General features: G+C 38.1%; 8 protein-coding genes across 14 annotated transcripts; 5 read left to right on the top strand and 3 right to left on the bottom strand.

Moving 5' to 3' along the window:
• The first annotated feature begins 4,460 nt into the window (after positions 1-4,460).
• On the top strand, positions 4,461-13,714 carry rgs5a (regulator of G protein signaling 5a). The gene is made up of 5 exons (XM_056259799.1): positions 4,461-4,581; positions 6,171-6,284; positions 6,993-7,054; positions 8,706-8,872; positions 11,732-13,714. Exons 1-5 carry the CDS (start codon positions 4,538-4,540, stop codon positions 11,891-11,893), a joined length of 549 nt encoding a protein of 182 aa, XP_056115774.1. The 5' UTR covers positions 4,461-4,537; the 3' UTR covers positions 11,894-13,714.
• A 7,296-nt stretch (positions 13,715-21,010) lies between these two features.
• rgs4 (regulator of G protein signaling 4) lies at positions 21,011-23,183 on the bottom strand. Its single transcript, XM_056259791.1, has 5 exons — positions 23,060-23,183; positions 22,622-22,738; positions 22,439-22,500; positions 21,653-21,816; positions 21,011-21,561 (listed from the first exon to the last, which is right to left on the bottom strand). The coding sequence occupies exons 1-5, from the start codon at positions 23,101-23,103 to the stop codon at positions 21,313-21,315; spliced, it is 636 nt and encodes a 211-aa protein (XP_056115766.1). The 5' UTR covers positions 23,104-23,183; the 3' UTR covers positions 21,011-21,312.
• Positions 23,184-64,567: 41,384 nt separating this feature from the next.
• LOC130091839 (uncharacterized) lies at positions 64,568-65,926 on the bottom strand. The gene is made up of 4 exons (XM_056259963.1): positions 65,179-65,926; positions 64,964-65,083; positions 64,678-64,840; positions 64,568-64,587 (listed from the first exon to the last, which is right to left on the bottom strand). Exons 1-4 carry the CDS (start codon positions 65,503-65,505, stop codon positions 64,568-64,570), a joined length of 630 nt encoding a protein of 209 aa, XP_056115938.1. The 5' UTR covers positions 65,506-65,926.
• Positions 65,927-76,985: 11,059 nt separating this feature from the next.
• On the top strand, positions 76,986-189,349 carry nos1apa (nitric oxide synthase 1 (neuronal) adaptor protein a). 2 transcript variants are annotated; one of them, XM_056259780.1, is made up of 12 exons: positions 76,988-77,529; positions 77,760-77,831; positions 112,833-112,925; positions 114,498-114,556; positions 140,126-140,234; positions 148,257-148,398; positions 150,609-150,766; positions 162,286-162,447; positions 173,136-173,301; positions 176,102-176,251; positions 185,826-186,114; positions 188,578-189,349. In XM_056259780.1, exons 1-12 carry the CDS (start codon positions 77,425-77,427, stop codon positions 189,137-189,139), a joined length of 2,067 nt encoding a protein of 688 aa, XP_056115755.1. In that variant the 5' UTR covers positions 76,988-77,424; the 3' UTR covers positions 189,140-189,349. The 2 variants fall into 2 exon arrangements, with proteins under 2 accessions (XP_056115756.1, XP_056115755.1); XM_056259781.1 differs by lacking the exons at positions 185,826-186,114; positions 188,578-189,349 and having other exon boundaries at positions 76,986-77,529; positions 176,102-177,048.
• Positions 189,350-208,389: 19,040 nt separating this feature from the next.
• Positions 208,390-223,933, bottom strand: uhmk1 (U2AF homology motif (UHM) kinase 1). The gene is made up of 8 exons (XM_056259771.1): positions 223,290-223,933; positions 221,850-222,142; positions 220,509-220,700; positions 220,249-220,343; positions 220,092-220,168; positions 219,914-220,012; positions 219,734-219,822; positions 208,390-209,833 (listed from the first exon to the last, which is right to left on the bottom strand). The coding sequence occupies exons 1-8, from the start codon at positions 223,588-223,590 to the stop codon at positions 209,687-209,689; spliced, it is 1,293 nt and encodes a 430-aa protein (XP_056115746.1). The 5' UTR covers positions 223,591-223,933; the 3' UTR covers positions 208,390-209,686.
• A 608-nt stretch (positions 223,934-224,541) lies between these two features.
• uap1 (UDP-N-acetylglucosamine pyrophosphorylase 1) lies at positions 224,542-237,356 on the top strand. 2 transcript variants are annotated; one of them, XM_056259751.1, is made up of 11 exons: positions 224,542-224,698; positions 225,287-225,579; positions 226,649-226,853; positions 229,326-229,501; positions 229,850-230,022; positions 233,614-233,807; positions 234,275-234,415; positions 235,290-235,478; positions 235,788-235,829; positions 236,393-236,459; positions 236,605-237,356. In XM_056259751.1, exons 2-11 carry the CDS (start codon positions 225,303-225,305, stop codon positions 236,695-236,697), a joined length of 1,557 nt encoding a protein of 518 aa, XP_056115726.1. In that variant the 5' UTR covers positions 224,542-224,698; positions 225,287-225,302; the 3' UTR covers positions 236,698-237,356. The 2 variants fall into 2 exon arrangements, with proteins under 2 accessions (XP_056115726.1, XP_056115734.1); XM_056259759.1 differs by lacking the exon at positions 235,788-235,829.
• Positions 237,357-259,170: 21,814 nt separating this feature from the next.
• Positions 259,171-277,048, top strand: ddr2a (discoidin domain receptor tyrosine kinase 2a). 5 transcript variants are annotated; one of them, XM_056259738.1, is made up of 16 exons: positions 259,171-259,278; positions 264,867-264,969; positions 265,356-265,587; positions 266,929-267,076; positions 268,796-268,898; positions 270,327-270,510; positions 270,747-270,987; positions 271,086-271,151; positions 271,547-271,659; positions 272,574-272,742; positions 272,828-273,054; positions 273,561-273,688; positions 274,035-274,232; positions 274,470-274,704; positions 274,848-274,997; positions 276,582-277,048. In XM_056259738.1, the coding sequence occupies exons 1-16, from the start codon at positions 259,173-259,175 to the stop codon at positions 276,711-276,713; spliced, it is 2,535 nt and encodes an 844-aa protein (XP_056115713.1). In that variant the 5' UTR covers positions 259,171-259,172; the 3' UTR covers positions 276,714-277,048. The 5 variants fall into 5 exon arrangements, with proteins under 5 accessions (XP_056115713.1, XP_056115684.1, XP_056115695.1 ...); XM_056259709.1 differs by having other exon boundaries at positions 272,523-272,742; XM_056259720.1 differs by having other exon boundaries at positions 271,523-271,659.
• A 2,025-nt stretch (positions 277,049-279,073) lies between these two features.
• Positions 279,074-287,754, top strand: hsd17b7 (hydroxysteroid (17-beta) dehydrogenase 7). The gene is made up of 9 exons (XM_056259649.1): positions 279,074-279,229; positions 279,540-279,743; positions 281,404-281,496; positions 282,196-282,310; positions 285,197-285,391; positions 285,535-285,639; positions 285,743-285,799; positions 287,275-287,373; positions 287,618-287,754. The coding sequence occupies exons 1-9, from the start codon at positions 279,195-279,197 to the stop codon at positions 287,729-287,731; spliced, it is 1,017 nt and encodes a 338-aa protein (XP_056115624.1). The 5' UTR covers positions 279,074-279,194; the 3' UTR covers positions 287,732-287,754.
• Positions 287,755-288,358: the final 604 nt, after the last annotated feature.

Genomic DNA, 288,358 nt, shown 5'->3' with positions numbered 1-288,358 from the left:
CCAGGAGTAATTAGCTTTTGAAGTGAATTTACTTAATGTAAAGTTAACGAAAGTTATCATGAGGATTGTAATGTTTAAAGCAGATGTCTTAACAAATGTCAGTAGACCGGGAATATTTTAAAACGAGCTGTTCATTCATAAATAGGCAAGATCGCTGTGAAAATACAGACCTGAAGACAAAAGACAACGAGTGCAGCGCTGAAAAGGGGCGGGGCTACAGAACATACTTTTTTCAACGGTTGCGAAGTAAATTCAAATGTAGGACCTACTCATAAGCTATTTCGGACGCACGGCACCTCCTATCGTTTGATTTGTACACATGCCGATTGTTTTGTATAATGGAATAGGCTATTTAATCTTAGGAGAATAATAGCTACCCTTCAGGTAAGATTATGAAAATAATTTCATGCGCATATATTTATTTAGCCTACTTAATCAGACCACCATGTAAAGAGAGCAATAATGTATAGCTACTTTAAGCATACAGTTTATTTCATGCATTTATTTCACACTCCAAAGCAACTTAACTTACACTCCAAACTGGCATTTTTGTATATCTTGTCATGATGATCTTATTTGACTAAACAAGTGCACAGAAAGTACCCAGCAAACGCAGAACATTGGCACAACATACCCAACTTTCTAACAACGTTTTCACAACATGGCCAAAAGGTTTCTACTTTGTGTGGTGAAGGTTGTTACAGCATTGTCACAATGTTGACATTGAACCACCGTTCAGGGCCATTGCTTAAAGGGTTAGTTCACCCAAAAATGAAAATGATGTCATTAATGACTCACCCTCATGTCGTTCCAAGCCCGTAAGACCTCCGTTCATCTTCGGAACACAGTTTAATGCCTGGTTCAGATTACACGATTTTAGCCCGATTTTGGCACGATCCATTTGACGTAGGGTGTCGTGGGGATTCGTAAACGACAACGGGCGTCGGGACGCAAGATTCGATCGTATCATCTCGTATAGTGTGTCATAGTGGGCGACAAACTACGTCGCGTCTGCGATGCTTCACGACATCACGACAAAAAGACTAGCATGTTTAATTTTTTTAACGGTCGTCCACGACGGGTTCCATCACATGTATGAGGTTGACCAATAGGAGCACAGAAGCTTTTCCGTACACAACTTTCAAAAATGGCGAAACGAAAGAGAGACGATTGTGCTACTAGGTGAAGTTATGACATGGAGGAAAGGTTATTAAAAGGAAACAGAAAACAATATTTTACCTCAAGTTCTCTTTGGAGGATTGACAGCCCATACTGTCCTCTTCGAGCAATCCAGGAACGTGTCCATTGCCGGGTTTTCTTTCTTTTTTTTACGTTTTTCTGAACACAGGACAGCCAACACTCACCGCTTCATCCATTGTTTGCTTACGTTCGTTTCCGGAAGTCACTCGCTACTAGTTTCGCCTTCTCGATGACATCACGCGCGTCGTTAAAGACGACACACAATGACTGGTCAGGAAGCAACGTGTAGTCTGACATGTTTCTTGTCCACGACACGACAAGATTTTAGGAGTCAAAATCGCGTAATCTGACACAGTGACTATCATAACAGACAAAAAAAATTGTGTAATATGAACCAGGCATAAGATATTTTAGATTTAGTCCTAGAGTTTTCTGTCCCTCCATTGAAAATGTATGTACGGTATACTGTCCTTGTCCAGAAAGGAAATAAAGACATCATCAAAGTAGTCCATGTGACATCAGTGGGTTAGTTAGAATGTTTTGAAGCATCGAAAATACATTTTGGTCCAAAATTAACAAAAACTACGACTTTATTTAGCATTGTATTCTCTTCCGGTTCTGTTGTCAATCCGCGTTCAGTGATGCTGATGACGTAAGACGCTGCTGACGTGTATCTGGTGCGCCCGAGCTTCGTTTATAGTCTGAGGGAGACGCACGCTGTAAACAAAACAATCTTTGCAAACATGTCTAAGGATTTCGACACAGAGGAAGACTTGCATTTTTTTGCCCAGCCATATTTATTTGAACCCGAATACACGGACGCACCAGATACACGTCAGCAGCGTCTTACGTCATCAGCGTCACTGAACGCAGATTGACAACAGAACCGGAAGACAATACAATGCTGAATAAAGTCGTAGTTTTTTTTTGTTTTTTTATCCAAAATGGATTTTCGATGCTTCAAAACATTCTAACTAACCCACTGATGTCACATGGACTACTTTGATGATGTCTTTATTTCCTTTATGGACAAGGACAGTATACCATATACATTTTCAATTGGGGGACAGAAAGCTCTCGGACTAAATCTAAAATATCTTAAACTGTGTTCCGAAGATGAATGGAGGTCTTACAGGCTTGGAACGACATGAGGGTGAGTCATTAATGACATAAGTTTTGGGTGAACTAACCCTTTAAGGTTGTGCCGAGGGTGTCTGAACGACATATAGTTTGTCACTGCCCTGAAGCGCGAAAATCAGCCTTTTAAATTTCAGTCGACCGTTGGGCTCGTTGTGTTTCAATTTCTCATTCTTCATCGAGCAAGGATACAAGAGAATTGCATTTAATTTACCTCAGCTAAATAAGATATGTATTCAAACACAACCTACTTCCTTGTCTAATGTGACATTTATTTGTTTTGTCTAACTGAAGGGACAGAATAATGTTAGCTGATAATTCATGGAGATTGTGATTTTGTGTAAATTACAGTAGCTAAACCAGTGTATGTTGAATTAGCTAACCTTGTCATTTTTTTTTTTTCAAAGTGTACACTTCCAGGTGTTGATTATAATTAATTTACTGTTAGGCCCATAAATAATAATAAGGATAAACAATATTTAAAATGTATATAATTATGTATTATCTGACTAATTAAAAATTAACCGCAAAACATAACATGCTAAATGGGGGATATATCTAGCATGAAAATAAATTGTCAGAACGTTGTCTCTCAGTTGCTGAATGTCACGCAACAATGTTGCTACAGCCCTGTCGCGTCTTACAATTCTACGTTGTTACAATGTTGCTAGCACGTAGACAGCGACGTGCCATAGCAGAAATGCAACGTGCCACAGACGTTGCCACAACGAAAATGTGTTTGCTGGGTATTGACAATGCCTGTAATGATATAAGATGATCACAAGGTCTGCCCTGTTAAGCATACAAACCGATCGCCTACCAACTGCTCCATGTTTGTGCAATCCATGAAAATTGCCACCGGCCACGTTTGCATTATTCAGCATAACATACTTGAATAACGACATTTATTTCACACTAAATATATCTGGAGGCAAAGACAATCATTTTAAACATTGCTGTAGCGTGATGCTCCTATTCTCACACTTTGTTTATATTTTGTAAAAATAGATTGTGTGGGGATGTTACACCATATGCAGGACATATAGCATATTCTATTAATGGCCCATTTATTGTAGCATGAAAAATTGCTATCATTTTTAAGTTGACGGTGAGATCGGGTTGGCTATTCAAATGGCCTTCTGGTCAAACACAATTATGTAATTTGGTTAAACACTGACTTAAATCATGTTTGAAGCAGATGATTTATCTCCAGACAAGACAATACTATGTCTAAATTTTCCATTATCATTCCTCAGAAAGAACACCAACATTTTTGTACTTTATACTTGGAATTAAGGAATGTTTGAGGACACAAAAAGAATATGCCTTTCTATTCTTTCTATTGATTTATTAGATGTAGGCCTATTTGTAAGATTAATGCAAATATTGCATTTAAGGAACAAAACTTGAAAAAATTCTAGTGGAAAGCAAATTTTGATAAATAATTTTAAAATATAGTTTGCCAATATATTGTTTATGCACATATATATTTGCAGATTATTTGTATAAAAGTTGACTGTAAATTGGTCGACTTTTATGTTATTGTGCTTTGTCATTTTTTAATATAGTACATTTACCACTTTTATATTTCTACCTCCAGAAGTTACCATTCAGTCTGTAACAGGTCTTGAACTTTACAATTTCTGTATGTTTTGGTCATCTCAAAAAATGGAGTTATACTTCTGGTTAGTAGATACAGCTAGTAGTTAGTAGTACATAAGACAGTTTGACTCTCTTAGATGATTATACAGTACTGTATGTTTTAAAACTAAAACCTAAAAAAAAAACAATAAAATGTATTTGATACTACAGATGTCAAACGTAATCACAATAAAAGTGATTTAAAGTAAAAATGAACTAAGAAATGTGTTGTATGAATTCACTTTACAAAACAGATTTTTATATTTCTATAGTATTAACTAAATTTATGTTGCTAGGCATTGATAGATACAGTGTACTGATGTTTCAGTGATTTGGCAAGTTTAAAATGTCCTTTCTTGTGTTGATTATCTCCAGAGCTCTCTCAGCTCCCATTGTAATTGCAAGCCAAGACTTGATTGGCTCTCGAGTTGCTGGCTTTGGGCCAGCAGACTTTCTCCATATAATAGAGGGGAGCAGAACGACAACTTCTAAAAGAGAGAGAGGAGACATCAACTAATGGTGGTGGACTAACACTGCAAACAAGTGAAAAGCTCAGAAAATGTGTAAAGGATTAGCTGCCCTGCCCCAGACATGTCTGGAAAGGTAAGATTTGTAAAACATCTTTTGCATCATGGATTCATTTGAAATTCACTCCATTTTAGATACATAGGTCAATTACTTTTAAATTGCCAGCCTCCTTTGGGATTCAATGCTTGCGTATTTTGCAGATATTTTACCATATCTGTGTTTTCTGGAACAACTTGTAATGCTAAAAATGGTTTAGGTAGTGCGTATTGATTATTGCATATGGGAAGATTTACATTTTTTTTTTTTTTTCAAAGTTGTTTTCTGGTTAAAACTTGTATGCTTTTTTTAAGTTAAGTAGAAACTTGAAACTATTGAGCCCCTATTTTAAATTTTTAATATACTGTTTATAAGTATAAAATATACATCATTTTTCACTTAGATACCTTTATGTCATAGTATCAACAGTTGTTACTCTATTTCTTTTTTCTAGTTTTGTCCTTGAAAACATCAAGGTTCCCAAACGTTACCAAAGACCAGAACACACTCAACTTTGTTTAGTTCTCTGCTCATAACAAGATTTGGAGCAGAATTCCAAGTATAGCAATGAGGACATTTATTGTAACTGTTGAGCCATATTCTGATTTGTGCTATTGGCTCATTCATTGTCTAAACATTATCACTGTTCTTGGCTTTGGTCTTAAAGCTTGGCCTGAGGCCTGGAGTACTCCTGAGAAGTCTATTTGTACACCTGAAAGACAGTTTTAAGGTGGCAACATGTGGTGGTTTATAATGTTACATTATATAATTGGGCCACAAAATCATAATTTTGGTAACACTTTAGTTTAGGGTCCAATTCTCACTATTAAATAGTTGTTTATTAGCATGCATATTACTTAATGCATAGAATATTGGCTGTTTATTAGTAATTATAAAGCACTTATTAATCCCTAATTCTGCATGACCACATTCTACATCCCTTAATCCAATCCAATACCTAAACTTAATTACCATACTATTAATAAGCAGTGATTAGGAGTTCGAGGCAAAAGTTGTAGTTAATAGTTAGTTAATAGTGAGAATTGGACCCTAATCTAAAGTGACTAATCTATAAGAGGAGAAATGTGTGCATTGACGTCAGTATATTTTGAGCAATAAATCAGTCTGTGGCAAAAAGATTCAAGAAACCTCAACAAATCAGCAAGTTTGCTTGACATCACTGCATCCACAGTCGTCTGGGAGAAATATGTGTTTTTTCCCCCCAAAACCGTTCAAAAGGATATTACGTCTGTTCTTAACTCTACAGCGACTGTGAAATAGGTCTGAACTGACCGCCTTGAACATATGGTGTTTTATTGTGTGATCTGTCAAACTGATACTGATTACAGCTGTACAAGTCAGGGAATAATAAGCAGTGAAGAAAATGTTTTTGTGGCTGGCGTGCAATAGAATAAAGACTAAATGGACCCAATTATCATTCTCTGTGTACTTTGAGAGAAGAAAATAAATGAGTTACGCTGATATTATATAATCTGTTGACGGGTATTGCACATTTAGGAAATGTCCTCAGCATGTTTTGAAATGTACATTACATCATAGAATTGTTTATAAATGTATGTTAAAAGCTAATGGACATCCGTATGGGTTTGTGTTTGTGCTGTCTTCAGGGCTAAGGAGATCAAGACTAAATTGGGAACTCTGCTTCAGAAGCCAGAGAATTCCATCGACCTTATTATCCCCTACCAAGAAAAGCCTGAGAAGAAACCAGAGAAGCTTCAGAAGTGAGTTCCTCTTGGCTCCCTCTGCCTCTCCTAATTGTTTTCTCTTGCTCTCTCTCTTTCTCTTCCTTACTGATGAGGACTTCAGATCTGGATGTGTCTCTTCACATGCCGCACACACTCATATAGACCATACAGTCTATGTATACAAAGAGCCTCTTTAAACTGAAGTCACCATTCATTCGCATACATACTGTATATATAATTTTTTAAGTTTCAAAACAGTGCTGAACTGAGTGTTGGAAATGTTCTGTATAAACTTAAAGGTGAAAATAACCTCTGGATGATTGTTCGAAGTTTTCAAGCAATTATCCTGAGATTACTTTCCACCCTTAAGTGCATACAGAACATATTGAAAGCTCAATACAGCTCTATTTGAAGTATGGAGAAAAAGGGTTAATAGTAGAGAGCAAGTACCGATAAGTGCGTCAGACAGAGAGACAAAATCGGGAAAGGCAATGTTAGTAAATCCTGTAATGGAAAGCTGCAAAGAGTCTGTTTATAATGTAAATTGTGTCCAGACCTTGCAGACCACTTCAGTTCTCTTTTACTTACATAATGCCTTTTGCAAGTGTTGTTAATAGGGTTGAATTGTTATTGTTATTCAGGCAGAATAGATAACAGGATAATTCACGGTGTATAGAAAACAACTTGTTGGCCAAAAACAAAGGGGAGAAAAACAAAGTGACGAAATGTGCTTGTTTTGTTCAGACCCACACCTGAAGAAGCGTCCCAATGGCGTGAGTCCCTTGAGAAAGTCCTCTCCAACAGCTGTAAGTATGATGATTATCTTAATGGCCATTTGGTTGCATTTCTACTTCTTAAATGTTCTTTCAGGCATGACCAATCATTGGAAGGTTTAGTTTATCTGTTGAGTCTGTAAAATATATTTAAAACTTTGTTTGTATCTGTCGGTTGAGAACCAAAATCTATAAAGTTGCACTAAAGCACTTGATTCGGTATGTGTAAACAGCTTCTCCTCGAACGGCCACAGTAAGCTTTAAAAGCTACACATCTATGAGAATGTTCCGAAAAGTAGTTTAGAACCATAAAAAGAAGATTCTCTCTGAGTTACACATATATAAACACACATTTTCTAAATGAGAACATACCATAGACTTCTAGGCTTTGTTTGTATGAGTTAATTATAATTTCTAGACTAATCATAACACTATCCCTACCTTAAAAGACAACTTTTTGCATTGCTTTATTTATAAAATGTTTTTTTTTTTCCAGTTGAAGATGTTTCTTCTTCTTCAGATTTTGCTTTATTCTAGGGACATTTCTATAAAGGCACACAAACAAAAATTCCATAGATGAATCTGATGCAAGATTGCAAGAAGAAAGTCCTATAAGATGTATATCCAAAAGAATTGTAGTCTGAGCAAGTAAGCAGCATTTGTGCTTCAATAGAAGCCAGAACACTTTTAAGCACCATTTTTTCTGCTTCTGTTGTGCAGCTTTAAAGTGTATTCCTTATCAGCAGTAAATTATCAATCAAACTTCAATACACACATTTGACACCAACAACACTCTAAGGTTGCTGCCTTAAATTTTGAAGTTTTTTAAATGTGTACATTTTGAAGTTGACTTTTTTAACTACATTTTTAAGTACAATCAACTTGGTTGTTTAAGTCATTTCAACTTAAATTACATTAAACTGACTTTAAAAAAAAACGAATGAAAAAAATAAATCTTGTATAACTTTAAAATTGCTTAACTTATTTTGATGAGTTAAAGCAATGTAAAAACACATAATGTCATAACTTATAGATCATATCATTTTTTATAGTGAACTTTTCTCTTTTTCTAACAACTTTTTATTGTTCTTTACAAAAACACAAGCAACCCTAAAGAAACCAGTTGGCAAAAGATAATTTGTCTGCACAGAAGGACTGAATTATGTCATTATTCCATTCCAAATAGCTGGGAAAACAAATCTTTGTTATTCATTCAATGATATGTTTCAAAGCCAGTTTGTTATGTTTAATTGCAACAATTTGCCTTGGAAAAAAAGTTTATTTCATTTAAGAGAGAATTGTTTGCAGATTAGCCTAATTGTGCCATATTGGAATATGCTTCTATTCAAATATAAGAGCATATCTTTTTGTTGGAGCTAAAACATTCTCAAGCAATAGCAAGTCTAAAAATAAATATGCATTGAATAGTGAATAATTACATGGATTAATCTTCCGAGCTGAATCAGGTGGCACTTGAATGCCTCCTGCTGTTATACAACACGAACTGGAGAGAAATTGCATTAAGGGCTGTGTGCCTTAGGCGTGCAAAGCGGTAATGTTTGGATAAGGATGTTAAAAGCTGTTGGGACAGGGGTCTCCGGTGGCAGCGTGTCACCAACACATTAGTACAAAAAGAACACACAGAGCTCACTCTAATAGCTTTTCCACATTTTTTATTCCATAGACGGCCTGGCCACCTTCAAGAGCTTTCTTAGATCTGAGTTCAGCGAGGAGAATATTGAGTTCTGGGAGGCTTGTGAGGGCTTCAAGAAGATCAAGTCCCCCCTTAAAATGTCCACTAAAGCCAAGAAGATTTATGAGGACTTCATTCAGACCGGTGGGCCCAAAGAGGTTTGTTTGTTTCGTCACTGATTGTTAATGTGCTAATCACAGTTAAGATAAAAAGCACCGTGCTTCAAAGGTACAGAAGGAAGCAGTTCTCCATCAGACCCTTTAATCATCTCCTGTGAAAATATGTTTCATATCAGTGGTTTAGATCACTGTATAAACGCTGAGGCCCATGTTCTCTCCACTGAGCGTCCCCACGGAGAAAAAAAACTGTAAAGTATTTAAGTATCTGCAAGCTTTTTTTAAGGGAAATGACCTTTGATTAAAATAAATTTACCTTCATGACACTGAGAAAGGTTATTAGAACTCAATATTACCTAGGGCTGCAACTAACGATTATTTTGATAATCGAATAATCTGTCGATTGTTTCTTTGATTAATCGATTAATCAGTGGGAATATCCCAAATTTGGGCTAGTTTTGGCCGTGATTGGGCTGGTTTTGAATAGCAATTGCTGGTTTTGTTACGCAAACCTGCCAACCCTTGTTGACAATTTAATAATGTATAATGAAAATGATTTGAACATTTACAGCCAAGGTTTCCTATTCATTTACATTGTATGGGAAGAGCGGTAAGGTGCGTCGTTGTGTGAGATCCAAACAGCTATTTCATTGTTATTTCTTTTTACAAAGCATTTTCCAAATGCAAGCTTTATAAATGCTGCTGTGTTTTCTGTGGTTCGATTTTAAACATTTAACTTGGGTAGGTTTAATCTGTAGGGTTATGGAAAGGTTTGGGCTTAGATTTAGGAAAGGAATTATCAATCTTTATGTAGCCTATTTAAAATGGTCACGGAACGAGCCGACTGATATGCAGATGACACAGCTTTAGTGAGTCTGTTAAAGGACGGGGAGGTGGATCATGGGCCAGTTTTAGACTCCTTTTTAGAATGGTGTAATAATCTACATTTAATTTTAAATATTAATAAGACCAAAGAAATGTCCATAGATTTTAGAAAGTCACAGCAATCCACTGACACCTTTATCAATGGGGAGATTATTCAGGTTGTTTCAAACTATAAATACCTTGGCATTGTACTGGACAACAAGCTTAAATGGGACTCATGGACTGATTTTTTGCACACTAAGACACAGCAAAGAATGTATTTTTTAAAGAAACTGCTTGTTTTTAATGTTAATAACAAAATGCTTCAAATGTTTTATACCGCTTTTATTGAAAGTGTTTTAACTTGCTGCATTATCTGTTGGTTCGGAAATGCCACCGAATCCCAGAAAAAGATAATCAGAAAAACAGTTACTTCTGCCAGCAAGTTACTTGGGATAACTCTACCGAGCATTGAACACATTTACAAAGACAGGGTGGTGAAAAAGGCTAATTGCATTGTATGTGATCACACACACCCGTTAGCATCTCATTTTAAATTACTGCCATCTAGGTGTCGTTTCAGTCTACCACTTTTGACTAAGAATAGATCGAAATTTTCTTTTGTACCACAAGCCATAAAAGCTTTAAATCACCCAAAATAAGCTAGATGTCCGGCTGGTCTGGTCAGACCCAAGGGAGTATAGTGTATTGTTTTGTATTTTATTGTTGGTGTCATATGTCAATGTCTATGTCTATGTCTGATGTCATGTCATTAAGTGCCTTGCGACTGTGCCGCAAATCCAATTGCCCCACGGGGAAAATAAAATCTATTACTACTACTACTACTATATTTTAAATACATACAGATTGATCATTCTTTTTCCTTCTAATATTACCATTTTGTAAGTGCAGCTCCTTGTTTTAACTTCATGATTGTTGGTTGCTTATATTTGATAGGCCTATTTCAGCATCTCAAGCTGGATGTAAGCTAATGAAAATGGGGATTTCTACTAGAGTTATAGCCAGCCCTGTTGAAAAATCCAACATAAACAAGCATGAATTCCATGTTGGTCTAGGCTAGAGCTAGAATAGAGCTAGTCTATTTGGTGGACTAGCATGGTCGTGCTGTTTTCATGCAAAACTGAGTTGGTGTTGATGGTTCACCAGTACTTCTGCTTCCCATGCTGGGGATCAGCAAACCAGCATCCCATGCTGGTCCCAGCAAGTAAAACATGCCTTATGCATGGAGGTCATTACATTTTTCAAATAGTCAAAAGGTTGTAGGTTTTAACCCTGTGTCATATTTAAACCCATGCTATCCTTGTAGTAAGTATATGTACTATAAGTCTATTTAGTCTAAAGGTTGAAAAATCATTTAGCAAACAATGTTATTGAAAAAAGTTGGTATCAGGAAGTTTACACAGCCGTGTGCTTAGGTTTAAAGTATCTGTTATGTAATAGCCATTAGATAACATACAAATACAAACGTTGATAAATGTTACAATGGCCATTTGTTTCTTAGTTACCGTTTTAAAAGCAGTGAATTGCAAACAGTCTTATTGCCATTTTTACATAACTTTAGCTAATTCTGTCATTGTTTCCTCATCAATATTTTTGTTACAATTTCCAACACTTTGCTATTGCATTTTATAATAATACAAAACTATCCAATTGCATATAAAAATAAAACTATGAGTAGGGCATAGTCAAAACAAATGGAAAGAGTTTTTAAATAACACAAGTCAAAGACTTTTTAGCCATTTTTCTATACCAGATTATGCAAGGAAACTAATAAAATCGGTATAATGGTCAGGGGGAAATAGAGTGTGGAAACCACAGGGAATCAGTCCAATTGGCATTTTTGTTCTTCTTGCACTAGCTATTCTGGGAGGTTGACTGCTCCACAGCTCTCCTGGAGTTCTCAGTCACTGCCAATGTTGACGTATGTGTTTCTTACTCATTATGTTTGTCCAATTTGTAGAATCTTGTGACTGACTTTTATATACTTTTTCCTTATTATCAACATCGTGCTTTTAGGTGAACATCGACCACTTCACCAAAGATGTGACTTTGAGGAACCTGGTGGATCTTTCTCCAGCCACCTTCGAGCTGGCTCAGAGCCGGATCTACACCTTGATGGAGAAAGACTCCTTCGGTCGCTTTCTGCGGTCTGAGCAGTATCAGGAACTCCTCAAGTAAACTGACTTGCCCAGCTGCAGGGAGACTCTTTTTTTGGTCCCTTCACGGTCTTAGAAAACACTTTTAAAGTCTTTAATACCCACTTTTTGGCACATTTCTAAAGCTCATTCAACAATACCACAGTTGTTTATTTTGTGAAAGTGGAAAACACCGGGCACAGTTGCAATGTCTCCCTGCAGCTGACTGAAGCGGCCCATTGCTAGCAAGAATCTTAACATAAATGTGTGTAAAATTAATGTGATTCCTAGCTGCCCAGTGCTCTGAATGTCAAAGTCAAGAACTTCAATAAAAGTTAATGATCAGGGTTTAAGAGACAGTATACATTGCTCCTCATAAAAGTGTGATTTGTCATTAGCAGACATTTAATTTGTGCAAGCGCAAAATGCCAAAGGTTTGAAGCGCCTCTTCAAAACTTCTATATATGTCCTATTAATTGGAGTCACCATCTTTTCTGACCCTTGGAGACTAAATAAAGACTAAAACCGATCCCCACTTGTAATTTATGGCTTTTCGGGTAAGTGCAGAAGTGGTTCATGTACTTATGATGAGGACGTTCTGACCTGAGCATCTAAGCAGCAAGTTCGTCAAGGGGAAGAGGCTGGGAAATGGGAACGGGAGAGCGTAGGCCTTTTCTTGGAAATGTCTGTGTTAATATTAAAATGCCCAAATGGTAAACCACAGGAAAACATGGAGTAAAAAACCCACTTAGTACCGAAAGCTTCACTATAAGTCAATGCTTAGAAAAAAAGAGTGACATGTTAAGATGCACTCCAGTCTCTGGGAATTTGTTGTTTGGGTTACCGCTATTGAAAGTTGCTAAGATGGGAATATCAAGTAGGAGGGAATCTCTATAAAGCACTGGGCACAACATTTTTTATTCTAAAGGAAATGTTTATTCCCATCCCACTTTAAAAGCAGAACACGTTTTAGATTAAGTCATGGAAACCCAAAACATTCAAGCGATTTTTCCCCCGACTTTCCACAGCAAACATTTATCACGATAGCATAAATATACACACATTGTAAGACCTATACACTAGAATGATTACTGCAAAAAATGTTATTGAAGTTAACATCTATTATTTGCTCTTAGCATGTGCAGTGCAGCCAGTCATAATTTGTGAGAAGTATGCAATTTATTGCAGGCTGAACAGCATATCAAAAATATGTAACCCAAAAGTGTGATATCCAGTGTCTTTTTGCATGTTTTTTATTATTATTATTTAAAATGTGTCTCTCAGACACTTATACTCTTGCATGTTTCTTTATTATACTGTGTGTGTGTACCTGTGTCACTAAATCTAATAACATTCATTCATACATGAGCATGGTTGGTGCTTACAGAAGTCCTTACTGATGCCCCACAATGCTAATTTTTAGTTGACTGCAGGACAGGTTTAGTTTAATATGGCTATCATCACCTAAACATAAACTAAGAGAAATTAAATTAATTTGACAAGAATTTTAAGAGCAGGTTTAGCTCTTTGAGTAAAAAGTGTTTTTATAATTATTTAAAAAAATATGAATTTTGTGGTTAATAAATAATACAATTCTACCCTAATAAGATTGTCAAAATTGTCAGTAAGGACTACACGAGTACCTTGCTTATTCATGAAATCTGCATAAAACTATATGCATGTATGTTTGTTGATCATATAAAATCCATAATCACATTAAAGTTCTGAAGATTTATTTATTTTTTCAGATGTACATATCAGCAACAATTCATTTTAATTTATTTTCTCTAAGATTGATTGTCTGATTGTTTAATATTCAAGTTAAAAAGTACCAAGATAAGAGTGTGTCCTTTCTTTTATTTATTTATTTATACTTAAATATGATGCCTGAATTTGTCCTTTTCTTTACCATTACCATGTAATTCAGACACTTAAACGGTAAGCTTTGGATTTACTTTGTTTTCCTCCTCTTGTTCTGAATCATCATGGAATTGCTCAAAGTTTCTTAAAGGTATTCCATCGGCAATCATGTGAATTTCAGTAATATTTGTATTCCCAGGAGAACATTGTTAAAATGCCAAATTTGAATAATAATGCGGCTGCTTGGCTTCCTGCGTGGAAAGCTCTCTCAGCCTTTTCATTTAGCCTCTCGAACAGAGTGTTTCATTCACACAACAACCATGATAAGATGCAGTGGATCAGTGTGAAGAATAGAAAGATATAAGAAGAGAGAGAGAGGGAGAGGTGGAAAATTGAGATGAAGCAGATGGGCGATGGGAGGTTGCCAAAGTAAACAGTGTCAGACACAAACATGTTCACATTCATTACCACTCTCGTTCCTAGAAATAGACGTATGACTCGTGACTGGGGGTCAAACCCCTTGAGGATTGGCGGAAGTGAAAAGACATTCCTTCAACCATTACTGACTTGTATCACAAGCAATGCCAAAGAAAAGAGCATTTCCATTTAGCTTTGGATGTCAGGATCACCAAAACAGTTCTTATTAAATTGTTTTTGTTTGTACTGCTCTTTTCAAAGACATACAAGAACTCCTTTCATTTAAACAGCACACATCCATATATTATTTCCTTACAAATTAAATTACTTAAGTTAGGCCCAATTGAAAAGGGTTAAAGGGACTAAAAAAGGCATATAAGCATATTATATTAAGTACAAAACCACATACAGTGGCCCTAAATCGTATTCAGAAACTCTAGGATCCTTAAAAGTTAGTCACACTCAATAAATGTCAAAATGTATTTGTATTAGTAAATGTCACACCAATCTGAAACTGCAATATGCAAACAAATGATGCAAGAGCTCTTCCTAGAGCTAAACTGTAATGGATCCACTGAATGCAAGTTGTAGAGAAGTACCCAGGTGCAGTTTATTACAAACAAAAACCAAACATGAAACAAAAACGTGGCGTGGCATGGAAACTCAGAATATGAAAGACAGGAACATAAACCTACAACCAGAGATCTACAAGAAACAATACTTGACAAAGACACATGGCAAACATGAGGGCTTAAATACACAGACTAAAGACAAGACAAGGGACACCTATGAACAATGATCAGACAATAAACCAATGACAAGACACATGGCAGGATCACATGACAAACAGGAAATGACAGACATGGAACATGACATGAACAAACCAAAACGTGACATAAACTTACATTTCTTAGTGGATAAATATATTTTAATACATTTTAAAATATATTTATCCACTAAAAACACTGGTTATGATTTCCATTACACGAGAGTAGATGTTAAAACTTCATGCTGATTTGTAATCGGCTTTCGCCAAGATAAGCAACACTAAGACGTAGCTTTACAGTAAACTATGCTTCACCCATTTACGCTTCTTTCCATATGGTGGTGTGACTCCCCTTCTGTCCGGCGTTAACGGCTGCAGTGTACTTGGCGCGTCAGCACACACGACGGCTGCAACATACAGTGTGGTCTCCCTAGTGGACCAACACGACAACCGTCTGGATTGAGCCAAGTAGGGGACATCTCTAGGGTCTCAAGTGGGCACCTTCCATCCTCAGTGTTTCGTCGACTAGCCCACGACACCTCAAGAGGGCTCGACAGTGACTCTGGGGTCCCAGAGTCACCCCCCTCCGTCCCCCACTCAACTCAGCCCAGCTTACTGACCTCTACATCCCTCCTGCTGCTGAGGTTGCTCCTTCCTCGTAGTTCACATGTGTTAAACATAATAGCAAAACTGTTTTATTGTTTGCGATGACAAAGCTGAGTTTTCAACAGTCATCACTCTCATCAGTGTCACGTGATCCTTCAGAAATCCTTCCAATATGCTGAGTTGGTGCTCAAGAAACATCTTATTATTGTCAATGTTGAAAAGGTGTTGCTGCTTAATATTTTTGAGGAAACCGTGATTCTTTTTTTTTTTCAGGATTCTTGGAGTCTTGGACAGTCTTTACTGTCACTTTAGCATCCTTGCTGAATAAAAGTATAATTTATTTGTCTTAAAAAAATAAATAAATAAAGAACTTGACTCCAAACTTTTGAAGATCAGCCCTGACTTCCATCTGATATTTTGTTATATAATGCAAAGAAATTCATGCATTATATGTCCAAATGCTTGTTATGGCCACTATCTGTTCCATTAACAAATAATAGCCTGTCAGTTCACATGCCAAATTTCTTTTTATGGCAGTGCTCACACAGTCGTGGTGGCGTTACCTCAGTGTTGAAACTACAACAGGCATTTTTCAATCCATATCAAGGCCAAACAATATTAAATCTTATCCAGGAGTTAATGCCAATTTAAAGACAGCTCGAGCTGAAGCTATAACAAGGTATAAATGTGCGTGCGTGCGTGTGTGTGTGTGCGTGTGTGTGTGAGTGTGCTTGTTTTTCTATCCCATTGGGACTTCAACCTGAATGCACACAGACTCATGGGTACCTAAATTGAGGTCCCCATGAGAAAACAAGCTTATAAATCATACAGAATGAGTTTTTTTAAAACATGTAAAAATGCAGAAAGTTTTCTGTGATGGGTAGGTTTAGGGGTAGGGTTAGTGTGAGGGGATAGAATATACAGTTTGTACAATATAAAAACCATTGCGTCTATGGAGAGCCCCCACAAAGATAGCAAACCAGACGTGGGCCAGGATGCTAATCGTGCCCTTTTGGCACAATGATGTTGTGCCAGCTATTTGTGCATGCACACAAATGGAAACAAATGTGGCTAGTATACACAAAAACAAAACCAGGAACCAGATAATGACTGTGCAGGGCTCAGATGGAAGGCAAGATAATGCTCTGTAAATACTCACTGCATATAGTCATTTGCGTAGTAAAACCAGACCGCTCTCATTAAAGAGACAGCAGCTGTGAATGTGCAGTGTTTTTGATGGCTACCAAGATTTACATAGGAGGATATAAATTCTAGGAAATTTAAATATTGAACTGGTAAGTTTGGCTTGTAAAACAGTTGTTGTTGTTTTTTCCGTTTCTTTTAGCAAACACCTAAATATACCTAAATATAATTTGCACAATGTGGTAAGACTTTACAATAAAGGTTCCATTTGTTAACATTAGTTAACTACATAGTAAACATGAACTATGAATAAATATGGTCACTTTTTATTATAATTATAATTTTATTATAAAAAATAATCTGGTTACACTTTATTTTACGGTGTCTGTGTTTTAGTGTAATTTAAGTATTGATTAATAATTATTATTAATAATAATTAACTAAAGAGTTAGGTTTAGGATTAGGGGTTGGTTAGGGTTAGCTGCATGCAATTATACATAATTTATAGTAATTACTATAGTAACTATATATAAGATTGTAAAAAGGACACTATAAAAATAATATTAGGTACAGTGTACTTATTGTGTTGATGTTTCTGCAAAACACTTATATGGACTGGTTTTGTCGTATGGTTAGGCTTAATGGTGGGTTGAGGAGTAAGTCGCAGCTGTAATTATATACAGGTTTTTTTTTTAAATATAAGTAAAATGTATATGTATGTACACAATTGCATTGTATCAAATGATTCATTTAAATGTTAGTAGTAGTTTTTAATGGACCTGCAGCTGACATGAACTAACAATGAACAGTTGCATTTGTATTAACTAACATAAACAAATATCAATAAATTCTGTAACAAATGTAGTGCTCGACTGCTCGTCATAAGTTAATGCATTAACTAAAGTTAGCTAATGGGATCGTATTATGTGTTAAAATACCTATAATCTGATATGGTTTTATGCACCAGAAGTTTCTATGAAGTAGTTGTGCATCACAAAATGACAATGTTTGTGTCCGAAATCGGCCCCTTATTCCCCGTGTAGATGTCAACGCTTCTTATTATGGTGTATTTTGGGATTGAGAACCATTATATTCTTAGAAAGCCCAGAACCAGCACAAATAGCACCTTGTTAAACTGGACAGGGGGAGTTTTTGCACTGAAATGCAACTCTAAATAATTCAAAGCCCGCGAATTCATTCAGCCCGTACTGTTCCTTGTTAAACAGATTTTCAGATGCAGATTATAATATGGTCTATTCTTTTTTTGGTCCGAGCAAGTCCAATGCTGTTCCATGTGTATCTTTCTGCCATTTCAAAAGCTGCCCACTCCAATAACACAGATCAAACAGGCACTGCAGCACCTGAAGCGCCAGAGAAGAGTGTAATTACATCAAGCCCTGTGCTGAGCCATAATGAGCAGACTCTGTCCTGCAGCAAGATCCTGCCACCAAAGAGAACAGAGAACAGAGAAAAGGAGAAAAACAGCCTGTCCTCTGCTCAACCAGACGCTCGTTTGCTCCTCTGGAACTGCAGGCAAAGGCAAAACATGTCGTGTCAGTGTAGGTGAGGGGTGCAAAGAAGTCACACATTTCTTTTTGGGAATGTAAAACAGCTATAGTGATTCAATTGTTTTCGTAGTTTGTTTTTAACACGGTGTGTGAGCACATTATGGGACTCAAATAACTGAGAAATGCGATTGTGACGATATATGATTTGATCATCTCCTTTTTGCTGAATTTAATTGAACAGAAAACAGGGAGCAAAAAGGCTAAAGGCCCCTTGGGGTAAAAAGGAACTTTTGAAATTATTTTCTTTAAACTGCAAATAGAAACAAGCACCACCACAACACTTTCCTAAACAACAATTTGTTGCTATGCACTGCAAAATATTAAATTACATGTTATTAAATATTTAATTACAAAAGTAATTCACTATTAAATTACAAAAGGGTTGACTGAGGTGAGTTGATCAAAGATGTACTCATTAATTAGTATTGTTGTTATTATTATGAATATAAATGCTTTTTCATTTTTATAATAAACAATAATCAAAAAATGTAAACATTTATTTTTTAAAATTGAGAAACACATCTTAAGTTTTTTTTTTTTTTTTTTTTTTAAGGACTGAATCCATTTTTTAACATACAATTAATTAGTTTGAGGTTGGAGATGGATTACACACTGTTAAAAAAAGAAGAAAGGATCCAGTCTGATTAAAAGTTTCACTAGAAACACTGTATATTTGGCATGGGGATGAAGTTGGAAGATGCCTGTGTATAAATAAATTGTTTTCCTTGAGTGAGATTGAATAGACTGGTTTTGAAGCATGTGCAAATTGGGCTCATTAACTGCTACAGTACAATAACAATTTGAGTCATTTATGAAATATGCTTTCAATATTCTTGCTGCTGGATATACGTTGTTTAGTTACTAAACGCAACAAAGGTTGTATTGCTACAATAAAGAGTGTTTTGAAATAAGCTGAAAATGGTATATAATTTGCTGAAGTTATTTTCGATAAGTATTTGTATTTGTGGGGGGGGGGGGGGCAGTTGCTACATCAATTGTGTTTTCAATCATCATAAACGTTGGAAAAAACATTTCCTTTGTAGGCTACAGCTCTGTGTGAGATGTACAGCAGTATTTCATATTAATCATTTTCACTCATCACTTCATTTGTGTTTATGCTTTCCTTCGAATGTAACGCATCTTTGAAGAGGTCACATCGTTTGTTTACATCCCTCGATTTTCTCTGCTTTGCACTTCAAAAGAGATCAGAACTAAATGTTCCCATCCTGCAGTCGTCTCGAAAAGAACCCACTCCAGCTCAGCCTCTTTGAGCACTTTACAAAAAAAAAAAAATCTCTCTCTGCATTGTTTTAAAAACAACAAGAGATGAGACAGAGTGAATGGATTAAAGAAAAGATCATTGTTTGTTCTCTCACAACTTTTCATCAACATCTTAACAACGCTCATAATAACGCTCATAGTTTGCATGTGAGGTTACGTTGACTTTGTCATGGTAACCTTTTCTTTAAGAGTTTTCTGTAAAGCTGCTTTGAAACGATTGAGAAAAGCACTGGCTTTACAAATAAATGTGAATTGAATTGAAAAGTTGTACCTCTGTCTTTGAATCATTCTTTATCAGTGTACTTTAGGAAGGAGAAATATTGAAAAAATTGTTTCTGGCATATCTATGAATATAATACTTTTTGAACGTGTCGATAAAACTAGTTAATCAGTAATCTTAGTGAAATAGACAGTTTCAAGTCTTTTAGGAATATCTGATAAATGCCCATGAGAGAACTTAGTTTTTGAGATATCTGAACTTCCTGTACACTTTCACTCAATGTCCTAAACATCCACATCCACAAACGTACTGCAATCCTCCATTACGTCACACTCAAGTTACATGCAGGGTTATTATCATGTGTTTTGAGAGATAATGGTTATTGACATGACACTTTTAATATATTTGGTGGAGGAAATGTTTCAGTAATGAGAAACTTTTCAGTAATGAGATATAGATGGCAACCAAATTAAATACTAAATAGGCCTACTTAAAAAGTAAATACTAAAAACATTCTATAGAGTGACTAGCATTTTTTTAAGAAACTATTTTTAAGAAACAATATTTAAATAAAAAAATTTTTTTGAATATTGCTCTCTCAAAAAACGTCATTATATACTCCAAATTGTTGTTTAAAATCTCAAGACTAAATATTCAAATGCAATTTGTTCCGAAATGTAAAATGCAGCAGTTGTCTGTTTGATCTTTAAGTATTTCGGAGACCATTTGAATTTTATGATATTATTTTATTCATAAATATGAAAAAAATAAATATGGAACCAGTAAACAAATATGTAAACATCTCACATGTGACCATTTATTCTAACCGGAGCATTTGTGATATGATATGTAAAGTCTGCCTTACAGCCGAGACACAGTTTCACAACCGAATGCGTCATGAATCATTGGCAATGACAGGAAATACATTGCACATGCACATTTATCACATTCATTTGTCATTTTGTGGATTATGATGGATGCCCAATAGAAAGAAAAAAAATGCTGGAAAGGTCACATTTTAAGGAGAAAGAAATTACATCACCCAAGTTAAGAGAGCTTATACACTCACATATATACATACTCGTATTACATGACATTACAAGGTTAAAGAGAATACAATTGGTTATTGTTATTGATGTTGATGATGCTATTATCATCGTAGCTCAAATAAAATCCTAAGCACAAGACTTTTCCATCTGTAACAGTCACTTAGTTGTAAACTACAACACATGTATTGTTTTCCCAAAGCCAATTCAGGGAATTTTAAGGTTGAATACATGTGGGTTATTTTTGTTGTCAGTAAAAGCACTGCCTGCATAAAATCCGTTTACCGTGAGATTACCGTGTACTCTCAAGAAGTCACAACATCGCTGCAAAGCTAAAAGTGGGAAATAGCTTTTGCGTAACAAGTTCTGCCCCAAGGGTCTTGACTAAAAGGCAAATGTGTTACGATCACAATGGCTGAACCATCTAATGATGTCTATTAGCTCTGGCTTACAACCTTTTTTATTCATAAACATGAACAAGCGTTACAAAGCCAAAGTGAATGGAAATCACATTATGGCAAAGTTCGTTATACACTTTGTTCATCTAGGGTCAGATTAGGCATAACTAGGCAGGCACTGACTGTGGTCAGAAATGTGTTGCTTTCCTTTCTTCTCTAAACTGCAGGGTTTGTTGTGCGTCAGTGGTTGAGACAGTTCCATGAACAGTTTGGATTTCAGGAAGCGCCTGTACGAGTCCTTTTCCATGAGGGTGAAGATCTTACTCTGAGCCTCCTCAAAACACGATGCGTCACACCTTTCCAGATTCTTCCTAGCCTGCTCTCTGGTGGCCGAATCCAAATTCACCTAAAAAAAAAAAGAAGATGAATGGAGATTCATGAGGACATTTTATATGCGATAAGCGGATAGACCTTGTGCAGTCAAGCAGTGCTCTCACCTCACTGGGGGAATCGGCATCAACGTATCGCTCAAATATCATTTTAGCTTTCAGATTCATCTTGTCCACTGATGTCTGCTTGAAATCCTCACAGGCCACCCAAAATTCAATGTTCTCTTGACTGTACTCAGACCGTAAAAAGGAAGCGAAAGCCCTCCGACCATCTGAAAGGAAAGAATTTAAGTGAGACTCAATATACTGAATACAAAATATTAAATAATAATAGAAAATGATAGAATAGAATAGAATAGAATAGAATAGAATAGAATAGAATAGAATAGAATAGAATAGAACAGAATAGAATTCTGAAGACATTCAAATCTGCATCTAATCTCATTATTTAGAGGGAGCGGATGCTGCTGAGGTTTTTGGAATGAAGAGGTCAAGGCTTTGAGTCTGAGGGGGATTCTCTGAGGACTGCCCTAGTGGTTGATGACCCCTGAAGCCCACCAGAGCAGAACACTCCAGCTCTTCAGGGGCCACCAGTGAAGTCTGCGGACACGTAGCACGCGCGCTCTAGAGCGTGAGAAAAATATGGTCATGGCCTGTCAGAGCGATTATAAACATAGTCTCCTTTAACAGAGACATTAATGAGGCCAAGGGCTCCTTGACAGCAAATACAAGGCCGAATAAACAAGGGGCAGTGCAGAAGTCTCAGGCTTTCTCATTAAGCCATTTGTAAGCCACAGCCTGTTCATCGTTAACACATGCTGGTTTCTAAGATTTAATCAGGAGTGGATTTTTTTTATTATTATTATTACATTACCAAATAATCTGGAAACTTACCATCATTTTTGATCAGGTTGTTAAATGAAGTTTTCCATTTCTCAGTTTCAGCAGGAGGGATTCTACAATCAGATGAAGAATTAATAACCAAAATGTTCAATATAATATAATATAATATAATATAATATAATATAATATAATATAATATAATATAATATAATAGTCATGTTGCTCCAGCCTTACCTGTTCACCACTGTGACCTTCGCCTTCTCCTTCTCTTTCTCCTTCAAAGCCTTCTGCTCTTGAGGTGGATCTGGCTTTTGAAGCAGAAAGCCAATCTTATGCTTTATGTCTTTGGCGCTGTTGAAGAAAATATGTAATTAAATTAATCTTTTGGCTTTAAAGACTCTACTGTGAAAAACAAAATTATGGAAAGCAAAAGTAACTTAAAAGTAGCTTCTTTTCTCTTAAATATCTCTCAAATGACTGCTTCTAATTTACCAGCATAATAAAACACTTTTCCTTTTTCCATTACTTAAAACAACTATTGAAATATCAAAACAACATAAGTTCCTATTAGTCCACTTGAGAGTATACAGAGTATAAAAATATATAAAGTCTTGAAACATTGAACAAATAATAAAGAATATCACCTATAATTTGCAATGAGCATATTCATACCTTTTTAAGCATGTTGCGGGGAGGTCTGCAAGCCCTTTACACATGGTGCTGGTGCGTAATACAAATCCAAAGCTACAGAAAAAGAGTGTGTCACAAAGCAGATCCTCACAATCTCAATGCAGTCTCCTCCTACAACTCTTCTTTTATACAGCCCCAGCCTTCACAACAGAACAGCCAGCCAATCACAACAGAGGCAGAAACCAAGCAGATGCAAAACCAAGGTAATTTCCAAAGTTTTTGAAAGGAAAGGAGTTTGATGTGAACTTTGTTGAACCTAAATCAATTTATGATGTATAATAAACATGTGATGGGATTTTTTTGTGGTGTACTTTTACTTAATTTTTTGAATGCATTAACAAAACTATCAAATTAAATAAAAAATAATTAAATTAATTAAATATAAAATCAAATTAATAATGAATACTTAATATAATAATGAATAATTAAATAATAAATAAATTTTTTGCAAAAGAGTAGTAGAACTTACAGTGGTTAATATATGTCATTTTTAGAGCTATATACTAAGTTTCATATGGTTTCATTTTTTTCACCCAAGTATAGTTTAAAGTTCTCTACACTTATTAAAACCACTCATATTTTTAATGGAAATCTTATATTCTCCAAATGTCATGTTTGTGTCATAATATTGCCATTATTCACCAGAGCAGTCTGAACAAACAATCACAGCACAAAATGTATTTAAACACTTTGACTGACCTCCACGACACCATGCAGCCCTTAAGGTCAGAGAAGCCAAATACCTGTGGTCTCCATGCTCAGTTTAACTTGTTGTATCCCTCAATGACCTAAAGCAATGGATCTGTGATAAGAAATAAATATTACACATTAGGACCACTACAAATGAGAATAAAGCTGTGCACAAGGCAACTGAACATTTGTTCTGTCCAAGTCATAAATTTCAATAAATCCTTAAAGAAATATTTCCTTTATATCAAGACCCCATTATTATTTTGAACTGATCAAGTTATGACACAAATCTCTTCACTGGAAAAAAACTCATTTACTACAGAACAAAAGGGAAAGGCAAAAGGCCAAATTCTGTAATGATACGGAGACAGGAACAGACTGCTAATCACTGGCTATCATTACCCTGATTTACAGAGCTATCAGATCATGTCAGGTCAGTATAAGATCATCTATTACCCTCTCACAAAGGAAATGCACTTCATTTTAAAATTTATGGAAGCATTCAAATCCTGATAGCAAATAATTTATTGCAAGAAAGACATTCTAACTGCAATTTAGAAATATTAGAAACATTTCAAAACATGTCATCAACATTTGGAGTTAATTAGACATTGCACATTGTAAAAAATATATTTGTGAACGTAGAAAGTTCTCAATTATCTGAATGTACCAGTTCAGGAAGTAATTGAGAAACAATAGTTTGATTTGCAATGTGGGTTGAATCATTTCTAATACAACTGTGTGTGTGTGTGTGTGTGTGTGTGTGTGTGTGTGTGTGTGTGTGTGTGTGTGTGTGTGTGTGTGTGTGTGTGTGTGTGTGTGTGTGTGTGTGTGTGTGTGTGTGTGTGTGTGTGTGTACAGACTTTCAGTTGTTTGCAATGAACAAATCAAACAAAAGTCATTGAAATAGCTTAAACCAATAAATATTTCAAGTGGTTTCCCCGAATTTAACCAAAAATTAAACTTCTAAAGACTTCTGCAGTCTCAACATTTTTCAACCCCCTGAATAGAAACCCTCACAACAGCACAAATCTGCAAAACATGTGTTGTCTCAAGCACACCTGATGCAACTAATCAAGGGCTTCATTAGTTGCACCAGGTGTGTTTGAGCTAGAACACATGAAATATTTGAACTGGCTAGGGGTTTGTTGAGTGTCACGTTTGACTGCATGATATAAATATGGCTAAGTCAAAAGAATGGTCCAAAAAGTTCAAAGAAGATATCATCGCCCTTCACAAACAAGGAACAGGATACAAAACGATAGTGAAGACACTAAATGTCCCTAGAGACACCATTGGAAGCATAGTTCGCAAGTTCAAAGTTAAAGGAACAGTGAAGCTTGGGCGTCATTGGACCTTCCAACAGGACAATGATCCCAGGTATACCACAAATTCCACCAAGGCTTGGTTGCAGAAGCAGTCCTAGAAGGGTCTACAGTGGCCATCACAGTCACCTGACTTAAACCCCATAGAAAATCTCTGGTGGAATTGAAGGCGGCAGTTGCAGCACGCAAAACCAAGAATATTACTGAACTGGAGGCCATTGCTCATGAGGAATGGGCTAAGATTGCTCAAAAACGCTGCCAGAAGCTGGCGTCTCATTTACACCAGGTCATAACAGCAAAAGGGAGTACTTAAGATGCTTGCCATGAAGGGGTTCAATCAGTTTGAGGCTGCAGAAGTCATTAAAAGTTGCATTTTAAGTTGAATTTGGGGGAACCACTTGAAACATTGTTGTGTTGAGCTGTTTTAATTATTTTTGTTTGATCTGTTCATTGCAAAGTGAAAGCCTATAAATTTTGCCAATAATCCTGAATGGGGGTTGAATAATTTCGATTACACTATATATATATATATATATATATATATATATATATATATATATATATATATATATATATATTGATTCAGTCACATTTCATCTTCCTTCTCACATACAGACTTTGTCCACAAAACTTGCTTAAAAGCACGTCTCTTCTCACTCGGTCCCGTTCAAATTGTTGTTGACACATCCATGCAAAGTATTGAACCAATCCTATCAATAGCTCTGGTTAGTCAAATGCCTAAAGACAAACCTGTGACTTCAAAACCAGAAAAAACTATGCAGTAAGTCTATCAGTTCCAGTTCATTCAACAGCATCAGCTAGACCATATAAGGTGTGTATGAATGAACAATAGTTTAAACCAGGGCAGACTGAGAATGTGATAACTAAGGTCATATGAGATCATATTCAGGGGAAAAGTCACCTTCTCCTTCTATTAGCCTACACCTTTCTTCTTATCATAAGTTACTTGGTCCCAGATGTGGGGCTGTGACTCAAAGCATGTGGGCCGTTCAGCTCCATTAAGTTTTAGATATTGGATTTTCGCTGATTACGCATTCGATGCAGTCTCCTGTAGATAAATGATTTCTAGAATGCAAGATTAGTCTGTAAACAGAAACAGAAACTATTTTCATAGTCAACCACAAAAGAAGTATAAATACTAGTACTACTACAAACAGCAACAACAATAATAATAGTAATAATAATAATGAATGCATATATATATATATATATATATACACTCACCGGCCACTTTATTAGGTACCCCATGCTAGTAACGGGTTGGACTCCCTTTTGCCTTCAGAACTGCCTCAATTCTTCGTGGCATAGATTCAACAAGGTGCTGGAAGCATTCCTCAGGGAGTTTGGTCCATATTGACATGATGGCATCACACAGTTGCCGCAGATTTGTCGGCTGCACATCCATGATGCGAATCTCCCGTTCCACCACATCCCAAAGATGCTCTATTGGGTTGAGATCTGGTGACTGTGGAGGCCATTTTAGTATAGTGAACTCATTGTCATGTTCAAGAAACCAATTTGAAATGATTAGAGCTTTGTGACATGGTGGAAGTAGCCATCAGAGGATGGGTACATGGTGGCCATAAAGGGATGGACATGGTCAGAAACAATGCTCAGGTAGGCCGTGGCATTTAAACGATGCCCAATTGGCACTAAGGGGCCTAAAGTGTGCCAGGAAAACATCCCCCACACCATTACACCACCACCACCAGCCTGCACAGTGGTAACAAGGCATGATGGTTCCATGTTCTCATTCTGTTTACGCCAAATTCTGACTCTAACATCTGAATGTCTCAACAGAAATCGAGACTCATCAGACCAGGCAACATTTTTCCAGTCTTCAACTGTTCAATTTTGGTGAGCTCTTGCAAATTGTAGCCTCTTTTTCCTATTTGTAGTGGAGATGAGTGGTACCCGGTGGAGTCTTCTGCTGTTGTAGCCCATCCGCCTCAAGGTTGTGCGTGTTGTGGCTTCACAAATGCTTTGCTGCATACCTCGGTTGTAACGAGTGGTTATTTCAGTCACTGTTGCCCTTCTATCAGCTCGAACCAGTCTGGCCATTCTCCTCTGACCTCTGGCATCAACAAGGCATTTCCGCCCACAGAACTGCCGCTCACTGGATGTTTTTTCTTTTTCGGACCATTCTCTGTAAACCCTAGAGATGGTTGTGCGTGAAAATCCCAGTAGATTAGCAGTTTCTGAAATACTCAGACCAGCCCTTCTGGCACCAACAATCATGCCACGTTCAAAGTCACTCAAATCAACTTTCTTCCCCATACTGATGCTCGGTTTGAACTGCAGGAGATTGTCTTGACCATGTCTACATGCCTAAATGCACTGAGTTGCCGCCATGTGATTGGCTGCTTAGAAATTAAGTGTTAACGAGCAGTTGGACAGGTGTACCTAATAAAGTGGCCGGTGAGTGTATATGTATTCGTCATTTCTTCGTCATGCAGACACATGCCAAATTATAGGCCCATTATTTATTGTGCATAGAAATATGACCATTAGGTGGAGTTTTGACATATCCTTCTAACTACCTGCCAAAAAATCAGACTAAATTGCTGTGCTATTGATTAGCATGTTGGAAAATAGCAAATGTCACATAACCCCTCATGCAAGCTAAAGACACAGTCAGGTGTAAGTTGGATCTATGCCTAGTACATAATGTACAAGAGCAAAACTACAAAATAGGGCAATTCTGAAAATTGTCGTCTGATGGTACATTCACGCCTCAGAGTGCAATTATAGGCTGATAACATGCAAACATACTTTTCAGAGATTATAGCCCTAGACTTCTATTGATTGATGTGTCTATTGTTACCTTAATGGAATGTTAGGATCAAACAGCATTTATGGCAAACAGTAACAATTAAAAAATCTTTTAAAAAAAAGAATAAAAAGCATAAGAATAAGAATAAAAAGAAAATCAAAGTGAATGGTGAATGGGGGATGAAGTGAATTGGGCCAGTTTTTGGATGATTTTAAAGCAGAAATCTGAAATTTATCAAAGCACTTACATTAATTTGCATCTTATAACTATATATATTGTTTATTATAAAGCTGTTTAAATCATTGTCATTTTAGGGTTTATGGGTTTTACATGGCAGTGGCGTTGTAAGAAGAGTGCAAGAGTGGCGTTTGGGTAAACTATCCCTTTAAGTGTGGAACCACTGACTGAACACTTTGTGTATAGCTTCAAGTTTCAAGAACAGTTGTGCAGCTTCAAGTCATTGCAAGTTTGGCCGGGATTCAACCTGGTGCATTTCACATGGAGGAACAATACTCCTTCAAGCTCAATATGTTATGCATCACCTCACAAAACCCTCTAAGTTCATACTTCAGTTGATGCACAGCCATATTGATCAAAGAACCAGACTCCAGATGAGAAACAAGCTTGTGAGGTGAGATCACCGCTCTTGGCTCAATAGTGTTTAATCTCGCTCTATCTCTCAGTCTATCAAATCATGAGGAAACAAAACATGGTTCACCTCAGAGTAATGTCATATCAATCAGTTCCAGCTGCTACATTTACACAGGAAATAGAGTCTTGGTGGCCTTAGGTTGTCCAGGTCATTTTTCACCATAAAACATTGTGGTTAATCAGGTTAATCAGTAGATTTGTTCACCTGCTCCATTCCAAACCAGTGAGCTGCCTACAGAGGCAACATTTTTAAGGGATAGGGTAGTCATCTTATGATAGCCAATTTGAAACTAAATTCTAAGTCAGGATCACATCTGCAGTATCTGCTTGTTAAGTCTTACGTCATGCGTCACAGTTTCCGGGTCCAATCAGATGCCAAAAGCAAACAACCAACTGTGCAAATATAACAGTGTTCTGCAATATTATTGAAAAATCATGATCCTAACCTTTATATCCATATGTCAGATGGACATATATTGATTAATCTTTTATGAATTGCTAAAAAAATTGGTGCCCGGGATGCTGTGAGCCCGGAGACTGTAATGTACACTGTGAGTTTTTAAAAGCTTATAGCATAAATGTGTGATATGAAAAAATAGTGATCATAAACAGCTGTTGAGTATTCTCAGCTGAAGCAATAGAAGCTTAGACCAAGAAACAGTATTTATTACATCATGACTTTACAATGTGTAGAAGGCAATGCCAGAATGCATTGCGATATCAATGAAAAAATCAATTTAAGATGGTGATATTTTGTTAGACTGAAAAGTGCAGTATAAATAAAAATAGTTTAATATACCTCTGGTCTTTAGTGACCTGCAGGGACATCATTCACAACCCTCGTCCTGATTTTTTTTTTTAAGTTAGACATAACATAAACAATATCACAAGAAAAAATTAATAAAATTTTAAAAGCATGCCTGTTTTCCCATTCACTTTTTGTAAAAATTCTATAGGGTCGCTAACGACCTGAGGTGTGTAACAGTGTAAGTATATTTCCCTTTCGTAGTCACTTCGAGTTACGTCGAAGTGACGACGAAATGGGTGTTTCGCTTAGAAGCCTATCACCTTCGAGTGTTAAAAAACGAGCCAATGGCAAAAAAATGCCATGGGTCTGCGGAATTTGCATAGCGTAACTCCGCCCCACCTCGTGGGTATATAAGGAAGAACGCTGGCAGAATGCAGACATGTTTCTGCTTCGGAGCCAAGAGGTCCTCTTCACTCCTACAGCCTGAATTATCTCTGAGTGTCATCGAGTATCCTTTGAGACGAGCAGCTCTCCAGTCTGTGTTGGTGCAAAGGCGATTTCCAGCGAGTTTCACATTCCTGCCTGCTGATCTGTGCAGTGGTCTGCATCCAGCGTGTGTGTTTCTCCCTGGCCGCTTTAGCACAGGCTGCTGAGCGTCCTTTCACAAAAGATCTTGCACGGGCACGTCTTTTTCAAGATGTTTCGCCCGTTTATTTCTGGGTGCGGTCGTTCCGTCTCATTATCTGATCATTATCATCATTTCCTTTCTTCCCGGAAGTGCATGAGGAGGTCACAAGCTCCTGGAAGTCCCCGTTGTCTTCCCGTGATCGCTCGGCGACCTCCTCCACCTTCTCTGCCCTTGATGAGGCCGCGGTGAAAGGGTACACTGGGGTTCCCCCTGTCGAACGCTCTGTTGTGAAGCAACTGTGTCCGCAGAGTGCTTCGATGTGGCGTGGTGACCCAAAGCACCCCTCCAAAGCCTGTAGGTTTTCGTCTACCTTGGTGGCGAATTCCTACAGAGCTGTGGGGCAGGCCGCCACCTCACTGCATGCCATGGCCATCCTCCAGGTCTACCAGGCCAGGATGCTCAAGGACGAGGGCAGAGCTGACCAGGAGCTCTTTGATGAGCTGCGCCGCCACCGACCTTGCTCTCCGAGCGACGAAGGTGACCGCACGCTCCCATGGTCAGGTGATGTCCACAGCTGTGGTCCAGGAAAGACACCTCTTGCTTAAGCTGGCCGATATGCGGGATGCCGAGCGGACACGTCTTCGCCCAAAGGTTCTCGGCTGCCCAGAGACAGACTGAGGCTGTTAAGCACATACTGCCCCAGCGGCCAGCTGCTGCCTCAACCCAGCCGCCGGCTCAGTTCACTCAGTCTGTTCGCCGCCGAGGGCGCCCCCCTGCGACTTCCATCCCTCCCGCTCGGCCCCAGCAGCAGCCTTTACCGGGCTGCGCCGGGGAGGTGGTCGCAGGAAAGCGCCCCAGTCCGCTTCCTGATGCAGACAGCTCAGAGATGGCCTACAGTTCTGCCAAGGAGGTGGAGGGCTGAGGGAGAAACTCTCCTTGCCGCTGGCCGGCCGGTCAGCAGCACCCTTATGTGGCTAAGGACAGAACTAACACCCCCATCTCTGAGCCCCCAGAGTGCACGGATGACAGTGCGCGCCACTTACGAGCCTCGCCACTCACGTCCACCTCTATCGCCAGACCCCTGTCAGATGAGACCCCAGTGGAACGCACGTCCTTCCCTGGTCTCCTCTTTCAGGACGCGGTCTATGACTGTGCTTCCACACCGGGACGCTATGCCTCCCCAGTCCTCCCTAGTCATACCGCCTCGCTGTCTCACCGAGGGCACGTCTGTGGTCCCCATGACTCCGCTGGTACAGTTTTTGGGAACCTGGCTTCAGCTTCACAACCTGTCCCGCTGAGTCGCCAGGACCATCAGGCTCGGCTATGCGATTCAGTTCGCACAATCTCCTCCCCGCTTCCGGGGAGTCAGCTACACTATGGTCGGTGGCTATGCCCCTGTCATGTGTGCGGAAGTCGCAACCTTGTTGGCGAAAGATGCGGTCGAGATTGTCCCTCCAGCCGAAATGAAGTCCGGGTTCTACAGCCCCTACTTCATTGTACCGAAGAAATCCGGTGGGTTACGGCCAATCCTGGACCTGCGCATTTTGAACCGATCCCTTCACAGGCTTCCGTTCAAAATGCTCATGGCCAAACGCATTTTCAAATGTGTTCAGCCACAGGATTGGTTTACAGCGATCGACCTGAAGGACGTCTACTTTCATGTCTCCATTCTTCCTCAACACAGACCGTTTCTTCGGTTTGCTTTCGAGGGGAAGGCATATCAGTACGCGGTTCTCCCCTTCGGGCTAGCCCTGTCTCGCGTCTTTACGAAGGTCGTCGAGGCAGCCCTTGTTCCGCTTCGGCTACACGGGGTTTGCGTCCTGAACTATCTCGATGACTGGCTAATCCTAGCTCACTCTCGAGACCAGGATTGCGAACACAGGGACCTAGTGCTTCGGCACCTAGCTCATCTGGGCCTTCGAGTCAACTGGGAGAAGAGCAAACTTTGCCCCGTGCAGAGGATCTCTTTTCTCGGTATGGAAATCGACTCGGTCGCCGTGTCCGCGCAGCTTACGAGCGAGCGCGCGCAGTCACTGCTGACTTGCCTGCGTCAAATCCAGAGCAAGAGTGCGGTTCCACTGAAACTTTTTCAGAGGCTCCTGGGGCATATGGCATCCGTAGCGGCAGCCACACCGCTCGGGTTGCTTCATATGAGACCGCTTCAGCGCTGGCTTCGCGATCGAGTCCCGAGGTGGGCATGGCAACAGGGCACGCTCCAAGTACCAGTTACTCCGACCTGCCGTTGAACCTTCACCCCGTGGTCGAACCTCAGCTTCCTACGGGCCGGTGTGCCCCTAGATCGAGTTTCCAGGCATGTTGCTGTCTCAACAGATGCCTCCACCACTGGTTGGGGTGCCATGCAGTGGACATGCTGCCGCGGGCTCCTGGACAGGACCCCAGCGCCTTCTGCATGTAAATTGCCTCGAGTTGCTGGCAGTACAACTGGCTCTGCACCGCTTCCATGCGTTGCTCTAAGACCAGCACGTACTAGTCCGTCCAGACAATACCGCATCAGTAGCGTACATCAACCGTCAGGGTGGTCTACGCTCCCGCCGTATGTCGCAACTCGCTCGCCACCTCCTCTTATGGAGTCAGAAGCATCTGAGGTCGCTTTGTATCAGGGAGGACGAGGAGCAGGTCATTTTGGTTGCGCCCCATTGGCCCACCCGGACCTGGTTCTCCGAACTTGTACTCCTCGCGACAGCACCCCTATGGCACCCTCGACCCGATCTTTGGAACCTCCACGTGTGGCTCCTGGACGGGACGAGGTAGGTTTGAGTACCCTACCACCAGCGGTGGTGGTTACCATCACTTTCGCTAGAGCATCGTCCACGAGACATGCCTATGCATTGAAGTGGAACCTCTTCGTCAACTGGTGCTCTTCTCACCGAGAAGACCCCACGATATGCCCGATCAATGTTGTGCTTTCCTTCCTGCAAGAAGGGTTGGAGTGAAGGCTGTCTCCCTCCACCCTGAAAGTTTATGTTGCCGCTATCGCCGCACATCATGTTGCAGTTGAGGGTAAGTCCATTGGGAAGCACGACCTGGTCATCAGGTCCCTGAGAGGAGCGAGGAGACTGAATCCTCCCCGTCCTCCTCTCGTACCCTCTTGGGACCTCTCAGTGGTTTTAACTGCCCTGCGGAGTGCTCCCTTCGAGCCCTTGCAATAAGTGGAGCTTAAGTTCTTGTCGAAGAAGACAGCGCTCCTAGTTGCATTGGCCTCCATTAAGAGGGTAGGGGACCTTCAGGCATTTTCCGTTGACGAAGCGTGCCTGGAATTCGGGCCGGCTAACTCTCACGTGATCCTGATACCCCGGCCTGGATATGTGCCCAAGGTTCCTACCACTCCCTTTCGGGACCAGGTGGTGAACCTGCAAGCGCTGCCCTCGGAGGAGGCAGACCCAGCCTTGGCACTGCTCTGTCCAGTACGCGCTCTCCATGCTTAAGTAGACAGGACGCCGTGTTTCAGGACCTCTGACCAGCTCTTTGTCTGTCATGGTGGGAAGCTGAAGGGAAAGGCTCTCTCCAAGCAAAGGTTGTCTCACTGGATGGTGGACGCCATTGCTTTGGCATACCAGCAGCAAGGTCGACCGTGCTCCCTTGGTGTGAAAGCCCACTCCACCCGGAGTGTGGCTTCCTCTTGGGCTCTAGCGCATGGCGCCTCGCTAACAGACATCTGCAGAGCTGCAGGCTGGGCGACACCTAACACCTTCGCGAGATTTTATAATCTCCGAGTGGAGCCAGTGTCCTCTCGTGTACTCGCTTCAACTAGCCAGTAACAAGGATCCGCTCAGGTGTCTTCGCTTGCTCGCCATTCCACTCCACAGACTGGATACGTGCGATATTCTCCTCAGGTGAGTTTCCCAGAGAAGCCCTGAGTTCCTCCCACACTGTTGACGTCAATGCCAAGGTTATGCCCCCGGCAGCTTTCACAGTTGGCTAGTTGCTTGAGCATGTGTCTTTACCTCGGCAAGCGACCTTGCCACCCCTGGAGTTGAAAGATTCCACCCTACGGGCTGGACACTCCAGTATTCTTCCGTATGCTACCCTCTCTCTGGCCATACATGTATTCCTAAGACCTCCCTTTGGGCGGGCATGGTTTGCATATTTCCACTGAGATATGCTCCCCAGTGTACTTTGGTATTCCTGTGTTAAGTGGGAGTCCTTCGTCCGTGCCAGTCTCACGACAGGGAGCTCACACTTACGCAGGGCACTGGAAGACAGCCGAGAGGTGGCGTGATTAGACTGGTACCCCCATTTCGTCATCATTTCGACGTAACACGAAGTGACTACGAAAGGGAACGTCTCGGTTACGTATGTAACCCTCGTTCCCTGAGTAGGGAACGGAGGCGTTACGTCTTCCTGCCTCTTCCGCTGTTCCGCTGGAACGCCGAGCTCAGTCTTGGCTCCTCAAGATGTCTGCATTCTGCCAGCGTTCCTTATCCCACAAGGTGGGGCGGAGTTACGCTATGCAAATTCCGCAGACCCATGGCATTTATTTGCCATTGGCTCGTTTTTTAACACTCGAAGGTGATAGGCTACTAAGCGAAACACCCATTTCGTCGTCATTTCGACGTAACGTATCCGTTCCCTACTCAGGGAACGAGGGTTACATACGTAACCGAGACGTTTTTTCTGCACAACAATAATTGAATATTTGATGACTGAATAAATGGACCTATAAATTCACCTTTATTCCACAAGGTGGAAATGTTTAGTACACAATGATGAAGTGATGTTTCACTCATAGTTACTGCAGGCAGAAAACAAAAGAATAGGAAGTATCATCAGCAAAACGCAATCAAATATTAGTGCCACTGTCACTTGATGGTGGATCTGGTGAAGAAGCTGTCAGCGATCAAAATATTGATTTTGAAGATGTTGAAAATTATAGTTTTGAGAATATGTTTGAGATCGCGAATATAAGCCAGATGCTGAATGCACTGGGAAATGAGCTCTGACGGGGACAGTGATGATGGTATAAAACATCTGCTCAAACTGAACCCTCTCAAGCTCCAAATGTAACAAAATGTGCTTTATTTTATTCTTCTATAGTTGTTACTCTAATATCAGGACAGTTTTATATTATCGCGACAGGTAGAGATCCATCCGTGTTATATAGATCCGGGTAGCTAAAGACCAGAATATATCTAATAATGATTGGCGAAACATTCATGCATTTAGGGGTTAATGTATTGTGTTTATTGTGTTACAGATTTCCCCATGCAGACTCTGCACTGGCTCAAGTTGGTCATGCAGATACGCTGCACCGACCAACAGAAAGCTGCTTGATTTGAAAGTGAGTTTGTGTGTCACACACTACTGATAATAGACAATGGACCTTTTCTGCCTTCTAAATTTGGCTGAAATTCTGCTAATCTAACCGTACCTTGTGAATGCAATTCTCTAGTAGGCAGCTTATAGCTTTTTAAAAAGAAACATTTAGAACCAATAAAACATTTAGACAATAGATTATGTTCCCACCTTTACTTATATCACATCCTCCTTTGTTATGCTAGAGTTAGTCCATCAACGCCGCTTTTACGCACTGCCTTCAGTACACATTTCTGCTTGAATGAGAGACAGGTGCTATTCGGGGTTTAGTCTTATCGGCCTCCGATAAAGAGAGAGAAAAACACAGTGCTCAACACTCAATCACTCTGACTGAACTAGCTCAATGCTGCCATGGCCAGACAACCTAATAACAGTCTTTCGTTGTAAGTTCAGAAATTTCATTTAACAGAAAAGCTGCAGTCAGTCAGAAGTTAATAAGTACTGGCTTCACAGATTGTTCTGTATTTATGCAGTGTCCAAGCCACATTTTTGGTCATGTCTGTAGTAGATTGTACAGTTTTGTTCCAAAAGTAGTTTTAGAATAAGGTTGTAATTTAATAAGAAACTGTGAGGTTTTTCTTAAACTTATCAGATGTTAATACCATATTGTGTGATCACACAAATAGACAAAAATCAGCAAGGACGTGATTCTGTTTTTATGAGCTCATTTATTTGTAATGTAAAAGCACCCATGACTCTTTGCGTTTATGAAAACAGAAACTATTAATAGTATATGTTTGAAGGATATTATTATATCAGGATAGAAAAAAACTGTTCAAAACCAATATTCCTCATTGTTCAAAACCAATATGACAGACTTTCTTCCATGGAACACTAAAGTTTTTGTTTTTAAGAATATCTTGGCCAGTCTTTTAACATAATGAAAATAAATGAGGGTTGAAACTGTCAAGCTCTACAATAACATATAAACACCATAAAAATTAAATTCTTAAAAAGTGTGCAAGTCTTTCAAATTCATAGCTTTGTGGGAGGAAAATTCATATCATAGCTTTGTGAGAGGAACAGACAGCAATTTAAGAGATGTTCATGAGAGAAAACAATACACATGTTCTGAGTTAGATCTCTTGAATCAGTTCATTGAATCTGATTCTTTCCAGAATCTAATCCACTTCTCAAGTGATTCGCTAACCCAATGATCCTGCTACAAAAGTTAACAGTTTTTATATTACTTGTCTTTAACTCATCAAAATGAGTAGAGCAACTTTCAACTTTTTTTATAAGTTGTTGGTTGATTGTACTTAAAAAATGTATGTTCTCTTACGAGAGGTTCTCTCGTATTGCGTAAGCTAGCTTACGCTGCGGGAAAGATTCATCTTTGCTGAGATATTGAAGCCAAAAAATTATTTCATAATTTTGTATCCATACACAACGCAGTTCCTCTGCGGCAGACCTAGAGCGGGCTAGCTAGCAGCTCATTGGTTCGCTCAGAGAGAACTGCTTAAGCCTATGGGAGAGCGGGGCTGAACCCGCTTCCAATGAGAGGCGCCCGCGCGCTCATTGCGTCATGACCCGCCAGAATGGGCGTGGCCATGGTGTATATAAGGCGCTCTCCCAGGCTTATATGTTGATTCATTTCATCTTCAGCAAGCTGCACGCTTCTGCTGTTCCTGAGAAAAGCCATCGCCGTCGAAGAAGGCATCCTCTAGCGAGCTCAAGGACCCTGAAGAAGCCGGCCGTCTTCGCCACCTTCAGCCGCCCAGCAAGCTAGGCCATCCGACGATTGTATCCTTTCTCTATTTCTAAAAGAGCCGAGCGTCTTTTTAAAGATGTCTCGTTTTTCCTGCGGCTCTTGCCGCGCTCGTCTCGAGGACGGAGACCGCCATGTCATCTGCGCTCTCTGCTTGGGACTCGAGCATGCAGAACTCGCCCTCGCTGATGGAGGATGCGACCTCTGTGAAAGCCTGCCGTTATCGTCCCTGCGGGCACGACTTCTGGCAGTGAAAACCGCTCCCGCGCCGCCTATTCTCTCGCCGCGTAAAAAGAAACGCCGCTCTCAAAGGCCGCCGGAGCCCCCAGCGGAAACATGCGGGCCGCCGCCGCCGCCTCCCGCTTCCCGCTCTCCCTCCCCGCCCCTGCCGGACATTCAGTTGCCGCCGAGTGGCCGCTCTGTTGTTTCCGATGACGCCGCGGAGGAGAAGGACTCCTGTTCACTGCTCGCTTCTGACAGTGAAGACTGGTCATCTCTCGGATCCGCGAGAGAGTCGACGGGGACCCGCGCCGGGATAGAAGAGGAGCTGATGCGCCTCCTCTCACAGGCCGTCGAACGCCTCGGTCTCGAGTGGTCTCCTCCACCCGAGCAGGCCCCGAACCGAATGGACGGTAGCTTTTTTCATCGGCGCTCGACCCCCGCGTGCACCCGGGCCGCTCCATTCCTGCCTGAACTTCACGCAGAGCTGACAAAATCCTGGAATGCACCGCTCTCGGCTAGAAATCGCTCCGATGTATCCGCCTCGCTGCGCTCGGTGGACGGAGCCGCCGAGAAAGGCTATGCAGCCATGCCGCCCGTCGAGGACTTGGTCGCCACACACCTCTGCCCGCCCTCCGCTAGATGGCGTTCTTCACCCACGCTTCCTTCGAAGGCTTGCAGAGCGACCTCGAGCTTTCATGCTCGCGCTTACGCCGCCGCCGGTCAGGCCGCCGCTGCGCTTCACTCTATGTCTGTCCTCCAAGTGTTACAGAGCGATATTCTCCGTGAATGGGCCGAAGGCGGTAGAAAACCCCCCCCCGCCGTCACGGATTTGAGAAGTGCTACGGATCTCGCCCTTCGCGCCACTAAAGCCGCCGCACAAGCTCTGGGGAAATGCATGGCCAGCCTTTGTGTTGCTGAGAGACACTTATGGCTCACGCTCGCCGACATGGGAGATTCTGAGCGCGCCGCGTTTCTCAACGCGCCCCTCTCCCCGACGGGCCTGTTTGGATCTGCCGTCACGGGAATTGTCGATCGCTTTTCTGAAGTACAGAAAGCTTCTCAGGCGATGAACTTGTTTCTACCCCGCCGCGCTAGCTCTTCAGCGGGCCGCTCTCACGAGCCCTGCGCCAGAGCCCCATCACAGCGCCCCCCTCCGCAGACTCAAACAACTCAGCGCAGTCAGAGCGGCCGCCCTCGCCCTCGCTCTCGCTCTGACAGCCGCCGCAGACCGCCGCCCCCCCGTGGCCCGCGACCCAAGATCACGCTGAAGCCTGATCATCAGAAGTCTGCCTAACAATGTCAAGAAAACGACGGTGCTCTCCCGCCGCGGCCGGACCGCCGTCAAAGCTTCGCCCTCTGCCAGTCCCCGTTATTTCGCCGACTGCTGTAGTGTTGACCGCCACAAACAAGCCGGTGTCCCAGCCCGCTTGCGAGCGACAAAAAGCCGTTTTTACGGCTACCCAGAGAAATCTCAAAAAGAGAAATTTTGCCAGTTGTGTAGAAAATGTGCCCACAATCATGTGTTCACCCATACACACAAGCATAACATATCCCGTGTCTCTATCAGAGCCCCATCACATGAAACGGGCACAGCCCGCTCTAATATCAGAGAACATAAACACGCCCACGAGCTCGTGCACGTGTCCCCTCTCTGCTCGCTCTGTGTCACGGCCCATAGACTCCTCTCTGAGTGCAAATCCCGTTGCCACACACATTCAAAGCGCGCCCACACACTGTGTCCAGCCCGCTATGTGCAGCAATCAGGGCAATACAGCCATTCGGCCACTAGCCGCATGCTCCAAAGCGTGGGAAGCCATTCCAGGCATTTCCCCGTGGGTGTTAAGCATTACAAAGAACGGCTACCTGCTACAGTTTCGCCGCCGCCCGCCTCGTGCGCGCGCGCAGCTCGAATCTTCTGTCAGCCCGCTGGCCGCCGGCACGCTCCGCTCAGAAATTGCGACGCTGTTGCAAAAGGGCGCGATAGAGAGAGTCCCGCCATCTATGACCGAGTCGGGGTTTTACGGCCGTTATTTTCTGGTTCCCAAGAAAGACGGCGGCCTCAGACCGATCTTAGATCTCAGGTCTTTGAACAAAGCGCTCATGAAGAGACCGTTCAAGATGCTCACTACCAGGAAACTCCTCGCGCAGGTGCGCCAAGGGGACTGGTTCATATCTCTAGACCTGAAAGACGCCTATTTTCAGATCCAGATAAATCCCCGTCACAGGCCATTCTTACGTTTCGCCTTCGAGGGTCTTGTTTATCAATACGCCGTTCTCCCGTTCGGCTTATCTCTGGCGCCCCGTACATTCACGAAGTGCATGGATACGGCGCTCGCCCCCCTGCGAAGCCAGGGGCTGCGCATTCTGAATTATCTGGACGACTGGCTGATTTTGGCCCAATAACAGACGGAGCTTCTGTCGCACCGCGCAGTTCTCCTCGACCATTTGGAAACGCTGGGCCTCTCTGTCAACTGGACAAAGAGCTCCCTTCATCCCAGTCAATCGATTTCCTTCCTAGGAATAGATTTGGACTCGGTCACGATGACGGCTCGCCTGTCTACACAGCGCGCGCGCAGTGTTCAGCGTCTAGCCGCCTCGTTCCAGATGGGCACCCGCAGGCCTCTGAAAACTTTTCAGAGGATGCTGGGTTACATGGCCTCAGCCTCCGCTGTACTTCAGCTGGGCCTTCTGCACATGCGCCCGCTTCAGTTCTGGTTGAACAGCCGTGTACCCCACCGCGCGTGGAACACGGGTCGCCAGCTGATCAGGGTTACGCAAACGTGTCTCACGGCGCTGCAGCCATGGACAGTAGCAGAATGGTTTCGTCTAGGCGTCACGATGGGGACCTTTTCCTGCCGAAAAGTCATCTCGACAGATGCATCCAACACGGGTTGGGGTGCAGTCTGCGAGGGCTCACCGGCCTTCGGCCACTGGTCGATTCAGGAAAGCCCATTACATATAAACTGTCTGGAAATGCTGGCGGTCGAGAACGCGCTCTCGCACTTTCTCCCGCGCATCCAGGGACACCACGTCCTGATCCGTTCGGACAATATGGCCGTGGTCTCCTATCTCAACCGTCAGGGCGGTGTCAGATCCAGAAATCTCTGTCGACTGACGCACCGCATTCTAGTTTGGTCTCAGAGCCGCCTGCTCTCGCTCAGAGCGACGCACGTGCCGGGCCATCTGAACGACGGTCCAGACATACTGTCCAGGAACCTCATCTCCACAGGAGAATGGTCCCTGAACTCACAGACGGTCCAGTTACTGTGGCGACTATTCGGCAGAGCAGAAGTAGACCTCTTCGCGTCAGAAGAGAACGCTCACTGCCCAATATATTTCTCGAAGAGCGAGGACGCGCTAGCCCAGGAATGGCCTCGCCGCCCGCTCTATGCATTCCCTCCGATCGCTCTGTTACCACAGGTAATTCAGAGGATCAGGGACACACGCCACTCGGTGCTCCTCATAGCCCCGCGTTGGGAGAGTCAGAATTGGGTTCCGGAGCTCACGCAGCTGTCACAGACAGCCCCGTGGCCCATCCCAGTCAGAGCAGATCTCCTCTCTCAAGCTCGCGGCACGATCTGGCACCCCCATCCACAGCGCTGGGCGCTGCATGCATGGGTGATCAACGACTATTCGTTGATTTGCCAGAGGGAGTAAGAAACACTGTCATACAGGCTAGAGCACCTTCCACGAGAAGGCTCTATGCGTCTAAATGGTCTGTGTTCTCAAAATGGTGCACCGACAAACAGCTGGACCCACGGTCGTGCGAGGTGCCGTCTTTGCTTGTTTTCCTTCAAGAGATGCTGGACAAGGGCAGGTCCCCCTCCACTCTCAAGGTTTATGTGGCAGCCGTCGCGGCGTTCGCGGAACCCCGACGCGCTCAGTCATTGGGCAAAGACGAGTTAGTCATCCGCTTCCTCAGGGGAGCTAAGAGGATGAACCCTCCGCGGCCCCCGTCGGTTCCGGTTTTGGATCTTTCTATAGTCCTTGAAGCTATGAAAGCACCCCCGTTCGAACCGCTCGAGTCTGTGGATCTGAAATACCTCTCGCTCAAAACCGTTTTCCTGACGGCTCTGTCCTCAGTTAAACGCGTTGGGGATCTTCACGCGCTCTCATCCAGCGCCGCGTGTCTTGAGTTTGGACCGAATGATTCGATTGTCATTCTCAAACCTAGGCATGGCTATGTCCCGAAGGCGATTGGTACCCCGTTCAGGGCTCAGATTATCTCCCTATCGGCTCTGCCTTCATCCGATAGTGAGCGCGATGCCAATCTCCTTTGTCCGGTGCGGGCTCTGAGATTGTACACTACGCGCGCTGCCGCGTTCAGACGCGCTGAGCAGCTTTTCGTGTCGTTTGGGGGGCGCACCAAGGGTCTGGCCGCCTCAAAACATACACTGTCTAGATGGATAGTGGACGCTATCGCCTCTGCTTACGCATCTAAATGCCTGCCCTGCCCTCTGGGCATCAGGGCGCACTCCACTAGAGGCATGGCCTCATCGTGGGCATGGTCCTGTGGAATTTCCATTCATGACATTTGTGTGGCCGCGGGATGGGCCTCCCCGTCCACTTTTGTCAGGTTTTATAACTTGGAAGTTCCCGCCTTGCAGGCAAAATTACTAGCTGTCTGACGAACAGCTCTCTAAGAAGCTGCATTTCTGGAGGTCCCTCACAACCGGTTCGCCCCTTGTGCTCTCCTGTAATGCTTATACACTTCATGTGCCCGCTCTGCTGGCCCCATACATGCTTATGTGTACACTTCATGAGCCCGCTCTGCGGCCTCTTTGTACATTCACTCCACGTTAAGAAATTCCCCCGGTATATCCCTGGGTTTTTCATGAGTGGATTCGTAGCGCGCACGGCGTTGGCCAGGTGTTCCCGCAGCGTAAGCTAGCTTACGCAATACGAGAGAACCTCTCGTAAGAGAACGAATCGGTTACCTAACGTAACCTCGGTTCTCTCTAGAAGAGGGAACGAGTATTGCGTTCCCGGCCGTGCTTGCGCTACTAGCGTTTCGCTTCACGCTGAAATAAATCAACATATAAGCCTGGGAGAGCGCCTTATATACACCATGGCCACGCCCATTCTGGCGGGTCATGACGCAATGAGCGCGCGGGCGCCTCTCATTGGAAGCGGGTTCAGCCCCGCTCTCCCATAGGCTTAAGCAGTTCTCTCTGAGCGAACCAATGAGCTGCTAGCTAGCCCGCTCTAGGTCTGCCGCAGAGGAACTGCGTTGTGTATGGATACAAAATTATGAAATAATTTTTTGGCTTCAATATCTCAGCAAAGATGAATCTTTCCCGCAGCGTAAGCTAGCTTACGCAATACTCGTTCCCTCTTCTAGAGAGAACCGAGGTTACGTTAGGTAACCGATTCGTTTTTATTCATAAATATGTTCTCATTGGTGTAAAATTACCTCTGCCAATGATTTGACTTATCCTAGGTGAATAATTTATTATCTTTAATTACATGGGACGGGTAAGTCTAGGCTTCCATGTCGTTCCGCCATCTTGAAAAACTATAATAGCAGAGAGGGACAAAAAGCACTAGCCTACCTAAATGCGTTTCCACAACGCGTTTTCATTCAGAGCCAGCGTCACGTGACTGAAACCAGCTGAAACGGACAAGGAGATCAGTGAGATCTTGTCACTGCCCCGGCAAATTTGAAAGGCTGCACTGCACGGTACTTCATAATGCAGGATCATACTTATGCCGAGCCACAGGAGAAGGAATCCTCGTCGCCAAAAAAGCAACAAAAAAAAAATTAAAAAGGAAACGTGACCGGCGAATTCAAAAACCGAGAGTAAATATCGGGATAGCTTTTCCCAGGTGGAAAGAGCTAATGAAGGAGAAAGACTTTGAAAGGGACCCTGAAGTTGCCTGCTTTCTTCTCGACAGGTAAGTCAATGTTACGGTCTAAATTACAAGCTTTTTTTCATTGCTTGGTTGTATAATTTATTATATAGGCAGCATAACAGTAGTACATGTATAGTTAAACTCGATGAAGTGCTATTGGAAGACATGTCGTAGCTTATTGGTACATAACGGCTACCGTTACCGTTTTTTTTAGTGTTTGGTTTTTGAGGTTTGTTAGATTCACTATTTTTGATTCACAGAAAAAGAACGAACAGCACATTATTAAAAATATCTTCCGTTTCATGCAAGAAAATTTGGCATGACATGAGGCTGAGTAAATGACAAGTTTTTTTTTCAATGCACTATTCCTTTAAGACAGACACATCTTCAGCATACAACTGATAAAAAAAAAAAAAAAAAAACATCCCATCTGAGCGTTTCCGAGTCTAAAGTTCAGCTTCTGGTTATCTGTTGTATTTCAAAGACTGATGACGTAACTCAAGACAGATGATAAATGTATATTGTAAAACAGGTGCTATTAAGCTTTCTCTATATCGTTCCCAGGACTGGGACGTTTATGGTCATTTACAACCCTGTTTCTGAATGGAAAATGGAGCGGTAACAGGAATGGTGACAGGAAGGTGACCTCTATTTATTTTCATTTTCTTTAAAATATTGAGTTGATATTGATATAAAGATTTTTTCAGAGTGAAATTCTGAGTCAAACTGTTAACGTAAGTTGTTTAATACTGTTGACGTGAATGGATTGTGTACTGCTATACTTTTCCAGTAAGCATATCATCAGTTGATTCATGACACACTTAAATAATGGCAAACAAACAAACTCCTTTGTCCCCCAACTGTCTAAGAGAGTGAGAAAGTGTTTGACCCATGCGAGGGAGCATGTGTGAGGAATTAATGTGGCCGTGTCTGTTAGCGGGAACATAAATAAACGTGGAGCTACGTGCCAGGCAGCACAGAAAGAGGTGAATATTTGGCCAGATGGCGTTCAAGGGCCCATTGCTCCTTTCAGCAGAGACCTGGACTGTTTATGTGTGTGTGTTTGAAACCCATGCATGCTATCCGCTTTGTGTACTGAAAGACCAAAGAGATTGTTCCCTTAAATCAGAACATCTTCAGCACGCTTCAAAGCGCTGAGAAAGAATGAGGTTACGACAGGTTCAGTCTTCATCACTGCTTGATGCTGATTAGGCCCGTTGACAGAGTGAACTTCAACCTCAGCGTTACGAAATCATGTGACTTGAAAGTCCACAGTGTGTTTCTCCACACCACATTGTCTCATCAACACACTGCACTGTATGTGAGGGAGAGTAAAATTTGATTTAAATGTCCGTGATTAATGTTTTCCCTGAACGAACATCTGTTTTTCAGTAAAATCAAGACTGACAAGATAATGGAATTGTTTTTCAACAACGAGGCAGTCCATTTGATGAATCAGTCCATATCTACAGGTTACAGAGGTGTGGATTCATTTATTGGTTTGAAATGATCCAACATGACATCATGACTTTGCGTAAACATACACGCCACTTTCAATTCAAGTGGCGTGTTATCTATACGCATTTTGAAATATCCGCGTGTATGTCCACGCCGAAATCTTTTGCGTGTATGTCTACGCCATTAAATGTCCGAGTGATTCCGCGTGTATGTCTACGCCGTTAAATGTCCGAGCGAAACGAAGCAAAATCTATATCTACATCTGTGGAGCGATATTTCTTTTCCTAGGATGGTAGGAGAAGACTCATAAATGGTATTAACCCCAGTGACGGGTAGGTTTAGGGACGGGGTTGGGGTAGGTCATATATTTATATATACATAATACAGTAATATAACGTTAAGTCAAAGGCGTTGATAAACACGCTGAAAAGCGATTATGCGTGTTGATAGCACGCCAAAAATGGAAATACGAATTGGCGTGTCATACATACGCCATTTCATGAGATCAGTCTGAATGATCAGAGGCTCTCTGTTTTGCGGCATGTATTTTAGTGCATCATCTTTCTGGGCCCCCTGGCAGTCGTTCCCTCCATTTCATAGTAATGTGGTCATTTCAGGGCACATCTCGTCTGCGCTATTAGCAGAGTGAATTGAAATGGCAGCAAATGTATCAGATAGTGAATTATTCGAGACGGGAATGACCCCCTTTTATACTCGTCCTGAAATTTCTGTAGGAGATACATGAATGGTGTATTTAAATATGTAAATAAGTATTCATTCAAATAAGTATTTTAAAAAGTTACCGTTTTCAGGCACCCAGAAATGAACGGCCAAACGCATAAAAAGTTAACGTTTTTAGTTGAAAAACGGTGTCGTGTAAACAGCCCCTTAATGTAAACGGCCGTAAATTTCAATATCATAATTTACAGACTAAAGTATGTCACACAAAACATAGATGTAATCCAATCGTCTGCCACTTTATTCCAGCCTACGCCTGGTTGTAGGCTTCATTAAATATTTAGTTTAAACATAGTTGAAAGGTAACCCTATGTATAATGTAAACGCTCAAATATTTAGTAGTTGTAGTGTAAATAAGTGCTAAATTGTTACTGGTGAAAATAAATCAGAAATATGAAATGCTCATGCAAGCAAATTAGTATTGCATGTATTTCAATCTCTCATATACATCTTTTCCACATTAACACTCAATGTATTCTTTAAGCGTGTGGATGTCCTAATTTAATCCAGTTATATAAAAAGAGCATTGCAGCTACTGTACGTGTCACATATCCCACATGGAAAAGGACACATGGAGCACTGGATTCTTGACCCACAGTGGAGGTCTATGGGGGATCTGCAGTCCTATAATCAAGCTTTGGCTGTGGGAGAGGGGCTGGGAAAGCTCTCTGGGCGGAAAGAGGAACATCAGGCTGGAACATGCTCAATTACAACGTGAAACCCGTGGATGACGCCAGCAGCACTACTATCATCCTGTAAATGTCAAAAAGACATCCACATAGCCTCAGGTCATCGGCCAGAGTATTGTAAGTAATCAAGGTTACGGTAAAGATGTGTCATGGATCACGTAAAAAAGTGAGATTGGTGTGCATGAGTGCATCCTATCAAGACACCAGAGGAGGAAGTCTCATTACCTAAAAGACTGGCCAATTCAGGTGCTGGTGGCTAAGCTTTCTGGGACAAAACAGCGAAAGTGTGTACATGAACAAAGATTTGACATAGGGCAATAAACAAACAAACAAACACAGCTGGTAATTTAGGTTAACAGAGAGAGAACTTGTGAGTGAAATCCGAGTTACTAAACTTGTCATGACTTAAACAGCTAGAGTTTGTTTCTGCATCATTAACGTTCAAGTAAATAGAGGAGAACCACAAACATAGACAGTTTGACAACATTACACTCATTTAGCAATAAGGGCACCATCCCAAGAAATGTTGATATATTGTGGAAACTGATATTACATCACTGTAAAAAAGTGTTCGTCATTGTTTAGAGAGTTTAAACCCAATTTTCTTCATCAGTGACTCCATTTAAAGTGGTTTAAAAAGTGAAACGAACCACTTAATTGCTACTTAAAGGCCCACTGAAGTTCCTTGAAACACGCAGCGTTTTTCGATGTGGTGATGTAATTTCCACTAAAACAGGAAGACAGGGCAGGACATATCGAGCAGCCCCTCCCCTTTTAAAAAAAATGGCAGGGGCTATTATAATATATAGCGTTTCATATATTGCGTTTCAAATAGCGTTTCACTTATATCACAGCTCGGCCAGAGCCGCTGAGGTCGGCAAAGCCGCATTTGACAGCTTATGACAGCCACGGTCTAATTGGCTGATTCCCAATTATTATAAGATTCCCCTTTAAATTTAATACGAAACTATTACTAAAGCAAATCAGTGATGATAATCATGCTGAGGGGTTTGAAAAGTGAAGTTTGTGTAGATGTGTCGTTTTGAAATTTACTGTATGTTGGTGCATGCATGGCACTGGTGTTACTGTATTTCTTACACTTGTCACTGCTGTTTCTAACGTCAAGTCTGTTTAACCGTTTCTCCTACTAATCCCCCCCATATCGCTATAATATAGCATTCTGAGTAGAGTTCAAATGGGTCTAATATGTTTTGTGGCCTGCGCCGACGCGCATATGATCTGCTCTGTGCTATCGTGTTTTGGACCGGAGCAGATTGTGTGCAGGCAGTGGCGGTTCGCATGACATTAACGTGAAACCAGACTTCATTCGACCCAATGGAAAGCATTTTTCCACTGTCTGAATAGTTTCCTATCTATCCCCTATTGTGCGCTTTATTTGCCATTCACCATAGCCTATATAAAATAGTAAATGTGTGAACAAGTGACCAATTTAAGCCACATATTCAGCATCTATCTATAATGTAGGGGGTGGGACGCTTCCGATTCTAGAGAGCATTTGATTGAACAGAAAATCTGATGAGAAGCTGAAGTGCAGGGTGATGTCATCAAAATCGTTGATTCATATTGGCGGAAGTGAGACTGTAAGTTTTGAATGCTTGCTTATATCTTCTAAATGCGAATTCTGTCCTTGTTTTGGAGCAGCTTAGATTATAGATAACCTTGGGCTAATATATTCATATACTTAAAGCCAAAATCAATTCAATTTTGATTTTATGGGGACTTTAAGAGCTGCTACCTTTTTCACCCATGCACTTATAGGCTAGGCTACTGGTTATGTGCAACAAACTTCTGTATTCAGTAAAACCGATTGCATTGTATCTGGTTTAGTTCTTTTGTACATGTTATGTTAAATATGGAGCTGTTTTACTTAAGATGCCTTCAAAGGAGATAAGAACCGATATCCATCACATGTGCAGGTTGACAAATGTTTTTTCTTCTTCTCACTAACATTCGGATGTTAAAATCAAATAAAACGGCAACAATAAAAACATAATTAGTTAGGTGTGCTGATTACCTTAAAAGTCCATAGCTATCGCAGACAGTTCATTCATACTGCTGTTAACACTTTCTCAGACAAGCAGATTCGATGAAACCATTATGGTTCGGTTGAGCCTTCAAAAATGCTCTTTCGAGATGTGAAATAAATTTAACAGCAGAACAACAGTGACACTCTGTGGCCAAACATGCAAAATGCCTTTCCTTGCAGAAATTTGGTTTAGAATGCATAACCCAAATACACCATTAAATCATGAAGACTGTTTAGACATTTGGCCTTGGCAACAATTACTCATCTGGTTTATTAAGGCCAAGTTGATAAAGCATGTCATTGTCTTGGATACTTGTCGGCTCCAGTGAAACCAAGCAAGTGACCAAAAGCGATGACATTTTATATCATGGTTAACAACATGTCAAAATTTGATGGCTGAATATGGTTTATTACGGAGGGAAATTAGCCTTGATATGTTAAACCAGATTAATGATTGTTATTGTGGTGTTTGACAGCCCTGATATAAAAACACCTTTGCCTTGAGCTTGACCTAGCTAATTAACAGAGAAGCCTTCAGCACATTTTTTTTGACATAACCTTGGTGACTGATCTAATTGATTACAATCTGACATATTACTGTAATGTAGGTTAAGGGGAAAAAAGAACAGCTTTCACCATTGGCCTTTTTCATGTCCCCCAATATGAATAAATAAATAAATAATGATATTACCGGAACAGATAAATGTGTGTTCAGAGTTGATGGCAATACACTGTACTAAATAACTAGGTTAAATAACTAAACACCTCAAATTTGGTTTTCATATGCTGACAAGTGATAGTAATACTGTCTGACAAGTTAAAGTTAAACAATAGACTATATTTTTGTAATATTCCCAAGTTTTTTTTTTTTTTTTTTGCTCTGCTCTGCCCCTCTGTGGTTTATTATTGTATTTGGAGTAATGCTAGAAATGCTAGAAATTACTTAATATGTTGTTTTAAAGATCTCGAATTATAATTTATTTCAATATCAGTAGGGTTTTTTTTATACTTTCATTCATTTTCATATTTAAGCAGAATTAATGCTGGTTGGCACTGTTTTGGTGTTGTCAGAACCAGTACATATTACATCAGTGGCCTATATAAAAATGTTACTTTATCCTTGTAAAAACAACCTTCTGAAGAGCCAGCAGGCATGAACAAACAAACATGTCCTCGGCTGCTTTGCTCTTTGTACAAGAGTGTTTACAGACCTTGTGTTTGGGCTGTTTCTGCAGCGCCCATGACCCATATTCATAGGGAGCCTTTATTATGAATTCAGATTAAGCATTTAAACATCCAGGCATCAAGAGGCATCTTAACTGCTGACCTTTTAAACACCCACTGACTTGGCTACGCAGAGACTAAAATGTGATTTTCATTGATATCATAAAGTGGCAAAGTAACTTGCCCAGTTGTTTTGTGATTGTAGCGCATATTGTTGTCCCAATCATTACGTCATATATTTTCAGCCCCAATTAGGTTCAAGGAGTTCGTCCAGACTCAACCAAAGTCTTCATCAATTATTATTTGACATCCCTTTATGTAAGGATCTCAAAAGGTGCTCTGCTATTTGGGGGTCATCTTTAACACTTTCCTAACTCTTGAAAAGAAGGAGCCTCCAGCACAGACTGCAGCTAAAACGGAGCAAAGCAAAAAGACCAGAGAAAGATTATTCCTTAATCGGTCTTAAAAAGAAACAAAACTATTCAAAAATAGTTCTCTTTGTCTTTATCTTTTTCTCCCTCATCATCTTCTACAACATCCCATTTTCCCCATCTAACATAGACCACTCTCTCAATAATCACACTCATTCCTTCAACACACAATATCACACACCCTTATTTCACACAAAATCTCCTCCTTTCTCCTCTGGGGAAACACAAATTCGAAATCGCATACTCTCGATTAGGTACTTTGAACAAGTAGGCCTACTTTGCGAGTGCTAAAAAAGTATGTCCTATATAGTATGAATATGTGTTTTAGGCTATAAATGTAATCTGGACATGCTACATTCACCATGTTGTCCCTGTCATGGGTGACATACACGTTGCTTCCCTGCCATTCACAAATCCTCTCCCGTGGACTTATGGGAAAGTAAAGTGTCCATCGTATGCACACTTAAGAAATGTAGCCTATTACATCATCCGGGTTCTTTTTTGCCTGCTCTTTTATGAGTAGCCTATACTGTGGATTCACACCTCTTTTGTCACATTGTTTTTTTCGCCTACTACAGGGATGGGGCAGCGTCAGTCCTGGAGTCCCGCTGAGTCCGACAATTTAAAAATGCTGTCTTCTGAGGACGCATTCTGAGATACCTTCATCTGATAGATTTTTGAAAGCAGCATAGATGTATCCTTCGCTGCCTTTGATATCCCACAATCCTGTGCTTTCCATTCTGTAACAGTTGAGCTAGAAAAATAAAGATGGCATCTGAAAGTTGCGGTTGCTGGTCAGTTTGTGTGTACGTAAATTGAGGTTTTTACCAACATTTTCCACTTCTGATTGTATTTCCAGCGAGGAATTACTATTGTAGTAATTAAATATTTGCTTAGTTATCACCAAAGCTGGCTCTATTTTGCTGTAGATCAATAACAGTTACGTTACGTTAACTTACTCCGTTTATGGCACTTCATTTCTGCGTCCCAATTGACCTATGGCTAAGCCACGCCCCCTCCACTCACTCGGACAAACAGTCAACATTCAGTCACAGGCGCTGTCACAGACAGTAGGAGACATTTCACAGGAGGCAATTGATGATTTTTGGAGACAGAAAGATTATATATCATCTCGAAGTCACCAAAAGGGCCTTATTCATTGGAGGGTTATATTAATAATTTTATTGTTGAGAAGGTGGATGAAAAGCTTCAGCTCCAGGCAAAAATTTACAGGTCACAGTGTAAACGTGATAAACCGCATCTCGTTGCCATCACCATCTCAGACAACAAGATAGAGGATCAGCATTGTTCATGCACTGCAGTATTTACATGAATCTTTCAGCACAACATTGCTAACATTTGTTATCTCGGTTATTTAAAGATACGTTAATGAAGCAAAGTGACATGATGTACAACGCAGCTAGAAGCTAACGTCAACGTTTTCTAATGTTAGGCTAACGTTAGCCTAATGTTACGTTAGATGTTAAAGATAATGTTCAAATACGTTGTTGACTTAGAACAGATGTAGACATCCTTGTTTAATTTATCCACGTGGTGTTGTGGTCTAAGTTACCGCATAACTTTATCCAGAGCAGACACTTATCTCGGTTGAGATGTGGCTTAGGAAAGAGTAAAAAATACACACCGTCGCCCTGCCTCTCGGGATACCTAGTGTCGGAGTTGCATGTACCCCATGCACACCGTTTGACCATTTTAAACTTAAAATGACAAGAAAAAACAAAAACTAATAAAAAAGATACTGGTTACTAACGTAACCTCGGTTCTCTCTAGAAGAGGAAACGACTATTGCGTAAGTTTAGCCTACACTACGGGAAAGATTCATCTTCTCGAGATATTGAAGCCAAAAAATTATCCTTAATTTTGTATATGTTGTCAACGCAGTGCAGCAGCTAGCAGACCTAGAGCGGGCATCCTAGCGCGCTCATAGGCTGCCCTGCGGGAACTGCACAGCCTACCAGTGAGCCCGACGTGACGTCACGTTGCCGCGTCCTAGCCCGCCAGAATGGGCGTGGCTTAGCGTATAAGCGGGGCTCGGAGGCTGATACTCTGGTTTTCATCGACTGAAGCGAAATAGCGCTTGTGGCGTTTAGCACGGCAGGTTACGCAATACTCGTTCCCTCTTCTAGAGAGAACCGAGGTTACATTAGTAACCAGTATCGTTCTCTTACGAGAGGTTCTCTCGTATTGCGTAAGTTTAGCTTACGCTACGGGAACACATTGTCCACGCCGTGCGTGCCCGCATCCACCTCATGAGTCACAACACTTCTGTGAACCCAGAAAGTGGAAACAACACGCATGTACATAAGCGCGAGCATAAGCGCGAGTACTATGAGCGTATAAGCGCGTAAACAAGCACTGACAGGCAATACAGAGCGGCCGTGTGTGGCCGGTGTATAGGCAAATATATAACACATAACCTGAAACAGCGCAGCTCAACCAGAAGAGCTGAATTCACGTGAGGGTAGTCTGTGCATGATAGTATCTGGACAGGGCTAGCCTCTCAATTAGACAGCAGTTTCGCCTGCAGGGTGGGAACTTCTAGGTTATAAAACCTGACAAAGGTGGATGGGGAGGACCAGCCCGCCGCCACACATATGTCTTGAATGGAAATTCCGCTTGACCATGCCCACGACGAGGCCACGCCTCTAGTGGAATGAGCCCTGATGCCCAAGGGGCACTGCAGACCTTTTGCCGTGTAAGCGGCTGCGATTGCGTCTACTATCCACCTGGACAGGCTCTGTTTCGAGGAGGCGAGACCTTTAGTGCACCCACCGAACGAAACAAACAGCTGCTCAGAGTGCCTGAATGGGGCGGAGCGCGTAATGTACAATCTCAGAGCTCTGACTGGGCAGAGGAGATTAACATCACTTTCACTATCGGATGCTGGCAGAGCCGATAGAGAAATGACCTGTGCTCTGAATGGGGTGCCAACCACTTTGGGAACGTAACCATGTCTAGGCTTGAGGATGACTTTAGAGTCATTCGGGCCAAACTCAAGACACGACGCGCTTACAGACAGCGCGTGTAAATCCCCCACGCGTTTGACTGATGACAGTGCGATCGGAAAAACAGCTTTGAGCGACAGGTATTTCAGGTCCGCTGTGTCCAGGGGTTCAAAGGGGAATGCTTTCAGGGCCTCTAGGACCAGTGAAAGGTCCCACATAGGAACCGAGGGGGGGAGCGGGGGGTTCATCCTTCTGGCTCCTCTGAGGAAGCAGATGATAAGCTCGTTTCTGCCTATTGACTGGCCGTGCATTGATTCAGAGAATGCTGCAACAGCCGCCACATAGACTTTGAGCGTGGAGGGGGATCTGCCCCTATCCAGCAGCTCTTGAAGGAAACCGAGCAGCCGCGGGACCCCACATGTTCGCGGATCAAGGTTTTTGTTAGTGCACCACTTAGAGAACACAGACCATTTGGACGCGTAGAGCCTTCTGGTAGAAGGTGCTCTAGACTGCGAGATTTTGTTCATTACTGCGTCTGGCAGGGATACCCGTTGATCACCCACACGTGTAGCGACCAACGCTCTGGGTGGGGATGCCAGATCGAGCCGCGCGCTTGAGAGAGGAGGTCTGCTCTCAGCGGGACAGGTCATGGGGCTGTCTGTGACAGCCACATTAGCTCTGGGAACCAAGTCTGGTTCTCCCATCGCGGGTCTATGAGGAGCACTGAATGGCGCGTTTCCCTGATTCTCTTGATCACCTGTGGTAACAGAGATACCGGAGGAAATGCATATAGCGGACGGCTGGGCCACGTCCGGGCAAGCGCGTCCCTGTCCTTCGAAAAAGAACGTCAGGCAGTGAGCGTTGTCTTGTGACGCAAAAAGGTCGACTTCCGCTTTGCCGAAAAGGCGCCATAATAACGTCTCGGGTTATGACTATAACCCTTGTTCCCTGAGAAGGGAACGAGACATTGCGTCGAGAATCGACACTTTGGGGACGCTCCCTAAGCGTGCGCCTCTGAAGTATGAATGAAACTAATCCAATCCTGATTGGTGTTGCGTCGTGACGTAACATGTGACGGCATACCCGGAAGTATAAAAGTGACACTGTCACAACACACACTAGCCTCGCGATGAAGCAAGACGCTCTAAGGCCTCAAGGGGCGTGGCAGAACGACGCAGTGTCTCGTTCCCTTCTCAGGGAACAAGGGTTATAGTCATAACCCGAGACGTTCCCTTTCGAGGGAACTCTACACTGCGTCGAGAATCGACACTTTGGGGAACGAGTGCCCACTAGGCCACACACCGAATAGGCCTGTCCCGGAGTGAAACTGTTTAGGCACTCAGCAAGGACTGAGCACGTGTGTGCCAGGCGTACTAGGAAGGTGGAGACTGTGGAACCTAATAAGAGTATGTGGAGTAGCCCAACCGGCTGCCTCACAGATCTCCTGTAGAGGAACTCCCGAAAGAAGGGCCCTAGAAGAAGCCATGCTTCTAGTTGAGTGAGCCCTCACGGCTAAAGGTGAAGGCAAATCGCGCACCTTGTAAGCCTCAGTAATAGCCTGAACAATCCAAAAACTAATAGTTTGCTTGGATGCCGGGAGCCCCTTCTTAGGTGACCCTAAACATACTAATAATTGGTCCGACCTTCTCCAAGAAGAGGACCTCTCAAGGTACACGCTCAAAGCTCTGACGGGGCAGAACAAATTAAGCTTCTCTTCTTCTGCCGACACATGAGGTGGAGGATGGAATGCCTGAAGAACTGTAGACCGAGCCGTATTCGATACTTTAGGCACGTAGCCCGGACTCGGGTGCAAAAAAGCTTTACTCTGCCAGGGGCAAACTCCAAGCAAGCTGGTGTACCAGGGCTTGGAGATCTCCCACCCTCTTAAGTGAGGTAATAGTCAAGAGAAATACCACTTTTAGCGTTAAGTCCTTAGGCGAAGCCGACTGCAAAGGTTCGAAGGGGGCCAGGGATAACCCTTCAAGAACTATTGCCAGGTCCTAGGCAGGAACCCTGGACCTGGTTGCCGGTCTCATCATCCGAGTACCACGGAGAAAACGAATGACCAACTGGTGCCTCCCAAGAGGCCCATCACTCAAAGGCGCATGGAAAGCCGCAATGGCAGCCACGTACACCTTAAGTGTGGAAGGGGAGAGACCCGCAGAGAAACGATTTTGAAGAAACTCCAGAACTGAAGCCACTGGGCAGTTAACTGGATCTAACTCCTGTTCTCTACACCAAGTGGAAAAGACATTCCACTTGAGGCCATATAATCTCCTAGTAGACGGAGCCCTAGAGCTAAGTATGGTTTCAACCACTCCAGCTGATAGACCAGCATCTAGGTACTGAACCCCCTCAGAGGCCAGACCCACAGCTTCCACAGCTCTGGGTGAGGGTGGAAGACTGTGCCCTCCGCCTGAGACAACAGATCCCTCCTCAGAGGAATCTGCCATGGCGGAGCTATCAGGAGTGATATTATGTCTGAAAACCATACTCAGGTCGGCCACATTGGAGCAACCAGAAGTAGACTGATGCCCTCTTGACGGACCCTCTCCAGGACTCCCGGAAGCAGAGCGATCGGGGGACATGCGTACAGGCGAAGCCTCGGCCAGGCCTGTACCATGGCATCCAACCCCAGTGGGGCTGGATGTGAGAGGGAGAACCAAAGTGGACAGTGGGACGTCTCTCGAGACGCAAACAGATCCACTTCCAATGGTCCAAACCTCTCCCATACTGACTTCACCACATCTGGATGAAGTCTAAATTCCCCGGGCCTCAGCCCCTGCCTTGACAGGATGTCTGCTCCCTGATTCTGAACCCCCGGAATATACATTGCTCTGATAGAGAGTATTTTCCCCTGGGACCAAAGAATGATCTGATGCGCCAGTCTGCACAGAGGGCGCGATCTGAGTCCCCCTTGTTGGTTCAGATAAGCTACCACAGACGTATTGTCTGATCGTACTAAGACATGGTAACCATTAATGTCTGGGAGGAAGCTCCTCAAAGCCCTGAACACAGCCATCATCTCTAGACAGTTTATGTGCCAAGAATGATGATGGTCCTGCCACAGACCCCTGGCAAAGCGGCCGTCCATGACCGCGCCCCAACCAGTGAGGGAGGCGACTGTCAAAACGGTTTTCCGGCGACATGACGCTCCCAGCACTGGCCTGTGGGATAGGAACCAAGGTTTCTTCCAAATTACCAGAGAACGAAGGCATCTGCGCGTAACTCTGACTATTCGGAACAGATTCCCCTTGAGGGAAAAAACCCTTGGCTCTCAGCCACCACTGAAGGGGGCCTCATGTGTAGAAGGCCCAAATGTATAATGTTGGATGCCGCTATCATGAGGCCCAGCAGTTTTGAAACTGCTTTACAGTGATGGCCTGGCCTAGCTTTATCCCGGACACCATGGCCACGATGGATTCGATACGAGCGGGAGACATACGTGCCTGCATTGTAACCGAATTCCATTTCATGCCCAGAAGAGCAGTCTTCTGAGCTGGTTCCAACACCTAGTGTTGAGTCTCAACCCCCGATTCTAATCTTGACCAAGGACGAACTGCCATTCCTCGAGACTGGGCCAATAAGAGCCAGTCGTCGAAGTAATTCAGTGTACGGATGCCCTGAAGCCTCAGTGGAGCCAGAGTCGCATCCATAAACCTACACATGAACATGCGGGGAGAGAGTGCTAGGCCGAACGGAAGAACCCGATCTAAGGGAACCAGCCTCTCGAGACTGGCCTCTGGTGGTTTCCGAGCACCCTTCTCGACTGCCTGAAGCGGAAGACCGGCAGGCTGTAGTCGATACGGTTTTCGTAACCATAACCGATGCTCGTTTTTTTATTTTTCGAGGAAAAACGACGCATAGTGCGTTCGCTGGAAAATGATGCGGCCCGAAGCGTCATAGACGGCGGGCAATACACATCGTTTCCGGGCCCCGCTGCAAGAACCACATCCGATCCAGCCTCTCGAGACTGGTCTCTGGTGGTTTCCGAGCACCCTTCTCGACTGCCTGAAGCGGAAGACCGGCAGGCTGTAGTCGATACGGTTTTCGTAACCATAACCGATGCTCGTTTTTTTGGGGGTTTTTTTGAGGAAAAACGACGCATAGTGCGTTCGCTGGAAAATGATGCGGCCCGAAGCGTCATAGATGGCGGGCAATACACATCGTTTCCGAGCCCCGCTGCAAGAACCACATCCGATCCAGCCTCTCGAGACTGGTCTCTGGTGGTTTCCGAGCACCCTTCTCGACTGCCTGAAGCGGAAGACCGGCAGGCTGTAGTCGATACGGTTTTCGTGACCATAACTGATGCTCGTCTTTAATTTTTCGAGGACAGACGACGCAGAGTGCGTTCCCTGGAAAATGATGCGGCCCAAAGCGTCATAGACGGCGGGCAATACACATCGTTTCCGGGCCCCGCTGCAAGAACAACATCGGTTGCCCTGCAACTGAGTGGACAGCCCCAACATTTAGATCTACCATGCCAAACCAGTCCTCGGATCTGATTTGGTTTCCGATAATGGAAATTGTAAGCCTTTTGAACCTGGATCTCCTCAAAGAACAAGTCAATAGCCTAGATCTAAAATTGGCCTCAGTCCAACATCCTCCTTTGGAACTAAAAAGTACCAGCTGTAACACCTGGACTTTCTATCTGGTAGGGGAACACTCTCTATGGCCCCTTAACTCCAGTAGAGTCTGTACCTCTTGTTCCATAACCCGAGCCTGTTCTGGAACCCCTGCGGTCGGTACGACCCCAACAAAGCTGGGAGGTCGGTAACCGAACTGCAGTCCGTACCCATATTTAAAAATATTCAGGACCCATAGAGATAATTGGAAGGCGTTGCCATTCTACAAAATCTACTAAGGGAACCAGCCCCTTGGGACCGGCCTCGGGTGTTTCTCGAGCACTATTCTCGACTTCCTGAAGCAGATGACCGGCAGGAAAAAGTCTAGAAAAATGTTGTGACCATAGTCGGTGCCCGGTTGCAAGCTCTTGGGGTGAACGCCACGGTGTGCGTTCGCTGGAAAACGATGTAGTCCGAAACGTTCAAAAACGGCGGGACAACATATATAGTTTTATATATATATATATATATTTATTTTTATATATATATACACATTTATTTTATTTATTTATTCATAAACCTGTCGACGATAGAAGTTACAGCGTCGGAGAACAGGCCATAGAAGGTGATAGCGGAGCGTTCAGCAGAAAATATTTGTCTTCCCTTTTTTATACCAGACAAATTAAGCCACTGATGTCTCTCAACCATCATAACTGCTACAATAAGCTATGGTACGTTTAGTGCCATTATACGCCTGTAAAATCGTCTTAGAGTACAGGTGAAAAAGAGTGGTTTTTTTTTTTTTTTTTTTTTCAGGAGAGTTCTTATCTCTTTATTTGTAAGATTGGGGAAAAACAGTTAGCCCGGCGCTGAGGTTGTGACCTGTGCTGCAGGAAACGCTCATCAAGCTTGCTTTCACTTGCGTTCCTTGCTCATCATGTGGCCAGCTAATGTTAAGTCTGGCCACAGCACGAGTCACAACCTCTACCAGCTCCTCATAGCTTTGGCCGTGAACTGGCGCGCCCAAATCACGGTCATCCGCATCAATACTGAGCACATCCACTTCCTCGGAAGCAGAGAGCTCAAGCATTGGGACCTGATCGTGGGCAGGAGAAGCCGCGATGCGGGCTCCTGTACCACTCTCAGGGGCTACGGGATCCTCAGACGAAGAATGACAAAGTGCCGCAGCAGTCTCATCTGTAAGATCCCGCTGCGAACCCCGCAATCTCAATCGTCGCGCCGCCTCAACGGACGCGGGACCAGAACCGTGGGGAACTCGAGCCTGACCGTGCTCATCAAAGCACGCCAGCCGGGAGCGCAGCACTCTAATAGGAAGTGCTTCACAGTCTGCACAAACAGCTCCCTCAAGAGCTGCTTGTGCATGCTGTGCTCCCAAACAATTCACACACAAAGCATGTGTGTCCCCACCCGTAATAAAACGAGGGCAAGGATGCACACATCTTTTAAATTGTTCGCTGGCCATTCTGATCAACTGATTGACAAACAACACCAAATAAGACAGACAGTTTCAACACAGAGCGCTTGCTGAAGAGCGAAAGCTAGTGTGTGTTGTGACAGTGTCACTTTTATACTTCCGGGTATGCCGTCACATGTTACGTCACGACGCAACACCAATCAGGATTGGATTAGTTTCATTCATACTTCAGAGGCGCACGCTTAGGGAGCGTCCCCAAAGTGTCGATTCTCGACGCAGTGTAGAGTTCCCTCGAAAGGGAACTGGACTGTTTGGGGGTGCAGGGACCATTCTCCCGGGGGAACGTTGTCCCTGGACAGTCTGTCTGGGCCGTCGTTCAGGTGACCCGGCACATGTGCAGCTCTCAGTGAGCGCAGATGGTGCTGAGACCAAACAAGGAGACGTTCCGCCAGATTGCAGAGGTTCCTGGATCTGACGCCGCCCTGGCGATTTAAATAGGACACCACAGACATGTTGTGCGAGCGGACTAGAACATGGTGGTCCTGAATGAGCGGGAGGAAGCGTTTCAGCGCGTTCTCGACCGCTATCATTTCCAGACAGTTTATATGGAGGAGTTTTTCCCGGTTTGACCACAGGCCGAAAACTGGTCTGCCTTCGAGGGTGGCGCCCCAACCGGAGTTGGACGCGTCCATCGAGATGACCTTCCTGTATGAGACCGCCCCCATATTCACTCCCTTCTGGTACCAGTCGGCCGCTGACCAGGGCTGCAGAGCTGTGATACAGCTCTGAGTCACTATGATCCGCTCGCGACCCAACCTCCAAGCTTGGTGTGGCACACGCACGGCCAGCCAGTGCTGGACCGGGCGCATGCGTAGTAAACCTAGCTGGAGTACCGCCGAGGCTGAAGCCATCAAGCCTAGCATCCTCTGGAATTTTTTCAGAGGGGAAACGCTGCCCGCCGTGAATGACATGGCCAGTTGCTGGACACGCGCGCGCGCTGTGTAGACAGGCGAGCCGTCATGGTCACAGAGTCCAGTTCTATTCCTAAAAAGGAAATTGACTGACTGGGCAGTAATGAGCTGTTGATCCAGTTGACTGTGAGACCTAGGCATTTCAGATGGCTGAGAAGCGCAGTTCTGTGAGATAATAGCTCTGTCTCTGACTGTGCTAGAATCAACCAATCGTCCAGATAGTTCAAAATTCGCACGCCCTGAGTTCTCAAGGGGGCGAGAGCCGCGTCCATGCACTTCGTGAATGTACGGGTTGCTAGGGACAGGCCGAACGGCAGGACGGTGTATTGATAAACCCGATCGTCGAAGGCGAATCTCAAGAATGGCCTGTGACGGGGTATTATCTGAATCTGGAAATAGGCATCTTTCAGATCGAGAGATATAAACCAGTCCCCCTGGCGAATGTGCGCGAGGAGTTGTCTGGTTGTAAGCATTTTGAACGGTCTTTTCATAAGAGCTTTGTTCACATGCCTCAAATCCAGTATGGGTCTGAGTCCCCCGTCCTTCTTGGGCACGAGAAAATAACGGCTGTAAAAGCCTGACTCGCTCAGAGAAGGCGGTACCGGTTCTATGGCCCCTTTGCACAGCAGTTTTGTTATTTCTGAGCGAAGTAGGTGTGCTACTTCTGCTTTCACTGTCGTCGCGGTCCACGCTCGAAATCGAGGGGGACGGCGAGCGAACTGTAACGCATAACCCTGCTTTATAGTGCTTAGCACCCACTTCGATACCCCTGGGATGTTTTCCCATGCTTTTATATGTGCAGCTAAGGGTAGAATGGACTCCGGGCTCTGGTCGCCGCGATGTGCGGGCTCGAGAGACTGAACCGGAGGAGCGGCCGCAGTGCGCGCGCTCTGTGTGCTTATATGGGGCGGCTCGCTGAAAACAGTGACAGGCTGTTTTATATGCAGCTTCCCGATTACTGTGAATGGTGGAGCTTTGTGATCGCATTGTAATGCGCGAGCGGCGCCTTGAGAGGCGTGCAGGCTTGTAAGCGCGGGTGGACGCGTGACTTACAACCATAGATTGACCAGCATGAGCTTGCGCTTTGTGGCGTGTGTTTAACAGCACTGGTGAAGCGCGTGTCAGTAAGCGTGAGCGCTTGTGACCGGGCACGAGACTTACGTTTATATTGTGGCTCACGTGGGACTGCGCACTGTAGTGCGCGTGCGGCTTGGCCGTGTGACAGAGCGGGCAGATAGAAGATGTGTGCACGTGGGCACATCTGCTATGGGCAACACTCGAGCAGCATTTGCCTGCTTCATGAGAGTGGGCTCTATGTGGGACACAGGAAGTGTTGTGTTTACATGTAGGGGTGAACACTGGGTTGTGGGCACTTTTACTACACATAAAACACCTTCGGCATGAGCCGGATAACCAGATAACTTGCTCTTTATGAGATTTCTCTGGGTTGCCGTAAAAACGGCGTTTGTGTGCAGGCGAGCGGGTTGTGTAACCGACTCGTTGACTGCTAAATGATCCACTCCAGTAGCCTGAGATGAGGGGACTGACAGGGCTAGAAGTTTTGACGGTGGTCCGGCCGCGGCGAGACACAACCGTCTTTTTCCTCCTGATGGTGCTAGGAGGGCTTCGCGTGCTCAGGTTTCAACGCGATCTTCGGCCGAGGCCCTCGTGGGGGGTGCGGCCTGCTGCGGCTAGCTGAGCGCGATCTAGGGCGGCCGCCCTGTCGCTGCGAAGACTGGCTGTTCTGTCTGGGCTGAGCTGGCGCTGCGTGGCGGCTCGTGCAGGCGGCTGGTCACGTGAGCGACCTGCAGCGGAGATAGCGCGACGCGGCAGGAACAGGTTCATGGCTTGCGACGTTTTCTGTACCTCAGAAAAGCGGTCGACGATTCCATTCACTGCTGGGCCGAAGAGACCGGAGGGTGAGAGGGGGCGTCGAGGAAATTGGATCGCTCAGACTCTCTCATGTCAGCCAGCGTCAGCCAAAGGTGCATCTCCCAAGGGCCTGGGCCGCAGACTTAGTAGCGCGAAGGGAGAGATCCGTCGCGCTCCTCAGGTCCGTAACGGCAGCTGGGTCCCGGCCTTTCTCATCCCACTCACGGAGGAGATCGGCTTGGAGAATTTGCAGAACAGCCATTGAGTGCAGGGCGGAAGCTGCTTGTCCGGCGGCGTCGTAAGCGCGACCGACAAGGGCAGATGTGGTCCTGCAGGCTTTAGATGGTAGAGCAGACTTTGAGCGCCATCTCGCGGAGGGCGGGCAAAGGTGCGCTGCGACAGCTTCCTCGACCTTCGGAATAGAGCTGTATCCCTTCTCGGCGGCGCCGTCCACTTGGGAGAGCGACGCAGAGACAGAGGAATGAAGCCTCGCGGAGAAAGGGGCATTCCACGATTTAGCCAGTTCCGAGTGCAACTCAGGGAGGAAGGGCGCGGGCCTGGAAGCGGGCGCTTGACGGCGGCGACTCTGAAGAAAGCAGCCATCAAGCCTGTTGGGGGCGGGCTTCTGAGGCGGTGACCACTCGAGCCCGAGACGGTCGACGGCCTGCGAAAGGAGGCGCATCAGTTCGGCTTCCGCTCCAGCGCGTGTTCTCCCAGACTCCTGAATAGAAGAGGAGGCGGAGCGTTGAGAGCTCGACCACTCCTCGCTATCCGAAGCTAGGATGGAACAGCTATCTCCTGCGGCGGGTCAATCCGCGTCATCCTCAGACTCGACGGCAGGGCGGGCCGTAGCTGGCGGCTGCGCGTCGGTGAGAAGAGGCGGGGAGGGCGTCGGCGAAGCTCGAGGGAGCCGCTTATATAGCCTCAGCCTCGAGCCCCGCTTATATACGCTAAGCCACGCCCATTCTGGCGGGCTAGGACGCGGCGGACGTGACGTCACGTCGGGCTCACTGGTAGGCTGTGCAGTTCCCGCAGGGCAGCCTATGAGCGCGCTAGGATGCTCGCTCTAGGTCTGCTAGCTGCTGCACTGCGTTGACAACATATACAAAATTAAGGATAATTTTTTGGCTTCAATATCTCGAGAAGATGAATCTTTCCCGTAGCGTAAGCTAAACTTACGCAATACGAGAGAACCCTTTCGTAAGAGAACTGACTAACTGCAATGCAATTCAATGGACGTGGAAGCAGAGAATGTCCGAGTGTATTGGGTTGGCTATGCGCACTGTGATTGGCTCATCGCGTTTGGGGGCGTGGCTTAGCCATAGGTCAATTCAGAGACTGTCAATTCCTTCGAAGACCGCATTCAAAGGTCGATTGCGTCAACGCTACGCGACGAAGGCTGTACTAACTCGAAGGCTCCTTCAAATGCGGCCTCCAATTGCATCCTTCAAAGAATCCAACGGATCTTTCGCATTCTACCCCAGAATTCATTGCGCACCAGAGACGACAGGATTTTTTTGAGAAATTGCCAAATTACACTTTTAAACCTAAGTATTGGGTTTCAACTTACTCAAATATCTGATATAAATGTATAAAAAAAAACAAAAACAAAAATAAAAAAATAAAACTTTAAAGCAGTTCAAATGTTGATCTTACCAAGATGAGATTTTATATAGTTGCAGGGCTCCAGACTAAGTTTTTTCACTAGGAGCACAGTGGCCCCCAACTGAAAATTTTAGGGGCACAACCAGAAAATGTAGGGGCACACACCGTAAATCAACATGCTAACCAAAATATTCACATTTCTACTAATTTCCACTGTGTTATTAATAAATACTTTGATATTAGATGCAGAAATGACAATGTGCTGTTTCAAATTCACATTTTATTGTGCACTTTTATAGATGCAACAACAAGGTAAACCGACAGCACCATTGCTGTCATGGCAGTACAAATATATATATATATACCATAGATACATTCAGAAAAAGTGCCTAGTAACAAGTTACAAACGATACTTGACGTATGTAAACATTAGGGGCACTGGCCAATAACATTCCACTAGAACAAGTAGGCCAAAACAACGTGTGCCTGCCTTTACTCACTCCCCCTTAGAGAAGATCCTCCTGTGGTCCACTAGGAGGCTCAGAAGGCCAGCCCTTGTAATTTGGCCTCCTAGACCTTTTACCCTGACTGATCCTTGTTTGTACAGCTTCCTTGGCATCAAACTCTTGTAAACTAGGTCCCTCCATGCTAATTCGAATCAAGTCCTCCACAGTGTCTACATGCAGGGACCCCCTTACATCAGATTTAATCCTCTTCTGAGCAGAAAATCCCCTTTCACATACAGAAGAGGAGACTGGGAGGACCAGCATGATGTGCACAAGATATAGGATGTTCTACAAAGATTGGATCATTAGTGTAGGTTTTATTTAATCAAAAAGTAATAATTACCAATTAAATGAACAAGGATGTGATCAAAATGGGGTACCTTGTAATCAGAGCAGAATGGCAACTTTGTTACCATCATCTCCCATAAGGCATGGTAAGACTTGCCCATGTAGTTCCTAAAGATGAATGTCTTCATGGATTGATACTCCTCTCTAGCCAGATTGGAATCACAGCCATTTCTGAAAAGAGTGAAAGGAAAAACTGACCAAACAATCTAGGTTAAGGATCAAAGTAGATGTTTGAAATGTTGCTCTGTGTTATACTTTTTATAACTTTGATAATTTAAAAAGAGTCACTAACCTTGTTAAGACAGAGTTGAAGTGGTCTAGCAGGAAGTCCAGCTCCTCTGCACCATAGTCTGTCAGCTCTCGTTGCTCTGGCCAGGAATCATGACTGAATATCTTGAATGACTTCACTGCCTTTGTTGATGCTGATGTAGACTCTTCATCTATCAAGGAATAGAAAGACGCAGTTGAGAGAAAGAGAAAGTTGAATGTGTTATAATGATAGTTTATCTTATTTTCACATATTTTTCTTTTAAAATATATAATTCTGTGCTTTCACTTACAAAGCAGACTGCTGAATCTTTGCTTCAAATGAAGCAAAGTGCAGTCGATGGTTGCTCTCACTGCTTGTTGCAGCTTAGGTGTGCTTGCCACGGAGAGTCCTTCCTTTCCCAGCCCAGCAGCTTCACATTTGATGATGATCCCCTGAGTTCACACAACATTCAACATTTTAGACAAGAATAAAAGATGAATAAATATAAAATAAATCAACTTCAAACGTAATTAAAAAAATACTGCTCACCTGATACTTGTACAAAAGGTGTGTCTCCCCCTCAACCTCTTGTTGTCTTCTCTGGGCCTGAAGGTCTGCCAGTAATTCTGCCAGCCTACCACCCGGCTTGCATCTCACTGACATGGCCTCAATAGTTGCAAGGAGATTCTCAATTCCATTCACAGCCTGTAAAACATTTAAGTTGTAAAAACACATAAAAGGTAAACGCTACATATTCCTTGATAAAAAAATATTTTTTAACATTGTTTTAATAAGTTTAAACTATTCTTCTTAACATGTCAACATTACCTGAGGCAAAATAATATCATTTCTTTGGAGAAGAAGGCTGAATTTGCTTATGGCCTCAAACAAGTCAGCCAAGAAGTGACAGAAACCCACAAAGCTTCCATCTTCCATCATCTTCTTGACCTGCAAGACATAACCAATTAATAACCACTAACCACCTATATCAGTTATTTTGAATGCCTCCCAAATATGAAATCATTTTGAAATTAAATACAGACCTTCCTTGATCTTCCAGCAATATCAGCATTGGTGGATGATGCAGTCAAATGTTCCATGTGGTAATAAACTGCTGTGAACTGGCCATGGTTCTGCAGATGTCTATCCTTTCCTCCAGGTTTCAGCAAGGTTTGCAGGGCCCGGTTCACATGTGGAAGCCAGCGTGTCCCACTGACAGTACCTGGTACATTGACACGCACACCCAACTCCTCTCCAAGTGCTCGTAGTTCTCTCATAGATTTGCTGCTAAAGTGGTATGTCTTCCAAACCATGTTGAGGAAATTGTAGACATGATCCACCATTGGAATTTTCCTTTGCACAGATAGCATTGCCAGCTCCAGTCTACAATTACAAAGAATTCAACTTAAAATTAAACATGCATTATTTAGGCTACTACCTTATCTTTATTCTGAAGGTTCACATGTAACCTACCTATGTGGCATGCAATGAAATGGGACAATAAAACCCCCTGCCTCAGCTTGGAGGAGGGCTATTACCCCTCCTTTATGCCCGAGATTGACTGCTGCACCATCAGCTCCCATGGCAACTGTCTTTTCTAACCACACTGCTTCTGTTCCTAGATGCTGAAATGCCTCTTTAGTGGCGTCATATACACCTTAAAATGCAAGCACGTTATGACTATGGTGTACAATTATGTCTTGTATTCACTAAAGTTTTCCCCCCCTGTCATCATCACACATCACAGCTTAATCATTATGGCACCTTGAGTAATTATTTAAACTGATACATATTCACAGTAAAGACAGCTAAAGAATTTAGTAATGGGTCTAAACATAATTTAAATATATAATATATAAAACATACCTTGAGCATGTTTCACTTCGATGTGGCCAATCAAAATATTCCTTGGTTTCCCTTCGTTTAGGATCCTTGCGTATATGATTTCGCATTCCTTTGTTGAAACGTCGGTGTCCCCATCGATCATAATTGATATATACGGAGCATCTTTGATCATTGTGTAAGTCTTCCCCTTCAGAGTATCCGCAATTACTCCAACAAATTGTGCGCATACTGTATCGTTGTTGTATGTTTCGTTAATTTTTAAGCCATTCTTCCTTTGAAGGTCGAGCTGGCTTTTGAATTTGGTGAAGGGTAGTTCCTCCTTAGCAACGAAGTAGGCCGTGTTAAATTTCAACATCATCTCTGCCTCATCTGCGCTCTGATTTACAGCCTCTTGTCTTCTAAAAGCAACCGGCAGTGGCGTTGCTTTTTGATTTATGAACATATCACGGCATACTCTGTGCTTAAGGCTGAGACTATGTTTAACTAAAGCATTGCGTTTAAACTGCGAAGTGCCTGCACTGTCGACAAACTTCGTTTCTCCCGCATTTTGGGGGTAGCGACTGCAGTACTCGCAGTTCATGGAGTTCGTCTCCTTACAGTACCTCAGCCAGCTAAAATCTCGAACCCACTCTTCCCGAAAATGGTGGGTTCGGGACTTTTTCGCAACACAAACCTCGGACACATCATCAGACTGTGGCACTGACTCTGGCACACTAGCCGCAGGTCGGAAGAGTTGGTGCGAAGGTGCGCATAGAAGGTTGTGATATTTTGTCTGTCTCCCACAGATGTTTACGCGCGCCGCGCGGTCGATTATAGACCCTCCCCCTCCACGCATTAGCCAGTTACAGTGGCCATTCCCTATTCTTCTCACACTCATCACATTCCGGATTCATTAACGCGCAACTTCCACGTTTAACTTGTAAAAAAAAAAAAGCACAAATTTGCTGGTCGCACATGTGCGACTGGATGTAAAATTCAGTCGCACACACTCAAATTTTGGTCGCAAAATGCGACCATATGGTGGCAGTCTGGAGCCCTGAGTTGATATATTTATTATGTATCTAAATGGACCAAGGTGAACATATTTAGACAGTTTGTGAACCGTTTTGTTTTTATGCAGTTGAGGTCCAGTGCCTCGGCAGCTGTCACAGTTGCTAGGAGACAAGAACAGTCCTCCATAGGCTAGACCGTCCCATTTAACAGCCCTCAGTCCTTCAAAGGATGAAGCCTCTGAATCAGGACACAGCATATGGTAAACAGTGAATGACTCTAGCACAACTCTGAACAAAATTCAATGATGTCAAGGCTTTAATGTGATTGGTTGTCAAGGCACTTGTGCCCAATTAGTAGTTACGCTTTCTCCAATTTACATTCACAGCAGCGCCATCTTTAAAGGGAATGAAAGCGAGGCTGAGAGGGATAGACAGACATACATCTCTTCGGTGAAAAATAATTTTCAGAAAAATTCAGTTGACAAAAAAAAAATGAGCTGTGGAAAATTATAAGTGATCTATAGGAGCTTTATACTGCTTTTTACAGCGGATGCCATTGAAAATACAGTAAATTTAATAAATAGTAGGCCTATGTGATCTCGGATGCTGCCAGTGATTTTATTTTTTTAATCCTTGCAGTAATCTGTGCTCATTAATTAGCACAACCAGTGCTCGAACTGAGTCTTATGGGGGGTCCCCACCATAAAAAAAAAAAAAATCGCCATAAAACATTTTTGGGGGGCGGGGGGTTGTTTAGTTGGTTAGTCTCGCAAAATACAATTTATAAAAAATATAAAATATATTTGTCATAATATGCATAAACATATACTATTTATTAAAAACTGTTGATAAAGAATAATATATATATATATATATATATATATATACATATTTTCAGTCCAATGTTATAGAACAAAGAGAGATAAACTACTATTCTTCTTTTAAATTACTTAAAGGTCCCCTGACATGGGGTTATTTTATTATTTTATAATGTTTCCTGGGTTGCCCTTATAATGTTAGTATCAAAAATAGACATAATTTAGAAATAAAAGGTAATTTTCCTAGCCTGATTTTAGCCTCTGATTTGAACGCTCTGTTTGAAGGGGCGTGTCTGCTGTGGGATTCAGTGTAGCCAGCCACTGCTGTGATTGGCTGACATGCTTGCATATGAAATAGTTATGTATTACATGCGAAACTTTCTCGAATACTTTTACTACCGCTATTATACGTTTTTACTATTACAGCTATCGAGATTAACGAATCGTGAGAAGTTTTTTAAGTATTTAGATCTATTCCCATCACATAAAATGTTGCCGTGATGAGCATTGAGCAAACAGATGATAGTCTGTTGATCGCGAGAATGAAGATCTTATCATTGCAACTCAGTTTCTGCTCTCTCTCTAATGCTTTCCCCAATGCAAACACAATGATGTAAATACCTAATACAGTAAGAGCTTTGTTGAGCAGTGTAACGTGCGTCCTTGATTTCATAACGAGTTGTCCAGATAAACTCGCGCTGTGTGTGGAAAGATTGTTCTTTGATCACTTTCTGTATAATTTATTCAGAATTTAAATAAGATTATTTTCATCCTACTAAAAGAAACGATGTGAAGTATTTTAGTCACTGGCTTGACTTACTGATGCATAAACAGTATTGAACGATTTTGAGAGAAAGATTAACTTACCCGTCTGAACTTGAACAATTAGGCTACACATCTTGTTGCTTGGTAGCTCGATCGATTTATTTTCAGACGTTCATCGAGTTGAGGAAACAGTCGTCGGTGAAATGTTTGGACCATACACAACTTGTCGGCGCATTTCCAGAGAAAATCAAATTAACCCATTGTTTCTTCAGAGGCTCGGATGAAGAAACTAAAAAATACTTTTGTGTTCATTTGTACATCCTAACACTGATCAACTGCCATGCTTCGCTCGTTTGCAAGCCATGATATCTCTCGAGGAAAAACTCAAATCTCAAAGCTATTTCTTTAGGAAAAACTAAAATCGCGCAGGCGCGTTCGTACTTCCTGTTCCTAGCTCGTTTTCTCATGGGCGAGCCAAATTCTCTGGGCGGGCAAAGCAGAGAAGGGGAGGTAACCTTTCCCCTATATGACGTCATATAGTGGAGATTCAAGATCAGCTCGTCCGAGATCTCATTTTCTCACAGGCAGAGAAAGATAGCCAAAACTATCTGGAATAGACGAATACTGGAATTTCTAGACACGAGGGGACCAAGTACAGGCTAGTGGGACTAATATTAATGTTAAAAAAAAAACAGAAAGTGAAAATTTCATGTCAGGGGACCTTTAAACTAAAGAAATGTCTCAAAAACATGTAGAAAATAATCAGATGGCTTCCAGACTCACTGGATGGGTATCACTGTCAGATTCAACAGTGGCACAGGAATAATTATTTCATAATGTCTCAGAAAGCAGTGATAAAGGAGCAGTCAGTAACTTCAAAAGGATATCTATCTTCAAAACTTTTTTATTACTTAAACAGTAGCAAAAGGATGGAAAAATACGTTCAGGCTGTAATGACTGTAGAGATGAGATTATGGGAGCTTTACTCAAAGGGTGCCGGACAACTGGGCAAACAGGATACAGTCTTTGGAATAGTTCATAAGTTTAACATCGGCATGTCCAGGAGATTCTCAAAAGTTTTTCAGCATCATTACTCCAGTCTTCAGTGTCACATGATCCTTCAGAAATCATTCTAATATGATTTGATTATCAACAAACATTTATGATTATTATCAATGTTGGAAACAGTTCATATTTCAGTGGAAACCGTCATACATTTTTATTTTTCAGGATTGTTTGATGAATAGAAAATTCAAAAGAACAGCATTTATTTGAAATAGAATCTTTTGTTAAATTATAAATGTCTTTACTGTCACTTTTGATCAGTTTAATGCAACCTTACTGAATAAAAGTATTCATTTCTTTCCCAACATTTTTTTTATAAATTCTTCCTAACTAAGCTTTTGATAATGCTACAAAAAGTTTCTATTTCTATTTCAGATAAATTCAGTTCTTTCGAACTTTCTATTCCTCAAAGTCAAAACAAAATGTTTTCAACATTGATAATAATCATAAATGTTTGTTGAGCATCAAATCATCATATTAGAATGATTTCTGAAGGATCATGTGATGAAGACTGGAGCAATGATGGTGAAAATTCAGCTTTAATCACAGAAATAAATTACATTTTATTGTATTATTATTTTAAATTGTAATAATATTTCATAATTATACTGTTTTTAGTATATTTTGGATCAAATCAATGTAGGCTTGGTGAGCAGAAGATACTTTTGATCAGTAGTGTAGGCTACTTCCAACAGAATGATTCTAGCTTTATTTACAAATGTAGTATTTTCCCTAAAAACAACTGGATGATTGATGTGACGCTGTGATAATAATGTGTGTTCCAAAAGACTTGATTAAACACATGAAACTAGTTTTTAAACATATAAATTGTGACAAAACAGGCTGACAGTCTGTGTGTTGGTGGGGATTTTTCAACGATTTCAGTACATACGATTTTTACATAGTTGCGTCCAGTAGGTAGCGGCAGAGGACTGTTGTGAGTGAGTAAGTCAGTCAGCAGACTATTCAACCATTTCAGCGAAAAAGGCTGCTTTATTCAGGAACAAACAATGATATGGCGATCAATGTCAATCATTGCCATTTCCTAGCAGCATGAAAAACAAGTTTTATACAAATTCTGAATGGATACCAGAAAGCACACAACGAGCGCTCCCTTTATAATTACTAAAAAGCTGTTACTCATCTTCATCGAAATCTCTAGCACTCCCGTAGAGAGATGGTCCTCACTGCAGAACACGAAATCCAGGGGAGGATCCAACTCCTCCCACCTTACATATACCTAATAAACCTACCCATCTCTGCCCCCTGATCCCTAACCCCACCCCTAATCCTACCCATCTCCGGCCCCTAATCCCAACCCTAATCCTACCCATCTCCGCCCCCTGATCCCTAATCCCAACCCTAATCCTACCCATCTCCGCCCCCTGATCCCTAATCCCAACCCTAATCCTACCCATCTCCGCCCCCTGATCCCTAATCCCAACCCTAATCCTACCCATCTCCGCCCCTTGATCCCTAATCCCAACCCTAATCCTACCCATCTCCACCCCTTAGATCTGGATCCAACACCGCCCCCTGGATCTCGTGTACTGCAATGAGGTACTGTGCCCGTAGAACAAGGACTATTAATAATGGAAAAAATTGTAACTTAAGCTTAAAATGTTTCCAATTTAGGCTATGCAAGGAATACAAAAGCCCCGACATGGAGTGGATAGATATAGTAGAAAGATATATAGAGAAAATTACTCAAAAAAGTCAGTAAGAAGCTTTCTCAATTCTCTTCCCGACTGCGAGTGGATGTTTATTATTCACTATTATTATTCATTATTCATTATTATTCATTATTATTCATGTGGGGCGGGGTGTTCACATTTTAAAGAGACATGGCAACTAGCCAATATACAAACTTAATATAAATTATAGTAAATAATTAATTCACGTATTCGCGTAATATCACGTATTAATTTACCGTATCCATTGCATGCATTTAATCAGATTTTTCATTATTATTTTTTACTCAAATAAAGATATCTGAGGGACCCCCCAAAGTCTATTTTTAATTCTTATGGGGGGTCCCTAATACCTTATGGGGGGTCCCGGATCCCCCCAGCCCCACCAGAGGGTGAAATAGGAAATGTATTCTGTTCTAATCTATTCTATTTATTTTAATACAGTCTTGTATTTGCTAGCAACTTAATAACTTCCATCATGCACTACCTCACAAAAACAAATATTTGTATTTCCATGCAACTGGGGATACAGAAAAGGTGCCAGCCCGGAATGTCACTTCCTAGTGCTCCTCATTGTCAGTCTTTTATTAAATAAACAGAGATAAAAAATAATGCTGTACGGGAAATGAGTCAGTTTCTGTATGCACATCTCCCCAGCGGTTACTTTGTAATGCAACATGGTTTCCATCTTTCCCCCGTTGCCTTCAGCAATCAAATATTTTTTTTAAAAGGAAAGAAACCTATACTTTGAACTCTACAATAGATTTAAAGTTTGAGAGGTTTGAAATGTTACTGCAGCATTAGAAGCATTCTGTGGATTATGGTAATGTGCATAATAGCCTATGCATTTAGAAAAATAGAAAAAAATATTATTTTAAAATTTAAAATAACTAAAGCACTACAAAATGTTCCTTAGAGGTTTCTCCTCTCTGCTTTGGATAACTGCAATGCTTATATTGGCTGAGGATTCAGGAAAGCAAGTCGTGAACTAGAGTTGAGCAAATCACAATAATTACCAGATGAGAACCATCATATTAAGAAAGAATTATTATTATTATTATTATAAAAGAACATAAAATCATACTAATAAAATAACAGCATCAAAATGATCACCTTATGTAAGTGCATCAATGAACAACCCTGATACTACAACAATATTGATGTGTCGCTCTAATCATATTTGGTTAAATATCATTCAATATTGTGTTAATTCTATTGAAATAGCTTTTCTGACCTCCCTTGTGCTTATATAAGAACATAAATTTAAAACCAATTAGTAACTTGACTACATGCATTCTATTTTACCACAAACAATATGAGAAAATCAGTCCAATAACAATAAAAACTGATAAAAGCAGAACTGCAGTATTCTGAACAAAGAGGAGACTTTTCAACAGCAACCTTTCCAGACTCTTCAAGGTTAGTGGTTTGGGCTTCATAAAATTGATGGCTTTTGGACCCAAGTTGGAACATTAACATTATTTACAGTTTCTTTTGCCATGTCTGCCCATCTGTTTGCAGTTGTTCGGTGTTCAGAGGCAGTGTTGTGTGTAACGCGTTACAAAGTAACGCGTTACAGTAACGTAACTACTTTTTCGGGTAAAAAGTAGTGTAACGCGTTACTACTGAGAATTTGGTAACGAAACGTAGTTCCTTTTTCTATTCCGCACAACGTTACTTTTCCCATGGACAGAATTGACAGCAACAGTGTCTCCTCAGCTGCGCGCTTGCAATAGTAGTCACAAGCTCCACATGGTACGTGACAGAGGCTGGTAGCAGAGCAATCAATTCTGTGAATTACACTGCGCAAACCAAAAGTAATACTCCCACCGGATGAAGAAGGGTTGGCTCTCCACAGAACATAAAATATTAATTGTATTGAATTTTTCGTGTATGAGGAAAGAAACAATATGGACGTAACAGTTCTTCGGACTTGACCGCTCTGAAAGCGGCACTAAAATACTGCTTTAAATCTTTCACAGAGACCTCAAACAGGCATTTAAAACACCAAATATTAAGGATTGGCATATCAAGCAAAATAATATTCGATGATTGCTCGAAAATCGTACCTCTACCCCCACATGCTTACAGTAAGACGGCGTTCGCTCAAATCCCGCTCCGATATTAAATTTCTCTGTATAGACCTGCGTGTTGTAGCCTAGTCATTAAAGAAAACGATTTAGTTTCATATTTATGTTTAAATAAAATAATTTATTTTTTAATTTCATCAATGTTGATTATATGAAAAGTGAAAAGCATGAGTAAGAGCATAAGATGCGCAATCGGGAGACAAATGGAGTGGGCAGACATGATTTTGACCACTTCATTAAGTTTGTTTTTGTAGAAAGCCTTTCTTTAAAGTGAATTTCGTTTTGTATTAATTGTATCTTAATTTTAATCAATGTTTCATCAACCAATTGTCTTTAATAAATAAGCAGTAAATATAGCAGGCAATATAATCAGGATTTCTCAGGAGCTCCGTGCCGGCGCGTGGACTGAGCTCGTCTCATAAATGAACCGAAACTTAGCGCAAGCTACTTGCCTCAAAGATCTGAGAAATATATAGAAAGCTTGAAATGTGTACTTTAAAACAAAACTATTCAAAACGAGAGAAAACAGACTCTCTGCTTATGTAATCTATATGAAATGTGCATTTCTCTCTGGCGCGTTCACTACTGTGAAGATTGCGAGTCAGCATCGTCAACTTTATCTTTGCAGCCGACACTGACTGACAAAGAAAACACTTGTTTATTAATAAACAATTGAAATGTCTCCTTGCTATATTTGATATTCGATATTCATAATCATTCTTTTGCCGGTTCTTTGTGACATTTTTCATGAACGCGTCACCACCGCTCAATAGTTAATATTGTGCTTTGGTGTTCAGTTTATACAGGTTTTTCAAATGTTATTTAAATAAATATATATATTTTTTCTATCTCAAAATCTCTCTCTTTTTTTAGTTTTTTTTTTTTCTAGTTTTTCAATAAGTAGAGTTCATGGTAGAATTTTATGTAGGCCTACACATTTAGGAACAGATATTGGGTTCTGCCCAAAGTCAAGCAACATAAAAGTAACGTAAAAGTAACGAGTAACATAAAAAGTTACTTTCCAAAGGGGGTAACTAAGTAAAGTAACGGATTACTTTTTTTAAGAAGTAACGAGTAACGAGAAAACACTACTTTTTAAAAGTAACTTCCCCAACACTGTTCAGAGGTGACAGAGCCAATGTGGCACATAATGCATTGTTACCATCTGAAGGGCAACTTCTGCTACCAATCCACCTGAGACTTTGTATGGGAAGCATAAGACTCCGCTACTGCATGTTTTAATGGGCCAAATGAAATTGGAATGACTCAAAATCAAACTGCTAAGTATTTAAAATTCTACTTCAAACTAAATATATTTAAGGCTGTGGAGAATTCTGTGCTCTAATGTCTCTGTTCAATGATTCAAATGTTTTATTCAGTTTTCCCAATTATGCGTTCAAATGAACACAGGTGCTGGTAATGATTGCCATATCAGTTTGATTGGTTAAGACGAACTATAGGCTAATGAGGTTGATCAGAATTTCAGCCACTCAAATACTCACAATTTGCACACAGTTAATACACGAACTTGTAGTGGGAGAGTCAATGTAGGAATAAACAGAAAAGATACGTTTATTAATTTAAAAAAATAACATTTAAATAAATATTTGTAATAGGTATTAGGTACACAAAAGGGAGATGGATGTATTATATATAGGCCTATTGTGTTTAAGGCCTTCTGTGTGGTGAAAACAATGTAGCCATACTGATAATGATTTGTTGTTGTTGTTGTTGTTAAAGGGATAGTTCACCAAAAATGGAAATTCTGTCATTACTCACCCTCATGTCTTTCCATAAGCCTTTCGTTCATCTTCGGAACACAATGAAGATCTTTTTGATGACATCTGAGAGCTTTCTGTCCCTCCAGTGACAGCTTTGCAACTGACACTTTGACACTTCAAAAAGTTCATAAAGAGATCTTAAAACTAAACCGTATGAATTGAGCAGATTAGTCCAAAATGTTCTGAATATTCACATAAACATGCATCAACTCATACATCAGTTGTGGTAAACGGTGCGACAACAATGAGGTTCATTCAGGTGCATTTGATTTGGGTTGGAGCAAAACTCTGCAGGACTGTGGCTCTCCAGAACCGACGTTTGCCCACCTCTGGTTTAAAGCGTTCGAGTATCTTCAGAAAATCTGGACTAAACCACTCAATTTATAGTTTTACGATCTCTTTATGAACTATTTGAAGCATCAAAGTGGTAGCTGTCTATGGAGGGACAGAAATCTCTCGGATTTCATCAAAGATATCTTCATTTGTGTTTCGAAAATGAACGAAAGTCTTACATGTTTGGGACGACATGAGGGTGAGTAATTAATTACCGAATTTTCATTTTTGAGTGACCTAATCCTTAAATGGCCTTGGCTTAGGCTACTTGATCTGGCTAAGGATTTTATATGTATATCCTAAATGAAATATTTGCTGACTTTTTTGTGTGAAATTAAGTAAAAAAGTATAATATTAGGCTACCTTGATAATGATTCTACTTGGTTTTCTGCACATGTCATGCATCTAATTATCTTGACTCTTGTTTAAGTGGTAAACAAGTAGGCTATGTTTATACTAACTTTTGAAAACTTTATTGGGGTGAGATATTTTGTTGTAAAATGACTTCTAATTTTGTGGGACTGGTGTAATTAAAAAAAAAAATTGATGTTCATAAACATTTAAGTGTATTTCACTGTGTTTAGATCAGCATGGTTTTAAACATTGTATATTTTATAATGGATTTTCATTGTATTGGGGCATGCAAAGAAAATACATAAAAGTAATTAAAAAAGTATAGATAAAAATAAATGGGAAAAAGGTAAAAACTTTTTTAAGTGATTATCAATAACAAAAAAAAGAAATGTAGGAAAGTGTCGAAGTTGAAGAAATACTAAAGTTTGAACTCTTTAAAACGGGTTTAGCAGTTACGCCAAAAAAGTAATAGCGTAGGCTAGTGATATTGCTTAGTTGATATATCTTGGCCTGGTTTCACAGACAGGTCTTAGATTAAGCCAGGATTAGGGCTTAGTTCAACTATGACATTTAAATCGTTTTTATAAACAGGCCTTAGAAAAAAACATTATTATTTTTTTTTTTTTTTTTTGAAAAAAAAAAACATTAATGGTGCACTGCAAAAATTTCTAACCTCCCAACTCAAAATATTCTAGTAACTGGTCGGTCACATCTAAATTTTTATTTAATTGGCCCAAGTGAAATTCTGCAAAGTAATACAATTAAATTTGCAGAACTTCACTTTGGGCCAATTGAAAAATTTAGATGTGACCACCATGCAGTCACTAGAAAATTTTGAGTTGGGGAGGTTAGAATTTTTTTTACAGTGTGTGCATTTTGAGACAAATGGCAGTGACATTGGATATGCCAGTGCAAGTTGCGTTCAGTTAAAACATCTCAAACATGCATTTTAGTCTGAGACTAGGCTTAAACCTCGTCTGTGAAACCGGGGGTTTATGTATATTTTCAAGTTCTCAGCTATACCGAACTCTGCCACTAGGGGCCAGGCTCCTCTCTCCTTTGAACACTATTGTTGGGTGTTGAATGCTAAGCGAGGTGTTTTTCTCCTCCTCCAAACCTGAAGCCGTGTTCCAATGAAAGCAGGTGGAATTCCCCCTTTCAACCAATGGCGCTCTGCCCTCGCAACAATCTCTTCGAAAAGGATGTGTGGGCTCGGATATGGCTCTGGCGTGAAGTTGTTGGAAACGGACAAGCCCAGGAAGCAGGATTTTGGCATTACTACACCAGCTAAAGCTTAGGGCTGCCCGCTTGAATGGGAACAAGTGAGCGGATCATTCATATTTTTGGTCAAACGAACACACTGGGAAGCCACTTCGGCGACGTCGGATTGAAGAAGATTTCTACAAAAGTTGCTCTGTCAAAAGCGAGCACGCATGAGAAATAAGAGTGACCTCTGGATAAAAAAAAGGCATGGATCGCAAGAGTTAGACTAAGTTCTGACTCCCCTCGAGCTGTTTGTTTTTTCAACTCTGGAGAAGGACGTAAAACAGTCACCATGCCTGCCAAAACAAAATACAATTTAGTCGATGATGGACACGATTTGCGGATTCCTTTACATAACGAGGAAGCATTCCAACATGGGATTAATTTCGAAGCAAAGGTGAGTTTCTTTTGACACGGAGATGTTTTTCAGCAGAATGTTTTATTTACATCCTGTTGCAAATCCTGTTTCCAGTCCTAGGATACATTTAAAGTTATTTTGCCTTTGTTTACATTCCGCATTGTCAATTTAATTGAGCCCGTGAGTTCTGATACCACATCTAGTTTTACTAAGCCCAACTTGTCGACAGGAGATCTAAAATATTTAATCTCGTTGGCTTTGATTTCCAGTATATCGGTAGTCTGGATGTGGCTCGACCCAATAGCCGTGTGGAGATTGTTGCGGCCATGAGGCGGATAAGGGTGAGTTTTTATGGTTCCAGTTTACTTCTACTGCTTCCTAAAGTCGAGTTAGCTTACAAAGTTTACTAATGTCAGTCATTAGATTTAGATGTATATAACTGCCTTCTTGGTATTCCAATAAAGCGCCACGACGAAATGACTCATCCTCTGTTCCGCACGGGTGGTCTTCATGCCTCGAGCAACAATCAAAACACAAAAGCAGGACAGATCAATGAGCAAATTGCCTACAAAATGAGAGGATGGGATATTGATAGCCCTGTCAAAGTTGCTTTGATAAACATACACAAGTCCTGTAAAATACGTCGCCTTTGGCTACCACAGTGTTCTGGTATTTTCATGTGTGTAAACAGAGAAGGGCTCTTTGAAGTGGGGGTCTTCTGAGTAAAGCACTTAAAGGGCCAGTTTTGGCGCCCACCAATCACGGGCGATGAAAATGCAGTGGCTTCCTTTATTTGATTGTAATTGTGTTTAAACCCAATTTCCCAATTTAAAAGCTTCACATTTTCATGTAGTAACTAATGGGGTCTACAAGCTACGTTCTGAATCGCAGGGTCAGTGTTCACTGCTTCCTCAGTTAGGCCTAGGTGATATCTGTAAGTTCACTTTACTAGGTTCAATTCAAATCGAAATGGCCTGCAACGTCATCAACTATTAAGAAAATATATGATGAGGATGAATGTATTATAAATTGTTTGTAGCTCATCATATTTGAAACCCCAAACTTTTTATCTACTTTATTTGACTATATTTATTTATTAACTTAATGACAGTATGCTCTTAAGTATGAAAATCCATATTAAAAATGTTATATTCTCTTCAACCACCTACAAAAATAGAGGTAAAAATAGTATGGAATTAATAACTTTTTAATCCCTACCCCCAAGTATGATCTTCAAGGCAGCCTGTTGTTGTCAGTTAGCTGTATTAATGGCAGGTTCTCAAACATCCACTACTGTATTGCTGTCAGGGAGGTTTTACCTGAGCATACTTCCTTTTCCTGGTATACTTTGCATTCCATGGCCCTGCTTTCGCTATTACGGTGAAACTTATTTCAGGGAAGTGTGATAAGAGGTGGTTTGAATGTAACCATTGTAAGGCATTTTTTGTTTGTTTTTGCAACATCCTGGTTTCCAGCATGGCAGCAGACACCAGGTGCAAATGATCCTATTAACCTTTTCAGTGTGCTGGACCCCCTGCAATGGTCTACTGGCTAAGGGACAACCATGCTTTTACAGCAGCAAAATATTGTGTGAACACAAAAGTTGCACAAAACCAATCATCCTGTAGTGTTTAGTTTTAAGTTCAAGCAGTGACAGCATTGTTTGAGCTTGCAGTAGACTGCCCTATGACACTGCATACAGTAACCTATACAACACTGATTCTGAGAAATGTTCCTAATTGATTTCTTATAAATGTTAACACTCCTTTCTATAAATGTGAGCAGTTAAGACAATCCTTTCCTTCACAGGGTGGATTTTGCTAACTGTTGATTACTTAAAAATTTTAGTTACTGCATTTTGTTGTTGCACTGCAGAATATTGTATCAGACCATGCATAAATATTTTGCATACAAAACATTGCATTTTGAGGAGAAATTCTATGCAATAATGCTGACAAAAGAGATCCTACTTGTTTGATTGTAAGTCCCATTCACCATAATTTATTTGGCAAGCAGTTTGGCAAGCAGCTTCTCTGTTTTGTTACTGTCTATTGTTTATTGCTCACTGTTTGTTGCTATTGTGTACTTTAACAAAATGCACACCATGGCATATGATTTGTTCCAACATAGGACATTTCCATTAATCCAAGGAGTCATGTAACATCTAGAGAATGCATTATTGCAGTTTGCAACTTTAGATTGGTCATTTCAATGTGAAAGCTTAATGTAAAGAGAGTAGTGCATAAGTAGTTAAATGTTTCAGTGCTTTCTGTTCTCTGGTATTTCACTTTGTAGGATCGTATGATGCGGTGTCTATGAAGGAAAGGAGAACATTTCAATGGCTGTCGGAAATCATTTCCGTTTAATCTGCCTTTGATCTTAATTGCCATCACCCTAAGAAAGGAACTTAGGTTGAAGGGATCTGGTGAATATATTGATATCACTTAAATCAGATAATGTTGTAATATTGATGTGAGATCAGGTGCCTCAGACATTTTGGTCAATAGTTATGATAACAAAAAAATATTCAGACGCTCTTTGTGCAGGAAAAGGTTATTTAGAGTCCGTTGGGGAATTAAAAGCTTGAAGCCTATAATCATTGGTCATTTTCACCACACCCAGATTCAGTTTACCCAGTATAATGAGCTGGAGTCTGAAGTGTTTATAGGCTGTTGTCATGCTTTATTTGGTGCAAAAAATGTTTATGTTAAACACCAAATAATAGATATAAAAGTGTAAACAAATGTCTAGATCACCTTATAAAAGATCATCTTGTTCCCTTCGCTGTCTGAACAACAGTTAAGTATTGTAGTGGTTGATTGTGCTGTCAGTTTCTTAGCTTCACTTTATTTCCACATGATCTCTCCCAATTAGCCTGTTTTTTTAATTATTATTATTGAGCATCACAATATATGACAACAAATCCATTTAAGCCTCAAGCCTTCCTTGACTTCAAGCCTTTTTAGTGTTAAGCAGCAGTAGTGGTTTGTTTGACGCAAATGTGTGACACAAACCCTAATCCAATGTGTGACAAGTGGACTTAATTATAGGCCTACCTTAATGTTTACTCTAGCTTCACTGATTTATGAGATACCTAGGCTAGCAGACTGACACCTTGTATGCAAGAACCTGACTGTGACATTATTTTTGTGGAGATGGTTAGCATTGAGTAGATATACTGTCAGATTTGGAAAGGGGGAAATTTACAGTCTTGCAGTCCTCTTGTAAAGCATTTAGACTAATTTGCATAGCCCAGCACACTTTGCTCTTATTGCTGTCTCAAATTTATTGCATTATATATTGTTAGCTTTAAGATGGTCAAACCTCACTCTTTGGAAAAATTGATGATCTGCACTTTAAAACGGCACCTTAATTAACCGACTGATTAAGTCATGTCGGAATGAATTCCTTCATATCGAGGTCTCTCCTCTAACACTGTGGAAGTGGAAATGTTGACAACTAACTTATAGTTATTGAATATAATTTTTAGGAATGGTCTTCCTTTTTAGGAACGAATTCAAGCTAAAATTAGGTGATCTTTCCTGGTTGTGATTCACTGCTGTTCACTCCGTCTCAGCTGAACCCTGTCTGAAAAATGAATAGCCTTATGTTCATATGCTATTAAAGACATTCTCTGCTTCCGAATGTGAAGACCATAGCTCCCCTTTTCCCTTGATGTGATGAAAGTATGGTTCACAATGGATTTCTATTCTACAGGGGTTAGGAAGAGGGCTGGGGCAACATTTGGGACAGGGAACCTCTGAACCTTTAGCTATGTTGAATGAAAGCAGAAAGGTTATTAAGAGTGTTCTAATCCCCCTTATTGATTCTCCCTTTCTGTCCCTTCATCAAACCAATTTGGACGTAACACTTAGTTTAGTTTAACTGTTCCCATTGGTTCATGTTGGTTCAACTTTGTTGTTTGAGTTTAAAGTCGTGACGGAACAGAAGTAGCGACAGATCTTGTGTTCCGTATTGTGATATATATTGACTGTAACGGATTATCAGAAAGAGAAAAAAAAGTAGAGCGGGGAGTTGGTTCTATTAATCGGTTATTGATTGGATTTTGAGATGTGGGCTCAAAAAGTGGAGCCAGATAAACGTGCACTTCACAAGAGAAGTCTGTCCATTTCAAGGTCAAAAAGGTCACGGATGCATTGTTCACATTAATCTATAATATGCATTTAGAAAGTAGATGGGGTGAATTTTAAGTCTGGTACAGAGATCGGCCAAAAAAAAGCAAAAAATAAATAAATAAAGCTGTTTGCCGATTGTGTGTTTGGAGTAAAACCTTTCCAGTTTTGTTTTATTTTGGCTGATCTCTGTTCCGGACTTGCACACACACTGCATTGCAATAATTTCCCAAAATGTCATTTGTGTGGAAATATTACGAACTCTGTAAACAGGACACACTGTCTGAAGATGAACACAAGGAGGAGTGAAAATTCTGTAAGCACAGCAAGTTCACGGTTCAATGCCCTAAATATTGAATTGGGGTTTACATGTATTCTCTAAAGGGAACTGACTGCCTTCAGAAAAGTTTCAATGGCATTTTCTTTTCCTCTTACCTCCATGTAATGTCTAATAAAGTAGTGTTAAGCGCTACATTGTTTACAGCTGTGAATTTTCTTTTTTTTTTTTATTCAGCCCTTCTGCGTTTTTTGTTTTGCGCTGTGAATTTTCTTTTTTTTTTTTATTCAGCCCTTCTGCGTTTTTTGTTTTGCGCATGTATGTTTTATGTATGTAGTATAATTAATTTCACAAACCTAAAGTCAGACCATTCTGTAGTGTTTTTGCTTGAAATTCTTGAAATTATACAATCTAATATCAAAAACAACTGCTCTTCTTACATGTGTGTAGCATCTTTGTTTGATCATCATGATTAAAATGCAGTGGTTGCCTCTAATTTCAAATGGCTATACTGATACGTTTTGTTTAAGGTCAAAGGCAACCGGTATCGGAATTGGGCCATTTGCTTGTAAAATCAGCAATCACAATCGACCATGAAAAACATGATTGTTACATCCCTAGTTAATTTTCATTTCATTCTGACTTGAGGAAAAAAAAGGCTTTTTTTGTTACAACAGGCCAGTATTTGCCCATTTTCCTTTCTTTTAATCAAATGGGTAAAAATGGATATCCTCACTAATATTAACTTTTTTTCATCTGAATTAAACTGGATGACATTTGACAGTGTCAAACAAAATCCAGCCGTAAGAGAGACTTTTGGCAAGGATCCATTCTGTTGATGTGCCTCATTTTGTCTCCAAAGAGCCTCTTTAGATTTAGAAAAGCTCTCTATCCCCTTAAGAACTGAACATCCTCTGTGTAACATTGACTAGCGTCAGAACAACAAAGCCATAGGATACTCGAGCCCATCCCCTTCTTAACCATAGTAACGGAGAACAGTAAATTGACTCATAACTCTCCTCCTTTCTCCTTGGAGTGTCTTTGCCTTGCGGTCTGTTATACGGGCTGTTTTCACCCCCCATCAAGCACAGAGCAAAATTTCATCTTAAAAACATGTTTTGCGTGTGAGTGTGTTTTTTTTTCTTTTCTTTTAAAAATACCCCCTTTTCTGAGACCTTTCATTGAAACAAATGAATATTCTGGCCTAATTTGATCCTCCTTTTTAATTAACGTCTCCAGTGGCTCAGAGGTATAACTCATTCCTTGTGATTTTCTTCTTTTTTTCTTTCTGTGAGGGTAAAAAAAAAGTCATTAAGCATCTCTGAGAAAAATCCAGCAACCCGGTTCTGTTGCATATTGAATTTTTCTTTTTCTTTAAAGCCATGGCAAGCGTGATTAATAATGTCCTTGATGCTAAGAAAGAAATCACTTGATAAATTAAAAAGATTCAAGAAAACACCTCCATTTGATGCGGTTTATTCAAGTTTAATGGCCCCAGCGCATCACCCACTGTAATCCATCAATAAACACCACATCTATTGATCTGTGGCTCTTTTTTTTTTTTCATTTTAATACTAAAATGAGTTTATCCAAACTCAGTTTTTACATTTTGCATAAAATCGTTCAACATAAATTATGTCCCGCCCGCACAATGAAGACTCTTCTTTTGGAGAGGTTCAGTCACTGTGAATGTCTGTAGACTGTGATTTAGTGCTTCTCTCTCCCGTTCTCTTTACAGCTCTCATTCTAGTGTTGTTTAACCCACTTCATACCCTGGGGTGATTTACTGTCTTGTGTTTATTTGAGTCTTTATAGCTCGAGCATTCTTTGGGTTCTGATCGAAGACATGGGTTGCCTCATCAGGACGTTAGAGCTGCCATTTTAAGATTGATAGAAAAAATATCAGCAGTTATATTACCATAATTTTGAGATTTCAGTGTCAAAACATTTTTATGGCCTATTTAACCTCTTTTGATTTGAAGGCCCTCTGTTTTCCTACACAATATATAAAGCCCCTCACCACAACCCGTGGTTTAGTGCTTTTATAGCCTACCTTTAGCTTTTTACTTCTGGCGACTGGATTTAAGCTTCAAAAATGATAAAAGTTGTTAATCTGTGATAATTATCTTGATGGACAAAATGGGCAAGTATAAACGTTTGTTGATGACAGAGCTAGTTTTTTGCAATCCAAAAGCCTATGGGAAAATCCTATTGGGTTTTTGTCGAGGGAACCAGCTTGATGCTAACTGCCGGTTGGTCTACGAAGTAATGTCATACCTGCACCACTCTATTGTGCTGGGTTAGATCCTACTCTGAAGTAGGAGATAATATAGTTCCCCCAAAAGGTATTCCTAGAACTAAAATCGTTCCCAGATCCTGCGGTGCGAACATGCCAAAAAAGCGGGTTCTTCCGCCATTAGTTCTAGGAACTATGAAAAGGTTTGTCTGGTGCAAAAGCCCCTAATGTTGGCTAAACGCATACTGCATTAATATGCATTATTTGTTAAAGGCTAATTAATTGCCTTTCTTCACTTGGTGGATGTTAATTTATTAATCATCATTAAATAATTAATTATCAGAAATTTGCCAAATATGTAAATGGTTTTGCCAAGTGTTCATTGGTATTATCATTACACTTTTTTGCATTAAGTCCTGACAACCTGTTATTAAATCAGGTGAAAGCCTTCTTTATGCTGTCGAATGAATGAGCCTGTATGTGAACAATCATAACTGTGCACGTTGTCTTGTCTAAAGTCTTTCCAGACCTGTCATGTCAGACTCTGTGATGCAAATTATTTGCACTTGCTTTTAAAATACTCTATTGAAACATTAGTTGTCTGCATTGCAAAAAAAGTGTTCCAAAATACAGTGATTTTGCACTTTAAAACAAGTTAACATTCAGAATGTGTCTTGCCTTTTTTGCTGTCATGTGATCTTTCTTCCCTGGTTTATCATTGTGACGGCTCAAATCGTGGCATGTAGATGGAAATAGTCATGGAAAGAAAGAAACAAAGAACATGATTAGGGGAGTCTTTTAAGAATTTTTTTTTTTTGGATGAAATTAATTTAAACAAGTCAGTAAGTTTATGCATTTTTATAGAGATTTATACGGTGGCCGAGACAGCTCAACGCGCTGCAACTGAAGCAAACACATGCAAATGGAGAAAAACGCGTGCAAATAGAAAAAAACACATGCAAATAGAAAAAAACGCATGCAAATAGAAAAAAACACCAGCAAATAAAAAAAAAACATCTTCATCAGTTTCACAACACACGTGTGCTCCAAATAAGGAAACGCGCTGCAAAAGTTCACAACACAACCAAATACAGAAAACAGCTGCAAATAACACAGACCACAACGGAAATGTTTCCAGGGGAACCAAATAAGTGACGAACCCGGCTGAGACGTGCTTATTGCTCATGAGCTTCCCTATGCCATACTCCCTTCGAAGGGTAGATTGCAGAGCCCTTTTGGAGTGAGCAGGGCTCTAGTGTGCTGTTACTGTGCGTTCACACCGGACGCGAATAGCGCGTCAAATTCGCGTCTACCGCGTCTAGTTTGACGCTTGACCACTTTGTGTTAATTCGCGTGTCAATGGCGAAATTGACGCGCGTGACAACAAAAGTTTGAAGCGAAATTTACGCGCGTCAGAGGCGAAATCGGGAGGCGAAAGTTTCGAAACCCGTTGGCGGCCATCTTTTTAGATGTTTATCGAGCATTAGCATTAGCATTATTCGAGAGAGTCACCGCTCGTATATGCTCTGGAGAGCAGAAACAGCTGCGTAGGGGACATCGTCGCTGTACTCGGGTCCACCAGAACCTCCGGTGGGTTTCAGGAGTTTCACAATTTGCTCCAGGAGCTAGGTTTGGTGGACCTAATGGTGAGGATGCTGACGAGGACAGCGTAGGCCGTATAAGCCCTCGGCCTCGAGTGGTCTATGCCTGTCGAGCCCGCGCTCTACAGTCCGGCGCGAGGTTCACCCTCGCCCGCATCCACCTAATCTGTAATTTATTTTTGTTTTGATAATAAATGAAGCCAGCCTCCAAAAGTGATTAATCTGTCCTGTGATTTTTTTTCTCTCTCTCACACATCACTGTCCAGACACGAACTTATATGTTGGTTGTCTTTACATTATAATAATATTTCATATAATCTAGATATGGAATAAATAGCATTCAATACAAAATGAATATGTCTCATATATTGAAATCAAGTTTTATGTGATAAAATATTTGCTTTGTTGTGCATTAGAACCACAGTCATATATTACAAAATTATTTATTGAAGCATCCAGATACTTCACCACGTGACAGCAGCAAGCAGCTAGGCTCCTGATTGGTTAACGCGGCGCGAATTGACGCAGAAGTTCAGATTTTTTAACTCGGGCGGCAGACGCGAATTCGCGTCAAACGCGTGAATGCACAAATAGCACTAACTAAATCATTCGCGCGTAACGCGCTTAACGTGCCAGACGCTCAATTCGCGCCATTCGCGCGAACGAGGCGTATTCGCGTCTACCGCGCCGCGCTCTACGCCTCATTCGCGCCGCAGGAATTTTTTACGCGCGTAACGCGTCTTTGCATTGACTTAACATTGAAATCACTCGCGCCTGACGCGCTATTCGCGTCCGGTGTGAACGCACCATCAGGCAGCCGTGTGGAACGCACTTGATGAAGGGAGCAACTAAAGACAACGTGCGATGTTCCCATGACAACGCAGCACGGTGTCCATCAGCTGGTCTTACGACAGAAATATGATGCTGTTAACATAAAGGATGCAAATACATTTTTATTTTAGTTTACAAAAAAATTTTTTAAAAATATTTTATGCGTTAGATATATAACGCAAAATATATAACGCAAAATATGCGTTATATATCTGTGTCTCAACTTTAAAATTTTGGACCCTACATTACCTAACATTTCTTACGAAACTTTTCTTTATGAAAATGTAATAACATGAAACAATTTGTACAGTGTAACTGATGAAACTTATAGATAAATATCTTTCCTTCATGTTTTTCTTCTTTATTTATTTATTTTAGTTTCCAGCTCATTGTTCTTTTCTCATTTGTATTCTGATGACATTGAACATATTGTTAATACATTTTGTACATTGTATACAAGTTGTATGTCATAAAAAATGTAATCTCTGTATGTTTTGCACAAACAAATAAATAAATAAACAAATAAATAAAGTATAATTTTAAGCTGTAAGCACCAGCACGCATAGATTTATGGATATCTATGCCAGCACGTCCCAGCCGGGTTCGTCACTTATTTGGTTCCCCTGGAAACATTTCCGTTGTGCTCTGTGTTATTTGCAGCGCGTTTATGTATTTGGTGGTGTTGTGAGTATTTGGAGCACACGTGTGTTGTGAAACTGATGAAGATGTTTTCTTAATTTGCAGGTGTTTTTTTCTATTTGCACGCGTTGTTTTCTATTTGCATGTGTTTTCTTCTATTTGCATGCGTTTTCTTCAGTTGCAGCGCGTTGAGCTCTCTCGGCCACCGTAGATTTACCTTATAAATAGACAGATCTCTTGTTCGCCCTAGTGAACGACAAGATCCAAAGTAATTACAAAACTACTGTTCAAGTATGAAATTAATCAATTATAAATAACTGCAGCTCTAGCTACTTCTGCTTATTGCAACGGCTCAAACCGTGGAATGTAGATGGAGAGTCATTCAATTTCAGAGAAAGAAAAAGAAAACCTTTTCAGAGTGATTTTCCAGAATGAAATATTTATGCTCTTCACATTAACACAAGTTGATATGCAAAAGTCATGCAAAGGAAAAAAAAAACAGAGAAGATCATGTTCAGAAATAGTGATTTTGCACTTTAAAACCAGTTAATAAAGTTTTTGATTTATTCATATAGGCTACAAAAAATCATATTGGATTTACCTTTTGTTGCTGTCAGATGATCTATCTTACATTGTGTCAGCTCAAACCGTGGCATTTCGATGGAAAGAGTCATGCAAAGAAATGAATAAAAGGACATGTTCAGAGAGTTATTTCCAGAATAAAAGACTAATTTTGCACTTTAACACCAGTTAATGCTGCTTTTTGATGTATTCATATACAAAACATTCAGGTTTGTCTTGCCTTTTATTTCTGTCACATGGTGTTTCTTTCCAGGTTTACCATTGTGATGGCTTAAACCATGTAGATGGAAAGTCAAACAAGGAAAACAACTGAAGATGTTCAGAAAAACAATGTTTTTCCATGATAAAATGATTCATGCTTCAGTTTAAAACAAGTTAATGCATTTCTTTTCATGTCGTGCTCTTATCAAATTTACCATTGTGGCAGCTCAAGTCATGGCATGTAGATAGAAAAATGAATGCAAAGAAAGGAAAAGAGAAGAACATGTTCAGAAATGGAGTGATTTTGCATGTTAACATGTTATTACTGCATTTTTGATGTATTCAGATACCAAACTTTCAGATATGGCTTGCCTTTTTTGCTGTCGCATGATCTTTCTTACCAGGTTTATCATTGGGACGGCTCAAACCGTGGCGTGTAGATGGAAAGAGTCATGCAAAGAAAGAAAAAAACAAGATCATGTTCAGAATTTTTGTGATTTTGCACTATTTAAACAAATTAATACAGTTGTATTGTGTACTTATTCATATAAAACTTTCAGATTGGACTTGCCTTTTGTTGCTGTCAGATGATTTATTTTACCACATCATTGTGGCAGATCAAACCATGGCATGTAGATGGAAAGAGTCATACAAAGAAATAAATAGAAGAACATGTTCAAAGTTTTTATGGCATTTTCTTTTAGTCTTAACTTGCCTCCCATGTAATGCCTAAAGTTGTTTTGTTTCTAGCGCAGCGCTGCTTTGTGTACAGCCGTTACCAGGGAAACGGTTCTATTTCTGCTGTTCCTAAGCGCCACCTACTGTTATAGTGGATGTGAATGTCTATATACCATAGACATAATAAATACATAGACGCCCTTTGGAACGTTGCTGCGATACGTCAACGGGTCCGCCATTTTGCGGAGGGCAAGACTGCACTGTAATCAAATGTAAGTAAACGGGTGAGCTGCGTTTTTTCTGGATAAAAACAAACTGTTTTTATATTTATCAACCGATTTCAGTGGTTTGTATGTGGTGTACAAAAAGTTCCATCTCTAGTCATTTAAAATCTCGATAGTTAGACTTGTAAAATATTTTTTTTAATAAAGAATGGCCAAGGCTCAGGCTTGTCATGTAATTTGGCTTTTTATTCTTGGATAAGAATGGTGAAGAAGACCCCCATACTGAGATATAATTTAAGTTTCTTATTGTGGAAAAAGCATTTTTTATGATTGACCAGATTTTAGCAATAACAAAGATAACTGATGGATCCTTTATGTTAGTACATATGTTACGGTACAACTATAGTGAAATGCAAATAGTAAATATAACATAAAGTGAGAAGTAATAGTAAATAGTTTTAGTAGTCAATAAAATAAACAAATAGTATACAGCAAATAAAATAGTAATGAATAGTATAATTATATAATATCATAAGTACAATAATACAATCATAAAAATATTGATAATAGCATATAGTTTATTAATAATACTATAATAATAGCAATAGAATAAGAAATATCAATTACAGAATATATACAATAAAAAATAAGTTAAATAGTGACATTTTAATATTTAACTCTTTTTGTTAAATTTCAGTTTTATTGATCAGTAATAGCCATTATAACAGAAGTAGCTTCAGTCAAACATACAGCTGCAGGATACAACGTTAAAATAGCCTAAATATAAAGTTATGAAACTTCACTTTGCCCTCAGCCAAAACGATTTACTAGGGATCCATTTATAGATTGAGACCAAAGATCGCCCGTTAGATATACACAAGACGAATTATGTCTCATGTTTAACCACTAGACTACAGACATCGGAGTCAGCGGCAACACTTCAGAAGCACTGGCCGAGGTACGGCTGTTCCAGGCGGGGTAGTCGAGCGCTGAGCCCCGGTGATAGCTTCTTACAACTCCGAAAACGTCAGATCAAATTTTTAAATGGGCGCTATCTTTATAAACAAACCACAGATTTGAGCTTTAAACAACTACATTGTCGACTGAAAAACTATTAAAACTACATTTCGTGACACAATAACAGTATTTTTAAATGTAACCTCTGAACGTTACTATTACTAATTAAATCACGAGCAAATACAACCAAAAAACAAACGTTCAGTCTTGCTTGTGAAAGGTAATTCCTCGAAAGCTGTTTTCAATTGTGTGGCGATGTGTACAGCCCCAAACAGCGCACAAAACAGGCATTTTTCTCAATTCCTGGTATGAGAGGTATGGGAAAGTTGCCATCCCCAACATGGCGGCGCCGTTGACGTACGCTCCAGCGGCCAATAGGGCGTCTATGTATTTATTATGTCTATGGTCTATACATACAAGTTTAGTTTTGTATGTTTTCACAGGAACTTTCTTACCACATTTTCCATTGTGACGACTCAAACCGTGCCATGTAGATGGAAAGAGTCATGCAAAGAAAGAAACTAACAGTATGATTAGAAATACAATGATTTTTCCAGAATAAAAGATTCATGCTGCACTTCAACACAAGTTAATGGAGGTTTTTGATTAATTTACAAAACATTCAGATATGACTTGCCTTATATTTCTGTCACATAATTTCACACATGGTTGTGACGGCTCAAACGTGGCATGTAGATGGAAAGAGCCACACAAAGAAACAAACAAAGAAGAACATGTTCAGAATTTTCTGTGGTTTTGCACTTTGAAACAATTTATAGTTTTCTGATGTATTCATATTATTTTATTATTTATTTCTGTTTTTATTTGACAGGGACAGCGCACAATTTAAAACAATTGCACCAGAGTTAGCTAACAGCTAAACTTAACACATATAAAACATTCAGGCTGGACTTGCCTTTTGTTACTGTCTGATGATTTATTTTACCACATCATTGTGGCAGATCAAACCATGGCATGTAGATAGAAAAATTAATGCAAAGAAAGGAAAAGAGAAGAACATGTTCAGAAATGGAGTGATTTTGCATGTTAACATGTTATTACTGCATTTTTGATGTATTCAGATACCACACTTTCAGATATGACTTGCCTTTTTTGCTGTCGCATGATCTTTCTTACCAGGTTTATCATTGGGACGGCTCAAACCGTGGCGTGTAGATGGAAAGAGTCATGCAAAGAAAGATAAAAAAACAAGATCCTTTTCAGAATTTTTGTGATTTTGCACTATTTAAAAAAATTAATACAGTTTTATTGTGTACTTATTCATATAAAACTTTCAGATTGGACTTGCCTTTTGTTGCTGTCAGATGATTTATTTTACCACATCATTGTGGCAGATCAAACCATGGCATGTAGATGGAAAGAGTCATACAAAGAAATAAATAGAAGAACATGTTCAAAGTTTTGATGGCATTTTCTTTTAGTCTTAACTTGCCTCCCATGTAATGCCTAAAGTTGTTTTGTTTCTAGCGCAGCGCTGCTTTGTGTACAGCCGTTACCAGGGAAACGGTTCTATTTCTGCTGTTCCTAAGCGCCACCTACTGTTATAGTGGAAGAGAATGTCTATACATACAAGTTTAGTTTTGTATGTTTTCACAGGAACTTTCTTACCACATTTTCCATTGTGACGACTCAAACCGTGCCATGTAGATGGAAAGAGTCATGCAAAGAAAGAAACTAACAATATGATTAGAAATACAATGATTTTTCCAGAATAAAATATTCATGCTGCACTTCAACACAAGTTAATGGAGGTTTTTGATTAATTTACAAAACATTCAGATATGACTTGCCTATATTTCTGTCACATAATTTCACACATGGTTGTGACGGCTCAAACGTGGCATGTAGATGGAAAGAGTCACACAAAGAAACAAACAAAGAAGAACATGTTCAGAATTATCTGTGGTTTTGCACTTTGAAACAAATTAATAGTTTTCTGATGTATTCATATAAAACATTCAGGCTGGACTTGCCTTTGTTACTGTCTGATGATTTATTTTACCACATCATTGTGGCAGATCAAACCATGGCATGTAAGTTAGTTGGAATGAGTCATGCAAAGAAGAACATGTTCAGAAATGCAGTGATTTTCCAGAATAAAAGATTTGTGCTGGATTAATTTAAGAGTAACTGTCTTCAGAAAAGTTTTGATGGTGTTTTCTTTGTATCTTACCTCCATGTAATGTGTTAGTGCTGCTTTGTGTACAGCCGTTACCAGGGAAACGGTTCTATTTCTGCTGTTCTAATCGCCACCTACTGTTAGTGAGTGGAAGAGAATGTCTACATACAAGTTTAGTTTTGTATGTGTTCACAGGAACTTTCTTACCACATTGGCCATTGTGCCATGAAACCGTGGCATGTAGATGGAAGGAGTCATTCAGAAAAAGAAAAAGAGAAAAACATGTTTAGATAACATGAGCGCCACGTACTGTTAGAGAGTGGATTTATATTTTCAATCAGCCTGTCTGCCGTTTTTGTTCAGACCAATGCAACATTCTGTCTGATTTGTTTATGCACTGTTGTACATTTTAACCGGTTGATGAAAAATAAGCTAATGTGAGTTCTAAAAATAAACAGTTTGGCTAAGTTATCTAGAATTATTCACAGAGCACCTATAATCATTTTTAGTTTTGACCTTTTAAAAAAAAAAAAGTTTTAAAGGCTGAAATGGGAGGTTTATAATTTTATAAAACTTTTTTTTTTATCATAACTTAATTTGAACATGTAGTATGTTTATGTTAGTGTCAGGTTTTGTAGGGGAAGGATGAGGCGAGGACTCAAATGCAGAGTTTTAACGGGCTTCTTTATTAATAATAAAATAAAACGAAAACATGACCAACAGCTGGTCAGGGCAGGAATAGGCAACACACCATGGGAAGATTTGACAACGAACTGGGACAGGACTGAGAATAAATAGGAGAGGAAATGAGGAGGGTAACAACTGGAGAACAGGTGGGGAAAATAAACCAATAATCAGGTAACAAAAAGGGCGCCGCGGTGTTAGACATCGGAGCACATAAACAAACTAACCAGAGCCATGTGCTCAGTCACACAAAACATGACACAAACACACGCCAATGAGAGCGCTCACAGACTGCGTGTCCACACAAAACACGACAACACGAGCCAGTGCTATGGAAAGGAGGACTTTTCCTTTCATTTATTGCATTTCTCCCTATCTGTCATGGCAACCTGACATTTTTGATTCATGTCCTCATTGTCCTGGTTTTATATGAGTAGACTGAAGCTTTTAATGTGGAATGGTTAAACTGAAGCAATTGATTTGATGGTTGTTCATCAGCTGAATAACGATTCCCATTATGGTTAATGTGGAGTTTGAGTTATGCAGTGCTGCTGGGATTGACATGCAGCTTATGCTGAAGTGGAGATGAGCTTTGGGTTCGTTGTATTCAAGCCAGTTGGGGAAATTCTAAATGAGCTTTTTGCTTAATTTAACCTTGAAAGGGTTGACAAGCATCTGTTATAGTACCAAAACATAATCTCATATGACTGAACAAAAGGAAGCTGGAGCGCTGCTGGTATCCCTTGTATCCTCTGGTGCTTTAAAAAATACAATATAAGTATTGGCCCACTGGCCTTCATCAGGGTGTTGGTGAAGACCCAACACCCTGATGAAGGCCAGTGGGCCGATACGCGTTGGTGTTTTTTAATGGTTTAGCCCTCGATCAAATAATAATAAAGGCTTTTTTACTTTTGTAACCTATACTGAGTGCCTGGACTTGGATTTTTTCCCAATTTTTATGAACATAATCTCATATGTTTAAGACACCAGCAGGTTTGATACACCTATTTTGTTTTCCATATTTTACAACAATCGTAAAGTTGTCAAAAATAAGAATGATACACAAGTATATGTATAGATACTGTATTATGTAGTAACAAAAACAATCTATTATACATTTTATGTTATTCAAAGTACCACCTTGTACTATATAATAAAATATTTATTTATGATAAACATTTAAGATCACTCAAACAGTACTTTATCAAGACTGTAATAAGTTGTATTTATAACTTTTGATATTCATAAGTTCATATTCATGTGCCCTATTCTTGTTCCTGGAGTAGATAAATCCACATATGATTTCAGATATTAAATAAACTTGTCATAAGTACTTTTAAGTATTAATTATAGATAAATTGGTTTGAAATTATCTTCTGTTCTTCATTCAGTTTTTGTAGTTACCTGAACCTACATTACATTTAAAGGGATAGTTCACTCAAAAAATAACAATTCAGTTATTTTACTCATCAAAAGGTCATTCCAAACTGGTCTGACTTTCATCTGTGAAACACGAAAGTAGATTCTTTAAAAAATGTTGGTAACCAAACTGTCAACGTATGGCAAAAAAAAAAAAAATCTTTTGTTTTCCACAGAAGTTATACAGTTTTGGAACTTCATTAGGGTAAGCTAATTCATTTTATTTATTTATTTTTGGGTGTGAGCTGTCCCTTTTAAAAATGTCACATTGATACAACAACATATAGGCCTAACTTAAATTAGCCCTAAATAATAAACTTGGAAGCCCATTGAAGCCAGTTTAGTAGCATGAACACCCTTTGTGTCTGAGCAGGTAATGACATTGGCAGATGCTCTGCGATTTATCACATACTGGTGGCATGAAACGGTAACCACCCTCCATTCACACTGCCCAGCCCCCAAACCATATGCTCATACAGCGCTCGTGGAGAACTGGAGTGTGTGAGCCATGGCAGGAAAGCTGGACGGGAGAAAGGAAGTTAAAGAACAATGAGACCAAGCTCACTGAGATGAGGGATGGTGTGTGTACATGTACCTACAGCAGTGGCCTGGGATGATTATATCAGTGCTTTGGCCAAAACATCAGGCCTGTCAGGAAGGAAGGAAGGGGATCCACAGTTGGTCCACGCTTTGCTTGTGCATAGTTACACCAACAATAGCTACTTTAGTACCGTTTACTGTACTAAAGACCACACCTGTGTCAAATACCAGGCACAAGGAAGTGGTTTGGTTGATGTACAAAAGATTATAATGTTGATGGTTACCATTTGGAATTATTGAGCTATATCACTTCTATTTGAACCTCTTAATCCGTTTAATCTGTATCCATAACTTGCATTCCAGAAAAGTCTAAAGGCAGTGTCTTTCTTCCCAGTTATATACTGAGACTGTACCAAGTGCTCACCGAAGCTGAAACAATTTGCCCTCTCAGAGTAATTGGTTGAAATGAGGGATTACTGCCCTGCCAGAACTTATTGCATGTCATCTGGGCAGGTAGAGACAGCCTTGCTGACCCCTCAAGGCATGTGTCTGCATTTAAGCGTCTCAATAGGCAAGGAAATTACAGGCGCCTCTGCCAGTTCAGGAAATATTGCGACCTATACATTTTAATGATGAGAAGCTCCTCAGTTCTGTGACTCTCTGAGGGCCCGTGCGTGGTTAGCCAGTAATTGGTGTCATTTGCACAGCCTTAAATAAAAATCTGCCCAAAATGAAAATATTATCATCATTTACTCACCTTCATGCAATTTTATGCATTTTTTTATTTTATTTTATATATATTTGTATTATTATTAATTTATTCCTGTGTTGTCAAAGCTGGATATTCAGCAGCCATTACTCCAGTCTTCAGTGTAACACGATTCTTCAGAAATCATTCCAAGATGCTGATTTGCTGCTCAGGACACATTTCTTCTTCAGTGTTTACAACAGTTATGCTGCTTAATATTATTTTTGTGAAAATGCTGTCTTCAGGATTCTTTGATGAATGGAAAGTTCTATAGAACTTATTTGAAACATTTTTTGTAACAATGCAAATAAGTCTACTGTCACTTTTAATTTCATTGCTGAATGATTTAAAAGTATTAGTATTACAAGTATTAATTTCTTTTTAAAAAAATCGTATTGATTCTAAACTCATTTGTTTAAGTAAGGTTCCTGACAGAACAAAAAAACATGAAAACAGTTAATATACAACTTAAATTTGAGTCTATTCCTAACACAAAGATATGACTTTAGAATACTTTGAATATAGCACACAAGTTGCTTAGACTACTTGTTGAGGATTTAATGGTCTTTTTTTGTATTTATTAGAGTTTGGCATTAAAATCACCATCTTACTTGGACATGGACATTCTGCCTAATATCTCCATTTTTGTTAAAAAGAAGAAAATATGCAATTGGAATGAATGAGTAAATTAGTTTTTATTTTTGTGAGCATATAATCTGAAATAGTAATGTAATCATCCTCTGTTACACTTGAGGTAGTTTTTGCAAGAAGTGTAACTAAACGTACACAAGTCGCATATAGGCTCTTTTATGGCAATAGCAGATTCAATTTCTACATGCCTTCTGGTGTCCCTCAAATGCTAATTGATTAGATGCACCAATGAAAGTCTCTAAGCCACAATAACTTTCCAGTGTAATGTCCTGCTGTGGCCACAATTATTACAATGATATGGGCTTGGTGTTTACCATGTTAATTGGGGAAAATGGCAATGTGACCTATGGCTTTCAACCATCGCTATGATTAATGCCTTCATATTCTCCCACTGGCATATGCTTTCTGCACCAATAGTCCCATTTACTTGAAACTATTATACTTGTTTAATATACTTTTCAAATTGAAACAAGGGCTAAGGTCTCTATAACTAGATTTCAGAGCTATGCAATTAAAGTTGATTTTTTTGGGTGAAAATTAGGCCTATTCCTATTCTGGGAAGATGGAAATATTTCGTGGCTTGAAAGAAAAAAAAAGAAAAATTCCGCCATATGGTGGCGTAAATATTTCTTGGGAGACTCTTACGACTTCCACCAGAATGGTTGCGTTTCCCGGTGTTTGTACAGGCAGTGCGGCACTTCTGTTTTGCTGTTCACAGTACCGGGAAGGATTTTAGCGAACCGGCAGCTCGCAGTAAACTACCGCTACTCTTATCTGTCCTTTTCGGAGATAAATTGAAAATAAAACCGTTGAATTACTCGCTCTCTCATGCGCATAGTTTTATATATTTGTTTAAAGGGCATTATAGTGCAACGTCCTTAGATTGCTCAACGAGATGGCGGCAGCATTTGTTTCCGGCCCGGAACCATCTTTTCTGCAGTGGAAATGTGTGCAATGGTTCAGATACAGGCCAGAAACCTGCACTGGAACAGTGTCGGTGGAAAAGGGGTATCTGAGGCCAATGTTTGCTCTCTGGCTAACAGATAAGCTTAAATAAGCAGTGGCCTTTGCAAAAAAAAAAAAAAAAGCATGTGTGATCATATGAAATCTCTTGATTTCAGCTTCTGTAGGCTGTCTTTGAACTTTTTCCATCAATGCAGATTAAGCTGGATAGTTATTTTATTAAAACCTTCAAACACATCTTGACAATCTTAAACATTAATTGGGTAAATGACAAGCTACATAGTTCTGAGAGCCAAAAAATTTCTGAGTTTTGAATTACCTCTGCATTTTTGATGAGGCCATAGATGTAACAATTCTCAGCCATTGTTTTGGTTATCATTATCTCTCTCTTTTTGTTCGAAGTACTGTAACAGTGTATTTGAAAATAGCTTGAAAAGAGAAGCCTGTTTTTGAACTTGGCCATTTTTAACAGTTGATTTCTAACTCCTGATGGGCCTCTGTATAATTTGCAACCAAATGTTTGCAGTCTGAAGGATTTCAGTTGGATGGTCACTTAGGTCTTTGTGGAGTTCACAGCATAGACAGTACAGCATGTCAAGAGTAAACTAGCCAGGAACAGAATATTGAATGTTTAGAATTTGAATGAATCTGTCAAAATTATATATTTGTATTACTGTTATGGACGTTTTAGCTGACAACATTGACATTGCCTATAGTTAGTTTATAGTAATAGTTGATTTGTTGCTGACTCATACTGTTTGAATTTTAAATTCTGTATAGAGAAGGTTGTTTATGAAAAATAATGGCTTTGTGGTCCTTTTTTACTTGGTGGAAGAGCATCGCAGTAGTCCGTTATTTTCCGGTTAAACTAAACTATTTCAGTTTTTTTTTGTGTTGAAGCTTTTGAACTGGATTCATAAACTTTTTGCATTATAGTCATTGTTCTCTTGTAACTTTGCTGTGTTCACTTCTTGTGTTTTCCAGCGATGTACTGTTGTAGTGACCATTTATGAAGACCCACAAATGAGTTTTTATGAACCTTATACAAGTAGAAAATGTCCTCTTTATAAAGGTTTCTGTGTTTGATATTTTGTGAATACAAGGTTCAGGAGGTATACTGAAATCTAGATGATTATAATGGGAAATAGGTAGTAACCATGGAAACCTCACAAAAGTCTGTAGAATAACAGTAGGAGTTACAGAGAACAGTGTGGAACAGCTCAAGCCTCTTTTGAATTACTCAAGGCAGAGACACATCATAACGCTCGAGGAGAGCGTTTATTCAGTAAATCTGAATGGTTTCTTCTGAAAGGGCCTTTATTCAACCGCAAAGGAAATACTCTTACATTCCAGTCATGGTGAAGTCTCTTGATCTTGAATTACATTTTACAATGTATGCTTTCCGATTAAAGCTTCTCGCATATTACAGCCACACGTTTAGTATCGGTATTATTGAAACTTACCTTTTGCTCATTTAGTATAAAGGCTTTGCTCGGTTTTTCATAAATGACTGTTTCAGTGCCTTTTGAAGGAAATTGAGCTGAGCACTGAGCCTTACAGAAAATGTGCATATATTTAACATTCAGATAGCCTTGGCTCTTAACACAGGCTCAGTGTCAAGAGGGCTTCTTCATCCGTTTGCAGCAGGGTAAATCCTGCCTGCTGACTTCTTTGATACATTTACTCACTCACAGCATCGGGGGCATTGAAATGCACTCCAATTACATGCCTTCCATTCAAAGGCTTGCATATCTTCATGCTTCGTCTGTTGTGCAGTGTCAGGGCTCCGTTTAGGGAGAGGAAGACGAGGAGGACTGGATGACGGTATAACGCCACAGGGGAATGTCAACTCAAAGGAGTTGATGGCATCTGGTGGTTTTGCCAATAAAAGTTTGTTGTTCTATAGTCAATACAACAAGGTCCAGTTAAGTGAAATGATGTGAGCCAATCAGAGGCGTAACTTTGTTTGAAAAAGTATGTGTGGGAGGAGTTGCTAATACAATGTTATATCAGATATACAATAACAATTCCCACAAGAGAACGTTTGGCTACTGATAACATTGGCAACAAACACATGATTTCAAAATAACACATTCCAGCGCCAGATCGCCTTATTTAACACAAACAACCATCAACTACCGTTTCATTTGCTTTAGGTACATCTGTGAAGCAAGAGGTTTCAAAAAAGTGGTGGGGATAATATCGACCCTGTGAAAAAGTGGTGGGGACCTGTCCCACCCGCAAATTACGCATATGGAGCCAATAGTTTAATGTTATAGGGATTAGTCAGTTTCAAATGTAAATGTATTCAATTTAGGCAAAAATTTTGAAACCATTTTATTTATTGTCTGGTATAAGTGGAGTCTGTATATATAATATAATATAATATAATATAATATAAATCACCATACTAACACCATACTAATACTGTGTTTGACCCCCTTTCGCCTTCAGAACTGCCTTAATTCTACGTGGCATTGATTCAACAAGGTGCTGAAAGCATTCTTTAGCAATGTTGGCCCATATTGATAGGATAGCATCTTGCAGTTGATGGAGAGTTATGGCATGCACATCCAGGGCACGAAGCTCCTGTTCCACCACATCCCAAAGATGCTCTATTGGGTTGGGATCTGATGACTGTGGGGGCCATTTTAGTACAGTGAACTCATTGTCATGTTCAAGAAACCAATTTGAAATGATTCAAGCTTTGTGACATGGTGCATTATCCTGCTGGAAGTAGCCATCAGAGGATGGGTACATGGTGGCCATAAAGGGATGGACGTGGTCAGAAACAATGCTCAGGTAGGCATATAAACGATGCCCAATTGGCACTAAGGGGCCTAAAGTGTGCCAAGAAAACATCCCCCACACCATTACACCACCACCAGCAGCCTGCACAGTGGTAACAAGGCATGATGGATCCATGTTCTCATTCTGTTTACGCCAAATTCTGACTCTACCATCTGAATGTCTCAACAGAAATCGAGACTCATCAGACCAGGCAACATTTTTCCAGTCTTCAACTGTCCAATTTTGGTGAGCTCTTGCAAATTGTAGCCTCTTTTTCCTATTTGTAGTGGAGATGAGTGGTACCCGGTGGGGTCTTCTGCTGTTGTAGCCCATCCGCCTCAAGGTTGTGCGTGTTGTGGCTTCACAAATGCTTTGCTGCATACCTCGGTTGTAACGAGTGGTTATTTCAGTCAAAGTTGCTCTTCTATCAGCTTGAATCAGTCGGCCCATTCTCATCTGACCTCTAGCATCAACAAGGCATTTTCGCCCACAGGACTGCCGCATACTGGATGTTTTTCCCTTTTCACACCATTCTTTGTAAACCCTAGAAATGGTTGTGCGTGAAAATCCCAGTAACTGAGCAGATTGTGAAATACTCAGACCGGCCCGTCTGGCACTAACAACCATGCCACGCTCAAAATTGCTTAAATCACCTTTCTTTCCCATTCTGACATTCAGTTTGGAGTTCAGGAGATTGTCTTGACCAGGACCACACCCCTAAATGCATTGAAGCAACTGCCATGTGATTGGTTGATTAGATAATTGCATTAATGAGAAATTGAACAGGTGTTCCTAATAATCCTTTAGGTAAGTGTGTGTGTGTATATATATATATATATATATATATATATATATACACTACCGTTCAAAAGTTTGGGGTCAGTGAGAATTTTATTTTTATTTTTTGGAGGAAAGAAATCAATACTTTTATTTATCAAGGAATAATTAATTTGATCGAAAGTGACAGTAAAGACATTTATAATGTTACAAAAGTCTTTTGAACTTCCTATTCATCAAAGAATCCAAAAAAAAAAAAAAACTGTACAACTGACAGACCAACAACTGTTTCAACATTGATAATAATAATAAATGTTTCTTGAGCATCAAATCCTCATATTATACTGATTTGTGAAGGATCATTTGACACTGAAGACACTGACACTGGTGATGCTGAAAATTCAGCTTTGATCACAGGAATAAATTACACTTTACTATATATTCACACAGAAAATAGCTGATTTACACTGGAATAATATTTAATACTATAACTGATTTTTGTTGTATTTTTAATCAAATAAGCGCAGCCATGGTTAGCAGAAGAAAATTCTTTTAAAAGTATTTAAAATCGTACCGACCCCAAACTTTTGAACGGTAGTGTATATATTTATATATATATTTATATATATATTTGTAGAACTACTGCTGAGTGACCCTACAAGTCTTACTTTCTTCTTCTTTTTTCTTGTCTGAAATAAAATTATTTTACGTACAAATCATTTGAATACATTTATTAAAATATTGTTTTGTATATGATATAACATCCTCTTTCCATTGCATCACTTACTAGCTTGTGATGTTTCTGGTATAAACATCTAAGGGGATAGTTCACACAAAAATGGAAATTGTCATTTATGCACCCCTTGTGTTATTCCAAACACATAAGACTTACGTTCTGTGGATATTTTTTATTATTCACTTAACATTTTCCTTCATCCATTGAATATCCACATAGACACAACTTTTATGCATCAAAAAATACAAAAAAGTCTTCCGAAGAGACACCATCTGAAAGAAAAATGAGTGAAGTACCATTAAAAATATAATTTGTGTGTGCCAAAAATGAACAAAAGTCTTATTGGTTTGGACTGACATTACGATGAGTAAATGATGGCGGGAAAAAACTATCCCTTTAAATCGTCTCTTTTGTTTCTAATTATATGCAGTTGTAGTGGGTTTCTGTTAGAAAATGTTATATGGTTATTTTCCAATTTTCCTGTTGCTGAAGTCATTTGTGAATGAGGCTCATTTGTTACATCCTTATATTTCTCTTACATCTGTATCCGAGTGGAGCGATTGGAGGTTAGGCTCCTTCTCAATTACAAACTAATTATTTTGACTGTGTTTCTGATGAGGTTTTCAGTCTGCTATTATTGGCCTGCTATTAACCAAGATCTTAGATTGAAATGTGAAGATTGCGTGCACCAAGATTGTTTTGGGGATAAATATTCATTAGCTTCCCCCCCCTAATTATATTTTTTTTTTCCCAAGTAAAGAAAATTAAGCACCACCTGGTCACCACTACATTGCACCTTTTTTTTTTTTTTTTTTTTTCAGTGTTTTATAATTATTTTGGGCTGTAATTCGTAAGAATAGTATTTAGCATTCACAGCATTTCTCCCATTTGCACCACTGCTATCTATTTCCATTGTAAAAATAGCAAAATTTAATATTCAATTCATCACCTTAAAGTCATTTAAATTTCTGTGCGTTGCCAAGCCACATGATGATGGCACCTGAATGTTAGATACTCTTCATCTATTTATATTTCATATAGAAATTAAACCTCTTTACAGATGTCTGTTGCAGACTCTTAAATTATTTAACAAGGCACTTCATCAGAAATCATTCTCCATCCATTCTAAATGACACCATTTGATGTCAGCTCACATAGCCAGGAGTGCTGTGGAGGGGGGGGAAATCAAAGTGTCTTTAGATAAGAGTTCTGACCAAAAAACTTTTTAATACATCGGTGTCTGAAGAATATATAGGGGAAAGTTATTTGATTCGACTATGCCTTTTTTTCTTCTTCTTTTAGATATTTGGCTTCGTTCCATTTATTGATTTTGAAATGATGAATAATAACATTATTTTCAGCAGCAATTTACATAATCACATAGAGATTTACATAGTTGTTAACTCTACTAACAAAGACCGATAAACACAAACTGTAGCATTTCTTTGTGTAACAGCATATTGATTGTTTTCATTTTCTGTTTGATCCAGGTGTCATTTGGATTTTAGAAGCCAAAGCCTTAACATGAGAGAAATATTTCATCAAGGATTTTGTCCTGCCTTCATCGTGTTTCCTCTGAGACCCTTTTGCTATATCTCTCTTTAAGAGAGATAAGCTTGCGAATAAGGCCGGTCAGCTTCAATCATAAAAACGGCAGTTTCTCAGAGGGACGGGGAATGCTGTGGTCATCATTTTCATTCCCACAGTAGATCCCTGTGGGTTTCGTGGTTTTAAGTGTTGGATTTGATTTCACAGCAGAAATGTAGTGTTGAAGGGCCCTTGCTAACTTTATGAATTGCAGCAAGCAGTTTGCCAATAGCCATCCAGACTCCAAACTAATAATGGCTGTGGAGACACAACAGATTTATTTATCCTGCCTTTTACCACTCAGCGACCACACAGCCATTGGCGCAATACCAATATTTCAAATTAATAAACTAATTTTAAAATATGATATAACATTATTGTGGCATATAAACAGAAAGGCAAGAAATGTGTCGCTACATTATGGGGTGTATAAAGCTGAAAGTGGGCACTTTACAGAAGTGATGCCTTATTACATAGCAAGTTTTAAATGCATAACAATAGAACCTTATCGGTTCTGTCTCCCAAATAACACTTCATCTCTCTTACAGTGGAAATTGAAGACACTATATATTCATAGCAGCTCAAAATGAGAAACTCATTCAGCTGAGAGGGCCATCAGAAGGAAAGATGATGGCCATTCGGTTTATAGATAGCAGATGTGAGAGTAAGGTCAGAGGAAAATGGTAAGATTTCATAACTTTTAAGGGAGAAAGCATTTAAGAGATTAGGCATAGAGCAAGATTGTGTTTGTTCTGCGCAACCCTGGTCAAAAAAATATGGTGTGCATTACGACTCCCACACGGGGAGAAATCCCTCTGGTTCCCAAGCAGCTTTTAATTGGCTATGCAATGAAGGGCTGTTATCCTGATCTTAAAAAATAAAGGGTCCGGCTTTATTTATAAGAGGGATTTCATCCAGATGAGTCTTATGTAAAATCAGAAAAATGATTAGGACCGTTGTGAGAGTATGAGATGCAAAGAGAAGATGTGCAGTCTTTCATTGTGAAGTGAACAGAAATGTGCTGTTCTGCTTATCATTGGAATATTGTCATGTCATGCCTGTTTGGATTCTGTTGTCCTATAGTTGTTGTTGTGGTGTTGTTGGTAATATTTTGAACTGAATTTATTTATTTGGTTCTTTGTTTTTCTGCATTGCTTTCTGAAATTAAGGTTCTATTTGATGGACTTGTTTTGGGATGCACTGATATTTAAATTCTGTAGTAAGGTTAAAAATATTGATTTCTCGATTTTAATCTATTTTCATTTTGATCAATCGATATCGATTCTTAAATGCCAAGAATTGATCTTTTAGTCTGCTGTTTTCAGTTGATGAATGAACAAAACTTTGTAGCTTGCATCACTGCCTCTCATCCAATAAGCTTTGTGCTTTGTCACTTTTGATGTGAAACATAGTCTTAGCTTTCAAATTCTTCCAGTTTTCAAACAATAAATACCGCTTTGACGCTCTTTAATGTGGCGTGACTGATCACTGTAGTGCCTCAGTTCAAGCAAACGGCAGGGTTGTGGAGCGTAGGAACGGATCATCACTTCCGCTTTACTTGTTACAGCACAAAAAGTTATTATTATAAAAACGTCCTTATCTGTAATTTGAATGAATAATAGCCTATACAAATCAGTTAATTTTAGCTTTTAATATTAATGTACCAACTGGGGTTCTCTGTATAGTTTACAGCATTAGTTGAGAGATATTGTTTTTCCTTGAGAAAATTTGCCATGTACTGTACCTGATACATTACCCCTATTAATCGATATCAAAACTAATCGAATCCAAATCAGAATCGAATCGAAAGCTTAATCGAATCAAACTGTGCAATTTGTGTCAATACCCAGTCCTATAAAAAGCTGGAAATTATTTTCATGTTATTACCAATAACTGATAAACCATTATGAAAAGGTCAAGCAAGTATGTTTGAGCTCTTGTTTACCATATTTGATGTGCTGCATATATGTGTGTTGATTAATGTTCATATAAGTGTCAAAGTAATGGTGAAATGGACATTTAGTGGAAGGAGAGAAGTGACAGGTTTCATTTTGCAAAGATGAACAATGCATGAGAGAGTAAATTATGGCTGAATTTTCATTTTAGGGTGAACTATTCCTTTAAAATTCGATTACATTATTGGCTGATAAATAAATAAAAGGGCCAATAACTCTTATGGTACAGAGTATAATGTGCACAGTTTTGCTTTCCACCGTTCCACATTTATTGGCCTTGCTATTTGTTTCAAGACCCTCACTCTTGTGTCATTAATATTTTTTCATAAGAAGAATTAGTGGGGAACTTGACTCAGTCATACCTCATTATACAGTCATTTCAGTTTCCTGTGGTCTTGGGAGATTCATCTTGTTTTTCTCAGAGAAGTAGTGATTCACACCACTGCGGTTAAATATCATCTCTTCGTACCTGTCAGAGACTGTTTCTCAGATTTTCCTTTGAAAGGAAGGGGTGTGAGGGCTGTGGTTCTTCCTCTTGCTGTTTTTAAGCCACATCTATTCAACTTTTTCCCCAGGTTTCTTGAGAGGTTTGCCAGCCTTTTGTTTTCAGCGATGTCAGTTGTCTATAATTAAAAGACTGAAGGGTCAAGCTGTATAATTCACTCCTCATTTACAGCACACCACCCTTTGATTTATTTTTCCAGCACAAAATATTGCACAAAGTCCCTCCGAACAAGGTCCTTTTTAGTTTATTTGCACATGATGTTTCTATGCATTTTTGGCTTGTTTAGCTAAAGACAGAACCCTTATGATGCCAACATATTTGTGTGCATGGCATTTAGTGTTTGCTTTCAACCCATGCTCATTATGAGACTTGTTTACTCTCAATAATTACATCCCATCCATGCAAATACGCGCTCACTGTCTGTTCTTTATTTTTCTGTTTACCGCAGTTGACTCACTGCTATATTTAAAGAAATGGTAACGAATGCATCATTCAGAGGGTACGGAAAGCCATGTTTTGAAGAATGCTGACATTAAATGATCAGTGAGATCAAATGTTATCAGTGTTAAAGTGAACTAGAAAATATTTTACAAATATTATAATGCAATGTTATAATTGCTGATGCTCCCAAAGATTTGTTTTAAGTAATTGAACTTATGTTCATGATGGCATGTTCTTAGGAGATAAATAAAAAATCTTAGTAAAGTTCTTCGACAACAACAACTTTTATGTATTGATACTTTAGCACCCTTTTTTTGTCACAGTGAAGTGTTCACACTGCTTACATGTTGTGTGCACTAAATAGACACTGACATGGTCAAAACGAGTCATCAGAAAAGCGCTAATTAAACACATTATTCCGGCCATCCAAAATTTGTTTTGGCCGAAATTAATTTCATTATTTTCTTCTTCTTCTTTTTTTCTCTCTCCCTGTTTCAACCAAATATTAGGTTGTCAATTTCGGCTCTGTGGTGCATTCAAAACATTATAAATGTGGAGCAACACAGCGTTTCAACACAGCGACATTGGCTTGACCAATGGTGCGAGTTTGAGGCAGAACGATCTGTTTGCTTGACCAAGAGATGAGGGATGGTGTTGGAGAAAGCCGTTTGAATATTACTTGCACAATTTAATTTGGTAATGCGTGTTGAGAGAAATTTCTCACTTTCAGCTTTAAATTGAAGTCTAGCTTTGTGTTTATTCCAGAATGTGTCCATGAAGATCATTTTAATACTTAATAACCCTCTGGATTTTTACATTATTAGTGCAGTAACAAGTCCAAACTGATTTCTTTGATTACGTTTGGCGCTTAGCTCTCAGGCACCGTTTCATCGTAGTTGTTTGGGATTACTTCTTAAAAATTATTTGCTTAGAGTGATGAAATGTGCAAGATGAAATGAGAGAGGTATTTTCCACTCGGCAACGGTTTGAGAAATGGTCTTATGTTTGTAAGTCATCCTGCCATTGCTTCTGTAATGAAACAAGCCATTACCTGTAAGTTACAGCTGTCACAGGTTCTGTTGTGCCTCAGCATCATCTTCAGGGGTCTCTGACAGTGGTGAGAGAGAGAGAGAGAGAAAAAGAGAAGTATGAATGTGAAGAGGCTGTATTCCCCAGTGGGCTTTTTATACTGAGAGGTTCTTCACAGCCAGCCTAATTATAATGGTCAGAGTCATTGTGTCATTTTGCCCCCCATAGGGAAAAGCTGCCATCCTAATTTTCTTTTCTTTCTTTTTTTTAGAAGACTGTAGAATAGATCATGGTTTAAATAAATAAACGTAACACTCACACACATACATTTGTAAAATATATATATATATATATATATATATTTGTTTTGTTTTTTTACAAATGTAATGTGTGTGTGAGTGTTACGTTTATTTATTTTAATATTGGGACCTGAGTGTCATAGGCCCTGTTTACCCCTGGTATTAAGGTGTGTTTTGGTCAATCAGATCACAAGTAGACGATGCTAAATAAACCGGCTCTAAAACCTTTTGAGCTTGTCCACTTTCGACCACTTCCAGAGGTAGTTGAAAACGCATTCTACCGGTTTGCTTTTATAGTGTAAACGCTCATGTGGTCGAATTTGTTCGAACAAACACAAAAGACCACCTATACTCTCTGCCTGCTGACCTAAAGCGTAACATTATGGGACCTGCACTAGCCAGATGGGATTTTAAAGTGTCGGTTGAAGACACAAGTTTGGTGAGCTTATTTCGTCCATTAGATCAAAATATCTATATAAAAAAAAAAAAAAAAAAAGCCCATACCTGTACGTTTTCCCACCCATAGACCCTCTTCTCGAAGAAATCGGCACCGAATTGGTTGAAAGTGGACAAAAGAGACTGGTGTAAGAAACACCAGGTGTAAACGGAAATATCTCCCTCATCTACTTGTGATCCGATTGACCAAAACGCATCTTAAAACCAGGTGTAAACAGGGCCTGGTGGGCTCTTTTTAGTTGAGCTAGTAAACAGCCACCCTAGCAATCATTCACAATACCCAAGCAACCACAACCCATCCTTAAAATTGTGCAGATACTTTTTTTTTTTGTGGTACGGAAATGTAATAGAATTATTCAAAAGAGATTCAGTGTATCACTTTCTGCTTTTCATTTTGCGTAGACATTATTGTCTTTTCATTTCAGAGTATTATGAAATAAGGTCTTAAGCAATGACACTTGGTTTACTCCATACAGATGAAATAAACTGATTTTGTTTCCTGTATCTCACTGGAAGTTAATGCTAGACTAAAGGTCGGTTATTCTGGAATAATATTTCAAAACGATTTGCCAGTCATTTTATCAGAACTTATCAGTTCATCAATTTATTTTCAACAATTTGGTTGTCCTTGGGCGCCTTGAGGACATCTTTATAGGTTGCTATGGGAACGCCATTCTTGATAGTATCTTGTCGAGCCATGGACACTGAACGAATCTAAATGTTGTTTCACAGCGTGTCTGTGTCTTTTGGTATCATGGAAAAAAGACTTGTTGACAAAGTCAAAGTTTTTCCTCAGCTGTGCCAGAGTGAAATGTTGGTGTCATGTGTCGTCTGGATATAGATTTCAGATTTTCCTTTTTTTTCTGTTGTCTGCGTAAACTTGCAAGACAGATGTGCTTCTCCCCTGCAAGAACTGTCTGATCGGAGACCTTTTTCTCCGCTTGCACCTCTACTTTTTGATAAGCAGCAGAAATTGTCACCAAGATCCTCCATGTCTGATGATTAATGTTGACACATTGTCTGTCCCATTGTGCTGCTCGAGGACTGTAGATACGGACAGCTCTGTGACTCATTCGCTGTCTAGAATGCAAAACTCTATCAAAAGAGGTGTGGTAAAAGAGCCATGAAGACAGAATGTCGTGACTTCTTTTACCCTGGAAAGTACAGATCGCATTGATTTCTATCCTTTTCTTCCAAGAACTGTCAGAATGCACTTGGTGGAAATGTTATAATGTAGCCCACTGTCTGATTTAGCCTTTACCTCACACAATAGCTCGGTTTAGGCATATGTAACATCTTTGAAAATCTGTTGAAATGATTATATGTTAGATATCAAAGCTCTAAACACAAATTCTTCTCCTTGACATTCAACATGGCTGCAACTAACAAGTATAGTTGTATTTTCATTTGATAATTCACAAATGATTTACCTTATACACAGTCCTTGTGTTATTTATTCCTTTATATATATTTTTTAGCTTATTTATTTTTTTTACAAAAAAAGGCAGCAAGTTTCCTTGAACTTTTAGTACATTTAAACTCAAATGTGAATTCAGAAACTGTTCTGACAGTTTCAGTATAGGATTCATCAGACCACAAACACCTGAATTTGAGTCGTTTTGAACGATTCATTAAAAGAATCGACTTTTCGTGAATGGGATCAAACTGATCGTACTGTAAAATATTATTTATTTTGTCCTGCTGCTGTAGAATTTTGCTCTTTCATGTAACATATAAGCTGAATACATTTCTGTGTAAGTTTTCTAAACAAAAAACTAAACAAAATTGCTAGGGAAATTGCTTATTGATTTGTGCAACAATTGTTGTACGTATGGATTTATGAAAGCTTGCATATTTCCGTGTTGTCCGAATAACTTTCTTCAGATGGGTTGCATGTGCAGTCAGTGCAAACCCAACTAATAGATTATGTAATTCATTATTGAATTTTTCATGGTCAAATTGTATTGATTAGTTAATGCAAGCTTATTTTCATTCTTACCCACCTCCATGATCAGACTATCAAGTCTGCTGTGTAAGTAATGTTGTCTTGGGACAATACAAAATAAAGTGTCGCCTATGATGGAGGATGTCAACTCTGGGTGGTTCAATAATAATCTTACATGTTAAGATAGAATGAATGTTGGAAGTAGGAAGGCATTGCCCCAGCCTGTTTGGTGTGCATGTAGCTGTCACGAGTAACCCTGCAGGATTTGATTTGTAGATTGCTGGCATAGAACTATTTAACCCACTGAATCTCCTGCTCCCAGGAGGATTACTAAAATCCTAATCTAGCCTCAACAGCGCGTGAATGTCACTCTGTTGAAAGATGCCATTTCTCAAAGGTGACCGATATTGTGAAGGCTGTTGCAATGAGCAAAACGAGCTTGGCATTTTAAAGGTGTGCTGTAGATCAAATGAATGGCTTATGCTCTGTTACTTGTGCATTACTATAGCTGAGCAGTAGCGTCCTTGCCGTCTATGAAGTTTATAATAGATAATAGCAATTGTTATCCTCTAATTTTTGTAGCAGAATAAGCATGACTTTAGGGATTCAATGGGATTGATATGGTGCCTGCCATATTATTTGTAAAGAGTGTTCATAGTAGTCGCAAGCTGGACGATTTTATGCATTCCAGAGCTAAAGCTATAACATAATGAACATCAGCTTCTTGGGGCTTTTTTTATTTATTTATTTTTTGTCTAAAGAATAATATGATGTCGGGAAGAATAAAGTGATTACAGGATGTTGTTTTTGCAGCGGATTCCATGAGCTAGACGTAACCTGCAGTTCAGTGAGTATTCATTAAAGGAGATCTATTCATTCCCAGATCCAGACCAGTGTTTCAGATGTACACTAGTATGTGCGTGTGTGCGTGTGCGTGCTGTATACAAACACACATAAACATATGTATACACACACATATGTGTGTGTATACTATGTGTGTGTGTATATATATGCACACACACACACACACTATATATATATACTGTATAGCCTATATATATATATATATATATATATATATATATATTAAATGTATATGTAGACATGCACATATTATATAAAAAAAAAACTTTAGTAAAACGTGATTAATCGCGATTAATCGTAATATAAGAATTAACTTAATTTCATAAGCACCTTTGAACGATAGTGTATGTACATTATATCAATGTTCCCACAGTCATTGGAAGAGTTGTAAATAACAGGGAATTTTTTTTTTTTCAGGCCTGAAAGTCATTATAAATCTTCTAGTTTTACTCTAAAATGTTTTTAGAACAAACTTGTAGAATTGCTTACAAGCTGTAATGATGTCCAATTTGTAAGTGAATCTTTTTTATTTATTTTTTTTATGAAAAGAGGTTGGTGGATGATTCCTTTGTGGATGTTTAAAAAGTAATCACAATTGCTGTATCTGCAACTACATGGCATGTGAACAGATTGCTTAATTTTGATAAGTAATGATAACTTGCAGTTCAACAAGCGAGTCAGAACAAACATCTGACCAATTCAATGAGTTTGTTCAGTGATGGATTCATCAAACCGATAATTTGTGAGTTTGAACAATTTATTAAAATAACCGGTTCGTAAGTCATGGTCATAAATCGATAAATCGGACTAAACTGGTAGGGCTATGCTTGTTTTTGCATATTTCTATTGTTTCAGGATTTGTTTATAGTACATAGTCTTTTGGTCTCATCACATTCAACTCATCTTTGCTAAAGGTTTATCGGTAATTCAGTGCAGGAATAATGTTTTATCCCTTACGTGTGCTATAGAGTGTTTTCTCAGTTTGCCTTGTAAAATATTTAGGTTTGGCTCTGAAACCAAGCTGAAAGCACAGTTAGTTTTCTGGTCTGGTTGTTTGAACTTTGCTGTGACCTTGCAGATTCAGCAGAGAGGAATTCAAGATAAGCTCAATGCTCCTCATTGTTAGACTTGGAGTAAGCAGGTCTCAACTTCGCTCAGATTTTAACACTGGTGTAAAATTTTGCCGTAATGTGCATCTTAAGCAAATCCCACGATGCTGTGTCTATGTACACCTTTCATTACTATTTAGTACACACAAATAGTATGTACAGAATGTTGAATTGCAGAACTTGTATTAGGTAATGATGGTGAAATGGGTTTATATTGTGGTTAAATCTTTCGAATACATTTCTCACAGACAGCAGTGTCTGTATCTTTTTTTTTTTTTTTGACCCCAGTGTGTCAATACTTGATGAAATTCCACTCAGCACTTTCTGAGAGACATAAAATGGGGTCCAGGTGGCTGAAAGAAACGCAATTAAAATGAGACAAACAGGAAGGCATGACTGCAGAAAGGGGCTAGGTCCAAATTGTGGTTTGTCAAAACAGCCCAAAAATGAATCATAGAATCCACTTTTTCTTTCATATGCATATCTGAAAGCCGGAAGATGCATACGAAGCAAAGTTTCTCCTAATTTACTTCTCATTATCTAACATTAGCTAGTGAATAAACAAGATGCAGAGTAGCTAGAGGACTACTGTGCTATATGTCCTTGGCGGTGAATGTAGCTTTGAAGGATGTTAGGCTTGATGTTGACATTATGTAATTAAACTACAAATTAAACTTTCCTAATGGTCTTAACCAACTTAGTCTACTTTCTAACAATGTGTATATACTGCGCACATGAGTAGGAATGAAAAATGAGAACATGCTGCTCTTCATACGGTCCCTGCAGAGACTTGTTTACTTGTGTACTTGTGTAAGTGCTTGCTCACAGTTGTTTGTACCGACACCCACATCCATACATCTCTAAGCAGGCTAATGCCTTTGTGAATTTTGGAAGAGCGCTGCATACTGTACATCACAAAGTTAACTCTGAGCTGAGGAGCGATAGAGAAACCCATTTACTAGAGAACTCTATTCTACCCTGATGCACTTCAAAGGCTTTGCTGTTCTCTTTCTGGCTCATTTAAATGTTCCAATCTTGCATTTCAATTGTCAAAATGTTTATGGCATTTGAGCTTGTTCTCTACAAGTAGATATTCGCCAGTAAAAAAAGGTGAAGTTATTGATGTTTGCTGAGGACAGACCACACTATTTCTATTTAAATGGAGGCCAAGATTGAATTTAATTCCTCTAAGTATCCTTGGGTGTCCTGGAAGGGTGGAAAATTAATTACTCTGTATTGATATTTCTTCCCATAATGATCTCTATCTCTCCTCTACTCTTTACAGTATGAATTTAAAGTGAAGAATATCAAAAAGAAGAAAGTCAACATCATCGTGTCCGTGGACGGGGTGAAAGTAGCGCTGCGGAAAAAGAAAAAGGTAAGCCTCTGTTAATTAATTAGTTATAATATGCACAATTTGTTAGTTTAAAGGATTAGGCTTCATTCATTTATTCGTTTGTTGTTGTTGTTGTTTTTTATTATATGCATTTTCATTTATTTATTCATATGCATTTTTTTTTTCAGTTATTTTATTTATTTATGTGTTCATTTTAATTATTTAATTTTACAAAGTGGTATAGTGACACTTAAGACAAAGATGCTACAAATTATTTAAAAAAAAATGTATTATGGTTTTTCAAACATCAAAAACAGACAAAGAGACCTTTCATATAACAAACATCTGAGCAATATGTGAAATGAAACCAAAATAAAACAAAAGGGGAGGATGACGATATACAAGGCCAACCTCTCCTACAAAGTATAATCACAATAATTACAAAAAGTTAATGTTACAAATCTGAAATAAATAATAGATAAATCATTAGTCCTTGTGGCTGGACAAAAAAGTAAAAACTGGTTCCCACATTTTGTCGAATTTTATAGAATTTCCAGAAATGGTGCATCTAATTCTTTCCAGGTGTAACGTAGAAGTGAGTCCGGATAGCCAGTTAGAAAAGAAGAACGTAGTATTTTTCTTCCACAAAAGCAGGATAGCTTTCTTAGCTACAGTCATACCATATTGAACAGGTAATCGTACCTTTGGACTGAGAGACTCCAGCGAGTCTGACCAACCAAGAATTGCTATCATTGGATCAGGAAGTAAAACACAATTATAGACCTTGGAAAAAAAAAAAACTGGCAAATGTCTAGCCAAAAACTCTGAATTTGTGCACAGAACCAAAACAAGATGTGCCAGAGTACCCTCGGCAGCTTTACACGCATCACATATTGGGCAGACAGAAGGATAGAATTTGCTAAGCTTTATTTTAGAATAGTGAAGTCTATGTAGTAACTGTAGTAAATGCTACAAATTTAAATCTATAATTCAGTTATTACAGACAAATATTTTTGCTATGCGAAGTATATTGTTTGCAATACTTTTAACTGAATGTTAATGCAGGATGATGCACATGAAATGCACCAGGAACTCTGTATCAGTATTTCCGTGTGATGTTAGAGACTATAGAGAGTCTTTGCAATGATATATAATCAGCTTTTAAGAATGAAAATATTGTGCTATAAATTGTTTTTGGGCTGTATAGTACAAATGTTCATATTGGAAGTTAACACTTGCACTAAATACATTTTACATAACCTATCTAGAGGTAACTTGATTCAGTGTCAGGTTGTCATGGGTGGATTGCTTAGATTGTACCTCCTTTTTTAGTAACAATAACTGCATGTCATAATTTAGATGGGGATGATGGCTATAAGCTTTTTGAGATCAGTGGAGAATAACACGCATCACAGTTCTACTTTACTTTGTTCGCCCTTTGGCACGACACTTTGCTTTTAAGATGGTTTTTCAGGATGGTTTTTTCCTTTTGCAAAATGCTTAGCTCAAAGTTAATGGGTACAGTCAGCCATCTTAAGTTGTCTTGTGCTGTACATTTAAACCTAAAGTATTGATTTGCACAGGTACTGAAATGATCACTTTGATTTCCTGCAGAAAAAAGAATGGACCTGGGATGAAAGCAAGATGATGGTGATGCAAGACCCAATATACAGGTGCGGAGCTTCATAAAATCACTCTTTTATTTTAACTGCATCCAGCTCTTGTATGGAAGTAAAATAATGCCAAATGTTTTTGAAACAAAAAGCCTGTTGAATTGCACTACTTGGAAAAAATATATGCATTGCATTAACCCTGCTTGTATTTTAATGCATTGTATTTTTTAGGGCTTGCATTTTTATGGGCTGAAATTTAGCATGGTTGAATATTTAAGCTGTGAATATTTCAATTCAAAACATTTCAAACACACTTTCATTAGTAAAATTTCAATAATCCATATTCACCTTTCATATTTCACTTCCAAAATATTCAAACTGATTAAAAATACAACCTATAATATTCAGCAGGTGGTTTTCGGTCCATTTTATTTCGCTTTGCAAATTCACTTCCACAAATTCAGTGGTTCAAATTCGACAGTAAATTCAACGTTGACATCCAGGAAGTGCAGGAAAAGCAGTAGATTACCGAGCATAATCTCCATCTGCTGTTAGTGGACCTCACCAGCAGGAGGTGCAAGCGCGTGTTGTTGACGAAGACCAGAGCAACAGTTAGAGCAAGCCATTCATTCATAAAAACCAGTAAAAACTCATTTACAACAATTGAGCATGCATTAAGTTTTTTGTGACGATTATCTGGGTCAGTAGGCTATATATGCGAAAAAGATGATAAAGGCACAAAAGCTGTTTTTATGTTTCATTCATTGTTACTTTCCCTGCCTTACATGTTATCAGCTTTTTTTACCATGAACGGGATTATAATCGGTTTCCCTCAATACCTCATCATACTCAAAGATTCCCCTTTCCCCTTCCGTCAGGACAAAGCGCATAACGTAGCTTAATGGACTACAGTGATATAAAAGACCAAACTCGCACCTTATTGGGGAAGTATGTATTGTACATGTAGGCTACTGGGAAGTAGCACTTTCATATTATTGTCCTATATTGTTAGTTTAACTGTAAATCGCTTTGGATAAAAGTGTCTGCTAAAAGACTAAATGTAAAATTGGCTTGACATTCGCACATTTAGGGACCGTCTCTAAAGTAACATTGGTAGTCCTATAGGCCTAAACGTTTCTAACTTCAATAGCAAACTTCAATCTATTTTAATAAATTGAGCTTTATGCCTGACACCTACATGAACACTTTACATGTGGTTTTATGACTGTAAGTCATTCTCTTCAAATGCTATTGAAGTTAGAAACGTGTATACCAATGTCTTATGTAACTTTAGAGACGGTCCCTAAATGTGTGAATGTCCAATGTCAAGCCAACATTATGCCAGTATCACTGAGAAACTCTCAGCATTAAACTTTGCACGTTAAGTTCATATTCTGAGTCCTTCTGCTAGCCTGCGAGTTTGGTCTTTAAATTTATATCACTGTATTAGTCCATTAAGCTACGTTAAGCGTTTTATATGTCCAGCAGGGGAATCCTGACGTATTGAGGGAAACCCTAGTAGCTAGGGCCTACTGCATGCAGCACAATCGCCGCAATATAAGGTTAAGGCAACTAAACAACCAAGAGAAATATATGTCAAACTCAAATGTAACACTGGATCTGTACATCCGCATCGGGGGAATAACATTATAATATCGTTCACGGTAGAGAAAGATGCATGTAGGCTACACAGGAAAAGTAATCTTGAAGACACTGAATTTCACATAAAACAGACGTCATAATAATCACAAATACACTTACATTGTTGTAAATAAGTTTTTATGAATGAATGGCTTGCTCTAACTGTTGCTCTGGTCTTCGTCAACAACACGCGCTTGCACCTCCTGCTGGTGAGGTCCACTAACAGCAGATGGAGATTACGCTCGGTAATCTACTGCTTTTCCTGCACTTCCTGGATGTCAACGTTGAATTTACTGTCGAATTTGAACCACTGAATTTGTGGAAGCGAATTTGCAAAGCGAAATAAAATGGACCGAAACCCGCCTGTTGAATATTATAGGTTGTATTTTTAATCAGTTTGAATATTTTGGAAGTGAAATATGAAAGGTGAATATGGATTATTGAAATTTTACTAATGAAAAGGTTTGAAATGTTTTGAATTGAAATATTCACAGCTTAAATATTCAACCATGCTAAATTTCAGCCCATAAAAATGCAAGCCCTAAAAATACAATGCATTAAAATACAAGCAGGGTTAATGCAATGCATTTTTTTTTTAAGTAGTGCAATTCAACAGGCTTTTTGTTTCAAAAACATTTGGCATTATTTTACTTCCATACTCTTGACCAATGGATCTGTCAGTCTGAGCGTTAATCTGCGAGTAAGTGAGTCATACCTTGTGTCAGCTCTCAATTGGAGGCTTTCAGTGGGAAAGGTGAATAAAATGATGGTGTCATGCTTTCCCCTAAACCGTGCTCCTAAATATATCACCTTCACAATCACAGTGGCAGTGTTCGCACAGTCAGTGTTTAAGATTGACAACCGTTTTACGATCAAGTGTGACTCTGATTGTTTATACAACAGACTGTTATGATCAAATTATGTCTGTCTCCTTCTTTAACTTGAAGGCCCATATTAATAGTAGAGATGGGCATTTTTCGTTCTTTTTGCATTATTATTATTTTTTTAAATTGTTGATTTGAAGTACAGATCTGTGTCAGACGTTTCTCTTTTTTTTTGCTGCTGTGTGAATGTAGCCAATGCGATTTTGCTTTTACTAATGTTTTGTCCTCAGTCTAATTCTCCATATCATTCGACCTGTCCTTGATGCGTCAGATGCGTCCTCCTTAAAGTCTGTAGTTTGGTATTGCTCCCCATGAGGAGACTTGCTGTGACTGGCTCTCAAATGTCACACACTGTCAATGTGCTACATTTCAGATAATAATTATAAAAGAAGCCAAATAAAGACTCAAATGACACTCGTAGTCAGAGCGACTTGGAGAATGTGACTTTCTGCTTCGTAGGATTGTGAAAAAGGCTTCAGTTACTGACCAGAACAATTTAATAAATGAGTCTGAGAGATTTAATTGCACTCTATTTCATTTAAATAATTAGACAGTGGGAGGCTCAATTAACACCAGATTAGTCTTTCGAGTGTTTTGCAAGATTGGAAAAATCAATGTACTTTATCTCACTGTATTGCAGTGTATTGAATGCAGCCTTATAGTCATATATTTTGGAGTTTCTCAAGGAGAATCAAAGCGAATTTTGCGGAGCGGATCAGTTTGCCGACTGTGTCTGCCAAATCCTGGATCATGAGATGTTGTGGTTAAGAGTTCAAATCTCTGGATTAGTCGAAAGAAAGCAGCGAAACCCTTGTGGTGACTGTCATGTTGGGACTGCAAGGTCATTGTTACCTCACAGCCATTTCATACACAGCCCACTTACTGTGTTCCTCTAAGCTTTGCTGAGGAGGATGCAGGACCCAATTTACCAGTCGCTGACAGACTTAATGAAAAATGAGGGGACTACCGCACTATGTCATCAGTATTAATCTTTACTTGCACTTACGCCCTGATACTAAGCATCAGAATGATTTAGAGCTGGCAGGGAACAACTGCATTGTCACAAAAACATCTACCAGTGGTAACCACAGGACAGTCTTATAAGACTTAAAGTAGAAAGATGACGAGTTGATTCATTGCCCATGATCTGATGGCCGAGATGCAATCTTTTCCTTGTATCCACAATAGCAGCCACCTGGAGTACGAGTATTTTATCTAGGATTTAGTTGATCCGTGTGACTCGAGGGCATTCGGTGAAATGCGGTCGGGTTGGTTTGTCTGTAAAAGGCATAGAAGTACAGAGAATAAAGAAATCGTTTTGCACTGAGACTTTTATGAGTCTGCCTTTGGGTTGGGAGCAATTTGAGAAATTATTGATGATTTTAAGTGGCTATGGAAGTAGGGGCTATTAATGAAAGAAGCTTTTAATAGCCACAAAGAATACTGAGTTTTTGCATTTGTTTTGGGAATGAAGATTAAGCTCTTTGTATATGTAGGTCATGAATATTTCTTTTTAGACAATTTTGTCATTTAAAAATTCATGAAATGCTCACCTTTTAAAGATTCAATAAAAAAAGCATATTCAATATTCTTTGAATTTTGAGTAATTTTTTGTGTCTATATATTTGCATATGTATATATGTTTTGGGTCAATAAGACTTTTTTAATATACATTTAATCAGGACACATTACATTTATCAAAAGTACTTTTGATCAATTTAATTGATATTTCATAATGTTACAAAAGATTTCTATTGATATGTTAAGAATGTTTTCTAAAGTATTGTGACACTGAAGGCTGAAGAAAAAAATCAGCTTTGCCATCACAAGTATACACTACGTTTTGAAATATATTAAAAAGAAAGAAAACTTATTTTAAATTGTAATAATATTTCACAATTTTACAGCTTTTACTGTATTTTTTATCAAATATGCAGAGCATAATAAGAGACTACTTTCAAAAAGTAGTCCTTTACCCCAAACATTTTAACGGTAATCCTAATCTGGTCTATTGTATTTCACTTTAAAGTGAATTTCGCCTCTTCAGTTTTATTAGCTCAGTCAGAATTGAACGTTCACTTGTACGTATGGAACCATGGGGTATGAACCAACGTATGGGGTATGAAAACCAGTGGTCTTGGCACACTGTTACACTAAATGCAAATGTTAAATTGCAGCTCCCATAAAATGCAAGCACTGATATTGCAATATGTTTTTATTTTTTGATTGGTACATTTTATGTTTACATGCATTTGGCAAATGTTTTATCCTAACCAGCTTGCAGTCATTTTATCATTCTCATGTGTTCCACAGGAATCAAACTCATGACTTTGTGTTGTTAGCACAAGTCTATACTTACTTTTTAAGCTACAAGAATGCCTAACTTTTGTAATTTACTATATACTGTACATATGCAGCAATCTTAAGTGTATCCATTTCCTAATTCTGAACTTTTTCAGTGATAAAACTTAGTCAAACTGAGCTAAATTTTGTTTGCAGTCAGTTTCAAAATCATATACTTCTTGCTGCTGAATTCATATAGTTTATACACTTTAGTAAAAAAAAAAAAAAAAATCTGCTTAATACTGAGCAGATGTTAAAAATCTGTCTTAAATATTAAGGCATGCAATGATTTTTTTCATCAACTCTTCATCTTTCCTGGATCACAGTGTTGGGATCGGTCCAAAGCAGTAGCCAATATCTACATCAGCACTGCTGAAAAAGCCCCAGAATGCTTCATCTCCCAGGCAACATGTGAGCGCAGCGTCCCCATTAGAATATGAAAAGCTTTCTCGGTCGTCCTTGCTCAAGGGTATGTGTGTGAGCACGCGTGTGTTTGTTTGCGTGCTGAGGACACACAAACCATTAGTGTTTTTTTCTTTTTCTTTTTATGAATACACTTCCATTAGTGCTGGAGTATCCACCGCAAGCAGCCGATAATACATGACTCCATGATTAAAACTAACTCGATCATAATGGATACCATACTGGCATCTTCATGTTTATGTAAGTTTTCCAGAATTGGCAGGCATGTGACATTTCTCCCAAATGCATCTCTCTCGTACTGCAGATCACTCGTTCTCTCTCTTATTGTGTAAAAAATATGGTTTTGGGTGATGTTTGGCGGTGTAGATGTGATAATTCATCCATATCCTCACATTCCCTTCACCATGTATCATTGGTGAAATAGTTCGCTCAGTCTCAGCAAGAGGCGGAATACATTACAGTATATGTACTAGGCGAAAAGCACGTAATCTCAGGATGATGAATAATGAGTGGCTGGTTTTTGTACTTCCAGGCTCCGATCAATGAGTTTATGAGTCTACCGCATTGCAATGTACACCTAAACCATATAGTCTGTGTGGCTGATTGCCATCTGAAAGAATAGACCACCCATCTCAATTATAAATTTGACTTTTATCTGATCAGAACAAGACAGGGACTACATTCACTGTTTGTATAGCAAACCCTGCAAGGCTGCATGGACACTGACTGCCCAATGGCAGGTTTTGATATTTCCTGGTGCATTGAAGAGTTGAATTAAAATGTGACTTTCAGCTTACCTTACTGCAGAATCACAGGACTTTATGTGATGACTTTATGTCAAGATTTGAGTCCTGTATGCATTTCTTGGGAATGCTTGTCATCTGATGGAAATTTCATATTTTGCTCTATGTACAATCTATGTACAATTTAACTAAACCCCAATATAGTTCAGGTCTCAATTCACATCAAACTTAAAACCACTGTTTGCTTCTATATTGCCTGTCTAGTTGAAATGTTACTGTATTTTTTGGATGAAATGCTCCTTTAATATAAAAAGTCATAATTACATCAAGTCATTCTGACTAGAGTTATTTTCTTTTCTTTTTTCAGTTATTATATGCATTACCGTTCAAAAGGTTGTGGTCAGTAAGATTTTTAAAAATGTTTATAAAGTCGTATATGCTCTCCAAGGCTGCATTTATATGATCAAAAATCCATTAAAACAATATACATATTTTTACAGTTTTCTATTTCAATATGTTTTAACTTGATTTATTCAAGTTGGATGACAAAGCTGGTTCAGCATCATTACTCCAGTCCTCAGTATCACATGATCCTTCAGAAATCATTTTAATATGCTGATTTTGGAAACGTGTATTATTGTTATCAATGTTAAAAACAGTTGTTTTTCTCATTGTTGTAAAAACCACACTGTAAACCCGAATAAGTTGGCACAACTCAAAAAATGTAAGGCAATCAGTTGTAAGCAGAACTGACATATTTTTATTTAGTATTTGTACATTTGAATTGTTCTTAACTTGAAATGTTTGAGTACACTAATTCATACATTTAAAATGTAGATAGAAACAGTTCATACACATAGAAACAGTTCAGTTTACTTAAAATATATCCATTCTGTGAACTTGAAAGAAAAAGAAAGTGCTAAATACTCATAAAAGTTAATTTGACTGAACTAATTAGTTTAATTTAAGTTTTTCCTACTCAAACCAATTAAGTATTTTGAGCGTTAGGGTTTACAGTGCAAATTGTTTTTAAATTTAAGGATTCCCTGATGAATAGGAAGTTCAGAAAGCATTTTTTTTCTTAATTAGAAGTGTTTTGTACTATTATAAATGTCTACTGTCACTTTTAAACAATTTAATGAATCATTGCTGAATAAAAGTATTAATTTTATTTTTATATAATTGTTATTATTTTGAAAGTTAATGAGTATATTGAAGAGTGTTGACAGTATGCAAGTACATGTCCTTGGCGAATGATCAAACCATCTGTGTTGTGGAATTTGCTAGTTAAGTAATAAAATTTCCTTAACACTTACTTTGTCAAACAGCCCTATGAAACAACCCTCATGGTCCTCAAACACACACTCGACCACAAATCCTGCCTCTGTATTCACACCCCATTAAGGCCTGCATTGGGCTCATGCTTTAAGGGAGCGTTTCAGGATGTAGACCACCAAATTAGCTTATTCCTCATATTCTCTCCCGGTGTCGGCTAAAACAGACTGAAAATTTAAAATGGCTCTTCTAAATGCCATCTCATGCCTTAATACCTAATACCTATTTTATTAGCTTCTCATTTTCATGCTGTAGCCGTGGACTGTAATTGGGTGGGTGTTGGAGAAAACCTTGTGTAAGCCATACCTCTAATGCTTGACTGTGAATTTCAATTTTAATAGGCTCTGCTTTGTAACAAAGACATGAATGTTTCTTTAATGATGCAGTTTCACTTTATTGTTTGCTTAATTTAATGTCCCACAGACATTACCTGATTAAGCAATATTTCAATGTTTTTGTTCAGTTCCAAGTTCACCAGTTATTAACATCTGTTATGAGGGATCTGTCAGACAGACAGTCGATTACACCTGGTACCAACGCGCGTCTCAAATGGTGAGCAAGCGGTCAAGTCTGACATTTATCAGGACGGCTTTGCATTAATGCTGCAAATTCTGGGATATTTGATATGTGCGTTTCTTTTTACATGTATATTATGTGGTTTCAATTATTGGATCTGTTTGGACCCAGTTTACAGCTGTGCTTGTGATCTGATCACTGTGTAAACAAAGGAAATCTGACTGTATCATAAAGACTTTTTGCCCAATAGTTTGTGTGAGTCTCTAGGGAAAGGGTCTGAAGACCATGATTAGTGGCAGTTTGATTTTAATGTAAATGTATAGTAATTTGGTTCACGTTACACTCATTGGTGTGTGCAAGTGCATTTAATGTTATTTCCTTTTTAGTAACACGGTCTGCAAGAATATGGCATCACTGGTAAATGTTGTTCTGAGCACACCCTGATAACAGTTATATTACCCAAATTATTTCCTACACATACAACCATTGAAACCTTTGATCACACTAGTCAGTCAATGCAACTGTAACTTTAGTTCAAAGAGTTTTTCTCCTTTATTTGCATTTTCTACTTTGCTGAAGTAGCAGCTTTTGCATTTTTAGTTTGATGTTATTATGTAAAAGTGTTTTCCACTTGTCTATACTAGTAACTACCGTTCAAAAATTAGCAAGGACACATTCAATTGCTCAAAAGTGACAGTAAAGACGTTTATGCTACAAAAGATTTATCAAATAAATGCTGTTCTTTCAAAGAATCCTGAAAAAATGTATCGCAAAAATATTAAGCAACTCATAAGAGATGTTTCTTGAGCACTAAATTAGCACATTAGAATGATTTCTAAAGGATCATGTGACACTGAAGACTTGACAATTTAAAATCCAAAAAATGCAAATCGATGATTGTACATCCTTAATTGAATTCTGTATCAATGTGCCAAGTTGCCATACTTGGCAACCGTACACAGTTATTTAAGCTAATGAACTAAATTACTTGGCAGAATTTATTTATTTTGATTCTTCTTATTAAATGACTTATTCATTGAACATTGGTTCATTATGATCAATTAGCCAGTCAATGTCATGTTAGTGATTCTTCCATGCTGCGCCTTTAACCCTGGTGAAATAATCCACAGCCTCGAGTGGCTTTTTGCTTTTAATTCTCAGCTTAGAAAAATTGTTGGTTTATGTATTACCTGTCACAATCATGAATTTTGTGCTGATAATTAACAAATAATTGCGATTAAAGGGATAGTTCACTTTGAAATAAATTTTTGGTATGTTTTAGCTTACCTCAAGGGCATCCAAGATGTAGGTGTCTTTGTGTCCACAGTATTTTCAATTTTGATATTTTTAGGTCAAACCGTTCTTGTCTGTCAGTCATATAATGCAGGTCTATGGTCACCACCTCAAAGAGCATGCACAGAGAAGTCCAAATTAAACATGATTTAATGACTCGTAAATGTAAGTACACATTGATGGCCTAAGACACGAAACGAGCGGTTTGTGTGAGAAAACGAACAGTATTTATATCGTTTTTACCTCTTGTAACCACAGCCACGTCCAAGTGATCTGAGGGCGCGGGCGCTTCGGTCTGCGCAAGCGCCGGGAGTGATCTCTCGCGCGAGTACGTCACTCATTGTTTACACAGAGATTTCGGAAGTGTTACCTTTCACTGTGAAGATCTAAACATATTTAGATATACTGGAAATCGCAATGGAAGACGATTTCGATATAAAACAGACAACGTTGAATTTTTTTTCGCAACCGCGCGAGAGATCACTTCCGCCGCTTTCCGGCGCTTGCACAGACCGAAGCGCCCGCGCCCTCAGATCACTTGGACGTGGCTGTGACGGTTTGACCTAAAAATATCAAAATTGAAACTACTGCGGAAACAAAGACACCTACATCTTGGATGCCCTTGAGGTAAGCTAAAACATACCAAAAATTCAAGTGAACTATCCCTTTAACAACTTAATTCTGTCAGGTCACCTAGTGTAAGCCTTGTACATAATTTTATATAATATAAAATATCGTATATATTATTATAAAAAATTATAAAATAGGCCTATGTGATAAACTATAATGCTGTGTTAAAATAATATTTATTTATTCAATTATTTATAATATAATATAATGCAGTCTGAATAAACCCACAAACCTCATATTGTCTAATTGCGATTAGATTTAATAACTACGATCAGACGATTAATCAATAATTGTGACAGGCCTTTATGTATTTGATAGTTATGGCCAGATTTACTAAATAGGGCAAATTAGCGTGAGCACAATTCCAAAAAAGCACAGATGGTAGTGGAAAGTTAAGCGGATCATTTTTCATAATGTCCAACGCAATCTATAAGAGCAGTGCAAATTAGCGTCTGGTTAAGACATGGTTTTTGGGTGTTAAATAATGCCGCAAATACCAGTAAATTGACTTGGGCAAAACTTAGTGAATCACCTTGCATGATTCATTTAAATTCTCTCCTCATATACATTTTGCAACTGAAAGGGAAACTCCCTAAATCTGGCCCTTAGTCTGTTGTGTTGTCATTTTTAACATCTCTGTCTAGACTGACGTCCAATTTCCTGTTTTGGTACAGATGTACCAGATTTACAGATGTAAATGTGTACTCGCAGCAAGTGTACAACAAGTGCAACGTATCTGCAACCTGGCAGGAACTGTGGGTAGCTTTCTGTTTGAGTTCTGTACAGAGATGCATTACCCAGCATGAGCTGTTGAACAGTCAGAAATGTACATTTCCCAAAAGCTTTCTTTTATTTAGTTCACTTTCCCCAGATTTTTTTTTTCTTTTTCTAAATCCTGCTACCTTTTATCAGTTAAGTGTGCAAGAAAGATTGTAAGCCCTTCTGGGAAATCTTTTCCATACTGACACAAGGGTCTAGTTGTCTGTGTCTTTTTAAAGTTCTGACTTGTTTCCATCTAGAAGTTGATCATTTAATCATTTCCTTCAGTGATTCCTGCCTCTTCTCAAACTTTCTCTAACTAGAAAAGTGTAGACATTTCCCCCCAAGTAACCTTTTGGGTAACACTTAACTTGAAGGGGTGTACATAAGACTGACATGACACCTTCATAACCATGACATGACATATGTCATGAATATGAAGTAGGGTTTATGCATGTTTATGACAACTGTCATTGAGTCTCTTTCGCTCAATAATGACATTTTGAATGCAAATATGACATTGTTTAAGATGTCTTTGTTATGACACCTTGACATAAACCATAACATCATAACCTGTCAGTGTCTTTGTCATGACAACTTGACATTAAATTAAGTTAAACTGTCATGTGGTTGGTTTTGACATTGGCTGTCATAAGGCCATTATAACTGTGTCATGAATATTTTTCGTGACCTCAACTACAGTGGTACAAATTTAATTTGTCATTAAACAGTTATAATGGCTTCATGACAGCCAATGTCAATACCAACCACCTGACAGTTTAATGTAATGTTAACCAATAAAGCTAAGTGGTTTCTAAAGTTTGATAATTAATCTGCTATGTGATGTTTATGACAGGTTGTGTTGTTTTAGTAATGTCAAGTTGTCATGACAAAGACACTGACAGGTTATGATGTATTGGTTTATGTCAAGGTGTCATAACAAAGACATCTCAAACAATGTCATATTTGCATTAAAAATGTCATAATTGAGCGAATGACACAATGACAGTTGTCACAAACATGCATAAAACTTCCTTCATATTCATAACATGTGTCATGTCATGATTATGAAGGTGTCATGTTAGTCTTATGCACACCCCTTCAAGTAAAGTGTTACCACCTTTTGTAACTGGTTTTTCTTATACTTTAATTATTATTTCATATGTAGGAATGATTCATATTTGATTGCTGCAATGATGCGCATTCAGTTTTCTCAAAGATTTCAGTGAATTGCTATTTTGGTAGTTCAATAAAAGACTTGAATGTCAGAGTTTAGTTAGCTTTGGGTTAGCTTTTAGTTAACATGCGTACAGGTTCAGTAGGCCCGTAGCGTTTCTTTACGAAGTGACTACTGGCCTGGCATGCATAATACAGCGTTATTCTATCACAGAAGTACTGGGATAAACGTTTCTAGTTGTCCATGGAAGCGATCAAAATAGAGCAAATCACCTTTTGAAAGTAACTCGACTCTTCAAACGGCGATCAATTACATCGTTACTCCACCAGGTGGTGACAAATGACTGTTAAAATATGTATTTGTCATTGAATCATTCATTTCAGAGATTTATTCATAAATGCTGATTCATCCAGTAATGAAACAAGGTTTGTATGAGTGAGTCATTGAATCATTCTTTTTAAAAATATTTTTAAATAATTCATTTGGATTAATTAAACATTTTAAATAGACTGCAGCAATTAACATTTGGTCAGAACCTCTAGTAAATTACAGGGTATTTTGTTTAGTTGTCTTGTTTAGAATCGTGGGAGAATCACAATCTCTGTTTGAAGCAAAAATAAATAAATCGTGATTCTCTATTTGTCTAGATAATTTTTTTTACTGTTGAACAGATAGATTTAAAAGCATTATTTGGGTATACTTTTAAAGACTTACTAGATGGCAGCATTCATCAGTAAACCCGTTTTGATTGATTGAGTGTAAGAGTGTGAATATCTGCAAAAATACCGCAAGTATAATTGTGTGGCTAGTATGCTTTCTCACAAAAACGAAGTGAATAGCATTAATTGCAGATGTCTCTTGTGGGATGACCTTGGTGCTCTTTAAAAGTCTGAACTTATTCAGCAGACATTTTCATCAGCAGAGTAGACAAGGGAAGGCCAACAGGAAAACTGCTGACACACTGGCTGATTGGAATTGATACGGCATAGTTTTTGCCAGGCAATGCTTCTCTCACCATTGACGCAAGTGAGCTGGCTTTAGCACTGCAACATATTGAGGAATGCTATTGCTAATAAAAGTTCAGTTTGATTTAAAGATGTTGGCATATTTATTATTCATTACAAAGAAAGCTTGCTTTTTAGAAATGTCCTGCCGTGCTAATCATGAAAGAAAATGCCTGAATTGCTGTTGTTGTTGTGTTTTCCTTGTGGAAAGTCACAGATGAATGCTATCAATTTATGTGCCAGACGGATGCGTATTTTTTTAGCGCTGTACCCGTGCTGCCATTTGCGTAAACCTCATTGCACAGCACATTTAGCTTGTAGCACAGCACTGCATCCGATATTCCATGAATACATAAAAGGTCCACCTCATTGGTCTTCTAAATGAGCCACCGGAGGGCATGGGGGGTGTGAGGTGTGTGGCTGATGAAGTGTGCCGAGCACGTCATCTGTTTGAGGGTGATTACTGTCGGAATGCTCTGAATGGCTGTAGATAAAGCAGAAGCGGAGGCAGATATGCCCTCAGAAAGACTTATTGGATAGACAGAGGGTTGTATGTTTTCCTCTATTTGGTGTTAAACTCAATTACAGGAGGCTTGGAAAGTCATAAGCTATAACTTTTTAGTGGAGGAGGGCATACCTGAGAACCCAGCATGCACCTCCAGAACATGTGAAACTAGGCTGTTTTAAGACTAACCTAGAGGGATGCACATAAAGCTTCCCAATATCCAACACCGTTTGATCCTTAGCCAACCTTGAAGTAGTTTAACAGAGCTGCTTGTGCAGTATGCAGTTGCCTGCATCATCTTCACTTTGGGGAAATCAGGAAAGGGCACAGCACGTTGAACTTTGGAAAAGCACCTTAAAAGGATAGTTCACCCAAAAATTTTAATTGTCATAATTTACTCCGCCTCAAGTGGTTTCAAACCTGTATTCATTTCTTTCTTCTGCTGAACACAAAAGATGACATTTTGAAAAATGTGGGTAACCAGGCAGTTGATGGGCACCATTGACTTCCATAGTATGAAAGAAAAAAATACTAGGGAAGTCAATGAGGCCATCAACTGTTTGGTTACCCACATTCTTCAAAATAACTTTTGTGTTGAGCAGAAGAAAGAAATTAATGCAGGTTTGAAACAACTTGAGGGTGAGTAAATGATGACAGCATTTTCATGGTTTTTAACGATCCCTGTAAGCACAAAGAGGCTTGAGGCTGTAATTTTGTTTGCCTAGTAACTTTTATTAAGTATGTATTCAGTTAGTAAGTATGAACATTTTATGTATGTGTATAGAATCTATAGATGTATAAATAGGGGTGTGACGAGATTGCGATATTAAAATGTGGTGAGATTTCTCGTCATAGTGAAAAGCTGTCTCGCTATATCGCCATGACGGATCGTGAAGGTGAAATTAGCATATAAAATACCACTGCTACATTTACATTGTCGTTTTGCTTTTTTTATAGAAATAACAAACATTTAATTCAGTTGGATAGCGGTCGCTTCAATTGTAAACTATTGTACTTCCAGCACGAGCTGCAGAGTAGCACACAGTGCAGCAGGAATCACAGTTCTGTGACCACGTGACGAGAGTGAGGCGAGATGACTGACAAGAAAGACCATGGCGGATGATTCGTTGCGCAACAGTATTGCGTCTGATAAATGTCTTATCTCGTAGAATGCACGCTCAGCGCCACCGCTCCCTATACACAGAGTATGTGCGGGCACGATCGCGGAAGCGAAAGTAAAACGCAAGCTCCCTGATGCGCGCAAATTAGGCTAGGCCTACATACAATATCAATATGTCTCCTAATATCAAACCTATCTGGGCTGTGTTGTTGTAACCACCTCTTAGCTCTGGTCTCTTTTTGCACTTTGAATATTGAGATTTTTGAGATTGAGATACTTAGATTATGGTTGCACTTATTATTTGCAATTAATAAGACTAAGAAAAAAACGTTATATTTGTTAATTATACTGTTTTTATTTCTGTTTTTGAGATTGAGATACTTAGATTATGGTTGCACTTATTATTTGCAATTAATAAGACTAAGAAAAAAACGTTATATTTGTTAATTATACTGTTTTTATTTCTGTTTAATTTGTGGAAAAAAGTTCAATTAGGAGGTCACACACAGCCTCAATTAGAAGTTCTGGAAGCTCATAATTCATGTACAGTAAGGTCTGAAGAGACTCATGTCAAATCATACATGAGAGAACCCAGTCAGTTGAGTTTGTGGCTAAACCTTTTACAGTGCTTGCATATTGTTGTCTTTCAATGCATGTGATAATTCATACTCGGAAAGTAGAACTGAAATGACATTCATTAGTTTAAACATTTCTAAAGCACCTGCAGACTATTTTTCCAGTCATGAATTTTGACATTGAGGATTTCTTAAAAACACACACAAATCTTGTCTCGTCTCATTCTCGTGAACTCAATCCTCTCTCGTCTCGTGAGCTAAGTATCTCGTCACAGCCCTAGTATATAAGCAACTTCGTTTCATTATCATGTGAATTCCTTTATACAGTAAATCAGACGTTCTTGCCTACAATGAACCACAATACATTTGGAACATTCACAAATCATGCTCATCAGTTATTAAAAATGTAGAGTTCGCAGACGTGCTGTTCTCATTACAGCAAAAGAGGGACAAACCCAAGTTTATTTTTTTTGTTTGTTTTTTAAACTATGGTGATTTAATATTATTTATTTATTGATGTTATCCAAACTCAAGCTTGACCCAACCATTAGAGTCCCTCTTTTTACTTTAATGTGTGTATTGTTCTTTGTTTTTACTGAGATGCTTGAAGTGGGGTGACAACATTTGTCTTAGGAAGGAGACAGTTGTGTGTGCTTGCAGATTTCCAAGAGCGGAGAGACCAGAGAGGTCTCATTAGACATGTCAGTGGGAGCTCAGAGGAATAGATGGATGGATCTTAATTATTGACCCGCTTGGCAGCTTACGACACTGAGATTGAGATTCTTCTCGCCTTTCTCTCTTTACTGCCCCGTCACTGTGTTCCTGGACACATCCATTCAGAGTCTGTCAAAGCTGCTAAAGGAAACCGACATTATTACTGCACAAACTCACCTGTTACTCTTAAATAATAGACATTTAAGGGTGATTATATGTGTTTGTACTCTACAGTGAACAGACCTCTTGATTAAAATCGGGACAGTTCCATATTTTACATGCCATGTCCCGCTCCACAACATAGGTTCAGTCAGGTAGCCATTTATTGTAATAATTGGTCGGATTTAGTTTGATTGATATAGCTGTCATCATTCTGACAAAGATGGTTGTTGACAGGTTTGGTCAGTCGAAGGAATAAATGGCCTTATTTTATTATTTTATTTTAAAATAACAAAGATAATACTTATTGAAAATCAAAGTATTAGAAGTCAGAAATTCTGATGATTTAAAATATGATGAGAGAAAAGGAACACGGCAATATATTAACTTTGCACATCAGTTTGCAGCTTATTGCTATAGCAATTGTTTATTTCATTTTGAAATAATTATTGACTGATCTTTGTCTATTGCAATTTTCTAGTTTTTTATTAATATGTTGTTGTGACATGACTAAATTTAAAGCTTTTTTGTCAAAAGACAAGCTTAAAAGAATGAACAATTATGTAGTTAATTGCCTCATTAATATATATATATTTAAATACTGCATAAAGAAGTTGAAAATATCTGGTTGGTGTACTGTACCTGTACAGTGTGTACATGCTGATGTTTTGATGCCCGTCAGGTAAACTCTCTACTCTTTTGGAAATATAATAAACCATTTTTAGTGTTTTTGTTCTCCCACTGTGCTGGGGCTATCGTCCTGTCCTGATGTTCTATCGTGGCCATCTGCTCACTCTATTCTCTCCCAGCTTCACGTGTGTGCGAGCACATGTATGTGTGCCAATGGCACTTCAGTTTTGTTGGATGCAGAAGGGCTATAGCGGTGAATACCAGTCAATAGGCATTTTATTTATTATCTTTCAATGATCATAATTATAGCTGCATTAATGAGGGCAATAGTTTTAATAGGAAAAAACATGCGATAAAAGGGCTTTTTCTTTTCCCCATGTTCAAGTTATAGGGATAGCAGAGAGAGAACAGGAAATGTTGGCAAGAATAGAGGGGAGCGGGTTCAGGAAATGACGCAAGTCGGACCTGAACTCCCGTTGCTAGCATGGGGAATGTGTTGGAACTCGCACTAACTGCTAAGGCCCCAGCAAAAAAAAAAAAAAACATTAAGTCAGCTAGTGTTGTGTGCTGAAAAGGCTTTTTTCATTGTTATGCTTTCCTAATGAAAAGTTTAAATGGCTGTGTCAGCTTAAGACCTCTTTACCTCCTTCACTGTCAAGAACGTCTTTCTCCATTTCGTTGTTTTACTTTCTCCCATGTCTTTGTAGAACAGCCAAGTCAGAAAAGTCAGTCTAGGCTTAAATTCTCTCATTTGTTTGACAGCACTTGTAAATAGCACAGTTAGAAAATAAATGTGATGTTTGCCGGTAGTACATTTGTGAGCTATTGTTTAAAGAAACATGTATTTAAATATAGTGCTTGTTAGTTCTTAAGTTGATTGGATTTCAGGATAGATGGTGTATTCCTCATTTTTTCAAATGCCAACAATATGCTGAGATTTAACATAAGCCCATAACTTGCATACAGCTTCTTCCATATCTACATTTCTTGAGGTTTTTTCCTGTCACTACTATTTTATTTCCTCGTTCATATCTTTCATTTACAAATGTGTAACAGGATTACTAAATGATCCAAGCATGACGGGATCCCACAGTTCCAGATTCGGCTCAGGTTTGTGTTATTTGAGGGTGTCGTTGGGTTTGAGTTTGTAATTAAATAAAATTACATTTATTATTCTAAATACACCCCCGTTCAAAAGTTTGGGGCCAGTATGATCCTTTAAATGTTTTTAAAGGACTCTCTTAGACCCTGTTTACATCTGGTATTAAGATACTTTATGGTCAATCGGATCGCAAGTGGACGACGCTACATACAGGTGTAAACAAGGTCTAAAACATTTTGAGCTTGTCCGTTTTCAACCACTTCCAGAAGTAGTCTAAAACGCATTCGTCCAGATTGTTTTCATCGTGTAAACGCTCATGTAGTCGAATAGCCACAAAAGGTCGCATACTCTCCGCCAACCGACATAATGTGTAACATTATTGGAAGCGCGCCAGCCAGATGGGACTGGAGACCCAAGTTTGGTTTGAAGACGAAAAACGTACCCAGCAGTGTTCTCACCATTCCTGATTTCTAACACACACTCGCAGCGTTCCACATGGTCTTGTGGCTGTCAGAGCAGAAACGAAAGTTAAATTGTCCAAGCTTATTATGTCCATTAGATCAAAAGATCTGAAAAAACATTTGCATAGACCCTCGCCTCAAAGAAATCAGGATAGAAGTAGTTGAAAGTGGACAAAAGAGAGATTAAAACACCAGGGGCCTCATGTATCAACACTGCGTACGCACAAAAACACGGCGTACGTCAGCTTTCACGTTCACGGCTAGATGTACTAACAGTGAAATTAACTTAAGAATGTGCGTTCCTCCAAGTAAACTTCATGTCTGGCGTACGTATATTTGTCGTGATTTTTGTCCGTTGGCGACTCATAGAGGCAATAAAGTGAAGTGGCAAACATTACAATACGAATTGTTCTATCGCACCACCAGCTGTCAGATATTGCTTATAATTTGTAATTGATATATTATTTGACATATTATTGTCACACGAGTTTTATTAAAATATTATATTATGCAATTAAGTAAGAACATAGGCTATATAAAGCATGTCCAAATTGATACAACCCGTCTAGTAGGGGTGGGCGATATATTATCGTTTGCGATATATCGTTAAAATTTTTCCTCACGATAAGAATTAGTCTTCCCGCGATAATAACGATAAAGCCTATGACGGGACGCATTCGCAGCTCACGCGCATGGCGGAAGGCGGACGTGAAGCTGAGGTGAAGTTTATCGCTAAACGAGTAACTACCTCTACAATCTGGAACTGGTACACACAGATTTTCATCCGCCCATCTCGCCGAACACTGACTGAGCGCTTGAGAGTGTCGCTCTCCGTCAAGTGATCCGTAAAGCCCACTATATCAGTTCATCTCAATGAATACACAGTGTATTTGACGCGCAGTAAACACTGAGGCGCATGACGTGCTGTCACTGTTGAGCGCTCCGTGTTTCTCACGCACCCGATGAGAGAGAGAGAGTCTTACCACGCAGAATTGAAGTGTACATGACGTCTACATGTAAATTATATTATTTGTTGTATTTTCCTGTAAAAATAATGGAGTTCATTTGGAATTATTCAGCTTTGAGCAAGCAGAAACTAATGCGCAGACGTGATGATATTCATGAACCAAGCAGCTCATCAATCCTTAGTGTGGTTTGTATTGTTATTAGTATCAGAATTCGTAATAGTATTAGTATAACTATTCGTTGTTAGATTTTTTATATTTCAAACTTGTAAATGATTTGAATTATTACTGTGTGATGTTTTTCAGTATAGTTGCACTATTTAAACATTATCTGCACTTTTACAGAAGAAACGCAACTTTTCCATTTCTGCAAGGGATGGTGTTTACTGTTTTACTGTTTTTTTATTATCATTTTAAGTCTATTTGGTGAAGGGTACATTTTGCTTTGCATGCAGCTATCACTTGTAGCCAAAAACAGTGGTAAATATGGTATTGTATTTATATCGTCATTGATATCGTTATCGCAATAAATGCCAGAAAATATCGTGATATATTTTTAAGTCCATATCGCCCATCCCTACCGTCTAGCAATGGCAGCGTTGGCTTAACTAGGAATAAAAAATAAACTTCATTAATTCGGTCAGTAAAGATAAAAAAAGAAAGTGTAATTTTTATTCAGCAAGGACACATTGAATTTGTTTAAAAGTGAGAGTAAATGCATTTATAATGTTACAAAAGATTATAAGATTTCTATATCTGTTTGATTTAAGTTTTTATTCATTAAAGAATCCTGAAAATACTATATCACGGTTTCCACGAAAATATGAAGCAGAAGCACACCTGTTTTCAACACTGATAATACTCAAATGTTTCTTGATCATCAAATCATCATATTAGAATGATTTCTGAAGGATCATGTGACACTGAAGACTGGAGAAATGATGCTGAAAATTCAGCTTTGATCACAGGAATAAATTACACTTTATACTATATATTTACATAGAAGACATTTTCAGTGAAATTTCGTTTCTTGCTTGCTTTAGCCATGTTCTTGCAGGTTTCTTTTGCCAAATTGGACTAATTACCATATTTAAATTAATTTAATTGGGGGAGGAGACTGGGTGGGGCGTTGTGCTCGTGCATGTGCGCTCAATTTTACGTTAATTGGGATGTACAAAGAGAATATGCGTGGGATTCTTCGTACGCAGAGATTCATACAACTGCTTTTTTTTGTGCGTACGCACATTTACAGCTTTGTCCGTACGCAATGTTTTAGTATGAATTCAACGCAAGTCTTTGTACATGAGGCCCCAGGTGTAAACTGGTATGTGTCTGCTTCGTTTACTTCCGATCGACTTCTTACTTCCGTGATCCGATCGACCAAAACACATTTTAATACCAGGTGTAAACAGGCCCTTATACTCACCAAGGCTGCATTAATTTGATCAGAAAATACATTAAAATATTCTATTATGTACAGTAGAATTATTGTTATTGAATTTAAAGAACCTTTCTATTTTTTTTTCTAATTTAAGCTGAATTTTGAGCATCATTACGCAGTGATAAGTGATATTCAATGTGGGAAATTAGTTGTTAAAAAATAAGGGCCAGTAAGATTTTTTTTTTTACAAAAGAAAGTAATACTTTTAATCAGCAAGAATGCGTTCAATTGATGCGACAGTAAACAAGAGTGTCAGTATAGACCTTTATAATGTTACAAAAGACTGATATCTCAAATTAATGCTGTTATTTTTAACACTCTATTGATCAAAGAATGAATACAAAATTTAAGCTGCACAAGTGTTTTCAACATTGATGATAATAATAGTTACTTGAGCAGCAAATCAGCATATTAGAATGATTTCTGAAGGATCATGTGACACTGAAGAATCTCTTTTGCCCTGTGCTGTCATTTTACATCACAGGGTTTTGCTTAAATGTCAAGTTTGAGCTTCAACTTAATGTCTGTGTAGAGTATACCTTTGGCTATAAACAGTTTGTTAAATGTTGCAACAAAAAAAAGACTACATGATGTGGTACATTTTTGTGGTGTGGATTGGACAGGACTTTTTTAACCACATGAATATTCATGTTCAATATTTTCATACCACATAGTAGATAAAGGAATCATTCAAGCGATGCTGCATGTCGAGCTATTAGTTTTCTAATCTACTACAATCATGACAAAGTGAGCCATTTTAAATTCATGAGCTCCTTTTGTGCAATCATAGGAACTAGGCAGTAGACCCAACATGCACTTTGTATTTGCATGAACATGGTAACATTTCACTTAGAGATACTTTAATAGCGTAACTTCACATATTAACTGGAGAAAACCCTGAAGAAAGTCACAGTACAAATTGTGTTAGGTCAGTGTGTGGCAAAAGGACACACAGCTTCTGGTTGTGAAAATGAAATGATGCAAATGAAATGCAAATATTGTATGGAAATTAAAGCGGCAGCCAATAAGCTTCAGGAGAAGGTGTTTAGAAGTGTTTGTTCTTTGCAAAGCCTCTTAGCAATGCAGTTGTTTCTTATGCAACTGCTGCTGATGGTAACGGTATACATGTGCAGTTAAAAATCCTGTTTGTCCTCAGCAAATGCAAAACCCCATGAAAGCCTAATCAAAACACATTAATCATCTTCACTGAAATTTGCCGCTTGAACTTGACAACATGCCCATGAAATCCCCTGACTCAATGGATGAGGCAGCTGACATGTCAGGACAATATTTATTTTTATCTGGCAGACATGAAGCTGTAAACGATTGGGGTCCAGTGGCCCTCTTGAATCGAGGCATTTCGTTTTGAAACATTTTGAGCTAGTTGAGTGCAATGGATGGAAAAACAGTCGCATCCTAAATCATTTACATGAAGCGAACACTTGAGTTTGACTATATAATTTGAGTGTAGTTAAGTGATTACAATGATTTTGCAATCCAGAATCCTGCTAAACAAGGAGCAGCAACCCCAGGAGGCATTTGAAAGTGTGTGTGTGATTGCAAACTGAAGAGACTGAATCATGTGTGTATGGGACTCTCTTAGGATGATGGGCCGTGTCAGCTCTAAAGGTGTGCTGTTCCCCCCCCTTCTGAAGAGCAATGGTGACATTTGTGCGTCTTTATTGTCGCCCAGAGCACAAACCTGGCACCAGGAGCAGGGAGAACTGGCCTGCTGTTATTAACAGGAATATAATAAGAGACATCAATAATTCAGATCTCTCATTTGTTGTAAAGTGCAGAGAAAGTCATGGCTCATCCATACTGTCTTCATGACCGCACTTGCCTGTGTAAAAAACACATTAAAAAAAATCACCAGAGGGGCAGTGGAGTTTGGAAATTATGTTATAAAGCAAAGTATTTTGGTTTTGATTGAAATATGATTGGAATCACTTCAAAAAGGGAAATAATACAGTTAAATGCAACATGCAAGTCTGTTATATAGGCTACATAAAATTATAATGAGAACATCATTATAATTGTGTGCTTTGGACATGGATTTAATGATGAGACTATTGTTTTTGTAATGTCAAAAATTATATAAAAAATTGTATTTAGATTTATCGGCCAATATATCGGTTATCAGCCTTCAAATACTGTATAAGGAATTATCAGTATATTTAATAAGTTTAATATTTAATATAGTTAATAGTGATGCCCACCTTAGTGAACAAGACTAATGCGCAAGTAATGCGCAAACGTACAACGTCCTACATATGACTCATTGTAGCAACCTTGAAAAACACACTTTTTTTTAGCTAAGCCAGGTGTCCCCAAAAGTCATAGTACTTTGTCACTATTGATTTTTCATTGAATCAGGGTGAATGCTTTGAGAATTGAATGCTAATGGACCATCACTCTAGCCTTTTCTGCCTGTTAAATACTTGCCTCTAATATATAAATGACATTACTTAGTAATTGGCGTCTGAGAGATGAGCAAAGCAGCCCTTTACCTTCTAGTATAATATGCTCATTATATTCTTAAAATATGTCTTAAGCAGAACAACCAGTTAAATAAGTCTATAGGGTTGTGTAGTAAAATCACTCTCTTTCTATTTTGATGAGCGAAGTAGTGTGCGTTACTCTACTCATCAGATATTCCAGCTCCTCGTTTTGCTTTCAGATTTGATCAATTAAAGTGGCGGGGGTAAAAAAAGCTCTTAAACAGCATGTGTCATCTGTGCAAATCGCTGATGCAGCATGTTTCCCTGAAGTGTCAACAGCAAAGAGAATTCAATTAATGATCGGAGGTTCTCTTCTCCCATCTGTCTAGGACTGTGCGTCAGAAAATATCCCTGAGTGGATTGCTGGGTTAATATAGTTCAGATAATCGTTGTCTAGTACATCTCTCTTACAGGGTTTATTCGATCCCTTTAGAGTCACTGCATGTATCTGCAAGCTCTGACATGTAACATGCTGTCATTCTCAGTAGTGTGTGTGTTTTGGATCCATATCCATATCAAGTTTGCATTGGTCCAAATGAAGACTAAAGCGATAATAAATAAATATTTCCCAAGCTAATTCAACAACTATACAGGACATTTGTGAGCTTTAAAAACACTGTCAGGCTTTTATCCCAAAAGGTCAATCTGCGCTTGCTCTTCATTGGTGAGATCAAAATAGTATCTGCTTTCTAATGTCTCAAATAATTAGAGATGTGGGATGCATATCATGGCTGACATTTTCGCAGATAATTGGCAAATTTATATTAATATCAATAATAATGAAATCACAACCGATAGTTGTAATCAATTTTGATTGTATACCATATATTTTCTGTGTGTATAGGTTTCCTGCAGTATAGTGTTTTTTTTTTTTTTTGCCATGTTAGCATGCAATAATACTCTCTATTGTATTGTGTTTAGGGTCATTTTAATCGAGATGAGTAACTACATTTTCCATATTCTATTTATTTTTCATTAAGTAATAAGCAAAACGCTACAAACAAACATCTGTATATGTGTTTATTTGTGGGACTTAGGGACCCCTCTCACACATTCTTTGTCTGCAGAACTAATTAAGTGTCCAGTGGATGTTTTTTGTCACACATCTGTGTTTTTTATCATCTCGATGAGAACTGTTTTAAAGATGGTGTCGAGTTTAAAACTAAACACATACTCTTTAGCTAAAGGTAGTTTAGTAATTAAAGTAAAATACATAATTTATATAATCCATTTCAGATATTTAAAAATACCAGACAGGACAAGGTATTTATAATGTACACACAGAAGTGGACACTTTTTCTGCCCGGCTGCTTTACAGATATTGTACGATACGCTGCATGACCTTCACATCTGTGATGTTTGTGCAGGTTCCTTTGATTCCAATTTTTTAGTTTTTTCATCCCCAGCCCTAATTCTGTGGTCATTTTGACTAAGTTTTTTTTTTTTAAATTTTTTTTTTTAAGATAGTCCCCTGAGACTCCTCAATCTACTGTATCAACTTTCTTTCAAACCCATAGTGTGATGATTTGAGTGCCGTTTAGGCATATCTGCTTCCTGCTGCCATTTATTCACTCTGACAAACCCGCTGAAACAATCTGAGATTGTGCGTACGTGCGTGCACCTAACTTAATTTGGGGACAAATTTGAACCCAAAAGTGACCTAGACCTCCCTCATTTGTAAATCTGGTATAAAAATAAGTAATTAAAGGTTGTTGTTTTTTATGTCAAAATGCAGAACGTTACAGTTTGTACAGTATAAAACCCATTACGTGTCAGTGTTTCTCCCTTGTCTGTAGATGTTTATTCAATGAATTGCAAAATACAAGGTGCCGGCACAGACCAAACCAGCTTGCTTTTTCTTGGTGAATTTGTCATGTTGTCTAGCGATCTAGCTATTTGTCTATAATTTCTTTGGCTGTTTTACTTTTTGAGGTTCTCTGTGGATGTGCTTGAAAAAAGTTGCAATTGACATCAATGTGTTTTATTCATCTGCGACCAAAGCATTCAGAGTTTTCTGCTCAGGATTTTCCTCAATGCCTTGTGACAGCTGCATTTTCATTTTTATGAAGCTCTGAAGAAAAGTCCTCTGCTGTCTTGTGGAGGAAATTGATCCAGATTTGCATGCCGTCAATTATTTATCTTTTGGTTTATTTAGTATTTACACTCTGATCTGCATTGCTACTTGTTCATTGCTACAAGTCCTGTTTGCTTTAGGGTAAATGCACTCACACAATGCTACAATAGAATTGAATGTGCTTGTGATTCATGTTGTTGCTGCTTTGTTTGCTATACTAATAACATTCTTGTTTAGATGCCCTACCAAAATACACAGCCAAAGGTCATTCATAAAGGTCCTTTCCACACCACATTAATGGATTCTTGATAAAAGTGCTGAGCACTGCGGTGTCATTGAACCAAAATATAACAACAAAAATGAACCAAATGCAGGAATAAAAGCTTTTAACTGTCCCAGAAATGTTCCTGTTAATACTTTTCTCCTTTTATCTATTTTTGCTCCACTTGAATGTACTGTCCTTGTAATTTGGCCAAGTACCTCACAAGTTAGACTGTAAATAAGCGAAATGATTTTCCTTAAAATTTAGGTTTTCTTTTTTTATTATTAAATGTAATTGCCTCAGTTTTTGTTGATTTCTTACACAAGGTTTAATATGTTTCTGAATATCTTCCCTTTTTTTTTTTTTTAACAGGATATTCTACGTATCGCACGACTCTCAAGATTTGAAGATCTTCAGTTACATTGCAAGAGATGGACAGAGCAATGTGTTTCGATGTAACGTCTTTAAATCAAAGAAAAAGGTAGGCCTCTCTTGATCGCGTCTTCTAGTCAGGACATTGAGTGCTGATGGTTTCCATGGACGGTGGAAACCTGTCATTGAGGCTCCAAGTGAAGGAAAGCTACTGCCTGTTCCTTCTCTTTTCAGCACACGTATTTTACTTCAGGGCATATAGTTGAAGAAGAAAAAAACATCATACAAAAAAAAAAAAAGGAACAGCAGCCCTTGGCCATTAAACTGAAGTGCACTTTTCAGAATGGCTATATTTTTCTTCTCACTCGGTCTAGCATGCAGAGCAGAACAATGATTTAGCAGCGGAGCGTGTAGATGATATACTGACAGGCTTTGCTTTTAGTTCTTAAAGCTGTCGAATTCTGATCCCTTTCAAGCTTCTGCACTGGATTTGAATCAGTGGCAAATGTAAAAGCTAAATAACCGTTTAAAGACGCCCACCACTTCTGAGAAGGATTTGAATCTAAATCTGGTTTTCTCTGCTTGACTGGTTTAAATATTTATTTTTTAATTTTTGCAATTCATCTACAATGTCATGAGAAACAAAATAAGATTTTTTAGTGAGGGAAAATTAGTTGTTGTTTTTTCTCCAGTACTGGTGCCTACACAGTCTATAAATATAGAGAGGAATTCATGCTAGGAGCTAGTTGTCACAATATCACATCACATTATCACAGAAATTTGTATACACAAGGATCTCTGACTAATAAGGGCTTCGAGAGGAGTTTGCAAATACTTCAAGTATATGTAAGGCATATGCGTACTGAAACGGACAAATACATTATGACTGCATTAGGTCACCACATCTTTTGTTTTCTCATGCACTGTAAAAAATATGCTGTTAAATGTACAGTAAAAACATCTGAAGCTGTGGTTGCCAAATTCAACTTAAAAAAAATAATGACAATGTTTCTGGTATTACGGGATGGCATATTATTGGTGCCTGTAAATTGTACAACATAGAACTGTATTTTATCATGTAATATAATGTTAATATATCAATCTACATTTAGGTTGTTTTGTTAAATTTTCAAATGTTTTTTTTTTGCATTGTTTTAAAGGGGTCATATAATGGTACATGCACTTTTACAAGTTGATTGTACTGAAATGTGTGTTGGCAGTGCCTGTACACAACCATCATAAAATGATAAAAATCCATCCAGTGTTTTTTTCTAATCTCCTTATGTTTTCCCCTGCCTCAAATCAAGCCGTTCGACCGTGTGACGTCACACGGTCGGACGCCCCTCCCACTATTGTTGATTGACAGCAGCGTTTCAACACAGACCCGCCCTCGCTCGTGAGCGAGTTGTCAATCATAGTCCGTGCGGACCGGCGCGGTCATTGTTGATATGCTGGAGCACTGTCTATGAGCAGAATGCCGTCTAAGCGATTGTGGTGTTCTGTTCTTGGGTGTAATAACCAGGGCTTAGTTTGAGCCGGAACACCTCCGACGTTGGATCCGGAACCTTTTTTTATTCGATCCGGCACCTCCTGTGTCACTATGGAAAATTAATAATTACTGTTTGTGTAGTGTTCAATGTTGATATCTGTCGTGTTAGTCTTTATTCCCCAATTGAAGTTCCACAAAAATCTTGTGTTTGCAGTTTCGATGCGTTTTTGAGGTGAATTTTTGGCACACCGGACGAGAAGCGTCGCGCAGCATCGTGCAGTGCCTCATCTTTAAAATTCTAACACATTATTCTCTATGTAGACACACCGGCAGCGCCATTCGGTGTTGTTAATGTAAATACTGTCTGACTTCACCCTGTGCTGCATGCAATATACATTTAGTTTTACATTCATTTACAGAAATCAGTTGCTTGAATGAAAATTGCTGATGTTATCGGATTTTCAGGTGAGATTCTCAATTCATTCAGTTAACGGACGCTCTGAGGTGAAGTGTTCAGAGTCTGCAGACTAGCAACGATTGTACAGTACAATCATAACATAATACAGACATTATCTTAATTCCATAAACATAACAATATTGCTGGCCATAAACTGAGAAAGTGCGCGTCCGGTGTGCGATACCTTGAGTTGTCCCACGCGGCGCTTCTCGTCCGGTGTGCGACCCCCTTGCTGCTTGTGAAAACGTTTTTTTTTTTTTTTACATTTTGCACCCATGTAGTGCATGTTCTGAAATGAAAATAAACATTGCCCTGATACACACACAGCGTTTTTAAGGTTGTTTTTTTTAGTCAGAGAAGCTACGTAGCTTTTTTTTTTTTTGTACCGTTACCTCCAACCCCCGTTTTGAGTCGCCGGATCCACCCCCCCCCCTCTGCGCTCCGGGACCTCCCACTTTACAAATTAAGCACTGGTAATAACAAACACAGCAGTAATTTTAATGTTCCTAAATCCGAACCGCTGAAGACGCAGTGGCAGTGGCTGAGTTTGTTTTCGAGCAACGTTACTGCTTTCATGTTTGCGCCAATCATTTCACACCAGACTGCTTTATAAAGGAGGGTCAGTATAAAGCTGGTTTTGCTAAGAAGATGCTCCTGAAAAAAAGATTGGTACCAGCTATTCGTGTTCCTGCTGAACCTCCAGAAGAACTGAAGTGAGTGTAACGTTTTATTAACCTTTATATTAATATATTAATCTTATATTAATATATTAATTATGTAACAGTAGAATTACGTATATAAAATGTTCACCATATATGGATATTGTATTATATCAGTTACCAGGTTTTTACAGTAGCAATTTTTCTGTAGAATTAACAAACATTTTTTGTTGTACTTTGTACCTTATTTACACTTCAGTACAGTCAAGACCTACTGTATGCAAATGAGCATCACTTTTTTCCCACTGGAACTAGTCTGTGCATTGTTTGTTTTGTAAGTCTGACCAGATCTTTCACATAAAAGGCTGCGAGAGACATAACAGACACTAACTAATCTGAATACAATTTTCCAGTCATCTTCAAACTGACTTTGTTTGGTTTCATTCCTTATTATTCTTTGGATGTGAAATTGCAAATAGCATACAGAATGAGCACAGTGTAATAACATTGCCACAATACTAAAAACTAGGAAAACTGTAGAAGACTGTTATTATGAAAGCTTGACACATGGACTCAATATTGTTCCTTTCGTCATGAAAATGTGGGATTTCCACAATGGCTATTGATTATAGAGCAGAAGTTTGGCTTTGGAGAAAGGCGATCAAGAAAGAAGACTCTTTATTTAACCGATTCTTTAGAAAGAAGTCGCTCGATTGAGTTGAAAGCCCTGTCTGGTCCATTTCTCCCGGGCATCACTGTTCATTACAGACCAGGCCATTCAGAGCTTCTCTAATAATTGTACATCAACTGCTCAAGTGTGCTCAATGCTCTCAATAAAATGTGCTCTCATTTCTCCTTTTACTTTCTGCAGATTCAAACATTGTAGTCGGAATAATGTTGTCTTTCCATTTCTCACCATCATCCATCAAAATACCGTTAACCGATCTTCAGCATTTTGTGGAATAGGTGGTTTTTGTTCAATAGTCTCGTTGAGTCCGCAGACTGATCCAGTGTTTAAATGTACCTTGAATTATATTGTAACGCTTAATAGATTGTCACAACTAGCAAGATACATAAAGTGTGCACTCAGAATGGGGACTTAAGGCCTGTTCACACCAAGAACGATAATTATAAAGATAACTACAGCTATATTAATGTCAACAGTCATACCAAAGTGGGATATTGTTCTGTTTATTTGAAGCACGTGCTTCAAGTTATGTCGTCAGCCGCTTTACATGCTCGAGCTCTTTAAAGCAGGGTGAGTTCTGATTAGCTGTCAATGCTTTTATCATCCATCAGCTGGAAGAAGAAAAAAAACATTCTGAAAGTGATTCCAATAATTTTGTTTCTCTTTGCCATTTTTGTTATATTTGTGGTATGGACTCTGCTATTCTTTTTCATCTAGAACGATTTTTAGTTAAATTTTAGATATAGTGGTCAATATGAAGCTACTATCTGATAGAGATAGAGGTGCTGAAGATAATTTTATTATTTTACCAAATGTACAGGTATGTGCCTGTTGTTCACATTCTGCCATAGTTTATTGGTGACATTAAAGGAGAACTCCGGCGCAAAATGAACCTTTGGTCTAATTACACATTGTTACCTAGTCAACCGTTATCTGAGATTTGTTTTCATGATTATCGAATGTAAATAGTTTTATCTCTAAAAACAGTTTAGCCTATAAAGCTAGTATATTGGGCATAGATCAATGACAAATAAAAATCGCTTGTTAATACCACTAACAAGGCTCAAAATAGCCCCACACTAACACGGTAGCATAATGAGGGTCCCTACCTTCAAACCGAAGCATTGAGAACTTTGTCAGTGTCCAGACAGTTTAATAAGAAGATATTTAATACATACAGTCAACTTCGCGTATACAGGCAGGAGCCATCTTTGAAATACAGCCTTTACCAGTCGATCTACGAACGCCGATCCAAGTGCGCTGGTGAGATGTGAATGAGCTATAAGTTGTGATAAGGTGAACGCGAACAGTAGGCTTGGATCGGCGTTCGTAGATCGACTGGTAGAGACTGTATTTCAAAGATGGCTCCTGCCTGTATACCCGAAGTTGACTGTATGTATTAAATATCTTCTTATTAAACTGTCTGGACACTGACAAAGTTCTCAATGCTTCGGTTTGAAGGTAGGGACCCTCATTATGCTACCGTGTTAGTGTGGGGCTATTTTGAGCCTTGTTAGTGGTATTAACAAGCGATTTTTATTTGTCATTGATCTATGCCCAATATACTAGCGTTATACTAGCTTTATAGGCTAAACTGTTTTTAGAGATAAAACTATTTACATTCGATAATCATGAAAACAAATCTCAGATAACGGTTGACTAGGTACCAATGTGTAATTAGACCAAAGGTTCATTTTGCGCCGGAGTTCTCCTTTAAGTAAAACTGAAAATTAATTTGAAAAACCATCGGTTTAATTAAATTTCTTTCCATATCTTTCTTATTTGATGATTACCACATTGCTTTTGAACGCACTATGTAAAATTGTCAGATGCACAAACATTTAGAGCATTTCTATTTGAATTGTTAATAAACGTTTTGAATTCCTAGTCTTTTGATTGTCTGCTTGTATGATTGGCAGCATTCCTGTTTTCCACATTTGCTGGCTATATATATATATATATATATATATATATATATATATATATATATTAATATGCATACATACAGTATATAATGAATATCCTTGTATTATAAATTCTGTATGCATACACTCATCTAAAGGATTATTAGGTACACCATACTAATACTGTGTTTGACCCCCTTTCGCCTTCAGAACTGCCTTAATTCTACGTGGCATTGATTCAACAAGGTTCTTTAGAAATGTTGGCCCATATTGATAGGATAGCATCTTGCAGTTGATGGAGATTTGTGGGATGCACATCCAGGGCACGAAGCTCCTGTTCCACCACATCCCAAAGATGCTCTATTGGGTTGAGATCTGGTGACTGTGGGGGCCATTTTAGTACAGTGAACTCATTGTCATGTTCAAGAAACCAATTTGAAATTATTCGAGCTTTGTGACATGGTGCATTATCCTGCTGGAAGTAGCCATCAGAGGATGGGTACATGGTGGCCATAAAGGGATGGACATGGCCAGAAACAATGCTCAGGTAGGCCGTGGCATTTAAACGATGCCCAATTGGCACTAAGGGGCTTAAAGTGTGCCAAGAAAACATCCCCCACACCATTACAGCACCACCACCAGCCTGCACAGTGGTAACAAGGCATGATGGATCCATGTTCTCATTCGGTTTACGCCAAATTCTGACTCTACCATCTGAATGTCTCAACAGAAATCGAGACTCATCAGACCAGGCAACATTTTTCCAGTCTTCAACTGTCCAATTTTGGTGAGCTCTTGCAAATTGTAGCCTCTTTTTCCTATTTGTAGTGGAGATGAGTGGTACCCGGTGGGTTCTTCTGCTGTTGTAGCCCATCCGCCTCAAGTTTGTGCGTGTTGTGGCTTCACAAATGCTTTGCTGCATACCTCGGGTTAGTGTTGTCAAAAATATCGATATTTCGATAAATATCGATACTGAAATATCTGAACGGTACCAATACTAGTTTCCCGAAGTATCGATACTAGCCGAGCGGTCACTTTCACTTCTCTCAAAAGGCGCGTTGACAAACACCACACGTGACGCACTCGTCTCATTCGCTCTGGTTAAATAGCAAAAGTGAAGTGAATGGAAAGATGGCGAGGGCGGCGCCCCCGCGACCGGCTTTGGTTGATTGATAAAGAATACCGCGAGCGGGCATGTCGGAGAATAGCGCGGACACGCGTAAAAAACACACCGCGAGCTGGCATGTCGGAGAATAGCGCGGACACGAGCTACACACCGCGAGCGGGCATGTCGGAGAATAGCGCGGACACGAGCTACACACCGCGAGCGGGCATGTCGGAGAATAGCGCGGACACGAGCTACACACCGCGAGCGGGCATGTCGGAGAATAGCGCGGACATGCGAGCGGGCTGCGGGCACCCAGCAGATTGTTTGACTATCAATAATCCCTCACATGGGTGAAAACAGACTTAAGGAACAGGCTCCAGGGGTAGGCTACTATTTAGCAGCATATGCTCAGCATCAGGGGTGTTTGTTGTTTGGACAGACCTGCCCCCACTGCTAAAAAAAATCCTCAAGGAAACACTGTAACTCTTCTCATTTGAACTTTTCTGAAACATTAACCAAGATGGCCTAGTATTGTTGTTGATAAGAGTCTGTGTTGTCTCGTTTAAATTCTTAAAGTTAACATAATCTGACTGAGGAATCTTAGACAAGTAAATATTGTAACTGTGGTCAAATGTAAATTAACTGGTGCCTATTTAACTTTATTCAAAAAAATATTATTTAATTCTGCAATTTTCCTTCATTAGCGATTATCATCAATTTGATTACACAGATATAATTAAACTAAACAGCTAGACAATGGCATCTCTGAATTCAATAATGACATGCCTTTAACTTAAAATTGAATGTTTAATCTTATTATTATACATTACTGACTCTCTATCCTCCAATTTGATACTGTTAAGTGCTTTTTTGTTACAGTATATTTTAATCTTTGATAACAGTGCTGTGGAGCACCAGAACAATGCCACAGACTTGAACTTATAAAAATACATCATGTTAGCTCTGATCCAATTAAAAAATATAAACAAATAGAACTCAGGACATTTTTGTTCATGTAAAATATACCTCATTGTCATGTTCTAGACTTGTTATATTTAGATTTAAATAAATAAAAATACCCCCTTAATATTGTGGCAGTTTTTTCTCCGTGGTATCGAAAATGGTATCGAATATCGATATTTTTCAAGGTATCGTATCGAAGTTAGAAATTCTAGTATCGTGACAACACTACCTCGGGTGTAACGAGTGGTTATTTCAGTCAAAGTTGCTCTTCTATCAGCTTGAATCAGTCGGCCCATTCTCCTCTGACCTCTAGCATCAACAAGGCATTTTCGCCCACAGGACTGCCGCATACTGGATGTTTTTCCCTTTTCACACCATTCTTTGTAAACCCTAGAAATGGTTGTGCGTGAAAATCCCAGTAACTGAGCAGATTGTGAAATACTCAGACCGGCCCGTCTGGCACCAACAACCATGCCACGCTCAAAATTGCTTAAATCACCTTTCTTTCCCATTCTGACATTCAGTTTGGAGTTCAGGAGATTATCTTGACCAGGACCACACCCCTAAATGCATTGAAGCAACTGCCATGTGATTGGTTGATTAGATAATTGCATTAATGATAAATTGAAAAGGTGTTCCTAATAATCCTTTGGGTGAGTGTGTGTGTGTGTGTGTGTGTGTGTATATATATATATATATATATATATATGTATGTGCATACATACAGTATATAATGTATATCCTTGTATTATAAATTTCTGTATGATAACTAATTACCATTTTCGTTTTTTGACTTTTGGTTCATCCAAGAACTTTGATTTCAGTGCATTAATAATACTAAGCTCTCCCTGATTTCTCTGTAGAGCCAAGCCATGCGGATAGTGCGGACAGTGGGTCAGGCTTTTGAGGTCTGTCATAAACTTAGCCTTCAGCACACCCAGCAAAACGCAGATGGCCAGGAAGACGGTGACGCTGACAAGACTTGCACAGATTCTGGAGTTACAGGTACTGTAATGAATGGTATCCACTTTTCTTTTCATTTTCTTACTTGAAATCAGTGTAGTCCTCTTCCATGTCAGGTTTTTATTCTTCAGACTCCCTCTAACTGTCTGTTTGTGCCCCTTGAACTTGGTGTGAGAGGATTATGGATGAGTGATGTTTCTGCTGATCTGTGACACACTTTGCATTTAGCAATCCATGCAGTTGTTCGAGGTATTTTGGTGCAATCGACTGCAGTGTTTGAGGAAATCTTTGTATGTCAGGGCTTTGATAGGCAGGATGGAACAGCACCTCTGATTGCTTGTGTCTGTGGGGCAGATCTCACGGTGCATGGGCCATGGGTTCAGGCTGATCATCCTCCCACAGCTCCCTCTGGACAGGTTTTCCTTTCAAATGCAGATGAGCTCCCACTCACCCATGCACTGCTGCTAATCTACACAGAGTTCCCCAGCACCAACATGCTGCGGTGTCACATGGATGGGACTCACTGTGTTTAACAGCTCCAGTGTTAGGACAGGGAGACCTTAATAACACACACAGGAGAAAAAGAGAACAGGTCTCAGAACAGACAAGCCCGTAACTGTTTAAATTACTACCAAACCTGCCGACAAATAAGCATTGTGCATTACGTCTTATGAGTTTTAAAAACATTTTAAATTGTTTGAGCGTATTAATCCCAGAAAGAGAAGCTTTTAAGGCAGCTTTCTAAGATACAACAAATCATTTATAGCAAACATGTTTGTTTTTTTTTGTTTTTGTTTTTTATATTTTTTATTGAACAGTAGATGTTAGAGGGGAAAATAAAGTGGCTGGAGTTTACAATACTTTGAGTTTTGTACAATCTTAATGCCATCACGAGCTGCTTTTTGTGGCTTCAAATTAGGTTATTAGTTATATAAATATTTAATGAATATAATTCATAGCAATACACTCACAAAAAATCATATTAGTTAATATTTTATCTTAGACAGATAGGGAAAATATATTATCTTGTGCCGATGTGCAATATACTGTACATATGAATGAGATTTGTCAACGGAATGTGTGTCATTGTAAATAGCTTTGTTCATAATAAGAGTAATCTAGTTTTGTTTTGTGTCATGCATCAGATTTTTTTTCTGGTCCAGAATTACCTTTTTTTCCACGTCAGTGGAAATGCCAGTGAAGATCTGTAAGGGACTGTGTCTCATTACATGTAGTTCAGTGTGGGGTAAATGCCTCCGACCTCAGTTCTATTTCCTTTTTTAACTCTCGTGTTATGTTCAGTAATACAATACACAGTTTATGATCTGGGTCAAATTGTCACCCTAAAATAGCCATAATCCCTACAAATTGCACGTTAATTTAATGACAGTGAAGTTATGTAATGATTTCATAGTTATTTTTACCATGTTTAAATGCAAATATTTATTGGATCACCAATATGCATTTATTTAATTTGTTTGTGCAATTTACTAAAAATCAATTTTCTAAATTATAAATATTCAGTTTAAAATGCAATGCTTAAAATATAATTATACAAGAATGTTGTTCAAAATAGTTTTAGATGTAGTATAGCATGTCACACCACAGGACACGGCTGTCACTGCTTGACATGTCATGTCAACTACTCATTTCCAGAAATACAGATCTGCTGTACAGACCGAGTGAAGGTGTGGTCGGAACATGCATGGGGTCCCATATCAGTAACACAATCCCCCCCACAGGGGATCCACAGCTTACATGGGAAAACATCAGTGTTTAGTCAGAATATCTGTTTCCGTACATGCCTGTGTGTGGATATAGGCAAGTTGTGGGGAAAAAAAATCAAATATTCTCACTAATAGTCCCTTCAAACAAGTGTTATTTTAGTATAATTTTTATGAATATTTTGTCAGTTTTTATTTTTATATTCTCCGGTTTTATTTTACTTTTAGTTGGTGTGTTTTTGTCATTTTTAATAGTTGTTTTTTAAAATATATCTGTATAGTAAAAAAAAAAAAAAAGGTTTTTGTTTAAATTAAAATGAGAAATGTTGCCTTGGCTGTACGTGGCATAACCCTAACAGAAGTAAGGCTCATGCTTTAAGTTTGTAGTGGCATGCCATGAAGGTGAGTAAATAATGAGAGAATTTCGATTTATTTATTTTTTCAGTGAGCTTTTTCTTTAATCCCTGTATCATGCTTTCAAGCTTTGGAATGAATATTTAGCAAGATAAATTGTTTCTCTCTCTAAAGAGCGGGAGCTCACAGGGGCCGAGAAGCCAGCTCTAGATGAGACGGACATTGATGCAGAGGAGCTTCCCCTCCCCGACAGCACAATGGACGAGTTCAGTCGCGGCGTCACTGACCTGGATGCGCCCAAGAAAGAGGAAGATGTCACCAAGGACAAAAAGGTATCCAGCTGCAGCTCTCTTGCCCACTTAATTATTCAGTTCATATCAATAATTAACCACAATCTTCCATAATCTCAAGCTCTCAAACTTTGTCACATCAGCTTTTACGCACACATCCCTTGCACTGTATCTTCCAGTCAATTCTAGTAATCGAGGGAATGATGTTCAATGCACATTGTTTTGCAGATTAGGTTTGTTTAATGCTCCCGGCTGTGTTCAGCCTGGGGTCCAGATGCAGCTTTAAGCCTATTAGCATAATCTTTTAGTGTGAAAACAGCTGCACTGCAAAGGATTATGTAATGATACTGTGACCCTGACTAGCTGAGACATTCTTCAAGAGAATTATTATGGTAATGACAGTTTAGTGTTGATGAGAAAGAAAGTGGCAAACAAGGTACCGGAGGATTGGTTGACCTGGATTGTCGTCACTGCATTGAATTTATCTCCATTGATAAGTTTCACCATCTTGTTCATCTAAATGACAAGCATTCTAATAGAGTTGGACTGAGGATTTGAGTCAGCCTAAAAATAGCATTATGAGTATTCATTGTGTTGAATGCTGGTTTTCTGTTGTCCATATAACTTATTTGTTCTACCTCACTGAAGCCTGTTTATCTTTCCGCTCAGGCGTAATTTTGTGGGTTTGTTGCATCAGTGTCTGGGGCGATGAGGCTGGAATCATGTCTGAGACTGATAAGACATTCCTCTTCACAGGAAATTACAATGTCAGAAATATTTGGGTTGTCTCTGATGATTGTTCTATGATTTATAAGCCAGTCAGAAACGTTTACTCTGCACCAGAGAAATCTCACATGCAAGCCTCAGAGGTTCACTGTGTCCTTGTTTCGTTTGGATAAAAAAAAAAACAAAAAAAAAACATTTGACCAAAATGTAAATGTTGCAGTCCAATATGAATTCCAAACTCAAATGAGGTGTGGTGGTCGTCTCAGTGTGGTTAACAAAAGCAAGGCCCCTTTAAACAGTCCTTGAGCATGCCTCTTGGAATGAGCTCCTAGTCAAATACTAAAAGAAACTGTATTTTTACTGTATTCCAGATACTCATATCGTGTATGATTTTTCTTAGGTTTGGTCATCATACAAATTCATACTTGTCCTGATTCCATATAGTGACTATGGCTACATTCACACTAAAGAAGAATATGCTTGTCCTGTTTGTTCAATACATTTATTTAAGGGATGAACAATTTTTTGGGTAAATTTATTGAGTTTTTGTTATCTGTATCCGTTGATATTGTATATATTTCTGTTGATTTTGGATATTTAATTGTTCATGCTCCTTTCCTCTATTTTTATATTTCCAATACCTTTGCTATCATCATCTAATAACTTAATTTTTATATAAACAAATAATTTAATAATAACACTAAGTGCACTATTTAGCAAATCTGTACATATACTCAACATTTACAATGTTGTGATGCCTAAATCAAAAGCAATTGCTTGTAAATCGATTGATTTTATTTTTCAGTATTTAATTTTTCTTTTCTTATTTTAGACAAAAATAGTTATTATTATAATATGGATTTATAATATCAGCTATTTATCACTTAACGGTCATTCATTTGTAAAAAAAATTATCGTCAAAAATTGTAATGTTTTACAACCCAAGTGACTACTTTACAATCTTCTTGGGACTCTCAATAAATTGAATCACAAGTTTGGGTGATATGTGCTGTATGAGACCCATTGATATGCGATATTTACTATTGAAATCTGACATTATCGTGGTTACAGACATTATCCGATTCCGAGTCTTTGACTTTGGCTACTTGATCATACAGGCAGTTCTTGATCCATCTCTGTCTGCTATTGTGGTAAATACAGTAAATATACAGTTGTCAATCCCAAACATTGACACACAACTGAAGAGAGTCGTGGAAATGCCTGGTTGTTTGCCACTGCAGAATAATTCTTGTCTCTGGTTTTCAAAGAAATGTCATTTTTATAACACAATCGTACACATGTCTACACTTGGCGCTTGTAGAAAAACTATTTAAATTTAGCATTTCATCAAATGTCTTCAGAGAATGCTGTCATACTCCTACATAAGCAGATCATTTCAGATTCTTGTGCACTGCAGTACAGGGATACTCATGCCATCCTCAAGGACTTGTGGAGCGGAACTGGACTGGTTGTGAAGGAGTTCATGCTGTTTTTAGGGCTGGTACAAGTGTCAGAGTTGTTCAGTAAGCCTGCAGTCAGTTGTGCTAGTGCTTCTCCCTGTCAGTCTGTCGACTCAATGTGCCTTTTGTGTCTCTCGTTCATGAACGTGAGCTCAGAGTGGAGTAATTATGACATTTCCTGAGCCCAGCCAATTATTAGATGCATTTCTCACTCAGTAGATGAAGCAATATTTTCAAATCACAGTGCATGCTTTAAAAAGCACCTTTCCCTGATTCATGGTTGGAGACTTATTTGTAGAATTGATTAGCAAGTCCTGTATGAGGCAATGTTTGTAATAGCTTGTGCGGAAAAGCTTTCGGTCTATATTGAGGTCATTCACCCCAAGTCTGAATCAATGGATATTGGTTAGTGAGCAGAATAATGTATTTATTGGTCCCTTCTGAAATGAAATTCATACACATACAGATTTTTTGGGGGCTGGTGTTTTTACTGATGAATGTGACCTTATCATTTTAAATGCATTTTTAATCTACATTTTGACCTGGACCGTGTCACGTTATAATTGCCAGAATGGGAATAAGACGGGGAAATAAATGACACCCTGCCTAAATAGTCATATGTGCTACTCGGTTTAATTTAAATTGAATTAAAAATTCAACTTTTGATTTTTTTTAGACAAAGGGGTTAAGGTTTTTTCCCCCGTTTCATTATATTTGACTTTATTTTAGTTATTTTATTTTACAACCCTTTTTTGTTGCATCAACTAAATTAAAACTTTATATAGTATAGTCATTAAATATATGAAATGGCCGGCTTTACCTCAATTCAAAATAACATTTCCAAAAGTGTGTGTGCGCTTGCTTGCTTGCTTGCTTAAGCATTGTAGAACAAATTACCATCTTTATTGTTTCCTTTCCAGTTAATTAGAGCAGCAAATCTCTGTTTCACCCCACCATATTGTTTCTAGGAAATTGGCAGATGCTTTCTAGTAAGATGAGAAGTTTAGAGTTTCTATGGTGTTACTCTCTGAGCTTTGATAATGAATGGGCAAGGGACTCTTGGTGTGCACAAGTTGTTGCATCCCATTTTATAAGAGACCGCAGTGTGCTATAGAGGAATTCTCCACAAAACGGTCACTGAATATTTAATGAAAGCAATTAGTCCTCCTCAACCATTCTGAATCTTACTCAATACCAGACCTCAGTACCACAGTCTGGAAACACTGGGGCAGGCACTGTGGGAATTTCACATATTAAATCTAGAGAAATGAGACTACTGTGTAGCTGTGATCTTATCAGACTATCTGTGCCAGGCAAACAGCCAGGTTCCTGCCTGGAATTCGTTCCCTTTACTTACAGGGCACATCTCCTGGAGGCTGCTAGAATAACTCTAAAACCAGCCAGACCCCGAGGAGCTGGACTTCACAGACCGAAAGTTGTAAATTTAGCCCTGTTTCTTCATTTTGGAGAAGTAGTGTACATCCAGATCAGACTTTTTGTGTGAAAAGTGTCTGGAGATGGGATTTTGGGCAATGGTGGTACGGAGACGCTCTCTCTAGAGAACTCGGGTCTGAAATGCTAGATGGTGCCCAAAAGCCAGAATGTGTTTCAAAGCAATGTCAGTTTCTCTGGATAATTCATGAAGAACTGAGTTCAGCCCATGTATCTGTGTAAGAGGCAGCTTTATTTTTACCCTAATGCTCAATTTCAGAAAATCCTCCCCAGTGCATTGCTGTTTGCAAACTTCGCACCAGACTGGTGGTTAGACACTTAAATTAGGGCAACTAGACTAGGGATGGCCATCTTAAGGAATTTAAAGATGTCTGGTTCTGATTACAGGTCCCCCTTCACCATTCTAATCAAACCAATTATCCAGTTTTTGTTTCATTTTTTGTTTGTTTTTGTTGTGCTTTGTTGTGGGGGGTTTTTGTCGTGCTTTGTTGCGTTTTGTTTTTTGTCGTGCTTAGTTATGATTTGTTGTGTTTTGTTTTTTTGTTGTGCTTTGTTCTTTTGTGTTGTGTTATCTTTGGGGGGGTTGTAGGGAGGGTTGTTTTTACAAATAAATAACTCATTCATTGAGCAATTTGCTCACTGTGTTGTTTACCAGTTTGGCAACAGAAACCCAATGCCCTTGTTTGCACACAATAACACCGGTGCTTGCAATGCCAAGGTCATGGGTTCAATTCCCGGCAACTTGTATATTGGAAAAAATGTTTATTTTAAATGCACTCTGAGTTGTTGGTAATAGTGTCTGCCAAACATGTACATGACTAGACTTATATAGATTTTATATATTTATTTATAGTGTTTGTATTATTTCAGGGTGACAAGTCATCCTCTCTCATCACATTTATTTCAGACCGCAAGCTAAACATAATTTTTGTCGTGGCGCTGTAGTATACCGTGTTCAGTCAGCAGTAATTCATTCCAATAATGAACATCTTTTTGTTTGTTTTGCTTCTAAACACATTTCATTGCAGCTGAGAGGAGACGTAAAAGAACAGACTCTGAAGAGGAAAAGCTTTCTGCTTCATGAGCCTCTGCAGTCAGTTCAGTTTTATCAGCTTTATCTTTGCCTTGCTCTTGAGCGATTATCTCAAATCCAGCCTAGAAAAATTTGACACTTTTTACGCTGTTAAGTGTTGCATTTAACCCAAATCTTCTTGATCTAATAATATGCATTGTGCAGAAGAGTTGTGCTGTTTGTTTGTATAATGTTTATATTTCAACTTTGAAAAACATGTGTTCTGGCATCCCAATGTATTAGTGTCATGAATGAAACAGAAAAGCAGTAAGGTCCTTTTTCTCCAGCACCTTTACTAAAGAATGAAATTGAAAAGGCGAGATGGACAGATAGAAAGAAGAAAAACACTTTTCTACTGTTTTAGTATTCTGATATTGAATCGTCCCTGCTAGGTAACAATGCAAACTACGTATGACTACTACAAATAGCAAACTACATATGAATTTCAAAAGAGTCATTTCGACCGTGCTCAGATGCGTAAGCTAAATGCTGATAAAGCTTTGGCATTTCACTCTCAATGATCTTTCAGACATTATAACAAAGCCCTTTGGTCTTTGTAATTCATTCAGTCATAAATTTAGATCGCGTTTCAAAAGGATGCGCGATTATTCAATGCGTGATTAGTTAATTCACTTCTATCCGTATGCTAATGTGTTACAGTGACATTTAACATTAGTTTGAATGCATGGAAGACAATAAAAGCCAACAGCTTTATAGTGGCTGTTAATCATCTTTAGTGCTAGTTGGTTAACTATTTAGCAGCTTACACCTTTGGTGATTCTCCTTCAGACGGTGTCTGACAACCATCCCAGCACACGATATTTAATGCTAACCTATATTTTTCAAGGTTCTGAATGAACCACCACAGTGAAAAAGGATCCTTGCTTTCAAAAGAGGTTATTTGAGCTTGTTTGTAGTCATTGTACAATACTCTATAAACACTGACATGTCAATGGAGGAAGTCCATGTGGAATGTGTTTTAATAGACACACAAGTTTTGTCTGATCTTTTTAAGCTGTATTATTGTCTAGGGTGTGCCGGTACCCTCAGGCAACTTTTAGTGTCATAGCTATAACAATGCGCACTGTTTTCCCTTGCATCCTTTCAGACATTATTGTATAGAGTCTGTCATGTCAGTGAGAAAGGTAACAGTGCTCACTCACATCCTGAATGTATTTGAAGTTAAGATCTTTCAGCATTGTATTCCAATCCCCAATGTCATGTTCCTGTCCTCAGGGCTACTCGACTTTGGAAAGCTCAGGAGCCACAAAGCCTCAAGATCACTTTAGCTTGAAAGGCTGCGCTCTTGATTTGTCAGTAGGACCAAAATCACGGTTTGAGTAGTAGTTTATCAAAGCAACGGTATCATATCACGTGTGTGTGCACTTGTCTGTGAGACAGTCTGCTGTAGCTATAGTTTTTAGTTAGTAGATAACGTGAATTTGTTGTTCTTGTCAAGTAGCGCTGACTTAAGTTTAAGTGTTTATGCTTGCATTTCACTTAACTACCATTCATGTTTAATCCAACAAGAGCTGTCCAAACCATTCTACATGTTATTTGTTATTTTGTAACCATCAATCTTTTTGTCCTTCTGCTTATAGCTGGGTTTAAAGGTATTGTATAGTTTACCCAAAACTGAAAATGTTGTCATGATTTACTCACCCTCATGTTTTTACAAACCTTTTTATATTTTAAATAATGTTGGTAACCAGACAGTTGACGACACCCATTGACTTCCATGGGTTTTTTTTTTTTTTTAGTCAATGGCTAATGTCAACTGTCTGGTTACCAACATTCTTTAAAATATCTTATTTTGTGTTCAACAGAAGAAAAAAACTCATACAGGTTTGGAACTACTTGAGTGCAAGTAAGTAATGACCACATTTGCATTTGTGGGTGAACTATCCATTAAGAGGGGTTTAAAAAACATATAAAATGGGTTTAAAAATAATGTTCTTGTTGGTTGGGTTGATGTGAGTTTTTGGTGAACAATAGGAGGTCCAAGTGAATGGCAGAGAAAGGCATCAATGCAAGAGAAAGAATGAGCCACTTTTATCGAACAAAATTATGAATGAATGAATATTTTTTTATGTATTTATATAACTTTATTTATTGAACAGAATTATTATTGAATAAATTATTTGTAATTTTATGTATTTTGTTTATTAAAATAATTCAGCTAATTTATTATTTTTATTTTATTTTCAAAACTAGGCAGCATGTGCATCCCTGATTTATTTAAAACAATTTATTTGTAATGAAAATGTCTTTGCATTTACTTTGAGTAGTAGGTTTTGCAATCAAATGTTATCAAATATTATCACATTTCATAATGTGCTTCTCAATGCCATCACTAAAAGCTTCTATATATACTTCTCTAACACTGTCAAGGACTTTTCAGGAAAAAAAAGAAGAAGAAAAAAATAGTCAATAAACTGGAGGCAGCCTCTGCCTAGCGAAAAGCAATGAGGGCATTTGTGTGGCCGCTAGCAAATCTCACTCAGCCCAGCTGTGAGCTGAACATTTGCTCTTTTTTTTTTCGGTTACCCTCAAGGGCTCAGTGTTTTCCGCTAGGGTACAACTAACACTTCAAATTCAGAACGATCAACATATTGCGCACGTTCAGGAGAGGCAATGTGTCTAGTCCACAGACATGAGTTATAGCGGTTTGCTCCCAAGCTTGTTGTATTTCACGTTTCAGTGTGTCGTCTTGTGTCTGACTGGAATATCAAACAATGTTTAAAAAAAGCTCCTGCTTTACATTTAAGTTAGTTTCTTGTGTAATGAATACGCAGCACTGGATTGTTTCGCCAATTATCAAAAAGACCAGCACAGTAATCGTGTGCTTGAGAAAGGCTTACGTTGTAATATTCAGCATATTTTCTTTCTCATGCAAGATGTGCAGACGTTCTCAGGCAGCGGTGGATTAGTGTGTTGTTAAATCTAATCCACTTTTAAATGCTTTGCTTTCAAGTACAGAACATATCCATCCTAGACCATCAGAGATCTCAGCACATTTTCATCGCAGTTTTGCGTGCTAGATAAGAAGTTTATTTGATGTTTAGCTGGAATCAACATTTTTCCAAGAACTTGCTGCTCAGGATGACAGTCAGCTTATCTGCTTTGTGAAGTCGGTGTACACTTTTAGACAGTTTTCTGCAAACTTTCCACTGATGTCTTTTGACTAGTAGGTGTCTTAATAATCTCAGCCTCAGATGGACCGCTCACAGTATGTTCACTGGCCGTCTGATGCATATTGTACAAAGAAATAGCAAGAACTGGCTCAAAATCAACTGTTCCAATTTGATTGGCTCACTTCCTCAAATTAAAAGTGATTAAAAGTGACGGTAAATACTTTTTACATAGCTACAAAAGATTTGTTAAATAAATGCTAAATATTTAGCAGCACAACTGTTTTCTGCATTGATAATAATAAGAAATGCTTCTTGAGCACCAAAATCAGAATATTAGAATGATTTCTGAAGGATCGTTTGACGCTGAAGACATTTAAAAAAATATTGCTAACCCCAAACTTTTGAACAGTAGAGTAGTGTAGTTGTAAAAAAAGATCTGTACTTATTATATGTGGATGTGGATGGACTGACATGTCTAGGTTGGACATTTTTCGTGTGCGGTGGAAAAAAAGTGGAAATGACATTATGCTAGTTGTCAAAAGTCTGGCGATACAACACAAAGTTTGTATGACATGTAAATCTAAACCTGTGTGAGTCAAGAGTTTCTTACACTTAGTTCAATATACTAGCCCTCAATCAACCGTCTGTGCAAACTTTCCTTAACAACAGTTGAAAAACACTCAGCAGCCACAGTAATAATGGCTTAATATGGGCATAAATGAGAAAATTAGAGCAAAATATCTTATGATATTGTTATTCTCCATCTTGAGGTCTGAAGGATTGAATAGGCTGAACTGGAGACAGCTGTTGTAGAAAATCCAAGGCAGAAAATGTATAGATCTGTATGTAAGATTTAGCACCTTTATTATTATTATGATATATACTCAAGGTTATTTAATAACCGTCCACCACCAATTGCCTTATTCCACAGGCATTTTTTAATCCAATGAAATATGAGATAACTGTACTCTAATAGCAGTCTTGTCCGGGGTGGGTCTAAATAAGTCTTACTACTTCCCACTCCGTTTCGAGCAATTGACTGATTTATGTTGTCAAAAACAAATGTTTCTTATTGCCTATGTCACTATATTGCTCGAAATAAAATAAATTCATTCATTCAGTGTACGCCCTAAATTGCTGTATTTTGTTTTTACTCATTGCTAGATTCTGCTTCTTAGTTTCTAAATGTTTTGTTGTCCTCAGCAAACAGTGATGTCATTTTTTTCTAATTTTAAAGATGTAAGAAATTAGCTAAATTAGCACGATTGTTGTCATTGTATTGCTTTTAAAGTCATCTTAAGGAATCTTCTGGGCAACGTCCACCCCTAACTACAACACGGAAACCAAACACGAAAACAAGGGAACATGTGCAGCGATTTGCTGCTTCGCAGAGAATCCCATGTGAAACGGCCTTTAGGGAGTCGAGTTTGTGCAGCATGGCAGACATTTCCATATTCCTCCTCATTGCCCTTTTTCTGCCACTATAGGTCTGTATTTGACCCAGACCAAAACCTCATGTTTTCATGGATCCTGATGACACTTGAGTCGCTAAAGTAGCACTACAGACTTTGAATAGCTGATTACACCTCCATCACATAATCACAGATGAAGCCGTTAATTGAAAGCACTCAAATGAACAGTACTTCCCTTGATACCTTTTAACAGATGTGTTTTCTTCAACCTTTTACCAAAGTCTGTTCTGCATTATATTTTCTGTTACACACACAAATACAGATTTTAGAACAGATGATGTTAGTGTAATTATTCCCTGTGGTGTGATGGAAATATTCCAGTAACCCTCATAGATAAACTATATTTGCATATACAGAAGGAAATACTGGTGCTTGCTAAGCAGCAAAAGCTTAAGCCCTTTATAAATGAAATGTCAAATTAGAACAGTCATAAACTTTGTTGCTGTCATAATGACCTATGTCTTGTTTTCTGTCGGCAGTGCATGGTAATCAACACACAGCACAGTTTCTGTGCCACCTTTGCAATGTTAACAGCTTTAGATTGTTAAATATATGTAGAAGACAGATCTCAATTCAATGTGCAAATAAAACCGAGCTGTGAAGCTGATGTGTTGAGCTGTGAAGTAGGATTTTAAGTGTAAAATGTGTTCATCAATGAATCATTCATTAAAAATGTGCTGAGAAAATATTCATTAAGCCAATCCATACTACTTCCTGTGGTCACAGTTGTTTTTCTTGCAGTGTGCTCAGTCCAGACACTCTGTTCATGACAAATGATTTCATCCATGATTTATGCTCTGTGATATGATGACTTTAAACTTGCACAGCACAAAAGTAGCAAATATTTTATCAGCAGAGTCATGCTTATCTTCAATTTTTCAGTTTACATCAGAAGATGAGCAGTAATATCATTCACAGAACATTTTCCCCAGACGCACTATGCAGATTTTTCAAGCTATGAATTTAGTGGATGTCACCGGTCTCTTCGGCTGAGGTAGATTCACTCTGAGGCGTCTGTGAGCGCAGGTGTTGTTTACAACGTGCCATTCTGCAGCAATGCCCAAATAAACAGCCGTCAGTAGACACGCAGAAGGAAATCCTCATGCAGCCCACCTGAACAACATGTGAGAAATGAAAAATATGAGAAGCTGAGGTGAACATACAGTATTTTCCAATATACTGCACGCAATCTTGTTTGACATCAGATTAGTCTTAAGTAAAAATCCCTATACTGGATGTTTTTTTTTTTTTTTTTGACAATGTAAAGAAAAGGAGTCATGCCATTTGATCAAGAATTGTTTAGAACCGTCCACCATTGTTGGGACAAACAGATAGTCCTACCAAAAACTTTCAATTGTTTGTGTCGGACTATTCCAAAAGCAGTGTTGTGAAGCTTACAGAATCAGCTTATGGACTGCATTCTTGTCATTGTCCCTGCAAATCAAACTGGGATAGGAGAACATATTTAACTTTGAAGAAAAACATGACGCTTGAAATGCATGCTTTAGGCTGTCCCTAGCAGTTATACATCTAGTAGATGCTCAAGTTTGATTTTTCAAACAACTGAGCTCTGGTTTGGTGCGTCTAGCCCCTCGTTTAGTGATTCAGCACCAGGCAATGCCGGAATATTTCAAAGGGCTCTTCGCAGCACATCAATCTCAGCCAAAATCAGTCTTATATCTGGCCACTGCTGCTGAGGCTTTCATACTCAGTCCCTCATTCTGTATGTGGGAGGTCAATATCTGACAGCTGGCATTACCATATTTTCATCCCTGTCGGGGTGTAAATAAGTTGGGCGTGTAAGGTAAAACTAACAATTTGTCACAGTCGACTGCCTCCCATCCCTCGGAGCTCTGTTTGTTTGCACAGCTACACCGACTGCAAGAGCTACTGTAATTAATATCTGAGCCTCAGTAGAAGCATCTTTGACCACAGAGTTGGTCAGAGCAGAACATTGTTTCCTGATCGCAAACATGCAGTTGTTTTTTTAAGTTAACACTGGCATGAAGCGCAGGGGCTGAAATGGAGTTCGCCGTGCACTAATGACTTCGAAACTAGCTTGTTTTGTTATTTTGCTCTTTGTTAAAGGCCTTTGCCAATTATCTATTGTCTGTTTTTAATGCATTTTCTACTTTTTCTGCACATTTCATGCTGTTCCTTATTCTCAGACAAAGCTTCCTTATGGTGAACATGTAGATTAATTACCGATCTTGACAAAACAAGTGTTCTCTCTCTTTTTCTCCAGCCCTCTGAGGAGCCCAACATCCTGCTGGCTTCCCCTAAGTTGCTGCTTCCTTCAGGCAGTCAGGTCCCAGCCAGCACTCCCCTGTCTGTGCACCATCAGCTCCAGCTGCTCCAGCAACAGCTCACCCAGCAGCAGCAGCAGACACAGGTGGCCGTGGCCCAGGTGAGATGCTTTACATGGACAATTTATAGACTTGTAGATGTAGTGGGATTTAGTGTGCTGCAGTATTAGTGAGCTGTGAGCTATTGTGGTTATTCTTGTGTATGTTTTTCACATGGTATCAGATACGTTTACACATTATTGTGTAAATACACATGTTCAAAAGTTTGTTGCTTGTATGATTTGTAATTTTTTGGGGGGGAAATAGTCTGCATTTATTTGATCAAAATACAGTTAAAATATAATATTGTGAAATATTATTACAATTTAGAATAACTTGTTATTCTAATTAATTAATAAATAAAATAATGATATATATATAATATATTTATTTCTCCTGTCATGGCAAAGCTGAATGTTCAGCAGTCATTACTACAGTCTTCAGTGTCACATGATTCTTCAGAAATCATTCTAATATGCTGACCAAGAAACATTTATTATTATCAATATTGAAAACAGTTGTGCAGCTTAATATATTGGTTGTAACCATGATACTTTTTTTCAGGATTATTTGATAAATAGAAATTTCCAAAGAATTTATTTAAAAAGTAAAAAATCTTTTAGTAACAAATAGGGATGCAATTTCCGAAGTGAAAAATCTGGGCCAAAACCGAAAATGCTTTTTAAAAACTATTTATTTATTGTTTTAAAACAGCTTTTTTCTGTATAATTTTATTCATCTTAGACTTTTAAAATATTCAATAATTTTAATGATACTGAATTTAAAAAATACAAGCCAGTAAAATAAAATAAAATAACCACACTTTAATTGATACTAACACTAAAATTGGACAGAAAATAAGTTAATATTAAAGCTGCTGTAGGTAACTTTTGAAAAAATGTATTTGCTAAAACTGTCATTATGTCCTGACAGTAGAATATGAGACAGATAATCTGTGTAAAAATCAAGCTCTTCCGGCTCCTCCCAGTGGTCCTATTGCCATTTGCAAGAAATACACGCTCCCGGTCAGAAACAACCAATCAGAGCCAGGAGGAATGTCTTAGCAGTGTCAATCACGCTCGTGTACGCGCTGATCACACCCCTCTCTTGCACAGCGCGAGCCGTCGTTCAAACTCAAGATTGCCGGCGTGCTGCAGCTGTGCTTATGACAGAGAAACAACCTAAACTGCCAATTCTCCAGTGACACCTGCTCATAAAACAAAGAGGTAAAAGGAAAAAGACTGATGACGACAAACAAGCGAAAAAGAAAGAATTACACAGAGCCCATTGACTCGGTGTCAAAACTCTAGCCGCATAACATGTAGATAAAATGTCACGCACTCTGCTAAGCAACAATTGAAACCTGCTAATTCACTGGCTTGTCATGTTGCTGAAATAATGTACTAGCACACCTTATCTAGCATTATATATCGGTAGAATAATTACTTACATACTGTAACGTTAGTTACCGTTATATTAACGTTATCTTACTAGCTATTTATAACTTATAGAAAGAGTGCAACGTTATAAAGTTACATATAGGCTATTGCAAAATACATAATGATTTGAGGACCAAGTTTGTAGTCTAAGTATGGGCAGGCCATAGTCAATGTAAAGCATATTGTTGACGTTTAGTCCCTATTAGTGAATGTGCCATATAACTTTTTATCCGCCGTTATCGGTGGCCCTGTTTACTAGCCTGCGCGTTCACGACAGGCTCCACTGTGGAGGACGAGCTGTGGAGGGAGGGCTGTAGCGCAGCAGAGAGCAAGGGGGTAGGACCTGTAAGTTGTGCTTGTTCAAATTTTCAGGCTAAGTCAACATTTTCTCAAAACTCCCTACTGCAGCTTTAAAGGGGTCATGAACTTTTTTGTTTTATAATGTTTCCTGGGGTGCACTTATAATGTTAGTATTTTTACATCAAAAATTGTCATAATTTATAAATAAAAGGCATTTTTCCTACCCTGATCTGAACCCTTTGTTTTAAGGGGCTGTTACGACCGGGCTCAAAATCATAACGTAAAGAGGACACTTCACAAGATGGGTCTCAATAGAGAAAATATACGTTTATTTAAAGTTAAACAAATAATGTCTAGGGTCAAAATATAAGGCATTAATAGTCAGTGGTGGAGGAAGTACTGAATCTCAGTACTTAAGTAAAAGTACAAATAACCAGAGACATATTTACTTTAGTAAAAGTAGAAGTACCACAATGACAACCCTACTTAAGTAAAAAGTACCTGATTTTAAATGTACTTTAAGTATTAAAAGTAAAAGTACTTGCATAACAATTTATTCTCTTAATGTCTATATTCTAATGATTAATAAAACGGTTAATTCTAACTCATTCAACCTAATACTCATATAATGATGTATATTGAACATCAATGATGTTCAATATGATGGAAAAGCAGTTATATTTTAAGTTTTTGTCACCATTTCTGAACAAGCTTGCAATTAGGCAATATACACATCAAGCTTACTATATACCCTTACTATATACGGTATATATATATATATATATATATAAACACACATATTATGTTAAAACGACGTATATGACGGCGTTTGGCTGTAAACGCGATTCATTTATGGCGTAATTCTGAACCTCTTGGCTTGCCATACTAATTCTAACCAAACGTATAATACACACGCACCCCACATCACTACTAAACCAATGCGTGTCCTATGCATGTAAAAACTAATTTTCGCGTATAAATTGCACGATAAACACACTGCGTGCTATACCGGGTTGATATATCTATGGCAACCAGGCCAGCTGACAGTCTTGCCTGGGCCCGGGACAAGATAATCTTAGATGGGCGCCCCCCCCCCCCCCCCACGATTTTTTTTATTTTTATAAAACACCATATACTTTTACCCAAAATGAATAATAAAAACACGTTTAAATGGGTACCATTTTCTTTTCTGACATAGCCTACTGCAGTTCTTGTTAAAACACACTAGACATGCATAATCTGTTCATTTTGGGCACTTTTTGTGTGAAATCATATTTATTTCTTGACCACTATTTCAAGAACAATTAGGAAGAAAGCGAATAAAAAGCTTTTATGTAACTCAAATATTAGATATTTTTTCAACAAATATGCATTTTTTTTATTTTTTTTATTTTTACAATTATTCCATAATTTAATGAGGGCCCAGTTCTGGGCCCCCCTCCCTACCCTGGGCCCGGGACAACAGACCCGTTTGTCCCCCCCTGTCGGTGGGCCTGATGGCAACCAAACTTCACTGGTGAGACAGAAACGTGCGATGAACGGACGGTCAGGATGACGTTTTGACGGGAAAACTGATCAGAAAATTTAACGAAAATGTAACAGAACGTTGTAGAAATGTAGTGGAGTAGAAAGTATAATAATTGCTGCAAAATGTAACGAAGTAAAAGTAAAAAGTATGCACTATTGATTCTACTTAAGTAAAGTACTGATACGTGAAAAATGTACTTAAGTAAAGTAACGAAATATTTGTACTTCGTTACATTCCACCACTGTTAATAGTAAATATCAATACAACATCAAATCAATAAACTTTTGGAAATGAGGTTTGTAGAGTTGTGGAAATCATATGGGAACACAAACTAAAGAACCCACTCTTCGAATAAAGACAAAACAAAAATGAGAGAGAGAACTAGACAAAATCCAGAAGCTCCTTAAATAGGTTCCCACAGGTGCAGCTGGTCTTCATTAGGGTAATCCCGCCCAGCGAGGAGGAGTTGGTCCTAGAATTCTCACAAAAGATAAGTTAAGAAAAACAGGGGCAGGGCTGTAACACCTCCACCCACAAAACATTAAATAATCTGGATTATTTAATAAAAAATAAATAAACACAATCCCAAAATTAGGAGGGAAAAAACAAACAAAATAAATCTACAACATATCAATTTATATAAAAAGAAAAAAGATACCTACTCATAAATGGGAATTTACCACTCACAAAGGGCCACATTTATGAAAGAATCCCCAATTAGAAATTGACCAAAGGTCACAGGCAGGAACATAGCATGAGGTTACACACGAGACTGTGCGTCAGCTAAAACATTCTCTTTTCCTCTAATGTGATGAATTTGTAGAGAATATGACTGCAGAAACAAACTCCATCTCATCAAGAGCTGGTTGGTAGTACAACTCCGCTGTAAAAAGACTAAAAGATTGTGATCAGTCATCACTTGACAGAAAGGGAAAATGGTTTGCAGTAGTCTTTGGAGGTCATATCTTCTGCTGCAGGTTTCACTGAGCTCTCTCCCTGGGACACCTCCATCCCGTCTGCCGTCTCCACCATTTCGATAAACTCTAAATCGAACTCTTTTTCTCGTAACGCCATCTCTTTCAGCTTTACTTCACGGCCAACAATACCTGGCGCCTGTAATTTTTCACCAAAAACTTTTTTCTCCTCTAAAATACCCTTTAAACTTAAGGCTGACTCTAAGTTTTTTATCAGCACTATAGTGGTCTCTATATCATAATGAGCAGCAACCAGCAACAGCTGCTCTTTAGTGCACTTTTCAAGTGTTTCCTCAGAAGGTTCTTTCAAAAAATCTTCCACATTAGAAGCCATGGCTAAACTCTACACCTTCAAAACAGTAGCTAGCTTAGGAGTTCCCAAAAACACCACAGTATCCTTTCAAATATAGTTCACAGAAAAAAAGGATTTAAACTTATGAACAACTCCATTTCCACAAAGCTACTAAATGGTAATTTAATCTACACCAGTTAGCAAGTCAATCACTTACCCGAACACTAAAAAGGTTTTACAAAACCCTCTCAACAGGAAACATGCTAACAATGTAGTACTCCTACAAAAAGAGACCAACTCATAAGTCACAAAATCATGCCTAAATTGCTGACCGTATTCAACAACCTAGCATGCTACCTTAAAACTGCATGTTACCTAAAACATCAACATGCCTAACAACTTTGGTTACTGGTGCAAAAATGAATTACCAACTTGAAGAAAGTGGGGATGAGAAAAAAAAATCCTGCTCTCTCAAACAAAACAACATTTCACAAGTTCCCCAAAACTAATCATTGATGATAAAGACCACACCAATGAACATTGAATATCTTAGACAACATCTCCGGTACACTAAATAAATTTAAAAAAAACTATCTAATCTTCAAAGGCTTACCATCATGTCACCTGGCAAAAACCAGTATAGGTGTGTAACACTATATCATGTCACAATATATCGCAATACAAAAATGCATCAATATGTATCGTGGATAGTGACAATATATTGTGTATTAGTTCACCCTAAATAAAAATAACTGTGTAGGGGGATTGTTTTAGTGTCAGTACTACATTAAACTACTATATATAATGTATAATAATGCAATGGGGGAATATTTGTGGGTTCTGATAATGCCAAATGTCTTATGTTACCAGTAAAAAGTGGCCTACATTATTTGAAATGTATCTAGTCAGTGACAGTGCAAGCACATTATGATTCTGAAGCTGAAAATACAGAATTATTTTAAATATTTTTATTCTTACACCACTGTCCTGTGTATTGGGTTACCAGCACCAACTCCAAGCCTATTTATTTCCACCCACAATGTAATATTACATTTTGTATCTTAATCAACAAAAAAACATTTTTTGTTAACCTTTTATCATATGTTTTGGAGTATCATAATAATATCGTATCATGTTGAGTTCAGTATCGTGATGTGTATCGAATCGTGACATGAGGGTATCGTTACACCCCTATTTATTTATATATTTAATGGATTCATTTTTAGGAGTGTTTGTTGAGAGGTTAAAAAGCACAACTAACTCATCTCATTTGCCAATATAATTACATGTATTGTTCTGCAGTTACATTGTGCATTATGCAAATTCTGTTTTATTATGGGTCAGGTGAGTCTAAATGTTTTGTTTCCTCAACAGATAAACACAATACAAACAACAGCTGTTCTGCAGGAATCTAATCCAGCTCCCCAGTAATTTATGAGCAGGAAAATAGGCTAAAATGTTCCTACACTGATGAATTTTATATTTTTGACCTCGACTGGATCCTTTTTAGATAACTGAGCTGCTTTATCAGACTGTTTATTTGAGATATTCTTGAAGTTTTAAATTATTTAACGGCAGTCTTAATTGTGGCGTGAAATGTGTGCATTCACCCAACCTTTTCTATTTCTTGTCTAAGTAGCGCTTTTAAAAAAAATGGCTGTTACTTCTAATGTGAACCACAACATTAGAACTGATTGTGAATGGCTTGGAGTGCACAAAAAACCTGCAGTCTTGTGTTTATTAAGCGTTTTCATTCTCTCCGGCACTAGACTGGTTTATTTATTCAGCCTTTGAGAGCCTGCGGTTTGCTTGTTTAGCCACAGTTCTACACCAACTGTTTGGCAAGAAGAGAAGCGGTTGTTTTTCATACGCATATTGCTCAGCCAGAGGGTATGCTCTCTCTTAAAGTGTTTTTGTTTATTTTTTTTGCATGGAAGACACTTCACTCTTCACAGGTCTGAGAACGGGCTCACAGGGGGTGGAATTTGGTTCCACGCTCTCTTGACCCACGTCTTTGTTGAACGAGCATGGCTCTGTGTTGCTTTGAGGTGTAGGATAGCCCGTTCTGTCAGACCTCTGATAAGCAAAGCCAGCCACTGCAAAGCAGACCCTGATTTGCAACACAACACGCTCAAAGAGAAACCAGCTTTGGCTTTGCTCTGGCTACTGTGATGTCTTCAGTCACTGAAGAAGAAGAGACGCTTTGAAGCCCGCTATCAAAGCGACACACGCGAGTCAATCGTCGCTTATTAATTTATTTCTTCATTTGTTTTGCATTGGCCCTCATCCTTAGGGAAAATGATCTGTGGATGAAACGGTATTTGCTTTTCTGAAGTCAGGATTAGTGGTTGTGGCGGAGCGGGTTATTTGCGGAGGAAGGTTTTTGTGTTTGGTGTTTCTTTTAATCATATTCTGGTGGAATATTCTCCTTTTAGACAGTTCAGTACAGATAAAATGAGTCAAAAACATTTGGCTCCTGCCACTTTCAGAAAACGATGCCTACGTCAGATCTCCAGAACATCAGTTTTATATATCATGTCCACACATTTCAGATTCTTTATGATTGCAATTCAGGCAAAATCAGTGATTGAATCAGTGATTGAGTACTAGTTGTGCATCCAGAGTCAAATGTATTTTCTCTCAAATGGAAGCCTTATTATGGTTGCTGGAGTGTTTTTTTCTGTGTAGAAAAATAATTTAGATGTATACAAAGGGTTTATGTAGTTTACGCACATCCACGTCCAACAAAACAGCGAGAAAATGACCTCTGCATACTCTTCGTATTTCAGCACTGCCCTCTTGCAGCTTTCAATGGGGTGTGTGAGGAAAAATCAACACTGAAATATTTGATGTAATTACCTGGAGCAGTTTGAGGGCAGCAACAATGGAATAAACAGTCATATAAAACCTTGTAATGACTGCAGTGCAGTGGAAGAAGAAAAAAGATTGCCTTTGTGTTTTGAAATTACTATGGTCATGAAAGTCTCCACTGTGATTAAATGGATTGTTAGAACATGAATCACACAAATTACCTCTTTTTTTTTTAGAACTCTCTAGGTTGTGTCTGTGAAAGTGAATCATTTGGTGACATTCTAGTGTTATTAAATTTCTCTTGAGAAAGCATGAAAAAATGTTTAGAAAATAGTGGTGTATGTGAGTATAGCATGCAAACCGTTAACTCTCCTTACCCATGAACTTGGAAATAAACTTGGTTTTGGTTGTTTTGTTTTAGTTTTTAGTTGAGTTTGTTGTGGTTGAGTTGAGTTGAGTTGAGTTGGGTTGGGTTGGGTTGGGTTTGGTTTGGTTTGGTGTGATTTAACTGTAGTTTCCATTTAACTGTTAATTTATTTGATATAATTTTTTTTTACCAAAGGTACTTTTTTACAGGCCAATTTGGGGTTTAAAAAGGTAACTAAAACATCTAATTTAAGAACAATTAAGTTTGTTTCAACCTGTTTCGTAATGCAATACTTTACCGTGATAATACCGTAACATGATAAATGGCTTGAGGAGTTATCAGGATATGAACTGTTGATGCCAGCACATGGCTAATTGGACTTCACCTTAGACTTTGGACCTGACTGGACTCTATGCTTCCGTAATGTCACAGGCTGTTTGAAAAAGGAAACATTCCTGGTTAAATTGTTGAAATTCATGTTTGATGTTGAAAGAGGCTCGACTTGCTGCATTTACTCCACATAAACCTACCACAGCACTGTAGCTAATATTTCTCTCACTATACGCTAATGTCAACGACAGCAATTATTGTCGATCATTCCCATCATACAGTCAGAGATATTACTGTTCTCACTCTTTTCATTTTCCCGATGTAATTGCACACTGAACTTTTAATTGCTTAATTAGTAGACTTGAAAACGAAACGAAAAATAACTGATTGCAATGCCAATGCATTGACGTTAAACAATTCTTCACTGCTGCTTTTGTTGTTTACTTTAAGACAATAATAAAATACTGAAGAAATACAGCTTTTTTTATGCCATAAAGGAAAATAATGATCATCAGAACATTTGGGCTCCAACATTTACCCTGACTTGCCTTGGCTAAAGAATGTGCCCCACTCAGAGTGAGATATAAAACTATGACAGTATGAAATATGAGGCTTGTATACATTTACATCCTATACCCTTTTGAAAACAACATCTTTTGTCATGGTAGGCACTAGGCAGCTCTTTTCCCAAAGACAATCACTCTTTGTCAGACAAAACACACACACACACACATGCATACAAGCATGTACACTCAAGAACTGATGGCAAACGGCTCAACCTGAACTAAGCTTTCAGTCCACATTTACAGTATGGTAATTTTTTTTCCCTACATTTTTTGCGCTACTCCCTGTTGGCCTCATCTTGACGGCTCATTGGCTTTGTCTGGAGAATGTATTGTTCTTAAGGGCAGTCAGCACGAGCGGGCACGCGGTTTAAGCTGGGTCATAAATCACCCCGGACCCCTCGGAGGCCGGCCGCTGTGACTGTAGGAGCAAACAGACACTTAGACGGTGCTCAAGACAAGACACAGCGGAAATGGATTCGCCCTTCTAGCGCTGGGTAGAATCGTAGGACTTATGAAGGACTCTGAAGAGCATCATAATCACTTTGAATACCTATACAGCTGGCAACGTTTGTCATTAGCACATGGCTAATTGGACTTCACCTTAGACTTTGGACCTGACTGGACTCTATGCTTCCGTAATGTCACAGGCTGTTTGAAAAAGGAAACATTCCTGGTTAAATTGTTGAAATTCATGTTTGATGTTGAAAGAGGCTCGACTTGCTGCATTTACTCCTCATAAACCTACCACAGCACTGTAGCTAATATTTCTCTCACTATACGCTAATGTCAACGACAGCAATTATTGTCGATCATTCCCATCATACAGTCAGAGATATTACTGTTCTCACTCTTTTCATTTTCATTTTTAAGCTGGGTCATAAATCACCCCGGACCCCTCGGAGGCCAGCCGCTGTGACTTTAGGATCAAACAGACACTTAGACGGTGCTCAAGACAAGACACAGCGGAAATGGATTCGCCCTTCTAGCGCTGGGTAGAATCGTAGGACTTATGAAGGACTCTTAAAGAGCATCATAATCACTTTGAATACCTATACAGCTGGCAACGTTTGTCATTAGCAGTACGTACCCAGCAGTATTTCATTACAAAATGTATGGAGGGACAGTGACTGCCTTATGTGTCTGGTACTTAAAGGAATTGTCTGTAATAGTCCCATTCCCATATCTAGGTTGAAATAAGATGATAATTACTTGACCAAACAGCTGTGAAAAATTAATACTGGGGGTATTTAGTAAAACAAACAGCCATAATATTTTATTTATTTATGCAAAAACCTTTACCATTGTTTTTGTCACAGAAAAATGACAACTGGATAGATTAACTGGATAATTAATCTCATGAATTTAAATGTATTACTTTATTCCCAGTAAACATGGTATTCACAGCCTTAATCTGGACTGAAATATTGAAATACTCATAGTACTTTTATTATTGTATAGAGGACAAAGCGTGAAAACTTCCAGAGAATGAAGCTGGTATTAGATTCTAACATCCAGTATATGATGTCATCATTAAAGTGGATGTGAAAAGAGGCGTTTGTCCTTCTGCTGTTGCTCTTCAGGTGTATTTTAAGAGTAGTGTCAGGGACATAAAAACAGCTAAAAGGTCTTTCATGATGTGGTGTTAAAGAAGCTTTTTGAATGAAAGCGCTCTTTAATTTGCATGAATGGCAGCTACCCACACAGTAAATGAAATGACCTTCATAGTAACACTTCACAAAGATTATCATACATTTTTCATGTTCAATATAAATACATGCAAAATAGATTAAATAGAAAAGCACAACAACGTGCATGAAAGAATGCATTTACAGAGCTTTTAGAGATGTCCGCCCTCAAGTTTATGAATAATTTCAAGTAGGACTTTGAAATGCTCAGAGTAACAATGATAAAAATTAATTTTGTTTCCTTGAACTCTTCAGATTTGAATAATGCTTTTAAGTAGAAGTTTTACTGAAGTTGAAAAGTAAATGGCGTACGAGTCTTTTGTTCTTAGCAAGGAAGACTCTAGGATGTACATGGAATAAACTGCTGGGTGTCTCTGTGTTGTTGCTTTGCTGTTACGTTCTAGTTTCTCCTTGTCCATGTACTTAAGTGTGCACACTATCGTTTATGTGTTCCTCAGGTTCATCTACTGAAGGATCAGCTCTCCGCAGAAGCTGCCGCAAGGATTGAGGCCCAGGCTCGAGTTCACCAGCTCCTGTTGCAGAATAAGGACCTACTGCAGCATATTTCTCTCCTGGTCAAACAGGTTCAGGAGCTGGAGCTCAAGATGGCTGGAAATGGCTCTAGTGAGTATGATTTCTTGTGTTCAGCAGTGCTAGAGAGTAACTTCTAAAACCTGTGATTTGTGACATATTAATTGTGTCATAATAATGAAAGAATAAGCAGGAGTCCGTTTCATTAAAACATATTTTGTTGATCTCCGTTATCCATTAAAACATCTTTATTAGATAGTTTGTTATAGATTAAAAGAAAACAATTGCATTAAAATTGAACACATTTTGGTATGGAAATATTTATAGTCAGTTTTTTTTAGGTTAGATTATTAAGTAGAAAGAGGTCATCATGCAACAATTCACAAATAATTTGTAATCTCACAGCCTCAGGCTGTACAATACATCCATGCGTAGAATAGAGCAGTATTGTTTTTCTGTCTATCTTCACATTATCCCAACATGCAAAAAAGTATCAAAAATATAGACTGTTCACTTCTAACCTTCACTTCAGAGCAGTGTATGGTGTAATAATTAAAGAGGATGTGAGAGGAGATTTGAAGATTTGTCGTTTACAGCCGTCTCTTACAGGGTGACTTAAGTGTGACGCTTGGGACAGACAAGGATGGGAGCTCTTTATCATGCAAGCTAATGTTAAAGACAGCACATCTCAAGGTTATGCTGGTCTATGTGAGAATGTCCTCAAATGAACTGCTTTAAAATAACCCTGAAATTAACCCCTGTGGGGAATGTGCATGCAATGATAGGAAAGAAGTTAAAAAGCCAAGTGAAATTAAATGTGATTGAGAGAGGGGGGGAACAGTTGGGAGGGTCTGAGTGAAAAGACAGAGTGAAGGAGAGCTGCTGAAACGCATCAGATATATTTAGAGAGGGCAAGTGAGGATGCGTTGCTGGGGTAAGAGCACCGTTATTAACCTGATGGAGTAAATGGGGAAATAAAGTGGAGCAGAACTGACATTGAAGCGTTTTTTTTAAAATGAGGGAAGGCAGATGACATCCACAGAGAGGATAAAATGGAAAGACTGAACACCAGATTTAGGGAACATTCTTTGAAAAAGTAGTTTGAAAAGGTACTAGCAACTCTGAAGTAGTTCATTAAAAATTTGAACCCTAAGAATGCCATATTGATTAGTTATCTAGTTGGTCAGTCAGCAACTTACTGTCGACTACGTTTTAGCTCATTCTGTCGGGGTGTAAGAACGTGTCTCTGATGAAAACACTCTAAAACCAGCCTATTCATAAAGGGATTCTTTAAGAACTATAGAGTTCAGGCAGACCACTGACTAGTCAATTTTGAAAAGGTCAAAAGTTTGGGGTCGGTAAGATTTGTTGTAATGTTTTTAAAAATAATTTTCTTAAGCTCACCAAAGCTGAATTTATTTGATAAAAAAAAAACACATTAAAAGCAGTAATATATTAATATATTAATTAATATATTAATAAAAAAAAATATTAAAATAACTCTCTTAATATATTTTAAAATGTAATTAATTCCTGTGATTGTAAAGCTGAATTTTCAGCATCATTACTCCAGTCTTCAGTGTCACATGATCCTTCTGAAATTATTCTAATATGCTGATTTGCTGCTCAAGTAACATATAACATCTTAATAAATCTTAAAACATCTTAAAATATATTTTTTACGGTGCAAACCGTAATTCTTTTGGTGAGTAGAAAGTTCAAAAGACCAGCATTTATTTAGAATATATATGTTTTTGTAACAATATAAATGTTTTTCTGTCACTTTTGATCAATTTAATGTATACTTGCTGAATACTTACTGGCCCCAAACTTTTGCACAGTAGTATTTTACTTTATTTTAATTATTATGTATTTATTGTATTTTCCCATCTTTGTTCTTTTTACTTTTCAGTTTGCTTTAAAGTTGCTTTGGAGCTTTAGTTTAAAAGTCATGTGAAGCGCTCTCAGGCCCTTGAAACGAACCAAGGGCCCTATCTTGCACCCAGCGCAATTGACTTTGTACACCGACGCATGTATCATTTCTATTTTTCACCCGACGCACAGCAGACTTTTCCCTCCACAGACGCACGTCGGTAAATTAGGGAATGAACTTGTGCTCCCGGGGGCGGTTCAGCGAAAAGAGGCGGCGTGTTCCGACGCAAACGTTCCCTGGTGCTATTTTGCAGTTTCAGAAAACAATTCCGCCACAGACCAGGAAAAACCTAGTCTAAAGTCAGTGGCGCGTTATTCAGATGCATGCTTGGCCATAATGTAGCGTGTGCACAACGCGCATACACTTTGCTTCTCTCATCTAGGCTAGGCAGCAGTTCCCATTTTTGCAAACCATACATAATTACAAGGAAAAATATTACCACACGAGGGAAATCATTGTGGTGTCCATGAAGATGTGAAAAAATATCCATAAATCTAGCTTACACATTTACCCAAATTATTATACGCCTGTTTAACCAAAGCTAATTTGGGTGGGTTTCACCCATCCCAAAACAATGTCACTTCTCTGTCTTTTACGGCCCTGACGAGAACGTCGGTCTCCTCGGCTGTGAACCGCTCCTGGCGTGCGCCTGGCAAATCCGCCATTATAATAGCAATCCGCCATGGAACAAGCGCGCCTGCTTTTAAAGGGAACGTGAGATGACGCTCTGATTGGTTTATTGCCCAAACACACCTATGAGTAATGTAGCTACTTCAGACCAACCCATTTTAGATTTTAAAAAAGGTAAGGTAGTCATTTATCCCGCCAGTATAATAGCAACAGCGCCCAAGATCCGCCTACAAAGTTACTTGCGTTTCGTGTTTGATACTTGCGTTTCAGATCGTTAAAATAGGACCCCAAGTGTGAAAATGCCCTCAATCTCTCCCTCTCTCTCAACAGTGGGCTCTCAAGACAGTCTCCTTGAAATCACCTTCCGTGCTAACGTGCCCCCAGTCCTATGCGACCCCACCACCCCGAGACCAGAGGACGCCATCCTACCTCCTTTCAACGACGGGACGCCGCTCTCCCTGCCGCTGTGCAGTCCAATAGGTAGGGACCAGTGCTTGATCAAGTTTGAGTGTTTCCGCTTTCTCCCTGGACCACCCCAACAGGATGAGAGCCCCGACACGTCATCCCAAGGCGTCTCGCCCTCATCACGGGACGAGCTTCTGGGTAGCCTTGAGCTGCTAAAGTTCCGCGAGTCGGGAATTGCTTCCGAGTACGAGTCAAACACAGATGATAGTGATGAAAGCTGGGGACCGCAGGACGAGAGCAGCCTGCGTCTGCTCAATGTCCTGAACAAACATGCCCCCTCTGACTGCTTGGAGGACGAAATTGCTGTTTAATGTGATTTTGTGCACACAGCTTAGAAAAACACTGCTTGATGCTCTGCTTAAACGGTTCAAGTCTCAATCAATGTCGAAATTGTCAAACCACCTACTGCTGTTTGTACTGCTGATAATTCTGGGAGACCAAGGGTGACTTTTACCCATTTGGTGGCTGTTTTGTTTGTTACCTTTTATGTGATGTATTGAAGAGGAAACGGTCCCAAAGCATAGTAAATGCTGTTGTCTCCATTTTTAAGTTTAGGGACACACGTTAGATGTCAGATTCTTGTATCTCCTCTAATGGGACTTTCACACAATCAGCGATTCTAGTGGCAGTATTGGTCATAATGGCCGCCCCTACTTCCAAACACTTCAGTGATGTTGGTGGGCTCTGCAACTGACCATAACTTTTGATCACAAGTTAGATATATTGTTTGGGAATATAAGATTCACTCTAATTTGACAAAGAATCTGTTTTTTTGCTACTAAAAGTTGACATTCTATGTACAATTGCAGCAGTGCATAATGCATAATATGAATAAGATGGATCATTTTTGACATGTTAGTAACACTTCAATCAATTAACAATGAATAATTATTTATATATACATATATATACAGTGGGGAGAACAAGTATTTGATACACTGCCGATTTTGCAGGTTTTCCCACTTACAAAGCATGTAGAAGTCTGTAATTTTTATCATAGGTACTCTTCAAAATCGCATTGTATGATTTTAAGTAATATATAAATGTTTTATTCATAAATTAACAAATTTAACATTATTGTAAAGTCTTAAAATTTGATATCCCTTCATACACTGTAAAACAAAAAGTTGCCACCTTAAATTTTAAAATTGAAGTTCAAAATTGCTTACCTTATTGTGATGAGTTAAAGCAATGTAAAAACATATATGTTGTCATAACTTATTGATCATATAATTTTTTACAGTATATGGCAAGTGACAAATCTAGAAAAGACGAATCTAGAAAAGTTAAATCGCTCACAGAAGACGGATCTTGTCAAACATTTTCACTCCTATTGGTAGCTGCCACATCACATTGATACTCATTTGCATTAAGTTCTAAACTTTGTTGCATCCCTGGAAACCCTTGTCGTTGTGAATCGCTGTACGTGTTAACGCTCCTTTAGAGTCCACAAAGCAATTGCTGGATATTCACAAATAAGTCAATGTTTTTAACTACAAGAGACACAGTACATCTATATGAAATGAACTTTTGAACAAATTTGATACATTAGCCTGTGATATTGTATCTATAACATCAGTTGTACAGTTGCAGGTTTGTTTCTGGGCAGTATTAGGCATGTATGCACTGATATGCTCAGCCACTTAGACCACCTTTCATCAGAAGTGCTCAGAATGAAGACAATTACCCAGCTACATCTGTTTTAGCATGCAAGACAGAACAGACTCTTAATTGAATGACTGTGGACTGAGGACGCTACGCTAATTATACCCTAAGGGTAACGAGGCGTCTAAACCGGTCAGATCTTTACCAACAAGAACCCCAATTAGTGTGTCAGAATTTTCACAACCCACATACTTTATTCATTATTTTCGTATTTAGAAGAGCTTGTCGTGTCTGACTGCTTCACATATGTTTTGCTTTCTTGCATTCAGTTTCTTCTGTGCTTCTAAAAATTGATATTTCAATGTCTTACCTGTACCTCTCTGATAAACTACTCGCCTCTTTAACCTCTCTGTTTATATTTCCCCCCCCCCCCCCCCCCCCCCCCCCCTCTCTCTCTCTCTCTCTCTCTCTCTCTCTCTCTCTCTCTCTCTCTCTCTCTCTCTCTCTCTCTCTCTCTCTCTCTCTCTCTCTGTGTGTGTGTGCCCAGTGTCTTTTAGAGCCAGACAAGTGCACACGATTAGCTTGGTAATAATAGGGTGGTAAGCAAGTCTTCCCACACATACAGGATATTGAAAGCATTGTTGGTCTTAAATGTCTGTATTTTACTCCATTTATGCACAATCTTTTTTCTTTACACAAAACTAAAAATGATGTATTTACCATCTTTAAATCTCCCTTAGGCTTGTAACAAAATCTTCCTACAGATTCTTGGCTGCATCTCTGAGGGATTCATGACCAGTCGTGTTGTCTCGCAACAGGTCTAGAGGCCAAGACCCAGCTGTGAGCTGTGGTCTAAATCCTCCTCAGGGAAACGTGTTGTTGTCTGAACACAAGAAGACTGGTGTTTTTCTTTTTTCTGATTTATCCTCCTTCAAGGACACAGCACATTTGTATTAGTGGTGTTTGCTTAAGGCACAGGCATCACGGTTACTGTTATATGCAAGTTGGGGATTTGAGCAAGTCAAAATAAGTAGTATTAGTGCATAATTCATCCCACGTACATGTAGTTTTTCTTACAGGCATGATTGATAACTCAAATCATGCAGCTTTTTGATCAGAAGTGTGATTTTTCTTTTCTCGCCAATCATATGATTTTTTTGCAAGGTGAACGATAAAATAAGTGAATAAATCCCATAGAATTACATTGAAGTCATGTCTATAGTTCATATCAATTATTCACGTTTTTTGCATATCCCAACTTAAATTTTCATTTGTATGTAAATAATCAAATATTTAATCAAGTATTAAAGGGTTAGGTCACCCAAAAATGAAAATTCTGTCATTAATTACTCGCCCTCAAGTCGTTCCAAACCCGTAAGACCTTCGTTCATCTTCTGAACACAAATTAGGATATTTTTTGATTAAATAATAGACTGCAATGTCATTACCACTTTCAAACCCCAGAAAGGTAGTAAAGACATCGTTAAAATAGTCCGTGTAACTACAGTGGTTCAACCTTAATGTTATGAAGCGATGATTATACTTTTTGTGCGCAAAAAAAACTAAATAACTTTGTTCAAAAATCCCATCTCTTCTGTGTCAGAAAGCTCTCGGATTTCATCAAATATCTTAATTTGCGTTGCATTCAGAAGATGAACGAAGGTCTTACAGGTTTGGAACAACATGAGGGCGAGCAATTACTCACAGAATTTTCATTTTTGGGTGAACTAACCCAAAAAAACTTACCCAAATGCTCGTCGCCTGTCACTTGGAGTGGCCACACAGCGATAAAGCCGTCTGATTAATGTCTGGATGCTGGATGAAACTAATCTACAATACTTGTTAATTTTCTAGGTCTGTTAGTCCAACTTTGCAAAAACCGAACTGGTATGATTTTTCAGTAAGACTTAAGCTTATACATTACATTTTGTAAAAAAAACTCATTATTGCTTTATTATATTTTTTATTTATATAGAACAATTGTTTGTTACCACCCTACTTTTTTTCTTTTTTTTTTGATAGTCTGTCACAATATGAAAGAAAAGATCTGTTGCTACTTCTGTTTCATTGAGCGCGTTTACATGCACACCAATATGCTGATAATTCCCAAAAATCAGGTTCTTGAAATAACCCGTTGTCCCGGTTTACATGTAAATCGATAGCCCTGCAACGCAAGTAAACTGCATTTACAAGACTTTATTAATAAATCAGGTTATTTCCCAGTAGTACATCTAAACATAAAAAAGTATTCTAACATGTCAGCAGGAAATTTATGAACTCGTATATTATACTCTCATATTAGACTCCCATGCAGTCACAGATCCAGCATTTCCACTGAACTCGGCTACATGAGATGAAAGCACATTTTTATAATTTCGTATGTCAAGAAAGAGTCAAAGTTTGTGATATATATTTCCTCGAAAGGCTCGCTCTGTCTGGATGTGCTTAAATCCGCAGTAAGGGTGCTTTCCTGTCACATATCACACACGCGCACTTCAATAAGGCGGCAGAACGCAGCTTAATGTGTTTACTTGCCGGGAGAAATCAGGGTAAGGTGCAAAAAAACCTAGCTGTGTTGATCAGTTTATGCTTAAGCCGTTTATGGCTTTACTCCGATAAAGGAAAACAGGTTAACGTGTTTACAAGATAACATGCATTGTCGACTTAAGCATAATTGGGTTACGAGCGTGCATGTAAACGCACTCACTACGACTTTAAAGTTTGTGTAAGCGCATTTCTAGAACTCTATAGAAACTCTGTGAAAACCACTCAAAACATGAACATTTTTACACGAGCATACTCTACTAAAAAAATCTTTTAAATGATACTAAGTCCTGAGGAATCATTGCTAATTATTTAAAATCTGTCCTTGAATCCTAGCCACTGCTAGTTTTCGAGAGAAAAAAAAAACATTTATTCCACAGTCTGTGTGTCATGAATAATAAACCATCACTTGTCCCTCCTGTAGCTTACTGCAGGTTTTCAAAGTATATGACTCATTTCAAAGCCATTTACAATGAGTTCTGTCATTTTTAAGAGCTTTGCAGTGCCACTGCGTGACTGTCTAACTGTTCATTCAGTGTGAGAGTCATTGTCAGTGAATGTTCAGCGAAATGCATCAAGTTGAAACACTGGATCAAGGTGTTCTTTAGCTTTTAACGACGGCTACACAGATTGGCATCACTTTAACAGCCATCTCTAAGTGAACACTTTGTTACACGTCGGCCTATATCTATCGTGAATGTTACAGTTGATTGACTTTCCTAGTTAAGATGAGGTTCAACCCTTCAGCGAATCCAAGAATCGCTGGCACACAAATGGAACCACTTCAGATGCCATATGCAAGCACAGCTGCTTCAAGAAATAGAAAAAACCACTAAAACGTGTGCTCACAAAACCAGCAAGTGCAGAGAACACCCTCTGAATCGCTGTGTAATTTAACGGATGCTCTGGAGCATTGCTGTCTCATCTTTGCACGCTCGGGGAAACGCGCGGCTGTCGGATTGATCCTTCTCCCTGCGGCGTAATTGAAATTGCATAACAATATCACATCTCATTTTAGTACAGCTGCCGCTTCTGAGAGAAGCTGTTGGAAACTCGGGTGCTTCTGAATTAGAAGCTCAAGCCCGGGCCAACCTGCTCGCTCTGTAGTTGGCAAAGTACTTTAGTCTGAAGTGTTCAGCTCCATCTATTGCAGTGACTGTAAAATCTCATTCTAATTCCTTTCAGGATTACACAATTAGACATTAAGACCTACAGGGATACTCAAGGAGATGTGAATTGTGAAGTCCGGGGCACTGCCCTTTTGATTGTCACTGCACTCGACTGGAAAAAAATCCTTCATGTTATAAAGTGAACTCCAGTACAGTTCAGTTGATTTGAACTCCTTTATGCCCTAGAAGGGTGACACACCATGAAATTAAAACTGCCCTTTTAAAAAAACTGAATTAATTGGCTATATTTTACAGAATGCACTGTTACGCGCCTTCAGTCCAATCTGGTTCCAATGATTTATTCAAAGACACATGAACGTCGCTCAAGTGGATAAGCTGTCATTGTCTCGCATCAGTCTACTTGCTCCAAATCCCTTCATTTCATCGGTGATAAACTTGCAGAAAGTTGCTTTGCATTCATGTTCCTGCTTGACATTGATGTGTCAGAGCCTTTGATTAATTATTGATCTGAGAAGTCGAACGAAAATGGGGGCATTGTCTCCCATTATGTTCAGTGTTATTTATTTATTTTTTCTCCAGTGGCAGAACATTGCCATAAAAACATCCTCACATCTATATTTTATGTGTTCAGTGCCGGTTTTGGTCTCACCTTAATTTTAACACTGTTCTGATATAGTTTGAGATTTATCATCTTTCAAAAATCCATTTTTTTTCCAATGCATTTTTTTAAAGTGCTGGTGTGGCTTCCAATACGCTACTTAACATACAAATAGCTATTGACCAGACGGGTTTCCATGCCATCTACGATTTTTGGTAGTTTTTGTTGCTCTTTTGAGGTTTTATTAATTTATTTCCTTTCTACCCTTAAATGCGCTACAGTATATCTACAGTACCAAGGAGACTAGTCAGCCAGCAGTGCTGTTCAACAGAGATAAAGGTAATGGATAGTCCTAACAGTGCAGTTTACTTGTGGAGTTCTCTGCCCTTTTCATTTAGGAGTCCTGAGATTGATGCTTTTATTCTGGACCGCTGTGCCATTATAGTTCTCCACCTTGTTTGTGTTAATGATGGAGTTGATAACAGGGATGGTGAGTCAGATGGAGCAAATGCGTTCTGAGTTACTCCACCGTAACCCTCTCATCATGTGTTATCCAGGGCTAACTTATTCTACCCATCCCCCTGCCCTTGTGTTTAAAGATTCATGCTAGATAGGGGGTTCAAATGAATTATTGATGTTTGGCCCATCTTCTGCTGACCTAAACATCTGCTAGGTCAAACAAGTTGTAGATAATGGGTTAAAATGCTTTATTTATTCATTGTTATTCTCCAAGTGTTGGAGATGGTAGTGTTTGGCTTGGGGTCTAGGTATATTTGCTCTTTGTTCAGCAGTTCATTTTTGATTCTTTACCACATGATGTAGTGCATCATGAAATATAAAATCTGGCCACTTTTGATTATTTTTGTACAGTTCATAAATATAGGGGTCTTGATCATCAGGGTTCCCTCTGTAATGGAAAACCTAGAAATATGGCTTCAGAATTTGTGCTGTCAAATCGATTAATCGCATCTAACATTAAAAGTTTTTGTTTATAATATATGTTTGTATATATTATATGTATATACTGTGTATATTATATATTTGTGTGTGTGCATGTCTCTGTTTACTGTGTGTATGTATGTATATATTATATATATATATATATATATATATATATATATATATATGGGTGTCTACACACACACTCATATATAATAACATTATACATGCATGTATTATATATACAAAAACTTTTACGTTAGGTGCAATTTAATGTCAATTAATCGTTTTGACAGCACTAATAAATATCAATGATATCATATATGAAATAGAATATGTCTTTCCCAAAATTTTGAAAATATTTAATAATACACTAAAATATTTTTTAGTGAAAAATTGTAAGTGCAGTCCTTGCTGTAAAAGGATTTTTACAAATCATTATGCAATGAACTCGAACGACTGGATATATCATAGAAATTCATTGGTCAAAAAAAGAGTGGGAACCCTGTACCATGCAGCGTGTGTGTGTGTGTGGGCTGGACACCCTTGGGTCCAGAGGTTTCGTGCTGGGACACATCAGGAGCTCATAAACCAGCCCAGAATAGCAGTGTGTCAGACACCCTCCTAGCATTTGCCACTTTGGTGGAGCCTGACTGAGGTATTTATACTGCTGCCTCGAGCTACACGATTATGCCCAGCCCTGTGGAGAAGGTTCAAATCCGAGGATCACTGCGTCACGCTCTAAATTCAAAGCTATAGATCTTTCTCACTCAAAATCTAGTCTCACAGACACATACTTTTGATTTTAAGTCCTTAAGTCTAATCCAGTTTGCACTTATTCTGTCCAAGAACTACACACTCAGGACAAGACCAACCACAGATTGCTTTGTTTTATGTGCTTTTTAGGAATAGATCAATCTGAAATGGATGGATGGCACAAAACAGACTTTTTAAACATGATTTTGCTTTGCAATCAGACAATTGATCTAAATGAAGCTTTTGATTTTTCACATGTGTTTTCCATTTTTGTGTGCAATATGCACCGGACTGTCAGTGAAGGAACTGTGGCTGATACTACACAAACATAGTTGAACTAGTCTGGGTATTGTAACATTACCAGATGAAATAACATGTCTGCCATTGAAGTGCATAGTAAATAATGTCCCTCGGATTTTAGATGGCTTCATTAGAGTACTACTGCAGATCAATATGTGCAGTGATACAATCACATGAAACCACAGACAAGTGGCTGCTTTTCTCTGGCCCATTTTTCTCCAGAGCTCATTATAGCAGCATGTTGTGCTTGTTTTAGCCTCATAGTAAAATTAATTCAGATGGCGCTTGAAGATCAATCCTGTGAATTATTTAAACTCATCTTGTTACCCAGTGGTGTGCCTGGGAAAGAAAGGCAGACCTGTCACAAATGGCAAGTTGTGGGGTTTTTTTGTTGTCAATTTTTTTTTCCCTGATTACCATGACAACAACATGCTGTTTTTGGCACACAAACTTCCCTCATTCATCTGTTTGCCTTGCCTGCAGAGCCAAGACATTGTCAGCATCAAAATAACTTCCTTTTGTCAAATATTTGTGTGGAAAAAGCCTCTCTGGTCTCGTATGTGGCCCGTGTTTGTCGTCAACGAGAGACTGTCACCAGCTAATGAGAATTCTTACTCCTCCATGAGCAAGTGTTGAAACTGTTTGAGTTTAACAAGCTGGAAATAACTATGCCACATCAAGAGTTTCTTGAAATCACATTTGATTAGAGCCATACAGCTTTTATTGTAAACTGCTTTGAATGGCCTAAATTGAAGCTGAATTTGAAATGGAACACCATGTCAGGTCAAATTGCTGTTTCTATCTTTCCATCTTTATCACTGTCGGTCTACCTCTCTTCGGTCACCTTTTAGGTAAAAGTTAAATGTTCATTCCTTTTTATATTGTGATGTAAAAGTTCAAAGTTGTGTTTAAGTACTACTGTAGTTTCATGTTTGAGCATTAATATACAGTTTTTTTTAGAATATCTGTATAGATGCAAACAATAAATCATGCTTTCTTTGTCACTTTGAATGCTAACCATGAAATAATGGTTCTGAGGTAAGAAACATGACATGTTGTGACTTGACGCATTCTATTTTCTGCATGAATTTGTGTCCATTGTTCAATATTTTATGTATGAAATGCTTAATCATCACTGCATGAAAATAGGAACGCACAATATGTCGTTTAAATGTATTGGTTTTCTTTTTAAATTGGTATCTGTTGCTATTGATGATATGTTGGATATTTAATTGTGCATGTTTTTACATTTATAATTTAATTACACAAATTTTTTGCCAACCTCAAAATGAGAATTTTTGGTGATGCCTAAATCCAGCATTTAGAATGATTTTTTTGTGTGTTTTATTTTAATTTTATCTGTAAAATAGGGTAGAAATCTGATAATGATTATTTATCAGTAATCAGCCAGAACAAAATAATTAATAATAATAATAATTCTAAATAATAAAAATAATAATAATAAAAAAGTGCATCCCTACATTTGATCTGATGGATTAAACGAGGTTAAATGTAGCAGTATTGGGTTTATGTTGAACAAATTGGTTGAATGAACACTGTCTGGCAGTGTTGTGCTTTCAGTGTTAAACAGTCATGTGTTTAAGTCTGTACAAAAGCTACTGAAGACACAGCTCACTTTTAAATGTTCATTTAAATACAGTAAAGTTCCCCAGTGCCTCACTTTGTCTGAAAACCTTTTTGTTGTGTTGTTCTTTAGTGGACCAAAGCATGTTTGAGAACTGCAATGCTGCGGAACAGCCGAAGCTGAACTTTCGTCCAGCAGGCTCCACAGACACGTCTGCCCTGGCAGGATCCAGGACGGGTGGCAGCCAGCACCTAAAAAATGCCCTGAACTTGGGCAAAGCCATGGGTGCAAAGGTAAACGACTTGCTCCGCCGAAAAGATGCCAACAGCTTTGGAGACATTGGAGTCACAGAGGTGAATAAGAACGTGGAGCCAGTGTGGTCCAACCTGACTGAGATGGGACACAGTACAGCAAAAAACAGGTAAAGATTTCACACTCACAGCTGCAAGTGGCAATGACCTCAATATGCTCATTATATTCAATAAAAATAAAATTGCTAAGAAGTTGTCAGCCGTAGCACTTGCTTTTGACATTTTAATGACCATAGTGCTTCTACCGAGGCAGATTCAAGGCTGGACTGCGATATGTCCCAATCTGATACTCCCTATTTACTGTCCTGTCTAACAAATGTCAAATAAAAAAGGAAGTAAACAAAATGTTCCTCCAAACATGGGATGATTGTTGATCTGGTTCCAGTACACTTTCATCCACTAATGTTCAATGAATGTATTCCATCCAAAGTGTGTATATAAAGTCTGTATATATACAGACGTATATATGCAGTCCTGGTCAGAAGTATTGGCACCCTTGGTATATGTATATATATATATATATATATATATATAAAACATATATACAGTACATATTATGGCTGACAAAAATAACGTATTAGTATCTGCGATTATTAATATGTTCAGTTTAACGTGTTGAAATATTTAATGCAATTAATGCAGCATCCAAGTCCAATCCTAAGTTAACTTAAATTAAAAGTTATATATTTAAAAAATATATTAATTTAAATTATACTGTTATATGTTGAATGGCTATAATTACTAAGTTCTTCCAGAAATTGAGAAAAAAAAAATCTAAATGTGCGATTTAATTAGTCAGTTAAATCGATTGATGGCACTAATATATTGATCAGTTCATTCAGTCCTTACAGACCGTCATTCATCGTGGCAGATGGCCGATCATATTTTTCTGTTGCAGTTCACATCTCTTTCAGCTGTGAATGTGAAAACAGGAGAAATGTCTTTGAACACTGTTATTATATGAGAACCCCATGGGTTACTGCTGAGATTTGATTGACATCTCTGAGAGAGAGAGAAAAAAAGTCTTTTCATGCTGGCAACTGTATCCACCATCATTATCAGCAGCCTTCAAGAGAATGTACATGTGTCTATGAGTCATTGTGTGTGTGTTGCATCAGGCAAACTTTGACTTGTCAAGGGTTTGGTTTAATTGGCTGAAATCTTACCAGTTGTGCAACATCTAGTATACACATTCCTTCCAGCTTTTTTATTATACCTGCTTGTAAATATTATGGAAATAATGCATTTATGATCATAACTGTAGTGCTTGCTAAAACAGTCGTTGAAAGACATTACTAGGTCTCATACTTGGAATTAGCGCTTAAACAAATGCCTTAATGTTAGCCATCCTTCACCATTCGTGCCACAAGGATGAATGATATGTTTAAAACGGATAAATAAAATATCCCATAGACTTTGATTCTCATCAACTTTCATATCTTCAACAGACCAAGTGCAAATTCCACTATCATAAATAATAAATGAAATGATGCATTTACAAGAAACCAATTTCTTATCATCTCTAGAAAGGCTATTATTGCATAGCATGTGACATTATTGAGGGAATTGTGCAGTTATCGTGGGAGATTTATGGTAAGTTCACAATACGTAGACAATAATTTGACTGTGAGCATCTCATGTGACTTGAGGACCATGACATTATTGCATCTAATGTTCTTGTCCATGGACCTTTTTTAACATAATTTATAATATATCAACATATATATTATACTCTACCATTTAAAAGTTTGGATGAGACCTTTTTTTTTTCTTTTTTTTAAAGAAGTCTCCTCACCAAACAATCGAAAAATACAGTAAAACTAAATACTATTAAGATTAAAAATAATTTTTTTCTAGTTTTAATATATTTTAGAAATGTAAATTATTTATGTGAAGGCAAAAGCTAAATTATCAGCAGCCATTACTCCAGAAACATTTCTTATAATCAATGTTGAAAACAGTTGTGCTGTTTAATATATTTTTTCAGGATTCTTTGATAAAAAGAAAGTTAAAAAGAACATAATTTATTTGATGTAACCTTTGATTCATTTAATGCATCTTTCAGACAAAAAAATATTCAAGTAAAAGTTTTGTCACTGTGTTTACCTTTTTTAATAAAATGTATTAAATAAAAGAAGGTAAATGTATAATTATTATAAAAGAATTAGCAAAATGCAATTAACTTTTACATGGAGTATAATGTCAGCTGTCAACTTTCCAAAAGTATTTTAAGTAAAGAAGGCAAATCATAAATTGTCTTCTCATCCAAAAATGATTTTCTGAATTCAACAGTAAGACCGTTTTGCTGCTTGCTTTCCTCTTTACCCCTGTAGGCTTGATCTGTGCTATTAAATGTACCTTTAATAAGATTTGTTCAAATGAAGTGTACTCTTGTATTACAGAGAGAGATGATGTAGTCTTACAAATCTCTTTTTCTTTTTTAGTAGTATCATTTTGGACCACCATGCAAGAGAACTGAAGAAATTCAGCCCGCATATTTGCTCTGATCTTTCATTGTCATTCTGTCTTGCACGATCACATTGTGTCTTTGCTTTTTTCCTTCTCTCATACAGTCACATGTCCCTGGACTCCTTCCCTCGGCTTGATCCCCCGCCTCCCACCGGTAAAAAGCGTCTCCCACGTGCCCTGAAGACCACCCAGGACATGATGATATCCTCTGACCCCGTGGTGGCCTCCCCAGAATCCTCCTTCGTCTCCTCCCCTGACAAGATCACCAAAGATAAAGCTGAGCTTCAGTCTGAACCGAGCCTTGAAGAGTCCGGCCTTGAGAACCCTTCAGAACCCGGCGACCGTGTCAACAGCCAGATGGAGAAAAGGCCCGGATTAGAACTAAAAAACGAGCCCGCAGCTGTGGTGACGGATGAGAAAGATTCTGAGGCTGTCGATCAGTCACAGCTGCTGCTTTCTGTTCCAGATCTCATTCACAAAGACAATCTGGACCCAAAGAAACTGGCCAACTCGGAAACTAGAATGGCTTCCACCCCGTGTCCAGGGAAAGGGGGCTGCCGCATCAGCGTCACCGAGGGGGAACTGTTGGGGAACGGCACTGTGGATTACCGAACCCTCAACTTGGAGAACGAAGAATCCCACCCTGACCTGCTATCATTTGAATAACAGGCTTCCACAATGACAAAAGAGAGGCCAAAGTGGCTTGAATCAGTCATTTAGACTGCTTTCATTCTGCATTTGATATTTTGCCTTTTTAGCAAAGTACCACTGATTGTACTTAGTTATTTCGTAGATATAATTATTCAAATGATGAAAATCACTGGGGGGTTTTTGTATTCATAGCAGCATAATTCTTTGAAAGATTGTATTTTAAAGTATTTGTGGACCTGTAATTAAAAAAACATGATGAATCAATTAACAGAAACCAAAGTCAATACCACACTGCAAAAAAAGTATTTTTATTTAAGTATTTCTTGACTTTTTTTCCAGTCAAATATTCCAGTAGAATTTACTGGAACTTCAGATGAATTAATTTACTTGAAAAGCAACACTGCATAAGATATTAAGATGACTTCTCGTTATATCTTGAATATTAGTGTATTTTGTATTTCTCTCTGCAACATGACAGATTGACAGATTTTTTCACACAAGTATAAACAGTATAGACAAAACATTTATAATGTTACAAAAGATTTCTATTTCATATAAATGCTGTTCTTTCCAACTTTCGATTCATCAAAGAATCTTATTAAATATTTTAAGCGGCTGTTTTCTACATTGATAATGATACTAAATGTTTCTTGAGCACCAAATAAGCATATTCAAATTATTTTTATAGTATCACTATAATGACACATAAGACTGAAGTAATGATGCTGGAAAATGTAGCTTTGCCATCACAGGAATAAATTACATTTACAAATATTTTCAGATAAATGTTTCTGCTTTTTTTTTTATCAAGTAAATCCAGCCTTGGTGAGCATAAGAGACTTCTTTCAAAAAAATTGTACCAACTGCAAACTTTTGAACGATAGTGTACATTCTTGAAAACAAGTCTTATTTATGCAGTGTTGTAAAATTTGTCTCTAAAAAAGTATGTACATTTATCTTCTTTGAAGGACTTTTAGACATTTTTTACTGGAAAATTAGACAAAAATACTCATTAAGAATAGATTTTTTTCTGCAGTGTTACTGTAATACCTCTGAAGCTGTCTTTACTTTTTTTAAAGTGGGCAGCATTTCATGTCTTTGATTTTTTTTTTTTTTGTGCTTCATTTCGATTTTAAAAGCTTGACTTTATAGATGCTAGTGTTGTGTTTTATGACCACATCTCTGACCTTGTGCTCAATGTCATAATCACATGGCCTTGGGTCAGTCCATGAAGCAGTATGCACCTAACGGTAGCTGTATGTACTGCTTCCGTGTTGTTTTTGACACTGACCTCTAGATCAACTTTCAAAGTCTCATAGAGAGTCTAGGATCATACCTTAGCGATAATCGTCGAGGTGCTGATGGCTTGAGGAATGTCAGTAATGAGGCTCAGTCAACATGAAGGTATGCAGAAGGGTTCTGAAATTTCCTGGAATGCCATAACTCGACACTAATCTCGATCCTCGTCCTCTTGTTTGTGTAGACAGCCCGACTCCTGTGACATTCTCTCAGGCCTGGTCTTTATCACACACAATGGCTCCTCTGGAGAGATTTCGGGCTTTTCCGTTGCTAACAATGCCGCTATTTACACTCCCATTATTTATAGAGATACACTGTCAGCCTGCATATATGTACGGATGTACTGAGATGTCGATTGCAATTCAAAGCTGCAAGTCTTGGCATAAAATAGCTTTTATGCATTATGAAAGATGACTGAATGAAAGTTTTGAGTTGTCATGTATGTTTTGTACCACATGTTTTGGTTACACTACCGTTATACTATATGTGCAATCATGCATAATAACTCATAAAAGTTTGAACACTAAAATAAGAATTCAGAGTGTACATTTGCAGGTGATGAGTTGATGAATTAATATGGACCACTTGTACTGTGTTACTGGATCATCAGATATGAAGTCAAAGTATTTTATGAAATGCCTTTATAACTTCTATGTTTAAGTGCTGGCAAAACAACAGCTGAATGAATGAATGAAATAAAAGGATATTTATCTTATAGTTTTAGCTTTTTTAGACGGTGTTTAGAGTTAAGAAGATTCTTGATGGAAACTTAACATGGCGGGAATGTTATTACTAATTTTTCTGTGATGATTTATGTATTTTCAATCAAAGTGGTCGCATCATTGTCACAGTTTGTTTGAATGAAGGAAAAAGAATGTTGAAGGAAAAAAAGGCATGTATATGAAGGTTTTCAGTGCACTGAAATGTATTTTGAGAAGCTGGATATATTAAAGTGATTTCCCATTATACAAATAGTCTATTCATGACACGTTTTGGGTCTGGGTGCTGTTATTTTCAGGAAATGGATTTTATGCAACTTATTTTTCATTCAAGGCAATTTATAGAAGGGAATTTACAGGGTCTGTAATAAATGTAACTGCAATAAAGCAGGACTATGATGATTGCAGTGCCTGAGACATGCCACTAAACCTGCAAGCTTTTGTTTATCAGAGCTGATTCTTAACCAGGGTTTTGGTCCAATAAGAAATACCTCAGTCTTATCCGAATTTAATAGAAGAAAATTACTGGTCATCTGATGTTTTACACATTCTGTCAACTTGGAGAGATTTCTTGCAACTTTAGAGATTTTATCTGGTGGTGATGAAATGTATAACTGAGTGTCATTGACATAACAGTGGAAACTAATTCCAAGTTTTCTTATAATATTACCAAGTGGAGGCACTACCGTTCAAAAGTTTGGGTTCGGTACGATTTTAAATACTTTTAAAAGAATTCTCTTCTGCTAACCATGGCTGCGCCTATTTGATTAAAAATACAACAAAAATCAGTTATAGTATTAAATATTATTCCAGTGTAAATCAGCTGTTTTCTGTGTGAATATATAGTAAAGTGTAATTTATTCCTGTGATCAAAGCTGAATTTTCAGCATCACCAGTGTCAGTGTCTTCAGTGTGAAATGATCCTTCACAAATCAGTATAATATGAGGATTTGATGCTCAAGAAACATTTATTATTATTATCAATGTTGAAACAGTTGTTGGTCTGTCAGTTGTACAGTTTTTTTTTTTTTTTTAGGATTCTTTGATGAATAGGAAGTTCAAAAGAACAGCATTTGTTTGAAATAGAATCTTTTGTAACATTATAAATGTCTTTACTGTCACTTTCGATCAAATTAAGTATTGATTTCTTTCCTCCAAAAAATAAAAATAAAATTCTCACTGACCCCAAACTTTTGAACGGTAGTGTATATTGAAAATTGCAGAGGGCCTAACACAGATCCTTGTGGCACTCCATAATTTACTGACGTTAGCTTAGATGTTTCCCTGTTTAAATGGTAAAGGTCTGATAGGTACGATGTGATGAGAGACCAGTGTTATTTCTGAGCAGAAAACTCTTTGAAAGAGAGCGGAAATACTCGACCATTGGGAAGGAAGGTCTTGCCATTGTGGACTCCCTGCGGTACTACTTGCTTGGGCGTGAATTCACATTAAGAACTGATCATCGTGCGCTGAAATGGATGCACACCATGCAGAACAGTAACTCAAGGATACTGCGCTGGTGTCTGACTTTGCAGCCTTATGTTTTTACAATTGAGCACTGTCCGGGTAAGAAAAACCTTATCGCTGACTATTTATCCCGTTTGCCTAATTTAGGACCACACATGTGCCAAACTGAAAGAACCACACTAAACAGTTTTGTGAGATCTTTATTTTCTGTTTGTTTTACTCTAGTGGCAGTCACATGAAAGGTGCACATTCCATGGTGACTGTTATCAAAGTGGAACATACAAGGTGAAGTTGAACAAACAATGTTTTAATATTAATGTTCATGTCTCTTTGTCTTTGTCCTGGAAATGCCTAGTAGGAGGGGCCGCGAACAGGAAACCGATTATATGTCATCCTGAAGGGGAGGATATGGTCTATTAAGAGTATTTAGACCTAAATCTCATGAATGTTTGTGTTTGAAGGTTTTCTAAGTGGCAATTAAACTGGTTAAAGATAGACATTATCAATGTATAGTTGGTAAGGTTGCCAATACTCTGAGAACCATGAAATGTAGTTAATAACTGGTGAAGAGTTATTGGTCAGTTTGAAAATGAAGGAGGAGATTAAAACTTATAAAAGAACAGATGAAATGTTTGAAGGGAGGAAAAAGGGGGTGTTTGGTTGGATCAGTAGCCAACTGTGTAACTTATTTTTCCCATGAGTTGTTTTTTTGTTTTTTTGATGAGTTGTAGCCCTTGTTAGGGTTAGGGTTAAACTTGGACTTACAATGGACATTTTGCTATGGACTGTGTTGCACTTTTTTGGAATTTGTGGCACCCTGAATTAAATGAGAATTTTCCATGGACATTTCTGAAGGTTTTCCTTTTCTTTTTTTTCTTTTTTTTTTTCTTTTTTTTTTTTGCTGCTTGTTTAGCCAATGCACTGACCATCCTACAACATACAATCTAATCCATTTTAATGCCTGTCCCCAATAGCAGTGTAATTTTGTAGTTGATCTAAGTTAATAATATCAAATCATATTAAACTTCATTTTGACAAGCGTAGGCTATGGCATGCACCTATAGGAAGAGGGAAAACAAGGAAACTGCCTGTAATTGACCATTGCAATAATCATTCTTTTAACTAAATAGATAATATTATATTGTGATAAGACATATACTATTATAATTATTATTGTTTATTAAATTATTTAATGATCTATTTGGAAAATGTCCGACTTCTGATTGGGTGGGCCACAATTCAACCTCACCCGTAGCTAGTTTGGCACTGTGTCCAACTCAATACCTAGTTTGTAGATTCATGCACATGGACACTGCAGAGCATTTTCAGATCACCACAATACCATGTGAACTTAAAACTGCCTATTTCTTTTCATTTTTTTTATTTTTTTATTTCTTTTTCTATTATTATTAGCTGTCAACTTCCTGGTTTTACCTTTTTAATTTACAACTGAATAAAACAATTATTTAGACCACAATTTTAGCCTATTTACTATTTCTTTTCTCTTTTTTTTGTCCACTTCCCCAACTCACCAGAATTTATTTAAAAAAGGGTGATTATCTTAAGAGTGTCAGTGAGAGAATTTGGGCCAGTGGGCAGGTCTCTCTATCCTAGTTTCACAGTCTATTGTAGTCATGTCCAGTGTTTAACGGTTTCTTTTCCTAAAACATAACCTTTTGATCACTGCCAGCCAGACATCCTGTTTAGACTGACTACTTTAAGCATGAAGGTAGCTTTTAAGCTGAAGAAAAGGTTTTGCATATGGGTAGAATGACGAATGACAATAGAGTAGTGAAATCAGTTTTGGAATTTAATTATTCGTCAGTATATATTTATGGTGTTGGTGTGGAATTGATCCCATGATTGTTACATCAGCCCAGATACTTTACTCCAAACTTTTCTGTGCAGTTTGATCTGTTCATCATTGCCATTATTACTGGTGTTTGTGATTCAGTACATAATGAAATAAAATGTGATTCAGGTAAAATGCCTTAAATTGCATGTGATTTACTTAGCCTTACATTGTGCTACTAGATATTTATATAGTGCGTTTATATATATATATATATATATATATATACTTCCGTTCAAAAGTTTGGGGTCAGTATGATTTTTCTTTTTTTTTAAAGAAATTCATTATTTTATTCAAGCAAGGACACATTAATTCGCTCAAAAATGACACTTAAGACATTTTCATTGTAACAAAAAAAAATTCTGATAAATGATGTTCTTTTGAAACTTCTATTAATCAAAAAATCCTGAAAAAAAAATCAGTTTTCACTAAAATATTAGGCGAATCAGTGCTACTGATTTCAAAACATTTCTCAAACCAGCATATTAGAATGATTTCTGAAGGATCATGTGGCACTGAAGACTGGAGTAAACTGAAAAGTCTGATTTAACATGACAGGAATACATCTTTTTAACTGTATTTTTTGATGCAGCCTTCTCGAGTATGACATGTCTTTCAAAAACAAAAAAAACCTTCCCGACCCCAAACTTTTGAACAGTTATCTATAAAGTTCTTTTGGACAAAATGTCTCTACAAAAAAATTGCTGATGTTGAGATTTTAGATCAAATGAGACATTTTTCAGATTGGATGTATCATGTCGCTGGAGGAGGAAGAAGGGATACTTTAATTTAGTGCTGGATTTCTTGCAGGAGGTGAAGAATGCATTGTCAGAATTCATTTGGTGTCCTTGTACATCTCTCTGCAGAGATTTTTTTCTTGTCTCTTTTACAGTCCTATTTACCCTTGAGTATTTAACTTTCTGTATCCCCAAAAAATATGAAACCGGCCTGAATGATCCCTTATACAATATTACTACTACTACAAAGTTACTACTAATAATTTACTACTATTGATTATTAAACGATACTTGAATATCTGGTCATTTTGTTCCTCATTTAAAGTTTTCTCTTTTAAATTTTAAGATGGTTGAGATATTGTGAAATTATCTTTATCAGCACATATACAGTAATAATGGTTCCTGTAAATAATCAGTTTTTTTTTTACGTTGTTGTTCTTTTGCACATTTTACTCACTGGGAAAGTTTTGTATTTTATGTTGTTAATGTTAGTGGGGTTGGGGGGGGGACTCGACTTCCATCCAAATCGAGTGCTTCCTGTTGCACACTTACCACACTTGCTTTTGCCAATGCAGAGAAAAGACTCCGTCTCTAAAGGGTCATTTAACAAACATATCAGACTCATGATTATGAACCAAATTCTTGCATCATTTGCATCTTGCAACTTGCAGGTCAGCAGTTGATGAGTGACACTGACGTTTGGGCTGGACTTTTTTGAAAGTTATATCAAACTGACTGAAAACAAAACAGGGTTCACAAACTGTCTAAATATGTTCATCATGGTCCATTTCTGTACATTATAAAGAGTATAAACTATATATAATCGCATCTCAGTAAGCCAAGTCAACATTTGAACCGCTTTAAAGTTGTTGTTTTTTTGTTTTTGTTTTTTTACTTATCATTAGATATCTGACTTGTTGAAACCCAATACTTGCATTTAAAAGTGTAATTTGGCAATTTCTCTCAAAAATCCTGTCGTCACCGTCGAAGAATGAATTGTGGGGTAGGCAAGGCCGCGAAGGATCCATCTGCTGTATCCCTCATTTCACTGGAAACGAATGACGCATTTGGAGCCTTCGAGTTGGGACAGTCTTTGGGACAGCATGCGGTGACGCAATCGACCTTCGAAAGATGCAGCCTCTCAATTGGGATCCAAAAATATATCGGCTTCTCGAACAAGAAAAAATTTAGGGCGGGACTTAATTTTGTCCATTGGGAGCTGATTGGATGTTTGTGGTTTGCTATTGTTATGATGTCATATGAGTGACAGACTGTCCCACCCTTAAACACATCAGAGAAGCGAAGAGATTTCACTGCAAGTTATTTTGATTAAAGATTACGAGGGCAGATGAATAAAAAAAATAATGATGTGCACAGATAAATAATTTATCATAAACACTCCAATATTCCATCAAATAAGAATGGTCCATTTGGATTTCATGGTGACTTGAAAGCAATAGTCTGCAGTCTGTGTATGCTAATATGATAGTTCTGAATTTACATGACAATGACCTTCCTGATAAGGTGGCCTAAAACCTCATGTTGGCCTACTTTGATAAGCATAATACCTAATTGCAATAAATGAATGATTTATTCTTAATAGTGTTGAATATTAATTCAAAATGAAATCTGTGACCCACAACAACTTAAACAGTTGAATGCATACGTGCATGGATGAATCAATGAATATTGTTAACAAAGGACATTTCATTTACATGAGGATAACCTCTGCTTCTTCTTCATCTGTCATGTATTATTTCATATTTAAGATCATTTGAAGCAACACTTCTTTTTTCTTGATGGGTTTGAGAATTGTGTTGGTATTCATGGATTGTACTCTTTGTTGTTTCCCTTGTACATGTTCTTTTTGTGTGGTATTAGCAAGCATGTCATTAACATTTGAAGGCCACTTTTCTAATGTTTCTAATTCATAACAGCATTTCCCCGTCTCATAAATATGTTACAAAATATCTTTCTATTTGAGATGCAGAAAAGTTCAATACTTGATTATTGTAATGTACTTTTGGCTGGATGCCCCAGTATTTCCATAAATAAGCTGTAGCTTGTTCAAAATGCAGTACCAGAGATCAACTAAATCCAGAAAATATGATCTTATCAGTCCAATATTCTCACACAAATGCAGAAGCCCCATTTTTATTTATTCTACACACTGAAGACTCATTTGTTTAATCAGGTTAAATGAAGTGTCCTTATGATCCCTTTCTTACCACTATTACTTTACCTTATTAGAGACATTATCATCTTTTTTTTCATTCCTTCTCTTTACCTGCACCTTGGGACACCCAGATCTAGCCAAATTCACAATTCAAGACCGAAGCTTGTGATAAGACAGTTTACACAGAAATGGAAATTCTAATCATGTATTCACTCGTTTCAAAGCTGTAGGCCCTTCATTCTTCTGTGGAACACAAAATAAGTTGTTGGGTTTTTTTTCATAGAGTGATAATCAATGTTGTTTTGGACCCCAACAATATTCAGAATATCTCTTTTTTGTGTTCTGTTGAATAAAATAAAATGCATACAAGTTTAAAACAACACATGACTGAGTGCATGATGAAAGAATTTTTGTTTTTAGGTTAACATTCCCTTTAAGTCTGCAACTAGTTTGCGCTTAAAAAAAACACACAGAAACTGGTTTCAAATCTTCTCCATTCTAAATTTCATTCTAAAAACACAGGTAGTATGTCATAACCTTGCGATCGAATTTCACATCATGCATGTCCACAGACATGAGCAATGAATACTGTATTTGTTCATGTAAATTTCTCTCTAGCCTACTGTGTCCCTCTCTCTTTTCAAACAAACTTCTCTGTCAAAGTAAACTGTATTTGAGATAATGCACAAGGAAATATGAAAATTGAAAAAACCTGTTCAGAGTCCTTACCAACAAAATCATTTCATTATCAATATCATCAATTGCATTAGTTCCTGTGAGTGTATTGCAGTAACATTTTGGGACTATAGTGTTTTGTTTTTCTTGTTCTTGTTCATTCCAGTTTTGCACTCAGAAACATTTTATACAACAGTCTATTGATAGTGAGCATCTAGAGCAGTGAAATGATGAATTATGAGGCTGTACAACAGACGATTTTCTAAAAGTGAGCCCTAAGTTAAATAATTTGAATATATCCGATCATACTTAAACCCTTTTGCATGATTAATGAGCATTCTAATGCTAGAGTCTGTCATGCACTAAAGTGAATGAATATTTGGTATATTCAGACTGCTCAATTTTCTAATCTAAACCTGATTAAACATCATGTAAAGATCAGTCTTTCCTAGATGAGATGGCTTTCATTTTCATGCTGAAGGTATGGATCTTCATTATGTATGAATGATGTTTTTAATGAACAGTATACCTAGCAGGATCCCGGAAAGTTAAGTTGAACAATAATTAATATTACATGCTATCTGGGCTTGTTTCTAAAAACATACAATTATGAATGGGTTTCATTTGAAATACACTAAAAAAAAATCATGTTCGGGTCATATGGATTATGGAAAAAAAAAATATTGGTTGATATTGTTGACCCAAACATGGGTTGAAACAACCCAGCATTTACTAGAACACGTCATAAATAATACTACTAATTAAAAAAACAGCAGAAATCAACTTGAGAAGCTATACAGGTGTCAAAGAACACTATTAGTACCAAATAATATGAATTGTTAAACATAGCCATAAGCAGTATTTAACAGGGGTTTCATGGGGAAAAGAGCCGATCATTTCTACAACTGCCAAGTGAATCCTAAAATAGCCTACTGACATAAAATAAAATAAAATAAAATAAAGGTTTGAATTTAGATTCAAAGACTTTGTATCTGCCAGTATAAATTAGCCTACACTAACTGTAACCGTGGTGTGGCACAAATCTTGGATATTCATATCTAATTTGGTTATATTATTAATGTAGACATGTATTATTAATGTAGACATGTATTAAAGCAGTAATGAAATATAGGCCAAATTACAGACATTTTTGTTATAAGCTAGCAGTTTTGTTCATTTGTATTTATACTAAACATAATTAGTTTATAGACTAACACCGGCCCCCAGGTGTGTCCAATACAACACGAATCTGGCCCCCTTTAAAAAAGTTTAGTCACCCCTAACTTAAACTTTTCAACATTTCTGTTTTTTAAACTAGAAACTCCAAAGTACTTCCAATCACACTGTAGTATTTGTTGTAGCCTACAGAGTCTTCAGCCTGCATGACTCTTTATTCAATAACAATATTCAGCTCGATGTCCAGTATGTAACCAGTCCAGGAGGGTTATTACTGTGCAATGTAGAAAAATAATCATGTCACCGGCAGGGTGCTAAACAAAGATGACATGCTGCGTATTCACAAATCCTGCCTCCTGTTTACATTCCAGCTCCCGTTCATCTGTCTGCCAAGAGAAAACCCAGAACACTGTTTGTGTATAGAGACTCTGCAGGCACAATCCTGATGAACAGAGTTCGGTTTGTTATTGTGTTACTATGGTGACACAGTCACTGCTGTGCCTTTCTGCAGCCATACTGAGCAAAAGCCCAGGCATTTTTTGAAAATCAAAAATTACCACTTGCATAAAAAGCGATGTGAAAATAAATGTTTGTTTTGACAAGAATCATCCAATGAACAACGGCGGCTAAGGAGAAATTTAGAAAAATTCTATTGCTAATGTTTTATGTGTACAATTGAAGAGCTTTTAAACTCCAAAAAGTATGTCCAGATTTAATAACAACTATATACAAGACTCAAGTCTGAAACTTCAAAAAGGACACAAATGCATCATAAAAGTGGTCCATATGACTTGTGCAGTATTTTTGTAGTCATCTAAAACCATATACACTGTAAAAGATTACCAATAAGTTGACAACATTGCTTCTTCAACTTATTAAAATAAGTTAAGCAATTTTCAACTTTTTTATGAGTTATACAAGGTTTTTTAAAGTCAGTTTAATGCCATTTAAGTTGAAATGACATAAACATCCAAGTTGATTGTAATTCAAAATTTTAAGGCAGCAACTTTTTTTTTTTTACAGTGTAATAGCTTTGTAATAATTGAAATCAGTGAATCAATAATCCAATTACAGAAGTTAGCAGCTCACTGAAGAGGAACATCAGTGATTTCTCACACAAAGTTGCCAAAGGCTTCAGAAGACTTGAGTCATATATGGACCACTTTATGATACTTTTATGAAGCTCTTGCGTCTTTTTTTGGGCTTGAAAGCTACAGTCCCCATTTGTTGTAATTGTATGGAAAGATGACAAATACATTTCTTCAGAATTTCTGTTTTTGTGCTCTATTGCAGAAAGAAAGTCCTGGGGGAATAACATGAAGCAGTGTAAATGACAGAATGACAATATTCATTATTGGGTGTATCCTTTTAAACTTAAAACACACAATCCAGATCACTTACTGAAACTTCTTACCAGAAATAGGGAAGAATGTCAGGACTGGGAACTGATGGACAGTTAGATGTACCTGAGATCTGGAGACAGCGGCGTCGATAACAATCAGCCATCATTGAATGCAGTGTGCTATAATGCATAAGACTCCTGACCATGTGGGTATGGCCATCTTTCCCTGTAATCACAACAACCATTGATGTTTGGGTCTCACACAGATTCCCATCAGTGATATCCTGACCTCCGAGTGGTAAAGAGAACACAATGAGACTGCATGACTCAGCTTCAACCCACTGAGTTATCATTTATCTGTCTTATTGATCGTCACAGTGCAGCACACGTGTGTAGTATGTTTGTTTCAGATAAGGAGCTATGTTGAGTAAAGAGCTTTTTCTCCAGTAGGTTCCTGTTTTTATCTCATGGGGAATATGGTATTCCTCTGGGTTTGCATGGTTAGGCTACGTCTGAGTGAGAGGGTGAAAGAGTCGAAGGAAGAGAAAGAGGGTGTCTGCTCTATTTTTAACTAATTCAAAATCGTCAGTACAGTGAAAATAGCTGGCATTATTAAGGAATGGCCAGGGTAATACAGCAGCAAAGTAAATCCACTCTTCTGGCTGCCTCAGACCTGTGCTCTGTAGTCCCAGCTTACGATTCCACCCACCATAACCAAAGGCAATGTTTTACATTTTTGCTGTTCAGTCAAGTGTGGTAAGGCATGAAGCTCCAATATTTCATTCAGGCTTGGGTCCAGTTCTAAGATATATATTTGTATGTATGCATATATATATATATATATATATACTAGGGGTGGCACGGTTCACAAAACCCACGGTTCGGTTTGTATCACGGTTTTAGGGTCACGGTTTTCGGTTCTGTACGGTTCTTGTTGTTATTTATTCTTTTGATCTTTAACACTCCAGAAATGTACTTCAGCATATGATATACAGCTTAATTATCCACAATTTAGGATACAGTATTAACAAAAATGTTATATCATGCAATCATGCACAAACTGAATTTGACTTGACTTTAAGCACATTATTGGGACCATCTCCGAGGAAAGCTAGGTGACATTTTGATACAGGAAGAGAGAAGACATTGATGACATGCTTTTTGTTTATTTGGCAAAAAAAGTAGAATATGTATCACTATCTCTACATGAACTTATGTGTATTTTTAGCACACAAAGATTACAAATTTACTTGCATTTATCAAACTACCAACTTAAGTGTAGCTCTTACAAAAATTGTATCTTTTAAAAGAAAAAGAGAGGAACTCTTAAAACTCTCTTTTAAATAAGTCAAAATACATTAAACATAATTGCCTGTAATTAGGCTATAGCAATAGCAAAGGCCATAATCATAAAGTGAAACATAAGTTCAACCTCAACACAAAAACAGTATCAACAATGCTGAGAGTGAGGATACACTTTTTTCACTTGAAATTAAAGTGCAGTATTTGGAAACATATGACTGGAGTTCTTATCTAAACTTAAAGTGCCACTGTAGCTATAGATTTAAATATCATAACATGAAATCCAAAAATGTTCCCACACACCGGACTTATACGACGCTGGCACATCCTCCAACCCACAGTCACCAGATCTCAACCCAATAGAGCATCTTTGGGATGTGGTGGAACGGGAGCTTCGTGCCCTGGATGTGCATCCAACAAATCTCCATCAACTGCAAGATGCTATCCTATCAATATAGGCCAACATTTCTAAAGAATGCTTTCAGCACCTTGTTGAATCAATGCCACGTAGAATTAAGGCAGTTCTGAAGGCGAAAGGGGGTCAAACACAGTATTAGTATGGTGTTCCTAATAATCCTTTAGGTGAGTGTATATATATGCGCATGCATACATTGAATGAATGATTCAATGACTCACTCATAAAGACTTCACTTGTTTCATTGCTGGATGAATCAGCTTTTTTGAACAAATCTCTGGAATGAATGATTCAGTGACAAATGCATATTTAATAATCACTTGTCACCACCTGTATCCTATACATGACAACTGCTCTCTCTGGGTCAGCCGCAGCGCAAACGCAGATTTAAATGTTACGCTGTGACCGTACTTGTCAAAGGTTTAAAGGTTTAATAGACATAGCCGAATCGTAATCATTTAGGAAGCTCAACATTCACGTGGGAGTTTGAATCAAGATTGTGAGGTTTTAACGATTAATCGTGAATATATATGATTATATGTACAGGCAAAACTATTCAGAAGTTCAAACAGTACACAGACCCAAAAGCTCCATAAAGTATCATAAAAGTATATATATATAATTATATATTATCATATTTTCTATATTAACAAAATAAATTAAATAAAACTATGCAAAACAATTAGTTCAACTTTCCTCAACAAGCTGCATAATTTGAGGTTTCATTTATATGTGTGGCAGAAATGATGCGGTATGTGTGTGCTGAAGATAATACAAAGGTTAAGGGGTTTATTGAAATCTTGAACCACAAGTATGAGCTTTAGAAATATTGATGCTTGGCTTAGAAAGCACCACTAAAGATGTATGGGCTTGGACTAGGAGCAGGATTGAGAATTTTTAAATGGGATATTCCTTCTCTCAAAATAACACAAAATCCATTGAGCGAAATACAGCCTTATGTTGTACGGATTTTTCCTGCTATGTTTCAGGCAAAGCTTGTTGACGGGAAACAGGCTTTCATTCCTGAGGAGGATAGAACAGTATGTTGGCGTAAGCATGTTTGCTTTTAGGGAACATGCTAATTGTGCAACAAGTCCCAGGTGCTGTGTAGACGCATGTGCATATCTTCAGTGTGAAGATAAACACTTGGGTATCCAGAAGGCAGTGAGCCTAAACCATTACATCCTCTGGATTCCTCCGTCATTCTGCCATACATATTCTGAAAAAAGATTGTGCAGCCATGCATGGGTGTTTTGCAAATTCAAGTGGGAAAGACTGCAACGCAGGTTAACATTTGCTTTCAACACCACAAGTCTGAGCAAGCTCTAATTAATACCGCCTCATTAAAACGGCTCCTCTTTTGTAATTCATTGAGTTGACAGTGTTGGGAAACTGCCTACCTCAATGAGAGCCCTGTACAAGGCCTCTTTTATTAAACTGCAGTAAATTGCTGAACCTTTATACTGGCAGGGATGCGGAGCAATAGAGAACTGCACGAAACTGACAATACAGATGGGGGTCTTTGGAATCCACTGTTTAAAAACTCAAGGTTGTTAATATTTTTAAAAAAATATTATTAACATTTAAAATACCTGTTTATTTTAAAATGCAATTTATCCCTGTGATGGCAAAGCTGAATTTTCAGCATCATTACTCCAGTCTTCAGTGCCACATGATCCTTCAGAAATCTTTCGAATATGCTGATTTGGTGCTCTGGTAACATTTCTAATTATTATCAATGTTGAAAACAGTTTTGCCGCTTAATATTTGTATGGAAACTGTGATGCATTTTTTTCAGGATTCTTTGATGAATATAAAGTTAAAGATTACAGCATTTATTTGAAATACTATTTGTAACAAGTATTTAGTCAATTTCTGTTCCATTTAATGCATCCTTGCTAAATAAACGTATTTTTTTTAAAAGAGTTCAAATCTGACCACAAACTTTTGAACATCAGTGTAGATTATTATATATCCATGTTATTGTCAATAATGACTGATATTAAACTTTTATACTTTGTCTATAAAAAATAAAACACAAAAATAAAAATAAAAACTTCAAAAGAACAGCTCTCATTTATTAACTTTGTTTTACAGGTATGATGTGCATAAATCCAGAGGCAAACTTTCTAATGCCTCAGTAATGATATCCGATTCCACACTAACCTAAAAGCTGCAATACACTGTTAACAGTCTGAAAGGAAGTGCTGCCATCTAATGGTCGGTAACACTTTCTTCAAGGATTTGATTCTTCCATGAAGTTGGAGCATTTACTAGGCACTGTTGTTGTGCGAATGAGCGGGCCGGAGAGCGTTAAAGGTTTTCAGTTAGAACGGCGTCGTGTAAGCGGCCCCTAAGTTAATAACTAATGATCTTTGCAACGGAAGTGAATCGATCAAAACTAACTTTAGCCGGACAATAACTTTATTCTAGAGCTGCTGTAAAGCCAAAACAATCTCTGTTACTTTAATTTCCTATTATCACTGAAACAGCTTTTTTATTGTTAAAAGCACTAGGCCTATATAATTGAAGGTGACTTGACATGACTAATTAGAAAAAAAGCCCATGAAATAAAGACACAAGGTCATGAGACGGACATTAACATTTTATTGTGAGAAACATGAAAATTATTCATTCCCTCCAGAGCTTTTAAGTCACAGTCTCCCGTGATCCTTGGCGGACGATCATCTGCTCAAATTACATTTGACAAAAAACATCAACAACGTCTTTCTACTCATTCTACCTAATACATAAAACACTCATCCTTGCACTCAATGCTAGATTCAAGATAATTTTTTCTACTTTGTACTTTGTTCCCTGCTACATGTTATGTGGACTTTAAGGCAGAGCTTCACAAAGAATTATCTTAAATTAAGTTTCACCCAATCACATCTCTGCCTGAGGCATAAGAAGACTATAGGGAAATGAGGATGGTTATACAAGGACACAAGGATTGTCTTAACATGGAGCACAGAAATGGTAACACAGGCCACCAGAACCACATCTCTGATGTATAATTATTATTTATCTGCAATTCATTTTAATCTCATGTTATTAAATATGATGACTTTAGACTTTCATTATATACTTTAACTGATATGCATTTGCATCCATAATTAATTCAATCAAAGAATATCTATGAAACTTTTTTAATGCTTCGGAGGGAATTTTCACTGTTGAAAATCCATATTAAGTAACAGAGAAATCATTGGCAAAGCTTCAATTTGAAAAGCACATTTTAAAGAGAAGCATTGTACATCGGCATTTAAAACATTCAGAGACATTTCATCAGAATTCACATCATTCTCCTCACTGCGTTCACGCTATAAACCGTGAACGTTTCTCTCTATATTGTGCCACAAATGTACTGTAAACACTATTTTTGCAAACTTTTTGACCATGTTACAATGTGCAATTATACTCCTTTTCCAAGTAAGCATGTTTACCGTGACTTCACTACAAACAGTAGATTCCACATGAAACTCAAACTCATCATCTATACCTCTTGATCCTGTAACAAAGCCCAATGCAGTACAAAAAAATCTGCCCAATCTCCATAATACATCTTTATCGATTGTTTTTCACCTCAGCAAAGCCACATATCCAGTCTCTCTCTGAACTATAACCCATATATCTTAATATCTATACATGATTCATGTCAACCTATGGCCTCGCCGCTCTTGAAGTTCACACTTCCTCATTAAATGTCAGGTGAGTTGCCTTGCTCTTTTACGTCAAAGGTCATGTGCAAGCTATGAGATATATGTGATATGTATGACTTCAATATAGAAACCAATAAAGCAGCAGATTCAATATATATATATATATATCCAATATATTTTTAAAGAGAGTTACAAAGGAAATCATCTTCATATATATGAAGGTAGATGACAAGGGCATTTGCAAGCATTTTCTCCATTCCTGATCCAATTCAATATCTCTCTCACCATTCAAGCGGCCATTTAGTTCTCCAACCTTTCTGGAGTTATTAAGACCCAAAGAGCGTTTCACTCCCATGTCTATCTGTGGTTACACCCTGCAGTGTTTTCTCTTGGGAGGTCCATTACTCACTACACAAACACAAAAGCCAGCCAAACTCCAGCACTGTGCTTTAATGTTCATGTGATCTCTGGCACCCAACTGGAACACAATTGAAGGTTTCTGGACACATCTAAAGGCATTTACATGCATTTCAACACATGGCTTTCCTGCAGAGTTAAGTTTTTTTCATAAGGGTTGCTGGTGGGGGAGAGAAAAGAAGGCTTCGAAACAATTTTGGCACTTTTCTCACAGTCCAGCGTTCACTGACTGTGACATTATTACAGCATACAAAAAAATTAAGGCAGCATGAAATGATCCCTGACAGACACCCATCTCTTCTATGCAGTAGTCAGTTATGGAAATAAATCTCTGTGCTTTCTGAAAGAGTTAGAAGGGGCCTCGAGGCTCTATTTGAGTTGCTTTGATGATATTGCTTGAGGAAAAAGTAGGCCTTCATCCTGGTGTCATCAATTTTATTTTGATCACCGGGCTGAATTAAAATTTTGGATGGCTCATAACTACAAGATACACTTGAACTGACTTTTGCTATTCTAACATCTATGTCAAATTCACTAATCTATAAATTTGATATGCATCTTTTATTCCATCATCCATTCAAGAAAACTGGAATCTTCCTTTTCACACTTACATTTTCTTACACATCTATTAAAATGACACAAAAGTCAGTTTCTCATGGATGCATGTGAGCAATTTTCCATTAGACCTACACAGTATTCGCATACAAAAAATCACTTCCAATCTGTTTCATAACCAACTTTTTAGATTTATCATAATATAAATTTGGCATTGTAATTAGTATTATAAATGCTTGTTTCTGAGTAACTGAGTAACAAACAATAACTAGAAAGAATTATTCAACATCTTAAAAGTCAATTATTTGCTCACTGTAGGTGCTCTCTGGCTTAAACGGGAAGAGGAATAAAACAAGACAAGGAAACAGTCTCCTTATTGTAAATCAGTACTAGCCATGGCTATTTCATTTAGTTCATATATACTGGCTCTCTTTGTTTTTTTGGGAAGTTTATACAAACATGTAACGCATATAATTAGTATCCCAATGAGCATTTCAACACAGACAAGCTCAAATGCTTAGTAACTGAATCTTTGTAAACAAGAGCCACTTTTTCCAGTGGCAGAAATCCAGATTCATATGAGCAGGATACTAAAATATCTCTTGCTTGCCATCTCCATTATTCTCTCAAATGTCATCACCATTAAAGTGAAAGAGTCAGCAGGAGAGAGATATAGAGTGCATAAAATCGAGATCACTCACAATTTCCTCAATGCTCAGAATTTCAGTAAATTGCACAGATCTGGAATGACACACACTCATGCATATCAGTTCAACCAAAGTGCACTTTTCCTACATTAACACTAAAACATTCCCATCAAAAAGAAGAAGAAAAAAACATTATAACAAAGAAAAACTATTGGCCTCAATGCCATCTAATCCACACCTCATCTAGAAAGTTAGAAGAAGAAAAAAAGAAAAAACAATTGGAAAATGTTTTAAGTTTAAACTTCAAATTCTTTAACATCTGAATATTGAAAAACAGCCTGTTCTTTCCTCACATTGTCTTGTGCACTTATACTATTAGATCTTAAAGCTGTGGAAGTTAATTTTATGTTTCTAGACTGCAGGACAATATATATATATATATATATATATATGGCCACAAAATCAGAATTCGTTCCCTCGCTTTATTAAATTGTGGCCACGTTAATTGAACCAGGATTTAGTAAAACGAGGGAACAAATTATAACGTACGTGCTGACATATTAGTAAGTCGTGGGAAGTTCTGGGAACGAATTGTTAATTCATGTCTAAATATTTTTAAAAATCCCCTCATGACGTGTGGGGCTCCGTAGTATTGCAGTTTGGACGGTAGAAGAAGAAAAAAATCACCCTTCAGACAATATTCATAAATGAGAATGCGCTTACAAACAACTGCTCATGTGTCAGCTCTGAAGTACTAATAAAAACTCCACATGTCATGCAATCACAGACAAACTGACTGAAAAGCACAATGATAGCAGGAACACTACTGGAAAACATGAAATAATGTTTGTTAAATAATGACTTCAAAATCACTCACTATTGTTGTATAGTCAAATCTATTCAAATAGCTGATACAATTGACTTTAACATGTCTGCAGAAGGCATTTCAGCTTTAACAGGAAGCCAAGAGCCTTTCTAATATTAAATGGTGTGCTACACAATTTGTGTTACTGTGCATTAGATAGTAAGGTAACACAGTTGTATGTTTTACAATAATATTATTACAATAACAGAATTACTATTCCATGTGTTAGGGTTAATATTCCACAGTCCAGCTTAAGGAAGATACAGAGTAGATCATTTGTTCCTGAATCTTCACAAATGTGTGCTATGAAAGTATGAGTTGTGTGATATACCATATCACACATTTTAAGACTTGAGTAGTTTCAGAAGAAGTCCACTTGACATGCTCTTGATGAGTTTCCAGACACAACTAATATTATACTTTGGAATTCAAGATAGAAATTGTAAAACAACAGTATATGGTTGAATAAAGATCTCCAGAGAGATTTTGACAAACATTTTGGTAGAGACACAGATTGTGGCTTTTGTGTTAAACATGAAGTCTCATTCCATTCAACCCTGAATAAGCAAAGAAAAGTCACTTAAGAATGATCTACCCACTCTGTCGTATTTGTGCTCTTTCGGCAGATGCTGATGGATTTCCGTCTTCGCTTTAAATGCGGTTAAACAGCATTCATGGTCAAGTCGAACATAAATGTTAACCACCACGGCACAGTGCATGCAGGCCAGTGTATTTCGCCAGTAGTTTATAAATATGTGCATAATTACTGGAAATTCCAACATACCATCACTAAAACTAACAATGGAAGAAAGCAGGCCACACAATCTGCAGATTTTGGAATTGTAGACATTCATAGAGCATGTAAAAACCTAGTCTCTAAAGTGATCTGTTGTTTAGAAGGCAGTGTAAACCAAAGCAGTGCATCAATACCACTGCCAAAAAATTAAACAATCAAAATGACAAAGTATGGAAGCAGAAGTATTGAATGTCTGGCAACCAGCTATCACACAGTAAATATAATTGTCTTATTGTGGTTTGATATTTTAGTAAAAAAGTAGGAAGCAGGCACTAAATTTGTCCCCTTGTTTTGTCCAAGATAATTGCATGTGTGCCTATATTCACAACAATTTTGATCTTAGTGACACAAGTAGATATTAAAGATAGCACAATAGATTAATACACACAACATGACCTTAAAAACAGACACATGTTTGTAAGGTAATTTACACTTTTTGTGTGGAGATGTGTGAGCAACCTTACTGCACGGTTTGGTATAAGTAACCTCTCTTATAGGCACTCAGTGGATAAAACGTAGCGACCACAAACTTGCCATCAAATGTGCGGCCTGTCAGCAGTCTTTGGGCTTCTTTGGAGTCTCCAGCATTTGCATACTCCACAAACACCTGCCAAGACAAGATTAATGATAAGTCTTTAAATTCATTGTATCATTTTTTTTGCTAACATCATTATTGTAATAGGATGTAAATCTTCCTGCTTCAAATTCAATCAATAACTCATTTCTAATTTGATTTCTTCTGTTACTGTTGTGTCGGTTCAAAATGGCAAACATCTACAGTTGCGGTCAGAATTATTGGCACCCCTGCTAAATCTGATCAAAGACGGCTGTAAAAATATTGAACCTTTCATTGAAGTAAAAGAATTGAAAGTGGGGGGTAAATCACATTATGAAATAAATGCTTTTCTCCCAAACAAGTTGGCCATAATTATTAGCTCCCTTTTATTCAATACTTTTTGCAACCTCCTTTTGCCAAGATAACAGCTCTGAGTTTGAGAACACCTGACATGAGATCAGAGACCATTCCTTCATACAGAATCTCTCCAGATCCTTCAGATTCCCAGATCCATGTTGGTGCTTCTTCTCTTCAGTTCAGCCCACTCATCAGGGTTCAGTTTAGGGGACTGGGATGGTCGTGGCAGAAGCTTCATTTTGTGCTCAGTGACACATGGATCGTTGTCCTGATTGAAGATCCAACCACGGCCCATTATAAGATTTCTAGCAGAGGCCGTCAGGTTTTGATTTTTTATCTGTTGGTATTTGCTAGAATCCATTATACCATGAATCTAAACAAGATGTCCATGACCTCCAGCAAAAAAATAGGCCCCCAACATTAAAGATCCAGCAGTATATTTAACCCTAGGCATAGGGGACTTTTTATCCCTGTTTGTACTAAACCCATCTGGAGGGTTTGCTGCTAAAAAGCTCTTTTTTTAGTTTCATCTGACCATAGAAGCAGGTCGCTTTTGAAGTTCCAGTGGAGTTTGTCTTTGGATGAGCAAGGAAGATCTTTCTTGAAACCCTCCCAAACAACATGTGGTGGTCTAGGGGTTGTTTGATTATTATTTTTTCTTAGGCTTTCTGACCTCAAGTCTCAACTAATCTTTGCAATTCTTCATCTGTGATCCTTGGAAAGTCTTTGGCCACTCAACCTTTCCTCTTCACTGTGCATTGGGACATTATAGACACATGTCTTCTTCCAGGCAGAATCATAACATCTTTAGTTGATTGGAACTTCTTAATTATTTCCCTGATGGTGGAAATGGGAATTTTCAATGCTTAAGCTATTTTCTTACAGCCACTTTCTATTTTGTGAAGCTCAACATCTTTTGTTGCACATCAGAACTATATTCTTTGGTTTTAGTCATTGTAATGGACGATTAACGAAATTTGGCCTTTGTGTTTCCGCATATTTATACTCCCGTGAAACAAGAAGTCATAGCTAGATAATTTCATGTTCCTAGTCACTTAAAAAAATGTGCGCTTAAAAAAATTAAATATGAAATGTAATTATTTTTTAAGAACACACCTACTCCAAAAATTCCTATTAGAATTTTTGTTTAAGGTATCAACAATTGTCTTAGCCATTTATAAAAAGAAACATATATAATTCAGATGTAATATATCCTGTAAGAATTAACCATTAATGCAATTAAATATACTTCTAAAAAATTCTAGGGGTATGATTTATGATTTTGAATATGATGAATTTATGATTTATGAATATGATTTTCCCCCACTTTCAATCCTTATACTTCAATGAAAGGTTAGATTTTTGCGAATAACATGACAAAAGAAATTAGATTTTGTGAACTTCCAAACAGAATTGAATGTGAAGATAAAAAGAGATACAAAGTTTAAGTATGTAAATGCAAATAATTAAAGAGAAATTTGCTAATTATAATATTATTATTCAATTATATAATAGTAATATAATACATTTCAGGGTTTTTTATTGAATAATATTAATATATTTGAGTGGTCTATAAATAATAAAAAAACAAAGACAATAAATAGACAAGTCATTCTATTGCACACACTAGTGGCCAAAAGTTATGTCCTGCCCAGGAAAATTTACATCTTCACACTTTATTAAAATCTTATTCAAAATAGGTAAAAGATTTTGTAATCATATTGCGTAGTTGTGCTTGGTTTCAATTGATTTATTACCAGAGGTGGGCTGTCAGGGCCATCAGGGCCTTCTCTGCTGGCCCTGTCAAAATATAATATAATTAATATATAAAATATATATATATTTTTTTTTTTTTTACGATTATATTTCCTGAAAGAATATGGTTATTTTGTTGAGGCTGAGCTGGATTTTCCATATGGTCATCTAAACGCATCACAGCTCCGTGGACCAGCACTAGTAGTATAGCTAGCCTTCCGTTTAAGCTGCCATTTCCCATTTGATCTTAACTTTGACTGACGTGTATCATTAGCCAATCAAAATTTGATGCGCAGTGACAGAACGCCCCAGGGGGCAGCGATGTGTATCGGCGCTAGCCCCCGCTGATGTCATCAGCCGTTTGAAAATTCGGCGGGTTGTGAGCAATGTCAGTAAATGTCAGCTTTATGTCCTCACATGCTTGATCGCGACCATTCCAGTGTCCACCGCATCAGTTGAGCGATCTTTCTCCGCTCTCAAGCGCATCAAAACGTATTTAAGTAATACAACTGGACAAACACGACTCTCTGCACTGGCATCTATACACGAATCCGACGAGCGTTCTGTGTAGGCTGCCATCTTGTGGCGACGCCATTACGAGCTGTTACCGGTATGTAAACAAACCTCCGTGATAACGCACCCTCGATGACACAGCCAGGCAGAATGACTTGTTGGGTTGATGATGTTAGACAGTGGCCTCCAGTCACAGATGAAGGTACAAACGATCTTACAGATTATTTATGAAAATAGCTTGGCAAGCTAGCTAGGAGGAAACTATAAAAAGATCTGTCCATTTGGCAACAATAAATAAATGAATGACATCAAATAAACGAATTCATGTTTTTCATTTGTGTCTATTATTTATCTCATTTTCACATTGCAAAAAGCAAGGGTAAGGTACAGCTAGAAAGTATACATAATATCGACCAATTAGTGTTTTAAACGAAAGAGGTCAATATAACAGCAGGAGAACAATTATGTCCCATAACGTTACATTTAGCTCAGGAAAGCCATTTAATGACCATAGCATGTTAATTGAATAGAAAAAAATAGCTAGGGAGGAGATTTTCCAGAGCACTTATATTACATATTTATTATATTTTTTACTTATGTCATTAAATAATTGTTATTATAACAAAAACTGCATTATATTTAATTTAATTTGTTATTTAAAAAATTTTTTTGCACAGTCAAGCAAATCAAAGATTAACAACAGACATAACAGTAATGTTAACGTTACTACCCCAATGCGCCCTTTACTGCCGCCACTGAAACAATTTAAAACGGAACATGTTTTCCCACTCGACATTATAAAAGTTGTAACGTAAGTGACAGTCATCGCGGGCTGTTTATTCCAGTGAACGCAAGTTGCAACTAAAACAATAGGAGGCAATGGCGCAACCAGCAACAGCTCAGTTATGGCGCCCGCTTACTTCCATAGATTATTCACCCTAAGCAGGACGCACAACTGCATGAGGAGGTCATTGAACGTTTCATCAGAAATGATCGGAGGATGTATTTTATTTACAAGTAATGAGTGAGTGTTAGGCCGATGACACACTGGCTGCGTGGCGTTTCTGTTGCGTGGCGGCTGCGTCGCGTTCCCTTTCAAGGCGGTCACTTCGACATTACGTCATACTGACGTATATGGGAACTCCTCCCTTCTCCATTTTCACTGAAATCTTATAGGATAACGCCAGCTGGAGACAGCTGGCCAATTGACGCAAAACATGCAAATGCTGACCGGTCCGCGGGCAGTATAAAATAGCATGGGCGCGACAATTACGTCAGAATCTCTTTCTTCACGCTAGAAGTCTTATCTGAAGTCATCGTGGAAGTTGCAATAGAGGTTACTCACCATGTTTCCTCCCCGCATCCGATGGCTGCTACATGCCAGATATGTGTGTATCGACTCGCTCTACCCAAACAAGGATCTACCGAGGCCGCACTCACGGACGACTGGCATACGTGCTGGTCTACCAGTGCGCGCCCTCATAAACTCCGGGCATCAGCAGGGATGAGGCCCACTGCCGCCAGCGGCTGCTGGTGGGCCCTCTCACGCCCAAAGAAGAGTTGACAGTCGTTCTCCCCTGTGGCCCAGTGGCGGAACTTGAAGCCTTCGCGCGAGAGACCCGTGTTCGATTCCGGCTCTCGCAGCAGATACATTTTAAACCTGCCCGTCGCCTCTCCGGTCCTTTTCGCGGGCTCGCTAGACGGACTCGACGCGATAGGCTTCGTCGGAAAGGATACTTTTATTATTTTACTTAGCCCGGTATCTAACAGCCAAGCTACTTCAAGAAAGATTCCGTCTTCACGACGTCCTATGGTAAGTCATGCGAAGACGCATCCAGAGAGACGAGGCAAGGCGATGGCTCTGTGTCTGAAGGCGCGAAAGTGGGTGTTTCCCCCTGTGGCTCAGTGGCGAACCCCAAAGCCGTCGCACGGGAGACCCGTGTTCGATCCCAGCTCTCACAGCAGAAAAAATTTAGTCGCGCCAACCGAAACTTTTGATCTATACGTCCAGCCTTCTCTCTTCGTCGGCACCTCGTCCCGCCTAATTCGGCTACAGCCGCCAAACGGTTCGAACCCGTAACGAACCGGATCTTCACCGTTGGCAGAGGGCGGGACCGGGAATGTGGCGACACAGGCCACGGAGAGCGCCGCGTCAGGACGCCCCGCTCTGGTAATGGAGGTGCACAGCTTACAGCTTATGTCGTCAGGCTGCCCTGTATCCTTCAGTGCAACTGGCCATTCTGATTTAACCACGTATCCACAGTTGTTGTCGCTACGCCACTGACGCTGTGTTTATGTTCAGACTACACACTGATATGTGCTATGATTTGTGCCGTCATATTTTGCCCTGTTTCTTTCAGTGCGAATGGCTATTCTGATTACCACGTATCCACAGTTGTTGTCGCTATACCACTGACGCTGTGTTTATGTACACACTGCACACTGATATGTGCTATGGTTTTCGCTATGCCACTGACGCTGTGTTTATGTACACACTGCACACTGATATGTGCTATGGTTTAACTGTTATATCCTTATATATTGCCCTGTATCCCTCAGTGCAAATGGCTATTCTGATTTAACCACGTATCCACAGTTGTTGTCGCTACGCCACTGACGCTGTGTTTATGTACACACTGCACACTGATATGTGCTATGATTTAACTGTTATGCCCTTATATATTGCCCTGTATCCCTCAGTGCAACTGGCTATTCTATTAACCACGTAATCACAGTTGTTGTCGCCACGCCACTGACGCTGTGTTTATGTACACACTGCACACTGATATGTGCTATGATTTAACTGTTATGCCCTTATATTTTGCCCTGTATCCCTCAGTGCAACTGGCCATTCTGATTTAACCACGTATTCACAGTTGTTGTCGCTACGCCACTGACGCTGTGTTTATGTTCACACTGCACACTGATATGTGCTAAGATTTGCGCCGTTATATGCTGCCCTGTTCTTCAGTGCAAATGGCTATTCTATTACCACGTATTCACAGTTGTTGTGCGATGAAATGACGCTGTGTTTACGTGCACTCTACACACTGATATGTGTTCATGATTCATGCTGCTATAAATTGCCCTGTATCCTTCAGTGCAACTGGCTATTCTGATTCACAGTTGTGCGATGCCACTGACGCTGTGTTTATGTACACTGATATGTGTGTGTTATGCTTATGCCACGATATTGCCCTGTACCCTTCAGTGCAACTGGCTATTCTGATTACTACGTATTCACAGTTGTTGCGTTGCAACGGACGCTGTGTTAAGTACACACTACGCACTGTTATGTGTATGATTTACGCCATTATATATTGCCCTGTTCCTTATCCTTCAGTGCAAATGGCTATTCCGATTACTACGTATTCACAGTCTTGCGATGCAACTGACGCTGTGTTACGTACACACCGTACACTGCGTTATGGATTTTGCCGTTGTTGCCCTGTATCCTTCAGTGCAAATGGCTATTCTGATTACTACGTATTCACAGTTGTTGTGCGATGCAACTGACGCTGTGTTACGTACACACTACACAGCGTTATGTGTGGGGATTTATGCCATTATATGTTGCCCTGTAATTTTCAGTGCAAATGGCTATTCTGATTACTATGCAGTACGTATTCAACAGTTGTTGTGCGATGCAACTGATGCTGTGTTTATGTACAGACTACACACTATGTGTTATGAATTTTGCCTTTGTATTTTGCCCTGTATCCTTCAGTGCAAATAACTATTCTGATTAATACGTATTCACTGTGTGGTGCGATGCAACTGACACTGTGTTACGTACATACAACTCACTGTTATGTGTATGATTTATGCCATTATATATTGCCCTGTTTCTTTCAGTGCAAATGGCTATTCTGATTACTACGCAGTGCATATTCACAGTTGTCGTGTGATGCAACTGACGCCGTGTCTATGTACACTCTACACACTCCGTGTCTATGTACACTCTACACACTGTATGTGTTATGATTTATGCCGTTGTACATTGCCCTGTATCCTTCAGTGCAAATGGCTATTCTGATTACGTACACAGTCGTTGTGCGGTGCAACTGACGCTGTGTACACGCTACGCACTGATGTGCTATGTTTGCGCCGCTAAATATTGCCCTGTATCATCAGTGCAACCGGCTATTCTGACTTACTATGTATTCACAGTCGATGTCGCGATGCCTCTGACGCTGTGTTTTTGTACACACTAATGTGACTATGCTATCGCGTTGCCCTGTATCCTTCAGTGCACCTAGCTATCCTATCTAACTGTGCTTAGTCACAGTTTGTCGCTACGGCGACTTGCGCTGCATCTGTGTCCACACTGAAGCGTTATGCAGTTATGTTGCTAACGTAACTGACCATTATGTGAACTGTGCATATTCATGCAGTCTCGGTCGCTTCATCGACTTGCACCGCATTATACACTCAGATGTTTGATATGTGCACACTGATGGGTAATGCTGTTATGTTGCCCTCTATCCTTCAGTGCAACATCCAGCTATCCTATCTAACTGCATATTCAGTTCTGTCGCTATGGCGACTACACGGCACGTACAAGGACGTGTTTTTGCTATTTTGTTGCCCTGTTTCCTTCAGTGCAAAACTAGCTATCCTAATCTAACCGTGCATATTCACAGTTCTGGATGTATGTACGTAAACGGATGTGTTATGCTGTAATGCTGCCCTGTTTCCTTCAGTGCTGCTAGCCATCCTAATCTAACTATGCATCTTAGTTCTGAAAAATGCTGTACGTGCATGTGCTACGCTGTTATATTGCCCCGTTCCTATCAGGGCAACTGGTTATTCTGTGCAAACTCATATATTCACAGTTGTAGCTACAGTTATGACTGTTTGTTTGCTTACTGAGGTGCTATGCTATTATGGGGCTATTTTCTAACTGCGTATATTCACAGTTGTCGTCGCTACGGCCACTGGCACTGTGTTTATGTACATTCAGTTATGTGTTGATTTGCACTTCTGTACATTGGCTATAGAACATCGGCTATGTTCTACAAGGTGGCACCCCAGCCCCAAGCTGTGGAACCTTCTTGTGTGTCCGCTGCTGGGTCCTTAGTTGAGCAAGACACTTCTCACTGACAAGTGCTGAGACGGAGCTCTCCCTAAGATGGCCTTGCCACCGGCTCTCGCCCCAGCGAAGCACTTGGAGACTTACGCTCATTCTAGTGAATGTTGTCGCATTGTCTCGGACCTGATGACTGCAGCGTCACTCCCAGTCCGATACCAAGCTACGTTCCGAAGTCGCTTACACCGTTCAGAGCACAGGTTGATCCCTGCCCGCCTATCTGCTGAGTTTCAGCCTCGCATGATGCCGATGCTCAGAGTGATGTTGGCCCTGTAAGGGATTTGTGGATGTACGTGGATCACTTAGCAGCAGTCTACCAGCTGTTTGTGTGCTTGGTGGATGGTACTAGGGACGTGCTGTTTTATACAGAGACTCTCTCTGAATTCGATGCTTTAAATGGTTGCTTAATGCCTACGGGATTTAGGTATGCTGGCTGTCTTCTCAGAACACATTCGCCAGGGTTCCAAGTTTGATGCACCACCTTAGCGTCGTGGGTTCGGTGAGTTTTATTAATGTACTCATGAAACTGTTACCACCAGCTGTGCAGTAGTATGTATTGCAGAGTTACCATTGCTGCTAACTCTGTGTTATGACTATGAGGTTACATAGCTGTTTCCACATTACGCAGTAGTTCCAACGTACTGTTAACTCTGTGTGTGGCTTAAGGTTATGCAGCTGTCACCGCTATGCCGTCGACACTGTGTTAGCTCTTGTGCTCGAGTGCTTATGGTATTCTGCTGCCCTGTCCAGTGCAGCCTTCGCCTCATTGCAGTGGATGCGCAACTTGGTAAGCCGGAGCAGACGTTGGTCTAGTTTCGCCTATCAGTTTTGAGTGCTCCTAGCGGCGCTGCTGGCTTAGAACTGTTGTTCCTGTGGGAGTGTAGCTTGACCCCGTTCAGGGCTTATCTTCACTGCGCTCACGGCGGGATTCTATACAGTTCCCATATACGTCAGTATGACGTAATGTCGAAGTGACCGCCTTGAAAGGGAACGTCTCCGGTTACTATCGTAACCTCGGTTCCCTGAGAGGCGGGAACGAGACATTACGTCAACCGCCGTGCTCGCCGTTTGATCAGCTGTGCTAGCGTTCAGTCTTGATTCTGACGTAATTGTCGCGCCCATGCTATTTTATACTGCCCGCGGACCGGTCAGCATTTGCATGTTTTGCGTCAATTGGCCAGCTGTCTCCAGCTGGCGTTATCCTATAAGATTTCAGTGAAAATGGAGAAGGGAGGAGTTCCCATATACGTCAGTATGACGTAATGTCTCGTTCCCGCCTCTCAGGGAACCGAGGTTACGATAGTAACCGGAGACGTTTTCTGTGTCTTTGCACACCAGAAACGTGTCTGACGCAGCGCTGCTGCTAGGTGACTTCATAGGTGACTATAGGCTACTTCATGTTAAGCATAAATATAAAGCCTACTGATAAAGACACTGTCAGCACTATTGACAGCAAAATAGACTACACAATATTTCGTTCTGTATTGACAGGTGCAATATTTGAAAATTGATATTTATTTATAAATTATATTTGTATCTAAATTTATGTCAAAACCTAGACTTTCAACCATCAAAATGTAATTTATTAATATGTATTCGTGTACAAAATAAAATATACAAATCTTTTCCTATTCTATTTTGCCTGGAAACGCTTCAAACACGCTTGCGTGTCGCGTGAAAAATAGGCGTCGGTTCTATATCTAGCATGCACGCGCTTTTGGGGGGGGGGGGGGGGGGTCGTTACTGAAGGCCCTGACTGAAACCCCACGGTACGCTACTGTTTATTACTGATAACGCAATGAAACATGCAAGATTGTCTGGACATAATTTTTGGACAGGCTGTCATGCAAAGAAATTATAAAACAACAAAATATTAATAACTGATTATTTTGTAGTCGATGTATGCTTTTATTCCTGTAATCGTTTTGTTTATCTATGCTTTTTTTTTTTTTTTTGCTTAGTAAAATAAAACCTGTAGCTGTAGTTTTTCATTTAAATTTTGTCAGATAAACAATAAACGTTTTCTTCCCTCATATTTAAATCATTTTAAAAAAAAAATGAGCTTTATTAATTGAGCTTGTAGAGTCATTAAAAACAAACACCCCCTCTGGACATCAATTTTGGCCACTATTGTACACACAGAGTGCCCAGTGTCATTTTCTATACAATGAATTTATTAGGTGAAGAAAATATCTAGACTAATTTATATTCACTCTTAATCCATGATTTTTCCTCACCTGTCCCTTTCCAGGATTCTCTTTTGGGATCAATAAGGATACCACTGTGCCATACTTCTGACATTCTTCTTTCATGTCCTCTATTATATCTAAGAAAGACAAGAAGTAAATGTGACTGAGATCTGCTAAAAAAAAAAAAAGTGTATTTGCCATAAAGAAAATGTAGAGACAAAGACTCGCCTTCATACTCATCCTCATTATACAGGTGACTGTCATCTATTACGTTTAGAAGTCTCAGGACAGATGTAGGCAGACTAACCAAATCTTCAATATGAGGTGCTGAAACCCAAAGCAGTCTCTCACTCACACAAACACCAAGCAATGCAGACAATGCTTTTAGATGCTGAGTGATACAAACCAAAGGGAATGCTGAAGAACGGGTTGAGTAGTGCTGCCTCAGCTGTGCTTCTGAGTTTCGGGTCATTGTGAAGCATACTGGGAATGTAAAGATACATATTACTTACTCTAGTCATGTCTAAAGAACACACAACTGCACTGCTTAGTTTACTTCCTACCTTTTGATCAGATCCCTCAAATGATAGACAGGGATAGCCGGGTAAACCAAAGCATTGCTTGAAAAGATATGGTCTACTATTGCAGAACTGTTATCCTGTAGAGACACAACACAATCATATTTTAGCAAGAACAACATTACGGTCAAATTACATTACACAGAGAAAATTTTGAAAGCAAATTGTTATTAAAATAAATAACATTCAAGGTCTATATTCAAGGTAGAGTTCAGCTTCAAGGCTGCTTGGGCATATCTGCTGACCTTCCATTCCTGAGACTTCACAGTTTCTTTCAGTTTGATTCCTGAGAACATCTCCAGAAGAACGATGCCCAGACTCCACATGTCCACAGCAGTTGTGCAGCCAGTGTCGCTCTGCAGACCTGCCTGGGCCAGTGAGTTCTGCAGCTCAGCTTCAGGTGCCCGGTATCCATCTGTCTGGATGTACTTCACATCCTGTGCGGAACAGACAAGAAACCCTGAGGCTCACTGCGAACCTATATCTAAAAATAAGACACATTAATGCTAAACTACCATTCAAAAGTTTGCAATCTGTAAGATTTTGATCTTTTTTGAAGAAATGAATGCTTGCATAGAATTGAAAATGTAATACTGTCCTTTTGAGCTTACTATTAAAGGTAGGGTAGACACTTTTTGTTATACTGGTTGAAACTCTCTTCACATCCTGATAGCAATCAATAATAGAAGTGGTCTAAATATTACAAAATGTACATATATCTTCTGGACCAAAAAATATTTGTCTAATCTTTGCATTCGGTCGCTATGTCGTAACCGTAATTACGAGATGGCAACCCGTGACTCGTATTGATGCGTTTCTATGGCAACACTGTCAATGCTGAAATGAAGCTGCAGCAGTCAGGCGGTACAAGTCAGAGCTCTGTAAGTTGTTTACGTTCATTATTATTGTAATGTTATGTGCTTTGAGGTAATTTAACGCTGTCTCTCGTGACACTGCAGAATCATATCTGGCTGTGCTCGCTCATGTGTTTTGGAGGAGGCGTGGCTTTGGAGACGCTCTGGAGGGAGAGTGGGATCTTATGCTTTCAAAGCTAGATTGCTATTGCTATCCTCTCTGAAATTGCCTACCCTACCTTTACTCAAATAATCCTGAAAAAAAATTTGTATCACAGTTTCCAAAATATATAAGGCAGCACGACTGTTTTCAACATGTTTTCTTGAGCACCAAAATCAGAATTGTATAATGATATCTGAAAGATCATGTGACACTGAATACTGGAGTAATGGCTGCTGAAAATTCAGCTTTGACATTTTCAAATATATTTTAAAATACATATTATATAAAAGTCTTAAATTCTAAAACGACAGTAAATAAACATCTCCAGAGAGGTTTTGACAAACATTTTGGATGAGACACAGATTGTGGCTTTTGTGTTAATAATAATAAAGTTATTTCACAATATTACTGTTTTACTGTATTTGTAATAAATGCAGCCTTTCTGAGCATAAGAGACTTTTCAAAAATATTTAAAAATCTTACCGACACCAAACTTTTGACCTTTAGTGTTTGTTAAATTCTGACAGCAAATGATGAGGTGTCTCATGCCAACCCTTTCAACTCCTCACCTGGTGTCCCTCTTTGAAGCTAAGGCCGAAGTCAATGAGCTTAAAGCACTCATCATCAGCGCTCCAGAGAATGTTGCGGGGCTTGAGGTCAGCATGCACATAGCCTTCTCCGTGCAGGAAGCTAAGGGCCTCCAAAACATCACGGGCACAGTGCTGAATCAACCACATGGAGTGTCCCTGATTACTCGCCCTGACCAGCAAATCTGACACACTCACGTCCAAAAGCTCCAACAACAGGCAATGAGTGGCCACACCGAATGGGTTGTGATTGGTGAACATTCCATACAGCGCCACTAGAGACACAACAGAGAAAATACCAATGTTAAACTTGGGATTAATGCTGGAAAATAACAGCTTTTGGATCTCCAGTAGGGCTGGAAAAATCTGACATAAAAAGTTTGTGTTTATATAATATATACTGTATATATATATATATGTGTGTGTGTGTGTACACATATGTATGCATATAAATAATATATAAATATATATGTGCATGTATATGCATATGTATGTGTATATATATATATATATATAGTATATATAAATATAATAATATATATACACATATATTATATAAACACAAACTTTTATGTTAGATGTGATATTGTGATTCATTGATTTTACAGCCCTATCCAGGAGTAATGATCACTATGGTAAATTATGTTGCAATTTTACATTCAAGTTTTAAATGCCAGTGTGCTCCTCTTCTGCATTATTAATATATATATGAGTCATGACCATATTAACTATAAAAATACATAACCAAGCAAATTAAACTTTGATCCCCGGTTTCACAGACAAGGCTTAAACCTAATCCCGGACTAAGATGCATGTGCTGTTTTATATTTGTTTGATCTTTTTGCTCTTACAATTATTTAGACATGGATGAGCAGGATGTGTGTGGTCAATACTACAATTTGTGTAACAATCATGGTGTTAAAAGGGCCCAAATAATGTTACGTCACAATTTTTGAAGGTTTTTACTTTTGTGTAATGGGGGGAAGTCACACAGTAGTTTACTACAAAGAACTGAACATAAATAATTATGTCATTTTGCATGATTTTAATACCAATATAGTGGTATAGAGCTGTTTAAATCAGTGGTTCCCAACCTTTCTGACTTCACTTCCCCCTTTGTCCAAGACAATATTTGAAAATCCCTCATATCCATGCTGATATGTACGTATGGCTGTTGTAAAAAAAAAAAAAAAAAAATGTAATAAAAACTCAAAAATATGATGTCAGTTTTATGTTCTCATAAAACATCTCTTTTTTTGTTTTTTAATTAAGATTATGTTAATTATAACTTATGTTAATGATAACTAAATGTAAATAATTTTGGGCCGCCTGGAAGTGTGCAGAGTGGCCCCCGCCCCCCTGGTTGATAACCACTGGTTTAAATCTGTTTCTTAGCTGGTCTTGATCCCTGTACGTGGTTACCGATATTTTTATGTCCCTGAATCTTCTCCAGCACAGAGCTTTCCTTCAGGTACCCGTAATCTCCACCCTGCGCGTCCGCCTGAAACTCCTTCACTGCGGAACTCGCTCTGCCGGAGCTCACCCGGTACACCGAGGCCGAGACGCCCTGACCCAAACGAGCCTGCACGTTCCAGTTCTTTCCGTAAATCTCAAATAACGCCGGGCTTGTCAACTGATCCACGGCCCCCGGGCTCACCGTCGTCCCCGGTGTGCTGACACTTGGACTGGACATTTTTGCATTGGAGCCAGAACTGCTAGCCATAAGTAATATCAATGATAATGTGAGTTAAATACTATCAGGTTCATAATAAGTAGTGTTTGCTTCATTAGTTGCCCTTTGCAGAAACTGATCTTTGCATGGTGCTTGTCTGAAAGCCAAAGTTTACAGCTGAGGTAACTATCAACGGATGACGAACAAGGACTTAAATGCACTATTTTAATGTAAACGCATAAATTGGTGCTATCTGCCGCACCATAGTCGCATCTTAAAGATCCGAAAAGCCGAGGTGGCGTCTCAGAGATTCAGCGAATCCATGAAACCCAGTTCTGGACCGAGTTGATAAATTCTTGCCACTGTTTTGGTGGCCATGATACCGGAAATGACGACATTGTTATTAAAAGCCGTGTTTTCTTCGATCGAGCAAATGTAAAATTTGAATCTTTAAATTCTATATTTAAAATGTAGGGCATTTAAATCCATATAATATAGTGCTTTTTGTAAAGTCTCTTTAATACAGTCCATTAAATAATGGATAATGTTGTAAATTGCAATATTATTAATCCATTATTAATCCTTTTTTCTCTCTCTCTTTCGGAATGATATTATAGTATCGTTGTTATGGATATTTAAAAAGAAAAAAAAATTCCCCTAATTATATGAATTAAAGTAGTAGCTACATTTGTATGATATTAAAATTAATCAATTCAATAAATAATTCATTTATTGTTGTTAAATTTGGCTCTCCACAATGTGCCTTCAAAATGACAAATCTAATGAAAAACGTAGGTTAATTTATTATTACATCTGGAACTTTGGGCAAATAAATGAATCGATTAAATCCGTTGCGTTGTAAGTCCCGCCCTTAACCTGATGTCTGTCTCACTATTGGCTACGATGATATGAATGACAACTCGCCTGTCTATTCACGGGCTGCATAGAGGCAGGAAAATGGGATATGGGTGGGGGAAAGTAGCGCGTTTCATTGTTTCCGTGTGTGTCCTGCCCCTGCCACGTCAGTCTGACGGTTATCGGAGGAGGATCTCATCCCGGGTAGTGAAGGAAGGCGGTGCTCTCAGGAGATGTAGCCGTGTCTTTAGTCCTACTACTGAAGTGAGAGGGAAGTATTGAATGATCAGCAGCTGCTCCAAAGGTAAGAATATTATGATGTTGTTAAATCACCGTCATAAAACATTTCGCAAGGCCTGGCTCGGCAGAGAGCTTAACTGTTGTCAAGGAGGCGGTCCACGCGACAGTGGTATTCCTCGCAACTCTTTATCAAACACTACTTTATTACCAGTCTATCGATTTGTGTTTGAGGACACAAATGGGCCAGATATGAGTAATTATTACATCTGAATACGATATGTTTCTTTTTATAAATGGTATGACAAATGTTGATACCTTAAGGAAAAATTGGAATAGGAATTTTTGGAGGAGGTTTGTTCTTAAATCAGGAACAGGGGATTGTGTCAATCTTTAATCAAACTTGATTATCTATCAAACTTGGTCTATGTTGAGTCCCTGCCCATCAAAAATTATGTTGATCTTTGAGTAAAGGTAAAGATCACACCTGACCTTAGACTTGGCCTACCTTGAGTTTATTTGATTGAGCACGTACACAGAGTGGTTATCAATTTATTGGTGTGATAAAATGGGTGGATCTCCCAGGAGTTCTAGAGATCCTTGGATAATCAGTGTCACTTTTCTTTTGCCTCTGTTCCACCTCTGACTCGTCCAGATCTAACGGAGAGACCATGGACATCAGCAAACTGGCTGAGAGACTCGCTGAAGCCGGGCAGTCTCATGTCCTCCAGTTTTGGGATCAGCTGAACCCAGAGGATCAAGCTGAGATTAGTGTCGATCTGGAGAGCATGAACTTCATGGAGATCAATAGCTTCTTTAAAACGGCCATGAAGACATCTGGGCAGAGCTCCCAGGAGAAAGTAGACACCAGGATGGAACCGGTGCCTCGGGAACATTTGGGGAGTGTAACACGTGATCGTGAAAGTCTTAAAGAATGGGAAGAAGAGGGTGAGTTCAGATATTGTAATGTTTCACAGGACTTCATCTCAAACATAAAAGTGCCCTGAGGTCCTTTGCTGGTTTACGTGGGTTTAACTGCTATCTCAACCTGGCCAAACTGGGGTTTCGCAGGTCAACCAGTTGGTTTTCCATCCTGGCCAAGTGACAAATGCCCCAAACCTGAGCAAAACAGGCTGGGAGACCAGATACCTTTTTTTCCAGCAGAATTTTAGGCCATTTACAATGTCGAAGCAGGTTATGTTTAATTTAATATAACATGAATGTCATAGTAATTTTTGTTAGTCTTTGTTGAGCAGAAACAAATGTTGCGAAGAAATATTGCACGACAAAACACAGTGAATGATGCAATATCTTTAATGCCAAATTGGACCCCTAAGAAATAATGACCCCTGAGAGATTTCTCTCCATTGTCAAGCCATTCTGTAACAATAAGTTTCAGATTTGAATAAACTTTGTTTTGTCCCTGTACTCCATTTTTGGGAGGATGCTCCAAAAGGGGTTGAAAACATCTGGTTCTGGTTAGATCTGACGCAATTTCTTTGCTTAAGTCATGTTGAGCTCATTCAGAATCACATCATCTTTAATCCGACCACATTGTATGGTACCCAAAACCTTCTTTGTTCCTTCTGTCTTCTTTGTCCCATTAATTTTTTTTTATTCATTTAATTCAATCATTTTGTTTTTAATAATTCACATGAAAGTTAAATTTGATCATGTTCAAGGCTGTGTGTGGGTGAAGTAACATCAAGCATAAAAGTAATTTATGTAAGATAAAGTTGGCCTCATAAAAGTCTAGGATAATCGCCTCTGTTATCTGCAATTATTGAAAAGAAAACTGTTGCTTAAGAAGCCAGATATTTTATACAACCTCCATCTCTATTCTCTGCTTGCTTAGTTTGGATATTTTATTTTTGTAAAAGTAATTAAGGCATTATATTTTACATTAAGGACTGATGTAATGGCAACAATGGCCTATTTTTGTTTATACCTTGAATAGTATGACATAATATTAACACCTATTTGCTAAAGTGACCGAACCTCCCATCATTCCACACAGGCCTGCGCTGTATATCAGAGAACAAAGTGGCGGTTCTTCTGTTGGCTGGAGGTCAAGGGACACGGTTGGGTGTATCATTTCCAAAAGGCATGTATGACGTTGGCCTCCCTTCCCACAAAACCCTCTTTCAGATCCAGGCAGAACGCATCCAAAGACTGGAACAGCTCGCTGAAAAACAGCACTCAAGGAAGTGCAGCATTCCATGGTAAGATGATCATTAAACACAATTAAAGCTCATTCAGTTACAGTGCACTTACTGTAAAAGCAGTGGATAATAGAAAAAAATCTGTCATTTTCAATCTCACTGGAAAGGAATTTGAGATAACAATTGTTGAATCTAATTACTTGGATTAGCAGACTTGTTTTGATCTTGAGGAAGTTTTCCTCCTTTTACCGTAATGAAGTGACCTCCCCACTATGAATGTCAGTGCATGGTTTAGTCAGTGTGAAATTGGACTGACATAAGACCAGCATGTCATCCTGAGGAACTTCGGTCAGACTTCACCAGAAAAATAATTTTAGAGCCAGTCTCTACCCAACAGAATTGACCTCTGACACAACACATACACATGATGCCCTAATGATCAGCTCTAACTTTAACTCATAATTTAAAGACAGATTATAATACTATATCGCTGTATGATTGCCAAAGTCTTATGCCAACATACTTACATACTAGAACGCCATTGTGTTACCATTATTTTAGTATCCAAAATGTTCCATATCCAGAAAAAAAAAACATTCTAATCCCATCATACTTAAAAAAAAAAAAAAAAACACAAGGTCATAGATTTGTTTTTCCAATCAGAGTACTCACCATGCTCTCCCAGATAATTAGGTGTTAAAGGGATACTCCACTCAAAAAAGAAAATCTGTCATCATTTACTCACCCTCATGTTGTTGCAAACCTGTATGAGTTTCTTTCTTCTGCTGAACACAAAGGAAGGTATTTTGAAGAACGATTGGAACCAAACAGTTGTTTGGCACCATTGACTTCCATAGTAGAAAAAAAAAAATACTATGGAAGTCAATGGTGCCAAAGTTCCAATCGTTCTTCAAAATATCTTCCTTTGTGTTCAGCAGAAGAAAGAAACTCATACAGGTTTGCAACAACATGAGGGTGAGTAAATGATGAAAGAATTTTCATTTTTGGGTGGAGTATCCCTTTAAGAACTGTCTCTGACATGTTTGCATTTTTTTTAATCTCCAGTTTGAACTTAATCTTTTTTTACTATTCAATTCAATTCGCATTTATTTGTATAGTGCTTTTCACAATACATATCGTTTAAAAGCAGCTTTACAGATAATGTGTGATTCTACATTACGATTTAGAGTTATCTGTTATCAGAAGTGACTGTGTCCTAGTAATGTCCATATTTCAGAAATGTACAGTTCAATAAAATAAAAATCATGCAGTTACCGGTAGCTAACATCATGTATTAATTTTAGGCAGAAACAATGAGCGTTTTAAAGCAATTATTACAAGCTGTGATCATAATTACGATATATTGAACATTTGGCAGGTGTGTGTTGATGTAAAAACTTCAAAAAATTTTACAAAAAATGTCTATTTCAAATAAATGCTGTTCATTCTTTTCATCAAAGAATCATGAACTAAATGTCATGGTTTCTACAAAAAAAATGAACAGCACAAAAATGTTCAATTGTGACTATTTATTACTTGAGCAGCAAATCCACATATTAAAAATGATTTGTGAAGGATCATGTGACACTGAATACTGGAGTAATGGCTGCTGAATATTCAGCTTTGCCATCACATGAATAAATAACATTTTAAATATATTAAAGTGCCCCTATTATGCTTTTATGAATGTTACCTTTCATGAGGGCTTTTCACACTGTGTGTAACCCCAGGTTTTACTTTTATGTGTGCTTTAACGTTTACACGACACTGTTTTCATCTAAAAGCTTTTTATGCGTTTTACACAACACAGGAAGTTTGGGGGCCTGACTAATTTAGAATTTTAATCATCTCCGTTTAAACTACAAAATCGCGAATTTGTGAAAACTGTGATGTCATGTATGTGTTACGTGTTCAGTCAATAGGCGTGTAGTGTTTCTTTACAACAAAGTTTACAATCACCAACTACTGGCAGTGGCATGTGGAATACAGCGTTTTTAGCCTTTTCCGCAGATCCATGTGAACGGATTGTTTTGACAATGGTGTCGTCTGTACGTGAAAACTGCGAAGGAAAAACTTTCCCATTTTACTACATTGTTGTCGTGTAAACGTACCCTTAAAAGCGGAGTTAGCGCTGCTTTTAACCTGGGTTTTTCCACGTTAACCCTGCCCTGCATTGCGGTGCCAAATTTGCACAGGTTGAAATGATGCGGTGTTTGAACGTTACAGCTAGATGCTTAACAACAGACACTCAATCACGTTCTTACATTTACGGGCTTTGGACGTCACGGAAACACTGCACATTGTATATAAACAGTCAATTCTGCGTTTTTGCATAATAGGGGCACTTTAAAATTTAACAGTTAGTTTGTAATTCTTTTGCAATATTTCTGTTTTTACTGTACTGTTTTATTTTTGATCAAATAAATGCAGCCTTGGTGAGCGTAAGAGACTTCTTTCTTTCAAAAACAAACTTTTGGACAGTAGTGTATTCATACTTTAAGCAATGACATGGTCAATGTTTTGATACATCAGGTACATTATGACAAGTGGCAGAACAATGGACATGACCAAAAACTTCTTCAAACAACACAACTACTTCGGCCTGAAGGAAGAGAATGTGTTTTTCTTTCAGCAAGGCATGCTTCCCGCTGTAGACTTTAATGGGAAAATTATTCTAGAAGGCAAAGGCAAACTGGCAATGGCACCAGGTGAGTTTTTCAAAGCAAGATTAGCATTTCTTGGTGACAACTATAAGCAATTTTTTTTTTTTTTGGTTTTAAAATTCACATACGATGTATGACTGTAAATAGTTTAGCATGTTGTCGAACAAAACGTCAAAGTCTCTTTAAGTAATCTTAACAACAGAACTTATTTTGCTCAAAAATCAAAAACACTTTTCTAAAAACCTATTCGAAATTTCCCAAAGGAACTACAGGTTAATTAGCCTTACAGTTACCCAGTGATATCATGATCAAACAGCTTGCTTGGTCTCAGAATAATTAGAAATACTGTGAATATTCAGCACTTGTATGTTTTCTCTGAATCTCCATATTCAGATGGAAACGGGGGCCTGTACAGAGCTCTGGGGACACAGAACATTGTGAAGGACATGGAGACGAGAGGAATCTCCTACATCCACGTCTACTGCGTAGACAACATTCTTGTGAAAGTGGCCGACCCTGCTTTCATTGGCTTCTGTACACTTAAAGGAGCAGACTGCGGTGCAAAGGTCAGTCTTTAACATACCTAGCCCTGCCCTTGTATGTATTTCCTCTTCTATGCATCATGCAGAAAACATGCAAATACAGTTCTATTACGAATGTGTACTTGGTGTATTATCATTAAGCTTGTGCACCTTTTTTATCTGTATTTGTGGACTATTATACCTTAATCTGATTATTTAAAAAAAACATTTTTTAATGGATGTAAAAGTGCCATGTCACATTTAAAAACAAGACATTATTTTGCTAGTCCACTAGATGGAGCAGCTGCTTAGGAAAAAAAAAAACCGGATGAACAGGAAGTTACACTACCATTCAAAAGTTTGGGGTCAGTACGATTGATTAAAATTAATACTTTTATTCAGCAAGGACATATTAAATTGATCAAAAGTGGCTGTAAAAACATTTATAATATTACAAAAGATTTCAAACAAATGGTGTTCTTTTAAAAACTATTCTTTTTATTAGATATTAAAATGGAAAACTGTTATTGTAACTTGTAAATTGTAAAATTACTGTTTTTACCATATTTTGAATAAAATAAATAATCCACAAAAAAAATCTTACTGGCCCTAAACCTTTTAACAGTAGTTTGTGCATTTTTTTTTTAATTTTTTTTTTATTGTTACACATTGGAATGATGGATGCATGGTTTAATATGGTTTTGAAAGACTGGAAATAAGAATTTGATTCAATACTGATATATTCTCAATTTCTTTTTTAGAGACTTTTTAAGTAGCAAACTATTCTCATCTAATTGTTAACCTAGTTGTTAAATGATGTTTATAGGAATGTTTTGATGGGACCCAGTAGCCTGGGAAAACCCAGACAACTTCCAGCAAATTTAGATTTGCTCTGAAAGTTAGTCTGGCAAAGAGCTCATTCAAGCCCATTTCCAATCCGCCGAAATCGAGGCACCAATCAGAAACCTTGGGGCGGGCTTTACACGATGACGACAGCGCTGGGATTTTGAAGCAGATTTTGTAGCCTACATTACAAAGATGGATGCCGCCGTCGAACATCACTCGTTCGAATCGGCTATCGCGTCTGTTTTAAGCGATTTGAACGTTTCCTTTTTGTTAAAAACCGAGCAAAGAACAACACTCGGAGATGTGTCTCCGCCGCTCTGCATACGTCATCTCCTTCATCGCTCTGATTGGTTTTAGGTCTATCCGCGACGTCCGTTGGTGACGCCCCTCTGGAAATGATTAGTCTATGACGCTTTCCCAGGCCATAACTCAGTTACAACTGAGAATGGTCTGGTTTTAACCAGGCTAGGGACCCTGGGCTTTGCCGCGCATCCTATAGCAATGAAGTGTGGTTCCTTAGAATGCAGTTTCAGGTAACATGTTCACATGTGCTTTTGCAGTCTGCGTACACAACAGCAAGAAGGGAAAATACTTTTACAAGGAACAGTGGTTATTCTGGACATTTTAAATGGTCTCCAGTCAGGAGCTAAATTGCCTTTAAAACTCTTATATAACCAGCCTGGTGATGCAGGATACCAATTAATTTAGCCATTATTCTCTGTGTAACCTCACAGTCTTTGACGTATTGTAGTGGTTATTATGATGCAATGAAAACCAAATTGCTATGCATACATGTTTAGTGTTAACACTTTTCTTTCTGTTTTTACACTTTACATTTAAATTATCAGGAATAAACATGTTTGTAACAATCATTCGACTCAGATATCCAATACATATGAAATGACCGAAACTTCACAGTAGGTGTGTTCCTGAAGAGTATGCATTAACACAAGAATGAAACTCACCATGTTTTACTTGTGTGACCAGTTAGTCATGTAATGTCTATAGTTATCTGGAAGTGCTTGTTTTGTTACGTCTGAACAAATATTACTTTATCGTATTCTTGCTGTATTTATTCTGCTCTGATTTTGATTATTTTTCTCTGTTCTCTCTGAATTTGGATATTTGTTTTGATTGTTATTTGAAAGTGAAGAATCGGTTTTGTATTTCACACTGTGAACAAAATGCTTTAAGCTGCCTGTGATTCCGCCTCAAACTGAATCATTGGCGTACAAAATGTGATTCATGAAAGTATTTCCATGTGATATTAGGTTCAGACATAAATACTCAACAGCTGGTTTTGAATACTGAGCTTTCCGAAGCTGCTAGTAATTAAACTGTTACTGTGTGACAGGGGGACGATGGTAAGAAAATCTGGACCCACCCACCCCTCATCATTTCTGAAGCATGCACTTATTAAAGTGGCTTTAGCTCGAAGCCTCTCCTCAATGCTAACCCTTCATCAACTGAGAAGTTTGTAATTTGTTACTCGGATGAATGGAAAGGGTTTTCTGCTTTTGCCTCTGCTGTAATTTAACACAGACCTCAGGCAAACACAGCACACATGAGTGTGTTCAAACACTGTAGCTAGTTTAGTACTTGACATTTCAGTGTTGATAAATGTCTCTTTTCTATTAAAATTCATTTCAATGTTAAAAAGACGTCATAAACAAACTCTTTTATACTTGGTTTTATTACTTGACAAGTTATGACAAATTGTTATCAGTTGACCTGGTACAATCTTTATGACCGCTGATAAACGCAAACTAAATCAAATTTAATCATTACCAAGAGTTTACAGGGTTTGTTACAGTAAATTGTTTTTGGTCTTTTTGTATTTCCCATAACTGATTTAAGGGAGGGAGGGAGGGAGGAGATTATTTAAACATTTGTGTTACTGCAGATGATGATAAATGACCAGTATTAAAACTCCTTAAGTAAATTTAGGCATCAAAACATTATAATGTACATTACCTTTCAAAAGTTTGGGGTTGGTAAGAGTTTAAAAAAAAAAATATATATATATATAAATAGTCTATTACACTCACCAAGGCTGTTTTTATTTGATCAAAAACAGTGAAATTGTGATATATTATTACAATTTAAAATAATTGTTTATTCTGATATGCAGATTTGGTCTTCAAGAAACATTTTTATTTATCACATTTGAAAATAAGTTTAGCCGTTTAATGTTTTTGTAAAAAACATCATTTTTTTGTTCAGGATTCTTTGATTTTATAGAAAGTTCAAACGAGCAGCATTTATTTTTAATATATATATATTTTATTACAATGTTAAATTCTTTACTGCCACCTTTGTTCATTTTATTACATCCTTGATGAATGAAAGTATTTTAAAAAGGAAAATCTTACTGACACCAAACTTTTGAAGGTGTAGGTTCTTTAGATATTCATGTTATTGCCGATAAATGGCTGATAATAAAATTGTACACTTTTTATTTTATTTTATTTTTTTATAAAAAATTAAAAACACAAAATGTAAGCACCAAACCATTATAAAACTTGATGTGCATTTATATTACATTAACACTTTAATAACACTAATAATTTAATTACTGTTGAGTGTTTCTAAAGATTCACTTTAAGTGAATGCTAGATGATCTAAATGTAAAATAATAAATAAAATAAAAACGGGACATGACCCAAGTGATTTTGAAGGCAAACTAATGTTGCAGGTATTGCATGTACAGGAAAGTATTGAATACATTGACATTTTGAAATTTCTCAATGTTGGGTTGAAGTCACGCATGCATCTACTTCCGATTGGCAGGTTGTGGAGAAGACCAATCCAACAGAGGCGGTGGGCGTGGTCTGTAAGGTGGATGGGCTTTATCAAGTAGTGGAGTACAGCGAGATTACCTTGGCAACGGCAGAGAAGCGAAGCACCGATGGTCGACTTATGTTCAATGCTGGCAACATAGCGAATCACTACTTCACCCTCACATTCCTCAAAGAGATTGTGAGGTTAGTCAATCCTCAGAGAGTACCTCATGAATGATGAGTCCGCTATTAATGTCACTGTAATTTAATTAATTTATATTTTTATGCCCAATTTTTATTTTATTATTCATCTATGAATCTCAGCTTTTTTTCAGCATTTGATTATATTTTGTCGCTAGGCAATGATTTCCGTAACATATTAAACAATACAGCTATTTCTATTAGCTATTTCCATTGAGCTTTGCCATCTTGTAAATACTGGACAGGATGGATCTGACTTTAATGTGCGCAGAGAATGAGGTAAAGTCAGGAGAGGAACATCTGCAGTTTTTGAGTGTCTCTGGTATTTTAAACACTGATGACTTTTCCAGACGTGTTCTCTTATTGTCATTTTTATGAAATTTTAACTGAAAGAACATGCTTCACTTTTCTGTCTGTTACTGTCTGCCCGTCCATCCCTCTGTCTTTATACCTCTCTATCTTTCTTTTAGGACTCACGAGCCGCAGTTGCAGCATCATGTGGCACAGAAGAAAATTCCCTACGTGAACACACAAGGGCAGCTAATCAAACCTGACAAACCCAATGGGATTAAGATGGAAAAATTTGTCTTCGACATATTCCAGTTTGCCAAGTTAGTTTCAGGACTTTTTGTTCATTCCTGTTTTCAGTATGTGTGCTGTTGACTGGAATGGTCCTCACTTACCCACGTTTCAGTGAACTGACTGAGTTCAAATAGATTCTACAAGAAGAACTCAACACTATTATGAGATATGAAGATCCAGAGAGTCTCCAAAATCTCTTAAAGACTATAATTAATGCTAATCATATACAAAATAAGTGTTATTTATAGCATCTTTTCGGCATGCTAAAGAAGTTAAAATTATATCTATTGAACTGGCTTAAAATTGTCAAAATCAAATAAAAATATCAAATGCTTTCAAATTATATAAATGTTTCTTAACTAACCTTTATAAAAAATAAATAAAAACAAAAGTGGTTCAGGGATGACGTCAAAACCCGGAAGTCTAATTTGCCACTGGCACCCTTGAGATTTTCCTGTGGGGTTTTATGATGGGTTTTTTTTTATTTATGAGAAAAAGAAAGCCTGTTAGTGATAAACTTAACTTTATGATACTTTGACGTTTTGTGCTACAACCTAAATTACACACACACATAGCAAAAATGTTAATTTTGAAGTGTCAAAGTATCAACAAGTTATGTTTACCACAGGCTTTATGAAAAATCCCTTTATAAAATCCCATAGGAAAATCTCAAGGGAACCAGTGGCGAATTAGTCTTCCAGTTTTTGACGTCTTCCCTGCACCACTCTATGGAGGAAAGTCCCTCCAGGTGGGCATTACTGTAAGGGTGTGACGTCACGTGAAAGCTATAATTGATTGGAAATCGTCTTTAAAAATAAATATTTTATTTTACACAATACGTATTGCTTCAGGCATGTTCAATTAGTTATAACTTATTGAAACTTTTTTTTGTGTGCATGACAGAAAGTTTGTGGTATATGAAGTTCTAAGAGAAGATGAGTTTTCTCCGTTGAAGAATGCAGACAGTCAGGATGGGAAGGACAACCCCACTACAGCCCGTCACGCCCTCATGTCCCTGCATCACCGCTGGATCTTAAATGCAGGAGGGCATTTCGTTGATGAGAATGGAACCCGCATACCTGCTATACCCAGGTGAGACAAACACTCAGGAATGAAAATTCTGTCAGTATTTACCCAATTTGGGGTTGTTTTTAAACTCTATGGTGTCATTTTTTTTTTCCCATGGAACACAAAATGAGAATTTCTGAAGAATCCTCACACAGCTCTTATCCATATGGATGCAGGCCTATGGATTATTTTAATATTTTACTTGAACCTAGATTGTCTCCAGTCCACTCTTTTATTGTTTCAAACATTTCCTTCCCACCTGTGTTCAGTTTAACTCCCATTTATCTTCAGTTATAGTGTAACCACACTATATTTCCTGTGTAACATTTCTAGACATGGACCAGCAGGGACAGTCACTCCTGAAGTCAGCCAGAAGTAACTATTCTCACTGTCGTATTTAATGCATGGTGATGGGGCTTCGCTCTTAGTAGATTACGTGTAGCTGTTAGAGCTCAGTGGGAGAAGATGTCCAATCCCAGACAGGCCGTAGTAAAGGTTGACATCTTTTAACTGGCTCTGACCCAAAAAGCAGCTACTAACAGGCAGAATAATATGCATGTTGGGAAATGGGCATCAGGCATGCTGAACAGAATAAGGCTGCTCATCAATATAACAAATAATCTGGTGTAGGTGCTTATAATCAAGTTTTCTTGAATTTTGTATTATGAATATTTAAATGCATTCAAAATGGTTGCATTTTGGATAGAGTGATTGTGGCCGTTTAAATGGGTGAATCATTTGTAATGGGATTTTTATTTTTTATTTCAGAAGGTTAAGTCTAACCTTCTAAGTTTTTTTTATTTTTAATTGATATGAAGTGTCTGATTTTCTAAAATCATTTTATATCATACGTATATGACATGATTAATGCTTGATCTGGCATAGTCATTAATACAAATAAAAATATATAACCCATTTTGGTGCTCTGCCGATCACAGCCTGAAGGATGGAACAGACCTGCCAATCAAATGTGAGATCTCTCCTCTTGTGTCCTATGGTGGTGAGGTAAGAGTAATAATCCCAGAGTAACTTTACCTGATATATGGTTTAGGTGCAAGTGGGAAAAAATACATTCTAAGCCATATACTCTACTTGCAAGTTTCTATTTAAAAAAAAAATGAGGAATTAATAGTCTCTCTTGATTCCAAAGGGGTTGGAGCATCTTGTGAACGGGCAAGCTTTCCAGTCCACTCTGGTCATTGATGAGAAAGGCGTCCATGAACTCGTGAAGAACGGCCTGTGAACATACAGCCGGCTGCTGCACTTAAAACCAAAATGAAAACTCTTGATCTCTTTATCATCTTCATCTCACTTCCTGCCAGGGTGGAGGAAACTGTGAAATTAATGTACAATAAATTGAAGGAACAGGGGCAGAATGCTAATCACAATCAAACCCTTTTATGATCAAACTATTTATTTTGTGGAGACTTATTTTTATATTAATGTGCAGTGCTTTTTTTTTCTTGAATTGGGGCATGAATTTAGCTGTTTAATTTATACAACAAATGATACACAATGGTATATACTGTTCTGCAGGTTGCATGAATGGACACCGCTAAGATTATTTTACAAAATATAGATGCATGTGAAAACTTCACAAACCAAAGTGAATGTCTGTTTTTAGCTGGTTTGTTTTTCGACCAGAAAAAGCGAGTGAGAATGTGACATTGCATCAGACTTTCCAGCACAGGGTTTATGGGAGATGTTCTGATTGGTTGGAGTCTCTTTTTGCTTTAGAAAGTGTGCACTCACTGAGACACCAACTCTTTCTCCTCACTCTTTATCTCACTTGCAGTCTTTAGCACTTCTCTTCTCTCACTTCCCGATTAGCCTTTGTCTGCATCATCCAAGTTAGTTTATTTGTGCATATCCATGTATTAAATAATTTATCATGTTGAAAGATTCATTTGTTTGTTTACTTTTTTTCTGCATACTCGTTGCTTTTCTCAGTAACCATTTATAGGTATTTATTGATTTACATTTGTACAAGATGCATGGAAATAGGAGAGTTGTATTGTGTATAATTTGACATTTGAGAAAATGGAAATGTCCACATTGCTTCAATTTTCGCATTGACTTTAGCGAGACAAATGCTTCCTAGATTGAAGCGTGATTAGTATAAACAGGCATATTTCAAAATCTCTTAAGCATGATTCCCCACCCCCAAATCGTGTACATTGCCACTATAAAGCAATGCAAATCTAAGAATTCCAACAAAATATTTTCAATGAAAGTATCAGTTTTTGCCACTTCATTTGGTTCTCCATGAATTCTGAGATTATTTCTGTGTACACTAATACAAAAAAGCTCAATAGAGAAATTAAAAACATATTTTCAAAAGTATCTGTTTATATTAATCACGTGCTTGAAAGTTATTCGAAATATGTTTTGACCTAGATGCATCGATCTCAATCATGTTTATAAACTGGGAAGTTAGAGAAGAAGTCCTTTGCAAATTAATGTGCAGTGTTGGAATCAAGGGGATGTTTTAAATGAAAGGCCTTTCAGATTTAAAATCGAGGCCGCTTGCACAAATGTCGATGGTTTGGGAATTGGGATCAACTTAAGTTTTGTGATGTTGATGGGTTTGGCGATCTGTGACTTGGAATATCCTCTTCGTATCCTGTCACTTTTGTGCACTTGAGGAAAAACATCAAGCCACGCAGAAGGTTAGTGCACTGTAGCTGGCTTTAGATAATGACAAGTAACTCCGAGGCCATTCTTTAGGCTTTTAATTATGGTAAAATGTTAGCTTTTTAGTGGTAACCATATCAGGCCATGTCAGTTGGCTATATAGAACTGTTTCTTTAGATCAGTCGAGAAGTTTTGAATTCTTATTGCACACATTTTCTTTTATAACAGTAGTTCTGTATCAGTTTTCCATCTATAAATTATTATTGAGTATCCTGTCCCTAGCCAAAGCTAATGGTGAAGAAAAAAAAGTTGGGACTGCTTTTCTCATTATCTTGCAGATTGATTTTCCACTATAGAGATGGAGGAGAAATTTAAAGGGGAAGGCAAACTAAATTCAAAGAAGTCTACCTAATAATCACTTTTTTTTTTTTAATAGTTGAAAAAAGATAAGGGTATTTTAAATCCCTCTTACTATGTGAAGCTCAATTGATAAACAATTCCAGAGTTACAACCAGAACTAACTGAGGCACCTTAACCATAGTTTTCAAATAATTAATTAATTTTATAAAAAGGTTTGCAAATAACAGTTTGCAAGATAAATACAAACAAACGTACATTCATTCACTGCTTTTCAATCAATTTTTAATGACTACCTCCTACTAACATTAGTGAGCTCCAACACATGGCTGTGGAAAATAACTGATCATATGAACATGACATAAACTTTATACTTCCTGTTCTTGTCACTTATCACTTCACTTCTGAATTATTCTTATTATTAATTATATTTATTTTATTGTACATGGCATGCTGTTGGACTATTAAAAAAAGAATATTCAAGAAAATCTTCTCTGATTGGTCACAGGAGTCTGACTTAATTGAAACCTTCTGCATGGCAGAAAGAATTCTGGGACTTTGGCATTTTCCCAAGAATCCTCAGAATGTTAGTTTTTTACTCTCTCTCTCTCTCTCTCTCTCTCTCTCTCTCTCTCTCTCTCTCTCTCTCTCTCTCTCTCTCTCTCTCTCTCTCTCTCTCTCTCTCTCTCTCTCTCTCTCTCTCTCTCTCTCTCTCTCTCTCTCTCTCTCTCTCTCTCTCTTTTTTCCCCTTCATCCAGCGGTGTCTTACATCAGCTTACTGTGCCTGAATGTGAGAACTGAGGGAACTTCGGAGAGAAAGAAAAATCCTTTTTATCCTTTTATTACTCATACAGTACTTGGAATTAGAAAAGCCTTGGACAAATGGTTTGAAAAAAGCAACCCAAGCAGTAAGTTTGCATTATGTCTGTATTTTTCTTTGTTTTGTTTTCTTTTATTTTTATTCAATTTAAAGAAGTTTGGTAATTACCTCTGTTTGATTAATGAGAATTGGGGTGGTTTTAAGATGATTTAATGTGTAACAGATTCAGTGCTGTGCCGTTGTCTTTGTGTTAAGGCTTGCATTGGACAGTCACTGTTTGCATGGCAGACTAAAATAGCGGATAGCAGAGCAACTTGATCTAGTGAACTTTTGCAAACCAGCTGTTCTGAATTTACTTTTTTTTTTAACAAGCCAGCATACATGTTCTAGCTTGTTAAATTTCATATTAGTGTATTTGATTCTGCTTGAAAATTATACATATTGTACGGTATTAGTTTCGCCTGTTGTCCCTCAGGACTTTCTTTCTCATATTTATACAGCTTTGTAAAGTTATGAATGTAGCCCTTTTTGTAGTTGTCAAATTAAGAATACAATATTTGTATTATAAAAACTCTTTAAGTTAAGGTGAGGTATAAATAAAGCACAGTAGAAAACGTATTTGGACAGTTGAGTCAATCTTAAATGTACACTTCAATGTAAATAGTTTTTTGATATTTTGATAAGCACGCCTTTCAAGTCCAACCATTTTTTTATAAAACATACTGTTCATTAGTATTAGTATAGATAAATTATGAATTATACTTGTGGTTACTTTGCTAAAACAACTTTTGAACTTTATACATCCTCTAAAAATTACCTTGAAGCCAACTTGGTTAATCAAGAGAAAATGTCCTTTGTTTTGACATTTTTAAGTGTGATTTACTGTTCAAACACTTTTGGGAACACTGTATATCCTCCCACTGGGCAAATCAACCTGGTTAGCGTAGGACGTGATTCATGAAATCACTACCGGCATTACACAGTGATGACCTTTCCAAGACCTGAACACATGATTTATCTGAACTGCGAATAGTCCGTTTATAAACATTCCTAAATTTCTGTAAGTGTTTATGTACGAAGACGCTAGAGCTTTGTATGCAGCCAAATCTTGTGTGTGCTATATTTGTAATGTTTTGTTCTGATAACAAAAAGGCTATAATGAGGCCTTTTAGTGGATAAAGACCCCCTTTATCTGAGACCCCTGCTACATATTGTATAACACTGGATGTTGCATTTAAGTCAGGCCTATAGTAATACATATTTATTATGATGCTTACATTGCAAAGCTATTATAAATAATAATTATTAAGTCATTTACTTGTACATTACATTTTACTATTTTACTTTGGAACAATGAAACCATTAGCCGAAGTTCACCTTAAAGGTATAGTTCACCCAAAAAAATGTAATTCTGTCATCATTTACTCACCCTCAAGTTGTTCCAAACCTGTATGAGTTTCTTTCTTCTGCTGAACACAAAAGAAGATATTTTGAAGAATGTGGGTAACCAAACAGTTTTTGGGCACCATTGACTTCCATAGTATGGAGGAAAAAAAAATACTACATTACAATGGTGCCCCACAACTTCTTGGTTACAAACATTCTTCAAAATATATTCCTTTGTGTTCAGCAGATCAAAGACATTTATACAGGTTTGGAACAACTTGAGGGCGAGTAAATGATGACAGAATTTTCATTTTGGGGTGAACTATCCTTTTAACCTTACATTTGGCTGCAGTAATTTAATACTCTGTTTGTGCTTTTTAGATTTGTTTTACATCTCAGTCTAGGTACACTGCCAAAAAAATGTTTTGGATAAAAATGTATCTGAATTAAGTGAGTTGAAAAAATATGTCAATTGAGTAAGAAAAATAATCTTGTTTTCCCTTTGAATTAAGTTTATTTACCCCACTGTTAGATCTTTTTTCTTTTTTAATCACTTTGATTTTTTTTTTATTCCAAACAAAACGTAAGATATTCTTGAGTAAATGTATCTTGTTTTAAGAATGTTTAGATATGTGTACTGGAAAACGAGGCAAAATACTATTTTTTTGCAGTGTATTTATTTGTGTTCCTAAACAGTGGCGTACATTTTTTTCATCTTAGACAAGTTTAGTCCAATTCATGGGAAGTAAATAAATGGCATAAGACCCACTGTACTAGAAATCCCAGCTCGTGAGACCACTTCCCAGATCAATGTATTACTGTAAAATCAGAAACGATCTCACTTTTCTCACTGTTACATTGATTCAAGATCTCGATTGAATAACAGGAGAGAATATGTTTGTTAGTGTCCATATACCTTACATACACTCTTTAAGTTTAAATTAAGTGTCACAAAATTAAGTGTCCAAAAGAAGGTTTTCACAGTGATGCCATAGAATAATAATTTTTGGGTCCCCAAAGGACCTTTCAGTGAACAGTTCTTAAAAGAACCATTTATTGGCTGGTGTTGGAACAGGAGGAATGTCAATGCAATACTTTTGTCACCCAGAGGCTGGTTCACTTTATAATCACAACCCTGTTATTCATAATTCTATTCGCATTTGGAAACAGTTAAAGACATATGTTGTCGTTTTTGCTCTCTATCTCAGCTAACCCCTCCTTTTGCCCTTCTATGTTAGACAGTGCATTTGAGATTTGAAAAAATTAGGGTTATGAAATAAAGGGGATTTATATGTGAATGGAAAATGTGCTTCCTTTCAACAGCTGTGTGAGAAATAGAATATCCCTTCTAATAATTTCTTTAGGTACCTTTCATTTAGAGACTTTGTGAAGTCTTACATTCCCAATGTCACTTACACCTATGTATTTGGATGAGATTTTGGAAAGACGTCATAGAGATAATAGTACCATCTCCTATCTATACAAGGCTTTAGAACAGGTGAAAATTCCTTCTATGGAGAAAATTAAATCTGCCGGGGAAGAGGAGCGGTGGAAATTCCTATTGAAATATGGGAACGCAGTCTTGAACTTGTCCATAGGTGTTCCATTAATGCAAGACGTTGTCTTATTCAGTTAAAGTGCTTCATAGGCTTCATTATTCCAAGTGTAAATTGAACAAAATATTTCTAGAAGTGTCTCCATAATGTGACAAATGTCGATTTTTAGATGCTAACCTGTCTCATTGCTATGTTATGTGTCCAATATTACAAAGCTTCTGGAACAAAATTTATTTCAAAACGTTTAGTCCCCTTTTATGTCTTTTCTGCAAGCTTGTTATTATGTTAAACATGCCTTCATTGCCTGCTTTTACCACTGGATAGCACTTTGGGGTTGAGTTTTTGGGTGGGGGTTGGATGTGTTTTCTGTTTGGTAAGTAGTGTTTTTTTCCCCCTAATTAATTAATTAATTTACATTTTTCTGTCTAATTATTATTTCCTTTACTTCAACTTTTTTCATGCATATGTGTTAGTATGTAAGTTTTGTTTCTTTGCATTTAAAAAAAATAGTTACAAATGATATTCTCCTAAAATACCAAATAAAAACATTTAACATAAAATAACCCTTTTTTCTTTTGGTTGCACTTTATTTTACAGTACGTTTACTGACAGTGTACTTACCCAAGAAAGTACTGGGTAATATAAGGTAACTACAGGGTTTAGGTGTAGGTTCAGGATTAGCACTTAGTTATTACCCAGTTATTGCAATTACTATAATAAGTACATATATGTTCATGCTGGAACAGGACTGCAAAATAAAGTGCTACCTTTTTTCTTAGTGTGAAGAACATTTAAAAAATCTAAAGAACCTTTTTTTTCACTATAAAGACCCTTTTGTGGAATGGAACCCATATTTTGCAGCTGATTTATATTTTGTATTACGTCGACAGACTGTTTTCATGGTATAATTTTTGAATAACTTAATCACATATATATATATATATATACACTACCGTTCAAAAGTTTGGGGTCAGTGAGAATTTTATTTTTATTTTTTGGAGGAAAGAAATCAATACTTTTATTTATCAAGGACAGTAAAGACATTTATAATGTTACAAAAGATTCTATTTCAAACAAATGCTGTTCTTTTTAACTTCCTATTCATCAAAGAATCCTAAAAAAAAAAAAACTACAACTGACAGACCAACAACTGTTTCAACATTGATCATAATAATAAATGTTTCTTGAGCATCAAATCCTCATATTATACTGATTTGTGAAGGATCATTTGACACTGAAGACACTGACACTGGTGATGCTGAAAATTCAGCTTTGATCACAGGAATAAATTACACTTTACTATATATTCACACAGAAAACAGCTGATTTACACTGGAATAATATTTAATACTATAACTGATTTTTGTTGTATTTTTAATCAAATAAGCGCAGCCATGGTTAGCAGAAGAGAATTCTTTTAAAAGTATTTAAAATCGTACCGACCCCAAACTTTTGAACGGTAGTGTATATTTAAAAGTTGATTAGCAGGTATGGTTTTTGATGAGAGTGATCATGACAAGTTAAATTGTTCCCTCGTTAATGTATATCTAATGTGCAATGTATATAATGTGCAAATCTGCTCTTTTGGAAATATATGTACATTGACTTTTACAGTAAGAGAGCGTCCACTGCTTGCTTTGAGTCTTGTATGATTCATGCAACACTTCATAAACTGACTGTTGCTTTTCAAAAAGGAAATAGAAAAGGATTTTTCCACTGGCGGAGTTGTTAGGTGTAATTTAAGTCTGAAAGCTCAGGAGAGAGTGTATGTTACATTCCAGTGTGTTTTGTGCAGGTGCACAGATGAATTTCACCATTCAAACTATGACCCATTGGACCAGATAGCTTTACATGGTAAATAGCACTCTAAAAGTCTGAATGTGATCTTCAACTCTAACTTAAGAGTTCTAACAGCTGAGTGCTTATTTCATTTTAAATTGCATATGATTGTGCAAAGCCCCAAGGCTCTGTTGTCTCACAAAGACCCTTTCAAAAACCTTTTTTCATAACAAATAGCTATATTTCTTTTTTCAAAGCATTTTCTCACCATCTAATATTAGCAGACTTTGTTTTATACTGTTTGTGGCCTTTGATTCTTTAATTATCTAATAGCATCACTATGCAGTTATGCTAACTGTACAATATATGACACCTTTGGCAGAATTACATTTTCAGTCACCTGTGCTTTTAGGTTAGATTAAAAACATTTGCTCATCACTAAACCTCATGATCCTGTAACATGTGTCGTTGCATTTGCATCTGTTTTTGCTATCACTTGGCTTTAATTCTGCTGGAACTGCCATTTAAATTTAGATTTATGTATTTCCACGAAAGTAAAAGATCTGCAATGCTATGACCATTGCTTTAGGGAGGAATGAAAGAGGTTTCGAATGAAAAACACATGGTCTCTTCATACCTAAATTTACAGGCGTGTGACTATCAGCCTGGCGAATAAGATCCATTAACGTTGAATGCCAAATAAAATGCACTATTATTTACACTGTCAAAAATTATCTGATGAATAAGTTATGACAACATGTGTTTTTACATTGTTTTAACTCATCAAAATAAGTTAAGCGACAAGATATACAAGATTTAACTAATTTTTTAAGTCAGTTTAAGTTGATTGTACTTAAAAATTTAAGGCAGCAATTTTGTGCTCATTTGAAGCTTTGACAAAGGGATAAACTCTTATTAAAATGTTTGGAATGAATGTCCTTGTCACAGTTATGTTCAGTTTGTCTTAGGATACGTTTACACGACAACGATAGGCTTAAAACGGAGAAGCTTTTCCTTTGAGTGTTCTGCATACAGACGACACCATTGTCAAAATGATCCCCATTCACACGGATCTGCGAAAACGACTGAAAAAGCTGCATTCTGCTGCCAAGCCATTATGGCGATGAAATGCTACGTTATAAAACGTATACTTTGTTTGAAACCCATTTTCTAAAGTTTGTGTTTTCAGGCAATCAAAACGCTGTTTTCATGTAAATGAATGGCCAAAACACATACAATTATTTATGTTTTTAGCTGAAAACGGTGTCGTGTAAACAGCACCTTAGTTATCATGGACTTTTGATTTGTTTTCATTGTGTTGCTTTGTTGGATTTTCCCGCCACTCCACACACTATGGTTACTGTTATAGTTTACTCTGTTCAGGTGCACGTACTTTAATTATCTTGTTTGAGTCACTACTTAAGTTCTTCCTTCAGTCTTTCAGTGTTCGGTCACGCTTACGTTTAGTGTGTGTTGCTCTGCCTTTTGCCATTAAACTTCATGTTGGAACTCTACTCTTCATATTTGTCTGTTTGCCTGCAACCACCCGTGACAGTCCTGAAGTGGCACGAATGCTTAAACTCCACCGAATATTTTAAAAACATCATTATGAGCACATTTTTACAGTATATGATTAAAATCTTGACAGTTATTTAGTGAGGCTCGTCTAAAGCGTAACCAAAAGTGCATACAGTCGTATTGATAGGTGCCGTTTGAACAACCCTTCACTGTCATTTTCTGGTTATTTGGTTGGTTAAGTGCCGATCCCAGATCTGGGAAAGCTCTCGCTTACAGGGCCACAAATTGCAACCAGATTTTGATGTGTGATGATATTTAATTGAGGCCTTTAGATAATGTATGACCTGTCTGTCCTCCTTTCTATGTAAAGCTGTCATTAGCTTCTCTGCTATATCCAATAATGAAAGACTGATTATCTAGGAATTGTTTATGTCCAGAACAAAGCTTATATGGAGACTATTAAACCTGCATAAACTATTATATTGTAAACTATTGTTAAAAATGTATATTTTTGTGGGGAAACAAAATAAGTGTGACACAAAAATATTTAATATAATATAGTGCTGTCAAACGATTAATCGCGATTAATCGTATCCAAAATAAAAGTTTGTTTACATAATATATGTGTGTGTACTGTGTATAATTATTTTTAATACATAAATACCCACACATGCATGTGTATTTAAGAAATATTTGCATGTATATACTGTATATAGACTGAATGTAGCCTATATATAATGTATATTTTATATAAATATAAACATTTTATATATAAATAACATATTTTTCTTAAATATATACATGTGTGGATTTATATACAAAATAATTATACACAGTACACACACATATATTATGTAAACACAAACTTTTATTTTGGATGCGATTAATCATGATTAATCGTTTGACAGCCCTAAAGTTATAATATATTTTAAAGACAATGTATTGTAAGCATCATATACTGTATGTAATTACATTAATATGATACTCCTTTTCAATCTCTATCCACCAAAAAGTCCTTGACTTGAAAAAGACATGCTCTAAACGTTATTACTATTCAAGACTCAATATCCTCAATGTGGCACAGGAAAAAGTGCATAAAGATAAATGCTTTGCATATAAAATGCGATTTACTCTTAATTGCTGTGGTTTTCAGAGCACTTACCTGTAAAATAAAATAAAAATTGCTGTAAAAATAGACTAGCTTTTGCTTAGATACTTGTTGCGATACCTTGCTGTGAGCCCCACTATGCATTTCAATTCAAAGAGCACACTGTCCTCATTGCAAAATCACTGACACTATTTTTGACTTTCATTTCCTTTTTCCTGATATGGGCCTCATGCTGTTTATGAGGTAACCAGGCTCAGTGCGAGGCCACGTTTTACTTTAAAAGTGAGCTTCACCTATCGCATGTGAATCATGTTGACTAAAGTGCCTAGAAGATGGTGTGTAATGTGTAATTGACTCGTTTTGCCAGGTTGCACTGAAGAGCCAGTATTGTGGTTTGGAATCAGCTAAATCCAACTATATTTACACTAAGAGGTCTCGCGAGGGGCACAGCCTTTTTGGCACTCTGTGCTGTGAGGTGTTGTGTTTAATAAGTTCCTTCAAATCACTGATGGATTCTCTTTAAATACTGTTATCAGATAAAAAGGTGTTTGTTTAGTGTGATTTTCTAGAATTAGTAGCGTGTTACTGAGAGTCTGTTTATGGTTAAAATCTCTGGGATTGTTGCTCTTGGGAAAATTCAATTTCTCACCACAAAACCTCTGTTAAATGGACAAAACATATATTTATTTCCTTCTTAGTTTAAGCTTTTCTTTATACTAATTATAGTATATGGCTGCTTCCTATTTATACTTTAAAAATATGAAAAAAGCTATTTAAAAAATAAATAATCAAACTGGACTCTTAAATGTTTAAATGCTTTACTATTCTATTCTGAGCAGTTGAGCATAATAATCTTCAGAATTAAGGCCAGTCCAAGGACGATAACAATAAAGATAACTATAAAGTTCTAAATATAAAAAATAGCAGAGATTAACAATAAAAACATCGACAGCAAATCAGAATCTATTCCGCTTTGAAGAGCTCAAGGTCTAAAGTGGACAAAGAGAGCGTTGTCGTTCATTGGTGTGGACGCTAATATAGTTATCGTTATGGTTATCTTTATAGTTATCGTTCTTGGTGTGAATGGCCCTTTAATCATATTTGAAAGAAATATTTTAAATGGCTATGCTCGCTGCTCTTTGCAAACTTGAGCCCCCCAAAACATTTTATTTTTATTTTATATAATTAATCATCTTGTTAAAAACTAATGCAAAGTTCTTGTGAGACTATTTAAATACTCAACTTTTAATTTATTTGAAGCATTTTAATGTGAAACCTTTTTCAAGCTTTTGATATTTTACTCACAAATAATTTTTCCTTATCCACCATTACTAGTGAAATTTCAGATGACATTTAGGATGACTATTATTAATTTACCGGTACACTTATTTGTATGGCAGATACTTTTTCCCCAAAGTGGCTTGCAATATACATGAATTTTTATGAGTCCATGCATACCCTGGAATTGACCTATGACCTTGTCATTTCATGGCACCATGCTATTCCAACTATGTCTATTTTATCTATTCCAATCCTAATGTAATAATAAATATAAGCTTAGAGAATTCATTAATTAATTTTATCCAAGCATCTTAGTCTGAATCAAACAGAACCTAAAGGTTCCTTTAATACACTGAAAGTGGATCTCCATTTGAGTGTTAGTAGAATCATAATTTTATCTAAGATGGCAAAAGGTTTTTTTCTCAAAAAATACATGTAGTAAATGTGGAATATTCCTCATATTAAGATACTTAAACAAATATAATAGGGAAAATATCATAATGGATCTTCTTTACGTTAGTGTGGCAGAAGTGTTTTCACAGAGAGACAGAGGTGCACATGTGGGAGACACAGATGTGAAACTGCCCAATGTTGTGTCCTGATTCCATTCCCCTTTTCTAATGCTTATGTAGCATAGTGGCTGAAACTCAGTGCTGGACAGTTATTGGTCCAAACCTCTTCAGGGAGATTGTCACAAGTGTACACTGTACAGTATTTAACCATTCAAAGGTTTGGTCGGTAAGATTTTTTAATGTTTTTGAAAGAAGTCTCTTATGCTCACCAGGGCTGCATTTATTTGATTACAAATACAAGGAAATATTATTACAATTTAATTATTGTTACAATTTAACACTAAAAAATTTTATTGTACCCCAAATACACTCACCTATAGGATTATTAGGAACACCATACTAATACTGTGTTTGACCCCCTTTCGCCTTCAGAACTGCCTTAATTCTACGTGGCATTGATTCAACAAGGTGCTGAAAGCATTCTTTAGAAATGTTGGCCCATATTGATAGGATAGCATCTTGCAGTTGATGGAGATTTGTGGGATGCACATCCAGGGCACGAAACTCCCGTTCCACCACATCCCAAAGATGCTCTATTGGGTTGAGATCTGGTGACTGTGGGGGTCATTTTAGTACAGTGAACTCATTGTCATGTTCAAGAAACCAATTTGAAATGATTCAAGCTTTGTGACATGGTGCATTATCCTGCTGGGAGTAGCCATCAGAGGATGGGTACATGGTGGCCATAAAGGGATGGACATGGTCAGAAACAATGCTCAGGTAGGCCGTGGTATTTAAACAATGCCCAATTGGCACTAAGGGGCCTAAAGTGTGCCAAGAAAACATCCCCCACACCATTACACCACCACTACCATCCTGCACAGTGGTAACAAGGCATGATGGATCCATGTTCTCATCCTGTTTACGCCAAATTCTGAAATTATGTCTCAACAGAAATCGAGACTCATCAGACCAGGCAACATTTTTCCAGTCTTCAACTGTCCAATTTTGGTGAGCTCTTGCAAATTGTAGCCTCTTTTTCCTATTTGTAGTGGTGATGAGTGGTTCCCAGGTGGGGTCTTCTGCTGTTGTAGCCCATCCGCCTCAAGGTTGTGCGTGTTGTGGCTTCACAAATGCTTTGCTGCATACCTCGGTTGTAACGAGTGGTTATTTCAGTCAAAGTTGCTCTTCTATCAGCTTGAATCAGTCGGCCCATTCTCCACTGACCTCTAGCATCAACAAGGCATTTTCGCCCACAGGACTGCCGCATACTGGATGTTTTTCCCTTTTCACACCATTCTTTGTAAACCCTAGAAATGGTTGTGCGTGAAAATCCCAGTAACTGAGCAGATTGTGAAATACTCAGACCGGCCCGTCTGGGACCAACAACCATGCCACGCTCAAAATTGCTTAAATCACCTTTCTTTCCCATTCTGACATTCAGTTTGGAGTTCAGGAGATTGTCTTGACCAGGACCACACCCCTAAATGCATTGAAGCAACTGCCATGTGATTGGCTGATTAGATAATTGCATTAATGAGAAATTGAACAGGTGTTCCTAATAATCCTTTAGGTGAGTGTATACCCCAAACCTTTGAACATTAGTGTGTGATTTAAGTACTAATACTTTTAATGCAGACTATGGCCTTGTCCACACGGACACGGGTATTTTTATAACCAGAGTTTTTCCTACAGCGTTTTAAAAAAGAATCCCGTCCACACATGCTCGGTCTCCGTCTACATGATGAAAACGCAAAAACACGCTATCAAGTGCGGTCAAGAGCATGCCACGCCAGCAGGCGGCGATATAAACCTTAACCGTAAAGCCACGTTGGCCAATCAGAAGCGCAAATCTGACGTCAAACACAGCGGATAACGGCGCACACTCTGACGTCGCAAGGCAAAAACCCCGGTTTCACTGTCTACACGACAACACTGTAACCGGGGTTTCTGAAAATCCTCACCCTGGCAGGGGTTTTCAAAAATGTTCGGTTTCAGTGCGTTTTCGTGTGGACGAACGGCCGAACCATGTAAAAAAAGTCACGGTTATAAAAATACCCGTGTCCGTGTGGACAGGGCCTATATAAGTAATAATGTCTTCTTTGAAGCATGAAGTATGAAGCATGACAGGTGATTTAGAAAGCTACAGCTGGAGCTTTCTTTTACAATTCCTTAGAGTCGCTGGTAAAATGATTTTAAACATTCCAATGTACTTGGGTGCATGCCACAAATGAGAAACTTTAAAAGTTGCTAAATATAATGTGTAAGTCTGTCTGAAAGTCTGCAATGTCTGAACATTTAAAAACCATCCATATTCTGAAGTGGTTGGGCACTTGGTCATGACAGCTTCATAATGCAGTATACCACTAGCGTACACACACCAACTGGTTTAAGAGACAAATCTCTTGTTACTTCCCCCGTTGTGCCCCGTCTACCCGTGTCCCCTTCTATTATACTCATCTGCCTCCTTGCAGAATCACTGTGTGAACACCATGACACGTGAAATTTGAGGAATGGCCTCGTAGGGCTGGTACCAATTTCAAACACCACAGGCTCTTTAATCATATATTATGCTGTAAATGTGTGGAGCACATATGAATGCTTCAGAGGCAACGGTCCAGTAATTTCATATGTGACCCCCTGGATCACAGAACCAGTCGCAAGTCGCACAGGTATATTTGTGGCAATAGCCAACAATACATTGTGTCAAAATTACCGATTTTTCTTTTATGCCAAAAATCATTAGGATATTAAGTAAAGATCATGTTCCATGAAGATATTTTGTACATTTCCTTCCATAAATATATAAAACATTTGTTTTTGTGAGTGAATGCAGCACAATCGCCAACAGAAATGGACAACTTTAAAGGCAATTTTCTCAATGTTTAGATTTTTTTGCACCTTCAGATTCCAGATTTTTAAATAGTTGTATCTCGGCCAAATATGTTCCTATACAAACAAACCATACATCAATGGAAAGCTTATTTAATCAGCTTGTAAAAATCTAAATTTCAAAATAATTACCCATGTGACTGGTTTTGTGGTCCAGGGTCACATATGTTTACTACAGTCTCACCGTGACCTAGATCATCTCTGTTCACACTCTGCCTGAAATATGTTCATAAACTGAGGAACTTCACCTAGTATGTGCAGTACAGGAATACCTTTTGAAATGCTTCTGAGAGTAAAAAACTCCCAACATACACTGCTGAGTGAATGAAAAAATGATTGTTGGATTTACTGTACAGTACACAGACTATTAAAGGGATACTCCACTTTTTTTGGAAATAGGCTCATTTTACAACTCCCCCAGAGTTAAACTGTTGAGTTTTACCGTTTTTGAATCCATTCAGCCGATCTCCGGTTCTGGCGGTACCACTTTTAGCATAGCTTAGCATACATCATTGGAGTGGACAAGACCATTAGCATTTCTAAAAAGAAAATGACCAATGAGTTTCGATATTTTTCCTATTTAAAACTTTACTCTTCTGTAGTTACATCGTGCACTAAGACCGACGGGAAATGTAAAGTTGCGATTTTCTAGGCTGATATGGCTAGGAACTATACTCTCATTCCTGCGTAATAATCAAGAAACTTCACTGCCGTACCATGAGAGCAGCAGGCGTAATGATATGACGCAGCGCCTGAAAATAGGCCACCTTCCGTCAACACAACGGAACTATTTTCAGGCGCTGCGTCATATCATTACGCCTGCTGCTCTCATGGTACGGCAGTGACGTTTCTTGATTATTACGCAGGAATGAGAGTATAGTTCCTAGCCAAATCAGCCTAGAAAATCGCAACTTTACATTTTCCGTCGGTCTTAGTGCACGATGTAACTACAGAAGAGTCAAGTTTTAAATAGGAAAAATATCGAAACTCTTTGGTCATTTTTTTTTTTTAGAAATGCTAATGGTCTAGTCCACTTCAATGATGTATGCTAAGCTATGCTAAAAGTGGTACCGCCAGAACCGGAGATCGGCTGAATGAATTCAAAAACGGTAAAACTCAACAGTTTAACTCTGGGGGAGTTGTAAAATGAGCCTATTTCCAAAAAAAGTGGAGTATCCCTTTAAGGTAACACTGCATTTTGGATACAAATGACACCTTAGTGTCATCCATTATCAAATATTTACCAGCTTTACTGGGTTGAACATGCATTTATTGATTAATTTGAATTAGAACTTGAAATTTAGCACCAATTTTTATTCATAAATATGATACATAATGCTATTTAATAATAAATACAATATAATATACTATATTAAATTGTATTTGCAGTTGCATTAACTTATGATCTTAAAAGATATCTCTGAAGTTGATTGTTAACGAAGTGTTAAAAGTGTTTTGAACTTGGGAAAGTGGCTTTGGGAAATGCTGGCAGAATAACACTCCAAAGAATCCTCTCCCCACTGCGTCGTAACCCCGGTATGCACTGCAGTGAGTAATTGAGGGTCCTTGTAACCCAGGTCATGACTGCGCTTTACCCTGTGTGGTATCCCCTCTACTTGGGAGTTCACAGAGAGGTTTGCAGAGTCACACGTGTTAACCAAATAGGGTTGTCCCTGGGGAGACAAAGCAAATTTATAAGAGACACCATAAAAAGGAAGAAGTGAGTTAGTTGTTTCTCATTAGCTCTCAAAGCCCTGCAAAACTACACCAGGGTTCTTCATTGATTGTTACTGTGGAAGCAATTTAATATGTATATTAATATTAACATTAATATGTTGGCAGTTCTTTCTGATTTTTTTTTTTTTTTTTTGGGGGGGGGGGGGTTTAGGCCACTAGATATTTTGTTCTGTTAAAGCAATAAGCCCCCAAGAAGTCGTGGTTTATTAGTGACCTCATTGTAAATGTAGTTTAAGTTAGGCACAATGCAGGGCCTACATATACCTAGCAAGATTTCATAAAATAAACAAACTGCAATAATTTAGTTGACAATGAATGATTCTTCCACCAAGCAATGTGGTCCTTATGCAACATTTATCATGCTTATGATGCAACACAAATACTCCACAGCACACAGCATTACCACAGTAAAGGCCCGATCACACCAAGACTGCTAACTATAAAGACAACTACAATTCTGTCATGACAACTCAAGGGTTGAGTTGTCTATCTATTGAGTTGTTAGCTCTCAAGAGAGAGATTGGTATGGTAATGGATATGACAATGTTAATGTATTTGCAGAGCAAGTACAGAGACTTAGGGTACTACTGCCAATACATTCACAGACATTGCTGTGAGCATGTAAGTCATGCTGCTGCTGCTGCTGCTGCTGCTGCTGCTGCTGCACATGTAACATGCATGCATGCCCCCTGTACCAGATCTAATAAAGGTGGAGCTGGGGAAGGTGGAGGGTTTCTTAAAGCACGCTGCAGACTGCTAACACCAACACTACCGGTATTTGTTTAAATGTTGAGCTGCAGCTCATTGGCCGCTGATGCAACAGCAACCAATAAGCTGTGCTATGTAGATAATGATGTGATCACTAGCAAATTAGTTAAAGATAGGCCTGTGCCATCTAGAGTTTTATGCCAGAACTAGGTAATAGTTATGTCGCCTGGCACTTCATGCTCAAGCTCTTAAAGCAGAATGGATTCTGATTGGCTTTTTAGAACTATATCTTTATCGTTATAGTTATTGTCCTCTGTGTGAACAGGCCTTAATACTGATGAATTGAGGTCACACAGGTGTGTATTTATAGAGTATTTTACAATGGCTCTGAATGAGCCTCAGCCAATCATAATTAAAGGGATAGTTCGCCCAAAAATGAAAATTAGCCCATGATTTACTCACCCTGAAGCCATCCTAGGTGTATATGACATTCTTCTTTCAGACGAATACAATCAGAGTTATATAAAAAAAATGTCCTGGCTCTTCCAAGCTTTATAATGGGAGTCAATTATAACTCTATCGAGTCGATTTATCGATTAAAATAACTAGCTTCCGGCAGACGGCCGTACGCAAGTCGACTTATGCTAAAAGAGTAACCCTTGAACTTGACGCACAATGACGAACGCGAGAGTGCAGAGGATGGAGCAAAACAAAACACCAGACACGAATTAGAAGTCTAAAACGACCATGTTTAAAGAGAAATGTCAAACTCAAGAGGAGCTTGAGTTTGTTGCCCAGCCCTGTTTGTTTGAACCGCGAGAGGCGTCAAAGCTTATGCTAATCCTACATTCTACGTTATATGTCGTCGTGTTACTCTTTTGGCGTAAGTCGACTTACGTACGGCCGTCTGCCGGAAGCTAGTTATTCTAGTCGAGTTTTAAATATGGATATTTTTCTTACACAAACGCATAGCTTCACTTCAGAAGACCTTTATTAACCCCCGAGAGCCGCTTGGAGCACTTTTATCATGGATGGATGCACTTTGATGGACAAAAAAATATATACCCATTGACTCCCGTTATAAAGCTTGGAAGAGCCAGGACATTTTTTTTATATAACTCCGATTGTATTCCTCTGAAAGAAGAATGTCATATACACCTAGGATGACTTCAGGGTGAGTAAATCATGGGCTAATTTTAATTTTTGGGTGAACTATTCCTTTATGGACGAAACCATCTATTTTATGAAATTCAATTATATTTAGGCACTCTTTGTGCGGCAGATGTGTTCAAATACTTTGGAGCCACTTTGTAATTTAAATAAAGGGCAAATGCTAATTGCCCTAGTCATGATGCTAAAGTCACGTTCATCTTAATCATAACCTTACGGAGTTCCTCTGAGCGTGCCTTCTCATCTTAGTGAATGTTTAAAGGGTGTTTTGTACATTGAGTCTAGGAGGCCTTTGACAATCTTTTAAAACTTCTTTAAAATGCTCAACCTTAAATGAGGCAGAAGATCACACATGTTCGTATAGGGCACTCCTGCTCCAATCGAGGAGAGTTTTGTTTGGCTGATGATGAAGACTTTTCTTGGCTTCTTAGAGCATCCAGCAGAGATCCAAAGTCACTTTTGTTCCAGCCTTAAAAACTTTAAGATGAACTTATATAACTTTGATAAATATGCATGCTGCTGTTTCAATTACAAAATGTATGTTTAGTTCAAAATATTTTCTAGTGACACAAGTATTGGTTACTGAAGACGTAGTCACTGAAAATGAAGCTTTTCTAGTTTTTGCTGTTACAATTTAGCACTTAACTGCTTTTACATCTTATTTGAAACATGACTTCTGACTGAAAAGGAAGGTTACGACAGCACCAACGCAATCAACATCATCAATGTGTGCGCAAACTGCGGTATAGACTGCCGATAACAAATCGAACTGTTCGGCCACAGTAACCTCGGCTCTAAATGATGACTATACCTGGGCACATCCATTGTTGTCTTCGACAGACGGAGATGAAGACAATGAATGGGCGCTATGACAATCTTTGTAATTACATGGAAAATAACTTTGGGGGGTGAAGTGGGTTTCTAATGAAATGAGGGTAAATTGATGGTACAATTGTCTTTGTGTCTCTTCATGTTACATAACACATCATGAAACATGTGTTGAGACCTTTCAAAGAACCAGGACAGTCATGCACAGTAAAAACCAGTGAGTAATCCTGCACTTTTTTACATTCCAGCATGTACATCTAATTTTCTCCATTATGATTAACGCAAGCTTAATTTTAGTCTGCAGCATCTGTCTTTAGAAAAATAAATACTTGACTGAATGTTGGAAACAGTCATGTTTTGTAGAATATATCCTGAGTCTTGTCATGTCATTCTCCTAATCATTTGTCATAAGCATTTCTGTTGTTCGCTGGTTTTTGAGAACATACATGTTGTGTAATAATCAGCCAGTACTATTTCATAGTATGATCAGTTAAGGGGGAAGTGACATTTTGACTTAACTGGTCATTCATACTGGCACTAACACACTCTCTGAGGTAACGTCTGACCCACAGTCAGACAGTCCACATCCCCTGGTCAGTTTTTTTGTTTTCTTGCGATGTCAGGCCAGAAACATACTCTGCAAGTAGGTACGTGCAGACATGAATGCTCAGCCAATACACTGCAAATGAGCTATCCCAAAACTAAGTACTCTAGCAATAAAAACAGTATTACAAAAAACTAAGTACTCAAGAGGCGATAAAGTTACATTCAAATCAAATGTCTGTGTCATCATTCAGGTTGATCGCTAACATGTTTGCGGCCAATGTTTAATGCTGAGAATGTAATTTAGGAAAGAAACAATGCATGATCAAGTAAGTGTTTGCATTCACATTATTTTGTGTTTTACCATTTACTAAAAACAGAAAATTTTGTATGCGTTTTGGCCGTTCATTTACACGACAATGGTGTTTTGGGGGCCTGAAAACGCAAGCTTTTGAAAAATGCAAGGTTTTGAAAATGATACCGTTATTGTCTTGGGAATTTGTGAAAACGGTGACGTCATGCACATTTGATTACGTGTTCAGTATTGGCATGTAGTTTTTCTTTACAAAGTGATGCATGCATAATACAGTGGTTTTAATTGTTTTCACGGATCCATGTGAACTGGGATCGTTTTGACAATTTTGGCGTCTGTACGCGAAAAACGCAAAAGAAAAAAGTTTCTGTTTTTAGCACAATTTGGACATGTAAACGTAACCTAAAGCCCTATTTGGACTGTAATTGTTTATCATGGGGACAGAAGGTATTTTCAACATTTACAGGGGCTAGTCAGAGATTTTATTGCTGTCCAAATCCAGAATGTTATCATTTTTCTCCCACCACCCACATAAAAATCCTCGGCCGAATTACCTACTGTTCTTTGACAAACACCGAGGTCGTGTGGTAATTAAATTGCCGTCCGAATCCACATCTCTGAGTTTGCAAGAAGAAATATTTTCAAAATGCACTGTTTAAATCCTTTTTGACCACTGCGGAGCACCGTACGATAACTGTTGCACTTCACTGTAATTTGCATGCATTTTAAAGATGTACACTTTTATTACTGAAATGCTGGAAAGTATTTAAAAGAACAATATTTCATCACCGCACCACCTCAGCGAGTGGGAGAAAATGGAGAAAAAGCATGTAAAGATTTGAAATGGGCCATTATTGTGGCAGGAATGACTTTTAAATATGTAGGCCCTATTATATACAATTATAGGCCTATACATTAAAAATATAAACCAAGCAGCTTTATGGTTACCTCATGTATAAATAAGAGGCTGCATTAACTTCTCTTCATTTCCATATTTTTAAAATGACATCCATCATTTTGAGATAAAATGCAAGACAGAAAACCATTTCAAATATAGTGTTTAAATAGAACATTATTTATGAATATAGTCCAAGCATATGACAATTTTATTTACAGCAGACAATCATGTGACTGACCACGGGGTTCCCGGGTCCGTAGGATCACAAAACTCGCTCCTCCACCGTGAATAAATCGCCATCCGAATGCATGAGTTCTATCTCTGAGGTGCCTTGCAAATGTATTTTTACAGACATCCATGAGAAACAATTGCCATCCGAATAGGTCTTAGGTTTGGTTTTCCCTCTTTCCGTTTACCTGAGTTCTACTTCCTTGTTTGTTTCCATGTTTTCTACTAGAGTTACACACCTGTTCCCCGTTCTGTTGACTATCTTCCCTTGTGTATTTAAGCCCTGAGTTTTCCTTAGTTCCTTGTCCAGTGTTAACGTTATGTTTCATGTGTAGAGTTTATTTTCCTGTTGTTCATTACACATATCTTTAATTGTCTTCCTGTGTTGTGCATCTATCTTTGTGGATTATACACAGCAACCTGTAACAAATTATATTATATTTTCATAATTTCATAATTTCATAATAATACTTTTAAGATTTGAAGTACACTACAAGTGCACATTCAATAAACTGTGTTTTGAACTTGTTTATTAGCATCTCATGTGTCACAAGTTTATCATGGAGTTTTGCTTCTTTAAAAAAATAAGAATAGGATTTTTGCAATGTTCTGTTTCTGTTCTAAATTTTTTATAGCATAATTTAAACAGAAACATCTGCATACTGAATTTATGTAAATATGAATGTTAAGATGTGCTGGCTAGTTTTATTGTGTGTCTGTGTTTTCTCAAAATCGTATGTCCAAAGCAGACCTTCATAAAAGTTTTGATGGTCAGTAATTGAAGTAAACCCAGAGAGCAAGTAGTTTCTCTTTGAACTCAGAGACTTTGTACATTTTTTCAACTCTAGCCACAATGCCTTGTGAAGTTTTCCCAACAGTTGTTGCTGTTCTCATGTCATTATAATGAATATATGGAAATTCCATTATGCTCTGCAGGCAATTATTGCATCTTTATTGACCAAATTAAAACCATTGCCTCAAAATAACAACAACCTATTTTCCTATTAAACTTGTGTCATGGCTCAGTGCCTTTTTGTAATGAAAGAATAAAAAACTGAATGAAAGGATGAAGACCAGCCATTGACATGAGCATTTGGGCATGTGTTGAAAAGCACTCCATAAAGACTTTCTTTCTTCGGTGCAACGCAAAAGAAGATATTTTAAAGAATGTTTTGGCTTTGGCTTTCATTGTTAAAAAAAAAACAAACAAATTTTTTCACAGACATTCTGAAAAAAATATCTTCTTTTGTGTAACACCGAAGAAAGAAAGTCATACAAGTTTGAAACGTCATAAATATGAGGGTGAAGTCTGGGCTGAAGTTTGCTCAAGGGTTGATTCTTCTCTTAGTTGAGTTTTATTTAAGAAGAAATCATGTTAAAACAGTTCCTGGATGTCTGTGGTGAAATTAAGTCATGAGTTTTTTCTAACCATGTCTCTCATTCTCCAGGAATGATGGTCCCATCTCCGCCTGAGATGAGGCAACTTTGGAAGATGCTATTTCCGCTCCTTATTCTCCTTTACCTATCAGGAGCTGTCAAGTCTCAAGTAAATCCAGGTAATTATGTTTTTTTTGTTTTTTCATTGTATAAAATTAGATTAAATGACTCAAGCTGTAAAATGTACAATATTAAGTCATTCAGCTGATCATTTTATCCAATGCAACTTGGTATTGAATGGCTTGTACTCAGCACAATGATGATAACTCATGAATTTCAGAGTTTGTAGGAACTCAAGCCCAAATCTTAACTACTAGTCTACAATATTATATTAATTGAACAACATTTGGTGACATAAATTTGCTCTGGGGTTAAACTCAAAAACAGTTTGTGAACATTTATGAGACAAGTCGCTATGGAAATCAGTTGTTGTGGTACCACTAACAGCATGTGGTCACAATCTCCACAATATTGTCCATGAATGTTAAGGTTTTCTGAAAGTCAGTTTGCTGCAAAATTGCAATGCTATTTTTGACTAGGTTTGAATCTAGCAGCCTTGTACTGTAGCGGTGATCAGTCTAAGATTGAGGTCTGAATAAGGTTTGGAAGATGCCCAGGTTCCATTCTGGTTCTCATGGCTTCTTCTCCTTTGTCTGTGTCTTTCAACTCTAGCTTTTTCTCTCTAGCATGGGTGGTTTGTGGGGAGGAAAGTGTGATGTCAATGTGAGGTTCAATTATATTTTACAAGGAAACCAGAAGCCAGCTCATGGTGAGCAGCCATACAGTAGAGACTAAAGCATAAGTCTGGAAAGCAGCTAATACCACCATGGCTAGAGACAGTTTCTTCTGGGATCCCCCAGGATGAAAACCACACTGTGCTCTTGTACTATATTGGGCTGTGTTCCTTTATGAATCAGATGAGTTTGATTAACCAAGGTAACATTGCTTCCTTCCTCTGGTGACATTAAAGCATGACATTAAAGCCTAACATTGACACACGCCAATGCTGTAAGGCAAGAAATGCATAATGTTCTTCAATGGTTTATTTTGAAGCCATGTTGTGCTTTAATGTATGATAGAGGAGGATACCAGTCCATCCAGATTGCTTAATTGACGCTTTGCTTGGTCGAACTACAAAGTAATGTTTGGCTTGTTTCAAAGTAAACATGGAATATGTAAAATGGTTTGTTAAAAATCCTTCTGTGTGGTTTATGTAAAGGGAGTCTAAATTGTTTAAAAGCCTTGTGGTACATGCAAAAATAACAGAACTACACTCAGCTGTTGCTGATGTTGCTGACCGAAGGCTCTGGATTGTTACTTTCCGGTTTAAAAGTGTCAGAGAGAAGTGGGTGAAGGAGTCATGAGTGGCCCTGCCAAGCATTTTCACCCCAGAATCAAAAGAAAGAAATGAGGAAAGAAATTATGTTTTGCAGGAGAAAAAACATGCTTATTATTAGGAACATTTAGATTTTAATTTGTGACATTATTTTCATGACAATTAAAGTAAAAAATAAATTTCATTCTAATGTGATGGGAAATAAAACTATACAATATTTAAATAATTTACAAGTGCATAAGACATAATCCTAAAAAGAATCATCATTGAAAATAATTAAACATAAATGAAAACAAAACTAAAGTAAAACACCTGCATGCAATGAATTATAGTTGTATAATTCTCTTGCTCCATTTCTTTGATTAGTCATTCATTCATTCATTCATTCATTCATTCATTCATTCATTCATTCATTCATTCATTCATTCATTCTCTCCATCCTTCCTGCCTGCCTTCCTTCCTTCCAGAAACATGATCTTGAGAAATTAATCTCAAGAAAGTCTCATTCGAGTTCCTGTGTAAAATAACTCTAATGGTCCTAAAATAGGCACAAAAAAAATTTGGAAATATATACTGTACATATATATATATATATATATATATATATATATATATATATATATATATATATATATATATATTATACATTTACAATGACATGGTGGAAATAATTATGCTCACCATTCATTTCCATCTGGTAATGATGTAAGTTTCTCTTCTTTTTTTGCTTTACTGATATGAAAATGTCACAATGCAAAATATCTCTTTTATTGATCTATTTGACATGACATGACATTTTCATTAGATTCATTTATCAATGAAGGGTGCCTCCTGTGCCCTTCATTTTGAAAATACAGATTTATAATGACATGTTGGAAATAATTATGACAACATGCTCACCATTCATTACCATTTGCATGTTGTTGTTTTTGTTTTGGGTTTGTTTGGGTTTTTTTGCGCTGTACTTTACAGTTTGGATCAATACACTACAGTGCTTTGCTTTGAAACACGGTCTTAGCGATATATCATGGTAGCCCATTATTGCTGCCTAATATTATTACTTCTCATCACAGACACTTAAAAAATCTTGAGTTTAGATTTTTTTTGTACAGGCTGGTGGTTAGAAAGGAAAGAACACCATGCTAAATGAGTGGTGAAATGTAACAGGATAGAGTCCATCACTCAAACCTCATTGAACTGTGTGTGAGCTCTGTGTGAGGATGTGACCTTGCTTTGAGTTTATTATTGAATGTAGCAGGAGCGCAAGCATGATTCTTTACAATGGATTCAACAATCAGACTGGAGTCTGTGGCTTGTACATACCAGACATTTTGACAACAGGAAAGAATATCGAAACAGCTTCTATTTCTTACTTTTTCTTTTCTTTTCTTTTTTTGCTCCAGTGCTTTGTGTGTTTTTCAGATATTTGTTTCTGCAGCTCATATGTCACGGCAGCAGTCTTTCTCACATTTACAGTTTGATCGTTTTGGTATTCAGCTAGTTGACCTTAGTGTTAGTGACAGAAGTTAATGACAGTGTTTCAGATAAATTGTATAAATTGTTGCTTTCCATTCTTTCCAGGAGAGAGATGCTGTAACCTCTTTAAACATCAGTTTTGCTCCTTCATATTTCCGCTGGAAATTTTTTCCTATACTTCTGGAAAAGTGTGTTGCTGAACTCAGTAGAGATCTCCTCTGCCAACTTTCCTCTGTTTAAAATTCCCAAAGACTGTAGTTATACCATCCTACTCTCTGCTTTTTTCCACTTTGAGGACTCTTACTTTTTTCTACTGTAAAAAAAAGAAAGAAAAGAAAAAAATGTAAGTACCTCCTCCAGCAGTTTACATGTGATTAAAAGTGTGTGTATGTTACTATACACGTGCGTGCGGGTGTGTGCGTGTGTGCGTGTGTGACTGTGTGTGTGTGTGTGTGTGTGTGTGTGTGTGTGTGCGCAAGGCTTTGGACCATGAAGTTAGACAGCAAACATGGTGGAACAAATGTGCCATTCACAAGGATTAAAGATGGAAAAAAAACGGTTGGCAGGAGGGGGAAATAAGCGCCACTCGGACCAATGAATTACTGCACAAGACCAGAGTGGCCCATGAGAGAAAGAGAGAGAGGAAAGACCAAAAGCCCACAGTTTCTTCACACAACATGAGTATTTTTCCACCTTTCTGAAGTGAGGAATATTTTTAGACTGAATGTTTACTCCATCTGATACTGAGGCTATAACCGTCCACTCAGGGAGAGTAGAAAAACAGAGACTAAATACACAGTGCTGTGAATGTATGAACGAAAAAAAACTTTCTTTACAAATCTTATTTTAACAATCCATTCATCTTTTTGTTAATTTCATCATTGAGAATACAGTGTTCATATTTGCGTATTACTTTACTACCTTCCCGTGCTTTTTCTTATTGTGACCTTGTGAGATCATCTGTTAACACACAGCTGGCCCTGAGTCTGCAGTCGAACAGTACTGCATTTGAAAGACATTTGATCTATGTGGCACTCTTGTGTCAATTGTCTAACACTGCTTTGCCTGCGTTCACAAAACTATGATGAAAACTCTGCCCTGAAGTATAAAATTGTGTGAATATTTTAGCTGAGGGATACAGCTAAAATGATTCAATTTATGAAAAAATATTTTAAAAAATATTATTTCTATTATATGTTTTATAATATATAATAATGGTGTGTGGTATATATGTGTGTGTGTGTGTGTTTAAGAGCTAAATGATACAGCTAAAATGATTTAATTTATGAAATTTGGGGGGGCCCCCAAATGGGGGGGACTCAGTAATAACAAATAAAATAATATGATGAAATAATAAAATATATTTATTTAATATTATTTTAAATAAATAAAAAAGTATTTTCAATCAGAGAGTTTAAACCATCAGTCACTATTGCCAAGTAAAATATTTCATCAAAATGTATAAATAAAATAAAAAATAATATAATAATAAATAAAATAAAAATATATATATATATAAGATATTACCTACATATATTTTTAATAAACATTTAACAAACATTTGAATACATTAAAAATAACATTTATTGCAATTTGTATATTACCATTTAATATATGAAAAGTGCATTAAAATATACACAATATTAATTTGATATTCCCTGAAAAATGTAATAGATTGTTAGTATTCTCTATATTGCCCAGTTTTATATAGTATATATAGCCTGTTTTTGAGTAAGTGCATATGTGTGTTAAAGAAAGAGAGAGAGAGAGAGTGATGGGGGAGGAGGATGCCGTTCTGTTACATCTGGAAGAGCTTTTTGTTGGGGGATTCAGCTCGTTTTGGATTATATCAGCTTGCCATTGCCAAAACCAAGCCTCTGAGGTTTCCCCCATCTTGACTTTTAAGCAAACATTTGGAGGAGAGACAGAAAAAAATGAAAAGAGAGACAAAAAGTCCTTCACCACTATCCTTGCTATTGCTGGCAGGATCACAAAGCCTATTTTGTTGAGATGGAGGGGCCACTTGGAATAGAAGTGTCCTTGTACACTTTATTTTTTACATGTCCGGATCTTCACACTGACACTCAGAGAGATATTATGAGAGATTAAGATTTATATATCCTTTCTGGCTCTGCAGTATTATGTGATTTTGCAATCAAAATATAAAATAATGTTTGTAATAAATTGTACCATTTATCAGTGGGTGGTGGTCTAGAGCCCTACTTCTCTTTACACAGGGGTTCTTCAAGGCCCATCCCTTCTCACATGGCAAATTTAACTATAAATCAGTACATTTGATCATGTTTAAAATAATGTACTTAATTTATTCTTTTCACTTTTATACTTTTTTTCAACCAATCATCCACTGTTGCCAAGTACTGTAGATTCAAAATAAAATGTAAAATACAGTAATAAAATAATTTACATAATTTTACATGCTATTTTTGAACACAAAGAAAAATATTTTATGAATATTTGATATTTTTATCATTTATAATGACGATATATTGCAATAAAAAGCATTTTTCTGTACATATTTTGTTACTAAAACATCATAATCTTAACAAAACCCTTAGCATTTTTTGTCTATTTCTCTCATGGAGTGAATAAATCTGTAATATGAAAAAATATTCATAAAATTCAGGTGCTAACATTTAAAAAAAAAATTGTAACTATCATTCTCTATACTGTTCATGTAGGCAAATAAGGGGAAGCCCCTGAAATGCATAGGACATAGGAATAATAAAAAAAAATGCTATATAAAAGTTATTACATTAAGTATTGTCTGCATGATTATGAGTTGTGTAGATTCATATAAGCAGGGTGTGACTTTACAGTGTTATTTGCATATAAAGGTTGATGGGCAAATAAACACTAACAATATTATTTTTACAGGTGTGTGTCGGTCCCCGTTAGGAATGTCCAGAGGCCAGATCTTAGATGAAGACATCTCAGCTTCCAGTCAGTGGTCTGACTCCACAGCAGCAAAATATGGCAGGTATGAACACACACACACACACACACACACACACACACACACACACACACACACACACACACACACACACACACACACACACACACACACACACACACACACACACTGTGTTTTCCATGAGTTGTAGTGCAGGTTATCTTGGTGGGAGCAAACCACATCTGGGGAACTGTGGGTGGCCTCTTCGTAGCCTCACTAAAATTATGTAATTATGCTTCCTCCATATATTGCTTCTGCATTTTCACTGATTTGAAGTGTTCCCAACACATTCCCCTTCACCCAAAATTAACCATTTTAGACTGATTTATGATGCAGTCCAGAGACCAAAGACTCAAAGAGATTGCTGTAAATGAAACCGATGTTTAAGGTTATTTTTCTGTGTGTCTTAGGCTGGACTGTGAGGAAGGAGATGGTGCATGGTGCCCTGAGATAGCAGGAGACCCTGAGAATATGAACGAGTTCCTGGAGATTGACCTCCGTTCTCTGCACTTCATCACTCTGGTGGGCACTCAGGGACGTCACGCAGGGGGCATTGGAAATGAGTTTGCCCAAACATACAAGATCAAATATAGCCGCGATGGCAGCCGCTGGATCTCTTGGCGCAACAGGCAGGGCAAAGAGGTACGTACTGATACACTGGTCGGTGTTTAAAATCTGCTGCAGTCGTTGGAAACAGTCTTTAAGTGTGTTCAGTTCAGTCTTAGAAGGTTTCAGCTAGTCGTTAAGTGTGTCCCCGGCATTATTCAGCTGATTACATATTACTATTAATAAATTATATTACAAAATAAATTCTTAATATTTCAAATAAATGCTGTTGTTTTGAACTTTCTATTCGTCAATGTCAAAAAAATGTCATGACTCTGCTCTTTACATTGATAAAAAATAAAAAAATGTATCTTGTGCACCAGATCAGCACATTACAATGATTTCTGAAGGATCATGTGACACTAAAGACTGGTGTAATAGCAATTACTAGTATTATATTATATTATGTTATATTATAATTTATTATTAAAAAAAAATCATAACTCATAAGTCACATCTGAATGTGATGTAATATGTCAGTAGATATTGCGATGTTGCTGTCAAAAACAACATGGCCAAAAGTATGTGGGCACCACTCAACATGATTGACTTTTTCTGCTACACTTATTAGTGAATTCTGACTTGTGATGCAGCCTGAATCACAATCACACCATGTTGGTTCGTTGGCCAGAGGAGAACTGCCCCCCTGACTGAGCCTGGTTTCCCCCATGGTTTTATTCCTCCATTCTGTCACCTGATGGAGTTTGGGTTCCTTGCCTCTGTCTTCTCTATCTTGTTAAGTTGGGGACATATTTAACAATATTATTGATCTGACTGTACGGACGCTGTTGGATGAGAACTGAGCTGGATAATGGCATATTGTTTTGCAAAACTGCTTTATAGATAATGTACTAATTTAATAATTGATGATCTTTACATTAACTGAACAATAGCCGTAATGGATCATTTTCCTGTTATCACTGTAAAGCTGCTTTGAAACAATCTGTATTGTATAAAGCACTATAAATAAAGGTGACTTGACCAACAGGTGCATAAAATCAAGCATCCTGTACACCCATGAAATCTCAGTAGACCCCTTTTCAGGATGGGACGTAAATTTCCTGTTCCAGTACCATAAAGTAAAGGTTATCTTTATCTAGTGTGGAGACCTGAACCTAATGAAACAGTTCTGGGATAAATTGGAGCGTCAGCTGTGAGCCAGGCCCTGTCGCATAACATCTGTGCCTGACCTCACTGATACATTTGTGTCTGAATGAGAGCAAAGCTGTCCCAGAAGTGCAACTATTAGAGAGGACCAGCTCCCTATTAATGCTCATGCTACAAGCAGTTTGCTTTCGTCCACATTTTGGCCATGTGTACTGTACAGTCACTAGAATGTCACTGGAAAATCTAAATGTAAGTTTTTCTGTTGTGAAGGTTATTGAGGGGAACAGGAATGCATATGACATTGTGCTGAAGGACATGGAGCCGCCCATCATTGCACGTTTTGTCCGCTTCATGCCTGTCATCGATCACTCAATGAACGTCTGCATGCGTGTGGAACTGTATGGCTGTGAGTGGCTGGGTAAGTGTTGAACTTAAAGTGAGTTAAATGCTTCAAATAATTTGGGTTTTGTCTAAAGGTTAGTCAAAAGAAAATTAACTAATGCTTAAGGGGAAAGTTCACCCGGAAATGAACATTTACTCACCCTCATGTCATTTCAAACCTACATGACTTTTTATTTTGTTTTGTTGTTTTTTCATACAATGAAAGTCAGTGGGGTCTCACGTTGTTTGGCCACCAATGCTCTTCAAAATATAATTTTTTTTTTTTACGGAAGAAAGTAAGATACTAGTTCATTTTTGGGTGAAATATCCCTTAATAGCTGTATTAAGCGATTTCTGAGAAACACTGTTGATATTTAAAAATAAAATCAACCCAAACAAACACACCCCTCCCTGTGGAGTGGACGTCTCTTTATCATAGCTGAAGTGAAGCAAAATAATGCGAAGATTATGAACGAACCACAAGGACCAAGACAGCAACATAGTGTTGGCCCAGATCTGGAATCCAAGTGTACCAGATGTGGGCTGGATCTGGGCCGACACTATGTTGCTGTCTGGGGAAAAACAAAAAATGAACAAACCGTACACAAGACTGAGTATATACAAGCAATAGTTACTTGTTAGTCACCAACAGAACATCAGGTCCAGAAAAAACAATGACACTCAAAAACTGTCCTGACAAAAACAGCATATCTTGGTTCTGTGAAACATAGCAATCCAATGTTACTCACGTATGGAGTAGAAATAACGCAACGAGTCTGTTTTCAGGCCTTCCTGCTTAGGTGTCTCCAGCGGTGGAAAGCTTCTCCTTCTTAACGCGGGTCCGAAAGCTCTTGCCTGATAATAACCCTTCTTTTTCCAATGATATTTCTCTGACCTTTTCTCTTTTGTAATCTCTCTTAGCCATCTCTCTATCTAGTCTTTCTTCAAATCTCCCTCTTGCTCACTCTCTCATCATGAGTGGACACGCCCCCTACTGCTGATTGGCTACATGTGTTGTGGTGCTCTGTCTGATTTCTCAGAAATCGCTTACTGTACTTTTGAGGACGCAGTTTAATTAAAGGCCCATGAAATTGCGTGATGCGGTTTTCTGTCCTGTGTTGATGTATATCCTAATGAAACTGGAAGTTTGGGCGGTGCAACATGAGTCATCAATTTTTCTGGAAGAGAACGACTGTAAATTCAACATATTAAATCTGTTAAAAATGAATGTAGGCAACATTTATGAGTACAACAGCATACAGATGACCTCAAAGCTAACACATTTGCATTTATCCATGTCACACATGTTTTTTAGATTATTAAAACGTTCTTCACACCGAGAAAAAAAAAAATTTTCACTGAAAGGTGAATGGCTCTTCTGTGGCATCACTGTGGAAACCCAATTTTGAAACCTATATTTTTAAGAATGTATATGATATTGATGAGGATCTTCACAATCTCTCTCTCTCTCTCTCTCTCTCTCTCTCTCTCTCTCTCTCTCTCTCTCTCTCTCTCTCTCTCTCTCTCTCTCTCTCTCTCTCTCTCTGACTTTAGATTTGCAGTGATTTGTTAAATGCTGTTATGGAAATTGTTAATGCAGATGAGATTTTTATCATTTTGCAATGACAACTTTAATGTCCTTCAGTGGGATGAATCAGCATTATAATCATAGCACAGAGCCACTTGAACGTTTCCATTATGGGACACCTGACAAAAGAAAAATGAGTTGACAATGTTCTCCTGTGGCTGTTTCTAGATGGCTTGGTTTCATATAATTCTCCACTTGGCCAGCAGATGACTCTCAGTGGACAGTATATTTATCTCAATGACTCGGTGTATGATGGAGCCATGAGTTACAGGTCAGTACACTTTTCACAAGCTTGAGAATAAATGAGGAAGATACTGGATACTCCTAAACACATTATCCTTTAGAGAAGTTTGAGTGTATAGTAAAATTAGTTTAGCTTTGACATGGAGATTTAACATACAATGTATGATGTAAGAAAGTTAAACCTACAACTAAATGACAATATATCTACACTGACGACTAATTCAATATCAGTATGGTTTGAACTGACCGGTTTACCTGATGCCTGGTGCCACGTGGAAAATTTGATGCCGAATCGGTTACACAATACAGGCTAACTACAGCTGGCCTGTTATTGCTTGGTTGCTATGGCAACAAGGCGCCAGGCCCAGGACCGGAGAGAGTCACAGTGGTTTCACAATGTTCACAGGAGAAATTGACTCATTGCTCCCTGAACAATAACTTCCATGACACAGTGCAAAGTCTGTTTACCTTCTTGTGTGCGTATGACAAAACTGGCAGAAAACCGCAAAGTAGAATTCCACACATTTATAGTCATTAAACTATCACAAAAGCGACAAGTGTCATTGCTGGGAAAAATTAAGATTTGACTTATATAATGCCGCCATCTAGTGGTGACATTTTTTTAAACGGAGCATAATAAACTGAAATATGCCAACATCCATCACACAATTTTAGTCAGGGCAATAAAAGCAATCTGTAAGAGACCTGCTAATAATGAGTAATCCGTCATTATTGTTATGTTTATTGTTATTCATTTATTGTATTTATATTTTATTCATCATTATCTATTGAATTAATGAAATACAACAAAAAGTAGCCTTATGGATTTTTATATATTTTGAAATGTAACTTAGTCCTGCGATGGCAAAACAGAATTTATTTGAAAACAATATTTTTTGTGTGTAAATTGTAAAGTCAATGCAAAAGTCTTCACTGTCAATTTTGATCAATTTAATGCATCCCTGTTGAATAGAAAAAGTACTATTTTTGAATGACTTACTGACCTCAAACTTTTGAGCAGTAGTATTATAATACTGGATTTAAATAGGCAAATGCTTAAGAGTCTGTGATTGGATTATTATTGCAGTGATTATTGTGTTTCTAGCATGTTAACAGTTGTTCTAACCCTAATTGATGTAGTGTGTAGCTTTTCATTTCTTAAACAACCAGGTAGGAAGACACATCATGGCCATATTCATCAGGCTCAAATTGTGAAAGAATGGTTGGGAGGGAGCATAAAGAATAGTTTTCACACATGAATTGTCACCTCTGAGTCCTGTCTTAAATTCATTGAAAGTCTTTGGGATGTGCTGGAATAGACTTCACAGAGTGCTTGACTCTTGCATCGTCAGTACAAGATCTGACCAAAAATGAATGCACCTCTTGATGGAAATGACATCACAATTTTTATATATACACACAAAAACATACATTCTGTTTTTATTCTCCCCTGTAGTATGACAGAAGGACTTGGACAACTGACGGATGGCATGTGTGGTCTCGATGACTTCACACACAGTCACGTGTACAACGTATGGCCTGGTTATGACTATGTCGGCTGGACCAACGAGAGCTTTCCCAATGGTTATGTTGAGATCATGTTTGAGTTTGACCGCACCCGCAACTTCACCACCATGAAGGTATGAAGTCTGTCATGTACACCGCTAATTCTTTCCTCTTCTGCCATATGAACTTTCTAGGAGAGCAAGCATAAGAGGGTGTTATTAAAGGTGCAATCTATGTAATTGCTGGAACTTAACTATAATTAAGCTTATTGTAAAGATTAAAGGTTTAAATTACCCAACTCTTCCTAAATTACACCCATAATAATGCTTTTTTATTCATTCTCTCTCCCTTTTAATCCCAATTGATTCAGGTGCACTGTAACAACATGTTCTCCCAAAGGGTAAAGACCTTTCAGAAGGTGGTGTGTTATTTCCGCTCAGAGTCAGACTGGGAGGCCACACCTATATCATTCAGCCCTGTGATGGATGATGTCAATCCCAGTGCCCGCTTCGTCACCGTCTCACTCTACAATCACATGGCCAGTGCTATTAAGTGTCAGTACTACTTTTCTGACATCTGGATGATGTTCAGTGAAATCACCTTCCAGTCAGGTTAGTAAATGACCATGCAAAGACATCGACCCTGTTCAAAATTGTTTCGTAATGGTGCAGCCATTGGATAAATGACTGTTTTAACTCCCTGATTTCAGATACAGCCATGTACAACACAACTCTGGCTCCGCCGAAGCCCGGTACTCCCACCAGTAATCAACCAGGTCAGATTTCCTACTGATGTTGAGTCATATTTTGAGAACCAGCTGTTTCTATCAGGGACATGCACAGACATTTTGAGGGGCAGTGGCCCAAACCAAGAAAGGGCACTGAGGGAAGATCGCTCTGTCAAAATCATGTTTACCTGGTGATTTGGGGGTTCATCCAGTCAAGAGGGGCACCTCAGCCGATGAGGGCAGTGGGACAGTGGCTCTAGCCAACGGGCCTCCCTCCTGTGCACGTCCCTGAGATCTGTGCCATTTGGATGAACTTCATTCATCTTTTCATCACTAATATAATATGTTTAATTTATATAGCACCATTCCATAGCTCAAGGACACTTTGCAGGTTATTTTTCTCTTTTCCTCTTTCTTAGAGGATGACCCTACCCACAAAGTAGATGACAGCAACACCCGGATCCTGATTGGCTGCTTGGTCGCCATCATCTTCATCTTAGTGGCCATTATTGTTATCATACTATGGAGACAAGTGTGGCAAAAGATGCTTGAAAAGGTGAGATGGAATTAAATAAATTTAATATTTAAACCATGTAGATTATTTTATGTATTTGTGACAGGCAGAAGTTTACATAGCTTTAAAATGTGATTAAATAGACTTCTATGACCTACACTACCTTTTAAAAGTTTATGTTTATACCTTTCAATGCTGTTTAAATGCTGATTTTAAGCTTTCTATTCATCAAAAAAAATCCAGAAAAAAAGAACCACAGTTTTCACAAAAATCATCATTGATAATAATAATAAAAAAATCTTTAGCACAAATCAGCATATTTCAATGTTTTCTGAAGGATCATGTGAAACCGAATGGCTGCTTAAAATTGAGCTTTGTCATCACACTAATAAATTATATTTTAAAATATATTCAAATAGAAAAGAGATATATATAGATATTAGTATTAGTATATAGTAATAATATTTCACAATATTATTGCTTTACTGTATTTTCGATCAAATAAATGCAGCCTTGGTGCGCAAAAGAGAAAAGACCTTTAAAAACATTTCTGAGCCCAAACTTTTGAGCAGTAGTGTGAGTGTCCAATTATGTCTAATTATGTGTACAAGTCTGATTTTAAATTATGTCTTTGTCTCAGAATATTCCCACATGAACTTCTTGCATAAAAAACTTCCATTCTGCACCAGACCTTAAGGCTTAATGTAATAAACAAGGATAATGATTATGACAAACTGTTATTGTAGTCTTACTGCTTAATGCTATTTTCCAGTGTTTATATGAATGAAAAAAAGGCATGCGTAAGTGGATTGTGAATATGATTTCACAGATGCATAATGCATCAAACTACTAGTAAATATTGTAGACTTTTTTTAGCATTCTTCACTAAACATCCTTCATTCCAGGTGTCTCGGAGGATGCTGGACGATGAACTAACTGCTAGTCTGTCAATACAGAGTGAGACCTTCACCTATAACAACAACAACAACAGCCCCTCCTCAGTGTCCAGCGAGCAGGAGTCCAACTCCACCTATGAGCGCATCTTCCCTCTGGGACCCGACTACCAAGAGCCCTCCCGTCTGGTCCGCAAACTGCCGGAGTTTTCCCAAACATCCGAGGATACCGGTGAGTTCCAGAAGTGATATTTGGAATATGTAAGGGGGGTTGGGAGGCATAGCATATATACATATATATTTGTATTTTTCTGCAGCATCAACAAGTACAGCTTCCAAGTCTCCTCCAGTGAGTGTGCAAGAGGGTGTCCCACATTATGCTGAGGCAGACATAGTCAACCTGCAGGGTGTGACTGGGGGAAACACCTACGCTGTGCCCGCCCTCACCATGGACCTGCTGTCAGGGAAGGATGTCGCTGTGGAGGAATTTCCTCGGAAACTGCTTACCTTTAAAGAAAAGCTGGGAGAAGGGCAGTTTGGAGAGGTCAGTTCTGTATATTTTCAAAAGAATGATAATACTCATTTGATTTTTGATTTTTTAGATTGTATAGCTCAGTTTATGAAAGAATTTCCTGTTCCATGCTTTATCATGTGTTTTATGGGACATTACTGTTCAAATGTTTTTAAATGTAATGAATTCCTGTGATGGCAAAGCTGAATTTTCAGCTGTCTTCAGTGTCACATGATCCTTCTGAAATCAATCTAATATGCTGATTTGGTGATCAAGAAACATTTCTTATTATTATCAATGTTGATTTTTTTTCTTTTCTTTTTTTGGGGGGGATTCAGGTTTTCAGGATTCTTTGATAAATAGAAAGTTAAAAAGAACAGCATTTATTTGAAATAGAAATATTCCGTAACATTAATGTATTTACTTTCATTTTAATGTGTGCTTTCTAAATAAAAGTATTTAAAAAAAAATGTAAATTGCAATATCATTAAATGATATCTGAATATACTAAATGGTTGTTTTTGCTGTTGTGTTGCCAGGTGCATTTGTGTGAAGCAGAAGGCATGCAAGATTTCATGGATGAGGACTTCTCCTTCGATGTCATTGAAAACCAAACAGTGCTTGTAGCTGTTAAGATGCTTCGAGCGGATGCCAATAAAAACGCTAGGTTTGCATTCCCAAATGTCACAATCATGACTCCCATAAATTAAAGCAAAAAACTGACACTACATCCTAATGAACATCAAATGCATGCAAAAACCAAAATACAAAAGCCGTAACAGTGCTTGCACAAACTTTAATATTATGATCAAAATGTAAAAGAAATACTACACACAAAAATGACAATGCTGTTGTTGTTTCACATCCATATGCTGTCATTAGTTTTATGACAGAAAATATTTATTGTTTTTGTTCCACAGATGAAAAAATTATTTTAATTTTTGGGTTTACTGGTCCTAAAATAAACACACCCCTGCCAAATTGCCATAGCTCTTTTTCTCAATACCTTACAGGAATGATTTCTTGAAGGAGATAAAGATCATGTCACGATTGAAAGACCCCAACATCATCAGGCTGCTGGCAGTGTGTATGAGCTCTGACCCTCTGTGTATGATCACCGAATACATGGAGAACGGAGACCTTAATCAGTTCCTGTCTCGCCATGAGCCTGAAGGCATGATCGCTCTCCTCAGCAACGCTCCAACAGTCAGGTTGATACCAAATCTTTTTAAACATTTACATTTAAGTATAGAAATGGCAATTGGAAGTGCAATAACAGTTGTGAACTCGGACTTTAAAATCCCAATGAAAAATTAACACATTATTACAAAGGAAGTGTACAGAATTGCAGAAATAGAGTCAACAAGCGACTTTTCATTGCTAAATTTAATTTCAAGGAGTGATCTTAACCAGGTTATGACTCATATTCTATATTTTTACTTTCTCAGCTACAGTAACCTGCACCACATGACCACACAGATCGCTTCAGGCATGAAGTATCTATCTTCACTAAACTTTGTTCATCGGGACTTGGCCACCCGCAACTGCCTTGTAGGGAAGAACTACACCATCAAGATTGCAGACTTCGGAATGAGTAGGAACCTGTATAGTGGAGACTACTACCGTATCCAGGGAAGAGCGGTGCTGCCCATCCGCTGGATGTCCTGGGAGAGCATTCTTCTGGTCAGACACACACACACATAAACTTGACAAAGGAAATAAGTGTGGAATTTTCTGGCTGAAACTTATTTTTCATACATGCTGTAGGTTAAAACAGATTCTATGTCTATAAAAGTCTGACACGGGAGAATTTTTGTCCTTTACAGGGGAAATTCACCACATCCAGTGATGTGTGGGCTTTTGGCGTGACCCTTTGGGAGATGCTTACCTTCTGCAAAGAGCAGCCCTACTCACAGCTTTCAGATGAGCAGGTCATTGAAAACACAGGGGAGTTCTTTCGGGATCAGAGGAGACAGGTAAAAGGATGCTTAAAGTGATAGTTCACCCAAAAATGAAAATTCTGTCATCATTTACTCATCTTCATGTCGTTCCAAATAGGCCTGCCGCATTTTTGATTAATCCTCTGATCGTGTGTGTTTTTTTTGTTTTTTTTTACATTTTGTAATAATAATATTGAAAAAACTGTTGTAAAGTACATAACGATAATCAAAGGTTTTCCTTCATATGGAAAGAAGGTTTGTGTGTTTAATCAGAATGCATTATATTATATGACAGTCAGCATTGGTGGTTGCATCAAACATGAGTTGAGGCAGGATCTAGATGCAGCAGTTAACTTTAATTAACAATAAATCAAGGACACTGGAGGAGTGGTAAGGACTAGGGAGGAGTTCCGAGGCAGGTGGGGTCACTGGAACGAGGATTGATGATGGCAGAATGTGGGCTAGGGAGGCTGTGGCTGAGTGGTAATGTCCTCCTCTTCCATTTCGCCAACTTTAACAATAAACAAAAATAACAAACACACTTGCACACAGGAGAAACACAACCACATTGTACAGCGACTAGAACGGACAAAGAATAACTCAAACAGAGGACTATATATACACACAAGTTGACTGAGGGAGAAAACGAGAGGGGTGGGGCTAATCAATCAAACAATGGGTAACTATGACAACAAATAAGCGGGAACATAGGAAACCAAGGCACACGTAAAACAAGAAAGTACAAACACAAACCTAATAATTACTGTATATTATATTATATTATACAAATATACATTTTCATAGCATTTAAGTAAACACATGGGCCTATTTTATTATATTTTTTATTATTATAGACGATTTCAAGTAAAACAGTAATGTATTAGCATTACACTGAAAGTGACATGAACAAAACAGAATTAAATCGTTAATTTCAATTATATGTATGACAATTAAATATCACAACAAAATTCATGATCGTGACAGGCCTAGTTCCAAACTCTTAAGACTTTGGTTTAGCTTTTAAACAAATAATATGATATTTTTAATAAAACATGAGAGGTTTCTGTCTAGGGCCGGAGTGGGGTCCATTTTCATCCCAGGATTTTAATGCCCAAGACTAACCGCAACAGGACACCCCCTTATTTTTTACTCATATAGTTCAACTGGAATATACTGAATAAATAGCATACTAAACAATGTTTGCATACAAAAGCAAACATTCAACAATTAAACGTATTAATATGCATAGCTGAAAAATACTCCACATACACATTAAAAAGTCATATATCAGACAGCACAACAGTATGGATTAGACCATGGTCATCTATAAAATGTCATGTTACACCACTGTTTTTAAAAACATTGACGGATAATTCATTCCTCTTGATTCATATGGATTTGTTTTACGATGCCTGAGTTTTGGTTACCTAGACCTTTCAGTGAAGGAACAGAAACCTCTCACGTTTCATTAAAAATATCTTAATTTGTATTTTGAAGAGTAAGCAAAGTTTTTTTTGTGAACTAACCCTTTAATTGCTATTATGGAGAGGTGTATGAGATTAAACTGATCCTATAAATCTAAACCACGTCTAATAGTTCTGAGTATTTTCTTATCCTCAGATATACCTGCCCCAGCCGCCAATGTGTCCGGACCCCGTCTACAAGCTCATGTTGAGCTGCTGGCACAGGAACACCAAAGAGCGTCCATCTTTCCAGGAGATTCATCACACACTACAGGAATGCAAGCCGTAGTGTCCACTTACGTGCCAACCTTGGCACTCCCAGAGACATTTCAGTTCGCCCACAGGACTTCAGTCGACTACACACATCAACACGCACTTATACATTCCCATATATAGGAAGTTCGATCAGAATCTATCATTTTTTTCTGTAGCTATTTTCACTGTGAGTGTGCAAAGGCAAACTGATATATAAGTATATATATAGATTGTATGATTGAACTATACGCCCCCTAACTAAGTGCCTCAGTTGGCATACAATACCTGGGCAGCACTAGGCTAAAGAAAATGTAGCAATGAATTTATGCACCTTTAACACAGAAGAATTGGATTTTACACACTGTGTATTTTCTTTTTTATTATCTAGAAAATATCTTTTTCTGAATAGAAAGAGGCATTAAAACATGGTATTGGCTACTAATGGGCCTTTTATTATTTCCAATTTAATGTTGTTTTCAGTATTTTGAGGCCGAAGACAGCTTGAATGTAAATAAGAATCATTAATTGACATTCAGATTCACCTTTGGTTTTTATCTTGATGTCACTTGACGTTTGTGTACATGTTCATCTCATTTATTGAAAATGCTAAAGTATTTTGTTATTTTGCATATTTTATTTTTTTTCTCTGTAGTAAACTGCAAAGACCACTTTCAACCAAGTGGAGTAACAGAAAGTTGATTTGGTTGCCACAGAATTTAAAATTCAAAATCAGAAAAGATTCAATTAAAATTGTAAATGTAAAATGTATAGTTATCCGCAACTACCTATATATGTGTTTATATTTAAGTGTACTGCTTTACATAAGTGTTTTGCTTATTATGGTGAAAATGGTGATTATTTAAGCCTATTTCATCATTTTTCTTTGCTCAAAACAACTTTTGTATCAAGAAACATAAATGTCAGCATAAAGAGCTATAAATAGCCATATCCTTTTACAAAAATCTGTTACAATATTTGCATGAAGTTGGATAAAATCCGATATAGTAAAATGACTTAATAGTAATTGTACATTTTTTCATTATATTTGTCCTGTGTGTTCATCTATTCTCAAAGTAGGCCCGAATGGGGCTGTAAGTACATTTATTATCACCAGTTCCGTTGATCAAAGATGAAAATAAGCTTATTTTAAAGCTGTTTGTCTTTCTTTTATTTTAGAGTATATTCTAAGTGGTGCTGAATTGCTAAACTGTTGGATAAATACTGGATTTGTATTGAACAGATGCACTATGATGGTTACAGTAAGTTGTGATGTGTTTTCGCATGTGAAAAGTGCTGTTCTGAACACTCAGAAATCTGTTTTGTAATTAACTTGTATACTTGTAAATCATTTTTGTATGGTCATTGTATATGACTATAATATTGAAAATTTGTGCACCTTTTGGGGTCAGTTGAGATATCTGCCATTCTATAAGTGTTTTGGTTGTGGATTTGAAAGTCTCTATCTACATGTATAGATTAATTTTAACATTCTTGACATGACTGATGAAGTTGCATTATAGATATGCTTTAATTCTAATTCTGCACTGTTTAAATGTTTTATCAGCTGGTTTTCTCAGCAAGTCTATTAAAGTTTCTTCTTTCATACTATAAACATAAAACAGTAGGGTATAGTCCTTTTTGAGACGTTGAGTTTGTTTACAAAATTTTTTTCAACATTCCACTTTATAAAACACAGCTTTGTGAGGAGAGTAAAAACGTTTTCATATATATTCTCTACATTGACAATATCTTATCACAATGAAGGGGAAACTGGATTATTTTTTATCAATATGAAAAATATACTGCATTTTCTTTCTTTAACCCTTTAATCGTTTGATGCTCTATTCATATCCCTAAGTTTAAGTGCTGTATTCTTTTAATAGCAGTCTTTTTTCCACTAATAACCTTTTTTACATGTAGGGCTATGTGTTAGAAAATTGTACATACGATATAATAAATTGATGAATCTCTAAACATGTTGTCTAGATATTTTATAATTATAAAAGCAGATTTCATACTTTCACAGTAATAAAATGTGTATTTGTATGTGAATTTGACGTTTGTGTGCAGCTTATTTATTTTGACGTTGTCTGTACTCGTTATTTGCTTTTTAAACGTTCATATTTCCCCCCCAAATAAATCTAATTTTAAAACTGAGTTTCTGAGAGCACTCGCTGACTAGAGCTGCTTCACTGATCACGCTTCAGTTGTCTCTCAAAGTTAAGGCAGCAGCAGACTTTGCTGAAGTTCTGCTATCACATTACTTAGGTTTCCGACGATTGGTTAGCCTGGTCTGACAGTAGCTAAGTCTTGATTGGTCAGAGTTGATGTCACGTCACAGAAAGGAAACAGTTGATTGGCCGATAGCCGTGTGACCTCCAATCACACCATGGCGGCAGTGCAAACTCCATCCGTACGCACACACACCGGCTAAATACCACATTAGAAACTGTTGCGAAGGGAAAGTACAATATCACATTTAGCATATCATATATTGTGTGAATGTAAAGATAGGATGAAGAAAGTAGTGTTGGTAACCGGTGCGAACAGGTAACGAAACTGTGTGTATTTAATTGTTTTCTTTATAGTTTCACATCACTGTGATAACTTATAATAGTTAGACATCAGTTTTAAAACTCATTCTGTTGTCATTATAGTGATGGAAACTTTTGGTTCTTTTTCAATTATCTTTCTGTTTTAAATAACCAAAAGACATATTTGAAAGAAATACATTAGAATTAATTGTATTATTCTGTATGTGTTCTCATATAGCCAGTAGTTGACATGTTGCACAATGCATCTCTTTACTCTGTAAGTTAATGTTCACTGCATATAACCCTGTTTGCTGTCATGTGTTCAGTGGTATTGGCCTTGCCCTGTGTGAGCGTCTACTAAGCCAGGATGCCCAGCTGCAGCTCTGTCTGGCCTGCAGGAACATGCAGAGAGCTGAAGCTGCCCAACAGGCTCTTCTAGTGTCTCACCCTCAAGCTCAAGTTTCTCTGCTGCACTTAGATGTGGGCAACATGAGCTCAGTGCTCAGGGCTGCTGAGGAGTTCAAGCAAAAGTAAGACATCCCAGTCCCTGTTTACCAAAATACACTATCATTTTGATGGTGCTGTTATGGTATAGCTACTGAATTCTTTTAATTTAAGCATATAGTTACCAGGGGCTGTCAAGCTCTAAAAGCATCATAAAAGTAATCTGTATGACTCATCTGCTATATTTCAAGTCTTTTGAAGCTATTTTATAGTTTTGTGTGAGGAACAGACTGAAACTTTAGTCTATCACACACTAAAAAATCCTGCCCTCTTAAATCTCATTTGTGCATATTCAAATTGAATGCACCACAGTTGGAAAGCATGAACCTAGCTTATTATGTTATGAAAACGTTATTTCTGAATGTTCAAAATGTCCAGTATTTTAAAGGCAGGGTAGGTGATTTGTTCCAGAATTTTTTTTATGTTATGCTGGTTGAAAGTCTCTTCACATCCCTGATAGCAATCACACCATAACTACTGTAATTTGGAAGATATGGAAACCCGTGACATTATACTCGGAGCGGTTAGTGACTCAAATTTATGCGTTTCTATGACAACGTTATTAACTACGAAATGAATCTGCAGCAGTCAGGTGGTATAGGTCAGAGCTCTTAAGTTGTTTATGTATGTTATATTGTAATGTTATATGCTTTGAGACATGATGTACTTTAACACTGTCTTTCGGGATGGTTTTGTTTGCTCCTTGCTGTACACGTTCATGTGATTTGAAGGTGGCTTTGTAGAGCACTCTAAAGGGAGGATGGGATCTTAGGCCTTCAAAGCTAGCTCGCTATTGCTAGCCGCTCCGAAAATTACCTATCCTACCTTTAAATGTTGTAACCTTTTTTTCTTTTTTTTCTTCTTGATTATGTGAATGTTAGAGAAAACATTAGGGGAATGCTTTGTCTATTTTATATTTTTGCAAGTATTATTGGAAAATTACTTTTGAACTATCTGAAAAAAAGTGGTAGATAGTAACGTTTAAAAAACTTTTGACTAACATCTAACTGTTTCATGTTTTGAAAAATGTTCCATGAATGATGTAAAACACTTTTTTTTTTTTGCTAATGCTGAGGTCTTCTGTGACTGTCCTGCATAGTTTAGCTCCAACCATTCAAACACACCTAAACCAGCTAATCGAGCTAATCGCATACCTACTGTATGAGTAGGTACTACATTTGAATATACTTAGTAACCGTTAAAAAAACATACATACTACCCTTTTGGCATACTGTTTTTCGCATACTATATAGTAGAGAAGTATTCTATTTCGGACGCAGCGTGGGCCTCCAGGAGCAGGGTTGAAGACCTCTGTGCCAATGTTTTGATAAACTTAATAAAGACAGATAACAAATGTTCTATTAAGATTAAGCTTCCCAGAATGTTAGCCAAAGTTCTGAGATTGTTCCCTGTTGACCGATGCAATTTGGTGTTATTATACAACTTTCAGTACTCTAGTATTCATGCCATAAACCAACAAAATAAAATGCACTTATATGTAATGAAAAGTTTGAGTACTTTTTAAACCCCTTGGAGCCATTGTAAGAATTCATACAAAGTTAATCAGATTAGTGCATCAATACTTTCGTACTTGGTATTATATGACCAGTGAAGCACATTTGGAGCCTCCAGTTTGATAAACGTAGATTAAAACGTTATTTAATATTTGATACTTTTTTTTAACAGGTACAAAAGATTGGACTATCTGTATCTCAATGCTGGAATCATGCCTAATCCCAGGGTAGATCTCAAAGCCTTTTATAAAGGCTTGTTTTCTAGGTACAGTATTTTTTCTATTTACACTACCGTTCAAAGGGTTGGGCCCAGTAAGATTCTTTTTAAAACAAATTTAAGAAATTAATATTTTATTCAACAAGGATGCATTAAATTGAATCAGAGTAAAGACTTAAAATGTTACTATTTTAAATAAATGCTGTTCTTTTGAACTTTATTCATCAAAGAAAATCCTGGGCAAAAAACTGTTATTATTAATAGTAATAAATGTTTCACAATATAACTGTTTTACTGTATTTTTGATCAAATAAATGCAGCCTAATGTTACCGACCCCAAACTTTTGAACATTGGTGTATCATTTCTATACCACAGAAAATTTCTAAAATGTTTGTGCCCCAACATCCCTCAACCGTGAATATGATATTGCTGTGATATTATTTACTACACTTGAAAAGAATACAATACAGTACACAAACTGTGCATACTATGCAAATTTCTTTTATGCATGTAATTCTAGATTAACAAAAACATAGCTTGTAATGTAATGCATATATCAGCCAATGATTCAGTAATATACATTTTAAAACATTGATTGTTACGTACTGTGTTGTATGCTACTTTTAAAGTTAGTATGCAGGTTATAGTATATACATATGTGATAGACTGTGTGCTGTTATATTATAGTATATTACGTTGACTATAGCAGAAGTCTTTCATTATTATTCATTTTATCTACCCATCAGAAATGTGGTTCACATGTTTGCCACGGCGGAGGGTATTCTGACCCAGGAAGATAAGGTCACACCCATTGGTTTGCAGGAAGTGTTTGCCACTAATCTTTTTGGTCATTTCCTTCTGGTAAGTTGATGGATAAGATCTAGCGAGTGTGTTTCAATGACCACACATAAAAATAAACCGAACATAATAACAAACAGAGACAAAACTAGTGTTTTTTCACCACTATTTCTATGGGAGCATAATTTGGCTGTGGTAGAACAGTATTTCTATCTTTTCCGGGCAACACTATCAAATCATCTGCCTCAAAAAGAAGGTATCACCAAGAACAATATTTCATCCATGGATGCCACAGCATTAATTTCACTCTTGTCAACACAACCTGTTCCCTGGCAGCTGCCCGATCAATAATTCATCCGAACGTCTCTAATGCTAAAGTTATTTTGAGTCCTCAAATTGCAGCCCTGTGCTTCCTTGTGAAGTGTTGCTGATGTTAATTGAAGAGCTCATTCATTTGCACTGAGGGATCTGGGGGCTGTTCCATAAATGAAGCTTAGAAAAGCGGGGATTAAACTCCAAAACCGGACTTGAATGAGCCTAACAAATAAGTTGGGGCTAAAGTGGTTCCATAAAAGGTAATTGAAGTTCACACAATCTCACTAATTTGATCCAGGTTTATCTAGTCTAGATAATTGCGTGTGCACGCGTTTCTGAAGCAGCCCTAGAGGTCGATCGTGGATCAAATCGATCCATCATCAAACAGCGTAGTTTTTGTGCTGTTTTATGCATTTGTGACATGTTTTTTTTCCCCCTCAGTGCAAAAATTACATTTTACAGTTATATTCTCCATCTGTAAATGTTAGAAAGTCGTGCAAATGTATCCATTTTGCTGCTAATCTTCATATTGAACGAGCGCTGCTGCGCGCATGCGCGCCAAATAGGAGCGCAATAATTCTGATTAAAAAATATACATTTTGCTTGGAAAATTAAAATGCGATATTTTAGAACACTAGAAATATCTTCTAATTATAATAATTTCTCTTTAGGATGTTGGATAAGTTGCAGTGAACTTCTAGCTCATTACACTCATTTTATACTTCTAATAGGCCTAAATAAAAAAAATTGAACAGAAGTAGCCTAATTCAGGGAAGATTTTTTTTAAGAAACTAAATATATAAAGATACAAAATATAGTTTTGGGTATGGGACCTATGCTAATAAAGATATAGGCCTATACTTATTTAGAATGCTGAGAATTGCAGCTTTTAATGCAATGATTTTTTTTTGAGAAAGCAAGAATCCCCAGTTTTAAATGAGTGGTTAGATTTAGTTTCTAAAGTACATTATGGAGAGGATAACATTAAATTAAGAACAAATGTATACATTTTGAAAAGATATGTGCAACTCTAAAATAAAAGAATATTCCATAAAATAAAGGAATATATATTGGCCTATTTACTACATTTTTATGTAACCTTCCCTTTTTTTTCTAGTTATTTGTAATTTTATTTATCTACTTATTTAATATTGAATATTTGATATTTAAATAATATTACTTGAATAACTATTAGGAATTATGTGTCATTCATTATAAGAGTTTGATATATGTGAATGTTATATTTTTATTAATATTTATTTATTGTTTTATTTATATGTATGTGTTGGTATTATCACAAAAAAAAAAAAAAGTAGAAGGAAAAATAAGGAATATTTATTGGGGGAAAATAATGTCTTTAAAGGAACTGTCCATTTGTATAATTGTGTTAAATGTGTTTGAATTGAAAGACATAATAAAGTATATATATATATATATATATATATATATATATGAGACAGTGTAGAAAAAAGAATTCTCTGATAACCGAGGCATTCCTTAATTAAAATGTCTTTATTACAAAAATGACATGTCCTAAACGGACAACTTTAAAACGCCTTATATATGTGTCTATATTGTAGCCTTATTTAAGTTGATTTTCTGTATACTGTGTATTTATAAAGTCCAATAATGGTATTAGAGACTGTCAGTGGTAATATCATTGTGTTCTTGTCGGTCAGTGTTGAGGATCTGTGTAACAACTGAGGCTTAGCCTGACAGTTAGCCTGCCCTGGACCAGGCTAGTTTCCCAGCATAAGTTGCCAGGGTAACTGAGTTTGAACTTTTTTAAGTTTGATTTATGAAACCGAATCTACCAAAAATAAGCCTGACTAACCGAAATAAGCCTGGCTTATACTCTAATCTTGGTTTATGGAACAGCCCCCTGGTCATCAGCGCTGGAAGTCAGGGCAGCAGAGTTCACTCCTCATGCTTCTCTATACAGTGGAGTTATTGTGACTCAAGTGGCTCAGACATTAAAGTTGCAGTAGATATGACACTCCGTGTCCTCGAAGGCTAGACAAGACATATCGATTTTCTGCTGAGATGGCACAGAGTGAGGGGGATCAATTGAGGCTTGTGTTTCTAGTCAAGTATGCCCTCTGCTTCTCTCTTACTCACACACTTATATTCTTGTTTTGGTTATTTTAAAAATATATAAAATAGTAAAATAACAAATACATATAAACAAAAAAAACTCAAATATACAGTACCATTCAAAAGTTTGGGTCTGTAAGATTTTTTAAATACTTTTATTTAGAAAGGAGGATGCATTAAATTCATCAAAAGTGACAGTACATTTATAATTTTTTTCAGATAAATTGAACTCTAATGAACATTTTATCATTTTTTATTTATAACCATGTTTCATTTGTCAGCCATTTTGTTCTCAGGGTGTTGTTCATCACTGTGTTGTTTAAGACAAAGTGTGTGGCGTAATTATTATTATTATTATTTTTTTGAGTGTCCTGACATGTCAACTTTTGGCTCGCCTAATGGTGATAGTTTGGGGCAGCATTACCAGTATGGCCATACAATGGAAGACAAAAACAATCAGTGTTTTTGTAATTCTGTTAAGTATGCAAAAATTAAGCAGCACATTCACTTATCCAACTGTATTTTTTTCTCCTGTGACAGTTGAGGGAACTGGAGCCCTTATTGTGTCAGACGGACCACAATTCTCTAATGATCTGGACATCTTCCAGTAATGCCCAGCGATCGGCCTTTAGTCTACATGACATGCAGCATCAGAAAGGCCATGAGCCCTACAGCTCCTCGAAATATGCGTCTGATCTACTTAGCTTTGCCCTAAACCGCCACTACAACAGCCGGGTAAGTTCCCAGTTCCCTGCACAACTTGAAAGCCACACTCTAAAACTTCCTAACATTTGAATGACATTATATAAAGTATCATAATATACCATAATAAGTTGTTATTATTATATTATTAATTAATACTACTGATTCGTTCTCAGGGTTTGTACTCATCGGTGATCTGTCCTGGTCTGGTCATGACTAACCTCACCTATGGCATTCTACCATCATTCTTCTGGACCTTCATCATGCCAATAATGTGGCTTGTAGGTCCCCAATTTACTTTACTTCTTGTTTATCAACACGATAATTGGATTGTCACACACAAATTTAACAATGTGATAATGTCCTAATGTCCTGTCTCATCAGATAAGAATATTCACCAACACCTTTACCCTCTCACCTTACAATGGAGCGGAGGCTTTGGTATGTACTAGCATCACCCCAAATGGTTCAGGTATCATCAAGTTTAACCTTGAATAATTATTACATTACACTCACCGGCCACTTTATTAGGTACACCTGTTCAACTGCTCGTTAATGCAAACATCTAATCAGCCAATCACATGGCAGCAACACAATGCATTTAGGCATGTAACCATGGTCAAGATGATTTGCTGAAGTTCAAACTGAGCATCAGAATGGGGAAGAAAGGTGATTTAAATGACTGAATGTGGCATGTTTGTTGGTGCCATGACGGGCTGGTCTGAATATTTCAGAAACTGCTGCTCTACTGGGATTAATTTAATGCACAACCATCTCTAGGGTTTACAGAGAATGGACCGAAAAAGAGAAAACATCCAGTGAGTGGCAGTTCTGTGGGAGAAAATGCCTTGTTGATGTCAAAGGAGAATGGCCAGACTAGTTTAAGCTGATAGAAAGGCAACAGTTACCCATAACTCATAACCACACGTTACAACCGAGGTATGCAGAAGAGCATCTCTGAACTCAACGTCAAGCCTTGAAGCAGATGAGCTACAGCAGCAGAAGACCACAGCCAGTGCCACTCCTGTCAGTTAACAACAGGAAACTGAGGCAACAATTCACACAGGCTCACCTCAGTAAAAGATTGGAAAAACGTTGCCTGGTCTGATGAATCTCGATTTTTCTACGGCAACATTCAGATGCTTGGGTCAGGATTTGGCGTAAAAAGCCATGGGTCCATCCTGCCTTGTATCAACGGTGCAGGCTGGTGGCGGTGTAATGGTGTGGAGGATATTTTCTTGCTACACTTTGGACCTCTTAGTACCAAATGAGCATTGTTTAAATACCACAGCCTATCTGAGTAGTATTGCTGACCATGTCCTTCCCTTTATTACCACACCTTCTAATGGCTACTTCCATCAGGATACCGCTCCAGGTCACAATGCTCAAATAATTTCAAACTGGTTTCTTGAACATGACAGACAGTTCACTTTACTCAAATGGCCTCAACAGTCACCAGATCTCAATCCAATAGAGCACTTTTGGGTGGTGGAAAGGGAGATTCGCATCATGGATGTACAGCCGACAAATCTGCAGCAACTGCGTGATCCTATCATTTCAATATGGACTAAAATCTCTGAGGAATATTTCCAGCACCTAGCTCAATCTGTGGCACGAAGAATTAAGGCAGTTCGGACAGCAAAAAGGGGGTCCAACCCAGTACTAGCAAGGTATACCTAATAAAGTGGCCGGTGAGTGTATGCTGCATCTCTTTATAGAAATGAATTAATTTACTGAAATCTTTGACTGGGAAAAAATGAAATGTTTCATAGTACATGGAATGGAAAAAAAATAAGTGAAACCACTTTGACTAATAGTTTTTGAAGCTTAGTGTTGCAAGTCAGTTGGAGGAATGACTTGGCCTCATAGATTTCTCCTGGTCTCAGTTTTCATCTATTGTGTTTTTTATTACACAGTTTTGGCTGTTCATGCAGAAACCTGAGTCACTGGACCCAATGGCCAAATACCACAGTTTGACCTCTGGGCTTGGAAACAATTACACCCAACCACGCAAGGTCAGACCTGACAAGCGGGTTCCCTCACTCATCTATTTTTATGCCCATTTTAGTCTGAGAATTGTAATTCTTTTCAAATGTAGTTTTATATAGGAAATTATAGTCTATAGGGTTTATATTCTTAGTGATTTGGTTGGTTCTGCTAAGAAATGGTTGGACTTTTATGTATCTCAGCTGCTGATCCTGTTCATATCAATCATTACTCATACCTACATAATTTGACAGTAATGTATTTCTTTTTTAGATGGACATTGATGAAACTATTTCAGAGGCCCTGTATGTGAAGTTATTGGAACTTGAGGATACAGTGCGTAAGAAACTGAGAGACGAGGATCTAGATATCAAAGCAAAAATCTAAATGTAAAATATGGAGTCAAAACTCTCATGCATTCTATCCCCACAAATAAATCTTTAAGGAATTCCTTAATATTTGTTTTTCATGAAGATTGAAACACTTTATATGAAATGATTGTGCTTGCATTATGAACTATCATGTTCTTCACTTCTTTTTTTTTACTTGTAGTTACAAACAAGTACTTACATTAATGCATTTGGCAAATATATCACTTATATCCAAAGTGACATTCAAGGTACATATTTTATCAGTTATTGCTTTCCTTGGGAGTCTAACCCATGAACTTGGGGTTGCTAGCACTATGCTCTACTTTTTGAGCTACTTATTACTAATTATGAATGGCTAATTATTGTGATATTTACATTAGTTTTGTTGCAGTGTACCAAGGTGAAGGTTTTTTACCATTGTAAGTACTGTGAACAGTCAGCACAGTCTCTGACTCTGACAGAAATGGGATCACAAATCTGACATGTATTTTTATCTATTCCATTTTTATTTTGTCACCCAAAAGGGCCTTCTTCCAAAATGATTTGATTTAATAAGAGCATATATCATATATAAAAGGCTAGTCTCTGTCATCTCTTTCCAGTGAATAATTGTGTACCGGTATGTGGAACTGTGTACATTTTT

This window comes from Rhinichthys klamathensis, unplaced genomic scaffold (genome assembly GCF_029890125.1).
Source record: "Rhinichthys klamathensis goyatoka isolate OS25496 unplaced genomic scaffold, OSU_Roscu_1.1 h1tg000007l_1, whole genome shotgun sequence".
Classification (NCBI taxonomy): domain Eukaryota; kingdom Metazoa; phylum Chordata; class Actinopteri; order Cypriniformes; family Leuciscidae; genus Rhinichthys; species Rhinichthys klamathensis.
Note: the sequence above shows the minus strand (reverse complement) of the source record. Positions and strands in the feature narration are given on the sequence as shown.

What these genes read in the sequence shown, in the direction of transcription:
- rgs5a (XM_056259799.1), top strand. Translation starts at nt 4,538, where the DNA reads ATGTGTAAAGGATTAGCTGCCCTGCCCCAGACATGTCTGGAAAG. An exon ending in CCCCAGACATGTCTGGAAAG is followed by an intron (nt 4,582 to 6,170) that starts GTAAGATTTGTA and finishes TGCTGTCTTCAG; the next exon opens with GGCTAAGGAGATCAAGACTA. An exon ending in AAACCAGAGAAGCTTCAGAA is followed by an intron (nt 6,285 to 6,992) that starts GTGAGTTCCTCT and finishes TGTTTTGTTCAG; the next exon opens with ACCCACACCTGAAGAAGCGT.
- rgs4 (XM_056259791.1), bottom strand. Translation starts at nt 23,103, where the DNA reads ATGTGTAAAGGGCTTGCAGACCTCCCCGCAACATGCTTAAAAAG. An exon ending in AAGGTCACAGTGGTGAACAG is followed by an intron (nt 22,501 to 22,621) that starts GTAAGGCTGGAG and finishes ATCTGATTGTAG; the next exon opens with AATCCCTCCTGCTGAAACTG. An exon ending in ATGCCGATTCCCCCAGTGAG is followed by an intron (nt 21,562 to 21,652) that starts GTGAGAGCACTG and finishes TTTTTTTTTTAG; the next exon opens with GTGAATTTGGATTCGGCCAC.
- LOC130091839 (XM_056259963.1), bottom strand. Translation starts at nt 65,505, where the DNA reads ATGCTATCTGTGCAAAGGAAAATTCCAATGGTGGATCATGTCTACAAT. An exon ending in TTGCTGGAAGATCAAGGAAG is followed by an intron (nt 65,084 to 65,178) that starts GTCTGTATTTAA and finishes TATGTCTTGCAG; the next exon opens with GTCAAGAAGATGATGGAAGA. An exon ending in GTACAAGTATCAGGTGAGCA is followed by an intron (nt 64,588 to 64,677) that starts GTATTTTTTTAA and finishes GTGTGAACTCAG; the next exon opens with GGGATCATCATCAAATGTGA.
- nos1apa (XM_056259780.1), top strand. Translation starts at nt 77,425, where the DNA reads ATGCCTGCCAAAACAAAATACAATTTAGTCGATGATGGACACGATTTG. An exon ending in GGATTAATTTCGAAGCAAAG is followed by an intron (nt 77,530 to 77,759) that starts GTGAGTTTCTTT and finishes TTTGATTTCCAG; the next exon opens with TATATCGGTAGTCTGGATGT. An exon ending in ATGTCACCAAGGACAAAAAG is followed by an intron (nt 150,767 to 162,285) that starts GTATCCAGCTGC and finishes CTTTTTCTCCAG; the next exon opens with CCCTCTGAGGAGCCCAACAT.
- uhmk1 (XM_056259771.1), bottom strand. Translation starts at nt 223,590, where the DNA reads ATGGCTAGCAGTTCTGGCTCCAATGCAAAAATGTCCAGTCCAAGTGTC. An exon ending in TAATGAGGATGAGTATGAAG is followed by an intron (nt 219,823 to 219,913) that starts GCGAGTCTTTGT and finishes TGTCTTTCTTAG; the next exon opens with ATATAATAGAGGACATGAAA. An exon ending in AGAATCCTGGAAAGGGACAG is followed by an intron (nt 209,834 to 219,733) that starts GTGAGGAAAAAT and finishes TTGTCTTGGCAG; the next exon opens with GTGTTTGTGGAGTATGCAAA.
- uap1 (XM_056259751.1), top strand. Translation starts at nt 225,303, where the DNA reads ATGGACATCAGCAAACTGGCTGAGAGACTCGCTGAAGCCGGGCAGTCT. An exon ending in TAAAGAATGGGAAGAAGAGG is followed by an intron (nt 225,580 to 226,648) that starts GTGAGTTCAGAT and finishes CATTCCACACAG; the next exon opens with GCCTGCGCTGTATATCAGAG. An exon ending in AGGAAGTGCAGCATTCCATG is followed by an intron (nt 226,854 to 229,325) that starts GTAAGATGATCA and finishes TTGATACATCAG; the next exon opens with GTACATTATGACAAGTGGCA.
- ddr2a (XM_056259700.1), top strand. Translation starts at nt 259,173, where the DNA reads ATGATGGTCCCATCTCCGCCTGAGATGAGGCAACTTTGGAAGATGCTA. An exon ending in CAAGTCTCAAGTAAATCCAG is followed by an intron (nt 259,279 to 264,866) that starts GTAATTATGTTT and finishes TTATTTTTACAG; the next exon opens with GTGTGTGTCGGTCCCCGTTA. An exon ending in GCAACAGGCAGGGCAAAGAG is followed by an intron (nt 265,588 to 266,928) that starts GTACGTACTGAT and finishes TCTGTTGTGAAG; the next exon opens with GTTATTGAGGGGAACAGGAA.
- hsd17b7 (XM_056259649.1), top strand. Translation starts at nt 279,195, where the DNA reads ATGAAGAAAGTAGTGTTGGTAACCGGTGCGAACAG. An exon ending in TTGGTAACCGGTGCGAACAG is followed by an intron (nt 279,230 to 279,539) that starts GTAACGAAACTG and finishes TCATGTGTTCAG; the next exon opens with TGGTATTGGCCTTGCCCTGT. An exon ending in ACCGCCACTACAACAGCCGG is followed by an intron (nt 285,392 to 285,534) that starts GTAAGTTCCCAG and finishes ATTCGTTCTCAG; the next exon opens with GGTTTGTACTCATCGGTGAT.